The 288,358-nt window shown below is 46.5% G+C and overlaps 3 protein-coding genes across 8 annotated transcripts; all 3 read right to left on the minus strand.

Annotated features, from left to right (window-relative positions):
* Positions 1–32,296: 32,296 nt before the first annotated feature.
* LOC149351792 (cytochrome P450 4C1-like) lies at positions 32,297–52,014 on the minus strand. 4 transcript variants are annotated; one of them, XM_089581120.1, is made up of 11 exons: positions 51,717–52,013; positions 47,108–47,220; positions 42,980–43,065; positions 41,055–41,245; positions 40,911–40,980; positions 40,404–40,530; positions 40,080–40,274; positions 39,367–39,543; positions 36,886–36,952; positions 36,561–36,740; positions 32,297–32,775 (listed from the first exon to the last, which is right to left on the minus strand). In XM_089581120.1, exons 1-11 carry the CDS (start codon positions 51,988–51,990, stop codon positions 32,612–32,614), a joined length of 1,644 nt encoding a protein of 547 aa, XP_089437246.1. In that variant the 5' UTR covers positions 51,991–52,013; the 3' UTR covers positions 32,297–32,611. The 4 variants fall into 4 exon arrangements, with proteins under 4 accessions (XP_089437246.1, XP_089437248.1, XP_089437247.1 ...); XM_089581122.1 differs by lacking the exon at positions 51,717–52,013 and adding an exon at positions 48,276–48,424; XM_089581121.1 differs by lacking the exon at positions 47,108–47,220 and having other exon boundaries at positions 42,980–43,061; positions 51,717–52,014.
* Positions 52,015–62,322: 10,308 nt separating this feature from the next.
* Positions 62,323–187,067, minus strand: LOC149351793 (cytochrome P450 4c3-like). Of its 3 annotated transcripts, XM_089581124.1 has the most exons (13): positions 186,645–187,067; positions 141,925–141,971; positions 120,849–121,412; positions 73,217–73,329; positions 73,047–73,132; positions 71,600–71,790; positions 70,968–71,037; positions 69,289–69,415; positions 67,871–68,056; positions 66,819–66,992; positions 65,968–66,034; positions 64,847–65,026; positions 62,323–64,270 (listed from the first exon to the last, which is right to left on the minus strand). In XM_089581124.1, the coding sequence occupies exons 3-13, from the start codon at positions 121,105–121,107 to the stop codon at positions 64,113–64,115; spliced, it is 1,611 nt and encodes a 536-aa protein (XP_089437250.1). In that variant the 5' UTR covers positions 121,108–121,412; positions 141,925–141,971; positions 186,645–187,067; the 3' UTR covers positions 62,323–64,112. The 3 variants fall into 3 exon arrangements, with proteins under 3 accessions (XP_089437250.1, XP_089437251.1, XP_089437252.1); XM_089581125.1 differs by lacking the exon at positions 141,925–141,971; XM_089581126.1 differs by lacking the exons at positions 120,849–121,412; positions 141,925–141,971.
* Positions 187,068–194,243: 7,176 nt separating this feature from the next.
* Positions 194,244–275,953, minus strand: LOC149351794 (cytochrome P450 4V2-like). The gene is made up of 11 exons (XM_089581127.1): positions 275,707–275,953; positions 248,464–248,576; positions 247,041–247,126; positions 237,760–237,950; positions 235,385–235,454; positions 235,176–235,302; positions 232,942–233,112; positions 231,094–231,267; positions 221,439–221,505; positions 197,157–197,336; positions 194,244–194,555 (listed from the first exon to the last, which is right to left on the minus strand). Exons 1-11 carry the CDS (start codon positions 275,951–275,953, stop codon positions 194,380–194,382), a joined length of 1,602 nt encoding a protein of 533 aa, XP_089437253.1. The 3' UTR covers positions 194,244–194,379.
* Between the last annotated feature and the right edge of the window lie 12,405 nt (positions 275,954–288,358).

Genomic DNA, 288,358 nt, shown 5'->3' on the forward strand with positions numbered 1-288,358 from the left:
AACGAACGCAAGCTGCACGATAAACAACAGCGTAAACAAATTAGAGATAAATTTCCGCTAGATACGAATACATCTGGACAGTTTAACAACCGCCCGCCAATTTCGATACAGACAAAATATACGCCTTTTCCGCCGCCGCACGACACTGACAGCAACATTGTCGATATTTCCAAATCCCTAAGTGATAGCGACAAACGGATTCTGAAGCATGGCCTTACATTTTGTCCACCTAACAATAATTATAACGAGCATGAACTTCACAGAGATCTCACAGAATTTGCTCGAAGATTGCGAATTAAGGAATTCTTCGCCGAAAAAACGAACACCCCGATTACTAACCTAGCTCTTTCCTATAACACGTGGTCAACACGTGCTCGCCCTACTGAAGTAACCAGCCTTAATTCCATCCCTCTCAAAGCCGAAAGCACGTGGACGCCGGAAGCGCAGCAGAGTCCCGAATTAGACTTGTACATTAAATCTGTCTCGAAAGAAATTATAGACCAAACAAAGCAAGCTCGAAAACGCAGACACGTTACCCCAACGGAACAGCCTACTCTGAACCATTTAGCTTCTAGAACCGATATAGTCATTAAACCTGCAGACAAAGGAGGTAGCATAGTTATCCTGCCGGCCGAAAAATACAAACAAGAAGCTTTTAGGCAACTCAACAACCCTTGTCATTATAGAAAATTAGAATCAGATCCCACTTCAGAGTTCTGCAAATTGATTCTGAACAAACTGGCAAACTTATTATCAAGGGAACTAATCACGCAGTCCGACTACCACTTCTTAAATCCGCTAAACAAACAGGCAGAACGCTTTTACCTACTTCCCAAAATCCATAAGGTTTCCGCAGAAGACTTGTTTACCACAGATATCCCCGGCAGACCTATCGTTTCAAACAATAACACGCCCACAGAGAACTTATCAATTTTCCTGAACAACTATCTTGCAGATATTCCCACCCACCTCCCTTCCTTTGTCGAGGATACATCGCACTTTCTCCGCATAATAGAGTCTCTGAATGAGGCTTCCATTATCCCAGCAGATAGCATACTTGTCACATTTGACGTCGCCGCTTTGTACACAAATATTCCCATAAATGAAGGTATCGACGCACTCTGCAAAATTCTAACTCAAAGTCCTCACCTGCACGAAACTGAAGTGTACCTCACGCTACTTGAATTAGTACTAACACTCAATTACTTTGAATTCGATTCTTCTTACTACCTTCAAGTATTTGGAACAAGCATGGGCACTCCCTTCGCTCCCACCTACGCGAACATTTTTATGGGGCTACTACAATCTAAACTTCTAAATGCATTTCTAAAAAAACCACTTATATACCTGCGTTACATAGACGACCTTTTCATGATATGGGAGCATGGGGCTGAGACCCTGAAGGCATTCGTCACACATTTCAATTCATGCCACTCCAGCATTAAATTCACCTTCAACTCCTCGAAAACGCAAGTCAATTTCCTTGACACCACTGTCCATTTTGAAAATAGCAAGCTCAAAACCAGACTTTACAAGAAGCCTAATGACCGAGAACAATACTTAGATTTCACTAGCCATCATCCAAGACACTGCAAACAAGGTATATTCGTAGGACAGGCAACGAGACTAAGAAGAATATGTAGCGACGACCACGACTACCTGAAACACCTCCACTCGCTAAAAAACACACTAATCACCAGAAACCATCCACAGACAACCCTTAATAATGCGTTCCAACGAGCAACCACTTTGAAACGAGATGTAGTTCTTAAAAAACGAACAAAAGCTAACAGTCAACGACCTCCTGCACTTATAACGAAATACTCAAACGCGCTTCCAAACATAAACAATATCCTGCGGAAATACCACCCCATTTTAACTGGTAACGACTGTCTGAAGAAAATATTTCCCGACGCACCAAGGGTAACATACAGACGCAACACAAACCTGAAGGACATCCTGGTGCATGCTAGGCTCGGTAAGAAACCACCACCGACAGTAACTTCATGCCCTCGACCTAGATGCAAGACATACAAACATTTACAAAGGGACACTACGGTTAAAAGTACGGCAAGCGATTTCAGTTTCGATATAAAGACCAGTTTTGACTGCACACCGTCCAATATTATCTACATGCTCCAGTGCTCCTTCTGCCAGAAACAATATATCGGAAAAACCGGGCAAACAATGAGTGCCAGATTAAACGGGCACCGGGCTGACACAACACGGAATGAACAGAAGGCAGTGGCGACCCATTTTAATCAACGCCATCACAAATTCGACGAACTCAAATTGTTCATTCTTCAGTCAGGCTTCAAATCGACTATAGGGACAGAAAATACAGAGAAGCATTCCTAATCCACAAATTTAAAACACTGCAACCAACAGGGATTAACATGTCCAGAGGAAACCTGGAATCTCTCAGGTACACTCCAGGGTAGCATAACTTTAAATTAACAAATGTCTTGCACGTGGTCAGACCATTTCCTAGAACCTCGCATAAGTTTATTACCGCTCTTTGCACCCTTCCCACGTCATATCTTCTACCACATTTCCGGCCTTCTCACCCTCTCCCTTTGTTCGCCTTTTTTTTTCTCCTAATCCCCTACTATAAGTTCTCGGAAACCATGACATTTCTGTTACCCCCTCCGCCTCCACCTTTTGGCTTTCTCTGAACTCGAGCCATCCCCCCCCCCCCCCCCCCCCCCCCCCCCCCCCCCCTGCCTTGTCCTTCCTTGGAAATGCCCCACCTTTCTTTCTCCTTCCAGTGCCAGCCTATTTTGTTTGCCTTGTTCTCATTTCCCTGTACCACGCTGGCTAATCCTCTTATCTGAGTTTTACGGGTCCACCCAGCGCCTCCCCCACGTCGCAGCCCCTTCAAAGCGTTTGTTCATTACACACCCCCCGGATATAAGTTTTTCCACTATTGCAGCTTAACGAATCAAGATTCACCTCCCTCCCCTTCCTGACACGCATCCCCTCTCACACCACTTTCCTTCCCCACCCCCGGGGCCTTCCTCCTTGGAGCGAAGGCCCTATTTAATCCCTGCCAATCATGAACGCTTTGCCCAGACGAGGACAAGTCCCCTTGTCGAAACGTTGGCTCAAGCAACCTGAGGTTTACCCCTACCTTGTTCATTTTGTGATCGCCAAGGACCATCTACCACACCCTCACTCTACCATGCTCTAACTGCTGTAATATTTAGCTGCTGCTGTTAATCGCCTGGTCGCAATTGGAGATTTGTAGCTGACGATTAGGAACAGCCACCAGTTTTTAGAATTTCGAAAATGCGATTACTGTCGGCGCTTTGAGTCAACAAATTTTGGCAATTTCGCGCGCGATTCGCAAATGGCACGTCACTCCTTGCTGCACTTGCCACCCACATGACCTTCTCTCTCTCGTCTGGGTTGAAGTCGAAAAAATGTCCAACCGATCGTTCAAAGCTTTTGCGGTTTGATAATAGGTAATGCACATAGAAATTACGGCGGATGCGCTTGGTTCGTAACATGCCTTAAATGCTGCATGCGACATTCCGCATACATTGGCATTACGGAAATTCTAGGAGTTATGTGCCTGTTTCATTGCTCCTGCTGCGGGAATCAGTTCCTTTCTGGCACCACAGAGCTTGAAAGGGAAAAAAGAGCGCAGCTTTTAGCCGACCTTCTTTCAAGACTCCGAACTTAAAGCAATAAAATAAGGCAAATGTCCGCACAGCACACCCTCTTCGTGGACGTCCCAGCACAAACTTACTCTACACACCCAGTCTGAGTTATGTGGGCACATTACAGGAGGGGGCGAAACTGCGCTCAATCTCAATACCCAGAGGTATGTATCTCGTATGCCACTGTATATTCAGAAACCGCGCTTCTACGCGTTGTCAGCGAAACCCATCAGATGACTTGCTTTTCAACAAAGCAAATGAAAAGATGGGAGCAAGTGTTGGAGTTCATATCCTGAAGTTCACTGCAAAGCATTTCATACCCCAAGCATAATGCTTCACGCTACATTACGGTGTACGTTATGCTTAACTGGAAGTAACATATTTTCTTTATGCGGGTGGTATGTGCTAATATGCCCAGAAATGAATACCTTTAAAAACTTGACGTAGCGTCAGAATGAAGGGGAACACCCAACGGGCGCTCCGCCTTCATTGTCAGCTGGAAGATGGAATACGCTGCGCTAGCACCGTATACCAACTTCTTCACATCGCGATGCGCACTTCTAACCGTCTGCGTAAATAATACGATAAAATCACCAGATGCACCCCAGACTACAGCACTCCGTTTTACTCCATACTCATGACCATGACAGTTATTCTGTTTGCTCTGTAGTGTAGTACGTAGTTTGTATACACCACGGTTTTAAGGCTGGGATGTCCGATTTGTAGTGACAATGTCTTGCACATTGTTTTTGTAGTTTCTTGATGGCATTGCACGGCATTCTTTTTGTTGGTTCTCTCACCTGCTGTTATGCTTCAGAGATGAAGCGTCAGCAGTAAACCAATAAATAAAATTTTCCAGCGACAACCATAGTCACTAAGCCAGAAACTACGTCAAAGAATGAAAGGTTCAGAAGGAGGTAAAAACCAGGCAGCAGAAATGACTCACTCATAAGTGACGTGAGTAACAGAACAAGTTCGAGCCCAGGAAAATAATTGTGTGCTGTTATCTACACGTAGTCACCTCAAGAAACAACGAAGCAAACATAGGCCTCTGGCTAGGTGAGGAGGAAAATGACTGTGCAAGGCTGGTTCGGGATTTTCTGCCTTACCCTCATCCCATGCATGTTGTCCTCCTTCATCCTAGCCTCCCCTCCTTTTCAGTTCTTAACCTTCACCTCACCGTCCGAGGCCTTCACGAGGATGAGGATGAAAGCACCCTAATGAGGGCTCACCATCGTGAGGGTGGTGCCCACGTCTGCCCTGCGGCACTTTGCAAATCAACGGCCTTTCTCGGGATTCCCGATGCTTGCATATTATACACGCAGAAGCTGCACACGTCGCGACTGGGTTGTTTGTGCATGAAGGTACATTAGAGGAGTTACCCGCGCCGCTTTCGCTGAAAGGATCCAACATGTAACAGGTAGGGAACAGACGCAAGCAGCGGCATGCATTGTGATCAGTATTATGCGCCACTGTGTCGGCTATTTGTAGAGAAGGCAATAAACGGAGAACAGCAAATCTGGGAAAGAACAACTTAACCCAGCGGATCCTCCTTTGTACAGCATTCGCAGTAAAAAGCTACGTAACTGCTAACTCATTATTGCTCCCTTTTTAAAACCAGCCCCATAGGCTGAAAAATATATCTGCGGTTTACATCTTGAGTGCACTTCCTTTCCTTGACCAATACCTCGACACTGTAAAATTTTTGTTTTGGGTACACGGTTGTGTTTATATCTGCAACCTCGAACTCGTAACAGAGTAGCAAGTATCGATGAACAACCCTGAAAACTCTGTGGTCCTTACGGCAAGCCGGCTTTAGTCAACTGCTGCTTATCTCTTCGGTTAAAAAAAATGTTATTTATATAAGCCCGTCCCGTTCGCACGGCAACTCGACAGTGACTGGGCAATATTGTGCGGCGCGGAAGTTTCGTAGCCATACGACAACTGTAAGATTGCAATGAAATTCTGTTCGGATCCACAATCGGGCGGCACGCTTCATTTGTTCAATATATGATGCACGGGTTAGCGTTAGTGCCATAAAATCATCCATTGATATCGACTCATTAGCTCATCAAAGAAAGACATTGCGGTTGGGCTAATTTCACAATCTGTATTATAACCGTCCTGACTTTCGAACTTCCCTTCAAGTACCATCCGTACCATCCGTACGATCATCGCGTCGTCTTTTCAGTTCTCTGAGTGTGCAGCCTATAACTGGTTCCACAAATTCGTTCAATAAGTCATTCTTTCCCTTGGCTATTGCTGAATAGAATTCGATTCCTGAGTCCATCGTCCATGAACGCGGCAACTTGAAATTTAGGCAGTTAATATCAGCTCATTTTTCTGAATTAAAGTGATCAGCAGCAACAGGTTTTCAATTTTTCTTTTCCTGCTTGACTCCAGTCTGAAACTGAAATATTGCTTTGTTACTGCTCTCTAACGTCATTTATATACCACATTTTGTTCTGTGCTTGCATACTATTTTGAGCATAGTGTACATGCAAAAACTGTTTTGAATATTTTGTAAACGTATGCGGTCATGAAACGCATGGGTGTATTTGTAGTCCGTTTTTTTTTCCTATTGCACTTTCATTACGCATTGTTCCATAGAAATGTAAAACGTTACCATGCCTTTTTGTTTGTTTTTCATTGCATAATAATACGACCGCGAGCATACTTTCCTGCTCCCCGCCCCCTTGTGCAATGCCCAACCCAGGGCTCTTAAGGGACAATGAATGATTATGATGATGAAGTGCGTATATCGCTCACTAGAAGTTCAATAATCAATGAAAAAGGCTGTATTGGCTGTTCTACCCCGCATAAACTGTGTGCCATCAGCACTGCGATACGTTTTCCACGGTGACAAATTTCTGTTCGGAAGGAAGGCATTTACCAGCGATCTTAATAACCGTTTATTCCTGGTAGTTAAAAAATTGTACAAAAACTTCGCGCTTCAATAGTTCAGTTGTCGCCTTGCTGCACGACCGCTAGCGAGGTTTGGTAGATGATAGATTTTCATTTTTATTTCGCAGACATCCGAGAATCTACAAAGGTATGCTGCCTTGCGCAAGGTTTCCTTTTAAACGTAGTACACGCTGAGGCGAATCCATTTTAGACAGGGAGAACTGGCCGGACACTCCTCCGCCAGAATTAAGTCGGGCAGGTGCGTGCGGCGCCGGACACTTCATCAGCTGGCTTGCAGAAGCTTCGGGACACTGGAGTGATAACGGCTCTTTGATGGAGCGAGGAAATTGCCCGAACACGAAATGGTGTTGAAGAATGTGGTCAATGCGTCTGGCCCAGTCAATTTCGGCTCCTTGAAGTACAGAAGTAACAAGAGCGCGACCAGTGGTTTTTATCCCAGCCCAAACCATGACGAAGACCGTGCGCCAGTAGCGAGCAATGACCACAAGTAACAAAAATGCCTTTTTGATTGTCATACCTTCAGTATGCTAATTTAGCCAGCGGCTTGTACTGATCTTGAAGCCAGCTTAACCAGGATAAGCCAAACAAGCATACGCCTTCTATTATGCGAAATTCCCAAAAAGCATCTGTCAAGATTCCACTGATGGTGGCATGCATGACGGCACAGACGAAGGCATCGAGGATATGGAGAACGAATTGTCTTATCTAAACGCGCTCATTTCGCAAAAGTATAATATATATATATATATATATATATATATATATATATATATATATATATATATATATATATATATATATATATATATATATATGAAGCAGCTACGTGTGAGATGACCATTGACCCTTATGATGGCCTGAAGGCTCTTAACTCTGCTTTCTGAAACACGAGTGAATGATGTTTGGAGCTGTCTTAAAATCGTCGAGTCGTTTGAGTAGCTGAATCCACAAGTCCTGGTAAATAGGAGCACGCAAAAACCAGATTTAATCCAGCTGAGCACGATGAGTTGAAGAAATGTTCCGATTCAGCGAGGAGCTGGCATGCTACATTCGCATATGCTCCAATAGGGTTGCAAAGTTTATTAGTAGGCACTAGGCAGTATAGAAGCTGCCCCAAAGAAACGGATATGATGCATGCAAAGGAAGTCTTTTCCGACCTGCTTCTATGCAGCCAAACTCTAAAAGCATAATATTTGCTAAGCGCTGTAGTACAAAACTTACGAAGTGCGACGCGCACCCACGCGCTTCTCGAGGGAAGGGCGCGAAATGTCCGCCTTCTCGCCTTCGCGCATTCGCTTTCTTTCTTCCTTCACGAAACTGCCCACTTGTACGAAGTTGCCTTTACTTTGCCGCTTTCACTCGCGCCGTGCTCGTATACGTTAGGCGCCCGCTACGGCAACAGCTCCAACAGCGCCAACGGCGCATGTCCCCAGGAGAGCGCGACTCTCTCTAGGAGGCGCTTCTGGTCATGTGGTTTCGCCAGCTAGCAACAGGTGGGGGGTTTCGCCTACTCCGTCGGTTTCGCCACGGGTGCGCGGTGTGCCTTCTCTCTCCTGGGAAAGGGGGCGGGAGAAGCGGGGCTCCAAAAATATCGACTTGTGTGAGGTGGCCGGTTTTCTTTCCTCCCTTTCTCTCTCATTCCACACCGGCGATTGCCTGAGTTCCGTCGCCGTGTGCTATTGCGCCGCGTTCGGGAAGTCTGCGCGCCTACTACATCCACGCCGCCGTCCATTTCGCCGATCATATCAGACCTTTTCGAGCTAGGAATTGCGTCTCACCTTTCGCCCACCTTCCGGACTTCGAAAGAAGGTACAAATTAAACTCTGGAAAATAAGGCTTGTGAAATGATGTTCGCAAAGAATATAAAATAGGTAGTGTGACAGAGAGGCTTCAAGCCACTTCAACGGTATCATCGGCTAAGTTTCGAAATGTGCGACGTTGCAGCGTGTTGTGTTTTTGACACCAAGAGGTATTAGGCATACTTTTGGCCCTCACTGCTGGCGCTCTCCTTTTAACACTGCTTCAAAACTTCCCCCGAAGCGGTTTTTTCACTTGCGCCAACACAAGCCAAAAATTGTCTGAACTTTTTGACAGACTCTCTCTATAAGAATGCAATGAAAGCTTCCACGCCAAGACAATTTCTTGGGCGAGTGGTAACGGTATTCAATGACTGCAGCGCAGTGGACGAGACATAGTAAGGGAGGACATGACACAGTGCTGTGGTGCGCCCACTCTTACTATGTCTCGTCTATTGCGCTGTAGTTATGAAATTCTGCGTCAGGCTGACTCCAGGTTGGTGGCTGTGCTACTTCATCTATACTGCCGAATACTTACGGCTACCTAATGCGAATGTTACCGCTGCCAGTTCACGAAATTTTGGAAATCGCTGGCCAGAAGTAATGTAGCACGTCGACTCATACGAATACTTTATTCATAAGGACGTGGAGGAGAACCTCTGCACCTGTCAGTACCGAAGGGGGGTGGCAACACGCAGAATTCTTTTTAATCACCTTTCATTATCATCACTGCAGTTACGTTCACTGCCGGACGAGGACTCTCATGTTGACCTTGAATAGACCCTGCCTTGGGTTGGCCATGGGCGTGATCACTATCCAAGCAGATCTCCTGCAAGTCTCAGGTCGACCTGAGACTTGCAGGGAAAGCAGAGATTAAGATGGGGATCCCCATCTTAATCTCTGCTTTCCCGGCTACCTTTGTTCTCTTCTATTGAGCTAGCTGGTCGCTGGTTATCTTTTATCCTCTCATTACAAATCCACCCACGTACATTTTCTTCTTTTGGTTTCCGCTGGAATATTATTAGCTGCTGTCTGTTTTCCAACAAACATTGCTCTCTTTCTCTTAAAGGGACACTGAGGAGAGCACTATTAATATATTTTTTATAGCAAAATCCGATAGTTCGTCATGTCATGGCTTTGTTGCCACTCGGCCGGCAGCGAAAAATGCATTTATTTCTAAGAAATTTGGATTCGAAGTTGAAAAGGTTTTTCCCGCCGCTGTGATTCAAACTTGGGATTCGGCTATGACGACAGAGGACTAAGTGACGTGAAACATGACGTGACATGACGTGATGCAGACTCCGTGATTTCTGGCGGCCAGCAGTGCGGCCTAGCAGCAGCCGAAAAGAAAGCTACCGCCGGCCGCACGTTGAAGGCATCTATCGGCTATTGCGGCCGTCGCTACAGTCGCTTCGCTTACGTTTGCACCGGCGTTTTGCGAGCGTTACGATGGATCTCGTTCTCGAAGTCGTCAACGAAGTTCTCGCAAATAGACACCTTTAGCATACCGTGTACCTTGATACCGCTAGCGGAATACCGGGAGCCCGCCTAACGCCGGCGAGCAGGCGCTGATTGGTCCCGATGCTTCAGGCGAGCGCGTAGCTGCCCGGCACGTGGCGCCATCTGGCGACGTCAAGGAGATTTGCGCATGCATTGGCTGCGCCTCAGTGATTTGTGCTTCTCGTGTCCTAGCGTTGCTAGAACCATTGGTTCTAGCAACACTGTTTTGTTATATGACGTCATGACGCTTGTACTTGCGAGTTTGGCCTGTGGCGGCGATACCTGTATTTTGGTTCTTGCTCTTTTCTACGTTACAAGAGCTTTGTTGTCAGTATGAGTGGCGTTTTTGTAATCAGGAGCTGGTATTCTGTCGATACAAGCCAACTTCAATTTCTCCTCAGTGTCCCTTTAACGTTACTCCTAATGTTTTCCTTTTCACAACTTTTTTTTTCTGTTACATAGAATATATACAAACAGTGCTCCGACCCTTGTCCACTGATAGTAATTGATAGCTCACACGCTGTGCTTATTCATATATTTAGCTATTTCGTTAGACCCAATGTTTCGGCTCCACAGGCCGAGTACTGGCTCGACTTGACTCTAGTATACTTTAGTTTTGAGCGATATTGGTAAGCCGCTATTTATGGCCTGGGAGTACTTGCGAAGTGCACTCCACCCTATTTTTTTTCTCCTGACAATGGTCACCATCTGAATTTCCGATTACTACTTGGCCTGGATGGATGTGTATCCTTACTATACAATACCTCGTGGTGAACTGAAAAATATTGTTGCCTTCCCTGAATGTTGAACAGTTTTTTCGCCCCTTTAGTTCTCCAACCCTGATTCCCATTTCCTGTTTCGGTCTTCATTCATTCATTCATTCATTCATTCATTCATTCATTCATTCATTCATTCATTCATTCATTCATTCACTCATTCATTCAGTTTTCTCCCGAAGTTACTTTTTCTGGAATATCTCGTTAGCAGATTTCAAGTTACGAAAGGTCTCTGAAATTACCTATCTGGAATATGTCGTCAGCAGGTTGGAGGTTACGAAAGTGCTCGCCGATAATTTCTGTACCTTGTTCTAGCTAGCCTAACCTTCTGTGTACCTTCAGTAAAAATGTTCTCAATATCATCGGGGAAGTATTCTCTCCATCCTCGTGCAGAACGCTAGGCTGCCTGCGCTGTTGCGGTATTGACATATTTTCAGTCGTATATAAATGCAGTTCCCCAATGTACAAGTTATCAAATGCCTCCATGATTGCTGACCTTTCAGCTTAATCAGTTTCTTTTTCATAATCTTTGACTATAACCCCAGAGACCAAGTTTGCCTTTACAACACTTAATAAAGGGGATGACCCCTGTACTTGGTACCGACACTAAACAAAAGAAAGCATTTCGAGCCATCACCTTACGGTGAAAAACTCTGGTCATCCTTTTCCTAATGTGGTTTTGCTTTTTTTTTCTTCGAGGGGGAAGAAGTCGCAGCAGTTTATTTCGAACATGTTCTGTTACGAAAGCTATTTCCTTAATCGTTCAGGAGTTCTCGCACATAACTTTAAGATATTTCACCTCCTCCGTTACATGCGTTCCAGGTTATTAGAGTACACTGAAACGATGCGGAACATTACGTCGAAGTTTGAATCTTTTTAACAATACCATCCTTAATTTTCGAGTGACGCGAATATTAACAAGAAAACTAACTTCGCTCTCGCAGTTGCAGCGGAGTTATTCAACTTGGTGCCCACTCGCGAGCAGGTAAAGTTTCCGAATTAGATACCGAATGAACTGGCTTATTCACTTCATTTACTGCTTTCAAGGGCCATAATTTACTTTCACGAACAGAAACACACGCTGGCTCGTTCCGAGTGAACAGCGCAAAAAATAGTTTGACAGACGATGAGCGCTGCCTATTAACTATGAACTTTTACCAACACGCTGCAATCAAGATTAGGCATACTCTAGCATATTCATTCCTAACCATTTCAGCGAAGCGCAGCTGTAAATAACACAGCAATCAGGCTAACTGTTTTTCTCGGGCTTCAAGCAGAAACTTGCAAACCGGGCCGGTGGTGCGTGTTTCCCCGCGCTGTTTTCCTCGCCGGCGGCGCGAAACCGTCCTCACGCGTTATCGTTTATGGCGTGGGCTGCACCAGGCCTTGGGCTTCCCTCAACTTTGGCCTGCCTCCGCCTGCAGCGCAGCATCATCACGCGTGCATTGCAGCCCAATGTGTAGTGTCATTGCACTGGCTGCTTGCCCACTGAGACTACAGCGTTGCTTTCGTATTTATCCTTGCAAAGCCGCCGGCCCAGCTTTTCTCTTTCATTTTTATCACGGGGAGGAAGATACTGCCTAATGGCCTAATGGCCTCACTGAGCTCGAGACTATCTGTGAGCAAGCTGACATGGCGCCTGCATATGCAAGAGTGCGAGCGTGTGCCTAGCACGATTGGCGAGCAGTGGCAGAAATGAAGTTTTTTAGACGACGCCGGCCTATAGGACAATGGTAGGAACAGTTTCATTCAATTACGTGGCACAGGCGGAGCAATTTTCTACGTACCACTGCAAGGCTAAGCCCCCCTGCTCATAAATACCATTAGCATGACTACCGAGTTTATGCCGAAGAGCATCAAGGCGTGATATTCAAGCGCGCAGGTCTTTTGTACGCATTAAGTTTACTTCTGGTTCTGTGTGAACAGAGGGAAGGCGGGAACTTTATGTCTTAAGCGAAGATTTTGTGTGATTTACTTGGGGCTTTTGACTGAGAGATGTGCAATAGCTCGTGAAATTGGAAGGAAGGTCTGCTGAAGCAGGCCGCCCATTCGTCTGGAGATTTCTGATAGATATCGTATTGTCCTGTGCGACTCGGTCATGTTCCTCTTTCGTTGCGCTTTATTCGTCACTGGTAGAAATATACACCAACTAGCCCAGTAACAAATTTTATATTGGATTCACTCGTTCCACGTCAGTTCGCATCAGGTTCTAAATGCCTCGTACTTTCAAACGCGGCTAGACGTCTTCAGCTTGGTGTTAATTAAGACAGGCACAGACGTAGACTTCCTTAACAGAAGGACACTTCTGCCTAGATTAAACTATCAACTACCATGAAGCTCACCATTGGTTGGACGCGACCGTCGCTGCCTATGCGTAGGCATAAGCGCAAAGTTAACTGGTTTGTGCACGTATGGTGCGTTATCTTCACCAACTAAACTGTGAATCCATACTTTGAATAAATCCTCTATGAGACACTGAAATAAATCGTGATGGTGTAGTCGAGGAGCTCATCAGCAGTTTACCGCTGAACACTCTTACAGGACAACTACGGGATTTTTTCCAACATTTTCAGCTAATGTTCGCCTCATATTCCCTACAGTTCCCTGTCAGCAGATCAAGACACCTCATTCAAAGCACTAAGTAGAACTATCTTAAAAAAGCAATAAGAACAAGCCGAAATCGAAAATGGACTCGTGGCCATGGACGACGCTCCGGTTGACACAGCAATGACGTAACAGACATTATTAGAACAACACTCGTACGCGCGTTGGTTTGGTTTGTTCATAGCAGGTTCAAGAAGAAGAAATGGGCTTGGGCAGGGCATGTAATGCGAAGGGAAGATAACCGCTGGTGCTTGAGGGCAACGGAGTGGATTCCAAGAGGAGGCAAGCGTAGCAGGGAGCGGCAGAAAGTTAGGTGGGCGGATGAGATTAAGTAGTTTGCGGGGATAGGGTGGCCGCAACGGGCAAAGGACAGGGTTAATTGCAGAGACATGGGAGAGGCCTTTGCCCTGCAGTAGACGTAGTCAGACTGATGATGATCGCACGTACGTTGAATGGGTGAAATAGCTACTGGAAAGGACAACTCCGTTCGTAAAATAACTAAGGCGACCTCACCAAAACCTCAAAATTTGTGCACGCGGGGAGCGGGCAATAACACACGTCTAATGTTCGTCTGGTCCCAAATGCAGTGTTGCCTGCAGACGTTACCTGAACTGACACCACGGAAACGGCAATTTTAAAATCGATTTGCTCAGCATTTAATTGCCGCATGGCTGCCAGATCTGCCCAGTTATAGTGACGTGGCCCAAAGCCCGCATTAAACGTTTCATATGAAACTGTGAATCTCAAGAAAAAAAAAAACCGAAATTTCTCTTCCGTGCTTCAAGCATGACGGGGCATCGACGTGTTCATTCTCGAATGCTCGGCGCTACCTACACGGCGGTTTCCGATGCGAATGAGTACGACGCGATTATCCCATCCCTTTGCCAGCAAGATTCTAGATTAGGTTCCTCTCTACTTTTTTCTGTAGGGCTTCACTAAAAGGAAGTGTACAGTCGTCAGTAATATGAAAGGAAACAAAGGTCGAGCAGTAATTTAATAATTACTGCATAATTATCTGTGACAAGCAGAGCTTTTTGTTTTCTAACTAGTTTTCCACTTCGCGTATAATACCCAAAGTGATTATCAAATTTAGTGAAGAAATAACCAGAAAATTCAAAATTTTGCGCTAAAAGTTTGTCCCCTCATATTTTTCACAACTGTACAATTGTGATATTTATGACTGAGAAAACAGGAACGTGTGTCTCGCTGCGTAGGCAGCGCAGCCTGGAGTACGCTGCAAATGACGTCTCGTGCGTCAATCCCACGACTGCGGCTGGCAGACGAGCGGGTGCACTCCCTCTGCCGGAGTACGCGTGCCGCCTGCTACGCGAGTAGTCGGCAGTGCACGGCGGTAACTGATTCTTAAAGGACACCGAAAAGCTGCCTAGTCACCTTGACATGCGTGCCGAGAGCGCTAACCTGATGGCGCCTTAGAGCACCTAGAGCCGGCAAGGAAGTACGTTTTTCTTCACGAAAAGAATGTCGTGATGTTGAGCTCACAGTTTGTTAAGCCGCGTTCAGACTACGTGCGCTACGTACGGATCGTCGGTACGGATCATAAGCATAAACGCTAAAAACGCACTGAGTTTGTTCAGACTATAGTTGCATTGAGCGGAAAGTACGTAACATTTGCTGCCAGCGTGGGCTTAATTGGCGGACCCGCGACTTTTACGGCAAGCACAGATTCGACTGTTACTGCGCAGCCAATGCGCAGAGCAGTTTCGGTTTTCCCTTTCCGGTTACGTAGCTTCCGGCGACCCGGAGACGCCATCCAACGCGATCGGATGTTGTAAGCTGCACTGTAGTTCCCTGTGGTAGCGTCTCTGTGCGGTTTGCCAGTGCTGAAGCCTCTTCGCTGTGCAGTGATGATCTACTCCTTGAAGAAGCGCGACAGAGGCCGATACTCTATGACTAGCTCTTGAAAACTTGCCGGAGAAAAGAACTCATTTTGAACTTGAAAGAGCCTCGACCTTCGCTAGCAGCCGTTCGATAACTGGCGTCATGTTGAAAAATGCGAAACGCAGTTTTCCAGAGCGGTTATTGGTAGGTCGTAAAAACGTATCTTTCCGAAGGGCTCAATATGTGAACATAGGCAGTTTTTAGCTATACGTAAACGGAAGTTTTAGCTGTTACGCGAAATGCAATAAATACCGCATTTATGATAGACGCGACTGTAGTCTCACACGGCTTTACTTACGGGACCGAGAAACGAAAAAAACAAAAAGCACATTGGTATCCTCGCCCGCTTCTGAATCTTTATCAGAAAACAAAAGCCTGAAGTTTGACATCTCTGCGCCACTATAAAATTCTTGCTAAGCATGCATGCAAGCAGCGATCGTGAGAGTGCGCCTTTGTTCTTAGCAGTTATCATCATGCACGAGCAGTAGGTTACAAAGGGAAACTAGGTGACACACGACGAGACGGCGCGGAGTGCTCGCGCTCGCCAGGCAGCTGTAGCCACGCGTGTTCCACATCTGGCGTACGTCACTCAAAGCAGAGCGGCACGTGATTCCAAGTTCAAAGTCATAAATGCCATGACTGTACGCTACTGAAACGGCTTGTCTGGACGACCTAAAACAAAGGATCAGCCCGGCATTTCCAGTAATTGAACTCGAAATGCTGAGGCGCACGCGCTCTTCTATGACTGAGAAATTCACATTGTGCGTAAATGCCGGTGAACAGCCTTTCAAACACTTTCTGTCACATAATTTTTGTGTTTACTTGTGTTGGAGTGGGCAAAGACCATTTTAAAACAAACAGGCAAAGCTATGAGTTCTCGTCAGGACAGCAGCCGGCATATTCCAGCTAACTATTGTCTATAGATACGGTTTCCAAGCGTTTCTCGAGACTGCGGCTCAATAGGGGTCTTCCTAGGCGCCTCTGATTTTCTAAATAGTTTTAAACGTCTTAAAATAAATGAAGGAAATGAGTGCTCCTCGATTTTCCTTTCGAAACGAAAGCTTGAAATGACAGTATACGTATTGGATGATTGAAAGTATTACCTATGGCCGTTTCCTGGTTTTAATTTCTCTAACAATAGAGAACCTGCGCTGCCCAGGTGACACTGCAGTTAGTCCACTAGGTGCCTAAAAACTGCTGTTGTCAGCCGCTTGGGCCGCTAAAAACGCGAAAGCACAATCTGAACGATTAGAAGCCCACTTTTGATTGATAGCACTATTTGCCTCGCTTCTGTAGACGTAATCCCGATAGCTGACAGGCATCACGTGTGGCTTCGACAGAGCGCAGAAGCTCATGCCAATAAGCTCAGGAAGGTGGCGTGGAATGGCACCAAGAGCGCCCCCAAAACTGCTTGCTCCTCTCGCTATGCTGTGCGTTACGGCGCTGCAATAGACGATATGCGAAATGCGCAGCGCCATCTCTCGGCGCTCCGAGAACTAAGTCCTCCATGTTGGTACGGTAGAGAAAACGAAACCGCTGCCCAGCGTTGGGTTAAAACGGCTGCGCTTCGTTTGAAAAGTAAAATGCCGATGCAGTGTTGCGCTACCCTCTCCACTGTGAAAATATACTACGATGCGTGCCAGAACTAGGTGCGTTTCAGCTTTTCGCTTTTCTATTTTTTTACTCCGTCCCAACGTTTTAGTAACACAAAACACCATGCGAGGTATCATATGTGTCAGCACGCGGATCAGTGCGCAGCTTTCGCTTTCTGCGCTGATTTTTGACAAATCTCTCGAGGTGATTTGTGTTTAAATTAAGATAAGGACCACAGCCTTTGTTGTCTCTGATCAAAATTAGAAGCCGATTTCGTGTATTTATCAACTCTCCGGTCGGGCGTAAATATATATAGACGCATACTTGAACAACGTAATAGAGAAGGTAATTTTTTTGAGCGGGCCAATCGCTCGTGTCGTGGCGAAATAAGTTCACTCGAAGAACCATGTGCCGATTACTGCTTAGTTTGCTCCGTGTTCAGTCAAGTTTTTCCCGTGTTCAATTAGTTTTAGAAAGGCGAGCAAACTCTCGTGGACCATACGCATATGTTATTCGCGTTAAGGAGTCTTTGTGAAGCAATACACCCTACGTATAAAAACTGAGGTGCGAATGCTTTATTTCTTGAGGATTCCTATACCTTCGATATCTGCGGCGACGAAAATCTAAAAAAAAAAAAGAAGCGAATAATATAGCTACTTTATTATGAAGGAGGGACGCATTTCTAAGCTACAAAGTACGTGCAACAGTGTTCTGAAAACGCTTCAGGCCATCAGAAAGCTCCAACAGCTTGCTTCGCAACAAAGCCGTTTGTCCAAGTTTGGGAGTAAGCTAATTAAGTTTCGGAAGCAACCGAACATGCTAATTTCGCCCCTGCACACACAGCTTGACCAGCGTATCGAGTCCGTGCATGCACCTACAGCTGTAGCATCTTTCTCTAATCAAGCCGCTGCGGTGGCTCAGTGCTTATCTGAAAAAAAAAAAAGCTGCGTCTTTGCTTACAATATTATGAATTATACGTGCATGCCTACTTTCCCCTTGTTAATGTCGACTGACTGCGTCTTAAGCAGGACGCGGTTTCAACGAATTGTGGCGAAAATCAACCAACGCCGGGCTCTGAAACGGTGACGTTGAAAACCGCGGATGCGCATTGCACATTACAGTAAAGGAATCGAATTACGCAGCTGGTCGAGGGTCTTGTGTGATTATACTGCAATGCACGAAGCTCCTGGCGTCGGCGCGAACACAGAAGTTTGTCAACACACGTGTGCACTCACCGCAAAATAACCGCTCGCTACCCTACCAGATGAATTCGCGTCCACCTGGGAATAAAATAGCCATGATAATGCGTGATGCTTGAACTGGTGCTTTAATGCGAGCATTAAAACGACAACAGCACACGGTCACGGTTCGACTTTCCAACCCACTTTCGAGTGCCGATTATTGCGATCATCAGCGCCAGACTTCAAGCGAAGCTGAGGACGCGGTAGGAGTAAGCTGGTGCTTATTGAAAGCACCTACATTTGGTCAAAGATCAGCTGTGAAAACAACGCAGCAGCTGAAGCTTGCCTGTTGAAATTCCTCTCGCAAGAAGAAAGTACGCATAGCAAACGACGCACCAGCACCAGCTCGACGAGCTCGACCGAGCCAAGATGGAAACCGGAAGTTGTGGGCGCGGTGTTGCCAGACCGCCAAGCAATTTCGCATATCGTCTATTGACGCGGCGAACTACAGCTTGGGTTCCCTATAACCAGAACCCAAAGTAAATCGTAATCCGATATAAAAAAAACGAAAATTTTCCGCTACAAAGAATGTGCGGTACGACGTCATGCAGACTCGCATGCCCCGCACGACGAAAGACGCAGGTTATCAGCAGCAGCTTTAGCGGGCATGCAGCCAGCGTAATGACAGTACACATTTGGCTCCGACACTCGCGGTGATTCAGCGCTGCCGGCAGCGGTTGACCGTGCACGCTAGTTTGTCAGCAACTGCACGGCGGAACGAAAGCAGCGGAGGCGGGAAAACGCGTGCCGACGGCGCGACATGCCTTGTCGGTTTGAAGCACCGAAAAAAAAAGAGGAATCTTCCGCGTACTGATATACACAGCCGCACTTGACAGGATGTTTTAGTCAGAATAGATTACATTACTGTACAGAGAGGTGAGCAGGTCACAGACAAGTGATGCGTTTATCCAGTGACTACAGGACAGGCCTGTCTAGAGCGCTCGAGCGCAGTGCTGTGGGACATTCAAATAAAGTGAAATATTATCGCAGCTGCTTTGTTCCGGTGCCATAGAGTTTCTAAATACTACCTACAGGGAAAGCTGGCGGCACCGTCTATGGGAGTTTCTGAAAGAGCACTTTGTCCACCGTTAGAATGCGGGGAGACGAGGTTTCGTGTTTTACCTTGGGTAGTGTTGGGCCGAATACGCTGCTTGTAGTACCTCGAAATTGGTAACTGCGCTGTGATGCTCGCCTCTGTGCACAGATTAAGTTATTGAATACCACGTTTTTCACTTCAAAATATTTCACAGAAGTGAAAGTTCGGTTTTAGGCTGAAATGGAAACTTTCACAGCATTTCTGCGTGGTTTGCTTCGAAAAGAATTGCAATTTTACAGCTGAATCCACGTTTTATGCTTAACAATAGTTAAGCCAAATACGAAACCTGGTCTTCCCGGCATTCCTGCCCCTCCCCGTGGTGGATGAAGTGTAGCGCAGCCATCTTTCCTTCTAGTTACAGGAAGAAACTCACTGCGCTCGTGTTCTCATGTTTCTTGTAGCTGTGTTGCAGCGCCAGAGAGCAATGATTATCTGTGAAAATCAAAACAGGATTTAAAATTTTGTATCTTTTTCTCCGTCGACCACAGCTCAAGCGCTCTAGCCAAGCATGCTCACGTCTGTAAGTCCACACTTTTTCTGAATTCTGTACGCCTCGTAACAGTAACCAATTAGTGTAGAGTGTTCTTACTTAAATAACTACTTCCCAAGTTTACCTGGTTCTTAGAGGGCGCCGTGCCAATACTTTTTTTAACACAAATTTTGGTCGGTAGTATCAAAGCGCCGGCTAAACGCTTTTGTTAACCTCAGGAGAAGCAACTTACGACGCTGCCTTCCCCCTAAGTGAAGTTAGTTTCCTCGCTTTCTTTGCTGTCGGAACGGAAAAGTTGGTTCTCTATGTTGCGCATGGTACCACTGCATACCGCTTGCAGGCGAAGCAACTTAAGCGAAATTGCAGTTCAGGTAACTGAGGTGCTTTTTCCAGCCAGTCTCATACAGCCGGAGTTACATTTGCGCGTTTGCTTTTTTTCAATACGCAGAAGGAACCTTAGCCGTCTACATTTTTTATGACATCTTCAAAAGGGTTTGCCAACTGAATGTGGGAGACATGCGCTTTTTTTCTTGTTTCGTTTCTTGGATATCTTCGGAAGAACGCTGAATTACATATTCTTACCATTGCTTTGTGGTTAACTAAATGCTCACGATGAATCTCAGTGTGCTGCGATCCCGATTGCCTTTAGTTGAATTTTTTAAGTCAATCTCACTCTGTTGCTGCTGCGCTTTTTACAGTTCCTTTTCACTCTGGATCACACATTAGCGAGGCTAACGTCAAGTATGTGTATAGAACGGCCGGTGTTCCGTCACTGCTTCGATTTTCCCAGCCTCTCGCTTACGGTAGCAAAACGTCAGAGCTGTCTTCTCTGGTCGCGGGATAGTAGGTAGCATTATACATAACATCGAGTGTCATTTTCAAATCTGCGAGGTGAACTTGTCGACTAGTTCCTTGAGTTGGCAAAAAAAATAATACTGCTGAGCGAAGTCAGAGACATTACGCGAGCCTTGGCATTCATTTTTTCTTTATTGCGATATGCTCTACCTAAGAGTTCGTGTAAGGTTTGCGTCTGATGCCGAGTAGTGAGCAGGTCGGGTTACCACTGCGTAGACCAGGGCGAAAATCTCGGCTCCGTCTCCAAGGTTCGACAAGGTTTACAGTTTCTATTTTTTCTCCTTTCTTCTGGTAATAAATTCTACTGGATAGAAAGGATGGCAAGCAATTAAAGACGGCCTATAAATGCTGTGCATTCAAAAAGCGGGTGCAACGACTCAGATCTCAAGGCTTCTTTTGCCTGATGCAGACTCTTTACGCTCATAATTGGGCGCTGTCACTGGCCACATATACTTGCCTTTTATTTCCGACGAAATGAGAACAGTGAGAATAACTATGCTAAACACTATACGCTCCATTCGAATGCGAATATAAATGCTCAGCGCCAGTCGCTAATTCAGCTTTAATTTGTAAGTTGTACGCTCTATATACTCAGGCAGGAAGACAGCTTTGAAAAGTGCGGCCCTAGCTACGAAATTAATTCGCCGCGATTGACAGGAATCAGACGTCATCAAGAGAAAAAAATGTTGCTGTGTACTAATTAATTTGCCTTCACAACCACCAGTACCGCAGGTAAAGAAGTGAAGCTGCTGTATCAATTCTCTTCTCCTGTAAGGCCAACAGACGCCCCATTTCGCCACACTGTATACGTATATGCCTTAAGATGTGTGCGTGAAATTTGTTATTTCTAATGACCTGCAAAATAACAACAGCGGGAACAATAAGAAACCTAACTTCGAGGCACTGAGCTCGCGTTGCAAAGGGTCATTTGTGTGCTGTCATATGTTCGGTACTGTGCAGGTCTGCAATATGCCTATGCATGTCCTACCTATTAGTAAGTAGCAAGAGTGTTATAGGTATCTATTCCCTCATGTCCAGCTGCGGTACGTGTCTGAAGAATAGTCTTGAGGGCGGGTCTGCATTGGTTTTGTTTATAAAGGTCAAAAGGGTCCAGTCTCTGCTCATGTACAGGTGCCTACCAGTGTTTTCGGAGCACGAAAATTCCAGCTAAACTTATTTCAGTTGCAGTTTCAGCATGCAACCACGAACTGACGGATGAACTCCGTACTTATTAACGCCTTAATGCACTTCTTAATGCACTTCTTAACCCCTGACTGTGGCTCTAAGTAGCGAGAAAATTCAGGCTTTTTGTGAGTTCGACGTTCCGATAAATCTTTTATGCGCCAGTATATGGGCAGTCTCATCAACTTCGTCGTGTGCCTCCCGTGTCCCACATGCTTACTACTCAAAACCTTGCATATTCAGGCCAACTTGTGTTCAAGAAAATTTTTCTGGCCTCTTAAATACAACTTTTCTGTGAAGGGCTAGTAAGCGACTGCAGCAACTTGTGAATCCGAGTTTGGAAAATAACACTTGTGATCTTTACGATATGCCACACCACCACCACCGCCTCGTTGATAGCCAGCAATACAAGTCTGAGGAAATAGGTCTCCGATACAGACAAAATTCTCGGAAAGCAGGAGAAACGCTTTAAAATACTGCTGCCCAAAGGAATACAAATCAAAATACAAAATTTAAGCAGACGTCTTTGAAAAGGAAACCACTTGAGGCAGTCTCATAACATGCAGAGCTATGTTCACCATCGATTTACGCCATTTTCGAACCCTGTCTATCATCGTCCTGTTTTAAAACATTAACACTTCAAAGTCAAAGAGCTCGTCCTGACCAGTGCACTCCATGAAATATAAAATAAATGCTTTCAATTTGTTCAACAAACTTTTGAAGTCAACAGAAACTCCAGTGGTTAGATTAAGATTAACGGAAACTCAAAGATCCTGAAGAAATCATGAATCTCCGTAGGGGAAGAAGAATTAAAGTCATGTGGTTCTCGATACTTACCGGACAGGCCACTTAACTGAAAATTTCTGCAATTTAATATTTCCCTTAAAGGTTCTTGATTTAATCGCCCACAGTCTTCTTTCTTTCCCCCCACAGGTAATTTGAATCATTGCTAGAGCGATGAAATTCTACACAGGTGTGGTATTTCTCCTGCACACCATTTCCGTACGAAGTGAAAGATATCTTGGGATGGCGTTGCGCACACGAACAAACGTACACAGGAAGAGGCAGAAGACAGAAAGAGCGCTCTTTCTGTCTTCTGCCTCTTCCTGTGTACGTTTGTTCGTGGGCGCAACGCCATCCCAAGAAAGCTATGCACCAACTCGCCCAGCAAGAAGTTCTTCTACATTAAGTGAAAGATATCTTGCTCATTATGAGCAGAGGTCGGACTTTCCATTTTTATATTATTAAAATTCGGCGGTCTTCTTTCGGTGTTCACTTCAGAACGTAGATTCCGATTCTTTCGGTGAATATTCTTGCTACTATTGAGTACCTTTTTTTTAGGTGTGTGCTATAATGTGGTATTCCTGTCCTGTGAAAAGTCACTTAGAGGTTATCTTAATCTTTCCGTCAGCATGATCAGTCGATGTACCAGTAATTAACACATAAATGGGCGCACTCAGAGCTGTGCTCGTAGAAGCAAATGCTTTCGCCACTAAAAAAAAAAAAAATAGCGAGGGGGGGGGAGGGGGGGACGGGACACGTCGAAATTTAGTTCTAAAAACGTGTTTGTCTGTTATCATTGGGTTGTTTCATTGGGTCGAACAAAAGGGCACGGCTTTACGTCGTCTGCGGATTGACGGTAGTGATCGAACTGCCGCTGGACTGTCGTAGTAGCAGAACATACCACTTTTACGTGACGCTTATGCATTGTTTCGGCCGCCGCGGTGGCTCAGCGGTTGTGGTGCTCGGCTGCTGACCCAAAAGACGCGGGTTCGATCCCGGCCGCGGCGGCTAGAATTTCTTTGGAGGAAAAATTCTAGAGGCCCGTGTACTGTGCGATGTCAGTGCACGTTAAAGAACCCAGGTGGTCGAAATTTCCGGAGCCCTCCACTACGGCGTCTCTCATAGCCTTAGTCGCTTTGGGACGTTAAACCCCATAAACCATAAACCATATGCATTGTTTCGAGATAGCGTCCTCGCATACACTGGGAAAACGTACTTAACCAAGAAATTGCATTCTCACGTCCGCGAGCTGCGCAAGCAGAAGCAGCATTTTTTTTGCGCTGTCTTTGGGCGGGAGGTTATTTAACTGGGTGCTGTTCCAAACGGGAGATAATCGCGAGACGAACAGTGAGCTGTCTGGGCAACTCTTCGAGTAGAGACGTACTTGAGGGTGAAGCAAGTTGTGCTTCGCGCAGGCTTGGGTCAGATCGGTCGATCGGTGACAGTAGGTATCTAAGCTCAGCGCTAGCACGTATGCATGGGGTTCACAAGCACAGGCTTAAGATCAGCCCTGGTCTTTCATTGAACGTGCTATCCAGTTTGTAGTGGTTGTTCTGGCTGATCTGTATATAATGTAATAAACCGCACATAGTATCAAAGAATATGTATGCCCCGTCATTAACGTACACTGCCCGACATCGAACCACTCACTAGCAGAAACAGACTAAAGCGGTACACAACCACAAATCAATTCTGCCTTCAGCGGATGAAGGCAGTGAACAGAGCTTAACGGTAGCCGACAACGTTCGGCGAGGATATGGCTACTACTTGTAAGGTTTTTCGCACACTTACCATAAGCGCATAATTTGGGTTCGCTGTATACTAAGTAAATCATGCCAGTAGTTTTCATGCAGGAACCGGACAAGGCGCCTGCTCTTGTCGGTCAGCCACTTGTTCTACCACGTCACTGGCTTCGATACTTATTCTTCGGCTCATTGTAGCCCCGAATAAATAGCCAGCCAGCTGTTGCATGCATGTCAAGAACACTGACAATTTCCGACTTGAAACAAATTTTGTAATTTCAAATTGCGTACTCTAAGCGTTTTCTTTTCCGTTTAAACCAAAAATTCTACCGCCAATAACACGAACAGCAAACCAAGCGTTAGTTTCATTCAAACAAACGAGTTTCTAGTGGGTTTCGCAGTGCGTACAGCGGAATGATCCTTTCATTACCGCTTATATTTCCTGCTTGGCTTTCCGCCGTAGTGTCGCTTTATTTTTTGTCAGGCATTCCATTATGACCCTCTGCTGTCTTCAGAAATCAATACTCAATTGGTCACAGAGACCAAATCATCCTCCAACTTGTTCGCTCATCAGTACTTCCATGTTATCCTAAGAGTAATTTCGGAGAGCTCCTTCAGTCAGTGATAACTCCTGTTACCATAACGCTGGTTAAAACGTGCTCGTTCGACAAGGACAAAAAGCTGTCTCGCGTAAAATATTAGACAAAACCCCAGTCTTTTGTGAACCCGCTAAGTGCGGAGAAACTTTTCCGAAAGCCGAACAAACTGAAGATGTAGCCTAAATGCATACCCATCACAAAGACTTCGGACACTTCAGCTTTCACTTGTTTCGTTGCCATCGTCACTCAAATTCGGGCTGACAGGCTTTCGAGCTCTCCCCCTCCGGTTCGCGTTAGTGGACTGCCCATTACGTTCTTTCTCTTGTGCCCTCCGCACAACTGCAGTGAAGGGGGGTGAGTCGTACTTAACCCAGCGGGATAAGGGGGGCGCCGGATAGCGGAGGATTACGGTAAAGGTCAAACTCCCTTCAGGGACGGATTCATTAGGTCGCATCATGTGTGCACGTGCGTGCGGCGAGGCGGACCCGCGTCAAAGTGCGTGGCTTTTGTCCCATGTCTGCAGCGGCGTGCGTTGACAGCTTGAAGTGCGGTCAACAGGATATTGCCACGCTAGCTGCAGGCATGGGGAGCGACGATGCTGAACAGATGGGTTGAAGTGACTTTCCTTGAAGTTGGGTGAACCGGACGTAGGGAAAGTGAGTGTGTTCGCGAAGCTCGCAGCAGGAAAGCATTATTCTCCAAAATCGTGATGGTAGAAAGTGTACATATGTGTGCAGTGTATGCCGCGATGAGTTACCTTCTTTCCCCAATCATTGATTGGGGAAAGAAGGTTGTGTCATCCTTTCCAAATTGCTGATTGGTGATGTTTTCCTTTCCCGAATAATTTATTGGGTGGATGTTTGTGCAGTTACCTGATTGGTTATTCTCCCCACCGACGGCGGGGACATAGGGTTTAAAACCAGCCATTTCGGCAGGATTGAGGGCTGGTTTCGTCACGTCGAGTCAGTCAAGTGTTAATATGTTTCTCCTTGCTTGTATCTTCCTTTGTGCTTTTAATTGTTATAAAAGGTTAACCTCTCCAGAAGTGTCCTCTTGCAATGTGATTGCGCAATTCGAATCTGCAAGACGTCAAGCATCCTACAACAATTATCATCAACCCAATTTCCCTCTACAAGATCAAGAGAGGGAATCTCAACTCCACGGGTGTGAGCTAACAACGCAAGAAGCAGGCTTGCCCTGTCGCTTCCGTGAGAGGTTCGCAAATGCATGTTTTCGGCACCTGGAAAACTGTAAAGCCGGAAGGCTGCGTACATAACAGCGGGCTATAGCAAAACGTTTAGTAAATCGGTTCACTTGGAAGTCTGCTGTGTATAAAACGTTCCCTTTACGCTTATGTTTCCTGCCGCCTGTTCTTCCCTCCGTGTAGTCAGTTGCCGGTCAGAGGATTGTGGGAGGTAGTTGGGTGACCCCAAGGTCGGCGAGGGGGCCAACGCTCTAACTGTGCGGCCAGATAGCATGCTGACGCGCTGTGGCTGTATTTCGATGGAGGCGAAATACAAAAACTCCCGTGCGCAGTGCGATGTATGTACGCGTTAACTAACTCCAAGTGGCATAAATTACCCCACTGCGCTCCACTTCGGCACCCCTCATAGGTAACGTGTCACTTCGGGACGTTAAACTCAGGAATTTATTTTTATTTAAGCCTCATTAGGCAATATCGATGACCAGCAGGGAAAAAAATCTCGTAAAGCAACGTCTCATTTATAGCTGTCACACGCACACAAACACAGACACACGACGCACAGAGACACGCACACGCACGCACACAGACACACGAGGTGCACAAAGACACGCGCGCACACAGATACGCACGCAGACACGCACTGACAGAGACACGCATACACAGACACACGCACGCACACAGACACACGCGCGCACAGCACACAGGGACAGACGCGCGCACAGACGCACACGCACGCAGATATAGCTCAAATAGAGGCACAGACACGCGCGCGCACACGCTAACAGACACACGGACGCACGCACACAGACAGACAAACACACACACAGACGCGATACTGAACGTGCTACTTCGTAAAACACGCCGTCCAACCACCTCGAAAGCACTGCGCCCCGTCGGCTCCTAGGGCGAGCGGACCATCTATGGCGGCACCTATCACGTGATCGCAACTGTCCAATAGGCGGCGCGGCGGCAAAGAGAAAACAGCTGCGGTACCTTCAGAGTTTCAGTGAGTTTAAGCAAACCCAGAGCCCTCCACTACGGCGCTTGGCTCTGTCTTCGTTCTTCCACTCCCTCCTCCATCGCTGCCCTCATGGCACGGTTCAGGTGTCTGTTCCGATTGCGACAGGTACTGGAACTTTCCTTTCCGTATAACAAGTTTTTGCGGAGACAGACGTGTTCCCTACCAGTTATACGGGGGCGACGGCGGACGAGGCGGACAAGCCGAGCGCTGGGTTTCATGCAACTCATCTCTATTCTATGCAGCGCGTGGCTCTAGAAACCGGCGCCGGCGTGTGCACGAGCAAGGTGGCGCAGCGCCGATGATGGCGCCGGGATCATTGGGCTTACACGCTTCGTGTTATCGGCAAACTGTAACCTTATTCGCACCTGGGGGTCGTATTAGCGGTAGGTGAAAGAACAAGAGCCTATATGCTCGCTTCTTCTGTCGAGTCGGAGTCCGTGGTCTCTGTCTGCAATCACGGAAGCCCTGTATGCACAATCGCGCTTTCCTTGCTCCGGCCCTGGGTGCCACTATGGCTGCTACTGGCTTGACTGCATCACCTCTCATGGTTCAGCACCTTCGTGCAAATAAGCCTGATTGTTTAGCGAGCCACGCCTCTTGTCGTACGCGGCCGAGCAAATTACAACCAGCGGCCGCCCGGGTCATCCTACAAGAAGACACGGGCGGCTGCAGTGCCAAAAGGTGATCGCGCCTTCCGCCCGAGCACCTTAAAAAAAATGTCCTTTAGACGACAGTTCTAACCTACCGGGTCTCAGCTAGGATACCGCATACGTACGAATTGTTTTTTGAAGAGGTTTTTTGAAGGAATTCTGTCCAGAAATTACGTACTGCAGACGAAATCTGAAGTGTGGAAAAAAATATTTTTCACTTCTTTACTTAATGTGTGCCGCTGAGAGACGATTAAGTAGAAAAGATAACTCCACAAACGTTTCATTGTCACCTATCTAGTTTGGGCGAGTTGACATTTTTAACAAAATGTGGAATTGCGCCACTGACAGGATGTCGTGAGGAACATTACGAGCGCCGGCTGCCAGCTCAAGTCAATCTCCGTAACGAAGAGAAGAAAAAAAGTAGGAAAATGTGCATACAAACACGTAAAACAAAAAAACGCGATATCACAAATAACACTGACTGCTACGCCGTGTTAATATTCAAAACGTGAGTAATCAGTAAATTTGTTCAATCGTTTTCATTTCTCCGTAAGGATAAATTCCGTGAGCCCATTTTTAGGAACTTTTGTCCGCCAAAAAATAAAAACGAATTAAGAAGTCCGCGGCCACACAATACAACTACTTGCAAGGGGCAGAGTGAGTGAATGAATTTTTATTGCCATGACTGGAATTAATGAGGCGTAGTGGGGCGGCGTGGCCCCCAGGTGTTGGCGGCTGCTTGGGCCTACGACGTGAGAGCGACTTGTTGCGATTTGTCTGTAGTTGTCAGTGTGAAGTACTGCTCGAAAGAACTTACTCCGTCGGCTAGTGTCAAAGACATTGTGCCTATCTACAGAATTATTGACGCGGACATATCTTCGAAGGCATTGCTGTGGTATACAGGGTCTGTTCTGATAGTAGGACTGGTTTTTTCCTGGGTGAACGGGCGGACGAGAGGTGGTCTGCGCGTGCAGAATCTTTGAAGTTGGATGTTGGGAATGCTGGGGAAAATCGGTAGTCGGCTCTTGGCCGTTGAAGAGAGCAGGTCGCTTGTACTGTGAACCCCTATCGAAACGTCTCGTCATGCAGAATCATGGAGCGTTTACTGGATCAGCTATACGCGATCAAATTTTGTGTAAATCTTGGTAAAACGGGCAAAAAGACTCACGACATGATTAAGAAGGTCTACAATGACGCTGCCATGGGTAGGTCAGGTGTTTTTGAGTGGCGCAAGCTGTTCCGAGAAGGTAAGGAAAGAGTGGAAGACGATGACCGCTCCGGACGCCCTTCGACCAGCAAGACCATCGAAAATGTTTAGGGAGTGAAAACTGTACTGAACAGTGATCGTATGATGAGTATCAGAATGATTGCTGATGACATGAGCATTCCTCAAACCCAAGTTTTTGAGATTGTGTCAGAAAACTTAACCATGAGGAAAGTGTGCGCGAAGTTGTTGCCGCGAGTGTTGACAAAGAAGCAAAAAGCCAATCGGAAAGTTATCTGCCAGGTTCTTAATCATGTGAATAAGGACCCCGATGTTTTGCCCAGCACAAGGCGGCAACGCTCTCTCAGCCCCCCTACAGCCCCGGCTTGGCCCCGCCAGGCTTTTTTCTATTCCCGAGAATAAAATCGACGCCCAAGGGGAAGCATCACGCATCGGTACAGGGGCCGTGACGAGGGAGCTAAACAAAACTGTGGTCCAGGCGTTCCTGGAGGCGTACGAAAACTGGAAAACTCATTGGCAGCAGCGTGTAGGTGCGGAAGGGTGCTACCTTGAAAAATTCTAATCGTTTGTACTATTCTCATGAATAAATTTTATTTAAAAAAATGAGTCCTACTATCAGAACAGACCCTGTACGGTGGGCGCTACAGATGACAGACGACCACAAACAGCCAGAGGAGAGAAGACGAGAGGCCACGTGTGGTGCCAGACGCTCAGCACAATTCCCTGCGGTTTGTTGTGCGGTTGTTGTGCCTATGGAGTCTAGAGTCTCCCTTTGGCTGGTTTGCAGTAGCGGTTTCATGTGCACTGAATTCTATCATCATCATCAGCCTGAGTACGCCCACTGAAGGGCAAAAGCCTCTCCCATGTCTCTCCAATTAACCCTGTCCTTTGCGAGTTGTGGCCACCGTATCCCCGCAAACTTCTTAACCTCAACCGCCCACCTAACTTTCTGCCACCACCTGCTCCGCTTGCCTTCTCTTGAAATCTACTCCGTTACCCTTAAGGACCAGCGGTTATCTTGCCTTCGCATTACATGCCCTGCCCAAGCCCATTTCTTCCTATTGATTTCGACTATGATGTCATTAACCCGCGTTTGTTCCCTCACCCATTCCGCCCGCTTCCGATCCCTTACGTCACCTCTCTGCTTTTGAGCGACCAACCTTCCAATCGCTTTTTCCTAACTTCCGCCGCAGATTTATTTGCATGACCATTGTTATCTCTAAACCCTAGGGCCTCAGGAAGAGTGACTGTGCCTGCATCGACATTCGGATGGATACCACCACATTTGAGTATAAGGTGTTCTCCAAGCCTCCTAAAGCGCCCCCCTCCCACCCCCCTCTCCCCACCACGCCTTAAACTGCCAGCCAGTGCACCTGTCTACGTAGTATACGTAATACTCCGCAGATGCTGAAGTTCTTCAGTCCTCAGCGACATGTATTTCTGGCGGTCCACAGTGTTCGTGCGGCGCCGCACTGTTCGCAAAGGATAACTACCCCTGTCCATGGCGCTTCTAAGCGCGATACGAAGACGCCACTGACGGGGGCTCCACTTGACAGCCATAATATCGAAACAAAGGTGTCCGGGTTGCGCTAACGTCAGACAGCCTGCTGTGACGGAAAATTCCCCGCTCGGAGAACAAAGCGGAAAATTCGTGCGAATGAAAGCAGGGCGCAGAACAAGGGGCGAGGGCAATTGCAGATGTCGCAGCGGCGTGAGAGGCACAAAGAGACGTGTCGATGAAGCGTAATTTTCCATCGAAGTATCACCGCGCACAATATACGATATAGAGGGTGTTTCACCTAATACTTTTGTGGGGACGCCTTCGTCCCCTGCGTTCGCTTTCCCTCAACGCGCTAGTTCCCTGTGGTTAGCTCCTCCGCAAAGCACTCCTCTCGGTTCGGTGACTTTCCACTAACAGGGGAGGGCGCTCGCGTCGCAGCGACACCAGCGCCACGGATGGCGTTTTGCTGCGCGCTCGCGGGGAGCTACGGGGTCTCTTCTCCCTCGGCACCGGGAAGCAAGCGGACGTTTCGCTCGCGGCTTCGCTCTTCGTCGACGGGCGCCTCTTGGTTGGAACTTACTCCCGCCGAGCCCGTCCCGCTCGACCTCGAAGTTTTCCCTTTGCCCTACCGTGGGCGGACGTTCGCTCGTAGCCGTGCTGGTGAGTCGGACATCCTAGATTCCTCAGTGTATTTTGGTTGCTAGCTGGCGTTATTGTTGTTATAGCAATAAATGCCTTGTTTGTGTCAGCCAGTGTGTCGTTCCTTTGTTCCCGTAGAGCACGGCCCGCCGTGGTCGGCGTGCGCTCAGTAGCGTACGCGACCACGGGGTGAGGTCCGCGCGGTTTTGAACTGAGTCAGCCGCGCTTAAACGGGGAATACGCATTTATCCCCCCCGATTTCAACCCCACACTTTACACAATTTATAAAAATGGCCCTTTTGATTTAGAAAAGAGCCTTTTACGGCATAGCATTGTCAGCGATGTAGTACATCCGAATACAGCTGCGGCGTGCTAACTAGCACGCTTGTTAGCGAATATTGAATAGTTAACGCTTTTTTTATTACTGTTAGGCTCCTAACAGCTCCGTAAGAAATTTTCAGATCATAGTTTAGAATTTCCAAAATGCAGTTCTTGCGGTGCTCTGGCCCAACAAACTTTGCTTTTTTCGACGAGTAACGTCCACTGGAAGGGTTGCTTTGCCTGCAATCTTCTCAAAAGCGCAAGTATTTTGGCGCGATGGGACCGAAATCTGATGGGCCACAGCGCCCAGGGTAACAGAGTTTTCGAAATTCCAAAAAATGTCACTTACATGGGCTACACACGTCTCAATATTTAAGGAGCCTAACAGAAATACTGAAAAAGTTAACTACTCAATATTAGTTAAGAATCCTGCTAGTTATCACGTCTTAGCTGTATTCTGATGTACTACACCGCTGACAATGCAACGCCGAAAAGTTGCTCTTCTACCTCAAGAAGACTATTCTTAAAAATTGTGTAAAGTCTTAGTTGAAACACCCTCTATTGCTTAAAATATTCCTGCGTACCCTTCTTGTTCCTCGCATCACGTGTGGGACTACACGACTGCATTACGTTCCTTACCTGTCCGTTGGTGTCAACGCGCATTCACTCGCACGGCAGCTTCTCAGACCGAATGCCACATTCTTTAATGGCTTCCTCCCAAAAAACGTAACTAGGTTTGCTATCCCTTTGCCTGGCTAATCACTCGTCGCCTCTAGAGTCACGACAGAGACATGACTCGGTAACGTATTCCAACAGCACTTCTCAATAGCACACCCCTCGTCCACATCGTAGACACACTTGAATGTCGCTGTCATACATGTTGCACATTGGCATAAAAGGTCCGCAGTTCTCTTTTGATATGTACTGCTTTATATTGTACTGAACCGTCTTCATGAATTGTTTTTGAAAAGGAATAATGAAACATTGGAGTCTGTATGCAGACACTTTTGTTTTCCTTTCCGTCTTTCTTGGTCATAATTTGGTGGCCTGAATATTACTTTTGAAGCCAGGCAATTATGCTATCACACACATTTCTTAGATCGTTTTGTTTTTATTTTCGTAATCGCGAAGAATTCCGTCTCTTTGCGTGTTCGATTTAATGCTCACTACGGTCGTGTTATGGGGCGAATAGTCTCTCAGGCTATTCGTGTTGAAATTCTTTTCTCAGCTCTTTCTTTCGTAAGAAAACAAAATAAACACCTCAGTAAAATTAGGCGTTGTGGCAATAAGAAAGCCGCATAAGTGCTTTAGTGAGATCTTGGTGAGAAAGAAAGTCTGATACCATCCGCTGCTCTCAACACCAGATCACTAGACAGGCGTATCTTGTCCCGGTGATCAAGCGCGATCACATTGAAGTTCCGCAGGATTGTGGCGATGATAATCTTCAGCTCCATTGCCGCAAACCTCTGACCTGCATAGAAAGCCAGAGAGGTGTCCATAAGAACGCAAGTAAGAGTGCACGAAAAACAGATTTCTCGAACGCGAATCATTAGCCTCGATTGCCGAATCGAATAGTAAAGTGGAAATACCGCTATTAAGAAAAGCACTTCGATTTTTGCATGTTTAAAAATTTACCCTCTTCAAGACTTAACCAGTAAGCCTCAACACAAAAGACATGGTTTGGATCAGTAAGATAACAGGTTCAAGCATACCTTTTCTTCACGAAAACTCTATGAACACCTTGCTTTCCCCAGAAGAAGACAAGTTCTCTTGTCGAAACGTTGTCTAAGCATCCTGAAGCTGCCCACTTCCTAGTTCACTGAGTTTTCTAAATCGCAAGCATCCTGGCTACAGTCTTGTAGAACAGCGCCAAAACTACGTGAAAACACAGGAGACAACGATTCGCAGTCGCTGTGTCCTGACGCAGCGAATAATTATGTTCGGACAATTCAGAAATCCTACCTTTCCATGAAAAAAATGCATAAAACATACTATCATGTAAACATTATTTTACATAAAGACTACTCTTCAACTGCCATGCCTATACACCTCGGTGCAAGCAGCCATCACGTTGCTGTGTCGCTGTCGGCGATGCTACCCATAGTCTTGCCCGTGAAGAATTTAACGAATGCGTGTGAAGCGCGAGCATTCGTTGTCTCGACTATACGTGTTCGTTCGAGTACTCAAAATCCACATGAGACAGCTTTTGAATCGAATACGCATGCTCAATGTGGAGCATTCGATGCTTACTCCAAAAAGTTTCAATTTTCGCACACGCTTAAACATAAGACGCATGTAAGTACGTTGTTAAACACCAGCATTTGCCATTCAGGTTAATCTATGCTGAACCCTGTGGCTTCAGTGTTAGCGTGCAATGACGATATACGTATTTAAAAGAAAAATTGGAGATTTTATCCATGTTCGAGTTGCTTCTATTTGAATTTTGTACCTGCACTTTGAAGAAGGAAATTAAATTTTTAAGCTCAGTCACAAGTATGCACTTAAATTACTGTTGCAAGACGCTCACTTTGATGTCTTCTAAATAAGTCATCACAGAAATGTCCAAGCAAATAAAGATTTTTTCAGCCTGCAGAACTTCAGGAATGTAAGAACGAGAATGTGCGTCCGCAGCTAAGACAAGCTGCAACTAGCACGCGTCCCGTCTGTTTCTCTGCCTCTGTCCGCTGTTTTATCCGCGCTAGTTAACATGTCGCAGCCAGTGCCCCAGCACCAACTAGCCCAACGTTCTTGCTTAATCAATCTTAGGCATAACAATCAGCAGGAAGCACGCAAGAAGGCAAATCATTTTCGGCACTATTCATTTTAAATGGCGACGCACATTCCGGGATTTTCGGTTTGGGTTGCAATTTTTGTCGACGTGGCATAGGCACGTATAGAAGCGTCCTCCCACGGCTTGCACTCGCGACTACAGTAAACCACATCCTGAAAAGAAGAGAATGAAGTGGCTTGGAGCGTGTTCAAACATAACGGGAATACTAGGGCAAAAGTTTACAGAAAACAGCACAGTAATCCTGTATTTACCTCACTTCGACGGTACACGCAGTCGTCAGCAATAACTACTGCATTTTATCTAACGGATTTTACCATGATAATGGTTTCAATCTCGTGAATTCCGGAGACTACAGCAAATGCTCGGACTGCAGGAGCCCTGAAAGCAATCTTCTGACTCCGTTTGCTGATGTCACCGAAATGTATTCAGCTTTACTGCGCAGAGCCTTCCTGGTTTCCAACTACAAGCGCACAGAGGAAACAACACGCAAGCGCTTCGGGCTCCCCTTCATTTCAGAAATGTCGGGAACTAACAATTCTGAAGAAACGCTTAATTGTTTTCGTAATAAAATGAGCAAATTAAACAACTTATATACGGCTAAGACAGATAAACCTGCGCGCGCTTAGTCATGGATGTGAAAACAACGAACGTCGTCCTTCTTTCATCTACTCCATTGTGTTCATTGCGCCGGCTAGCCAAATTATGTAGGAACAATTAGCCCAAGAGCACGAGTTGTACCGATGTAGCTGCATTGTCGCTGAAGTTTTGAGCGTTTTTGTAGCGTGGTTAATTTTTGCACTGAGTGACCTTCCTTCTCGCCTTCTGAATTTCTGACAGCTGACACTTCACTCTGCTTTCTCAGTATGTTGGCAAATGCCCTTCGTGCGTTGTTGCGAGAATGCGACAATCTTTCACGAACACAGAAAAACATTCCCATTTCTACGCATGTATCTTAAGTCATAGACCGAGCATGACAGGGCTGAGGTGACTGGCTAGTCCTAAGGCTGAACTGTGCGCTAAGTTTCCTGACCCCGAACGCCTGCTCTGCACAAACATTCGAGTTATCAGCTGACTTTAAGGCCCTTATCCGCACAAGCACGTCCAGCAAAGAATGAAAAAGCACTTCTATCGCTCAAGTATCCTGAACACCTAGGCCGGTTACAGGGCTGCTAAGTAAAGTGCCTCGGATGGCGACCTGACTTATCGGTACGTGCTTTTATCAAGAGTTATTTTCGTCTAGCGTGCATAAAAGAACAATCAGCTAGCCGTGGCGCCGAAACGAGACCTCTTAGCATGGCAAAAAATAAGTACCGTCTTTGCTAAACGTAACCAGGCAGCATGGTTTGCTTCTTAGTGTAGTGGACCACTTAAGTTACCCATCAAGCTCTAAATCACTGCAAGGCAAGAACCCCTGTCCTCACCTTTCAGGACATTTTATTCTTCAGGGGTGCCATTAGCGCTAAACTGTGAGGCTGATAAAATATAGACTGGTTACTTTTGTAAAAAGACTGTACCAAGTACAGTCATTCTCCCCCGAAGCATACCTGAACCTACCATATTTGCTCGCGCAGTGAACGCGCTCACGTAATGAACGCACCCCCTACTTAGACTGTCGAAAAGTGCAATTTTTTTTCTCAATCGGGTAATGAACGCATACTCTTCGCTTCGTGTGCAGTTCGTAATGATGATTGTGGACACCTGCAGGCTCCCATCTTTTGACGCTGAAACAGTGCAGTGCTACAAAGCACCATCTGTCAGATGTCAAGACAACTACACCACACCCGACGGGACGAACAGACAATGTTCTGCCAGTAATCTGAGAACCAATAGAAGCCACGCCTGGTCACAGAGCCTTTCTCTATTTGATCCGCCATATCAATGATTGCAGCGACTTATTGCAGTTCGGCTTCATGCTCAATTCTGAGTTGTGCTAGATTAAACTCTAGTTCTGCTCCTTCGGACAGCTTTATAGAACACTACACCAGTTATACGTGCGCGTTTAAAATAAAGGTTCTTGATTGTGCTCTCGGGTGCAGAAGCCGTGCTGAAGAGTGCGTATTGCTTTATGTAGAATGCGAATCGTACCGCATAAAGTATTTAACCAGCACGGTATTTGACGCATTTTCTCCGCTTGAAATTTTTTTCTGAATATTTTATCCACGTACAGAACGCACCCCTGGAACGCACAGAATGCACCACGTCTTGTGGCCCACTGCGGAGTGTAATGATCGCAGTTTGGGTTTTACTCGGCTGAAAGCCATGCTATATTTGTCAGACACGCGTAAAAAATCTTGGCAAACCCTGTTGTCTAAACGCATGGCGGGAATTACTCAAAAATACAACCAGCAGCGGTGTTTGCAGTTACTGTCGCTGCTTGCCTGTGATTAAGAGTAAGTAAAGGAAGTAAATTGCTGTTAGTGTCGCGCAGCGATCAGACATGCATATTTTTTGCTTTTGGTGATTACCGATGCAATTTCTTGAGCCCGCAGAGAACGGAATGAAGGCGTAAGGATGACGACTGCTGCAGTTTTCTGGCAAGAAACGGCTGGGGTCGAATCTCTCTGGGTTCGGATATACGTCTGGATCCCGGTGGAGCGCGTAAATGAAGACGTCTATTGTTGAGCCCTTAGGGATAGTGTAGTCACCTAGAACAGAAAGCACATATTAGTTAGTTATATTCTCTTCATGGGTAGTTTCTCAATAGTATACCAGGGAATGTTTTACATTAGGTGCACTGGAGCACTATTAGAGTAGGCAGCACAGTATAAGTAGTCCTTCAAAGATAATTACCTAGTTTGAAGTCTTCCACACTCTCACGGCCAGTAATAGGAACAGACGGGTACAACCGTTGGCATTCCTTTGCAAAGAGAAGATATCAGTGGTTGCAATATTACGAGCCCTTTAGTACCAGCAGAAACACTGGTAAAACAGGATTATACACCCTAGAATTAAGCATGAAAACACAAACCAGCATATATTGTAACACGGCACCCGATATTTATTCATTTGCATATACTGCAGACCATGCATATACATCGTCTAGGGAGGAGGGGAATCTGTGAGAAAATGTGAACCCCCACATTACAAGGATACGATAATATAAAAAGAACTTGCATACACATACGCAACAATTCTGGACAAAAGCATCTTTGAGCGGGAAACCATTTATAAACGCAATTGTTTCATATAATGTAAGATTTCACTATAACAATCAATATATCCGCCGATCACCCGACAACAGTCTTTTATTTCTATTTCTATTAACTTTTTTTCTACCAAAAGCGATCCCCATTGGTTTGCTATGGCAGTCTTAACTGTTCGATGCGATCCATGGAAACACTTTAGAAGAAAGATTTTGCTACATACGAGAAGAATTGACCGTCATCTTCAATATCTCCATACAAGAAATTTTCAAAAAATTTGTCCCAGAATGTGGGATATGAATGGAGATGAAGGGATAAAAGCAAAAGACGAATTTTATAACGAGCAATCCACAATGAACAACACAAGAACTGACGTTTCACAATATCGCTTGGTGTGGGAAAGTATGCGATTGCAGGGAATTCCATTCACTGAAAAAAACTAAAATTGCTTGCTCTCGCGATGAACAATATTCGATGCGCATTGTGCCTCGTTATTACGACCTCGTTAATATGGGCGACTTGGAAAAAGTGCAATTTTTCTGGGAACTAAAATTATCGAATGTATTTACGTCTCTTAAATATGGAAGCCTGCTGTCCGGCCAATGGACAGGGGTAAAGAGCCCGTCGGGCCCCATGTATTTTTTGTCACGTAATGTGGACAGCGATGAGAACTAAATTTCTACTGCCTCAACCAGATGTTCGATTTTCTGCAGTTTGAGAGCAGGACTAGCATGAATGCTGTGAAAAATATTGGTTTGGTTTATAGCGTTTAACGTCCCAAAGCGACTAAGGCTATGAGAGACGCCGTAGTGGAGGGCTCCGGAAATTTAGACCACCTGGGGTTCTTTAACGTGCACTGACATCGCACAGTACACGGGCCTCTAGAATTTCTCCTCCAAAGAAATTCAACCCCCGCAGCTGGGATCGAACCTGCGTCTTTCGGGTCAGCAGCCAAGCACCACTACCACTGAGCCACCGCGGCGGCGCTGTGAAAAAGAGCAAATGACTGACTGACGGCCCTTTTCTTTCGTGCTTTCCAGCTTTACAGAGCAAAGCTGCCGTGTCGGCGCCTGTCACCATTTGACAAATTACATGAATGGCTGTGACGAAATCTCGCTCAGCAGTTTGGGCTATATAGTAAGCCTATTGAACAGCTGTCAGACGACTCAGTCGTGGGATATGAACAGTCGTTGTAGAAGTCATAATTTTCTCATGAGACGCCGTCAAGCCTATCATACATACATCATTAGGCACGTGAAGATGAACAACTATATTTCAAGCACTATAAAGACTAGAATATTAGGCTTGGGCTCTCACAGCTGCGTCTAATTTGAACCTCACTTACTTATGCAAAAAAGCAGACCATAATTATAGCTTGTTTTTTATGAATGTTTTTTATTCTCAATCCGTTCATACGGATGACTCGCTTTATGAAGTTTTGCTCAGGAACCAAAATATCTATATTGATGGGACACGACTGTATATTCTAAAAATTTAATAGAACATTCTATTGCCAAACATTCGCATTGCCACACTTAGTAAGAAAATGCTGGCAAATGTATGCACAGAAACAGTATACTGTCACGTTGGAGTGACGGCAGTCCAGCGGTCAGGAAGACACCAACAAGACTTGCAAACGAAGCTCTTTATTTTGGCTGACTTGCGCCCTCAAAAGAACTGAATCACTCGGCGGCGGCGTAAGCAACAAACGTGCTCGTCAGTCGTCGAACTACGAATGCCCGCCGCTCGCGGCATCGCTCAATTTGAAGCCACCAAGTAAACTTCGAGATAACAGGTCAAGATCATCTACAGTAATCTAGAAAAACGTAGATGCAGCTCTTCATGGCTGTGATCAATCGAGATTACTCCGGTCGCTTCTCGCGTCACAAACAAAAATGATAACACCCCTTTCCTGCGGCCTTGAGCGCGAACGAACGGACACTAAAATGATACGTGGCAATACTGTTCCGGATGTTCACCCACAGAATTAGAAGGTAAAATTTTAGCAGTTGTTTAATGAGTGAGATAATTTTTGCGCACAATTTATGTGGCCGAAATATAAATTATACAGCTGAGGAAGTGTCAGTCTGACGATCTGAAAAAAAAAACTCAGCTTTCTTCTGCTTACCTTTATAACACAGTCAAGGTATTTCAGCTCCTTCAGGTTTTCAGATGTTATGTCATCATTTCCTGAGCAGTTTTCTAAAATCAAGTCTAGTTCTTCCTGAATTTTTCTTTGGTGATCCTGATGCAATCCGATCATATACAGAGACCAAGATATCGCTACCGATGTTGTATCGTGGCCCTGGCAGAAAATAAACCATCAGTAAAGCACTCTTCAATTGTGGGGAATACTTCTCTTACATTATCAATCTCAACCGCGGCTGCAAAGGAAATTCTGTGGCAATCTCTAACGGACTAACCACAGCACCACGCTGCGATTGCAGGAGACATTTAGAGCTTGGCATTCAGGCCTAAATTTGGTTTTAAAGGAGAATACGTACAACCCGTGCAGTGGAATTCTTTTTTCTGAACAATACAATCACAATCATTTGATAAATGAAACAATTTTCAGTAATAACTTCACATAATCCTGTGCAATTTTCACGTGACTCAAGAGCTTAGTTCTTGAACTTGCGCGAAATGAATACGGGCTTTCCCTTTTGCAGCGAAATCGTTTGCTTTTTTTTAGAGAGTCGATGCACTGCAAGGGCCGCGCACTTTGAAGCGCCCGTCATTTTGTTTCTTTCTTTGTGAATGCCAGACCATTCATGCAAAACAAGTCACGCCTACCAATACCCGACATGCTTGCACGTTTTCTATCCAAACGGAGACAAGTACCTCAAACATAAACGTGTCCACTTCTTCTCTGATGTCGTCATCGGTGAAAGAAGTGTCGTTTTCAATGCTGTAGCGAAGGAGAGTGTCAAGGAACGTCGACTGCCTCTTTCTATTGTAAACACTTTCTTCTTTCTCCTGCACAAGGTTGCCTTGATCTGAACTTTTCTTAAGTTCCTCCCTGCGCTTTTTAATCACCTGCAACATTTATACACAGTAACGAAGGCACATCAGTACCAAAAGGAGCAAAAAAGATACTCCGCATAACACAAGCATCTTAGAAACATCCACATAATAGATGGCTGCTAACTAGATTTCGTTTCTTACCTTCGCCGTGAAGTTGTGAACGATGTCTACGCATTTCTTGTACTCCTTCCCACATGCAGTGCGGAAATAAATGGCGTCGAGTAACAACCAGGGCGCCTGAATTCTAGCACAGATCTGACTGGACAAGCTGGAAAGGAAAGCACGCAGCCAGTTCTTCAATGATACAGTGGTTTTACTGTGCGGTCACGTGGCGAAGGTTTGTAGGCTGCCAGCGCAAGATCTTGGGGATGGTTCGTTTAGGCACCTTAAGAATCGTGAACACATACGGTGCAGTAATAAAAAAAAGGGATAGGATACCAGAAACTGCCTGAAGCGAACACGGATTCACCACGACGCTGACTTATTCTCAGTGCTGCTAAAATTTGAGTCTATTTCGTGTCTTGTTGAGGTTCGACACCAGTTCTCTCAAAATATCAGAACATTACGCGATGTGTCTAGCAGCGCTCATAAACGCTGAAGAATTGCGTGCCGGCGCAGCATGCTGAAGTCACTAACCTCGACACTTACTAATGAACAGCTCGAACGTAAGACCGACAGTACTCCTCCTCTTCCTCCAGGAAAACCCCCATGATGGTCTCTAGACAATAGGAAAAGCACAGGTAAGGGTCACGCTTTCTGCATTGGGTGCGCATGCTCAGACAGAGAACGTACCGAGTAGAATGCTCAGCGTGCACTCAGCCACTAGTGGCACAACGTTGATCCAAGGGTCCGTTAAGCGCTGCAGTATCTTCTCCACTAAACCACGAGCCCTTGCGTTCATTGGCTGAACGAAACACTCGAGAATGCGGAAGTGAAACGCAGGAGTCAGCAGGCGCCTCCTTGTCTTCCATTTTTCACCAGAACTGGAAGAGGGATGGAGTGCAAGTGCGAGGGCAATTTATAAGTAGCAGTTTTTAATTCTGTTACAATTACATTTTAATGCTTCGTTGATTCCCAACATTTTGCGCATTCATTCGCGTATACGCCCATGTACGCATGTGGTACTGTAAGTTAAAAAGAGGATGGTCTGCCGCAACAGTGCAAGAAAATAAGCTTTAGTGTGCGAGACCATTCCCTGTACGTATGGTCTAATAAAAATTATGCGCGCTGCCAAATGTTTCTAGTTAGACGCAAAAGTAGAGGACAATAATAAAGAGCTCAAACAAAGTTAATAATTGCTGTTGACGTCGAGGCTGGTAAAAGCAAGGGCAACAAAAAACGTAATTAGATGAACAGCAATCCTGCTTCATGCTCTTTGGGAAAGTTTCTGCGAGCACCAATTGTAATAGCGCCTACAAGATTTTCATGCTTAAAAGTTTAGGCCTCTAAAATAGTTATTTTTGAAAGGTTGTTCTCAAGGAACATTGAGTATAAAGAGAAGTTGGCCTGTATAGACAGGGTACCGTGTTCTAATCACGACGAGCCCGCTCTCACTTAAAGCAGAGCTTTTATAAACTAGATAGGACCAAAAACAGAATATAGGCGTCGCCATCACCAGCCGATTTATTAAACAAAATGCGTTCGTCGACACCGGTTTCCTTTTTTTTTTTTTGCATGGATTCCCTAGGTGACCCGGCACCGCCATTCACTCCAAAACGGTGGCAACGCTTGTCCCTCAGTAAGGACGTCGGGAGCTTCGATCGACTGGCTGTAAGTTTTAAATGCAATTTTCTCACAGACAAATCCGTCTTTTGCTGCCTGACAAACGGGAACACAGCCAGAAGGCGCCGGAGTATCAATTTTTACTGAGGGCAATAATTCCTCATTACTGTCCCTTCAACCCAAAAATTGAGACAGCACCTGCGGTAGTTCTGCTGAGGCATTTTTTTTCTATGCGTCTTTGCTATGGAAGCCGTTTTTGATCCTTTACATGTCAGTCTTTTTATTGCAGTTTTGATATCAGCGTCACAGACCTATCCCGCTGGCTTTCAGTGCACGACGTCTGATTAAAACAGCCACTGCAAGGCCAGACAAGAGCTTTTAAAACCACACATAATAGCTTGCTTCTGCGAACTACCTGAAATCAGCACATGCAGTTAACGCGTCGACGGAATTTGAGACAGAAAACAACACGGCTTGCATTTAAAAGTCGCCACCTTCAGGAAACGGTAGTGTAATCACTGTAATGCTAATAACACTACTTCCAAACCCAGGAAATCTGAACAAACGCTTCTAGTTTGCACGGCTGCCATCATAAACCACACGTGGCGCTGAACACTCAGTCACCCTGGTAATTTATAATTTTCGTTACGTCCCATTGATTTTCTCTGGCCGTCGCGAATAGTTGGTGCGACCACAGGAAGCATTTTATAGTTCAGATTTAGCAACGGAGAGGAAGTTGGCAATGATGATCGCTATGCTCACGCAGAATCATTGAGGACACTAGTTTTCTCAAATTTATAAGTTTAAAATATCCCCCTTGAGTTAGGGACTATTTGCTACATGCGGCCGACAGATCGCGCTAGTTTCTGAATGTTCAAGAAAGCTGGGGATGTCTCTTGCTTCTCCAGTAGGATGAACATTTCTCCAATCTGAATGTGTACGTCATAGCAAAAAAAAAACGCAAAAGATTCTCTATTTCATATGCAGTGCATTACCTTGTGAGAAGACCAGTGCCTAACCATGAATGCAAGACTTCATAGTCAATAGATTTTTCCATCGTGCTTTTACTGTTGAGCACTATCTGAAGAGACAAACAGAAAATAAAAGAACAAAAATGCGACAGTCAAATCATTGCGTACACAAACTATATTCAGAGTTTTCCTCAGATTCATCGCAGCCCGGCTGCTGACGTCAACTATATGTATTTTTATCGCGTTAACGACGTCCACTAAACTCCCCCTCATTTGCTTTCGCCTAATGGTAAGCCGGAACGTCAATGCCGCTCCGGCTGTTGCTCATTAAAACAGTCCTTCGACGTATTATAGGCCGCAAAAGTTAACGGGATGCGAATTCCCAGAAAAAAAAATACAACTTCAGGGGGAACTTCAGGAGATTAAGGTTCCCCAGGGTATGACGCGATAGCGTTAATGAGTTCATGCCCGTAAATGCGGAATTGGCCTTTCTTTTTTTTTGCATTCATAGATCTCGGGAAGTCGTCATATGCCACTCCCGGCGCAGTGGTGCAGCGGTTAAGCGATCAGACACTGCCTAGCAGGTTGCTGTTTCAATCACAGCCACCGGTAGGGCTTGTGAGACCCAGGTTGCTCTTTCCAAGCAACCTGTCCCGACCATTAATTTGTTTAACTGCCACCTGCCACAATGCACAAGTCTTAATGACGTCATAAGGTCATGTGACCTCTTTGGCAGGCGCCACATTCCATCTGCGTGCTTCGACCTTTCCGAAAGGCTGCGAGGCTTCAAACGGTCGCCAACGCCACGCCGGATAATGTTTTTCCGACGCGGGGGTACTAACGCTTACGCGTTAAATATCGTTGCCCAGCCTCGCGACCCAGCCGCCTCGTAATGTTACTAGTTGATCGAGCATGCCCGCTCCGTCACACCTTCAGACTTTTCAGGCGATTTACTAAAGTGACTGCTTCGTAATAATTTTTTTTTTTCCGGACACCCTCATCCTGTATTATGGCCGATAGTAGGCTTGTTGACTGCCACTTATGCTAGTCAACGGCACGTCCTAAACTCTGTTCATCGTTTCAACTCTTTCTGAAAACTGCCGGAAATTTCGCAGATGCTTTAAAGAGCATGAAAAGAGAAAATCTAAAACTCTCCCTGTCTCTCAGCGCCCAAAAAAGCATCTGCTGTCTATGAGGCCGCAGTCCTCCGGCATCATGGCAGTACTCTTTGCGCGAAATTAAAGACGCCGGTAAAGGCAAACCAAAAAGGAAAAGTTCCCAGTTGTTTGAAAAACGTGAGAGAAACTAGGAGCTAATGATTTTTTTAACATATGACGTCTCAGGAATGTGGCGGTTAGACGCACACGGTTATTCTTGAACTTACATCCGTCACCACGGCACACCCATTCGTGAGCTGAACGCCAATCCACAGCCCCGGACTTGTCCACTCTGCCCAACCAACATACAATGACTTGGTCACCACGAACTCTACGTTAGCACATCTCGGGCGAATCACTTTTATATCTCATGGGCGGGCACTAGACCGACGTCATTAAATATAAAGTCGTCCCTTGTCTTCTCTCGTGGTTTCGTTTAGCCAAAAACTTCTACGACCAAGTGCTATACCAAAAACAACGCTGCCAAAGTAAACTCGAGCCTGAAGGGACGCATGGCCTTCACAGTGAGTGGTATCGACAATGCGCCACCTGCGGTTGTGAGGTCTAGGTGAGCCTGGAAGTTAGTGCAGTCTTGAATGCAAGGGTGTGGGTTAGACACAGCTGGGTTGTGTTGTGTTGTGCTTTAAGCCGCATAGGCAACTAAGGCCATCATGCGCCAAGCTCAAGGTATTGCAAAAGTTTTCTGCAGAATTTTATAGAAAATGTTAAAATCATACGTGGTGTAGAGAGCCTGGAGCATCAGCTGTGCCACTACGACCACTACCGCTACTTGTTCCTTAACTAAGCCACTATCATCACTAGAAATCACTATACCCTGCCACTGAAGTGTCCCTACCAGTTGCTATCAGCTGTGTGTCATTAGAGCCGATGTTTTATTAAAGCCGATGTTTCTTTATAGCTAGCGTTTCGTTCTAGCTAACGTTTCGTTATAGCTAGCGTTTCTTTATAACTAGCTTTTCGTTATAGCTAGCTTTTCGTTATAGCTAGCTTTTCGTTATAGCTAGCGTTTCGTTATAGCTAGCGTTTCGTTACAGTTATCGTTTCGCTGTGGCCAGCGCTTCGCTCCTCCAAGCGCTTCGCTGCTGCAAGCGTTTCGCTACAGCAAGCGTTTCGCTCTAACCGGTCTCCCGCTCTAACCGGTCTCCCGCTCTAACCGGTCTCTCGCTCTAACCGGTCTCCCGCTCTAACCGGTCTCCCGCTCTAACCGGTCTCCCGCTCTAACCGGTCTCCCGCTCTAACCGGTCTTAAGCTGCAGCCGGTGTATCGGTCTAATAAGGTTTTGCAGCAGGTAGCAGGCGGAGATGGATGTTCGGGAAACAGTCACTATTGCACGCATACCTGCAGCTGTCTGAGAAGTTCGTCTTTTCCTCTACCGGTTCCTTATTACTCTCCCCATTTAGTTAACTCCAGCTGTGGTAACTATGCAAAACGTGTCACACTAATAGGTCGCGGCGAGTCCTCATACCACTAGCAGCGCTGGGGGGCAGCTGTTAAGCGATTCGCCACTGAACCCACAGGTGGCTATTTGAAACACAGCCACCGACGTGGCCCGCGAGCCTCGATTTTGCAGTTCTTCAGGAGGCTGCTTTGCATGTGAGCCTGCTGCTGTCAGTCATTTTCTTAGTAATTTTCACTTCTGCTGAGTAATTCTTAGTCCGGCCTCTCGATCCCACCTCATCCCTACCAGTGGATATGGGAACGGTTGGTCGGTGATCGGTAGAGAGAGGGAAATCTCCCTTGCTACGGTTAGCAGGTGGAGGCTTCACACCTACACCGACGCAGGACGCCGTCTTCCGGCGTCCGTCATGGTCCTCCTAATGCTCTCGTATTAAAACATGGCCTCGGCTAACTGCAGGAGAAGACATGGGGTTCGCAGGAAACATTCGACAACCAAAAGCCTAGGAAAAGAAAACGGAAAACGCCTATACAGTCTTGATGCCCCGGAAGAACTCCAACTTCGGCTTGTAGCCAGGAGCATGAGACGGCGCCAAGGTCAGTCGAACTCAGTGCCTGTAGGGTGCGCGGTATTCCTTTGGTTGCGGCTTGAAAAAGCTGCACACATTCGCGGTTGCTTGTATCAAGATATAGAAGAATGTGGTTGGTAGTTACTGGGAGTTAAAAGGTCGCATATGGGCACCGCGCTTACTGCATGCTTGTGGACTACTTTGTCAGATTGTGTTGGACACGGGCGCTGAAAACCAGGTAATCAGTTGAATGCTCCTCTTTCATATAAGTTTCGCTTCGTTTTTTGGGGGGTGATTTAAAGCCCTAAAGCGATTCAGGCCACGAGGGACGCCGTAGTGGAGAGCTTCGAAAAATTTCGACCACCTGGGGCTCTTTAACGTGCACTGACATCGCACAGCACACGGGCCTCTAGCATTTCATTTCCCTTGAATTGCGACCGCCGCTGCCAAGATCGAACCCGCGACTTTCGGGTCAGCAGCCAGCACCATAACCATTCAGCCACCGCGGCGGCAGGTTTCATGTTAGAACGAAAGGACGAATAGAAAGACCAGTAACGCTACAGGAGCGTTCCTGCGGTGCGAAAATGCTACTTTTTCATTTCACGTTTCAACGGCGGTTAAAGAACAGTCTACTGAAATGTGCCAGCCAAACTTCGGCGTATGTACAGCAAGCCATCTACATTTATCTTACGCAATACTAAAGGTGTCTGATCGTTTTTATTTTCCCATAGATATTCTAACGTTGCTGGAATGCAGTTGTTCGACCTACTGTCACTGAAAAAAATCTTTACAGACCATTTTTTAGAAAAATTTCCCAGCCGACCTAGTTCGCTTGCGGCTCCCGTGCCTGCTTTAGTGTTGTCCGAGTCTGCGTTTCCACATGTTAAAATTTTCAGAACATTTTATAACGTACTCCCTGCAAAATGCACAGCTCCCAGCTGAATCTGAATACTCATAATTTCAACAAAACGGCCGCTATGGAACCATGGTGAAAAAAAATTGCCACATACCTCAAGGTAGTCTGCTCTGAATACTGCCACTGTTGGGTGCGGTCCAATATAAAAGCGAAACAGACCATGCTTGCGGAATAGCTGGTAGTATGCCATCCGCACCTCCAGCATGGCTGCAAGTTGCAAGAGAATAAAGGAATGTATGCTATATTTTACCACAAGTTTCAGTCGCCTAACACCCCAAGAGCAAAGCTAATGTTGTAGCAGTGTTGCTTACGAACACTTTAACAACGAAATAAGCGCGAATGTCCGAAATAGCGGTTCAAAATGGTGCTGCCATTGTGAAGCTTTGACAAGCCTTATCGAAAGCATGGGAGAAATAATTTGTTGCATTTAAGCTCATACAGATGGTACACGCCCTGAACGGAAATATAATCCAGGGCTCGAAGCCAATTTAATTAATGAAGGCACTCATGGCAACTTCGCAAAATGCCCAGAATACAGCCAAGCATTCAGCAGTCTGGCTTCGCGAAGGAGCCTAGCTAATAAACGATGCCCCTTTATTGAAGACTACTAAAATGGGTTCTTCGACTCAAACCATTTTAAAATCGCCCAAGAAGTAACGCACCTACCATTTCGGAGTTCTGAGACCAACACAGGTTAAAGATACCATTGTACCTTTAATTTAAAACATGAGCGCTCCTTTTTTGTACACGAACTTAAGCGTGCGACTAAGTCGAAGCAACAGTGAGAGAAAAGATGAACTTACAAACCATATATAGGACAAGTCTCCAGCTTCCTGTGCGAAACTGCTTAAAGTTTGAAAGTGTTTCCTCATGCGGAATTCTACAGGCGGCTTTTTCTTTGTTTTTTTTTTCATTTCTCACAGCTACACAACATGCAGGAAAGCTTATGTAATTATATGCATGAAATTCCATGCGGTCTGTGGACCTTATAGCCCGAAAATGTTTCTTAACTAATAGCAGCTTCAGCTCATGGAGAAAAAAAAAAGCAATTGATTTTTCCTATGTTACCTTATGAGACAATCAAGCGGACTGAAACCTCAAACTTTACAATCTTTTGCTGCAAAGGGTACGAATAAACAAATTCTCTTTCCCGCCAAGTGGGATAAATCACCTTAATTAAAGCTATAGCAGGCTAGGACAGTTATCCAATTCCATAAGTTCAATGCCTTCTGAATAGAATAAAAGGAGAAACAAACATTTACCAGCGTCTTTCATAAAGTTTGCTGTGGTAATACATTAGGGCTCTCCAAAGAGTTGTGGAACGTGCGATGCAAGTGGCCTTCTTTTGTACACATACCAACGCCTGCATACCAACAGCCCCACCTCAAAAAAATTAGGCAGTAGGTTTGGTTTATGGTTTGGTTTATGGGGTTTGACGTCCCAAAGCGACTGAGGCTATGAGAGACGCCGTAGTGAAGGGCTCCGGAAATTTCGACCACCTGGGGTTCTTTAACGTGCACTGACATCGCACAGTACACGGGCCTCTAGAATTTCTCCTCCAAAGAAATTCCAGCCGCCGCGGCCAGGATCGAACCCGCGTCTTTCGGGTCAGCAGCCGAGCACCATAGCCACTGAGCCACCGCGGCGGCAAATTAGGCAGTAGCTTAGCTCTGGTTAAGCCTGGATATACAAGCGAAAAGCTGCAGTTGTGCTTGGTTTGACGTCATGGCTGTCGCAGTTGGCGCACAATGCACTGGGAGCACCACGATAACGGTGGAGGCGGTCGGCCGTCCACACACTGCCTGTGCGAAGGCGGAGGAGGAGTCGCGCGTGTAGTGAATACGGTGCTGTCTTAGAAGGTTGCTTTAGAGAGACGTAGTGTGGTGTCCATTCCTTTTGGGTGTACACCAAGATATGAGAGACAGCCATTTCCTTTCCTTAAAACCAATTTTCATTTCATTTCACTTTCCTTTAAGGCCATTACGGCGCGGTTCGGGTATCCACCGAGATATGAGGGAGATAGGCGTCATTTCCTTTCCTTGAAACCAATTTTCTTTTCATTTTCCTTCCCTTCGGTTCGGGAGTCCACCGAGATATGAGAGTTTCCTGGGGCACTGTTTTTATTTTATTTATTTTTTATTCCTGCCGCGTGTGACGTCACTCGGTTTCGCGCATGCGCAGATGTGGCAAATCTTGGCTCCGACAGCTCACGCGAAGCGCGGCTGTGGTGCGGGTAGTGAAGCTTTTCGCTTCAAAACCGTCCGAGCCGTCAATGACGGAAATCAGACAGTAAAACTCCCAGGGAACTTTTCGGCCCATCGACGGTTTTCCGCTTCATCACCTACTGCTTGTAGGAAAGTTTTCACATCGTTATAAATATCAGACCTGGGCAAGGCAACCGCATCTTGCGATGTACAAGAAGGAGGAATACCAGCAGATGTACTGGCTTCAGCAAACGTGGAGAGACCATGGAAGCGGAGGCAGCACTGGAGTCACTGTCAGCGCTATTTTATGGCGCGTGCCTGTAGTCGAGATATGCGCAGTGCAACCTCCTTAACATTCTGGCCTTCTCGCACAGGCATTTTGGTCGTACACGCCTTTTTCGACAGAGAAACTGCAAGGGACCGCGCTTCCTTTCCAGCGCGCACAAGCCGTTTAATGAGCCACTCTCTATCGCAAATGAATATCGCAGCCCCACTTTGCGCGTAGGTTCTGTATTCAATCTAAACCAACGCAGAGCTTCCACTCGACGGTGGATATTTCCACGTGACCATGCTGTAAGGCGAAAGCTATAGTTGTCGGTTTGTCGTGCCGAGCTGTGTATCCCGCAGAAATGGCGCCGCAGTTGCCAGTCAGCACACGACGACCGCGGATCGTTCAGCTCAGCCTGCGAGATGCTGCGCAGCGCCAGAATTTTTCGCCACACTGGCCGCTCACGAAATGCGCTTAGCCGGATTATTCGAGCAGTACCGGAGCCTACGCATAAAGTTATGACGCCGTAATGACTTGCGAGAGATATTCAGTTAGAAAACGGCTCGCGCACGCTGACTCGCGTGCCCAGACAGCCAGCTACTGCGAAAGGGTAGAGCAGTACCTTCCGGCTTTTCTTTCTAAAAAGCCATGTCCGTCTAAAAATGCATGGGCGAACAGGCGAGCATATTAGCAAGGGTGCAGTGAGCATATCTGGTATGGAGTGACTGCACAAGTTTTCAGAGTATCGCGATCCTCCTCCCCCCCCCTCCCCCCGCCACCGGATTTTGAAGCTTCATGGCTGTCCCTGCCTGAAATTTCCAGCACTGAAATCGCATCAGTGGTTCCCTGTGTATGTGCCTTCGCAACGTCGTTGAAGCGATGAAATAAACTCCACGTAGTTGGCAGCCAACTTCGAAGGTATCGTAAAAGAAAAAAAAACAAAAACCTGAGACGAAGAACTCGTTGAAGCAGTCCCTTGCCTATTCGTGCTGGTCTCAGAGAAAAACCCATGGGCTTCGGAAGTCCGCCACTCAATGGAAAGTCTGCTAATGCTCGTTTGGCAACAATGATCTGCAAAGGCCACATTTCTTCTCAGCTCGACAGCGGAGGGAAAAGGAACGAAGTATTCTAACCTGTCCAGCGGCTCTGATGTCGACAACAGGCACGTGCCGTCAGATAAAGCAGTTCTGCCTCCGTTCCGTAGTCTTCACTTTTGAACACCATATAGCCGGCCTATGTGAATCGGAGGCCATCGAATGTTACTAAAGCGAAATCAATAGATGGCTCATCGACACGAAAACCTGGCGTTGCCCAAAAAGTGGCGGGAATACAAAACTCGCCTCTGGTCGAAATGGTGTGACGTCATCAAAAGGCAGAAAATAGGAAATGTTAACTACCAATAATCAGTGCTAGTACTTGCAACTGTACAAACTACGAAGGAAAGAATGCAATATAGCAGAATTTGATTAAAAGAGAACTGAAATAGAATTCGAACAAAACTGACAGATTTGCAACGTTTTCGCGTTTCTCGCACATAGGTTTTTTAAGTGCCCGGTAATTTTAACTTTCCTTCCTTCTCTCCCCCCCTCCCCCGAAAAGATTTTGTAAAAACACTGCCTAGCTGCTCAGATGCCCGGAACATCTGCCACCGGGCAAAAGTTCCAAGCAACAAGTAAACGACTAAGCCTTGGTATCTGGCGTGCAGCCTTTCGTGCCTAACGAAGTAATGGAATGCGACACCCGACAGTGTGTGAAGGTTTCATTTTGTCGCTAAAAAACGCTACGCAAAGCCCCACCCTATAGCATGCAGTTAAGAAACGGCGATCATTCAGTCTTCACATGCTTTATGCTGGAGGGAGCATCATACGGAGACAAGAAAGAAGGCATACTGAGCAAGTGCAACGTCATAGCGGTCCACAGCCGTTGAGTCGTGCTCAGCTTTGCAGTTTTTTGCAACCTACACAAAACATGGTTCTACGCTGGGCTTTCAGCAATGTGCAAGTTTTTTTTTTTGCCCCATTGTGTCAATTATCGGAGGCGCTAAACAACATACTGCGCTTTGATCAACACGAAGCGCAGCATTCCTGAATGCGTGTGATAAGCCGCAGTAGCTTTAATTGAATGCGCCGAGTTTCAGCGCACACTTACTCCTGGTCTCGCCTACCGTCGCTTTTACCGGCGACATATAAAGCCCGCGAAAAGTGGAGCGAAGCAGTCTCGGAAGCACTCACACACATTGTACGGCGTTCGGTGCTTCACGGAACTGGCGTGCCTGTGCTGCTGCACGACCCACCGGAGCGGTATATCCTCGTTCGGGCCGGGAAAGCAGCGTAGCCACTTCCACGTAGCGCGCCTCGCAGCGTGAACTGCGCCGAGAACCGCGACAGACAGACAGGCAAGCGCCAAGGAGGAGCTGAGCGCAAGCCACACGACCACCTGCACTAGCAAGGCGAACATTGTACGCTCTCGAAGGGGACTGCAGCAGCAGCTCGCCGCCGCTCGCATGCCGACGGGAGCGAAACCACTCGCGCATGCGCGACGCGGGGCACCGTCCTTTGATTACCGCTTGACAGGCGGGAGTGCAAGTGGCACTATCTACGCTTGAGAGCGCGTGCCAGCGAGTTCCTTCGCATGCCGTGGGAAAAGTGCCAACACCTGGTAGATGTTTCTCCCGCAGACTGCTTCTCAGGCCGTAATATCAGCGGAGCTTTTAATGACCGGACATGTGATAATAAAAACGCGTTGTTTAACCTTGCGCTTTGTTCTGTTCAGCGCTGTGCGCAAGCTTTACCCTTATAATGATGGTTGCTGCCTATGAAGATCAGGATGTGTAGTTTCGCGATAAGCCGCTGCCACCATTTGCGAGTTTTCTGCTGTGCAGTTTTCAAAAGTTAAGTGAAAAGTTGTCGGCATATTTAATGGGGGAAACCTTGGTTCACCATTAGCTGGGAGATGTCCAGCCAGCAACGCGAAATGGGTGGTTTTTCTACGTATAATTTAATTCGCGTTGGAGAAGAAAACAAAAAATAATAGCGAGGAATTTGCGCCAGCTGTCTGCCATTTTGCAATGTTTGTGTTTATGTGAACGTACGTTTTATTTTTAAACTCAACCTAAAGTTATTCTTCCGTTCTATATTGTAACAGCATACTTTTCTAAATGTTTGTTCCTCGAACAATCATAACAATTTTTTTATTTATTTATTTTAACAAATCTGTGTTTGCACCTTTCCGCCTTCCTACCTCAAGTTGCAATAGGAGCAAAGTAAAATTACAAATTTGTAAAGTGTGATTAATAGTAGAACACGCTGTTCAAAGTATGTTTACCATATAGACGTGTGTTTTAAGCCGAAAGCCTTTTATTTTTCATCAGTGGCGTGGACAGGATGTGTCACGCTTTCATCAATCCATAGCCAATCGACAATCCAATTCAGAGCCATCCAACGTGCAACAAGCGAATCAATATTCCAATCCATAATTAAATATGCCAAACCATGTCCACAATCCAAACCATAATCCAAAGAGGCGCGAAATGTTATTGAAGGAAAATCAGAAAATAAAATCTTGGTCTAGGTGGGAATCGAACCCAGGCCTGCGGCGTCCTACACGGGTACGATTCCGCTGCGTTTTTTTTGTTTCATGAAAAAAAAAGGTTTCTTTTTTCCTTTCGTGGTATTTACTGCCGCAGGTTAAGTATGTACAGAAAGGGGATATTGTATACAGATTAGTTACAAAGCGCGAAGCTAGTGACGGCACTTGCACTAGCTAGACAGAAAACAACACAGCCAAAAGGGCGGCAAATATAGACACCTCATCAACAGCGGAAGCCAGTTCGGTCGAAAGTGCCTTTCATCATAAATGTCCCTGAGATGGAGCATCATTCGACTGTAATGGCTTCTGGTTGAAACAAGAGGTTCAGCGTTGCGGTCCAGCATGCGCGTTTTCCACAGGCTCTGAACTGGAATGAGGAAAAACATGTCATATGGTTCGTAATCAGGTTGAGTAGCCGCAAGGTAACGGGCATTGTAGGAATTTAAAACAGTCTTTCTTTAGCGCCCTCCGCAACACGTCCCAAAACAAAATCGCATCCTTGCAGTTAATAAAAAAAAGTGTTCAGTGATTTCAGCTGCACTACGCAGACAGCAGTTAACAGAAGGTACAAAAATATTCTTCCTATAAAGCCACGTGTTTAGAGGTAGAGCTTCGGTGTTTAATTTGAATAAAAACGTTTTGGTGCAAGGAGGAATCGGCATCTTGCACACTCACGTTAACACATCGTCACCCTTGAGGCCAAAGTACACAGACCGGTACGACGGCGGCGAATAGAGCATCGTTATCAAATCGCTGTACAGGCTCTTACCAGAAACAGAAGATAAGTACTCGTTAGAGAACCGAACTGTCAAGAACTCCACCGAAGCACAAACTACCTGCATAAAGCCCAGTGAAGAGGGGCGCCGAGTAAAATTTGAAGAAACCAATTAGTTTCGAAACAGGAATATGAAATCTGAAAAAATGCTCTAATAACCGGATGGGAAGAATCATGAAAAAAGAAAACACGGGCAGCTGTCTCACTTACAGGTGAACTAAGCCCAATCCTCCTGCAAAAACAGGCCTGAAAAGATTATCAAGTCGCATCGGCTAGAAATTGGATGCCCAAATTGGATGCACCACGACGGTTCGACGTTAGCAGCTGAATAAAGGCGCGTATAGTGAATGCAGAGTTGTCTTAGAAGCGTAAATGAGTAATTAAGAGCATATAAATTACAGATGCCGCAAATTACCGAGTACAGAAGAACGTTTCCGGTAGATTTATTTCTTGCTTTGCATGTCGTGGCGTCATCATGCAGGCACCCACTGTAAACTCTCGTCGCAATGTACGACGCTGGCCCAGCAGATGGTGCCATAATGCAAGCAGAAATGCTTTCGCATTGCCGCACGTAAGTTGTCTTAAGTGCCTCCTTAAATTTTAATTCGGAAACAAACGGACACTGGCGAAGCGATAATTGCAGGAGTGAAATTTTATGACTGTCACACATAGCACTGCCTCACAGAATTCGTCTTACTGGCAGAATTTTCTTGCGTTACTTAAAAAAGCTTTCAAAAGCAGCAGTCTGAGAGCGGGCTTAGTTCATCGTGATTTCTACGAATAGTTCACGCTTCCCCTTGTTGTTATATAGCGTATCTCATATCTCTCTGCTGTTTCCCAAGATAGTGCACCATGGACATTATCAGCTAGCCGAGCAAAAGCAAATGATAAGATGAGCTGGGTTCCCAGAAAACCGCTCGAGTGCGCTCAGAATGGCTTCCAACTGACAGGAGAAGGAAGAACAGTGAAAAGCCAGAAAACTGTGTCTAAAGTCCCAATTGCATATGTTTATTCTTTGTTCTAATAGTCAAGGAACGTAGTGGTGTATGAGAACTTAAGTGCAAAATAATAATTAGAGGCCATACTACAGACGGTATGCAACAGCTATTCTTGTCTTCTTTAGAGATATGTAATATATACAAGTGTCGGAAATTCTCACTATAATCACCAACATTTCACTAAACAAGCATCTTCGAACGCATGCAGGTATTATGAAAACAAAACCCGGAATGCGGCTATGGAAACCTTGTTATAAACTGTGTTTTGCCATTTTTTTTATTCTGTGCCTTTCATTGTGTTGATGACACAGAAGAATAATGAGCAGACGGGACAAGCGCTGCCTTCTGAACAATTTTTATTTTTCGTTAACGAGCTCTTGGGTGCTTCCGAAAGCAAGTAGCATAATGCTTTTTTGCCAAGGTGAGCTTCTGACGAATATATCAAATCGCAGCGCGGTATCAAAACTGCGAAAAGATGGGCGACGTTTCCTCACTAACGTTCCCAATTTAGTAATTACAAAAGGACCCTAAGTAAAAGTGTAATATTTATTTAAGCTATTTTAATCATGCAAATCGCCAAATTAATACCCCGAATTGGCGCTCGATCCTGCACCCTATTTGTCATTTTTAGCTACACGCCGCCACCATCCCGGTCCATTTACCCCGTACTTCACTCGAACTGACACATTTAAATTTTATTCTCTCTCGCGTACCATAGGAGAGTAGAATTCATCGGCCCAATGACTGAGAGCGCATGATGATTCTGCATGCTTTCTTTTTTAGTTGTTCATTTTGTCCCTTGGATCTCAAATATATACTTCTCTATTTGTTCTGCTTTTAGATCTGTAATATGATCTGCAGTATGAAAAAAAAATAAAAGTTTTACCTAATACAAGTGACCGCGATGTAGACACAGATGGCACAACTAAAAGGATCCCATTTTAAATTTCATTTTTCCTGAGCTTAATGTAGCGGAAAAAAAGAAAGCGCACACCATGTAGGCGCAAAGGAATGGATTGAATTTCTGCAGAACTTTTTGGTGTCCCTAGACATGGCGAAACGAACTAGAATGGCTTTCTATTTTGCTCAGTGCGGGTTGTTTTTTGTTAGTATTCCAAATTTCTCTCCTTTTAGAAGCTATTTTCACTTTTACATTTTGTTGTTGCGTGGTTCTATTTTTGTGTGAATATCCTTCTTCCTGCCCAAGGCTTAAAAGATGCTTTGGAAATTGTCACCCCAAAGTTGATAAAAAAAGAATGCAAAACCTAAATTTATGTGGCATAGATATTTTCTTCTAGTTGAGAAAAATTATTACTTTAATCACAAGGAAACATGGAGGACGCAAAAGAAAGCAAGAGAAATAACCAAGCCTAGGTGAGACCGAAAGCATAGCAAGAAACGCCGGGAGGTTGACCAGACATTGCCCGGTTGCCCGGATATTTCCCGGTTGGCAATATCCTTATTTGCATGCACGCACGAAAAAGTAGCTCTTGGACACTTGTTACAGAAATAGGAGACGGCAGGAAGAGTGCAACACTTCCAACTAAACACCCGATACGAAAATAGCATAGCATTGTGAGAATGCTCGAAATTTTCCAATAGCGCGTAGAATGTTGCCCTGTTGAACTGGGCTAGCGTGCTGAGTGAACTTAAAAAAAAAAAACTGAGCAACAATCTGAACTAAAAATACTTTATTAATCTCGAACTTTTTTTAATCTTAAAACAAACAGTCAGTTTCCAAATGCTGGATGATGACGCGGCGTGAAAGTGTCTTTTAAAAAGCTCGGAAAAACGGCTTCCGCTCCGTGTAGCATGCTGCCGCAAGTGGCGTACATCGTAGAGTTTAACGCACCGTGATGAGTTCCAGTCGTGCGCAAAACCAGACCTGTGGGCTTATCTTACTTGCTTTTACTTTGTGCTATCCTTTTACTCTTCGGCGCTATCAGTCAGTAAAAGCTTATTTTTCAACGCCCATGAGATCGGATTGTTGCTTTATCTCCCTTTGTCCTGATACAATTGGCGCTGCGCACCTGCTTTTACTGTTCATGCACGCCCCGTGGCAGCAAGAATGAATGCATTCCTTGTTTAGCCTTCGTACCGTTCTTTCGGATCGATAAACGTTTGCTCGACAACGCCACGACACGTGACGAGCCAATGGCGGGATAGAAAGTGTCAGAAAAATTTGCAACTGCTCTCGCCGCCGAGGGTAGGCTCCAGCACAAAATTCCTTTCAGGGCAGGCGTAACATATTCTCGGAAAGCGTCATAGATGCTGTCACCGCACTTTGTGAATCAGTCTCAGCCAGGTACAGCCTTTGTCAGAAGTTTAGAGCCCAGGGGGTTTGCTTCTGGGCCACACTGCTTTGCTCGTAATGCGCGTTCAGCGTCCCAAATCTTTTGAAGGTAAGAAGATTTTTCGCCCTGCTCCCTCCGATGCGTAGGACTTCCATGAGTGCTACAGAAGGGCCACAATAGTGCTTTGAAGCAAACACCCTGGGCTCTAAACTTTTGACAAAGGCTGTACATGGGGAGGCGTTAGACTGACTTTCTTCTGCAGCCTCTTCTTTCTCGCGTTTACGTGTGGTGTGCTTCTGCCGACCTGATAATGCTGCACTTGTTGGTCTTTGGGCTCCTCTCAGGTCTGGATTCACAATCGCGTAGCATTTTATATTTGAAGACGCTAGCTGTCTGTCCAATTATCAAGCGTCATCACCTGCCTATAGCCGTATTGCCTCTGATTGCTGACGTACAGTCGAGTACAAAAGTTCCGCACCGTGTTTACCATCAACAAAGCCGACAGCTCTGTTATTAGTCGCCGACTGACGACCACACTTGTGGAGGTGAAAGAACAGGATTTTGACTTTCACCTCCACAAGTGGCCTTTATCATCCGTCTATTATTAGAGCTATCGGATTCGTTTAAAGAACACGTGGGCCACATACTTTTCTTCGCGACTGTACGTACAGAACGGTCATGGAGAGCATTGAATAGGGAGCAAGACGAAGGGTGACCTGTGACAATGACAATGACTCATCCTCTTCCGCTGTGTGTCATTGCGGTAGACCCCGCAACCTATTCCTTTTCACAGTCACTGCAGCACCATGAAAACAGTGCCACCGGTCATCATTACAACCACTCATTATTTGCGTAATGTGGTTCATGTCTATAAATTACAGTTAAAAGTATCATACATGCCATTCAGCGTAATGGCCGAGTGCCTTTCAGTGTCCATAATTCAGGCTACTTGCGACGCACAAGCGGGGTTCTAATCCAGCTCGGAACATAGAGAGATTTTTATGTTACATATAAGTCAGCATTTTGGGCGGAAACTCGCTTTTTATTCGCTGTCAGTTTCGGTGTGAACTTTGCCTCGGTTTCCGGGCTATGTAAGACTTAGACTGCCGAGAATGGGAGCTGAAATAGTTTCATGCTACGAAACCTAGCCACCTCCGTTTCGTGCACGGTTTATCCAATTAACGTCAACGCCTGAACAGCATTTTACAGCGCATATTCATTAATAGGCGGGCATTGCGAGTGCGCCGTGTCACAGACCAGTTTGTTTTCTTACCTATGGCAACTTATCAATCTCATTTTGCCGCAGTGTGGTTCAACCAACCTGCTAATCTACTTCCAAATTTGCTCATCAATTAACTTTGAAAACAATCTCAGTTCTCCTCAGAGTTTTATTAGGCCTCTTGTCGGTTGGTTCCAACTTGGTAATCTTACTGGCACATTCTATTTTTATATAGTTGATCTCACTTAATTCACGCCAGACGCAGCAGTATGCTCTCACAAATTGTTCCATCATCGTATTGTTATTAAATGCTCTCTTAGAATATTCTTCCATCATTTAAAAGCAGTGTATGCAACCCACTTGCAAAATATTAAATTTGTAATAAATTCGGTTACTTCGCTATTCTAATCGTTTTTGTTTTGGCGGAAAAAGTGGCCTGCTGATATTGTATTCGGCTGTGAAAAATTACTATACGCACACTCATAGCAACATGGGCATAAGCTGCAGCCGCTCAAATGGACCTGACAGCTCTATAGAGGGCAACATGCTATATTGGGTGACATGGTAAGCTCCTTCGTATGAATCCCAACCATACACGCAGACGCAGTACAGTCTGGATCAAAACCCCAAGCAACATCTCGCAGGTTGCTGGCTACATCTGCAGGACCGTAATCTCCCGTGCTAATCTGTTCTTCCGTCGGAGCTGATGCGTTGTCCTTCGGCTACGTCTCCTCAATTAGTCAATAAAAACTTCGCTAGGTTTTTGATCCGGACCACCCTGTTTTCCCCTCCCCGAGCCCTGCCTTCCTCTTTCCTATTAAATAAAAACTTAAACTTCTAGTAAAATTTTGTTTTGATCATATAAGCTTAGCTTTTAATCTGTATACCCAGTTTAGGCCCGTGAAAAACTGAGGCCAGCCGTAGGTACACATGATTCAGTGATTCACAATGGCGCAGAACGCATAATTTAAGGGGTTATTCCTCTTCACTTTGTCACACTCTCTTCGACGGACATTGTTTACGTGTATACGCAATAAACTACTACTTTTGCTTAGTTATAAAGAAAGAAAATTGTTGACTTTTGGTTCCGGTGCCAGCTCGTTAAGCGGTTATCCAGCCGTTAAACGGGCTCTTACGATACAAACATGACTACACCAATAATTTATACAGCCCCACAAGCAGTCAATCGGTCAAGCTGGACACACTGTACCAAGAACGCTTCGAGTGGCAGGCACCCGCGAAAGCTGTAGAACGAATCAAGAACATTGCAATTCTTGGTTCGATCTCGATCTTCACAACAGTAAAACGGCTTTAGAAGAAAGAACGTTGCACAAGGTGACTGCTTTTATGGATAGCTCCAAATCAGCATCTCTTGCTAAGGAAACAACGAAGGCGCTGAGAAAAAGTTACGCGTCTTTTTCCTTGCCATCTGCATCAATCTTTTTGTCACCTATTATCACTGTTATAACCTGAGGAAGAGAGAATCAGATACTTCCCAGTGCATGGGTCCAAGCCAACTGTCTTACCTTTACGAAGACCCTTTTTTTCGGTTGTTTACCGTGCTTCATCGCTTCTGACACCTACAAGCTTGCAAACATTCACCATTACAACTAGGTGTTCCTCAATGCAGATTAAAAAGAAGCTTTGTTGGTAGTTACATAAATATTCACGCCACAATTTATTAAACGGAACTTATATTACACATCAGGGCACGCCCGTTCACGAGCGACAATTTTCGAACACAGCAGCGCGGCTCAGGTCGGATTAGGCTGTGTTAAGGCGCCCCTCGGGAAAGCACACACACATATATATATGTATATTATATACACGAGTGACCTAAAGGCTTCCACTTGTTGAAATGTGTGAAACTATCTCTCACCCACTGCGTGGCTGTGCCTGTTTTTTTTCTAAGCATACCGGTTTTGTGTTCATAGAGACAGGAACGAAGCGCCTAGGAGCCTTGTCTATGTACAGCAGACTAGTAGTCATTATGAGCACCGCCGATCCCATTCGACAGCCGTTATATGCTGTAGATGGGACAGCGCTCCTTAGGATTATGTGTGTTTACTGAACAATGTCTTGTGATGAATAACAAAAACATGTGCTCGTAAGATAAACACTGCCACGTTACTCAAGTTAGATTACCAGCCCTGTTACCGTAATATTAAGTGATAGTCACTTATTCTTTAGAAGCGTGCCCAAGGTGTATTGCCGAGCGCTGTCATCACTGTGCAAATCTGCACAAACCATGTGGTTGTTGCTAGCCTCAGAATTGAGACAGCTCATGCGCACCGTGGGGGATTAGTCAGGAATCGGGCGTCGACGACATAATATGCAATAGCAAGAGCCTCCGAGCCGCTTCATCTGGTACTCATGGATTCTTTTTTTCTTTGGGAAGATTGCAGAATAGAACATCCTTTGTTATGGGCAGCTGGAAAGGCCATGAGAGGGGCGCGTCAAAGGAATGCATGTTATCCTGAGTACATAATTTCATTTAAAGAATCATAGTTTGAAATGGCAGCAATTGATCTATCATCTGTGCTAATCAATGAAGTAGCTTTAGTATGTCAGCCGTTTTCGCCAACGCGCTTCATAAGTTTTTATTTTACTGAACTCCCTTTTTTCTTGTGCACTCAGACCGCTGGCACTCTGCCCTTAGCGCTGATGATCGCAACTTTTACGACGTACTTACTCGCTACTAAGGCTAAAACACACAAAAGGACAGATGGGTGCACAACACAAGCGTTATAGTGGCTTGTGGTGTGCATCCTTCTGTTCTTTTGTGTATTGTATCCTAAGTAGTGCGTACGTTTCAAACATGGTGAGCCAGTTGGCCACTGTGTTAGCCTTATTAGCGGTGATTGCAACCCCTGGACATTTTTTATTAGCATTGCGCGGCGTAAGGCTTTCTTGTAACCGATTTCGGGCGTAAGGCATAACACCCTTCTTTTCGTTAGTGGGAGAGATTGCAAGTTTTGCGAGGTCATGATTTTAACTCTCCTCCTGCTTATTTTTTGATACAGGAGGAAAATGTCGTGAGACTACTTTTTATGCGCGATATTCGAGGAGCAAAGTGGAACAGCGTTGCATAGGGTGTCCTTCGTTTTATTTAGGCGAGTGTGACTGTACAGAAGATGAACCCTCGAGCTTCCGGGTTTGCTATATGTCTTACCTATGGGAATGAACTGTTTTTGACTCAGCGTAAATGCCCTGCCTTTGCCACACGCAGAAAAAAAAAGAGGAAAAAAATACTGCCTGCACACGGGTTGGTTAGTACAGCAACTGTGTGTGCGCGAACGAAACAAACGCGGCTCTACGACCGACCCTAGCGTTTTATGAGCTATATCAGGAGAGCGCTAAATGCGTCGTCGCTGTGCGTAACCATTAAGATCGCATCAGTCTACGGCTTTTACGCGGGTTGACCATATATGCGCCCGCATCTCCATGGGAGACGAGTTATCTTGGAAGCTGGCTTTTTATACTAGCCTTTCCTCCTGAAATAAGTACATGTGGGAGCGTTTCTGCGGATACCACAACCGATTTACGCGTTCACGACACCTGGTCATAAATTTGCAGTCTCCTCACTTCGTATCCGTAAAAAATATATACAGTAGACATACTGCCAATGCTGAAGCAAGCATTCCTTGCCGCTGATGTACAGCTGTTTTTTTTTATTAATATTGCGTAGTAATGCAGTTCGTCGGTGGAGGACGTAAGTCACAAAAGAAACGTTTAGCCCCTAATCCCTGTCTAGAGAAGGACGGTTTTAGGCACTCCCGGAGCATCAACTATGCCGGTCACCCTGCCCTCGTGCCTCCAGGCGATGTTTCATCCAATGCACCATGCTTGCCACCGCCTTCCGTTTCACCTCATCTTTCTTCGTTCGCGGGGACTTCTGTTTCTCTCGTAAGCTTCGCCCCATCGGTCTGGTGTCTGCGTATTGGATAGTGCGCGCTAACGGTATAATGATTGTTCTCTTTTTTTATTATTTTCGTTCACAACAGCAGCGGAGCACTTTCTTGTCTTCATTCAGCCAAGGAGAGGGGCGTTTTACGCACCACCATGTAACAAAATAAATAGACAGACAAGCACACCTTTGACTGGAACATTGTCTAGGAAGAAGATAACAAGAAAACAAGTGGTCTGTTAAATAGGCGCCAAGATTATTGGTTTCAAATGCGTAGCAGATTAGTCCGTTCTCAGGGGGTAAATATGCAGCACATGCATCGGCTGACGTGCACTTCTAGAAGCGAATAAAAAACAAAAAGAAAAGAGACGTCTGGGTCAGTGAGCGTGGAAGCGTCATGGTCATGTTGTGTCACCGCGGAAGCTGCAAGGTTACGACCCCCGAAACATGAAGAGAATCCACGGCGAAAGAGTTGCATTTCGTTCTTACTGCTGAGAGCTTCCAGGCCTGCTCCGGTTATCTTTGGTAGTCAAAGTATTGTCTGTGCGAAACAAAATGTCCCTTGTCGAAGAGTCTGCGCGCGGTGTCTCTGGAGCAAGACGTCCCTTGTCCACTTATGGTGCCGGGCAGGCGCGCTGCGGTGCAGGGCCGCTATCCGCGCCGCCGCCGATGCGACGTTGGGGAGCGCGGCCCGCGCCATGCGCGTCGCTGTCTCGTTGCTTTCTACGCTTCGTTCGTTGATTTTAATTGTCGCCGAAATTTTAAGAACCACACCGCGCAGAAAAAAATCAACAAAAAGAAAATATTTCATTAACAAAAGTGGACTAGTATATAGACAAAGGTGCAACGCGTAAGTCGTTTCTCTTCAAACGTTGAAGTGTGGTTATTGGTGTTAAGCAGGTAAGGTGTGCACATTTCTTTTTTTTTCGTGAAGTTGCTTTGAGGGTGAGGTGCTGATCCTCAAAAGAGCCGAGTCGATGCGTTGGCACACTGTGGAGAGAGAACCCATTTGACGAGAAATCTTGGCTGATCAAATGCTGCCTTTGTGTCCCAGTTGGAAGACGTGCGATGTCACTTAGCACTATACGCACCGGAAATAGAGGTCTTTTCGTTTTCGTTTAGATACATAAGGAATCCAGGAGACGCTGCCAGAATCGCCAGCCACCCACAAAGAAATTGAAGGCACTCCCCACCAGAGACGTTGGTTCTTGAGGTCTCGCGGTACAAGTATCCACACACATTCGCGCGCCCATGCACTCCCTACTTCGCATACACACGGGGACTGATCCTAGTTTCAGGGGTTAGTTAACGTACACTCGCACAGACTGTGTAAAATAGCTTTCCCGCTTCAAGGAGTGAGAAAGCGGCTTCATGCCGATGGCGGGTTGGCGAGGCAATCAGTCCAAAAAGGGGCGGGTGAACATATTTACAAGGGGAACGGGGGAGAGTTCCAGGCAAGAGACGGAGGCACATCTTGGTTGAGGTTTTCTACGTCACACCCCACACAGTCGCGATCACTTGATGGCCAACAAAACGCATGTCAGCCACCTCGAAAAAAAAAAATAACGAGAACAGACACAACGGCCGTGCTTGTTTCCTCCGGAGCTCCGATGCGACTGGGGAAGAGCTGTCCAGGACTTTGGGCCGGTGCTGTCTTTACCGTGGCTATCACACGTTCCCCGGTGGTCCGAAAGCTCTGCATTGCTGGCTGCCTTACTTCGGGGCGCGTCAAAGAAAGCACGGACACTGCCTTCGCCATTTCGTGACTCGATGCGATGGAGGTCTGCTTTTCCCGTGTTCCGCCCAGGAGGTCGTTGTGTTGCACAGCGAGGAAGAACATGCACTTTTAGCGCGGCCTTAACCGGATTCTGAGGCCGTGTTTTGACCGCGTCACCAGTTCCGCCACGAGATGAATTTTATCCCTGAAGTCAACGGACTGGATGCAAAAGTTCCGCAGTACCGAGCACAAGACCACCTTCTCCTCCATTAGGGCGAACTTCTGACCTGCAAGCACAGAGACAGGTCAGTGCGCGTAGTTTTCGCGTTTGCAAAGAAAGGGCATGTAGCCAACACCAGGAGGCAAAGAAGGTCAGCAAAGTCATGATTTAGTTGAATTACTTACCTGCAGCATCACCACATAAACAAGGAAACCAACTGCAGGATCAGGAAGTTTAACAGGTATTCACCGTAAAAACTATCGCGAATAATTGATCGGCTCTACACCTATTTCTCTCGAAAATTGAGGCCCATAAATGCAAATGAAAATACTAATAACCACATCACTTAACTCGGATTTAAGAAATAAGTGGTATAGTAGTAATGTTTGTGCAACGAACTATGCAACACATCAGGCCTTGTGCAGTCACACGTTTCGGAATCGTTCAAAGAGGAAAATTCTGTCGTGATATCACTTCTGCAGTGACTAAAGTTCCCCCGGCTCCCTTTTTCAAAAACGAAATGAAGCGTCACTCTTGTTCGAAGTCACTGCGTACTACACGTGCTCTAAAGCTTGTAGAACGTAGCGCCAGTGCGTTTACAGGTGGCCTTAGGCTCAATTTTTCCTTTTGCACTATCACTTACCTATGCAGTTGCGCGGTCCGGCCGAGAAAGGTACATAGGCGAACGGATGCCTTCCAACACAGTTCTCAGGCCGGAACCTGTCTGGGTCGAACACTTCTGGGTTGGGGAATATCTCCTTGTCTCGATGGAGCATGAATGTGAAAAGGAAACACGTCGTGCCCCGGGGGACCGTGTAGCCATCTGGTGGAGAATGATAAAGACGCATGCTAATTGAATAACTGACGCCCGAAAATAGTGAAGGTTAGTTGAATAGTTTTACTCATGCCACTGTGTTCTAAACTAATTCCTAAACTAATTGAACAGTGGCATACAAAATCAAGCACTTCGTCTTTGAAGTTTTTCACGTTCGTGATGTAGAGTAGATTCAAGAATGCGTTTAACTTCCCAAACAGTTCCTTTCCTTTACAAGTGCCAGCAACATATTTCGCTTCAGCCTGCAACTTTTCAAAGCCGATCATACATTTATAGCCAGTTTTTTTTTATCGTGCCTAGTGCAATAACCCAAATGCTCGGCAGTAACGCTGAATACATAGGTCCTCCTAGCTACTGATTAAAAATGGTAAATTAGATCGTGAAACCGTTATTGCGTTTTGGTCTCCACAAGAGCTATTCAAACTCGTCGGCCAATCATTCCCGCATTCAAAAGGCGCCCTCTGGCACAATATACTGCAAAAACAGTTGAGTAGCCGCAACGCTCGCTAGTGCTCTTTCCGTCATTCTTTTGCCAAAAAAATTTTCTGTTCACAATGAGAAGGCACGAAACAAACCGAGGAAGGTGCGTTGAATACGAGCCCTTCCTGAGCAGTAGTTTGGACGAGGACACATTCAACCTCGTCCCCGGAGAGGTATCAGCAGCAAAGCGAAACAGCAAGGTTCAGGCTCAGCATTTACACAAGATGCCCATGTTTTTCAAACGTGCGTCTTTTTTCCATACTACTGACTCATATGGGCTTTTTTGCAAGACCGCTGGTGTAGTTAGTACTTAAAGGCATCGTCTAGGACAAGCCATTTTATCCTGCCGTTCCGCTTATTGCAAACTTTATTTTTTAAAGCAGTGAATTAAGACCTTAACGAACAAAAATTCCGCGTTACAACTGCGGGAGTAGAAAATTGGTACTTACTCACTACCACGTCTTCCATTAGCTCCCTTCCAATGAATGGCACTGACGGAAATAGTCGCTGTGACTCCTATCGTACAGAAAAAAAAAACATGTGAAAAAGTGGTTAATAATCCCGTGAAATCAGCAAATGACTGAAAGCTGAAAAGCAAAGCAATTAAAAGATTCCTTATGCACACTTAGCCCATTTTAAATAAATTTCCTGCCTCTCGCTTTCTGCTATAAAATGTTTAAGCCACACGTCGATTCACATCTAAATCCGAAAATTCAATAGGCAGCAAGCTGCAATATGGAAATGAAGAAAGCGCTAAAACTTAATAATAAAAGAAACTGGCAATACTTCGTCAATATCATAGCATATTGTTTGTATTTGAACCCATCGACAAAAATGAACCTTACCTCAGAAATTCATTAGTATCTAAGTTGACTAAAATGCTACAAAAACTTTTGTGACCGAAGCCATACTCAGGTGCAATCTGCCTCAGCCACGCACCCTCTGACATGGATATATGCTTGTTTCCCAGTTTTATAGTGATAATGGTAGCCTTATGTCTCTAGCTTCCAACCTGGTGAGAGTGATGTAAAATAGGTATTAAGATGAACCCAGAATGGCTCCGGCCATACAGGGTGCATAGATGAGGAACATTGCTCTTCAGCATCCTGATATTGCACTTAAAGGGATTATTACACTGACAGCTACAAAATATCTTTCGCAGTTATTCCTAACGCGAAAGGCAAAAACGCCACCATACGTCATGCGACAATGCGCTCAGAATTTCTCCAGGAAGGGCTTCTCAAAAATCCCCAAAAGTATAAGCAAGGCTGAATGCAAGAAAAAAGAAGCGGACAGGCACCTTCAGAGCGCACTCGAGGTATTTCATTTCTTTCAGGTCGTCAGGTGTGATGGCACGCTCTCTATCCTCTCCGAAGATTCCATCCAGCTCCTCGTGAATCTTCTGCTGAACGTCCGTGTAGAGTCCGATAAGGTACATAGCCCATGAGATACCCATGGCCGTGGTGTCATGACCCTGACAAAACGAGACCACAAAACAGAAGGAACTGTCTACTGCTGCATTTGTTCGGAATAGCAGACACAGTTGGAATGGAAGCGACTATATCAGGGGTAATATTTCTCTGCTCTATACTTAATCTGCACAACTGCAGAGGTCTCCGTGCAGTGATAACTTCAATCTGGTAATATCATCAGCCATTAGGCGTGGTTCGAATAATTGAGCATGCTTGATGATATTTCTCAAAACGCCAACGTTAGTCCTGAATAAAGAGAAAAATGAGTGCATTTCGCCATCTTTTTGAAATCAGAACGACATATTTCAGCAGAAATCAAGATCTGTCTCTGAGAACTGCTTGTTTGGTTCGCTTGAACTTGCATCATTCACACAAAAGAGGTCAGACAAATTCTCAATATAAACAAAACATGCAGTTCGTCGGAACAAGCACGGCCGTGGGTATAGGTCAGGTAAAAAGTATTTCAAAGTCCCTATCAAATGCCCCTTCACTGATATCATCAGCAATGATTGTAATCGTTTTTGCATAATCGGCTGAGCGAGTACACAAGAAGGTTTCTCAAATGCATTGTTTCGCCCAGGTCAGACATCTGGGCGATATGCGTATGAGCAGCGACTTCCTGTGTCAGTCCTGGAAACTACAAAAAAAGAAATTGCTAAAAGACCGATCAGTAACTGTACAATATATGCCGTTACAGGATATCCTCCCAAGTATTTCCCACGAAGAAGGCTTGTGGCTGCTTCAGATTCTTGTCTGAGAGCAAATCGCTCTAGAAGAAGTCTTAGCTCTAAGATGGCACCATGGATGCCTGGTGATGCAAACTTGGTCGAATAGGATGACTAAGGTTTTCACAGATCTCGTGTAGTGCTACTGTTTTTACCTCAAACATGAAGGTGTCCACTTCCTCCCTGATGTCTTCCTCGGTGAGGCTGCTATCCTGAATGTGATGGCTGAGCAGGAGGTCCAAAAAGGCCTGCCGCCTCTTCTGTCCGATCACCTGTTCTCCGATGGTGAGTCCGTCGATCACCTTCTGCTCCAGCAGCTCAGCCTTTCTTTCGCGTATTACCTGCAACGTGTGTGGTGTTCCAGGCGGTCGTAATTCAATACACGGGAATGCACACACGCAAATTTGATCTTATTTTTGCTCATTGTTACGAGACGGCAGCTTCCTGTGTTTATGAGTGCTGCACAAGTCGCGCTCACTAATAAACCGCGGTCAAAGGCGACAGTCCTGCGTGTGGTAAAACTAACCACTCTTACGCAAAATTCTGACCACATTTGCAAGCAACAGTTTTTTACACAGCGAGAAACGCGTGCTTCTTGAGTACCAAAGAGCTGAGCTGCAAAAAACTTGCCTTAAGCAACATCCCTAGCTTTGCATACAGTTTCAGTTGACTTCTGGTCACGAAAAATCTCTCGTTAAATTATGCGCACAGGTGGTTGTAGACACCTGTCAGTCTGGACTCACGGAAATTCTAACCAAGGCTTTCTCCCAATGAAGCTTTCGACTAGACGGAAACCGGAAGCATACACTAGAGGCGTCATCTTATTCAACTTGAAATAATCATAGTAGTCCAAGCGCAGTGGACTCGTGCATACCCAGCTTTTCGAGTGAGGGTTTTCCGCACGCAGCAGGCCAGGCTTGCGCTCATTGATTGCCGCACCATTAAGGCTAAGAGGAGACCTTTTAAATACCGAAAAGCGAAGCAAAGCACGAAAATATTCGGTGAGGGCATGTTTATTATTTTCGAAGTGCCAGAAAACGTAGCTGCGCAAGTCAAGCAGCTCGGCTCGCTCGGCGCCGCGCTGCAAACCGTGTTCTATGAAGAAAATTCAACATTGACTCTCTCTCTCCTAGTAATGGATGAGATGCTTGTTTGCACGGGGGGGGGGGGGGGGGTTATTGTTACTATACTTTGTAGTGCGTGCAGTGTGTACATTAAAAAAAAAATAAATGAGAGCAAAATCTGCGGCACGAAAAATGCACTAAATGCTATGCCTGAAGCGCGGAGGATTTATCGAAAGTCATATCGTCTTTCTTCAGCCGTGAATGTCATGCCGTAAATTTAAGATTTGTAGCAGCAATCACATATTTAAGTTTAGTGAAACACGGAAATGTGTGTTCCACAGGCTGCCCCGGTCAAGTACTTACATGCGTCTCCTGTAAGGTACGCGTGCCGAGTACTAAACCGAGTATATGTACCCATAGTCAGGAACATGCAAGCTGATTCATCATCGCGACGGTCAGTACCATGCACCTTCTGTGGATGACGGGTTTCTGTCGCACTGCGTGCCCACCTTTCTGGTGAAGTTGTGCAGTTGGGCAAGGTTGTCCTTGAACTTCCTCCCAAATGAGGACATGTAGAAAACGTAGTTCGGCCACAGCCATGGCCGCATCACTCTCGCCATGAAGGTCTCGCCCACTCTTAATAGAAAGAAGCGAGACGGAAACAGAAAAATCTGTGGTCACACCTCAACCGCAAAAGCTGTACATTTCACTCGCTCAGGTCGGTGAATTTCCACGGCTATTCATATCGTGATAACAGCTGGCAGATGAAACATGTTTGGGAGCCATTTAAATCCGTACGACGAGCATACAAGAGCAGCAATATTCATGAAGGCAGTGCAACCTTCATGAAATGGCGTGCGCCCCTGCAACTCCTTTTACGCTTTCGGTGTTGCGTGATCGTACGCTTTTAAACACTTATGACTGCATGAATGCCACAGGCTATCTTGTCCTTCCTACGAGCTGTTCACCGCACTTGAGATGCACGACATGAAATGTATTCCTGCTTCATTGTCTGTGATCGCACTTTTCATGGACGAGCCTGCACCCACAGTGTTAGCAACGCTCCCTCACAACGAATTGTTAAAAGTGTTCTTGCGCATTTCGCATTTCATCCACATGAATTTTCGGTTAAATATTGACGAGTATAGTTAGATACCCGTTGCAGACATAAAAAATTCCACACTTCCCGCGAACGCGACGCTAAAGTGACGTGAAAGCTATTGACAAAAGCTTGCGAAAGTCTGCGTGTTGCTTTACAAACGCCAGACAGCCTGAATGGAGTTCGTATTTTTAGCGTGCGTCCAGTTTTAGAACAACTTTGTACGCAGCGAACACGCGGCACATGCTTACTCGCATTTACGCATTTACGCGAACAATGGCTGAATAAAACGTGTTGCAAACACCACTGCGTTTCCTACTCCACGAGGTATGCAGCTTACAAGCGAGGAAACGAGGTCAATTTTCCTTGCTTACAAGCAGGAAGCTGGTCGCTCTAAGTAGGGACCAAACGTTTTTTTCTGTGGGTGCACGTACTAATATTTTACGTCTGTAGAAGCGCTTGCATTGGGGTTCACTTCAGGATGACGGTTGGTAGACATTTATCCAACCGTTAGCTTAAACTTAAAGTTAAAGCTGGACAAAAGTTGTAACAAATTATGAGCGCTATATGAATGGGACAGTGTAGTTCCAAGCTCGACTACCTAAAGAGACCTACCGTTATGCGTTTCAATCCTCCGGAATCCTGTTCACGAACTCAGGGCTCCGGCTGACTAGCCTAATTGCAATTTTTTGAAACAAATGCCATTAAGCAAAAGTGTTATGACAACTCAGTAACATTACCGCTCCCGCGTACATTACAGCTCTATATCAGCAGTGTAGTTTTGTAAAGATGCATTGTCATTTCTGTACAGGTACGAAAAATTACTGCTATGTATTCAATCCCAATAAAAATGCACGTCTGGTTTTACAAACAGCAAATGCAAGCGTTCTGAAAGTGTGCGACATAATGCAGCCGCAGCAGATTATTTGACAAAGCAAATTAGGCTGTCGCACCACTTTTAATACCGAAGCGCCATTCTTCTCGAGGCTGTACCATTAAAACACTTTTATTTTCAGCTCTATATTATTCTGTAGAACTGATAAACAAAAAACCTGCTGTAGTACTTCGTTCACGTAAAGAAATACTTACTCGTACAAGGAGCGAACGTAGTGGGAATTACTGTTTAATTGAGCATCAACCTTCACCCCCATTGCTGTCTCTGGAAAAGAAGAAAATATTACGCGTACATGATTATTCTTCGACCAACAGCTATCAAGTTTCAAGGCCAGTAAGTAAAAATGGCTGTCAGTCTTCATTTTGCTCTCCAAATTTAATCCTCTCGTCCTAAAAACAAGCACTTCCAAAAATTCGAGCTGTCAACTACGAATCCCGAAAGTTATTCATAGTCGCCCTTGCTCTACGTATTTATTTTCTCATTTTGGTAGATAATTCGCATTTTGAGCCCCTACTGTACTAGCACTCAAACCCATTGTAGCACTCCTGCACTTTCAAGCCTAATGTAATTCCTACCTCCAGCGGTACATATCATATTTTATGCCAGGTAGCTTGAAAATCTAATATGTCATAGAAATCATTAATGCAGCGCGTCCACTTTTTTTTCACTATAAGTGGAAAGCTTGGCGCATCGTGTGCACTACTCACGAGTGGCTACGTCTAGAGAGAAAGCGGGCGGAAGGAGGTAGTGGGAGTGATGCCAATTTTTACTTTTTGTGGCTTCTGGTAAGCTTTAATATGTAGCATTGGTGTGGGCTGTCACTTACCGCAGATGATGTCGAGCGTGCAGAGTGTGACCAGAGGAACAATATCGATGTACTTTTTGTTCTGCTGCTCCTTGAGGTTTTTCACAAATATCACGGCCTGCTCATTGAATACCGGAATGAAATCCTCCAGTATCCGAAAGTGGAAGGCCGGTGTCAGCATCTTTCTTCTCCGCCGCCATTTGTTGCCTGAACTGGGAGATCAACGGAACACAACGGCCGACATCCTCTCATTAGAATCACCAATGGAACTGTCGGTCTTCTCTCTCGGCTGCAGCAGCGATGTTTCCTTTAGCAATGGGCCCGGGAATCCATCTCAAAGTTGGCAACTGTTGCATTGTGTGAGAAACTGAACTTCCAACCGTATCTTTACCGGACAAATAATATGTTTACTTGTCAACAGCGAACATAAGGCGTTTGATCTGTGACACTGTTGCATTGTGTGAGAAACAGAACTTCCAACCGTATCTTTACTGGACAAATAATATGTTTACTTGTCAACAGCGAACATAAGGCGTTTGATCTGTGACACTGTTGCATTGTGTTAGAAACTGAACTTCCAACCGTATCTTTACCGGACAAATAATACGTTTACTTGTCGACAGCGAACATAAGGCGTTTTATCTGTGACACTGAATCAATTTCACATAAACAAATCAACCTTAATATGCATGCATATTACACTTTATTTCTTTTTGACGGCCCTTTTTGGAGTGTTACATAAGGGGTGGGGTTGTTCCAGACAGTTGCTTGTCGAAAACAAAATGAGTAGGTAAAGACTGACGCCAAAAGGCGCTTATGTTTCTGACACCTAATCTACTTTGTTAAAAATACGAGCAGTCGTAAGCCAGACTAGCTGCGTTTCGCGACAAAAGGTATCAATGCTAAATGTGTATATGCTGTTGTGGTCGCTTAGTATAAGAATTTCGCGCACAATTATAACCTGCGTTAACAGCGATCGGAAAACACTGTTACTGAACGGGCATAAAGTTTGGCTTATTGGGGTTTAACGTCCCAAAGCTGCTATGAGGGACACGAACGGGCATAAATTGTAAAGCTGCATTCAGGTGGGTGGCGGCAGACATTATACTAAACAGGCACACTCTCACTGCTGTCTACAAGAAAGTATCATGCTATTCAGGTTAGACCAGCTGGGGTTTGTTTGGTGTTTTGATTTCAAAACACACAGTCAACAAAATGACTGCCATATTTCGCTTTTCGACCACCTTCAACAGAAATTCAAGATAGCCAAAATTTCAGAGTAGGAATATCGGCTAATAGTATCTGCCTGAGCAAACACGTACACACCTAGCATTACTAATGATAAATATCAACGAACAGACATAATTCATAAGCAAGCAGGCTATTTATCATTTAGCACCTAATTCCACCGTACTTAAGAACCTTTATATTTCGCTTAAAAATGTGAAGGAAAAAAGGGATATCTCACCTTGTTAATAAACCTGTGCCCAACCAGGGGTGTAATAATGTGTAGTCAAAAGATTTATCTAAAACGGTATTACTACTTAAAATGACCTGCAACGTGGAAGGAAAAAGGAACGTCAGTAAACAAGCGGAACACAGCGGTGCCTGCAATGCGCATCGCCGCAAGCAACTTACCTCTACTGTTTCTGCTTTGAAGAAAGATACCACAGGCCTGAACCCCAGCCAGAACCTGAAGATTCTGTCTTTGTCGTGTATTTGCGCTAACCCGCACATAGTCTGCAGCAGCACTGGAACAAGAGAAAAGAAAACGCGAAAGCCTGATGAGTGGATCGTGTGTAATATGGAGAAAAACCACGCGAAAATTGTGCATTCAGTACTGACTTCAGCGCTGTCACACGGTAAAAAAATATGCACTTCTTTTCAGTATACCACGAGCTAAAGAGAAAGTTGTCGTGGTGCTCACGTCGTAAAACGGTGTCAGCGAGCGACGACCGCACTCGCGGAATAAACTTCTCGGTAATCCTCTGGAGTGATGTTGGTTTCTAGCAAAAGGAATACTTGCAATAATATCCGCGTAAGGGGAATGATACCGTATTTATTATTCCTCCACTTCTTTACATTTCAGTACAATGCGTAATCTGCAGCAGTCACTTCACAAATAATTCAGCAATGACTTTAGCACTAATTTCAACAATTACTTCATACAACTGCTGTGCGCAATTATCCCCCTGCCAGGAACTTAACCCAACTCAGAGGACCTCCTTCATTCCTTCAAACATCCTAGTATAAATAACAAAGTAGGTGTTTTTTGGTCCGTTTTGAACCACCTTCAAATTCTCCTGATTCGTTATGCCCAGTCGTGAGCATGCGCAATAAAATCCTGGGCACAACAAATGTTCCTTGCATATGATGTGCGCGAAGTCTTGTGCTGCACCGGCTTGGAGAACAACAGATAGACGATTATTGCTTTTTGTTGGTTGACACGATGTTCTTTTGGAAGGAAACTTTCATGTAACCCAATTCAAGAAATTTTAATTTCTTTGTCACGACCGCATAATGCTAGTTTGGTTCTTTGTTTCGACCTTTTTCATCATTCAGAATGAACGAAAGTCCTCACGTACTCGTAACTGTCTGCACTTATACTGAAGTCTTCTTTGTGATTGCAACGAGAATTTGCTTAGTGCTAGCTAAGGCGTTTTGTCACAGCATGCAAGCACGGTTATGACGTTTATCTGGAACATTAAACTGGAAGTTACTGACTGGTTTCTAACTAGAAATTTACTTTAACAAAATAATTGGCCTGCACGAAAAGACCATTTCTACCCTCTGACAGCCCATTTTCTACGGCAGCAGGTTTACGTTTATCTTGTTAGGTTAATCTGCATACTTCACAGCCTATACTCTGATAATGCCAAAAATGCAGCGTTCAGAATCCGGGATTTCAAAAAAAATGCAGCACATACGGATTTCCTATCGTCTCTACTACCTTCTACCCATTTCTGTCCCGACACATTTTCTTTTGATGGAGAGATGCCACGAAGACACGCCTTAATCAGGCCGTTCCTAAAGCCACCAAAGAGACGCTACTGACTCCATAGGTTAATTGTGTACCTGACCTAAGTGGAGGGCTCTACCAGCATCATTGGTAGCCAATTTACATATAGGAATTTAGCAGCTTCGTGCAGGCCTAAGGTTGCTTCAGGAAACGTGTTGCGGAGTCTGCGGAGTAAACTGGAGTCTTTCGTCGACTTCGTTAAAGCAGAGGACGGGAAGGCACGTTCACGAGCACACTGCTCAGAGACGGGAGAAAGAAAATTTATCACGCTGAAGCACGAGCGGCTGAGCACAGGTATCACTGCACACGCCGCAGAGGCACTGCCCAGATCGCTTTGAGGCCGCTAGCAATGGCGAATAGAACGAAGTCCGGTAGGCATGTAAGCAACACCGCCACGAAGGATATTCGAAGCGTTTTATCGAAGGTGCAGTCATAGAGCTAAATCACAGGTTGTCTCCGCAGCGTTTGCGCTTCGAAACTGCGGGCTTGACAGACGGTTTCTCTTTGTCTTTGTGTGTGTGTGTGGGGGGGGGGGGGGGGGGGGGGGGGCTTCTTTAGAACGTCCCCTTCGAACTTGCCCCGAAAAAAGCAGGATGAATCAGACCGTGATAAAATTGATGGCTGCCTAGCACGCTCTTCTCTTTTCCACCATGGGCTGGTGCATTCGCCTTAAGCCCACTAAAGAGAAAGGCTTCTCATGGCTGACTGCCAGCTCCAGACAGCGCCTAGCTTGGACACAATTCATGTACTTGAATTCTTTTTTTTTTGTCGATTCAGAACCTAATTTCGGAATCCGTGTAGTTGATATAAGTGAGAGCTTTCTTGTGTTAGTTTTTCTTTGCTTCAATTAGACCTTTTCTGTTCCCAGCACGTATACTGCATCTCATCTGCTTAGTTCAGCGTCAGCTTTGAAATTATGGAGAAATAAGGTGTTATGCCGTTACGGACTGCTAGAAGCTACGTTCTCGTTACCAGGAGGCATCACAAGATATTTCGCAACATTCATCACGGATATAAAATTATTGCGGGTCCCACAAACACTGCTCCCAGTTCTTCGTACACGTAAACCCTCGTAATACGACCTGGCATTGGGCACCAATCCTAGATGGTCGTGCTTGCAGCGGTGTCCCCACCATTCTCTATCTCGTGTAAGCGCTGTTTTTCGTTGCAAGATGACGCACCAATCAGCCCCACTTTCATCGTGATGTTGTACCACTTTATGATCGAAGTATACACGGCATACTTTCACCTTTTTTTAATTATCAGCCTATAAGATCAGGCGATAATTAAGTGTCGGTCACCCGTCGGAAACAAATGTACTACCGTAATTTGAAAAAAAAATCCATTTCTTGGCTCATAGTCGCAGTCGGCAGTGCTATTCAAGGCACTGTTGTGTTCCCAGACTGCGTGCAGATATCCACGATGTGGTGACAATGCTGGAGCACGTGACCAGTTATAGATGCACCACTTTCAACAACCACTAGAACTGCCGACGAGGTTACAAGCATGCGCAGTGCGAACAGTAGAGCGGATGTGGGCCGCGAAAACGTTCATTTAAGAGGTAATACTTGAAAATAGAAGTATAGAAAATATGCATCATCAGAAAATATGCAACATTCAAGCGCAACCCGACACAGTTACAGGGGAAGCGGTTCTCCCGTTTATACACCGAGCAGGCAAGAAATATGCATGGGAAGTGATAGTCATTTCCTGCGATGCATTTTTCATGGAAGTCGGTGGACGAGTACCATTCCTGCGTCTGGTCTCTGAAAAGATGCAGGCACTGGTGGCTACATAGAGTCTCGTTCGATAACTCTAGAGGAAAATCTTTCTCCGCTGTCCACTGAAGCAACCACTAAAGCAATAAACAATCATATCCTCTCTTTCTGGTTCGGGGTTAACGTTATGGTCCGCTTCCCCCCTAATACACTAATACGCGGTGTGTGTGTGTGTGTGTGTGTGTGTGTGTGTGTGTGTGTGTGTGTGTGTGTGTGTGTGTGTGTGTGTGTGTGTGTGTGTGTGTGTGTGTGTGTGTGTGTGTGTGTGTGTGTGTGTGTGTGTGTGTGTGTGTGTGTGTGTGTGTGTGTGTGCGTGCGTGCGTGCGTGCGTGCGTGCGTGCGTGCGCGCGCGCGCGCGTGCCTAAAGTGTGCGTGAAGAAGCCTCCAACTTGCGGAAGATCCCTCCGGGCATCTGTTTTCGGTAAAAATCCATCTCCCACCTAGCAGCCCACATCCACACACCTCAGACCTCCAGAAGCACCACCCACTCACCCACATCCTCCCTCCAGACAGCCTTCAGGCGCCACCCATATACTGCCACACTCAGAAGCAGCCTCCGCTGGGTGCACTAGCGACCCCCCCCCCCCCCCCCCCCCCCCCCCCGTCTAGCCTCTTGAAGCTCTTCCCATCACCACGCACCTATCTCTACTGAGCAGAGGCCTCCACCTCTACAGAAGCGATGGCAAATTCCAATTCGAATGAGAACGCATTAACTGTGAAAGCGAAATGTGAAAGCGAAAAAAAAGAAAAGCCAGAATTACCTTTCCAATTACTGCAATAATTGTTTGAGATATACTTCACCACTTTTCAAATATTTTAGGGACTATTTGTTGTGTTCCCACGGCTCTGATTGGACGACAGAGCTGTGGCTTGCGCAGATCTGCAGATAACCTGTGAGCTGGAGTACAGATTGAGAGATTAGTTCCCGAGAAAGCACGAATATAATTCTGGCCGAAAACACAGCCTGGATGTGCTAGAAAATTAGGCAAAAGCGAAAGACATGTCGCGGACCTATCTATGAACTGCGCCAGGCGACGATTGGTTCTCTAATTTCTCATGTAACGATAGCAAGATTTAGCATAGCGCGATCCGCGGCTACTTCCACGATGCGCTTCCGCGCGCCTCCAGTGCGTACGCGCTGACTGGTCCCAACGCGGCAGGCGTTCGCGTAGCTGGCCGGCAGCTGGCGTCATCTGGCGGCCTTAGGGCAATCTGCGCACGCGCAATGGCTCCCTATGTCGGAGGCTAAGCACTATCGATATAAGACGAAAGGAGTGTAAAAAGTGTTGTAGAAATACGAGAATGCGGATCTTCACTCATCCTTTAAGCCGTTGCGCACACCAACTTCAGAAGAGCAAGCCAAGCACAAGCTTTGAGAGCCATTCGCGCAGTTTCCGAATGGTGAGGCCGCCATGCCTTGAGAGAGCGGATTGACAGGACTAAGGAAGTCCACCTCAGTTTCAGTGCAGGCCACATTAGCCAGTTCCGGCAGATCAAGACCTCTTCTGCTTTCCATTCTCACGTTCTCCTATTCGCTAGCTTCTGTGCTGTGCCAGCTTCGCGTGTGTAGTGAGAGAGACGGCACCTCCATCGTTAGCGATATATCATCAGAAATGGGCGAACAAACATTTGTTCCCTTTTCTTCTCGAGGCGGCGCTTATACAGGATCATTCGCCATCCATGCCAGAAGTTACAACTATGATGTAAGCCACCCCTCGCCACTGGTGCCGCCATATCGCCACAAGTGAACTAGCAGAGGTGTCCAAAGGCAACGTTACTCGAAGCTAGCAATACGGCTGAGAGTGAAATAAAGGTGCTGGATGTGTAATACAGTAAGGGTTCGTCAGAGGATCACGTGGTTTTGGTTCTGCCCGTTTTCTCTGATTTATAGTTCTAGGCCGTGATACTGTCGTAAAGCCTCCGCGTTGCGGGAAGGAGTAATTTGGCGCGGAAATCGAGATCTTCATTCCGGAGTTTGCGAGCAATCCTGTCCACATTTTGCGCTGTGAAAGGGCTGGTAATGTTCCCGAACGGCAATCTTTCAGTCGAGCACAGTCTCATATTTCTTTTAATACTTCCATTTAGCGCCCCTTAAAAGCATGTCAAGGAAGAAAACCAGCCAAAAAAGACGGAAACACAAGAAGAGAACGACACAGGACAACGGCTGTTGTCACCAGCCGTTGTCCTGTGTCGTTCTCTTCGTGTGCTTCCGTCTTTTTTGGCTGGTTTTCTCCCTTGACATGCCTTACCAACAGGCCCACCATTATGCCCTGCTCCCTTAAACGCGTCCCTTCGAGTCAACACTTGGGTGGCGGAGCTGCGAAGGAATGCGTGCATGGGTTGCAGTTATCGATGTTTTTCGTTTTGTGCAACGAAGCAAAGTGCCCAAAGCCTACATCAGTAGTCTAGCTATTGACGCCATTACACGTTTCGCAGTACGTGTGGAGCACGAGTAAAGGCAATACATTGATAATAAGGCAGGGGGTTTACCAGGTGGTAACCATACTATTAGCGCAGGCTTATATAGAAGGTTATATACAAAGCTACTGACACACCATGCCATGGGACTGATGCTTTAAACTTTACCGAAGCAATGTAAATTTCATTTGTAACGCATGTCTCTGCGAGGAGGTATGATTGCGGTAGGAGAAAGGCAGAAATTTATTTCGAATGTCATCGCGTAGAGCGAAAACCAAGAATGTTCGGGAAGCATGGAATTGGCGTGTACTATCGCCTGTGCATCTTATAACAAAAGTAAAGCAACATTGCAATTTTTCGAAACCTTTCGCTTCATAAAAACAGCTTATAACCAAGAAATACAAAAAAGAAAAATGACTAACTTTATGATGTACAAGAACGGTTCGTGTACGGTGTTTCGTTCGGGATACTTGCCAACTGTGGATTTGCTGTCCATAATCTAAACTGCGTCATTACACCGTTTGAACTGATTTCACAGAGCTTCACCAACTGTATCAATTTGCTATTTTGCTAAACAAGAAACGAAGCGCCGAGAATATTGCGTTTTGCTTCCTATTAGATGCGGCAACCACGTAAGCCTACAGTTACAATCGTTTCCAGGCACAGTGTTTCCATACACATATTGAATTGCATGCCATTCACCTAGCGTTTTTGTGCAACAATGTGGCTCTCGTCACAGGTTGGTTTTAGTGACAGTCCCTGTGACACGAGCGTATGAAGAGCAAATGAACCATGACCCTTTTTCTTTCCAGCACATCATCATAACAGTTTTTTCATTAGTACATATAAATGGCAGTCTTCATGCGAGTGAGTATTAACGGCGTTACTCAGGAAAATCCAACCTCGCATGTGAGCATCTCTACACCTCTCTCGTTGCAGTGGTTTTACAGCGTAAATTACTGGCTCATAACGAAAAGCGACACCACCGTCCGTCAATGCATGAACGCGTCGTGAAGGCTGGGTCAGAGTGCACCTTCTAAAGAATATATTCTTTATCTGACTTTTCTATGATACTCCCCGCTCTTATTTGCAGGCTGGCGTAACGCTTGTAAGCCTATGAAAGTGTCTACCATCAAATTTTTAAAATTGGTGTCTCTAGAGAGCGACAACCTGCATGTGCAGTTATGGGTATGACTAATCCTCTCTTTGTAGCGAAAGCTACACTGAGCTAGCAGAAGCGCAATTCGTGGAGCCGGACAAAGGCCACTACTTCTCTGGAGCACAGGCCAGTTGCGTTGGAGCCACAGGTGTGCGCCGCGCGCCTTCGCTCCGCCACAGCCGCTGGCGATAAAGGCTAAGCGGGCGGCCGATGCGCCCGAAGAACGAGAGGAACGTCTCCCGAAGAGACGCCGCCAAGCTCCTCAACGACAACGACGGCAAGTCGCTACCGAAATGTCAGTAGACAAAACTGCTTTCGCTACGTACATCCTAGCCTAGCTGAGCTAGGCCACTGCCATTTTTTTTTTCGAACAATAAATGAAGTTTGTAACTTAACACTGTATCCAATCTGCTCGTTTCTTCTGTATTCGTCCGTTGTTCCGCTGCTGGGCGTCGAGGAAATCGTACCACAACGCATGTTCAGGTTCCAGGCCTGTTTTTACATGACATCGCGCTAAAAAATCGTTCAAGAACGAGTCCTTGAGGCGACGTAGTGCGGAAATTGGAGTGAAACCTCAATAGTCTTACGTTTTGTCCAGTGTGCAGAGAACATAATAGAACTTCCGTTCTTTCCTCTACAATTTCCGTCTCTGCCCTGCATGTCTCCATGTGCCAAATGCCCCAGACCCGACGCTCATCTGTAGCATTCCTTCTTCTTGTGCCCCTTGAGCATTTAGTCCCTGCTTTTATCACTGTATTTTCGGATGAAGAGCGAGGCTGAACTATTTATCCTCAACGAAAGCTCACCATGATCGTTCCCACATATGCAAGTAACTAGGCAGAAACGCTGAAGATCCCTTACAGCTTTACACGCACTTGCCACGCCTCAGGCAAAAAAGTTTGCAATCACAGGCACGGCAGGAGCCCAACACCTTGAGTTTGTCAGAACTCGCCATCAGTAATTTCAACCTGCCACCGGCTCAACACTGACCACACGTGCACCACGACTACCGGGTAGCCGTGAAATCAGAGGCTCTCGCGCTGGCACCAAATCGGACATTGCCCTGTGACCGTTAATGAATCTGCATCGTCACCATTCCTGAATCTGTCCTAACATTGATGCACCGAAGTGATAAACGGTCGCTGGCCGTGGCGGTTTTCGGCACCATTTGACACCATTGTGCTGTCACTGTGAATTTCAAGCTATTTTCAGTGAGGCATTCCTCGGTATATGAAATTCGAGAAAGAACAAGGGTATTGTTTAGCAACATGAAACAGTGACGCCTCGAATTCAGAAATGTAGAGAAAAACGTGCTGAGGTTACTTGAGCGGTTCTCGCTGGACCTCACTTCAAACTATTTTTAGAGCAACAAGAAGCAATTTCTTTTTCTTAAAGCTGTCATACTGAGGCCGATGCATGAGCACGTTATGTATGGGCATTGCGGAAACATAAGCAGCCAACGACGACGCCGACGCGGAACGCAGGAACGGGCGCCTAAGATCTGCGCTCTAAGAAAAAAAAAAAGAGCAGAACTGTGCAAGGGTTTACGTTGAGACCTTCCAAAGTAGCGCTCGGGCACAAAGTGCTCTGCTAATTTGACGAGGTGCGCCGCGCACAAGTGTGGCGCTTGCTTCTGCTCACTTATCGAGAACAAAGCCCTGACAAGCACTAACATGCTGCTGCGTCTCAGCGCTGCCTGTTCATGATCAGGGGAGCAGCTGAGGCTAACAAGCCTCCCTCCCTCATGTACCCAGTCTTTGTGTTAAGTCTTCAAAATGAGGTGGCCTAAACTGTCCCAGATAGTCAATAGGCAACATTAATAGCCAACTCAAGAAAATATCAGCTAGATTTGGTTTCGAATTGTAGCTAATTTGGTTTATTAGGGTTTAACGGGTCAAATCGACTAAGGCTATGAGGGGCACCGTAGTGAAGGGCTCCGGAAATTTCAACCCCCTTGGGTCCTTTAACGTGCACTGACATAGCACAGTACACGGGCTTCTAGAATTTTGCCTACATCGAAATTCAGCCGCCGCGGCCGTGATCGAACCCGCGTCTTTCGGGCCAGCAGCCGAGCGCTATAACCACTGAGCCACCGCGGCGGGGTTTGGAATTGTAGCGACAGAGGCACCTCGGCTGTAATGTCTTTGACTAATGCGCAACTCTGGCGTATACTAAATTACGTCTTGGGCGGCGATATAGCCTGTTGCCTTTTGTATATCAAACGACTTTTGTACGCGCCGCTACGAAAAATTTCATATTTAAAAATGACGCATGAAAGAATTCTGGAATGGCTAACGGGTAATCCAAGGTCAAAATCGCTCAATGTCGTTGAAAGGCCAGTTCTCTCGTGAGAGAAGGAGCTGGTCGGTAGCAAAGATGCAATAAAATGAATCTGGAAGCGAATCTTTGTAAAGTATTCCTCCCGCAGCGAAGGGGATGAATGCAATAGCGCAAAAAACAGTCGTCGTTTCTACGTTAAGAGCAAACATGGCCACTCCTCCACGTGATACTCTGGATGCGCTACGATAGCTACGGGAACTCCTTTGAAGATCGTCTCTTCCTGTGTGGTTCATCACATATTCCAAGACGAGTCATGTGCGGCCACATAATGCTATTGTTGCCTAGCAGTCGAATGTTTATCGTCCCTGAAACACGCCAGATTTCACATTCTGAAGACGTTTTCTCGCTATCCAATCAGTCACCACCAGCCAGTCGCAGCATAACTGCCCCAGGCACCAGACCTCTTGGATCATACCGGTTCCCAAACTCCCCGCAAAGCCCATGTATTGGTATCCGGCCATCTGATTGGGCCAAGGCTCGCAGTTAGCACTAAGGCTGTCGGGATGAGCGTGGATAGTAAAACAAAAATTACGAACTACGAGATGGTTCATAAACGCGCTAGTGCCTGTCAAGAAAATCAGTGAAACAGATGAAGTAACAAATTGCGTAGGTATAACAGCACCTCAGAAAAATTAACTGTGCCGAAACAAGCAAAAACTTTCATAGTTTTCTGAAATTAATCACGACGAACGGTGTGCAATTTTGTTTGCTGTTCTTAGATTACGCTTTTATCTGCTAACCTACATACTCCTAGAATTTCGCAGTATCAATCTCGATGTCTATGCCGGCTACAACAGCATCCCTGAGGCACTATAGGGCTCATGGACAACGAAGGTAACATGAGTGCGTTCACGGTAGAGGTAAGCAAAAAAAAAAAAGGGTTGGAAGATTGGTGGCATACAAGGGAACTAGGGGCAAGTAGTAAACTTGGTACAACCTGAAAGAGACTGGAAGTTCTATTTTAAAGAAGGGTTAATTCCATGACAGTGACTGAAGCCAAGAAAATGGCTTAAAAAGTAAGTAAATCTCAGCATGGTGCCGCCTGCCACGGCCCCGTTTCAAAGAAGACGCTCATACCATATAACCATCCATCCATCCATCCATCCCCCGCGAAGTGGCCACATGGATTGGGGAAATTTCTAAGCAAATCGCTCGCAAATAGTATGGCCACATAGCTCTAACCGAGCATATGGACCCCAATGCGCAAGGAAATATGACTCCTGCGGCTAATAATAAAAAAAGCGGTGATATACAAATCTCAGTAGTCAGCCAAGTAGCCTACTGCCTCCGAGTCGTCATAGTTGGTGATGGCTACACCTCTACTAACGCCAAGCTACGAGAAAGAAAAAAGAGCATGGTGCGGCAAAATAGCGCTGACCATTCGAATTGGGCGCTGCAAGTAGCGAAACACGTCACCGGCAAGCGTTGCGTTTTCACTAACTTTGGTTCGGAAAAAAAATCACTAGATTCCCTCGCGCTGCAGGGCTTTGACAACGGCTTTTTTTCGCTTTTAAAAATTGAGGAGACGCTGTCTTTTCCGCGGCCTCGAGCTTGCAATTGACTACAACCACCCGATTGTTATAATTAGAAGTACATTAACAAAAAAATTAATTATAATATAATTAGCAACTTTTGAGAATTACTAACGTGTGCAGTGGCTGACAGCTCGTTCGTAAAACAATTTTCTGTGTCTTTCGAGCGCCCTATTTTCAGCAATTTTTTTTAAGTATTCGCTGCAACATCCGGTATATAGAGGCCCCTTAAAATTATGGTCCTTGTCTATTACGACAATGCAAGCAGTAGAAAGTTGGAACTGCCTCCTACAGGTGAGGAGGCCGTGAGACACGCTATCTAAAAAATTTCCAACAGACCCCAAAACTCAGCTTGTAAATGCCTCAGTCATTAACTACTGCATTGTACGCCAGTTATTCTGTTTTCTGCACATAAAGAGGGCATAATTTTTTTCCTTTGGTTCAGTGTGTAATTCACTTTGTCTCTACTAAATCACCAGACGACCCTTCTAATCAGCATGTTTCATTCGTACAAGTACTTGCGCCATTGCCAAAAGGGGAGGGAGAAATATTTTGTACAAAGTCGTGGTAAAAAATTGGAGGAGACGCTTAAGCTCCGGCTTAAGAGTATGGTGGGTTAGCGCCCATATATGCAGAATTGGTCATTCTCAACTTAATATTCATAGATCCCTGGGAGTCCTCGTACCACTCCTGGCGCAGTGGTGCAACGGATGGCGCTGCGATGACAGGTGCTGCCATCGGTGGAGCTTGTGCGAGCCAGATTGCTCCTTCTAGGCAACTTCTCGCGACCAATCATTAATTTAACTGCCACCTGTCACGGTGGTCTGTTTAGTCGCAATCCGGTGCGAAGGTTGTGATGACGCCACTTGACCTAGGCTGCCTAACTAGCTTATTTCTCCGGGGATTTTTCGCTCACAACGCCGACACCGGATTTTCTGCACAGTGGGAGCCTTAACGCTGTCGCGTTAAAAGCTTCCTTGCAGTACCTGACCCTAGTTGGCTAGTTGCCTCATTTTGTGCCGTAGTCTCGCCCCTAGAAGAGCAAGCGCCGAAAAAAATTCTGGAGAAGAAATTCGCGCATTATCTGGTCAAGCTATCGAAGAAATCCTTTTAATATGTGTAAAAAGAATGGCTTCGGTTATAATGTGGAGTGCAGTGGATGATAGGGTAAACATAAAACAAGTCAAGTTAAAGCAGTAATGAAAGACGACGCCGATTGGTAAGGGGGTGTGATGGAAATGACAAGGTGGTTGAAATTCAGCTTTCATAAGAGAGAATTGTACGTTTTAGACAGAAACGCACCAGCCTGTAGATTTACAGTTTTCTTTTTCTTGATGAGAAATTCCAGTGCACTTAAGATTAAATGTTAAGAAGAAATGTGGCACAAAAAATAAATCTGGTAGTATGATACAGGCTTTATCTTTAATGCATGACTCGTGGACAGAATATCCAAGGCCCGAATAAATGGGCACCAGACAAGTTGAATATATACCGTGACTATCAAGCACTACAATTTGTTCCTAATAAAAGTGGACTTCTGCGTAACAGACGTCATTAAGCATATCAACGTTCCCTGCACTATAGTTGGATACAGCTCAAGAACGAAGCGGAAGATCCCTCCAACCAATGGCGTCGACCGGTATTCATGACGTCACGATGAATCCGATTAAGCCTTGATTATTCCCCTTTCATCTGTCACTGGTAGTGATGTCATGCTAGTAGGTAAAAGCGGATTAAACACTGTGTCATGAGAGTCGGTCAACGCCATTGGCTGGAGGGTGTCCTTTGAGGGCCGTATGCCGCTTCGTACTTGAGTAGTATCCGACTAGCACTAGCACTAGCCACCTAGCACTATACCTGCATCCTTCTATGGAGTCGAAGACCTGTTTTTTTTATGAGATTTTTTTCTTCCTAGTTTATATTTTTCTTATTGTTATTTGAATTGCCATGACCTACGACAACGCCCATAAGTAGAAAAATTTGTGCACAGTCATGCACATTACTGACGCCGATAAGTTTTGTGACTGTTGCAACTCCGTGTAAGCCAGAGAAATTGAAAAATAACAAAAGACCATTTGATTAACCAAACGAGCACCAGCTTTCACGGCAGTCAAGAATGATCCACTAAAGGGGGACCTTTAGTTAACCTTTAGACGGCATATCTACCGTCACCTTACGAGCCTAGTGCATGTATCTTTAAGAATGGAATGCTTTTGGGCTCCCATCCATGGCAAATTCAGGTGAACATCGTCCGGGAACATCGTCCGGGAACAGCGGTGAAATTGAGGTCCAACATGAAAATAAACTCGACAGAAAACCTCCGTACATTTCCGTCCAAATGGCCTCCAGTAGAAAAGCGTCAACCCCAAGCTGAATCCGAACCACCGACAGCGGAAGCAGATCAGCCTCGTTTGCCAGTGCCTTAGACGAGGCACCCTACCTTAGACCATTCGGCCACCGCCGCAAGCTCTAGTGCAGCGTGGTTTACTAGAAACCTCTCCAGCTGCGCGTTGGATGTCGTCGTTTTCATCCTTTTTCATCCGTTGGTACTGCGCCGCAAATATTGATTCTGAGAAAATGATAGGCGCAGAATGCAACTATCACTTCTCGATGGACACCTCAACTGAGCTGTGAGGGAAGGGAGGGACACGTGCCGAAGTAGAGGCAGCGGCGCCAGTACGTGCTTCTCGGTCGAGGCGGAGGTCCCAGGGTTCTGCGGACACCTAAAGGAGCACAAGAAGCCGAGCGCACTCTTCAGCTAGGAAGAGCGGCCGATGGCCCCTCAAGAGTTAAGTGCTGCAACCACCAACTATCACTGCGACACCATGCAGTGCGCTACGCCTTTCCTGCAGTGCATTCTATGCCAACATCTACTCTCAACAAACGTGATCGACTCTCCAGTTTTTCAATAAAGCTTTGTTCTCGCACAATGATTCATGAAAAACTGTTAAAGCGAAGGGAAAAACAACTGCCAAATTACCACTAGGCGAAATGAAAGCGGCAGCCATGGCTAATTTCCGTCCGCGAAAATCGGTGCCCAAATGAACATTCTTTTTTCTATCCTTCCTTGAAAACTAAAAAAAAAACGTTCGTCATAGTTTCGCGAAAGACGCAAAATAAAGTCAATTTCTCACGTCGGATTTCAGCGCGAAAAGCATGTTTTATCAAAGAGAAAGGTGATAATTTCTTAAAAACTTTGAGAGACGCAGTGATGGCTTTCGCAAAGAATACCTTCCATAAAACACTACGCTTATATCGTGCGGCTCTATGCGGCCGTCAGAGGCCGTCCACAGGCACAAACATAAATTAATGTAATCGTGGAGATCGCGCTGACCAAAGTCGCATTAATTAAATGATGATGTGGTGTCCAGTATAGGATGGAGGGAACGAACAGGCACAAACAGCAGCTCAGGGTCTGTTTCAAATTTTCATTGTGCCCCTCACGTGCTTTTGTCCAGATGATTATTTCGTCAATTTAACAGAGTATACATTTGCAGCCTTTCAATAACAGCTGCTTCATTCCTTATAAAGCCACAAGAGCAGAGGCCAGACACGTTGACCTTCCACAGCAAGGGAGTTGAGAAGCATTGCTTTGCGACGTTTCGGCTGCAGCTCGTCGTCTCCAACCGCTTCGAGAAAGTTCAGGAGGACCAGCTTCCATTGCTGCCAAGGTACTACAGGTTCCCCCGGCGTAGACACGAGCGGTGGGGCGGCGACAACGCACTGACAGACATGATTAAGAAAGCACGGTTCTCTAAACGCGAACTACGCTGGAGTCCTCGTCGCCAATTTGTGGCGTCCGGTATCCGGACGAAGGAAACGAACAGTAGCAGACAGCAGCTGAGGGTAGACTTTATTTCCAGCCGAATATGCGGGTCCAGAAAAGAGAGAGAAGTGCTGACGATATAGTACAGGCCATAGGAAAAGCGAAACTGAAACTCAGGCGAGATACAACAGATCATTTCTCCACTGTTGATAAAATTATGACGCCTATTATTTCGTGCGTCTGTCATCAGCAATAGACTTAACATACTGGTTTTATTTTATGTGTTGTCACTGATTGCTGCAGTTCCAATGCAGAAACTTTGTACCTATTGCAAAAAAAAAAAACTTCGACCAATGAAAGAATTCTAGTAAGACTTGTAAAATTGGTTATTGCCGGAATAACTTCACGCAAGGTCTATACTGAAACCACCGCTGGATGTTTTTCGATTCAAATGCAGCAAAATTATTCGGAAGTAATTATTCATCAGGGTGCACCTGAGCGTAGCCGTACGGTTACAACGCAAAGTTATACAATTTCAAAGAAACTTCGCAGGTGAAGAAAAATTTGTCCAGGACCGGGGATCGAACCCGGGACCACTGTCAGTCCAGAGCAGTTTTTCTACCGCCTGAGACAGTCAGGAGAACTGGCCCATGATAGGGTGACGCCGAAATGGCCAAGTACTCGAGCCAAGGACAGTATTAGTTGATGTATTCAGAGGAAATCCTCAATGTGGTCCATATTTTAAGTACGGTGCAATTATTAATTGCCGTCCACCTGAGCCCACCCATAAAAAATTGCTCGCTGTCGGACAATGTTGCGCCCTCGTGCACCAAGGCTCCCGCGCCATGACTGGCAACCCGCCCAGAGCTCAATTGGCTGTAGCTGCCAAAAGCAGAGAATCGCTTTACTTTACGGAGCCCACACGCCATATTTCGAGACATAAGCCAAAAAACAAATGGTGAAGACGCTAAGGTGTCGGTTTTATGTGGGGTTTAACGACCCGAAGCTGTACGGGCTATGCGATGCGCCGTAGTGGATGACCCCGAGGATGAAATCAGACCTCGTGGAATTCCTTAACGTACGCTGACATCGCACAGCAGACGGACGGTTTTGCTTGTCACCTTGATAACAACCCCGCCGCGGCGACCGGGATCTGTTTCCGTGACCTCGGGTCCCAGAGCCGAATGTGATATCCAGGGAGGTCACCGCGGCCGGTATTTGCTTGAGTTGACTGCTTTAGATGTGCATGCACTGTCACTGGGCACCTTCAGAAACTCCAGCTTGCAGTTAAATCGTCGCCGCTCTGTGGAGCCAATTTGGAGTCTGGATGTAAACAGCTAAATATCACAAGCCCACGATTTAAATCATGTAGGATAAACTCAAGGCCTAGCTCTCAAGGCAAGAGCTGGCACTTTCTTTTTCGAGCCTTTCCCGTTAAGTACTGCATATATAAAGTTTGGAAAGCCAGAATGGTTTCTTCAACCAGTTTCTCTATTTTTTTTTCTATTCTTTCCTTGCCTCTTTGCTTTTCCTTTCTTTCCTTTCCTTCCCTTCTTGCAGCAGTTCCGCTTACGCCGGCCAGTTGAACCACCTGGTTTATTCGGGAGTTGAACGGACCTGAGAACTTCTTTTTACTCGTTTAACACTTTGTACCTTATCTACACTGAAGAAGAAAGTCATAGTGGTCACTAAATGTCCTATGTTTTCCATTCCGGGAAGATACAAATTTGTCGATATGCCCTAGTGAAATTTCCGAGCTGCAGCTCATCAAAAGACAAGCAACGGTGAACGAAGAGATGTGTTCCCTTCTTGTTCACCGTACGTTTTCTTTTTATGTGCTACACCTTGGAAATATGAGCTAACAAGCTCAAGTTTCGATGTTAGACTAATGAAAGGTTCAGTAAGACGACGTCTACCATATATGCATATGTTTACCATATGGCTCAAATGGTCTACACAAGCTACACTAGCAGCGCATATGTAAGAGCAGAAAATCATATGGACTCCGCATGACGTAATGGACATCATAAGGAAGTCATAAGAAAACTTTACGTGAAGAAGATGGAATCATGCGAAAAACATAAAATGCATATGGATTCCCCTATATATGTATTTTCACATCATAAGAACGCTGAATTCTCAAAATTCTGTGAAAAGTTTCAGCGGGGTCGGCATCAACATAGCTTAGCAGGAGCAACCGATGACTGGTCAAAAATTCTTCGCCATGAACCTCTTGACAAATGCTTGTTTCTGAGAACATTAATTGCTGCACACGTAAGTCTCAAAGAAGGCTGAGCTTCTTACGTCAAATGTTTCTTTGCGTTGTCGCTGAAGCTCTTCCTCTTATGTCTACATCGCCAATGTGTACGAAAGCACAGAGGCCGACCTAGTGCATCCCATTGCACTTTTTCTCCTCTTCGCCATTCTAACAGTGCGACTCTCTTTTTTTTTCCGACTTACTCTCCTCTTCAATCGAAAAGGAAGACCACTTTAGTGGTGTTTTATTCGCAGAAGCTAAGCAGAAGCCAGTTTCACGCAATAAAACCAAGGATACTTACCGACGTACGGAAATCAACACGAAGAGGCTGGCAAGAATGGCTAAAGCCAATCAATCAACCATATTTATTAATGGATTTAAGCACTAGCTATCAACAAATAATCCTTCACTAAGTACGGGCTTACGAACTTACGGCATGTTAATCACCAAAGCCGAAATCGGAGCGAGCGCATAACAATAACTTGCAGTTGTGACATCTGTAGCGATTTTTAGCCGCATGGGTGCGTGGCAGCCCACTTCAGAGTACACGGCTGACCACAAAGCATCAGACATGGTGTCATAATGACGATACCTTTTTCTAAATGTAGTCAGCTACAGTTTTTCCAGGTGAAGCGCTTTCCCTAGGTTCAGCACTTTCATATCCAACGTGAAGAGCAAAGGTAGGGGCTGGGCACTAACGGGAGGGATAAGTAGTGGATATCATACCGAGTTGCTTCTGCCCCTGATAACGGAAATTGTAGATATGCATCGGCTCCGTTTCCATGGGATCATCTTTACTAAGGGGTGTTACGTGCATTAAAAAACTTGTCACTGGTCGTTACAGTTTAGGTTCATGTCCACTAGCAGGCGACTGACTAAAGTTGATTCTAGGTTTTTTCGGTTTGCGTTTAACTACAGCCTGATAATATTGAGTTTAAGAAACGGCGTTCGATTTTTTGTTTTAGTGCAAATGACAAAGCTGATCTGTTAAAAGCGGCGCATTCTAGCGATAAAACCTAAGACAAAAAAACCATTCGATTAAAAGTAAGTTTAATTCCTGGCATTCAGTGGGAAACAAAGGCAAAAAAAGCAAGTTTACACACGCCATTGCTCTCACACTGCCTCAAGAGACTCGTAATACTGCTGAGGTGTGCGGGTGAAATTTCAAAAGGTCTCGCGGTATGGTTCTGCCAACGTGGCGCTGTTTTGCGAGCCCTGAGAAGGCTCGAGGCACTTGTTGCATCTTCAGGACTAACGCTACTAAAAACGAGCAGAGGTTGTGGAAATCGTACAATGCTTTCATTTCTTGAGGTATATTGATGTGCAACGGTCGTGAAATGCTCTGACGCGGGTGGCCCTCTCGCACGCAGCTAATTCAAGAAGAGAAACCGAGAGATGACCCGACGGGTGCGCAGACTCGCCCTCTGTGCAAACCTGCTCGTGGCGCGAATCCGTCCGCGAAAGCGCCGCTTCGCACCCTCGCCCCGTGCACGCGGGGTGCGCGCCGCGTGGGCGCAGGTTAAGCAGCTTGTCTCCGCCTCGGGCCACTCGAGCAGGGCGTTGTCTTGGGGGCGCGTGCCACGCTGCAGAGCCGCAGCAGCAGCGGCGCATATGTGTGCCGCCCTTCGGCGAGCGCGTTCCGGCCGGCGCGACGGCCAGAACGCTCGCGCCGGCCGCAGAGACCGTGCGCTTCCTAGTGCGCGCAGGGGGCCCCATTTCCAGCGGACTCGCTTCCCGGCTTCTATTTCGGGAGCGCCAGGCAGGAAGGACAGTTACGTGGCCCCGTGGCAGCGGGGAGCCTCCAGCGCAGGAGGAAAAAACGCGCGCACGTAACACTGACCTCGGGGAAAGAAAGGGAAAGCGGGTCCAAGGAAAACGGGCCATCGCGCGCCAGACAAGCGCCAGATTCCATCGCCTGGTCCCCCGCCGAGGGAGCCGCAGTAGGGCCGGCTTCCGGGCGCCCCGCTGTCCACCGGTGTTGAGCGCGCCCGGTAGCGCGACGCGCCCGCTTCCTCTGACCTTTTGCGCGACCGCAACCTGCACACGTGCCGGACGCGCTCCGTCGAGCACACCACCACCTTCGCCTCCTTCGCGACCTCCTCGGCGGCCCCGAGCGCGCGCTCACGTGCGCCCGAGAAGCGCGGCCGGGGATTCGCGCCCGAACCCTGCTTGTCTTTCACGCCAGCACTTGAACAGAAGCTCTGGGCGAGCGGTCGCATCTTGCTAATCACGGCGACAGACGAACGAAGCGGTGTATACCTACAACCAGCCCAAAAAGCAAGCAAGCCACCGCAGTAACCTTTTGAGCGATGGGCCGGAGCTGTTGAGCATTCACCCACTCCGCCCATCTTATCTAAATCCAACTGTTTTTCCTATTTACGGCTGCCGCGCTTGGTGCGGAGAGCTTCCTTCACAGGTACCGTTCCATGTTCAAGTGCTGGTTCTATTCTTTCATTGTGCTTATAAACCTACCTAAAAACATTAGGCGCGGAAAAACTGCCTGGAGCCAATGATACTTACACCGGAAATGGGTGCGTTATTTCGAGCGAAGGTATTCGACAAGACGGCAGTAAATTCTGTTTGTCTACTCCGTGCACAGTAGAGCGGATTTGCAGAGACATGTGAAGAATATAGACATACGCGTGAAGAAATACAAAGTGAAGAAATCTCTTCAGATGTGTTTATGTTTCGGCGCAATAAATACATCTAATTGCTAGCCAACGCTCGTGTGTGTCTGTTTTCTTCTGTTCCCCTTCTTTGTGTTGTGTTCCTCATACTGTTTAAGAAATTATTTTCATTTTATTTATTTATTACAAATACCTCAAGGGCCTCGGGTGAGGGCTTTACATAAGGGCTTTCATTATTAGCCAAGTTCAGAACTGGTGCAGATAAGATGAAAGTTTCGCGTGCAGCCTTTTACAGCACCAAAGACAACATAAAATAATGCCTTTTTGGAAGAAAAAAAAAACGCTTTTTAAAGCCTTGTTTCAGCAATTCGAAATACACAAGGGAAACCCATTGGCCGCGCTCCCGCTCTTGTCATTACTGCTAACCGACCGGCGTAACCAAAGTTTTTGAGTAGCATTGAAATTTTGGTGCAACAAAATACGAGTTCGCGTAACGTTATGTAGAGGTTCTATCTGTTCCTGAGAATACACTTTACAGGGCTGGCGTCAGTGGCGTGACATTAAAGGCTTGAGCGACGACTACTCTATGCAGCAAAAAGTATATAAATATTCCCGTTAGATTTTACTTCTATAGATTTTTCTAGTGACAAAAGGCCGGAACGAAACTCTTACTTATAAGCTATAAGGACCATGGAGATTATACACGAATCAAGAATGACAATTACATCGATTATAACAACATTCGGCTTGCTATATCGAGAATTGCACCGATTCCACACTTAGAAAACTTAAAGTAATGGCTTGGGCAGTACAACCTCCTACTTAAAGACCATGTTTCGACCTTTTTTTTAACGATGTACAGAAAAGGAAAAAAAATGTGGTTTATCAGTCATACAACGCGTACTGTATATTTATGAATATATTCTTTGAGTGCCAAGTAATTAGCATTTCTTCCAAGAACAAATCGCTGTTCAAAGAAGTAGCTCAAGCTGTTCAGGGCAAATATGCACTCCGAGCCCAGATATGCACCTCCAGACATAGCCCCCTCCCAGCAGTCCTGCTCGAAACATTCGCGTTTTCAATGGGACAAGCTCCTTGAACAAATAACGAATGAAGGAAACAAAGAATACGAGCTCAAGAAGGGTTCGAGCCGCCAATCTGTTAGTTCAGTGGGAAAAGCAGACGAAAGGAAGAATTAGTGCCCCCTAAAGGTGTGCCAGGCTCGAAGATCTCCTTTCGACTACTGTGTTTCTCAAAACAAGATTTCAGAAAGTAATTTTCCCCGCTTTATCTTGCGCGTGCATCGCTCTGAAGTGAAATGTCCGTACTTGCAACACTTTCGTAACGCATATATCCTGTGGGACATTTTGTTGCTGTTCACGTGGAAGAAATAGCTAGCGTCAACAAGTCAGATGCCGGTTGGTCAAACGATCTCGCTCGTTGCGACGATTTGTGATTCGCTGGTGCACCTGACTTTTTGTACTGGTGATAACCCAGCATTAGGCCAGCCAAGACCATTCCTCCGCGTCGAACGGTTTTCAAAATTGGCCCATGACTTTCTGTCCTTAGCCGTACCTTCCGAGTGGGGGCCAGAAAATAGAAATACAGATTACGCGTTTCTTGACTACCTCGCATAAACAGTTTTCCTCCATATTGTCATGAACAGAGCTACAGAACGAAGCTTCAGCTGCCCGCATAAATACAGCTGCTGGAGAAATATGGATGCGTGGGTTCCAGAATACGTTTTTTTTTTATTTTTGCGACAACTGTGCAGTTTTGTGCGGACACTACCACTTTTGAGTAAGATTAGCACGCCCGAACAGAAGCAACCCGTGAACTGCGTACTGGGGCCGTTAGGAGTGTTAAGTGGTATATGATCCTAGAACAAGTCGCATATTCTGCATTTATAGCAGCAATAATAAATAAAGAATGGCTAGGGTGTCCCACTATTTTTGCTTTTTTTTCAATACACATGTAGCTGCACAGAGTTATTTCATACACGATGAAAATGCAAGTTCTTGCTACAAAACCATTGGCGACGGCCGACCGAGTAATATTTCCGCCAAGTCTGCAAGCTCCTGGTGGTTGACTGTTGGTGTTCCACGAACTACCGACGCATCAAAGCAGCAGCTCACTCCCATCAAAAATCAATTATGCTCATGGAGAAGTGACTAATGACTAACGGCGATACCTGTTAACGGGACAAGTGCTGAGGATCGTGCAGTCATTACGCCAAAAATACCCACATAACATGGTTGTCAATGCCGTGTCATTAGATGTTACACCACGTGATTAGGCTTCGCCGTTGTCGCTAGCGCCGACACGCGAAATGCTTTCGTCTGCGCCGCCAGGCGACTTATTGCACGAACGACTACCGCGACTCTAAGGCACTCGGCAGGCTGGGGCGCTTAAAAGGGCATTAAAGAGAAACACAAGGAAAGTGCGGAGTTACTTGAGACTGCTGTGTTTCTGGTATAGAACTAAAAAGGCGCATTTTTTTCTGCGGGAAATGATGACTTGTTGCTTGCGAAATCACCAATAAAGTGTCCGCTTTTCTACGCTGCTGCTTACATCCCAGCCGAAATTGGAGGTTGCGCCGCCTTTTGTGTAGTGTGAGATATCCTCGGTCCTCGGCGAATCATAGAAAACGAGCGAAAAAGAAACCGCTTGGCACTCCGATTGAACGAGCCATTTGTTTCAGCATGTATCAACAGATGGCGCCACCACATTGTGCGCCATCCTTCTTGCAGTGAGCCCTCTCGAAAAAATGCGGCTTCGCCGTTCGGAAAGGGTGCCGGTTACTGCGAGAGCTTTCACTTCTACGCTGCTGCGCACAGCGGATTTATGCAGACTGAGTGGACGCCACTGGAAATGAGCGATGCTTCGACTTCTCGCATCTCGACAGCTCGCACTGCAGTACTTTAGCCCTGTTTCGGCGTTACTTGTCTGTCAAGGGATTGTTAGATAAAAAACGATGAACCAATTATGGACACCAGTAATGATTATGAGCGGACGCAGTTCACAGGTCTCCTAGAGTACCTCTCCACGTCTTTCACTTTTGCGTAATTTTCGAGCGTATCCAAGCTCACTTTTGTTCAAAAATGACAAATCAGTTATCTCAGGACGCCCCCTAATCGCCCAGACTAGCTAGTTTTAGCATTCCTCCTCCCAGACTGCACCGAAACATTACAACAGTGTTACTTCTTGGTTTTCGCCAAAGGTCATTACATTGTTCACAGTGTGCTTTCAATCTAACATTTCTGAAACGTTCCAAATAAACGTTCAAGTAACCTTGCCCTAGGCAGAAATAAACATTTAAACAAAATAAATGCAACATTTCCTAAAATGGTAAAGTAACCCAGCAAGAGCATGCAGGCCCGCCATTTGTGAAGGTACACAAGTTCAACGTTTTGCAAGGACCAACATCTAGGGCGACTCAAGCTCTAAAATGCAGCAAAATAAAACGCATGAAACTCACTCACCTGGAAACGGATGCTATGGAATCTAGCTTATACATGTATACCCCTTACTGAAGGCGTCCCATGAGTAATAGCAACTAATTGGTAATCAGCAAAAAAAAAAAGAAAGAGAGAGAGAGACAAAAAGGAAGAGGGAAAGCAGTGATGTTCACCAGGTGATTAGCAAAGTTTTTTAACAAGATAATGGGGTTTTGCATGATATCTGCAGCAGGCACAACCTAAGAGATTTAGCTGCAAAGTGGTGCTACTTGAATACCATCACAGCGCAAACGTTGCAATTATGTAATGTTGCTTTATTTTTCTGAACTAATTAACATAACAACAATTAGAACACAGCATTACAACAACGTTTAGTTTAGACGTTTAATTAACGTTTACGATGCAACATATAACATCATTCGTTAATTTTTAACATTTTAATAGCATTTAGAACACAGCATCACCACAATGTTTACTCTGAAATTTAAACTAAAGCGCAAGATACAACATATAGCGTCATTAGCTAATTTTTAACATTAACACAACGCTTCAACGTAACGTGTAACGCTACTATAACTTCCGTAACAATTTTAAAGCATTTTTCCAATGTTCGAGGCTACCAGGGCCATTAGAGTTTCTTTAAAAGGAACGCCACCGGCGCAGCAATGGCAGCTTCGGGCCGTGGCAGCCCGGTAATATGTTTACATAAGCTTCAAGCCTCCATTCTTTTTTCACCGCATAAACGTCAGAACGCACCACTGAGCTGCAGCGGGGCTGTAGGGCTCGTCTACTCGTCACGCCAGTCGAACTGCAGCAGTCGAGACGTTCAGAAGCATGCTATTATGCGCCAGTCTGCAGAATTTGCACTTTGTCAGTCAGTACCGCAAGGCCACAGAGAACGCATCCGTCACCTTCATACCCATCGGGCATTAGCAGTGACTGAGCGTGGTTTATTTGTCCCTTTATTAATATTTTGGGGCGATTGCGCATTAGCATATTCGAAGTAATTCGAGGTGGCGAATTACTATCCGCCTTGAGAGAGTGGTAGAACGCCTGATTTTACAAACCATTAACTTGCCAAAATCCGTTGCGCAAAGCTATTACAAAAGAACAAAAGTTACGCTGAAACGTTTTAGTACCTCAGAAGGCAACGGCTCAGCTTCTTGCGGTATAGTTTATGCAGACTGTTGCGTATGGTTGCCCCGGAACAGACGACGACAGACAAGTTGTTATATTCATGCATCCGCCAGAAGAATTTATCACCTCTGTAACCAAGTCAGATCTCAGACAGCGTGCGTTTCTTAAAATCATGTAGGCATTCTCTGACTGACATAACTGATCTTTCCTTGCACCGGCAGACACAGCAACGTGAAGCGCGTATAGCAACAGTGATTTGCATCAGTGGGTAGGATTGACGTATGAATAAAAACAAAAATAAAATAAAATAACTCATTGTCTTGAACTCGTGGTAGTGAAGTTGGCTCGCACCAAGTAAAGGCGCGATAGCAAAGCACGGGGCAGCTCGGCATAATCTGAGTAACAGCTGTGATTTATTAAATCAGCCAGAATACCGCGTTCTCCAAGAAAAGCCACACTTTGCTACCTTTTCAGATACTTCCGTCCTCGTTCATGCTGTGTTCGTCTGTACCACAGTGAATGCAGCCGCCGCGGTGGCTCAGTGGCTATGGTGCTCGGCTGCTGACCCGAAAGACGCGGGTTCGATCCCGGCCGCGGCGGCTAGAATTTCTTTGGAGGAGAAATTCTAGAGGCCCGTGTACTGTGCGATGTCAGTGCACGTTAAAGAACCCCAGGTGGTCGAAATTTCCGGAGCCCTTCACTACGGCGTCTCTCATAGCCTCAGTCGCTTTGGGACGTTAAACCCCATAAACCAACCAACAGTGAATGCAACCGGGTCACATACTTGCACTTTGACAGGGAAATCATTGCGCTGCGCAACTGCTAAGCGTTGTTAGCTTACACTCCTGCGTGACAATGAAAGTAAATATCGAAGAAAGCAGCATCAGTGGCCCTTAGCTTCGCAGTAATCAAGGCATTCCTTAAAATGCAGGGAACCGTGGCAGCTGTAGCAAGATAACATGGACAGACGCATCCACTGTCATGGTTCCGCTAGCAAAAGGTTAACAGCAGGTTTTGAGATCGCACATATTTTCTGCTAACAGATAGCAGAAAAGCTAAAAGCGAGATGTAAAACTTTTAGAAGACGCGTGGCAGGATGCAAGTTGACAAATGAACCCCCGATGATTAAGCCACAGGAATCTTTGTTGTCACGCATTAGTTTCTGCACGCGCCGGTTGCGATTTGAGGCTTGCAAAAGTTCCGTTTATAAACTTCTTGAGCCGATTTCATTATTGCCTCCTAAAGTGGAACTGTAATAATTTGGGCCAAGTACCAAATTGTTAGTGAATAGCACTTTTGCTTGTTTAAAGTAGGCTAGGAACCGAAATTTATGATGTGCTTTGTTACGCTCGTATTTAATGTAACCCCTGCACTCGTTTGGACTCCAGCGTTTTATTTCTCCGAATTAAAAAAGATGTCAGAAGGCACTTAATGCTCATATGCGACCGCATACAGACATAAGGTACAACTAAATTCAATGATAATGTATCGACTTAAGCATGCATTCACCGCACTGGTCCATATTATGTTCTGAAAAAGTCGCGATAAAAACCTATCACAGTTCGGTGGTGTGTTTCATCCGCCGTACAAAATCGTTCTTGCATTTCAAAAGAGTTCGACACCGCCACTGAACCGTACGTTCAATGCACAGAGTTACTGGCAGATTGCCTTCATGTTCAAAGCAAGCGTGAAAGCAGGCACACTCGCCTTACGTAGTCGGCGTCAGCCTCACGCGTGATATCGTCTAAATTTGACATAGACAACAGACGACATATCAAGACAACGACAGTTGAAATGCTGCAAAATTGACTTCTGGTGCTCCTCTGAGTATCCTACGTGAACAGAAGCGCAACCACACTGGAACATCTCGGACTGGAACAATACGAGCTTAGCGTTCAAATTGGTCGAAATTTGGCAACGTAAAAATGTTAACAGACCAGTGACACACATTAGGACAGGAGGAGCGCTAAACTATGCAGTTCAGTGCAGCGTTTCAGACTTTCAAAGCTAGCAAACGTCGTAATTCCAGACACACGACTGGTCCCTTTGCTACCAATTGCTTCAACAAACGCAGCATTTGTGTAATTTATATGACACTCCAGTCATATAAGTTTGGCACCGAGCATCAGGTTGACTCCAGGGGACTTGAACACGGAGTACCATCTGCAAAAAGCCTAAGTAGTTCTTTCTAACAGCCGTTTATCACATACGCGAATTTATCAAAAAACTGGTCAAAGTACACTAAAAGATTGTTAGCAATTGCGCATCAGAGACCACGATGTTTAACTGCGGTTAATAATACACATTGTTCAGAGTTTGCTTATGGGTTTCAAAAAAAAAGCAAGACTTCAAATGGGCTAAAATACCGGAGGTTGCTCAAATATACCTAATTATATCGAAGGATGTAGATAACTCTGAAAAAATAAATTTTCTTTGTATGAAAGAAGTGGCTCAGCGCCCAGTAAAAAGAAATGGGATGTGATGTCGGAAAAACTCCCCCCCCCCCCCCCTTGCTTTGCAACTACTCTTACTAACGGCTTATGGGCCGCGCCCCAGGCTCGTTTCGCATTGTCAGCCCTCCAGATGTCTTCAAGGTGGCGGCAACCCCACCCTTTCAAAGCTTAGAGGTTCTAGGAGCGCCGTAAGAACCTCACCCAGGGATGCTGCAGCAAACCCTACATTTTTGACAAATGCTGGATCTAATGACCTTAGCAAGAGCTGTGTCTGCTTGCTTGCACTTTTCCTACGGTTCTCCATAAAAGCAGAAAGAACAGAAGTTATGACCAAGTGCACGTTCGCAGCCGATCAGAAAGTTAATCAATCTCAAACTATTGAGCTGTCCTGTGCGAACAAAAACCTAACGCTCCTAAATATTAAATGCCGCTTAGTGAACACAGTGTTCCAAATTAAAATGAGATACCTTTCCAGTTGATATAGGTAGCCCTTAATCTGCCAGTGCAGCCTATTGCTCTTAACCTCTCGCATTACCTCACCAAAACGAGTCTCTCCATTCTTCAATGTTTTGCCCATAAGAGTAGAAAGATGGAGACCTCAGCGACCGCCAACCTTTCTATAAGTGCCCGCAGTCATGACAGGCCACAGGTGATAGTCATCGCGTGCTTCTAGGCTAATCCAGCATCAGTACTGGAGAAAGTGGTACAGCGGGTCCCGAAGAGAAGAAGCGCCGGCCGGTGGTGCGTACGTGACGGGCGGCGCGACCAATGGCCTCCCCGCCCCCGCCAGCGCCGCGGGCGCCTCAGGAGTGGTGCAGCGATCGTCGCTCGGAGCGGCTCATCAGCCGGCACGTCGAGCACGCTGTCAGGGGCGACAGGCCGCATCTCATTCGCGGAAGGGCCTGCGCGCCAGCACTCCTCGTGGCCGTTCCCAATCCTTCAGGCCCATCAGGCCCGGACAGGCCGCGGTCTCAAGAGGCGCGACCATGGCAAACAGCCGGCCTATCTGGGTCGAGACCGAGGCGCTATTTTTAACGCAAATGCCACGCAAGGCCCCGGAAAGCGGCTCTCATTGATTGCTTTATCTGCCTCGGTAAGCCGTGCAAAACTGCGCCCGAGTCAATTCCAGTTCCGCTTGGGAGCAGCCCACATCGTTCAACCAACTGCGCTGTCCTTCCGAACGCGACACATGGAGTGGTCCCCTCAGCACATTCTTCGCTTCGGCCGGCTTTCTCTCGCGGCAATCGCGTATGCAGACAGTTTTCACGCTGTGCATTTCGCAGTCGCATGCTGATGTTAACCGCGCTACGTCGTAGTAACGGACAGGCCACAGCACTGTGCTGAGCTCACTGTAAACGAGTGCCTAATGCACCAAGATAACACACAGTTATCACATACAAAGATGTACTTGAGTGAAAGAGGCGGCACAAGTTAAGGAATCATTCACACTTGCTTCTTGTTTTATGCTGTGCCTAATGCGCCCTTCGCTTTTGTTTTCTTTTATTTTAAGGTCAGCCGTGCCGAGCCAGCGCATCTATTTTCACTGGGCGGTAAATACTAAGGATTGGGTTGGGCTAACCCTCTCAAGGCCACCGTGGTACTGACAAAAATTGGCGGCAAGAAACGTATACCAAAACTGATGACCCACTGTTTCAAAAGGCGTTGATAGCTGTATAAAACAAGGAGCACTTTTGCCCTTCTAAGCACCCGGTCTTTAAAGTGTTGCAGGAATGCCATCTGTAACATTTAATTTTATTGTAGCAGTTGCCGGCAAGAAGGGCACCGGTGAGAATCACGCGATCTAAAAAATATCGATGTTGCCTTATCAGTATGACCTGCATTTGTTTGCATAGTAAGGGCTAGATTTCGATAGAATTCGCCATAATTGCAGTCAATACGGTTAGCAGGAACGGGAAACTGTTTGCAAGGGGGTGTAGCAGCCGCTGTCGCCCTGAAGGATTAGCTCTCCGTGTTGCAAAAGTTCAATGCGCTAAAGACCAGAAAACGAAACGTCTTCCTCAGTAAAAGCAACGTCATCAACGTGTTCTTAAGAAACGCCTTTTCGAAGCCTTTGAAAGCAAGGCCCAGAAATTTGCTTTTTCTTATGCCTAGACGGCCTATTATAAGCCTCAGTGCAGCCGTGTGTCGTGGCAGCAAATGCTGCTTTTCAAATGTACGGTTGTGGCTGCCCTGCCAGGTACCCTTAACGCACGAAATAAATAAAGGCCCAAGTTGTGCTTTTGTGCGTTTGTTTTCCATGCCGTGCTTGTTTTTGCTTTGATCCCAAGGTTTGACCTAAACACATATTCCTTCCAGAGCAGTGCGCAAAACCGCAAAAAAAGTATTGGTCAACACTCTAAGAAAAAAACCGGCCCAGAGGGGAGTAAAGGCAATTTTAGTCCTCAAAACGGCCCGTTAGTCCCTAAATTTGCACACGACACTCTTCTTGCCACAAATGCGCGCCATGCGCAAACTCAACGGACTAACTGCCGAGGAAGAGACTAACTGGGGGCGAACCGCAGCATAGCAGCACGCGAAAATCGCGCGAGAAGACTCCGACTGCAACAGTACTCGATTTTTGAAGCGCAGGGCGTGGTCTAAGGCCAGTACCGCCGCTGCCTGTGACGAAGCGGATACCCTTCCGCGTGAGAAAAAGGCTTCCTGCAACCGAAACGACTGGCAGCTGTGCAAGTGCATAAACAAATACTACGAGCTTCAATACGTGTCGAATGTGAGTTGTAAAGGTTAGAGTTGAGCAAGTACACGTAGTTTCATATCGTTGCCGTTTGTTTACTAGCTTATGTGATACTGCGCAAGTATCGGCGACACTTAGCGAACCGGAGAGTGGCAAGCAGTCAATTCCCTGTCACCGCTGTCCGCCAGTAACAAAAAACGAAGTGAACCATCGCCTTCTATATTTATTTTCAACAGGCTGTAATGTGCAGCTGCCAATTGCAAGAAGTAAGACCACCTTATAAGCAAAAAAAGAAAAAGAAAACAACTGTTGTGGTTGTGAAGTACCGGCCGTAATGTATACACAGTTCAGCACCTCTTTTTTGACCAAAACGATATTTAGACCGTTGTGCGTGCGCACTAAAGCTGACCGCAGGTTGTTCCAAAAGAATATGACACAAAAATCCCCATACTGTGCTCTAAACAGCAATACGTTTGATAATAGTTCGAGCGGTAAAGACAGACAATATGTGTGTTTCGCATATAAGGCTTTTATTTTCTGCCTCGGACCGTCTGTTGTGGTGGTGTAGTCGTACCCGCGCTCGGCTCATATCCAAAGGTTATCGTTTCGAATCCTGGTGGTTTCATGTATGTTTATTTCTGTTTTCTTTATCGTTGTTATGTGTGTCAAGCACTGTCTCCCCTTCTTAATTACGCTGGAAATCACGCGTCGTTTGCTTTTTTTCATTAAACGTCGGCTGCCGGGGACGAACTGTTGCACCCTTTCCAGGGGACCCACAGTTACACCCTTTGCACTTAGTCCCGAAAAGGACGATTGCCAGTGGCAGGTCAGTTAGTCCCCAAAAAGACTAACCTCTCGCCCCCTGTTAGTCCTTTTTTTCTAAGAGTGAAGCTTCCATTTTGCACAGCTGCCACCACGTGCCGAGTGAAGCTGAACACTTAAAATCACCGCGGGAAGTTTTAATCTTCGGTACACTCTATTGATTTTCTATAGCCGTCGGAAGTGGTTGGTGTAAGCTCAGGAAGCATTTTATAGGCCAAATTTACCAGCTAGGAGGAAGAGTCGGCCATGATAATCATCACGTTTGCGCGGAATCTCTCGGGACTGTCTGGATTTCTAATTATTATAAGTTCAAAGTATCTTCACTGAGTTATGCGGTGTTCGCTCCTTCCAGCCAACAGATGGCGCTAGTAGCTGATGTCCAGTACGGCTGATGTAGCTGATGTCCAGTAACAGCTTCTATTGGAAGGGTGGCGATAGCCATTGTCCAATCGGGAGACGCCATTTTGAATCAGATGCATCGCGGCGACCCTACAATGGTTCGAAAATTTATTTTGAATTAAGACTTCTGTAAGGCTGTAAGCAGCATTGGAAGCAATCGATGCGTTGAAGACACGAAAATACTGATTTCAGCCAAAATACTTTGCTGCGGCTAAATGAGACTGCGCTTAGAAATGGCGGAGATGCCGTCACCCTACCAAAGGAAGCTGCGCCGAGGCGCCCTAATGTAGTACATGGAAGCTGGGCATGTCTGCAACTGAAGACTTCTTTTTATCAACTCCCCTCGATCCCTCAGCAACACCGCGCGGTTAGGCTGGATGCCTCTGAAACCACGAAACGGCAAACTTCCAGCCACGCGATAGCAGATGCCCATGCGAACTTCACTCCAGCTGCAGCATTAAAACAAAAGCGGCCAGAGAGGCTCTTCCAACTCCAGGACGATGCATCTGCAGGCCTCACTGGCGTCTCACCTTCGCCGTGTGCGCTGACCTCAAGTGGTGTCTTTGTAGACAGAGGTGTGCATACGAACTTATTCATCCCCCGAGAAGGGCAGGTTTTCTTCTTCCTTTCCACTGCATGCATGCGAGACGGGAATTGGGGCCATAGTCATGGCTCGATATCCGAGACCCACGTAGCGTGGCGCAGGGCATTCAGCGATCGTGGAAGACTCCGTGGTGGGAGGGCAGCTCTTTCCTTCTTCTTGTCCCCTTTGGCCCCTCAGCGGCGGCCGCATCCTCGGGCGTCCTTGCCCGCGCGCGGCGAAAGATCGCGCCGGGCCCCTTTCAGCAGCCAGGCGTTCCACTGTAACCTCCGACATCGGGTGACCTCTGACCTCTCGGATACGGCGCCGTATAGCGCAGGGGAGGCAGTTTCGCTCTTTTTGCTGCGCTTCGCTTCGCGCATGTCGTGGCTCTGACAAAGGGCGGGAAGAGAGCAAGGGCAACGCTCCATTTTACGGCAGTACTTGGGCCTCTGTCCGAAATCCATGCCAGCTTAGGAGGTTTTTCGTAAAGCGTACGTTTTAGTAAACGTTCACGCGATACTTTCAACCAGCGCATTGGTTATACCAGTCCTTTTGGTTATTCGTTGGTGACTTCAACCACTCATTTCCCTGGGCGAATGAGCGGCAAACTGTCATCTCATATTTGATGGCCCATATTTAGGAAACTATATCGCGTGTAGACTCTGCTTATCGAGACAAGAGAAACCTCAGTCAAATGATTTTTTAGTCAATCGTTACCGTAATATTCCAACCAGAGGTATATCGCTAGGCGCCCCAGTCTAATCTGCGTGCCCGCCAAATCGAAATATTCCGGTATGATGCCTCGACCGATTGTCGACTCGCTTTCCTTCATTTTACTGCTCAATGAAAGTAGCATTATGCCAACATTTTTTTCTCGTGATCTCCCAACATGGACTGTCCATTGCGCGTTGATTCATAGCAAAACTTGAAATATAGAATGCAACCAAAGCCTCACAATTTCTTTTTTTTTTCGTTCCCTTCCAAAAAGCGCTAATAAAAGCTCTTGTTTGCGATGGCTCAAAGCTCGACATTATGTCAGTCTTACAGAGAGCAACGAGGTGATTATACATATAACGCAATAGACGGTATCATTTCAGTTTTGCGTACTGTTTCTGCAGGTTCATTCAACTCATCGAGGCGAAAAATTTCAAGCAGTTCTGTTTCCTTTATGATTTTTCACTTGAGAGGAGTGAGAGGAGAGTGAGAGGAGCCGCGATTTGGACCTTAATAGGTGGCTTCATTGCGAAGTACATGACTTCATCGAAGATGATATTGTTATTATTATTATTATTATTATTATTATTATTATTATTATTATTATTATTCTTATTATTATTATTATTATGCATACAGACACAAGAGAATGGAACAAGGCAGAAAAGGCAGCGAAAACTGATAGAGAAATAAGACGCTGTCATGCCTACTACACTAAGATTTTTTACTAGAAACCATATTCTTCCTTCGTGTCCTTGGTTTACTTTTCCTTGCTGATGCCACTCTCGGACACAGCTAAAGTCTTTGTATCACAGGAACTTCGTGCGATTGGCGTACTCGTATTCACACATAGAAAAAACAAGCTCTGTTAAGATACTTTGGCCCATCTATCGCAATTATTGCCTTGCCTGGGGGAACTCAGAGCGACAGAGAAGCTCCAGATACCTCAGCAGATGGTAAAGAAAGCAAACAGTTTTTGAATGAGCTATGCGCTCACCTTCCGGATAGAGAAAGTGCTCAATGAATTCAGCTCGTGCTCTCTACATATAATTTTGTAAAAAAAATTTGCAGCTTCATCTCGCCCGATTTGTGCTCCAAACACTGTCGCAGCTGGAGGGAGTAACAGCTGTTTATAATATCACAGGGGTAATTGCAAAGAAATCGCGGTGGAATACTGTACATGTCTGCTAAATTGTTTATGTCAAGCATCAGATGTTTCAGGAACAAATCAGAAACGTATAGGCACATGGAGGATACTGTAAAGCTAATGAAAAGAAAACGCACCAGCTTCCAACTATCAAGGCACTGCAGACCCGAGCGTGGAATTAAAAAGCGAGTAAGTTGATCACCGGACGTAAATGGTGGCAAAAAGCACACAAACGTTAAAAATTTTGTCCCTTGGACGCAAGGTGTATCGTGCAGTGTATACCACCACCGATCATTAGAGGACAAAGTTAGTGAACCGAGTATCACTGCGTGATAGAAATTGGATAGCATCGTAGTGCCGTTCCAAATCCATAGCTAAACGTAATCAATCGGGAAACGTACTGAATTTGCACGAAATATTATTCAAGTGAAGTCATCAGTCTCAGTTATTATGTTATGCTTATAATAAACTCATTGTAAAGCAGCACTTGCAAATAGGAAATCTAGCTTTTGCCCTACAGCCTGCGTCCAGCCTACTATTCAGCATGAAAATGCTGTCAACAACCCCGGCCTAAAGGTCTGCCTGAATACCAGTTGATGCGGTGTTTCTCTTCGACAGAAAAAGGCAGCTTACTCCCTCTGGACTCATTTCTATTTCGACTGTACTGAAGATTGCGCGCGTGCCCATCTGCGGTCGTAATTATTAAACGAAAACCGAATAAGGTGATCTGGGACCCCTAATGATATCACCAACGTGTTGCACGCCGGTGGCTGAACACCGGGCACCTACATGCCTGAAACTACGTTGTCACATGTGCCGTCTGCGCCAAAAGTAATCGATCAACGGCTTTTTCTTGTTGCAGGGAACTTATGACACCCACTAAGCTCTAAAACTGTGTAAGGTAAGTAGAATCCTTTTCCTCACCTTTCGGGACGTTTTGGTTCGTGGGAGAGGCGTAAGAGCTCCACAATGCGTCTGAGAAGCAAACCCTTTTGCTTGGTCACTTTTGGGGAGAGGGCACTTTTATGCTGAACTGAGTTTGCTATGCCCCGAAATTGAAAGGTGGAGCATTGCATGACTCTTGTGGTATTAACTATAAGGCACGTTAAGCAGACAAGTGAAGGGAAAAGAGGTGCTCGTTATGACATACATGACGGAAGCCAGCAGTCACCGGAGCCAAGGAGCATAGGGGAAGTTTTTTTTTTTTTTTTTAACGTGCGTTTCATAAGTGAGGCCACCAAGAATTCAGTCGCAGCAATACAATATTGGTCAGAGTCTGAAAGCTACCCCTGTCTGAGCTCGGATGTTGACTGGCCGGCGCCTGTGGGATGGACAGTCACGATGGCTGGAGAGACCGTTTCCAAGGCGCTGAGCACCACAAAACAATCTTCCATACGACAAGTTTCGTGATCCCAAGTCCCGATGTTTAGAACCCTGTCAATTAATCGAAATACTATAAGGTGTCTTGTCAATTGCGTATCCCGCCTCGGTTTATGTAGCTGAGCTCGCGCGTTTCTTGTCAGGAGCGCCAATGAATCATGTCACGATGGTAACAAATCTTTTGAAGCGGACGCAGTATTTCGAGGATGCCTGTGGTCTATGTACAACGTGTCCACTCCTCTGATGTCACGTAATAAGCCTTCATGGTTTCACACTTCCAAAAGGAAGATACTCAATGGTTACATCTTTAATTAATTATCAAAACAAAAACGTACAACGCACGGTGCAGGCTGTTTTCGCGTTAGATATTCTATATAACTGCCGCCAGTAAAAAAAAAAAAGTTATCTGACCAAAAAAACTTTCGGACATCTTCCCAGAATACGACCGCTCAGTGTCCTTTCTGCATTCCATCCGTCTAGCAGCTCCTGAACTCCTTGAGCGTGTAGTTGAATCGTCAGCACTCCGTGCACGCATGCGCAGGCACGGCAGCGGAGACTCGCATCAGTCTGTATCACTCATTAGCGCGGGCACCGTGGCTGGAAGAACACCCGGCGAGCAGCAGCGCGCAGTCCAGGGCCACTTCTCGGTGGGAAAACCGAGAAGAGGCGGACGAGATCCCCAGCCCGGCTTCTCAGCCCGCCAGTCAGCGCACGGCACCGGGAAGCGGCGGCTGAGGCGGATCGAGGAGCGCCAGCGGTAATGCAGGAAGCGAACGGCCGCAATCGCCGCACACGCACACACACACGAGCGCGCGCGCACACACACACACGCACACACACACACAATATTCTCCGGGACGGCGCGGAACAGGCGCAGCGGCAAGCAGCCTTTCCTGCTTCCAAGCGGAGCAGGAAAGCCACCGGCAACCGCGTCTGATTAGGAGCCAAACGAAAGGTGCACCGCCGAGGAAAAGCGGGTAGCTGGGTCGTTTATCTTGCTTCGAAATTTTTCAGCACTGATCCGAAAACCACAAAAAGAACTGCGCAGGTCAAAGGTCACGCAACCTAACTGGCCGCAAACAGATGGTCTGTAGCGTTGCCTCTCAGGCTAAACACACACACACGCACACGCGCACACGCGCACACGCGCACACGCGCGCGCGCACACACACACACACACACACACACACACACACACACACACACACACACACACACACACACACACACACACACACACACACACACGCGCACGCACGCACGCACGCACACACACACACGGGACTCGTTTTGCTTTTGACGAATGACCCATCTTACAAAGTTTTACGCCGCGCAGTAAGAAAACGGACCTGACGACTGACCGGCTCTCCTATCGAAAGAATAGCAGCAGCATGCAGGATGTGCGGCCTTCTTTCGCATTACGCCCGTAGTGCACTAAAAGCGTTTGATCAGATTTGCGGACGAAAACTGAACTATAAAGCCACGCCCATTAGAATTCAAAGGGCTGAATGAAATACCGCAACTGTTGTATGTGTACGGAAGAAAGCCATACCTACTTCAGCCCCATTCCGGCCGCTACACGAACATCGCAGTTTCCTCATTTTCACAACTATACCTAGCCGATTAGTTATATGTCCCAGGCGTTTAACTATTACAAGCCGCAGTACTGTAGCGAACCTTCCATCATTTCTAAAGAGATCATTACCTATCTTAGCACGAATCCATTAGAGCTTACGACGCTTGTAGCACAAGACACACTGGCGGTTTTCTAATGTACTGAGATGCTTTTTTTTTTAAATAAAGTACTTTTTCAGTGAACGACCGTTATCAAACTGCTCAAGTGCGGAGCAAAACGAGAAGCTTTCGCACCCTAATTGTATGGAGCGTCGCAGCCTTTCACAGCGTCACTTCTGTAATGGCAGGTCAGGCGCATCTGGAACGTTTTCTTTTGCTTTAAAGCGCTCTGCACGCACTACACAAAAACTAAAGTGTCTAACGAATGACCCGACCGCGTCAGGTGGCGTCAACCCAAACAACTGAAAGAACAGATCCACACAGCCTTTGTGCCTCTCTCATTCCTGCATCCACTTCAGCTGCCCTAAGATTGGTCGTTTCTGTGTCTCACAGGCTTTGTTCGAAACGTGGCAAATAAAAAAAAAAAACACTGGAATAAACCTACTTAGGAAATCCTTCTGTCTCGGGTTTCGACGGTGCACAACTTAGTGATTGACTCTCCTGCCGTGCGACCGTCGTCACGAAAATATAATTAATCTATCCTTGATGATCGATCTTTTAAGAAACAAACATAATACTTTTGTGTGTCATTATAGTGGTGTGTGTGTGTGTGTGTGTGTGTGTGTGTGTGTGTGTGTGTGTGTGTGTGTGTGTGTGTGTGTGTGTGTGTGTGTGTGTGTGTGTGTGTGTGTGTGTGTGTGTGTGTGTGTGTGTGTGTGTGTGTGTGTGTGTGTGTGTGTGTGTGTGTGTGTGTGTGTGTGTGTGTGTGTGTGTGTGTGTGTGTGTGTGTGTGTGTGTGTGTCAGGCTAACCATAATATAGCGCGTGTTAGTACTTATAGAATCGTAGTCGGATGACACCTGGTGAAAATGAAGATACCGCACAATGCAGTACTGCACAGCAGCTACGTCCAAGTGCAGTGAAAACTGGAACTCACGGTATAGTTAAAACAAAACAACGAACAATCACGCACAACGGCCGAAATGCGGTTGAACATCCCCGTCGGCCGGGTCCGCCTCAGGTCCAACCTCGCTATGGCAGCTGGCCACCAGCGAACGAGGCAAGGTCGTTCGGGAAGACACACGGGGAGCTCCCGCCCGGTCACGGGCTCGTGCTTCCGACCGAGCGCGCTCACTTCCCGCTGCCGACGTGTCAACCGGCCCGGCGCGGCGAGTTTTGGTTTAATTCTTGGCAAGGACGATGCTCCGCGAATGAAGGTGAAAAACCGGTCGCCGTTATTAATACCGCCTCCTTCTATCCGGATCCCGATTTAGCCAACGACCCCCTCGCCGTTCCCTCTCACACTCGCCGCCCCGGCGAGGCAGAATGCGCAGAGTGCAGTCTAGACGCCGCGCGCGTCTTCATCCATTGTCCTTACCACCGCGTGTGAGTGTGTGTGCGTGCGTATGTGTTCGTACGCGTACGGCGTTCCATGAAACGCTCGCATTCCACATGCCCAGCACACGTTCCACAGCGAGTGCGCCACGGCGCCACGTCGCAGGGCTGCACCGTACCACCGGCACAGCGCACAGGCCTCGCTCTTCCGTAACTGCTGCTCTCGGGAAAAGAGCAGCACTACGGGGCTTCGCTTTCTCGAGTCTTTTGATGATAGGATCCTTAGGAAAACAATCGGTCGCCTACTGCACTTTCAGCACGTATGACATCTACACATATTGCCTTTTTTATTATTCCAAATCTCTTCCTGTTTACGGTTTTAAGGTTACTACTTCTGCGGTGAAAGATACGAAGGCTAATCGCTGTCACTCCTACAAAAGAGAGGTAGCGGCGTGGTTGGAATCAATCGCCATCGTTCAACGCTCCAGACCGATGCTGTGCTTATGCCATAACAAGTGGTTCTTCTTAACATTTTCTAATGCAGTGACGCAGCAAGAAGAGCCTGGTATGTAAGAAATAGCGGGTAGAAAGCTGTCATTCCCAAGCTGACGTGACAGCGAGGTTTTGTTTGCTGTAGCATGCTTGACGTACGACAAGGGCATAAGCGCGTATGCAAAGCCCCTCATATCAGCCGAAGGCTTTCTAAGAGTAGTAGTTGGCATTTAGTTCCATGAGGAGAACACTGCGTGCTTATTTTCTCTGTCGCTCCGAACTACGACGCACGAGTGTGGCATAACTACATCACATTGCCCTGCACAGCGAAATTTCAGATTAGGTTCCGTGGTGTGATTAGGTTCCATGGTGTGCTGAGATGAGACGAGGGTAACGAATATCGCGAGCGAATATTGGTCCCTCCTGGGAGATAAACGGGATCAGGGTGTACGGTTTGTCCAGTGGTAATCTAGCTAACGAGAACATGCCATCTGCGGCAATGCTATCAAGGAGAGCTTGGGCAGGTTTGAAAAAGGGGGAAAATATGCACGAGCGCATAATGGAAGAACAAGGAAGAACAACACTGCCGAAAGCACGCAGTATTAAGAATGACCTAACATCGCGGCTGTTGGACGTGCGTGACCCGTCCGCGCGACAGGAAAGCGTGCCGCCGTGCCAGCGTGCTCGCAAAGCCTGAGAGGACGCCACGAGCTTTCCACTCCTCGGTGATGATTGCACGTGGCCGAGTTACAGGACCATGTCTAGAGTGAGTCGAGGGGCCTCTATAGAGGTACTTAGCTTCAGTACTAGTTAGAGGACGCGTGTAACACCATTTTAACCAAGTCAACGCCAAGCAAGTGAGTAGACTGAATTGCCCAGGAAATACAACTATGCAATTGTGCCGACCAGCACGCTGCGTTAGAATTATAACCAAATTGCGGTGAATTTGACACCAGAGATTTTAAAAACGCACCATTTCATTACACACACCTCGGAATTCGAAGTTTAGGAAGAATGTTTCTTTTTTTCACAATGAGCATAAAAGCGTGAAATATACTCGATATATATTCGAAGTTTTATTTTTTGTTGTTTATATTTATTTTTTCACCGAAGAAATCCTTTGCCAGCCGGGAAGCGAAGCGCCACGTTCGAGAGCGTACCTTCATTTCTTCCACCGTTTGCAAGCATTACCCACAGTGGTGTGCAATGAGACGACCGATTACATTTTTCTTTTGTTTTGTCTTTACGAGCAAACTTAGAGCGCACTGCTAGCAATATCCGCGCCATCAAAATTAAGTTGAGAAGCAGCAAATGCTAACATTATCATAGCCGAGGGAGCGAAATGCACGGCCGTAAACAAGAGAGAGAGAGAGAGAGAGAGGGAAAGGCAGGGATGTTAACCAGAAAGGATTCCGGTTGGCTACCCTGCACAGGGGAAGGGAATGAGGGGAATTAAAGAGGAAAGAGAGAAGTAAAGGGAAATAATCACAGTCTGTCAATTAAGGCAGTCGCTCTCAAAAAGCGAAAGAGTGCCTTGTAAGCCTTGATGGCAGTTGACTTTTGTGGCCACGGACCGAGGATCTTGGCCTCTGTGAAAGGGCGAGGGTCCAGGCGGTCCAAAGCACATCGCAGCTTATGTCTTTCGGCTACAAAGGCAGGGCACTCACACAAGATATGGGTGATTGTCTCATCACAGGCGCAGTTCACACAAGAAGGGCTGTCGGCCATCGCGATCCGGAAAGCATACTTATTCGTGAAGGCAACACCGAGCCATAGACGACACAGTAGTGTTGCTTCACGACGCGCTACATTACACGGAAGACGGAGGCGCAGTCCAGGGTACAAAGTCCCGAGGCGACGGTTGCACAACACACCAGAGTTCCACGCTGAAAGTGTGAGCTCCAGCCTCAAAGAACGAATCCCACACGCTGCGTCAGCTCTCGTTACGGGGATATTAACGGGGATTCCATCATTGTGGGCAGAACGGGCAGCTTCGTCGCCGTAAACAACAGTTCCAACAAAACCAAGGGTCTAACCCAGCAATATGAAGGCAGCAGACATGTCAAGCTTGGCCTGGCATTGAGATGTCGGCTAACTTCACGAGCAAAGTTGCACTCTTGTTCTGTATCTCCCTCTTCTCAAACGGTCAAGGTTTCCCAGACTTTCCATGAAAAAATTCAGGGGGCACTTTGACTGTCTAAAGTGCGTAGAGGCGAAAGCGTTTTCCGCACCACTTTGTCTGCTTCTGTGGCACTGGTGGCGTCACATGTAATTGAGTACTAATTACTAAGTGATGACAAATCACTAATTAATGGTTAATTACTGATTAGTGCCTGAATACTAATTAACTGCTAATTAATGACGGTTAAGCTTCGCCTTTAGGAGTGGAACGCGACAGCGTGTTGTAGCGCTGCCAGGGAGTCCACGGAACGCCACCACCTGTTCGGCGCGATGCCTTGCCGTTTGAACGCAACGCTTTTTGAGGAAAGGAAATGGCGCAGTAATTCTCTGTCATCTCGGTGGACACCTGAACCGCACCGTAGAGGAAGGGAGGAAGTGGGAGTCAAAGAAGAAAGACAAAGATGGCCCGTAATGAAGAAAATGAAAATTGTATTTGAGGAAAGAAAATTACGCAGTAACTGTCTCACATATCTCGGTGGAAACCCCTCGAAATTCAGGGGGGGTGCACTTTTTTTACCTAAAGTGCGGTCACTGATGTGTGGTTAAGATGTTAAGCTTCGCCTCTAAGAGTGGAACGCGACAGCGTCTTGCAACGCTGCCAGGGAGTCCGTAGAATGTCATCGCCCATTCGGTTCTACGCCTCGCTCGTCGGTAAATTGGTTTTTGAGGAAAGGAAATGTATCTGTCTTTCATTTCTCGGTGGACACGTAGACCTCGCCGGAAGGGAAGGGAGCAGGATGGCAGTGAGCGAAGACACCGTATTCACTAGACGCGCCTTTGTTCATTCCAAACCATCGAGCTGGCATGGCGGAGTGGGTAGCATGCTCGTCTCGCACTCCGAAGACCGGGGTTCGATTCCCGAGCTCGACCAATTTCTTACTCGGTTTTATTTATTTATGTGGCCTGACTAGAAAAGTTAATTAGGCTAATTGGGCAATTAAGCAATTAACTAAGCTCAGTCCCACTTACTTGGAGCATCACTACATGATCCCTTCAATTGGTTGCATGGTACAATTGGCCCCGTTTGAAATTGGCGCACTGTGACGTCACGACCGTTTCGACCAATTGAAAAGCGTGACATTTCTGTCGACAACTGCTGCTTACAACGATGAGACATTAAAGGATTTCGCCTTAAAACAACATTGCCAACTTGGGAGTTTCTTTCTGGTCCACACCATGAAGTCAGCAGGGGGTAATAACTGTCATTCACTCAAAGTTCTTCAGCTTTCCACTGCGCTGCAACTACTTCATTTCTGGAATTACTAGGCCCGAGAAAGAGGCTGTCCAGGAGGAGACAAAAAAAGGGTGTTCAGAACGAACGCTGCCTTAAAGACTACATTTTTGTTAGGAAATGTCAGAAGCTACAATGGGGTTTTCAGGCATTGATAGCTGGCTTTTGCTAAGCGCTGCGCCAGGGCTACTGCATATGGCAAGCCTGAAAACTGGGAATGCTGCAGAACTTTTACGAGCGAAGCCAGACGACTAACAGCTCCTTCGTGGTGCAGCAGAAAGGCAACCGCATGAGTACGCGGAACGACCTGTAGCCGCCCAGTACGTCCGACTGCCCGGGCAACGTTGCAGCCATCGGTACATTTCCGGTGCTCGAATATCCACTGCCGAATATCACATAGACGAGGACCACTTCCTGAAAACGCTTATGTAACTTCTGGACAAGAGAAAAAACGGCAAAGAGCGATGTAGGCAAAACGAAGGCAAAACACTTCTTCTTGCAGACTTGCCCAGTTAAGATTTAAAATGTCGTTTCTTAACGTAGTAACGTCTGATGTAAGAAATGTAAGAAAAAAATGTTAGAATGACGTCACCGTGTGCGTTGAACGGATCAGAGTTCAGGAATTGTCCGTGTGTTTTCTAGTTTTGTATCCTAGCTAGTCCTTATTGGCACGAAAGTGCCTGTTTTAATTCCCAAACTGTCCGTTCTCCCTAGCAGTGGTGAAATGACAGTAGTACCACTGCCATCTCTCTCACCCCAGATGGCTCAAAATGCTTAGCCGCGCTCTGATTAGCCAGTTGGCGAAAAAACAAACAATGCCCCATCCCTATTGGTATGAAAACTTGCCGCGTGATCCAAAAGATTGCCGTCATTAATTATTCAGTAATGCCATACATACAAAAACTACTACGACTACTGCTACAAGGCCGCAAACTTCGGCGAACTTTCCCATTATATCGCTGTGAAACGAGATTCAGCTTCCGTCAAATTCGGCGCAGTCGGCGTGAAAACAGAAAGCGTATACTGAACCAGCACCTCTACCGTCGATCATGAGCCTTCATATACGGCACCAGGCACAGATAACCAAAGCGCGCTCCATCTTCGCGCTACTTCCGCGCACCTTCCACATTTGCGGTGCCGCATAAGGCTCCTCCCGCGTTCGCCGTCGCAACGTTGTTTCAGGTGATTTCGTTTCTCCTTCCTCTCTGTTTCTTTCACCTCACTTCCAGTTCCTTTCCAACGATGCCTGAAGCTGGGCAAGCAGCAGGGCGCTTGAAGAAAAGCGCCAACAGCCGCAGCCAGGGCACGCCTGGTTGTTTTTCCTCCATCCGCGTGCGTTGAGGGAAAAACGGCAGGCTCCGTAGATTGCTGACGTCGCAAGTTCGTGAGTTGTGTGTCGGAAGCGGTGTTTGGTCCCCCCCCCCCTTCCCTCTGCTGGCCTACTTGGCTTGGATGTGTCAGGAGGCTGATGCCGATTCTGCAGAGCAAACGGCCATACACCGGCGCCGACTGTCGGCCTCGGAAGGGAAATTAAGCAACATCAGCACGTCAACCAATTGCTTCCTTTCTTTCAAACTCATTAATGAGTGCGCCGATGAGGGCCAAGTTGGCACCATCTCGAAGCGGCATCACAATGAAATCGAGCTCAAACGCTTCTATTTCAACTGCTCCTGGTCAAATTATTATCTTGCTGCGCGGAGGCAAATACGATAAACAGCTTCAGTATCCGTTTACGGTTTTCGTTCAGGCACGCTACAGGATACACTTTGTGCAGAAATGTCAGTGGGTAATTTCTGTCTCGTGACGGGTCTTAAACCAGGCTTCCAACTGCGCCCGGCGTTTCTTAAGCATCAAACTCTTTTTCAGAGCCCGCCGTTCTTGATTTCACGAAAAGACAACGCCACCTTCATCCGGCTTTCTAGAGTGAGAGGAAGGGAAAAGAAAGCGCGCTCACTAAACAATGCGAAAAAAAGCCACGTCGTTCGATTAGCCGCTGAGGTGCGACAAAAGTAAAAGGGAGCACGCGAGTCGGAACAAAACTTGCATCGCGGCGCGCTCTGAAATGCGCGTGTGTTCAGTACAAGTACACGTGGATATCCAGCTGCCGAAACATGTACTTGAGTTGGAAGCTTTATTACAGCCCCGGGAGAAGTGGCGTAATTTTTCGGCAGACTCGTGTTATTTTTTTGGCACCTACATCGAAAGCACTTCAAGGCGTGGGCCTATAGTTGCCAGCATGCTATTAACGCCAATAGCTAAGTTTCAGACAAAAACAGTCAACAGCTTTAACGAGAGGCGAGTCAGGACTCCTTTAAGAGAGTCCAGACGGCTATATCGAAACTATAAAGAGCCTGAGAGACAAGGACGTTTAGGACGGAAACGCCTCGAGCTACACTTGGGACCGTTCGCATGACCCACTCGCGATCTCTCGCGGGAAACTAAGCAACGTTCTTGACAAGTGTCGCGACCTGTGATTTTCGCTGCACTGATTTGTTTTTTCAGTAGATTTCTTTTCTTGCGTTTCGATAAGACAAGCGCACAAAACATTTTCCACTTTCAAGCACTTTCACAACAGAGATCTCGTGAATGTCTTCTGTGTCCTTAATTCTGTTCCTTGTCCGTTTGTAGCGCTAACTTCTTCACAAAATGTCCTCTGCTGAAATTCTGTGGGCGCGTTTTTTTTCTCTCTCTCTCTCTGCACTGGTATTCAGTACGCGTACCGTTGTAAACCCGCTTTTTTAAAAAGTGCCCCGAAATTAGCGCCAAGCACTGGCTGTAGGAGAGAAGACCACGGTTTCGAGAAGCAAACTACGTTTCAATGTCAGGGCAAAATTTCAAACTTTTTGGCGAAAAAATCCGTACCTTTCAACAAGTAAAGTGCAATTTACGGAAATACTGGAGGCTTTTCTCGATAGCCTTACACAGAGTTGTAACGGCGAAAGGGCGAATTCCGAATGGACGAAAAGTTTCATATGCCATGCACATTCCATGCGCTTCGGTGTTCTCGACCACAATTTTTTTTGCTTCAGAAAATAGTTCCAAATATTTTCTTCGGAGAAATTAAGCAACTTTTTATGCCTTGCAAATGGTCTGAGCTAATTAATTTGCAAAATAAACAGTGCAGTGACCTGCTAACCACTCAGAATTGCTATTTGTTGATGCAGCGCGCTGCTTGAGAGCAAAGCGCGAGAACCGGTCAAGTTTCGCGTTTCACTTCAACAGCGTGGTCACACAGCTTACACAAGAAATGCGAGCTCGCGTGTGTCGTAGCTCGATGTAGAAGAAACTGATGCTGCTAGCTCTGGGCGCCTCACAGCAACAAGTGACAAACTCGATTAAAGCGCTCGGATGCGACATGCTTCAAGTCATCAGCTAATCAACTTGCACAACAGCGCAGAACTACTCAGATAACTTGCAATAACCGGTGTCTCGAAAGGCTACGCCCTTAAGATGTTCATGATACCCTTCAGAAATTACTCCAAGAAAGTCGTCAAGTCAGTCATAATCTGTTTGAAAACATTTGAAGGTAGGAATGAAGTGTGTGTCGAGTGGTCGTGCAAGAAAATGGTTCATCTTCCAGTGTCGCTTGACCGCACTGCGGATTTCAGCTACGTGAAGTCATTTGCGTGCGTAATGCACGTTTCCAACTTTTTTTGTAATCATAATAAAAAAAATAAACAAGGCTGCCTAGCGACGGCAGCGGAAGAGGGAGGGGGGAGAGGGAGGTGCGAAAAAGAAAATTAGGACCTCCTCTCTCTCGGATCCACACAGCAAATCTCGCAACGGACTCGTAATTGCGTCCTGGATCGTTATGTCATATCGTTCCCGACCGTTCAATAAGCACGCCTCGTCGAACAAATGCGCCCGAAAAACTGCTATGCGTAATGCTCATCTTATCAGCGGCATCTCGCTCCTCCGCCCGTCCGTGTCGTCCGGCAGACGCGGTCTCCGCTTGGCGCCACTCGCGATGAGCGCGACCGGCTCGCTTTCGCGCCGGCTCCGCCTCGTTGCCAGGTGAGCCGCGTGCCTCGCTTTCCGCGACGGGAAGCTTCGGCAAGGGAGCTAGCGGGTATAAGGCCGATGGAACGGCCTTAGGCGGCCACCGTTACATGGTCGCCGTTGCTATACGCAGCCGCTGGCCCTTTCGTTCGTTTTTCGCTCTCCCTGCGTGGCCTACATTCTGCGAAAAGGAAACCTCCGGGGCGAACGCTTAGCGACAGAAACTCTTAGCAGGAAGCGCGTTGAAACAACAATAACGATGGAAAAAAGAAGCAGAGGGAGAGAAACAATCAACGGCGCCGCGTTCTTTCCAGTGGAAGGGACAACATCGGTGAAATAGTTTCGGCGCAGCGCTGGCGAAAGCCAATGCAGCACCGCGGAAAAGAGCGACGGCGGATGATGGAACGATGCGCGTCGGATACAACGGTGATAAGGGATCGAGGAACTGTTGTTGGTGGCTCGAGAAACGTCGCTGACTTTTCCGGCGAGAGGGCATGCTTCAGACGCGCGTCTTCTAACTTGTCAAGTAATGAAGTAATGCACCTATGCCCATTTCCTTCGTATGCTCCGTTACAAACGATGGGGAAAATTAGATCCTTGAGTAAAGTGTCCTAAGAGCACCACAAATTGGAAGCACTGATAATATAGTACAAGAAGTTGAACGTAAGCTTCAACGGCCCTTCAATACCTTATTGGCTGTTGTTCTAAAAAACAAATTCGCATCTGTCTGCTTGTATTTTTTATTTTTTTGAGAAGATGTAAACAACCTTCAATACTTGTCGGAAGGCCGAGGATTTGGAAAACAATTCAATTGCTTTATTACGTGCGCTGCAGGAGCAACAAAGCTACACTGCTAGTGTTTAAATAAAAAGTATGACGGGTGGCTGCCTAAAAAAAAACTAAAGAAAAACGCCTGCAGGGAAATATCTGACTATACTGTTTAGGTGGGACACGTGTACAAATAGTAGGGACAGGCCTAAAACTTTCAAGTATTTAGGTGTTATGCAAATGGTCTGAGAGAGAGACAGAGAGAGAGAAACTGTTCTGGATGATAGCATTTAACGTTTGGTGACCTTATGTCATGGCACGTGACACGCTTCAGTTTCATATATCAGGGACTGAAAAGTTCACATTTGCAAAAAAGTAAACATCAAAACGACGTCATAGAGATACAAACAGCTCATATCAGTAGAACAGCATCAATTGACAGCAGGAGCATACTCTTCAGAACCAGACCTCGGAAATAAGAAAGAAAAATATGGCAAACAAACACGGAGCTAAGTTTTTGTGTTCTTGCTGGGAATATTGTGATTAAAGTTTGTGCAGAGAGACGAAGCATAATACACGAAAGTAAGAACACAATGAATATAGAAAGAAAGTCATATAGGCGGAAAAGCATGTTCTCTGTTGCGTAACTATGCCGCTAAGGCCACTCACATTGCGGATCGGGTCTGTCGTCATCACCCGGATACATGAGTCTGCCCCGCGTCATCGCGCTAAGAAAACGGCACTGTTGCAGTGTGGCAGCGTGCACACAGTGTGCAAGCTGCCAATGTCAGTTGTCGCACGTCGTAGTGCACCTACCACATACTTCAATGAAACTGCGCGGAAAAAAGGCTCGGACCGGCCGTTTTCTTCACCGTTCGCATTGCGAATGAGCTAGATAGCGCACATTGCCCCGCGCCTCACTCGCGAAGCTTTCTTTGAGCGCCACTACTTTCGCGCGCTCGTGTTCTTGGCAAATTTCATGATGTGGGCAGGCGCAAGACGCCCGCGTGCCGCTACTGCAGTTGCGATGACCTCGCGCGGCCTGCAGTGCTCGGCGGCGCGCTTGACGGCGCCCGCAGACGCGCGGCTCGCACGCAGCCCATTGCCCTCGCGAGGGGAGGCGAAAAGAGCGCGGCGGCGGAGGGGAACGCTTCAAGACGTCAAGAGGCGGCCATTCCTCAAGCGCTCGACGAGCTTTTCTCTGCTGGCCTGGCCAGCCTAGCGAAACAGCGCCAAGGAAGAAAGAAACGCAGCAGTGCAGCTGGCGAACACGGCGCTCCATAGAACTCGTTTCGGCCCGAGTCGTGAAGGCTCTGCAGTGCGCTGTCTGGCTCCGTCCTTGCAGCAGCCGCGCAGCAGGAACGGCAGATAAAGCCTGTCTTTTGGTTGTTTTCGCTTTCGCTCTTTCTCTCTGCGGCGTGTTTCCTGCTTGCTTTTTTTCTTCTCCGCGAGAGCGGATCCTGCGCGGCCGGCCGCCGCCGACCGTCATGCGTATGACCCGAAGGCAACTGGGTGGCTGCCGCCGAAATCGGGACACCGCGGGTATCCGCGAGGAAGTGAGCGCCGCTGCCCGCTTTTTTTGGAACCGACGGATCCCGGCGCGCGCGCTCGGCTCCTGCTTGTTTTGCGCTTTTTTGGCGCCGCTCGGCGCGCCTGGTGCACGTGTCTCTGCTACGGCGGCGAAAGTCTTCGAAGGCCGGAAGCGCGGGTGCTCTGCATGCGCTGCATGAACGGCGCACGGCAGCTGCCGTTCACACAGGCGTGCACGCACCGGGGGACGGCGGGACACACTGACGGCGCGCACACAGCAAGGTCATCATGCACGGCGGGTTCACGGCAAGACTTACGTATATGCGGCGCAAGGAGGTGCCTGTACTTTTTGAGCTCGTACAGCACGTCCAAGTTGCCGAGGATCGGGTGCGCCGCCGTGGGCCCCGGGATCTTGGAGATGAGCTCGGCGATGCGTCGTCGCCGCGCGATGTGCACAGCCACGGGCACGATACACGAGAGCAGTAAGGTTAGGGACCACAGGACTCTGTGCGACGAGAAGGGCAGGAAGCCTGTCAAGGTCATGGGGAACAGGGTGGCTTCGCCGCCCGCCGACATGGTTGGCGAGACTGTCCGCTCAGGCAGCCGGCTCGCAGCTCGCGGCTCCGCTAGCCCGGGAGCAGCCCGCACATGGTCGGCCTCCGGGAGTGCCGCTCCTCGCGTCCAGCTCCGCTCCGGTGGTGTCACATGGGCGCCGTCCGCGAGTCGTCGTCGTGGCGGGGTCCTAGCAGGCGGCAGGCCAGCCGACGGCAGCGGCGCGGCGGGGGCGCCGGCCTCCGGGGCCTCGCGGTCGCTCTCGGCGTAGGCATCGGTTCCTCAGCCGGGACCGCCGATAAGGCGCATGCCAGGAAGTGGCGCGGTTCCTGTGCCCAGGCCCCCCAGACAGCACGACTACACCACCAGCACCCCGAGGAAACGCACCGGGGACCGTACTAAAAGCATTGATGTAATCCCCCAAACGGGAGCACTGTCTGTTCGAGACGGCCGCTCGCCACGTGACCGCGGCTGGGCCAATGGGGCCAACCGGGCGTGACGTCACCGCGAGACCTCTCCGCTGAGGGCTTCCTCGTTGACTCTCGCCGTCGTCCCGCTACGGCTCGGAGAGAGGGCAAAAATTCAAGATGGCGGCGCGCAGGAGGAGAAAGCCTGCGGGGGAAAAAGTTTTCTCTGTTTTGGCCCTTTTGGTCTTGGCTTCTTTTTGTGCCGCTGGGAAGTGCCCAAAAATAGAAAGTTGGCAACTGCGAGTTTCTTTCCTCAGGCTATAGGCCAGCGCGATTATCCTTCTCTTCTTTCCTCCTGGCTCGCTCTTTCTTCTTCCTTTCGTTTGTTCCCTTTTCTTTGCTGCTCGGCTTCTGCGCTTACTCGGCCCTTTACCTTCTTCGTTATTGGTTGTGAAAACCAGCGAACGGCTTTGCCCCCCGTCCCCATATGCCGGGCCCCGCCGAGCGATATTACTCGCTTCCTTGCCCGGCTGCCTATCTGCCCAGGCGAGTCGGAGCCTAATCGTTAACCTCTCCGCCGCCGCGGACACTGTGGTCGGGCACGTGGTCCCGGGGCAAATTTCTTTCCGCGCAGAGTTGTTGACTTGCCGCCCCGTCAATATGGGCTTCGCCAGTCTCACCCTCACGCCGTCACTTTTTTCTGCCGGCTCTGCTTTCTTGCGGAGGCCCGTCTGCGCTGGTCTTCGCCGTTCCTCTCGCCGGACGTCTCAGTTCGCCCTCCTTTCTTATCTCCTTCGTAACTTTGTTATCGGGAGCGCTTTTGCGCAACTTAGGAGCACTTATCTCATTTGTACTGCCCGAAGATGGGGGAGTTTTCGTGTATTTTGAGAACCTCTAACTGCCTGTCGGCAACAAAACGAGTATAAGCAAACCTGCAAAAGCGCATTGAAGAAACGCCGTCGCGGGATGACACTGTCCGCAGTTTACACACATGATTCATGAGAGGCGTAATGTGTACTCTCGTGCGCGCTCTCCACGCACAAAGATTTGGTAAATGCCGTGGAAATCTACGGACAAAAAATATAACTTTATAGGTCCGTGTACTGTGCGATGTCAGCGCACGTTAAAGAACCCCAGGAGGCCGAAATTTCCGGAGCCCTTCACTACGGCGTCCCTCATAGCCTCGGTCGCTTTGGGACGTTAAACCCCCATTAACCAAACTAAACCAAAAAATGTGGCCCCAGAGTGATTAATGAAGTCCTAGGCAGCCCAGAGGCAGTTCAAGAAGATTTGGCATACGAGTTCAAGGTTCGCTCCGATTCCTAGATTTCCCTCGCCGAAACCTGCTTTGTTGATGGGTTAGAAAAATCGGTGAAGCGACGACAAAGAATACTCTTAGACTTCTAGCTTTGTCTCTGTGACAGAAAAAGCTTCACCATTGCCCCTGAAAAGCACATGCTGCGCTAATTCCCAGATCCACTGCTTACCGTGTGTGACTAAAGACGGCCTACTATCGACAGCACTCATTCTCCTGCTTCCAAGTGCCATACGACTAACATTCTCGCTCACCAGCAGGCCAGTGCGAAAGTTTTTGGTCGCGCCATACTACTACTGCGCTTATTTTGTTTACAACGAAGAAAGCATCAGACAAGGCTGCCGGAGCAAAAAAGTGAAAAGAGATATACTATGGCATTTCCTTTGCAACAGTAGCATGTGCTCGCGACCAGATATCCTTCCGAAAGCTCCTGTTGGTACACCAGCTAACCGCCAAACAAAACTTATTATTAAATATACATAACGAAAATGATTGTGACGATGGCTTGTCAATGTTGGCGATAAATTCTCACAAAGCGCTGCTGTTCTCGATGAATACCTGGAACAGTAAAAGCACATTGATGTAAAGCAGCGCATTAAACGCGTAATTTACCTCAATCACGGCCAAATGGCAATTGCGCACGCTAAATTATTTTACTGGACTCAAGGGTGTAGTTGCTGTGGTATGTAGGAAGGACTACGTGCTTACTGATCGAGTCGAAATTCTCCCACTCGCACCTGTCCTTTTCTCGCCTCATCCTCTTTCACAGTGTCTAGAGCGCTTCCACACGCTGAAAAATGCAGGATGTGCTCACTACGTTCTACGCACAGTGAATTGGAGTGGATTGGAATGGATTTTAAAATGTGATGAACTGGCGTTTTAATTACGTACTTCGCTCAGCATCTAATGACATTTATGCGTTTTTATTCTTTGGCGTGCGCATAGGTCTTTGCGTGCCGCATGCATACCGTTGCGCAAGAAGCGGCTAGAATCAATGCACTGTCCCGTATGGTACGTGTCATGTGCGCCACAGTTTCTACTCAAGCCTTCGTCGAAAGAGTCCTAGTGCGATCCAGGGAGTCGCAGCTAACTAATGTGATTCTAAAGCAAGAAAATGCCGATCCAGGTATCGGGAACGAAGTTGAGATGATTTTCGGTGGCCACCTAGAGCATGCATTATTATATTTAATTCATCTCTGTTTTATTATTTAGCTAAGATTACTTATGAGCACCTTTTTAATCTCGAGTTACAGCCGAGGACTTTCAGTTGGAAATACGTTGAAATTCAAAATGAACGATAGTTTTTCTTTCGGTATATACTTGAGAAACTACTTCTCGCGTTGTGAGCCAAGTGCCCGAGGTACGAAATTGATAATTTCATTTCGTCAACAAATCTACGTAGAAATCATGATTACCGTGGGTTGTCTAAACCATCGGTCATTCTAAATGTAAAGGAACAAAGTACATAAGTAGCACTAAACCAGGATCTTCGCAGTCTGTGTACTTTAAACTAGATTACGAACAAAACGTAGATATGCCAGAGAGAGCCTTTTGAATGCTAATTTATCAAAATCTATTAAATGTGGTCTATAAGAGTTTTGGCTCCTCAGTGTACTTAAAGAGCAGATTAAACGACTGAAAGTGAAAAGTGTGTACAAAGTGGATTCCTTCCAAGCTGCTGAGAAATTTTATTGTGTATATTTATAGCGTTGTATGAACTTGCCACAATCTGTTACTAAACCTTGAATATGCATTTAGGAAGCGCTCATCTACAGCAAACAACTGCCAACAAGAGTACATGAGTTTTCGCTCATTTTAGATGTATCCGCTCAGGAACGCTGCTGCATTTTGAGAAGGTGTTCCGCTGAAAGCTATTGTATTGATTGAAGCTAAGAAGATTTTTTTTCTGCTGTTATCCCATGTATTCAAGCATTCATCAAGAGTCAGTTTGCTTGATCAATAATTGCTTTTTTAACAATCTTCATGTAGCGTTTACAGTCCTACGGGCAATTGAGCTGGGACAGTTATTGTTTCTTAGTTAAATAAATGATATCTCAGTGATCGAAGAGAAACTCCCTATTAGCTTGGTGGCAGCCTCTGTGTTCTTTTTAAAGGGACTCTTCTCATAATGGTTATTACGTGTTGCGTAACACCTTTCGGCAGTAGATTATGGGTGGCTGGGTTGTAGCATGGAGCTAAATGTCAATAAAATGTTATTGCGCCTTACCCGAGAAAATCCGAGAATTTTTACCTGTTTTTTCATACTTCAATTATTTTGACATACTTGTTACTTAAATAGAGAAATGTACTAATTGCGTAGGTGTTACTTAATCTAAAGGCCTGACGTGGTCGTCTCTTATTTCAATGCGCGAGCTCCTGCACTGCTGAAGTTATGGTTTTTAAAACGACAGCTTCAAGGGGCCCAGAAACACCTTCTGAGGAGACTGCATAAACTCTTGGAATCATTACATTATTTGTCATGAACATGTGACCTAAATAATAGACTTCTACACACTGCAGAGAACCCAAAATCGCGCGCGTAAGTTGGCAAGGCCTTTCCGGCGACTTTTTGAAACCTTCGCTCTCCTTTGTATCGCCCGTCTGCGTATATCGGTTAAGAGACGGCTATTGACTGGATTTTTTTTAGACGTCAAGGACTATCATGGCCGCAGCCAGTCTGCATCGTCACAAGGAGCTCCGCCCCCGGGGAATTCCCGCGCGCTTCGGCAGCCGACGGTGGGGTCGAGTGGGAGGAGTGGGGAAGGCGCGAATACGCTGAAATTCAAATTTTGACTGCAGGCTAAGCTTCTATTAGACGCATTAAAAAAAAATTTGCTGCAGGAGATTTGTGGAGTAGCGTCCTTGAATATCCCTGGCATACAGGAACTTCATTGAGAGCCCCTTTTAGATACAGCTCGCATAAGACTGCTCCCACCTCTACGGAGATGTTACCTCACAACGCCAGCATCCGGGCAAAACTAGAATATGAAGCTGAAACATAGGTCCCGTGCACTAGAAGAGATGCTTCAACGTGAAGTTTTACAGAGCAAATGAATTAGGTTTGTTTTTCGGAAGTATCAGAAAGTAGATTCACCTGCAATATCAATGGGCAGAAAAATGTTCATACCCAAGATATGAACCGAGATATAAGTCGTCTCGTGTTTTTTTTTTTCTTGTCCAAAAGTCTTCAAGGTAATTTTCGAACAAATTTAACTGTGAACATAAAAAGCACATCAGATACATCAACACTCGTTGACATCTAAATGCAATAAAACAAGAGTTTTGTAGTTTTTTTTTTGCCAAAAAAAGTAAAGGGCGAGAAGTTGTTCCGTGCAATGTTGTTAGTTTAAAGCTTTTAGGAGCGAACTATAAGCGTTCTATTGCTGGCATCTTCCGTTGTTTCTTGATTCTATTCCACTCTAACTCGATCTTGGCTCTGTACTGCATTCTAACGCCTTTGCTGCTTGGGCTGAGTTTGACCTGCAGGTTATGAAAATAAATATAAATTACAGAATAAATATTTGGCTGGTAGTAGTCAAAGTACCAGTAATAAAAAAGGAGAAAAACAAAAAAAAAGAAGTTTTAACATGAAAAGGGGTTCAAGCATTAAATTAATTGCAATGTACATAAAAGCCCATCCCAGTGAAACTAGTTACCTCAAAATTGACCATGTGCTGCCTTTTGTAGCGTCCACGATACCGAGGTTAGCATTGACTTTTCTTGTCTACCTTGTGGAAAGGAGCCAGATCCTCACTGGACTATGAAAATCTCATTTCTCAGCCTGTTTCTAAACGCAATGGCAGTAGCAACCGCTCAAGGCTCAGAAAGTCCGCTGAAAGGTGACTATAGTTGCAAAAGGGTAACTCTCACGTCCAAACAGCTTGCAGTCGCAACGAATGATTGAAAAATTAATGCGTTGCTGAAAGATTTTGATGCTTCATTTGGATCTCTCTTGTGTGTTGAATATTTGTGCGCCGATTTATGGTTTTACAGCAGTGAAAAGGTAACTAAAGTTTTGATTTCTGAAAAACAAAAACAGGATATTGTTATTTTTGCATTAAAACTTGATAGGAAACTTTCATTTCTGTTGAAAGAACCAATAAGCCTTGAAATTAAAAACTTGAATTGTACGTGCTTATGGTCCGGGCTTTAGAATTTGAGTATATCAGATATCGGGCAACCGGAGTTAGTGCGAAACGCCACGAGTAGATCATGAGCACAATTCTCCTGCTAAAGGCGCTAAAAGCGGCATTGTTTTTTTTAAATTAAATCTGTGTACAAGTTGCGCCATCAACGCAGTATATATGTGTGAACTGAGTGCCCGACTCCAGATGCACCCCACCTACTCCGATCAGGAGTCACCAGAAAGAAAAAAAAAGTGGCGCCAATAGAGCGCAGCAGACATTGGAAAGCCTTGGAAGGAGACGTCGCCAAGTTGATGCAAACACAAATGCATTTTCGGTCACTGGTAAGGGCTACGCCTATCATCGACTAATGTGCGGCAAAATACACGAAGTCGTTCGCGCTTGCAATGTTATTGCCCATCGTGGCTGCCTAGCGCGTAGCCGTGACGTTTCACGGCGCTAAAGAGAGCGTCACCAGCTATGGAGTACAGTGAAAAGCTGGATGATCGCGTTCTCCCGACACCTACATCGCATTCGTTTAGTAATTGGTTTTATGGCTCGATGTCTACTGCTATTACAAGGTGCATCAAACTCACTGATAATAACTTGGGTATCCTGCTTGCTGATTGAAACGAAAGTGCTTGAAGAAATTTAATACGCCGTGCAGCGCCGGATATCGCTAATTATCAGAGAAACCCGCCTCTTCACTCAATCTATATAATCACAGCCGAGCTAATGAATGTTGTTGTTCCTAAATGAGTATTGTGTTCGGTAAAAGCTGGAATTACCTGTTGCGTTAAGTGCGTAGCCTTGGCAGTCTGGGGCTCATGACATTAGGATGGCGGGTTGTATTTCCAACCGCGTCGACCTTATAGTGGGTAATCAACTTTGGACTTTACAGATTCCTTAAAATTAGGCGCTTTGAGGCACGTGACATCCAACTCTTTACGTAAGTTTTGCGGCCAGAGTGACACAAATTTAGATGATAGTTGACACAATCAGCCGCAAAATTAACTAAAATATACAAATTACCTTTTCAAATTAGCTCGGGTCAGTGGACACCTCAATCGCGCTTTGAGGTACATGGAAGTGTGTACGCCGGCGGCCTATTGCTCCAGGAGTGATGATGTCATTTCTGTTGCCACGTTTCAGCCACGGGTTTGCTATGACGACGGGATTTTCGCACAATGACTCTAGTAATGATCTCTCATAAAAAAGTTCATTAATATATTTAATTTAATCATGTGGTTGACTGACAATTATCATCTCACTTCTTGTCCCACTGGTATAGCTTATGCGCCGAGGTGGACTTCACATACTACTCAGTGCCTAATTTTAATAAATCTGTAAAGCATAATTTCGGTTGATCTGCATACATGGGGACAATGCAAACAATCGCTTGCTGTGCGATGACAGTGCATGTTAAAGAAGCACTGGTGGTCTAATTTCGGAGCTATCCACTGAAATGTACTCATACCAGCGGCACCGCTGCGGCACAAAAACTCATTCTAGAGTAAGTTAAACGATTACCGCAGATGCAGGCCCAGAACACAGGCTCTAACCCCGTATTCATGAACGCACCTTTCCTTAACTCGATAAAGTGGCCCTTCATACGGTCGACTACAGGTAAAACGCAGGTCTCGGGCCGAACGTAAATCCGTTTCTTTTTCTCCAAAACAGTACCGACCTCTTCTTTTTACATGCATATAGAAGGTGCATAAATTGAAGACAAATAAGCGAATTGGTAAAACACAATGCATATTTTTTAAGCACAATAAACATGCTGTTCTCATGAGCATAAAATAGAAGAGCCCTGCTACGCTGTGTTAGCTCCGCATAGATCGAAGATGTACGCAATCCACGTCGCCTGTTTCATTTACAAGTATTGTACCACTATAGGTGATATATAGAAAATATCAGTCGGCTTGTTCACATATATCATCTCATTGAATCAGGATTCTCCATTAATAACTTAAGAGAGAATTATGCCCGAGCAAAGTTCTAACGATAATGGTGCACTATACGTGTAATTCAGATATTTTTCAGTAAGGGTCCATACGACATCGCTCAACTGAAGAACGTTCCATTGGCTTCCATATTTCATAACAAATCAGTGTAGTGTTTAACATGCGCAGGATTATATCTTTAAAGAAAAGAGCTTACTAACATCGGTGCTACTGAAACCGGCCCTTCATGTTTTCAGTTATGTTTGGCGTCTTTCATGTTCAACCATGCAACGACATCGTTTCATCGTTTCCCCGAAAAAATGAGGCACATAAAAGGTATGTTGGTGTATTACTTGAGTACAAATGCGCACCGCTCACCGCTCTCAAAACATTCCTCTGGGTAAACGCGGTTGACGACCCATTCATGGCTATAGTTTCTATGAGCCTTGCTTATGTTGCCTAACACTTTCGCTCCTCATGAAACAGAGGCCTTTTCGTCCTATTACAATTCCTTTCAATAGCTAAGAAGCTCTCATAATAGCCTAAAATTCTGAATCAAATGAGAACCCTCCACACGAAACAAAACTTGAGAACAACGGAGTGCCGCAAGCCATGACGGCTCTCGCCGTTCCGTCTGTCACCATGAAGATATAGAGCACCTTTTGCCGCGTGGTGGATAGTCAGTCTGAAACTAGCGAATACATTGACCTGTTGAAACGTCCAAACGGATTCGAAAACTTGAAGTGTGGTTGGATGACGCACTCTCTGGCTTCCTCAACTCTTCACGCTCCTGTTATTTGTCATGACGGCGTTATTTCTTATTTGTGACGGCGACGCCGATGACAATGCACTCGTCCAGCATAATACAACATTTATACGCCCTACCTATTCATCGCGCTCCTTTTGGGTTATCGCCACTGGTTAAAGGGCTTTCGCGACTTATCTGTACTCAAAATCAGCGCACGGCGTTATAACCACGGAATAGAACAAGGCGAAAAAGCCTGTTTTAATATTCCGTCCCTGAAAGAGGCGCCAAAGACCATGATGGAATCGGAAGCTGCACTTTGACCCGAAGTCATTTGTTCGGTCGCGAAGGCAGTGTCAGCTATGCCCAGTCTTAAAGTGCCTTGACGCATAAGTGGACGCTATAGCTGGTGGCTGAAAACCAGGGTTTGAATCCCCAAAGCCGCTCGCGTGCTAGAAAGGCCCGTGAATATGGCCGTGACTTTCGATATATACGACGGAGCTGTCGCTATTTCTGAAATGACGAATGCGAGGCAGCCACGACCCGTTCTTTCGCGCCACACGCTTCCACTATTCGACCCTCATTTCCTGGCTCCAGTTGTAGTTTTTACTTCTGTGCCATAAAATGGCGAGTTAGAGTATAAGGCTGTAATTTGTGGCGGCTCTTTCCACGATTTGATCTTTCGCCTGTTTGACATTCGTCAGCACCGTCTCATATAGAACCAGCGACACGGACCGCACTAGTATGACGATGGTATTATGATTCTATTTAATGCTTATTTTTATTTCTGTCTTTGTCATTACAACAAGCGAAGCCGCGTCCCCACAAACACCGAGATCTTCCGAGGCAAATGATAAGGATGTAATATAATTCAAGATAAAACCTCTATATTATACCCGTCATTTATTGCTGTTGCCAGCTACATCAGTACTGTCAGCGCAGGCGGTAGCTACGGTGAGGCTAGACAGTGACTTTTTGAACAGGAATCGTTATAAATTAGGAGCCTAACTTTTACAGTCCATGTCGGTTTGATAACGTTGTTTGCGCGGTTTCTAGATTAGGGCGCAGGTATGACCTGCATATTTCAAGTGCATGACGAGTTGACTAACTGCCAGTGCTGAATACCTCATTTTTTCTCAAATTCCGGTGGTTCAAACTAATTCTGCGTCACTCGACTACGTGCGAGTAATGTAAGGGACCATGTAAGAGAGAAATTACAAGGTCTATCGACCCAATTGCGAACAGAACTTATCGCAATTATCACGTGTTACGTTGCTAAGGAAACCATTGTTCAGGTCAAAAGGAATTTCATGCCTACCACGTTTGCTGGTGAAAAAAGCCCCGGCTTTTTCTACAATTTTTCTCAGCTTTACTTGCACAACCGTGCGACTTATATGCAATTTTAAAGTAAGGAGGAGGTAGCTCGAGATGACCTGGCATTTTATGCTGCACTTTTCTCGTTCACCTTTGAACTGACCTTTTCCCGTTCAGTACACAACCATGACAAAAATGTACCGAAAATTACTATTGGTAATTACAAAGAGGCTACGAAATGTTATTTGGATGATATCGTTGACCGATGCTAGAAATACCGAATAGAACTAAGCCTTAACGAATACAAACTAATGAATGCTTACCTACGAACTCCTCATCTTTTGGTGTCAGGCATGGAGACATTATCTCGCCAATGCTATTTACCGCCTGTTTGCAGGAGGTATTCCGAAACTTTTTCGTGCATTCGCGTAATGATGAACTTTAATCTATTTCGTCATATTTATCGTCGGGCGTGCTTAAACCTCCATACAAACTTGGCAACCATGACATAATTTGTTATTAATTATGTTATATGAGGCGCGATTGGGCGCGATTTCATTAGAACTGCTATCGTGATTTTTAGTGCACTGTCCCCGGATTGTACGTTTCAAAATGTTGAAATTTCACTATCGACAGGTACGCACTAGGTTATATGGTAGTTTTGTTTAAATGTAGTTGATTATGAGGTGTCATTCCGAACGCAATTCTCACTGTCACGATGCTTTTGGAGGTCATCATCGCTCAGTTTACTGCTTCTACGTGCAATTGCGAGGACCAGCAGTTAGCTCCGTCTCGAAGAATTTTGAGCGCCTTCACCTTCAGCCCATATTAAAATAGAAAAGGCTCGTGGCTGATCGTCGGCGCTTGATTTCATGAGGCATGCGCATAGCCTTGCTGGTATCGCAATCGTCCAGCGCAGTATTTTGGTCCGTATTTCGTTTTGTAGCCAGGAAAGAAGACAAAGAAGACAGCGAAGTGCAACCTTTTGTTGCTATAAAATTATAAATCTTGTTTGCTCCAACTACCAAGACAATGTGTATCATGGCGAGTCTTGGGGTTCAATAATTTTTTTACAGTGACTGGAAAAAAGTACATCCATCAAAGAAAGCCAAAAAAAATAACTGATGCTTCGGCACTCTTACTGGTTCGCGGTCTCTACCTACAGCCGGCCTCTGCGGTCCATGCACTGGAACACGCACAAACTAGTAAAAATATTGGATTTCCAACGAGAATCGAGCACTGCGGGCTTACACACCCGGTACAGATATACTTCGGAAAATATGGTACTTCACTAAAGCTACTACTTTTAAAAACCCCAATTTGTACTCAGAATATGCTGCCACCATTTGAGACCCGAACCAATCGTTCCACATTGCCCCACTAGAACTGGCTCGGAACAATTCTTTTCACTTCCTCCTTTAAAATTGCAAACACGCTGCAAGCATCGTGTCATAGAAATAGTTAAACTTTCAGGCTATCTTACTGGGAAAGTTTTTTCGCACATGTTTGTATCGTGAAATTTATCGATATCACTTCTTATCGTCATTTCGTTCTACCTTCCAACAATCGCTCTTTGCGTATTACCATGCGCTCGAGGTTGGATCCGCTCATTATTGCACGAATACCTTGGGCAGAGCGTAAAGCTTCATAAGATGGTTCATAATACAAAAAAAAAAAATCAGCGCGAAAGCAGGACATTTTTACAATAACTTTACGTGTATTAGAATGCCTTTTTCTTCCTTTTGTTCCATGTGCTCTAATTGAATTCCTTATGGAAATGCTCCACCCGACTCCTAGACATGTATTTTTCTTTTTCCTTGCTAATGTTTACCTTTTCTTTTATTTTGCTTGTTCCTTTCTGTTGACCTGTGTTTGATTTGTATCCACTTTTTTTTCAATTGCAGAGTGCACTGCTCAAATTTTTATCATGTTTGCCATTTTTGTTTGCCCACCTGCTATGGTCCCTGATGGGACTGGCAGTATTGTAAATAAATAAATAAATAAACCTACTCATTGCAGTCTCCTTCCAGCCGACATCGAATGTACATTTGACTATTCTTCTCCACTGAGTCATTTTGCTGGTGATAGTGTCAGTGATTATCATTTCAGTGATTATGATTCTGTATAATGTTCCTTTTTCTTTTCCATGGAATTCAGCATTTTCACTCCTTTCATCTGACATCTTTGTTATTTTGGTGTTTCTTTTTTATGCTTCGAACTTCACGCACTGTCTTTGCACTTTTCTTTATGGCCTTTATTTGCTTGTTTTCCACTCCCCTCCATGATGTCACGGCACATGCGAGGAGTAGTAGTAATTAAATGACTATTTTCAATATCTGGTGGAAGAACTCAAGCAAAACGTTATACAAAATGGTGTGAGTTCTTTGTAAATAATTATAGACGACCAATGTGGCTGATGTAGCAGAGTATGCGTTAGCATTGTTGTTCCCCCCGGGACGAAGCAGCTGCCGCCGCTCTACTCTAAAGAAACGGAGGCATATTTAAATGTCTTACAAAACTCAGCCGCATGGTTAAACCAGGCAGAAAAGGGCGCCCAAAGCTCCTGTCGTTGCAGCATAGGAAGTCTACAAAGACGAAACAAACTTAAAAAAAGAAACTTGTAGGAACCAGTGAGCGGAAAGCCAAAATTCGAGGAAACGCGAACCCGGAAAAAAAGTGTTTCTCGCTCATCGAAAACATTCCATGACGGAAGTTTGCTACATACTCTGACACACCCTGGTGTCATAAAAGGTTCTGAGTGAAACTGTGCTCACTTTTTTTTTATATATTTCTGCATGGCTGCTTTGAGCGCACGCTTGTGATGCGCTGTAAAAGGGGGCGAGAATAAATATGCAGTTCTTCGGTTCAGGGCGTTCGTGAAGTTTACTTTTCTTCCCTTTGGCTGAGTGATTTACGCTCCGCCTCAAGGAACGGCCCCGAAAATGCCTGTTTTGGAAAGCTGCGGAGTCAGCGTTGCCATGCGTATTTCACTTTTGTCTTTGTTTTTCCTGTGCCATAACAAACACGTGCGCCCGCATGTCAAATCCTGCCTCTTTGCATAAGGAAACTGCTTTGCCGGGCGCAGTGACGCTCTTACGCGTTCTTCTCAGAGCCGTTGAAAATGCTCGAAACAAAATTGTTTGTCAGAGCTAATGGCTTTTACGGCTGCGGTAATGTGTATTTTTGTAACAGGACATTCACGCACACAGCGCTCGACAAGCTGTGGACAGAGTTATCGACTGTAGAATAATGTACATCCTATTTCCCTCCACTTGAACCTTGCTAACGGTTTTCTCTGCTGCAATCGGTGAGCGGTGATTATACTACAGAAATACACACACAGCTTTCAGCTAAGGTCCACCCACGGGAGAGTGCCACTGCGCTAGCTGCTTTTAAATGTATCGTGCGTATGAACGTGCTACTGTAAACGCTTTCTTTGTCCGACAAATGAGCGCTGTACATCAATGAATGATGCTCATGAAGTACACATTGCTGAGAGTTTGCCGGAAGTGACCTTATGCAGCAACAAAGCGGAAGGTCGTACCAAACAGGAAATTAGCCATGGGCAGTAACCAAATGTACGTAGCAAGAGGCAAAGACTGTATTGTCATCTACGATTTGGACAGGAAAGTTAACGCAGTAGGAGGATTCTATACGGCATTTGTACAGCAGAAAATTAATGACGACGTTAACTGCTGGAATAAATGAGCCTAAGAAGTGGAAATCCTGTACTCATCTAAGGGGAATGTAAACAAATTACACCAAACAATGTAGCAGGAAAAAATTGCAGGAGGGAGTCTGTAACTGCAAGACTGCTGACGGCAGGACGGAGTGTTCTAGAAATGTTCGTAACCCAGTATATTATTAATGCGCCATAAATTCAAGTGTACCAGAAGCAGAAATAAATGCCCCCATCGCCCTAATTCACGGTAAAAATTCAGCTGCAAGTTAGCGCTGTGTCCCGCGTCTGATGCCCCCGTCGGCTTGTGCGCTTACGTTTTCGACATTATCAGCAACCAACTTGCCCAAAAAACAACCTTACTGAACTACATTAGTCTGCCAACGAAGTGAACAGTCTGGTTTTTGGGAACAGTTTCGACCATAAACCCTTATCCCGCCAACCATCAAGTTACGAGAATTGTCCAGAGTACTAAGAGGCTTTATGTATAGCCCTCAGCAAACAATTTGATTCACTTTAAACACCAGTCGTCATGCAGGCATTGCGTAAACAGCCCGGAAAGAAAACACATGAAAATATGCCGAAAATGTACTGCACAGCGGCCAGAGTTCTCGGCAGCAGGAAGGCGAAAGTACCAACTAAAAAGAGTGTCATGGATCGGGACCCACTATCCCCGCTGTTTACAACACCGCCACGGTGGCTCAGTGGTTATGGCGCTAGGCTCCTGACTTGAAAGAAGCGGGTTCGATCTCGGCCGCAGCGGTCTAATTTCGGTAGGCAAAATTCTGGAGGCCCGCATACTGTGCGATGTAAATGCGCGTTAAAGTACCCCAGGTGGTCGAAATTTCCGGAGCCCTTCACTACGCTGTCCCTCATAGTCTGAGTCGCTTTGGGATGTCCAATCCCCGTAAACCATAAAACCAATAAACCATGTTCTTCCATGCATGCTTTTAAGAATTATACTCAATGTTGGCCATCGACTTCTATAAACTAGCATAAACTTATTGGAGAAAGCCTTAGTAGCGCATTAGTGTACCAGCATACCTGCTTATTGACTTACGAAATTACCATTATAATTGAGGTTGTCGAGAAGGAAATACAGTAAAATCTCAGCAATTAGTAGTAAGGAAACTAATACTTCCACAATCTCTGCAGGTAACAACAGTTTTCGGTTGGTAGATACTTGTGGGAAATGGGTCTATCTAGGCCAAATAATGACCGCAGATTCTGATCATGAAAAACAAATTACCAGGAGAATAAGGTATGTTTTGAATTTATCGGACACAGAAGTTGAGAACAGGAGCTTACCTACAACTTCAAAGGGAAAAGCACTAATTGCAGTTTTGCAACTCAAAACAGTAGTGCGACTGATTTTATTTTCATTTATGTGCTAAATCCGCCTGGACCACCAATACGCGCTAGGCAGCACCGAATGAATACATAAAATACACAAAGAAATTCAAACGTTGTATCCGTCCATCGCGGGTGAGACTTGGAGACTGAAGAAAAAGCTTGAAATCAGATAAAGAACTGCGTAGCGAGTTAGGAAGACAAAATTATAAAGGTGTCATTAAGACACCGATAGAGAGGAGATTTGATTAGAGAGCAATCTCGAATTAATGATATCCTAGCAGAAACCAAGAGGAGAAAATCGACTTCATCGGTACATGTAAAGCGGAGAATAGATAAGCAGCGATCGGTCAGGCCAACACAGCGGATTCCAAGAGCACGAAAGCTTAGCTGGAGACTGCGGAGGGCCTGTCAAGCAGATAAGATAAGTATATTGGCTGGGATAAGGTTGCCGTGGTTGGTGCATGAATCTTCGCCTGAAGCCTCCACACTCAAAAATAAAAGAACACACGGTGAAAAGCAAAAGACAGAAGCCCAGTGAATCACATGTGAAATATTCATTAATAAATTGGGGCCTTAACCTTAGATATTGTTTATTCCACTACCAAGACAGACAGGGTACACTAAGCAGTTTGGCCAGTTTAAGTGGGCAAATAATTCTATGTAAAACAGCTGTTCCACGAGGTAAGCCGAAAACTGCGACATCGAAACCGAAATTGAGCTCAGTGAGCTACATAAGCTGCGTTTCAACTGACCAAACATCGCGAGAAGTAGAGAAAGTAAATAGAAATGAGTAAACAAAAATGTTAAGAAAACATCTCCGTTGACCTCTGGTTCAGATATTAAAAATTTGGAGGTGCCTTCAGGTGGCACAGTCAGGAAGTGTCAGTAGGCTTCAGTGAGGATTTTTCGCAGCCTATTTCTGTTAACATAAGCAAATGAAGGACTCTTAACGTTCCTACCTTGACGCGTGGTGAAGGAGTGTGGCAGCAATAATAAAGTGGGGCTGGTAGGGAGTTGTAGGGACTAAATCACAGTTTATTTCCGAGTCAGCGCACAGTTGACTGTGCGGAGGAAACTATATCAAGCTAAAATATATATCCATGACTATGGCCACGAGACAGGGTTTCTTCAACTCTATGCACAAATGTGTGTTGAATAAATTGAACTGGATTGAAATATGTCATGTTACAGAAATAAAAAAAATGACCTGTGTTGAAGTCGTTAGTGCTGGTACAACCTAATTTCGCTTAGAGAGGGCTAGAATAAGTGATGAAACTAAGAGGAACATGCTGGCGTGGGGGTGGAGGGGATTTTAGCAGCATGCAGGTTAACTGTTCACAAGGAACGCTTTTAGAACTCTGAGCTGTACTTCTCGCGTTTCGGGCCTCAGCGTTATGCGTTTTAACGCAAATTCTAACCCACTGGTTGGTATGGTAACCGAGGTGGTTACATAATGGAATAAAGTAATGACGAGCGGCAGCGCGATGCCTGAGCACCACAACTTGTAAATGAACGATGTCGATCCGGTATATATGTATATCTCTGTGAGGCAGGTATCAAAGTTGGGCCACTTATTCCCGACATTTGTGTAAAATTTGTGGGCCAACCGTTTGCCGCACAATGGTTTGAATGGTGTCATACAATTCAGCGTTTCGCGCAGCTTAAACCTAATAGCTAAGAGTTATCGCCTAGCTCACGGCAGGGACTCGAACCAGCGATCTATCGACCCCCGATTCCACATCTTTACGAATCTTCATGTGAACATTGCAGCCCAACCGTTGGTCTAAGAGTGTTTGGGTGTTGGTCTAAGAGTGGGTAAGAGTCTAAGTTGGGGTAAGAGTGCTGGTCTAAGAGTGTTTGGGGTGGTGGAATACGATTTCGTGTTTCGTGCAGTATAAACTTACCAGTTAAGTTCGGGTCTAGCTCGCGGCAGGGATTCGAACCGGCGACCTACGTTAGGTGTGTTAACGCTCGATATTCAATCGCTGCCAGGCAGTCGGCACATTTTTTTTTTTTTTTAAAGCCCGGGTACCACCGCTTGCACACATCGTGCCTGTGCCAACATGTGTACTTTCTAAGCCTGAGAAGGTTTCATCAGTTTCTAGTAAAAGCCTACTCTAATCCACCTATTTTTTTAACGGCGTCCTGTTGCTGTCCTTGTAAAATCGCTGCAAGCCTGAGCTTCAGAAAGTTTTGGTTACTTTTATTGGAAGAGGGAGGAGGTACTGGGCTTTTTGAAAGACATCAGCGCACATCTTTTGAAATGATTAATGCCACCTGCAGGAAGTAATCATGCCCTCTCTGCCTTGCACTTTCGGCACCATAGTTTTTTGGTCAACTGGCAAGCTTCACTCTACAAAACACCTCTGGCAACGAAGGAGAGTTTGCATTCCGTATTACAGCAGACTAGGACTCTCCCAACCGCTACCGGTGTTACCACCAAAATAAAAATATGCGCACGTCTCCAAGAAGACGCCTAACCACATTCCAGTGGTGAATGCGTGTAGCCGTTCCAACGAACTGTGCAGCTCTGAGGAAGGAGGTTGTATTTTACCATCGAGTTCTCACAATACCATTTTTTACATCGCAGATTCGTCCTTCGTGTTTCCACATCTTACGCCCGCTAACCTTACGCGGTACGTGAGAGGGCGGGCAATTAAAGGCACCCTCGCTTTCGGCCCTTTTGAAAGGGGCCTTGTACGCGAGCTGCTTTCCGCCGCCGCGGAGCTTGCGTGTTCCCGGACGGGTACGTGTGCGCTGGTGGCCCGGCAAAAGAGGCGTCCGTGAAAATGAACTTGACGCTGCATCTGCCTGACCTGGTTCGTCCGTAGGCGCGGCGGCGCTGCGTCGCCCGTGCGCCAAGCGGCGGACGCCTTTCTCCAGCGGGGGAAAGAGCGCCCGCGCTCGGCCGCCGCCGCGTCGTCAGCCAGCTGCGCGGCCCGCTGGAATCTGGAGCGTGACGCCAGGCCGGACAGGAAGTGGTCGGCTTAAGGTGCTGCTACTGCTGCTGCCTGGCAGCCCTGACTCACGAGAAACGCCCTTGCGCGTGGTGGCCGCGTCGCCGAGGGAAGCGCCGCTTCCGATACTCTGGCTTTGCTAAACATGACGTCACTTTGGGCGGAGGAGAAGAAATATGCGCTTCTGGTGGTCTCGCTAAGTCTACCCGGTATGAATCAGGCGCGCAGCCGGAAGTTTGTGCGCGAACGTCACGCCGCTCACTTCTGTTCCAGCTTCCACTCTCTTGTGCAACGTGCTCTGTGTGATCAAAAGCTGAAACATATGCGGTTCAAATTTTTGGGATCCTTCGGACCACTAAATAGGGAACACGCACAGAAAACACACATTTGGTGCACGCGCACAATTCCGGGTGTGCGAAACGCAGTCCAATGAGTATAATAATTTGCGCCTGGTGGGGAAAAGTTATAGTTCATTTTGCATCACTACTGTTTGTGAAATGGAGGGAACAATTTCATTGTTTAGGCATTGACTCTCCGTAACGCTTACATTACACATCATTTATCCTACTCCTTCCAAAGCTGTGATGCGCATGGATACACTAGACAGTCGTGTTCACATGTGCTACAGGGAGCGTTAGATTGGCACAGACTACAACGAAGCTTGTTGCTATCGCTAGAAAATGCTTGGCGTGTGCTATCGTTGTTTCATTCGTCATTCAACCAGGAGGGCAGTAATATGACATTTATTTTCGTTATATTTAACCTTGTTTTTATGGATGATATCCTTAATTGCTTATGCGCCATAAAAAGAAACGCAACACAACCTTTTATTTGCAATCTCTTTTCGTCGTATCGTCCTTCACGCCGGCTCGATGATCCAGCGTTAGAGGAGAGGCAGCGTCACTTTTACTAATGACGAAGGGCGAAAAAATTAAATTGATATATATTTGTACTACAATTATTATACTATTCCGGACCGATGCGGTTGAGCTATATATGTTAGCTATCGACGGGTGATAATTTGACGCCCACCTGTGCACAGTCATACGGCTACTGAGAAAGTTATACAGCACCCTGAAATCTTCGTAGCTATCTGAAAATTCCCTCTAGGACCTAGGACCACTCTCATACCAAAGCAATGCTCTACCACCTAAATTTACCAGGGCTGTTTGGAGATGGTAGAACGGATCCACAACACGAAGTAGGAGCGACGTTAGGCTTATGAGTACAGGAGAAGCCGCAGTGGTCACCGGATTTAATGAGCCTTGTTAATGAGCGATTCTAGAGCTCTAAAATGACGCAATGTTATTCATGAAGCCATTGCAGGACACCGCTATGTTCCAGTGTAGGTGAACTGATATCTTAACAAAAAAAGATGAATCCAGTGCGCTCGCGTTTGAACTAACCTGCCGTTCGAACCCGGCCGCGGCGCCCGTGTGCTGTGCGATATCGGTGCGCGTTCATGATCCCCAGGTGGCAGAAATTATTCCGGAGCCTTCGGATCCTTTCTTCTTTTTTTTCTTTCAATCTTATCTTCCTCCTTTCCATCACGGTACGGTTGTAATATCCACTGAAAAATTCGGTAGGTACAGTGCCTTTCATTTTCGCAAAACCAATTTTAATTTTTTTTTCCTAACTTGCGGCAAATCCCACACACTGAGGCAAATCGGACTGCCTGCATCATCCCTGAACGTCCCAGAAATTCTCTACTGCAGTTAAATTGCCCAATAACTTTCAAGGTATCAATGTTATTAATTGCCTTTGATATAAAATTTCAATAATCATTCGAGCTATTTTTTCTTTTATGGGGGTTATAACGTCCCAAAGCAACTCAGGCTATGAGGGAGACCGTAGTGAAGGGCTCCGGAAAATTTCGACCACCTGGGGTTCTTTAACGTGCACTAACATCGCACAGTACAGGGCCTCTAGAATTTCGCCTCCATCGAAATTCCACAGCCGTGGCCGGTATCGAACCCGCGCCTTTCGGATCAACAGCCGAGCGCCATAACCACTGAGCCATCCGGCTGCTCGAGCTATTTTTTCAGCATGCAGATGCAATTTCTGCATTCAGTGCACAGTTCCTCGAGAAATCACTGTAATCGGTACCGCATCTTCGGCCCGCAGGAGGCCTGACGGTCAACAGGAATTCTGTTTAGTGTCCAGTTGCTTTGGCAAATTTGCAAAGCACTGAAAGTTTGTGAACGGAACTGCTTTTCTGTAAAAGCTATTCAATATGCGATGAAGTTTGTTAAAAACGCGCTTGTGCAAAAGGGCGAAGCATGAAAAACCGTAGCGTCATCAACATAGTCACAACGACCGAGAGTTGTAAATGCTGATATCAAAACTTTGCTTCATCAATATGTTTGGTTCTGATGGGAACACTGTTGCCGTCTGGTCTTCTTTTTATTGCATTCAACACCGTAACACATCTGCGGAAAGACCCACTAAACGCAGAGACCTTATTTTTAAAACAATTCTTAGTAGTGCGGGGCTTTGATCGAAAAAGCCTCGCTCTGTCAACAGCAGGCGACCAATCCTGACCACTGGCTGCCATTGGCTGCGACATGCAGCCAACGGTAAGGACTGGTCGCCAACCACCCAGTGGCCGGGTCGCTTGTTACAGACGCCTGAAAGCCGCGGGTATATCTGAGTGACCAATGACAAAGGACAGAGGCCAGAGGCCAGAGTCGCTGTCCTCTTCTATCGGAAGGGGAGGAATACAGGTATCCACTTTTCAGTGCTGCACGCCTGGTAAACTGAGCTCCGTGCATTTTTGAATGCTGGTTTTTTAGGGTAGCGTTATGTCCCACACAAGATGCGCAGAAGTTCAAGGTTCTGTCATTATAAACAGGCGCCAACACAGGAAGGTTACTTACCGTAAGTTAAATGCTTATAAATCCACTGAAGCAAGCTACACATCCCCATTGCATCCGTTAGAGAGCTATGGAGGCTACGTACACTGCAGATCAGGTTGAAAGGCTCCACAGAAAAAATGCCCTACCTGCAAGCTTGGTGCGCCTTCTTTCTTTCAGGATCTCGGTTCTTCGTCTGCAAGAACAGGGGGTGACGGGATCGCTCTACCGCTAAATAGTAATTCACTCCTACATCACTAGTGAATGATAGCCAAGGGTGAAGGCGTCCGCTGAGGACAGCATGAGCGATTTGGCCTGGACTGTCAACTTCATCCACCCTGTTTTTTTTATATCTACACATTATGAGAATGTCATGACGAAATTTATCTGACATTTATTACACATACCAACACGATGGGCAAGAAGACTATTGAAGAAAACGGGAAACAGCAAGACTTCCAGCGTGAGGGTACTGTGTTCTTGGACATAGCTTCTCCTTGACTAACCGTGTGTTGCCTTCATGTTGAGTTACGTCGCTTAGAATTCACGAAGCGATGAAATTTTTTTATATAAAAGTATCTCCGCAGAGAACAAGGCAGAAATAAATTTTTCGCGGAAACTTTCCGACATGGTCAGCGTCTGTGCGGAATCCTAGTACGCGCGTGGACCGGCCAGCATGACGACGGAGCCCGGTTGCGAGTGGCTATATGCAGCGAGCCAGGCAGCCCTGGAAGCGGCGGCCATGCCGGTCGCCGTGTCAACGCGATCAGTTCGACGCCAACCGGCGGGCTGTCCGGCTCCTCTCCCGGCTCACCCCTGGTTAGCAGCGCCGGGTACGTACGCGCGGTGTGGTGCCTCAGCTGACATCATATGGAGGTCATGCACTTCCGCGTTCTGCCGTCGGTTCCGATTCTCGGCTATGTGGGTCAGCGGCGCTTTCGCACGTTCCCGCGGTATTTTTCCAGTCGCGTCTCCCTCTCTGGCCGCGGCGCGGGCTTCTTTTCAGCTCCTTCTCCCCTCCCCCCCCCCCCCCCCCCCCCCCTTCCCGCAGCTTCGCTGCTCGCGGAGGAGTCCTATCGGAAGAAGGGTGGAGAACTCGCGTTTGACGCGCCCGCAAAGTGCGAAAAGCATCCTTGTAAACACGGCTTTTGGCGGCACGCGCAGACACACACAGTGTTTTCCTAGAGTGGACTTGGCAGGTGCCGCCGTGTCAGCGCCCACTATCTCTTTCCTCATTGAAATACAATGCACGAGCGCTCTCCTCCTCGCTGAGAGCACGCCGTTGTTCTCGGCCGGCTGTCTGCGCGCTCCTCTCGTGCCGCGCGTGTTGACCGGTCAGCCTCTGCCTGACCGCACCGCTCTCCCGCCGCCACGTGCTCTTCGCGGGACCGGTCTTGAACTGAATCCTTTCCAGTTCAATGCTAAGCGTGCAACTCCGCCCGGCTTGCACCTCCCTCGGATATTGTTCACTGCCTGCCTATCACCGCAGCGCTGCTGCTGAGCACGCGAGTCGGCTGCGGCTGCTCCCTGTCAGATTTTTGTGGAGGCAGGTGCTACCTGGGCTATCTTGATCAAAAGGCGATCTCTTTGTTCTTCATTCGACGCAAGGCATATCTGGAAGGTGGGACTGAGATCACGTGTGTCTCCAAGACAAAAAGAAATTGCAGTTTGTTTGCGCCCGCATAATAGCGAAAATAGGAACTAAGATGATAAATGATTAAAGAACACGGATAAACATCTCAAATGGGGAACATGCACAATAACAGAACTGCGAACGTGATGTGTCAAAGGAATGGTTTGAAAATCAAGTACGCAGTGCATGACAGCTTGACATAATCAACAGGAGGAGCGTATTTGCTTATTAATTTGGACCTGTTAGCGTAGCGTCCTTCCTGAGCACCCGAGCGAAATATGAGCTATCACTGATCTCAATCGCGCTTTGTGAAACTGGTTGTAAATTGGGCTCCTGATTTACAAGCACCTCCCCACCATCCTTTCACCCCTGTAACGACTTCTTTTCTTCTTGCTTTTCTGTCTATTCTGAACAGAACGTTTAAGATCGTCGTTAGAATCAAGGAACCAAATCAACGAGATCACGCTACTGTAGCGTTTCACACTGTGAATACTCGGGCACTGTGAATGTGGCTGAATGATCAGCCCTAGCTAAACAGCGAAAAGAGAAGCTAATTTAGGCATATTTACCTTATATTTCGACCAATAAAACGATGACCATCTAATCAACGACTATGCGCCCTTCAGCAGATCTGCTCGTTAGGCTACTCTATTTTGCTTCTGTGCTAGGAAGAGACGGGGCATGAGCGCAAAGAGCAGAGTGCAGCTATATTGAAGCTTCCAAAAGTCAACATTTACCGCGTTTACTCGCGTAATGGACGCGCTCGCATATTGAACGCACCGCCTACTTTGGGTGTCAAGAAGTACCAATTATTTTCGTTCACGTAAAAACCGCACCCCTTTTTTCTCGCGTGGTATCAGCTGATGATGAAAGTCAATGCTAGCAGACGGCCTTTTTTGAAATTTGTAACAAGAACGCAGCACTGACAGGCACCGTCTGTCGAATGACAGGGCCACTATACCAACCCCTGCGAGGCCAACAAAAACTAGAGAAGCAATAGTAACCACGCCTGGCCCTACAGGGTTTCCTTGTTCGATCTGCAATATGGAGGGTGCTGAATGATCTTAGTTCTGCAAGGCTGAAATCTAACTGTGTTCTCTTCAGAAATGGGCCGCTACGCGAATTCTAGGAAGTTTTATGATATACTTCGTTGACTATACTCTCGAGCACAGAAATCGCGCTCATGAGTTTGTTAGCGTTTTATTTAGAAGGTGAGTTGTATTAAATGGAGTGTTCATGCCATTAGCCTACTTTGTCCCCGTTTTTACCAGCTCAGTTTTTTTTATGAACATTTTAGCCTGTGTATAAAGAACTCACGTACCAAATTTTCAGATAACTTCTGGTGAAAAAATCTCCACAAAAGGACTCCACAACCTTTGCTGTCAGGACTTTGCTGCATAATGCAATTCTCACACCGAGAAACGATGCAAGAATAGCGCATCCGAAGTGATACTAGGAGGCACGTTTGTTTCGCAGCTTCTGCCATTACATACTGACGAAAAGAAAATAGATAGCTATCCGACGCACGGCTCCTCTCGCATGAAAATTCGGCTTGTCCCGCAGGGACTTGAGGCGTTGAGCAGCAGAATAGTCACACTGACGTCGGTCGGGAAAACTGCAGTGGCTGAGCTGGAAAAACGAGTGGGCATGGTAAATGCCATTACCGGGTTGTTGTGGCAACATTCGCACTCGTAAGGCAAAAAAAAAAAAGGCAGTGCGCACTCACCCGTGTCATTAATCAACGCGCGTGTACTGAACGCAGTATTCACTGGACTTCGGTTTACGTGCTTCGCGGCACGTAACCCGCACGCCCTCTTTTCTTTGCGGTCTGTATGAGCGCGCGGCCGAAGCTGGGGCGTTGTGCAAAGGCCCGCTCGGAACACACCGAAACTTTGAAGGTTATTCTCCCTCTCTCGTCTCGTTAGCTCGACTTGAGGGTTTGTTTATCGTTTTCGCGCGTTATATGAGCCAGCTGGTTTCCTCCTCCCTCCTCCTAGTTCGCTTCCTCGGCGCACCGCGAGACTCGCAGTTATCCGGTGCGAAGCGCGGCTCATGCATACTTTACTTTTTCCGGCGCGCACAGCAATTTCGCAGGCGGCACGGCGAAAAATAAGGGCGAGCGCCCCGAGGAAGAGGTTGTGGGGGAAGGCCCCAGCCCGGCGTGCGTGCGTGCGTGCGCGTGTGTTTAATCGGAACTTGAAGGCGAGCTTCCTGCACCACGACTTTCGTCACACTTGCAGCATGAGGAAGTGGTCTTGTGACATCGGCGCGCCGCCCACTTTGGGGCGCGCGCGCTCACTGAGGCCCGGCGGGCGGCGCTTTTCCTCGTGTCGCCGGCGTGCAGCGCCGAATGCAGGAAGCGGCCTTACCCGGCCGATCCGATGTGCGGCACTTTCGGCGGCGGCCGCCGTTTATTTTTCCTCTCGCCCTCCCCGCCAGCACCTCCTCCCTCTCGGCATTTCGTCTTCCTGCGCACGCGGAGCTGCGCGTGCCTCCGCCGCCGCACCACCGCCGCCACTAGCGGGCGTAATCGTGGAAAGAACATTTTTAGGCGAAAGATAAATGCACCGCTTCGCCTCCGGCGCGCGATTAATTCACCTCTCGGGCTGTAACCGCCCCGCGTAGCTCCTCTGAGAACTCCAATGTAATACTCGGGATCTGTCCGGCTGCAGGCGGCAGTTCTGCTGCGCGCTTCACCGGCGGGCCTTTTCGACAGTTGTGAGGGATCGGTGTGTCTATACATTCTGGAGAACACGGCTACCTTTCTGCTCGAGGCACTGAGCACCGCAGCGTGTGTGCAGGAAGAAGACAACTAGCAGGTTGTGTTGTGTAAGATGAGCAGACTCAGCAGCGGCTGAAGGCATTTTTGCCCTGGCCTCGAACCATCAATGTCTCAATTGTCAGCTGCGTCTGGTCTTCGCTCATTGTCGGCGCGTCGGTGTTAGTGCGATCGTGGCCAAGTTCGTCTCGTAGGGACGACAAAGTTTTTTGCGTTCGCTGTTGTACAGAAATATGGCTTCTTTCTGACAACTTCTTGTTCAACAGAATATAGCCGGCAGGCAATATTGTGCGCTACTGAAGAACGTCGCTGTCGACTGGCAACTATTGTAAACGCGTCTAAGTTTGGTGGCTCAGATTTTGGGGTAACCTGGCAAAATAAGCCTGAGTCAGGGTGGATTTCCCCAAACCCCCTGACCGAAAATTATCCTTTTTCAAGAAGCGCATTCACGCCCTGCTTACTCTATCCGTGGAAAAAGTGAAAAAAAAAAAATCGCATGTGGCAGATGAGACTGCCACCCAGCTCCCTTTCCAACCTCGCCCGCCAAGCATAGCCCATGAAATTGCCCGTGTCCAGGGTAGGTTGAAACCGTCTTTGAACGGGCAGTATGATTATTCATCCAACGGAATAGTCACTGAACAAATCGGCGTTCGTCCGTTCTTATGAAAACTCCCTGAGGTTTCTCCCTTCTCCAGGCAGAAGATGTAACATCGGCTGTGCACCTCTACTTCGTTCAATGAGGCCCACCATTAGCGTGTGACCACACAGAAGACGTTTTCGAGGGCGCCCACCTTGTTGCCTGCCTCGATAGCATTTCGATGCTGAGAAGCTCAACGTAGTTCTCACACCGTACCACACAGACGCGAGTCTACCGCGATCAAATTCTCCCATTTTATCGGGCGGCCGAGTCCTGGACGAGCTCTACCGACAACCAACGAAAGTGGATAGAGTGGCATTTTCCGAATGGATAGAGTGGCATTTGAAGGGCTCACTTTGACTGTTACGCTCCGCTATAAAGTGGAAAGAGAAATCAATTATGAATATAACCATAACTTGGCGATGAAAATGCGCTCTGATGTAGTTCTTGTATAGGCGCTTGCACCAATACGCAGCTACAGCTGTTTAGGTTCAAGACACGCCTCTTATAAACAATCACTCTTTGCCCACCTCAGTACAAACAGTTTCCATGCTTGTCGCGTTACCATCAATTAAACGCTCCCACTATGAAAGTCTCATCTCTCCGGTACTTCACTGCTTAGACAGGTTGAGGACGTACCTGAGGTGATGAGATACTTAAACTCACCCCGAACGTGAATATTAACAATTCATTCTCAGTTCTACTAAATCCTACCTGCATTTCCTGCAAGTTTTTTTTTTTTTTCGGAACAGGCGAGACAGTTAACCTTGCATGTCCAAATGCGTAGGCACTGCTTTTGCGATACAAAACGAGGAGATGGAAATACTGCGCTGCGAGTGACGAATGCAAACCAGCCACTACAGGACGGCGCTAATCTGACGGCTTCGGCCTGCGCTTTGTTAATATTTTGCAGTAGCGTATTTTTATGCTTTAAAGCTATGGGTACCACTCCTTAACGTTCTTAATAAAAATGTGAGCCATGGCTGCTTCTTGGTTTGTCTACTTACATCGTACGAATAAACCTATCGAGAGAAATAAATGTTTTCACTGGTGTAAATTGAAACTCGGGGTAAGAAGAAACACTCAAGATTGGCCCTTCATGTTCACAAGCAAGCCCTGGGGACTGACATTGTTGAAAGCTCGGTTGTAGCCTTTAAACGTTGTTGGTCGTGGGTGTCACGATCAAAACCTCAGGTTTACCCTCCCACTTTCGCTGAAAGAACGCTGGCATTGTTTGAATCGTCAACAGATAACATAGTACACGACCTTCCACGCCCATGAAATGATTCTCATGAATCAGGCGCGGAGGGCAAGCCTATTTTTACTTAAGAGCTTCACTTAATATATAAAATATTCTCAAGCTGTTTCTGGATTGGTTTGATCCGGAATGGAGTAGAACTCGCCAGCTTCGAGAACCCTTGTTGATTAGGATAAAAAAGAAAAGAAGATATCTTTCATAGTGAACCATTGTTGGGTCGCGACATACATACTCTGCGGAAGTTTCATCATGAGTGCCGCTACGCATGTTCCTATTAGCTGGCATGAATGATACCGTCAATTTGACATCTCAGTGAAGTTCCTTTTCTCGAGAAGTCATTCGCCAAATAAATCATGTATTTCATTCACGTTACCTTCCAAATATCGTAATTACAGGCCGAGGTCAATAGCCGTAGATGTCTGCAAATAACTAAAAGTGCCGTAAAGGCTGCGCTCAAAAGATACTTAGCAAATCTGTACTTTCCTTTCATTAACACGGTTTTATCATGGTCGTTCTTACTTGACACAGTCGTTCAGATAAATAGAAGTCATGTAATTATAGGAGTGGGAGCTGTTTCTCTCATTTTGGCCCAAGAGGAGGGCAGGACGTCCGTTTTTTTCTGATCTCTCTCTCTCTCTCTCTCTCTCATGCTCTTAAATGCGTAACGCCTTTACCTAACAGCTTAGTCAGCGAGTACAAGGCATAAAACTATCATTTCGGCCAACAAACCTCCAGCCCTGCCCCTGAACGGAGAAGCAGCTCTGACCTAACACATTCATTACAATGCGTGCGCGGTAAAATGAGGAGTTGGGATTTTGAGAGGGCGCCAGTGGCTAGTGTAACAGTGGCTATGCCGTATCGGGTGAGCCGATCTTAGTCACCAATAGGCTCGCTGCTAAATTCACGTACCGCATTCAGGCACTATTAGTTCACTATCGTGGACGCGCCGGTGACAATGGCTGAAACACTGAAGCACGTCACTACGTAAACTGCAAGCGCTGTAAAAGGTGCCAGCGGCCAAAGGCTCTCCGACCAGGCATTTAATTGCGCAGCGATTAAGCCACTGAAATTTTGTTTCACATCCCTTTCACTACGCACAAATCAGTACAGCTCCCGAAGAGCCACCAGCGACATCGAAGCGCCGACGAGAACAAGCAGTGCGAATTGCGCTGGCCAGCGGTACAAACGGTAGCGCGTGACGGCGGTTCCCGTCCCCGCTGCCAGCGACAGGCGGGCCGGCGGAAATTGAGGCTGCGTGCGCAATCGGGAACCAAGGTCGTCATCTGCTGGGCGCAACTCTTCTCGCTAGTTCGTGCGGCAGCCAGCGCGTGCAGACACATGAACCGTTGTTTCGACTACGCTATAGACGACACAAATGGGCAACGCCTCCTACACAGAGCGTAGTGAGGAAAATAACTGCAGACACATGAACCGTTGTTTCGACTACACTAGACGACACAAATAGGCAACACCTCCTATACAGAGCGTAGTGAGGAAAACAACAGCGTTTGGAAGTCGGTACAGGTATTCGAACGTTTTGTGGTCTGAGGGTTTGGTTCGCCTGCGTACTGGCGAATGGTAGTCGGTATCGTTTGAGCGGTGCCTAAATTCATCGCGTCTTCGGGATTCACAAGGCTGTCAATGTCGGCACTTGTTTGAACCATGCCCGTGGAATGGTTAGGCTCCATCTCTGAAGAGACTACATAGCCGAGACGCCGACCATTATGAACCACGGTCATGCTCATAAAGGTGTGTAAATTCGGGTCAAAACTATAGCCAGCTCCTCGGGGAGCAATATTTTCTAGCATGTATGATAGCGCTATCCAACCGCTAAGCGCCTTTCATTTATTCCGGTTTTAGGCCGGGTTACCTTAGGGAAGCATTCACTTGCCAATTGCTTTCCTATACGCTACTCAAATACATCATCCCCTTTATTCGTTTCATGGAGAGTGCACATTTCTTTTTAAATTTTGACATCGTTGTTTAAGTCAAGATGGATGTTTTTCAGTACAAAAGCAAAGACATACCGAGGTAACCAGCTGTGAAAGTGAAAGCCCAACGCAGTTACGTGAAATAATCTGAGAATAAGTCCACAGAACCGTTCACGATATCTCGGCAAACCAATAATTATAACGAAGGCCAGTCTCCAATCGATATTATGTGCGCAGACGTTTCTCAATTTATCCCCTGTACTCGGTACTTTTCTACGGCTAAAAAAATGCAAAGTTCTGTAGCGCTGTGAGAAGTCCCATATTTACCACATTGTGATACTCCTTGTTGAGCACTGTAACGTTGAATCATTTTTCATAAGGGAAAGCTTCTTTAATTATATTGCTAACGGTTGTGAGGGATGGGATATGGTTTCCTTGGTGTCTTCGCAAAGAAAAAGGTTTCATAATTTCTTACTACTGTCGCACGATGGCGTCCAGAAGCACGTTGGCAGGAAGCGAAGTAGGCAATGACGAACTTGTGACCCCGGGGTGGAACTTGGGGTGATAATGTCATTTAACGGACGTAAAAGTCACTATAACCGCGGCTTTCAGACCCTGTCCGTTTGAGCAAACGAAAAACATTTCTGCATAAATCTCAAGCGGCTTCGCCAAAAGTCTTCATCATCGTAGAATTAGCCGCGTGCGAATGCACCGTTTGCGAACAAACTCGTCACTTCGCATGATCATGAACAGCTTGAATCTCTTACAACGTTCATTTGGAATGTCAACAATCATTTGTGCGTCAGAAGAATATTGTGGTTACCTCGTGGATCTGTTAGTGCGTCCGTTAGACCACTTGTTTTTTTTTTTTTTTTTTCACACCACTGCCACGTTTACCGAATTCCTACTGTGTAACATCCCCCCCCCCCCCCCCCCCCAAAAAAAAAAAATAGGAGACACTTTGGCGACTAAAGTGGTGAGAGGCGAAAGCCTGAGTACAGCATTCTGCCACGAATGTGGTTGTGAATGATGATTCAAGTGCTGCCAGCGAATGACGCGTCCATTGGCTGTCTGCTTGTGTCACTGATGTGCGGTTAAGATGTTAAGCTTCGCCTCTTAAGAGTGGAAAGCGACAGCGTCTTGCAACGCTTCCAGGGAGTCCACAGAACGCCATCGCCTATTAGGCTCTATGCCTTGCTCGACGGTAAAATGGTTTTTGAGGAAAGGAAATGTACTTCTCTCGCATATCTCGGTGGACACCTGAACCTCGCCGTAAGGGAAGGGAGGAAGATGGGAGTGAACGAAGACACCCTATTCACTAAACGCGCATTTGTTCATTCCGAACCATTCAGCTGGCATGGCGGAGTGGCTAGCGTGCTCGTGTCGCACTCCGGAGACCCTGGTTCGATTCCCCAACTCGACCAATTTCGTACTCGGTTTTATTTATTTATGTGATCGGACTAGAAAGGTTAATTAGGCTATTTGATATTTACATTACTGTAATTCTTTCCATCGTGTTCTGTCATTCACCTGTGAAATGTTGGAACTGTCTAGGATGTTCGGTACAATGTATATGAAACGAGAAACGTCGAAACGGGCACAGGCGAACTGGGTGAGGAAGTGGGCGGTGGTGGAGCAAACGCGACTTCGGCCGCGGACGCGGTTGTTGCTGGGACGCGCGTCTTTTTTTTTGTTTTCATCTTTCTTCTGACCTCTTGATTCTCGTCTATCTTAATTAGGCTAATTGATTAATTAAGGAATTGCTTTAACTTAGTCCCACTTAGTTGGAGCATCACTATACGATCCCTTTAATTGGTTGCATGGTTACTAGGCAAAGTACGATTGGCCCCATTTGAAATTCGCGCACTGTGACGTCACGAGCATTTTGACCAATTGAAAAGCGTGACATTTCTGTCGACAGCTCCTGCTTACAACGATGAGGCATTAAAGGCTTCCGCCTTAAAATAGGAGACTGGCGTCTAAGTAAACACTAATTCATACGACCGGCAGCAATTTCCCCCAAACCATTCGTCAGCGAAGGGGCAATAGAAGTACCCTGTACAAAAGGCCGCTAAAAAATGCTTCACTCAATGCGTCATAAAAAACATTTTCTTTTTTTTCCCGACAACTAGCGAAATTGTCTAATACGGCTCAATGCTAATAAATCAAACTTCAAATCTAAACCAAAATAGTTTAACATTTTCTTTTTTTTCCCGACAACTAGCGAAATTGTCTAATACGGCTCGATGCTAATAAATCAAACTTGAAATCTAATCCAAAATAGTTTAACACAACATTTATGGGCTGCTAGAATAAAACAGTGTGCTGGTGTTTACTCGTCACTCGTAAAAGTTACGAAACTGAATATGCTTTTTTTTTTGATGCGCTTCAACACCTAAGTAATAACGCTGATGAGCCCGCAAAGAGTTGAAGAGTATGCGACTGGTTGGTTGGTTTATGGGGTTTAACGTCCCAAAGCGACTAAGGCTATGAGAGACGCCGTAGTGGAGGGCTCCGGAAATTTCGACCACCTGGGGTTCTTTAACGTGCACTGATATCGCACAGTACACGGGCCTCGAATTTCTCCTCCAAAGAAATTCAACCGCCGCGGCCGGGATCGAACCCGCGTCTTTCGGGACAGCAGCCGAGCACCATAGCCACTGAGCCACCGCGGCGGCTAGTATGCGACTGTAGCGTGCATTTTCCTCCCTACCAATTTTTTTTTTCGAGCGCAGAAAATGTTTTCCTCGCTGGAGAACATGTTCTATGTTCTTGCTGAAATTTTACGTATGATCTTTAAAACTATGCCGACGCTGAGGATTTTTTAACGGTGATTAAAGACAAACCTAACGAAGTGCAACTCTGATATCACACACGCGAATCAATGAGAAAGCAAAATATTGTGGTGCCGAAAACTTCTGGCGCGGAAGTGCCATTTGTTCCGAGAACAGTACACGAGCGCAAACTGTTCGTTCGGGAAGTGGCACCAGCTAAACAACAAATAAATTACCAAAAGAGCAGAAAGTATGGGGGCTGCTCTACTGTCTATATGAAGAATAAAAAAAAACGTAAATTGCATAGACAGCGGAGCGAAGGCTTCAAAGAGCAGATCCGAGATTTTAAATGACTTCAGGGCGAAAGGCAAGAGAGCCCCAAGATCAGCCTGCGGGGTATATTCTTGCGGCGAGCTTTCCCCTTATCACGCACGAAAGAAAAGGCACACTCGCGCGTTCAGCAGAGCCTTTGGCAGCCAGAGAAGAAAGAATGAAGAAAGAGAAATAATGACGGCCCACTGGAAAGGCCCCGAGCGGCAGTGAAGTACCCTGGCAGAGCGAAAAGTGCGCACATATGCGCAGATGCTGCAAACGGCCTGGTGGGCTTGCGCGGGACCCCTTGGATGGATGGACGAGTATGCACAAACGGTGGAAGAGGAAGGGGGCGGAAGACTGGCAGCGGGCGAGGAGGCGGAGGAAAACGTCAGGGATTTTTTTCTCGCCGATGAGAGACCTTCGCCAAGACATTGGACCGCGAACCGGCGCGCGCTGCGAGGAGGGCCCGCGGCTGCTGGAAGGGGGAGGCCGGCGACCTCAATTCCTTCGGCCTAGTTTCCTAGATTTCGTCTCGCGCCCACATCTGCCTGCCGGAGAAAGTGGCTGTCCCAGGGCGAGGGCCAAGAATGCGGCTGTGCACGCCGCCGACTAGCAGCGTTTGACGAGGGCGTCCGAAGGTCCCTTCCGAGACGGCGTCTGCGCCGTTCCCAGCACACGGGCGTCTCCCGCCGGGCGCCTCACCGACTTGTCGTGGATAGCTCGATAGCATCGCGCCGCACGGCTGATTTGTTTCAGGGCGCGTAACCACAGGTTCCGTCACAGTGACCTGCTCGCACCATCGCTGTACGCACGGGCAGGGCAAGGACGTTCGGGTCCTTTCGGATGCATTTCCGTGACCGGGCGTTCCCGACGCCCTCTCGCTTGGCACTGAGCGCCCCTTTTTGAGTGCTATTCCTAGTTTCTGTTTGTACACACATGTTGCAGTTCCTCCAATTTCAGCTGGTTTGCAGACCCAGGTCGTAATTCCACCGTCTACCATCTAGCCTGTCAAAGTGAAGGTGTGTGGCGTCAAGGATAAAACAAAAGCTGCAGGGTCTGCATTTCAAGCAGCTAGCCTCTGATTTGTGCTGTAAAATGGAATGCATAAAATTTTATTTCTCGGCTGTTTTCCAGCATTCGCATCTGTACAGCAGTGGTCGCTACTTGCGTTTCTCAGATAGCAATCAGTGTTAAGTTTTGTGACAACTTAGATCGAAAGCAGAGAAATCTCCCTGGCGCATTTTCAATGCCAAGGCTACATTAGGCCTTGGGCATCCACGTTACGTAAAGGCTGCCGATGTTTGTATGTCTACTGAGCCACCTCGGCGGCGTGTCATGAAGCAGTCTCGGGTTCAGATTGATGTTCTTCATATGCCATTAAAAAGCCCTTTTTCGTTCAAGATGTTCTTCAGATAATGGTCGAGGTTAGACACGATTTCAACGAACTATATACTGCAGCGTTTACAGCTAGCTGAAAGCAAACTATTAGTTCAATATTTGGTAGGTTATATAGAATATATCGCACTAGAAATTTTTGCTGCAGTCTATGTTTCCTGCGCCCTACTTTGAGCTAAATGTACAGTGGGCGTTAAAAAAGATTACCGCAAGTGATACGCCACTGAAGAGATAAAATCGAGGCACGCGGAGGTGCGGTGTTACGAAGCACACCTGTTGCGAGGGTTCCTTCTTTTCGTAAAGGGGGGGAAGGGGGAGAGCCGCGTATTTGGGTACTCAGTTATCACTGAGACGAAAGAAGAAATACCGCGCTGGACCAGTAACCAGCTAAGAAGGCGACAAATGACGCCTTAGTTTCAACTGCGTGCGCCAGTGTCAAGTGCAATAACATTATGCTCCTCCTTACTCGAGCCGCTGGCCACTGTCACGTTTGCCGACTTTTCTTAACGCGCGTTAACGGCACCTTCAAACAGTCTTGGGTTTATGGAGTTTATCGTCCCAAAGCGACTAAGGCTATGAGAGACGCCGTAGTGAATGGCTGCGGAAATTTCGACCACCTGGGGTTTTTCAACGTGCACTGACATCGCACAGCACACGGGCCTCTAGAATTTCGCCTCCACCGAAATTCGACCGCCGCGGCCGGGGTCGAACCCGCGTCTTTCGGGTCAGCAGCCGAGCGCCATAACCACTGAGCCACCGCGGCGGCGCAAGCAACAGTGTACGTAATTAATGAGGAGATGCTAGTCCGTCCTTACTAGTAGGTAGAGCGGGCATTTTTGATTCGGTGAAATCACTGGTTATGCAAACTAACAAGATAGCTACGCGCCCGGACAGCTTGTTAATCAGGTTCTTGATGCATGATAGCGGCCGGCTTTTTCATCCACAAAAAGATGCACCCGGCGACACTCTTGCTCCCAGCATGTTATCCTGGCCGCAGTGCATCTTCCCCCTCTTCAACCACTAAATGTTCACTTTGGCTATTTTTCTTTCTGCACGCCTACTGAGCAAAGTTACTGTAAGCACTAACAACTACTATCTTGATGCGTCAAGCAGTCGCCGTGGCTAAGTGGCGACTGGCGTCCGGCTGGTGAGCCCAAGGAGGCGGAATCGAATCGTGGCTGCGAGGGCCAAATTTCGAGGGAGGCGAAATGCAAAAACGGCCGTGCGGTGTGCGTTGCCAGAGCGTATTAAAAAAAAAACCTAAGGTGGTCTAAATTATTTGGAGCCCTTTATTACGGCGTCTCTAATGGCCCATGTTCTGATCCGGGCCGTTAAGCTCTACATAGCAACACCACTTTGACGCATCAGCCTCGTTCAACCTCGAAGTTTAATAATACCCCAAATAAAATTAAAAAGAAAACGAAACTATTCTTTGACAGGCTGAGTGGCAGTGTGTGAGAGTTTCAGTCTTGTGGTCATGCATCACGCGCCTAACGGCTCGCACTGACATGGAGATTCCCATACTACGAAGTCTGGAAGTGTTTCCTTCACTGTTGCTCTAGTTCAAGATTTTAAATGTCAGCCAACTCACATGCCACATCATCAATTCTCGTAACTTGAATATAGCGCAACTTGAATATAACTTGAATATAGCGCAGCCCATGGAACCGCCTACTACTCGCACCAGTTGGAATCAACGGTTGGAGGCCGCACCTAGAAAAAGAAAGTTGCGTGCGGTTTGGCGCCAGGGGACTCCGCTGCTCTGTCATGTCAGCCCATGGTGGTGCTCGGCTTGCCGCGTTAAAACAAAGTAGTGGGGCATCCGCGCCCTTCTTTGTAATTTATTAGGAACCGGAGATGGCTGGATGCATAAATATGTCGTAAGATTGTTGATTACCGTACAAGGGGTAATTACGTGGTGAGGGAGAGCAGCATGTACAAAGGAAAGTGCTTGTGAAGCATTCCGGTTTACTGAGCGCACCGGCTATAATCCAGGTGACCCGGGAATGCGAACTGCTTGGCCTTGGGCATTGCGTAATTAATGGAATAACAGCGTGTTTCCCACGCGGGCCAGAAGATTAACCAGAGGCTCGGGGGACAGCCGACTTTGGGGCCGCTTTACTCACGTGACTGAAGATTCTTTTGCACGATAGAGGGTGTGGCTTTGCTCTCTTTACTCTGGTATTAAGCGTGAAGTAACAGCGCACAGACGCTGAGGAGCGAGAATGTAGGTCACGTTCCTTCGCATTGCTGCTACTTTCATGCGGCGTGGATCTCTTGCATTAGTATGCGCGGCTTTCACACAGCTTCTCGGCCGCCCGAAAACCTTGCAACTTGTTTCTCTTGAGCGTCTCTTATTTTACGACTTTTCGCAGAGGTAGGGCAATAATTTCAGCTTTTTACCGCTGATCCAGACAAGAAGGATCCTGCAAAGGTATTCCTACGGCAACAGTGAATCTTGGTGAAGGCGAGGAGTTACAGCACTAGCCCATGTTTTTACATTTTCAGCACAATAAAATCAGAAACTTCTTCCACCTCCCCCCTCCCCCGCCCCTCCACCACTCCTTCTACAGTGGTTTATATTGTTACTTTATCGGAGGAGCATAGCACCTGACAAGGCTGAGAACATTGCATCAGATGTGTGTGCTGGCTAGTTTACAGAAAATATCAGAATGAAGACTGATCTTTCTTGCAAATAAGCAGCGAAACGCATATATTGAGCAAATTATGCTATGAGCGCTAGTGACCCGCATCCAAGTAGACACATAACATGACCTGCCAGGTGGAACTAGACTGCGTGCTCTGTGCCCACACTTTTGCAATCCCGCAAGAAAGCGATGCTCTACGCCATGCACAAGGTAACGGAGGACATGAACTGTAGGGCAAGTAAGCGGCGACGAAGCCCCATGAAGTTTTTATTAAAATGTGTACGCTGCACGTGTTTCGTGAGAAGTCCGAATTTTAGAGCTAGAACCACTACAGCCAGCTGGGCGCACACCTAGCGGTGTAGCTATATAGAGAGAGGGAACGAGGAGAAGGAAAGGCGGCAAGGCTAAACATCAGAAGTTACCGTTTGCCACAATTCCCTGGGGGAAAAAGATGCAGTGATGCAGAGAGATAGGAGAAAAGGGGGCCGATTAAAATATGAAAAGTGCGAAGAAAGTAAGGACTGCGTATGACAATGACATCTGGTCATGTAGCTTCATAAGTATTGAAGGACATAACCTGGAAGGTATAACACTCCCAGCAGAGAATGTAAATCCGTATAGTCCAACTAATCCTAAGCGTAAAAAGCTTGTTAGAAAACAAGCAAGTGATAGGACGGAAAAGCTCAAAGAAAAATCAGGAATTCAAACTTGCTTTATCCATGTGAAAAACGCCTCTCTAATCCAATTTTCCCGCACAGCTTCTTGTATATATATCGAAAACTACGGAACTGCACATGCCTTACACATCCACGCCTAACTACTGCCGTTTCGCCGTACTCCCTCACTCCACTGCCAGCATGCGCATTAAAATCCTAGTTCAGAGAGAGAGAGAAAATAAACATTATTGAGAAACTGGTCTTGAGAGTTGCTTGACGGTCCGGTGGGTGGGGTCCTAATTCCAGAACTTTAGTAGCCCGATCTGCTCCATGAACCTAATATATGAACTTATGATGTTTTTCCAAGGATACGCTAGTCAGTTGAGCCTCCCACTGCTCGTAAGACGTATGTGTCGTCTTTAAAGATTCAACCTTGCCCGCACATTGCCACGACACGTGGAAAAGTGTGGGACGTGCGTCACGCCAGGAGCAGGTGCCAGGGCATTGAATAGGATACATTTTGCTGTATTTATGATGGTTTCAAAACGAGTTTCTCTTTATTTGGCGCCAAGCTACAGTATCTGCTGAGCTTAGATTTTTGTGCGGTGAAGGGTATCTTCTCCCGTTAAGACGTAGTGTTTCTAGTCTTTCTCTATATATGAACGGAGGGGGTATGATTTGAGGGTGGTAAGGACCCGCTCGGTTAATTAGGGCTCGAAATAGGTTATGAGCCGCCTAGATGCCCTGTAACTCGGCATGACCCGGGGTCCTAGTGAATCGATGATGTTCTTTTAAAGGAGTAGCAGCAAATTGCTCTACAGCTCTTTTCGGAGGTGTACCGGTTGTATAATCGCGGTAGGCTTACTGTGAGTCCGCGATAACGTGGGCCATTTTACCGAGTCTGTCATGGTGCTTAATGCCCATGGCAACAACTATGGCTTCAGCTATGGCAGGGCTTTCTGCCGTAGTGGAGGCTATTATTTGCACTTCGTATTCGAGATCTATCGCAGCTATCACATATGCCGCAACAACCACGTATGTGGCATAAATTACATTCTGCAGTTTTTCGCAAACGCTGCGTCGAGCCTTGAGCCTTCTCAAGCGCAATTCTTGGTTCTTTGTCGGCGCAATTCTTCAGGTATTGGTGAAGTCATTAAGTGACCCCTAATATGGTGCGGTAGTGTTTGTTTGGTTTCCAAAGCTTTCCGATCCCCGGGGGTGCAAGTCACGAGAAGGATGGCTCTGCGCGCTGCCGTAGATTGGAGCCTTGTGTTCTGAGGGACAAGGATCGCATTTCTGAGTTTTTGATAGGTGTTGTGGACGCTGAGGGCTTCTATCCGCTCATTTGAAGTGGTGGTAGGGAGGCCGGGCGCCGTTTGTAGGCACCTCTGGTGACGGTGTTGATTTGGGCATCTTTCCTTCTGTTGAGGGTGTGGTACGGATCACTCAAGGTGATCCTGCTAATAATTAAGGCTTGGTCCTCTTACCTCATGCCTTGGTTGTGTCAAGCGATGCGCCTTATCATGCGAGCAATCTGGATGGTAGTTGACTTGAGGGATGCAACGCCCGCATATTGCTATGTATCCAGAGCCCTAGGGCATGAACTTTTTCTGATTTCATGATCTTCTGAGCCTCAGTATAGAGGGAAACGTAGGGAAACCCGGCGTATACGATGCAGACGCGTCCGGACCGCACCAAGGTGGCTGGTACACGGCGGCGGAGATCCACGAGTCCAAAACGGTGAACGGGCTTACCTTCAAAGCCCGAAACGTGACCGAAGCGGAGGAGGTCGCCATCGCGTTAGCGGCAACACGCTGCGATCCCAAGACAATCATAACAGACTCGCGACGAGGGGTGTGTAGGAACGTCGAGCAGGGCTGGGTCCCATACCTGGCCAACTGGATACTGTAAACCAGCTCGTACGTAGGAAGCCCATCTCATCGCTCCATAGTATGGGCTCCTGCCCACTCGAGGCTAGGAGCAAACGAGGCAGCAGAAGCCGCCCGCGCGCTCTCTAAGGGGGCAACCTCATCCCCCTCCACCTCCTCCTCTGAAGAAGCGAGGGACGTACCGGCCTACACTTTCAGCGAAATAACTTGACTATACCAAGATAGACACAACCTTTACCCACACCCGTGAAAAGGATTTCCGAGAGCCGAGGACCGCCTGTTCCTCCGCCGTGACGAAAACCATGATGTGGCCGGCCGCGCTAATGCACTTCGACCCTGCCTTCTCCGGGGAGTGCCTGCACTGTGGTGAAAGGTCCTCGCACCTCTACCACATGGTGTGAGTGTGCCCCTCCAACCCTGCCATTACCCTCAACCCAAACCCCACCTGGGAGGACTGGGAGGCGGCCCTACTCGCCTGCTCACACCTGAAAGCCCAAAAGACGATGGTCGAACGAGCAGTGGTGGCAGACGAAATAAACGTTTTGACCACCACCACCACCACCAGCCGATCACACCTAGTGTTAAACTGCAACACACTCTCGCGCTGTGCATTGCACATCGTTATCTTTATCAAATTCCATCTGCGGCACCAACAGATCAGATCAGCTTAACCTCGATCAGAGCTTAACCTGAGTCTGATATCATCACCAGACGTGCTGAAGACCTAGAAAACAAAATCATGAGCCAACAAGGCTAAACACATGCTTTCGCACGTCTACTAGGTTTAACTGCGTTACAACCCTATCATTTTTTTCCCGATAGGCTTCCCAGTTGTTGATTTTGTAGTCACGTATGCTTATGCGAAGTTTTGGCGTAAAGACCGACGTGCTGATAATAAAGTGATCGATACCGAGGACTTCACCTAGATTCGGCCACGTCACGTCATTAATATTTTTGATTAAAGAGAGGTCAGCTGGAAACTACGACCCTGCTCGTGCATTACATAGCCATGTCTCATAAGGTGACGGTGTGAACATATCTTTGCTTGTCTGTACTTTATATGCACTAAAATTAAGCGAAACTAGAGGCTACATTTCGCATTCATGCACAGCACTCACCAGCGATAAACACTTGCCAAATTCCTAAATTTTAATTGACGATGACCCCATTCCGCAACGAATAGGCCTAGCAAATTGAAATATACCTGCGCTTAAAAGACACGGACTGAAGGATAGAGAAACACACACACAGCGCTGCAATAGCGCTGTGTGTGTGTGTCTCTATCCTTCAGTCCGTGTCTTTTAAGCGCAGGTATATTTCAATATGGTAAACCAACTCGCCCAACATACCACTAGGCCTAGCAAGTACGCAGGTGTCCTGTGTAAAAATTTCGGCGGTTGTTGAGTGCGAATTCACTAGTTTTAAGGAATGCAAACTGTCAATGAGTGTTATTTCGATGATAGTGACCTGGAATGGACTATTGCTTACATCGCGGGACGCATATACAATGAAGCGGAAGCGCCGGTGCGACCCCAGACTTTGGATTATTGCTTTAGGCGGACAGCAGCAGCTGTCGCCATCGCTAGCTTGTGGATAAAAGAATTCGGCTATTTCAGTTAACGCGAACGGTCACCGAACATATTTCTGGATAAAGTGATTTAAAATCAAGTAGTGACCACATCGGTGCGAAAAAGGACAATCAGAGAGAAGCACCGGTAATTCCGGGGTGAGCAAACCGGCTAGGAAGTGCTTACCACACGGCGATCGCGTCAGCGCTTCCTACGTAGGTGTCGCATTGCGTAAACAAGCACGGGCACAATCGATACAAAAGAGAAGAGATTATTCAAGATAACTAAAGTACAGATTATGCTTTATGTCATAAAAACGAGCACTAGCTGTTTAACGATGTAAACAAGAGTACTGGAGTGCAGCCGTCCTCATTGGGGCTGTCATGGAGAAATTTCGCGCTCAAGCAGAAAATGCTTACTGTTGTACTATTATCGTCAAGCACTAATTTAGTGAGTACACGAGCTGCTTTTCTATACCAGTAGCAGAATAAAGCGAGCAGCGGATACCGGAATCAACAGCCACAGAGGTTACGTAGCCGCGCGGCGAAGTTGCGTGGGGAGCGAAGCGTCGGCGAGGGCTAGGGCTATTGGTCGGCGCAGGTTGTGTTAGCGTTTGGAAGGCCTTCCGAAATCTGGATTGTCCCCGTGGTGCTACCTCGACACGAAAGTCATATGAACTGAATGCCGATGAAAAACTTCATGTGGCAGCGTAAGTTCGGCAGCCGAGTCAAATGACATTCTGTTGGAAAGCATTCAGAACGCCCGTGTCGCCGGGTAATTACATAACCGCGTCTCATTTCTGGCCCTTCGCCACACCTTCTCACTCCTCTGCCTGTGCGCACATTAAAATTCCGGTTGATATACGAATCTGCACATGCCTTACATACCCACATTTTATCACTGCCATTTCACCATACCCTCTCAGCCCATTTCCAGCACGCACATCAAAGGTACAGTTGAAAACTACGAAGCTGCTCATGGATTAAAGAACCACGTCTCATTACTGCCGTTTGGCCATATCCTCAGTCCAAATCTAGCACGCACATTAAAATTCAAGTTGAAAACTACCAACCTCCACATGGATTACACAACCATGCGTCATTACTGCCCTTTCGCCATCCCCTCTCATTCCCTCACCAGCAGCAGCATTAAAATTCCGGTTGAAAACTACGAGCCTGCACCTTCCTTGCGTATAGCCACGTCTCATTACTACGGTTTTGCTATGCCCTCTCACTCCGCTGCCAGCTCGCGCAATTAAATTCCTGAGACACACCCACGCATAAAAGAAGTGCCGCTAGGCAGGTGTCTTTGCGCCGCGTACACTGAATTAATGTAAAGCAAACTGCTCCAGGAACAAAGACTCCGTCGAACGAGATGGCTCTGCGTATCCGTTCATCCTGCGCCTCTTTCGTATACAGAATAGTTCCATCAGCACAAAAAGATTTCGGCATTCTGTGTTTTTTTTCTTCAGAAATGGCCATGTAGTTTAAAGGGGCTGCGAAACACTGCCTGGGGGAATACCGGCTATACTTCAGGTGGGTTCTTTATGTCACACAGATGCTGACTTAAAAAGAATTACAGGAATCGATGCACAGGAACGGGAGGTATTCAGTGCAGAAATTTCAAAATACAAGCAAACAAAACGCTGCCCTCAACTCGATTTTGGCGGGGCTTCCCACTCCTATTTCGCTCTCCCAATGACGGCACCTGGCGCAACCAATCAAAACAGCCAGCCAGAGCACGTCGCGGAAGTTTGTACTCCATGGTTGCCTGCTCTCTGTGAGACTGGCAGCGTTGTTTCCATGCCAGAGCGCCCCTGGTGGTGTATTTTTATTTTACTTGCTTTACAGGGCTTTTATCTAAGACAAACAAATTGTTTTTGTTGATCTAATATAAAACGCAGACAGGTGACAAAATGTGTCTCTATTTATTCACACAATTTGCAGTATATTTACTGTTTGTCCGATCATCAAGCTTGCGCCAGGCGATGTCATATCCGCTGCTAAAAACCCACCACTGTGTGGCGACACCATCAGAGCCATGAAGTTGTTTTTGGGAGGACATTAAAATATTAAAAAACGGAATATACGCGGTATTACCGACGCTAATAGCATCATTATAACTCACTGTATGCGATCAACAGGCAAAACAGTTAACTAAGATTGTGTTTCTGGGCCCCTTTAAGGTGTGGTCTTATTATCCTTCTAATAGCCCGCAAGCTGTACAATGACCGATGAGAACATGACATCACGACTCAAACCATTCCACCGTAGCACCTTCGGCGCATTCTAATGTCGAATAAACGTGGTTTCAATCATCGACTCAAACCAAAGGAATGGTTTGAGTCGTGACTCAGAGCGCGGCCCGAAAGTTGACAAAATTTTATGCAATTCTATGCCCGCTTTCTCGCATCACAGAGCAGTATTTACGGGACTTAAATATACTTGTAAATGAAGAAAATGTTGCGAACTTGTGCGCGAGCGAACACAGAAAGCTCCCTACCCATCCAAATGCTTGCGCTTCACAGACGAGATTCGTCTATCCTAGTAGCGCAGTCATAACGACCTCATGACAGTGATGGCAAGTTCCAAAGCAATTGAAATTCCACAAAGTAGAGTATTGCGGTACGAACACATTGTCATAAGCAACGACAGTGAGAAAAGCCTTCTATTTTATTGCTTTATTGCTTAAGGCACACACGCAAAAGTAACACTCGACTCCTCACATAAAATGGCAAGGTTGCAGCAAAGCCAAACTTCGCCATGTATGCAGTGCGATAGGGTGACATATGCATAGGGCCCTTCGGTATAGGGTAAAATTCGATTTTTGCCGATTCTCGCACTCCGAACGTATGCCTTGAAAATCCTATTAAACCGGATTTCTCCGCGAAAATGGGCCTTTAGACGATGTTGGTTTTCCAGTTCACGAAGCTGAAGACACCGCAAGTATTTGTGGATATCTAGTGCTTATTACAAAGAAGTGTGTTCCGTCAACTCGGAGTCTGAAGCGTCATCTACTAACCGTCGTTTTCACAAGGGGGATGAATTTGAAGGTGAGCTCGAGAAAGGGCGATTTGGAAGTGAGAGCCCAGAAGATCGCTACCGACGAGACATCTTATAGGAGTCACTCCATCAAGCGCTACCCACGCTATCGACACCCTGATAGAAGGACCTTACGCATTTAAAACGGTCACTGTGATACGGAACGTTTTGCACTGTAGAAATAAAGGCAGGTCGGTCTTGTTCAGACGCCGCAGTACTCTGTAGGCAATTGGTAACGAACGCGACGGAATATTTAGAATAGGTCAAGAAGAAAGAATCTTCATAGATGAACGTTTTTTGTGGAACCTCGCTTTCCCATGTTGTTAATGAAATAACGAGCAAAAAATACGGCATTTTATTACTAGCAGAATATAGAACTTCTTTTCCAAAGGCTGCGATGTAAGTGTTATTGAACAAACCACTGTTTTCATCGTTCGATATGCCATTACTAACCTGTCTGCCTTCTACTGTTTGATAGTAAGAGTGTGCGAATACTTGAAAACTTCGAATAGTGAATCCAATATCCTACTATTCGACTCGCTGAACGAATCAAATAATGCAGGTTCAAAATTATTTGAGATGAATGGAATATGCTTCGATGTTTTTGAATCATTTTCAAATAACTGGGACGAATTTCGAATTAGGCAGGCTGCAGTTTTCTTCGACGGGTGTTTGAACAAATTAAGGAGGGCACTTCAGATTACTTTTGGGCTTCGAATGTCAAAACACTGTTCTTTATGTTTTTATTTCCTTCCTGTTTTTTATTTTTATTTTTTTACCTTCATTTCCAATGACACGCCTACTTATCAGTATTAAGTCGTAAGGCAACGCACATACTAGGTTCGCCTTTGTTCGCCGCAACGTATTGCGGTTTCGAGCCCTAGGGGTTTCGTGCTCGCCTCGCAATGTGGAAATCCTGGGTTCGATTTCCCACACCTTCACAAGAAACTTTATTTTTCTTTGATACCATGGTGACGTCATCTGGGATATTTGGGACAACTTTTGCGGTCAACGGCGACAACGGCGAGTTTCGTTCCTCATAAGCAATATAATGCATTCGCATGAAAAACAGCATGCTGCCGCAATTGGTCTGCGTGGGATTTAGAGCTGAACTCCGCGACGCTGTCCATTGATGTGGCGGCGTTCAGAATGCTCCTGCGAGATTAGGCTACGTGGCTGTGCTAACGCTTGATGCCCCTCTCGTCTACTGAGATGTGCCGCTGTCTATTAGCTGACGTCCTCAGGCGAAAATTATACTGACTCAGAGGTGCTTACTCCATAGTGAGTGTTCTGACAGGTACAGCTATAATTCTAAGTTACGGCGGCACACCAAAGCGCCGCCACTAGCGCTTCGCGGTTTCCCACGATTAATCGCAAGCATTCAATTCACATTCGATCCGGATCTTTCACTATGCAATTCGTATTAGATGCGGTGTCTGCCTGCATTATCCGTATTTTATTTGGTAGCAAAGCTGCACTACTCCCATGCAGTTCGGTCTTGGAAATCTACTTTTCGCGCACCCTTACTCTTCAACACTTTCTTTTCTCGCTAGTGCAAATTGTACCAATAATTTCAAGTAGTTAGGGGTGTTGCGCAGCCTTTCTGTGGCCGCCATTCGTGCATATTAAGCAAAAAATACAAAACACGTTATTAAAACAGCCACGAGTTTTCATTGACTTAACTTGTAGGAGCGTATAGAGCATTTTAGAGGTATTACGTTGTAATGAACGTATTTGATGATGATAGCGCATCTGGTGTTTATGTTGCTCTTTACTAATTAAAGCTCTTCAGCTAGCAATGTAAGTGGGTGCAAACGGAGATGTGAGTCAATGGTGAAAGACAACAAAGTTTTGTAAAGGGATGTACGTGATAAGGCAATAATAACTGATAAGAGTCCATCCAAGCGCAGTCATACGGCTACAAAGGAAAGCTATGCAGCTTTCACAGAATACTCAAGGTTGAAGAAAAATTCGTCCTGGTCCGGGGTTCGAGCCCAGGACCGCCGCTTCGACGGGGTAACCGCTTTACCAACTGAGCTAATCAAGACGGCTTCATATGGTTGGTTGGGCGAGAGGGAATTGATCAACAGCTACTACACGTTCAGGGATTCCCCTAAACATCGGAAATGGGAAACACAGTCAGGCCGCAATGAAGCGCGAACACGCGCATGCCATACTTCTCCAATTTGCATTGAGATATACCTTGAGAAGCGGTCTGTGAATGCATAAATCGATATGCCTTTATCCCTCAAACATGAATCAGGCTACGTGTGCACAGCAGCTGAAAGTACACAAGTCAGGCATTTTAATTTCTTGACAGGCGCTGTTGGCGTTTCATTCCCACCGGACTCTACGTGAATGTCATACGATTATCATCGGATTCCACAGAATGTTTTTTGGATTTGTGCGGATTATGTCTAAAGTGTGAATTCGCCTTCTCAGAAACCGTTTGCAGCGAGGCCAAGCAGAATTGCATGCGTAACTGCCTGTTCATTGTCACCTTTCGTAACAAAAAAGAAACGACCGCTACGTACCATTAATTATATAGAACGTTAAATGATCCAGCCCTAACGATAGAGAAATATGTCCCTGTTACGCCAGCGATTCCTACCATGTGAGGGACTTATGCGTATGTCTATAATACCAGGATACAAAAAGGAAAGAAGTAGCACGCTCGTCCTTTTAAACCGACTCGATGTTTGTTTGTTTGTTTTTTTCACAAGGTATACGCATAACAACCCTTCCTCAATAAATACGAAACAGGTTGGAGAGTTCATTTGCACGCACTTCCCGGAGGGGAAAAGCCTCTTTCCAAAGCGCGCCTCGTCGCTTTAGAACGTTGACACGAAGATCACACAGCGGCAGTAGGAATGTTTTATGCAGCGTTACCTTGTTCCGCAGGTCGTAACCTGCGCGAAGATATGATGATACGCGCGAGCTAACAAGAGTAATATGCTTCATAGAACGAAGTTCCTGCAGCCCGCTTTTCCCTCACAGTATACAGTCGGGCTCGGCAGTGGTCTTTCCAGTGGCGCACCGGAGGAAAGGCGGAGGCATATTCTGTTGTCTTTATTTGCCTTTTTCCCAGGATGACCTGTGTGCGTGTTCTTCAGACATCACTCAGAAGTAAGCTGGCGAAAATGGCGGGAAAGTGGTTATTTTTGCGCACGCCAAGCAGCCAAGGCGATGAGAAGCGCGACATGACGCGTTCCCAGCGGGACGATTGCCGATGGGCCGTATGCGGCGCACGGCCGCGCCCTGCACCAGCACGCGTTTCCTCGCTGGCTCTACTCTGCAGAGGGATTATCTCTGCTACATCCGCTTGTTTCTCCACTATTCAACATTCTTCCCTCTTTGGATTTTTGCTTGGACAGCGCGCGCGCGTTATTCCAGAAATGAAGTGCAAATTTTGTCCGCCCGAGGAACAGTGGAAGCCAGTGACCTCTTTCCGTGCTCAGCAATCCGAACCAGAGGGCAGGGTCATTCCGGGTGTCGCCGTGGGTCGGTTCATCCTTCACAGTCGGCCAGTATAGGAGCTCCTCCGAAGCGCGTGAAGTCACGGCTAGCTTAAAGAGCTCGCGTGGTTTCCTGCGGCTTTGCATGACGCACGCGAAAGAATGGAAGGGCGGCATCGCCTAAGAACATGCACTGGGTCTTGGCTACCTCGTCGTTCCACTTCTTGCAGTGTCGGCTTGTGGCGCTCATGATACGCGAGCACGCTACAGGGAGCTCGAAGTTTACAGCCAAGGTGTATCGGCTTTCAGTGGTATTTCTTCACGGCTGGCGTGTTCCGTGCTTTCTCCCACATCTCAAGGCTACACGTCTCTTAGCTTTTCTATATATATATATATATATATATATATATATATATATATATATATATATATATATATATATATATATATATATATATATATATATATATATATATATATATATATATATATATATATATATATATATAAAGATACAAGGGAAGTGAACCCAGAGTTCAGTTTGATCCTCTACCTTCAAAAATTCTGCGGACGAATTTTCGCTTCTCAAATGAGCGCGAGTTCGACAAGACTGCAAAGCAGACTTTAGCGCTGATTACTTTGTGTAAAGAGGGGCGAAGCCGGGTCATTTAGTTTTCTCGCCTAAGTGGCACCATGCACTGCGTGTTCCTGTCGTTCCCGATGGACGGCTTCGAGTTTCAAAACCCCCAGCGTGACACGCCTCCCGAGCCTTCAGCCAGGAATGTAACGAGTACTCTGAGTGTTTTTCCTGGTGCCATTCCGACAGTCGATAACGACTGTTGCCAGAGGAAAAAAAATAGTAGGCAACGTGTTGCGTGTCACCGTGCACTCTATACACAACTGCAAAACTATCAAAGCGCTAAAGCTCAATGGAGTGAAAATGACGTGCTTTGCTCATAGAAACAAAGTGAACAAGGGAGGTGGGAGCCTCAGGGCACTTCGCCAACGTTTCGACAGAGGACTTGCTTTGGTCTGGGTTCCTCTTGTGGAAACGTTGGTTAAGCCCCCTGAGGCTTCCCCCTCCCTTGTTCACTTTGTGTTATCAACGAATCCACCTTACTGCCCTATCTCTAACGTGCTTTGCTTATGTCATACGTGAAGATAATGTCCTCACATTGGCCATCGAACATCGCTGTTGAAAGCCATAATAGTGCTTTTCTAGGATCACAATTTTCAGTGAAGATTTAGTTTCACATTAAGCTTCTTTTTCTTATCTGCCATGACAAATTGCGCAGTCTTGAGGCGCTCCCTTTTTGTGCGAGATCCGGCTTGAAAGTTGGGCGTATGTGATTGAGGTTCCTGCGAATCTACGCACATGCTTTCGCCGGCTCATAAACATTACTGTCGTAATATCGAGTGAGTTCATGGTAACTTAACCACCGCAAAAAAATAAAACGAACCAATAAATAATATTCGCCTTGTTTAATAACTTCAATCAAAAGAGATAGCTCTAACAAAGTCGACGCGGTCAATTACTCGTAATGTTAAAAAAAAAAACACTGAGTTTCCGTCTAACGTCTTGGCGTGAACAGAAAAATCTAATATGGGAAGCAAAACCATTATCCTTATGGCACTACTGAGAATGTCCGCCAACAATACATAAATAAAGAATTTTTCCGGTAAAGAAACAGGTTTTCTAAACATGCAAGATAATTCAAGGTCGTATGAACGACCTCTGTTGAGGGCGCATTAGCACTTGTCTTGCTTCTTTTCAAAGTAACGTACGTGCTCTTAATTTCTTTTGTAGGGACGCTAAAACTAAAAAAAATACTCCCTCACGCAGCCACAATACAGCCCTGGGTGTAAGTCAGACCAGTATCGCAGCGAATGCACAAAGATGTTGCGTATCAAACAAGACTTATTTTTACGCCACATGTAAGCTGTATTCGCTTACCCCTCATTATTTAATCTGATGCAGTTAACAGTTTTTTGTGATATAAATCAAACCTGAGTGCATCGATTCTTTTCGGTCTAAATGGTGCCCTTAAGTTCTCGTACTATGCAGGAATTGACCAAAGGGATAATTTGCTGCGCTACTATGTCTCTCCAGACGCATTGAGTTTAAATGCATAAATTTCTAGAAAAGCTTCGATGCTCTATCTCGGACTACTTCTTTCGTACGTTTTTTTTTTGTCTTTGCTAGCATTCTTTGCATTGGGAGTCTTAGATGAAGGGCATTCCAGCGAGGAGTTATTGCAGCCCGTTCTAAATGCCTCCCAAAATTCCTAGAAACGACTCCGCACTTGACCCTGTTACTATGCCCCCGCTGCAAGACGAAAAAATCTAACTTAGGTCAACACAGAACGTTCCGACTGCAGCGTTGATTAATCTCCAACTCTGTCGAGCACGTAATCTGAGCTTCTGTCATTCGCCGTTTCATCGTGTGTAAATATCGGCAAATGGCGCCAGTCGATCTGTTTCAAATTTAAAATTCACTCTAGTTGTGGCTCGAAAATCATAAATATGGAATCGGCACGCGCAACCGAAAAGTGTTCTGAGGAAGCAAACGATTATAACGTATAAGAACGGAAAAGAGAAAACAGAAGCACAGGACTGTGGCTAATAGACCTCTTGCATTGCCCAGGGGGCGCTGCGAAAATGGTGCTAAAGAGCGCCCTCTGCCCTCGGCTGGGTAGTACCGGGCTCTGGCGTCTGCTTCGGAAAGCACGTTGGCAGTATGGACCCGCGACTTTCGCTTGTGCTGTTCCATGGCCTACAGCGAATATCGGGCGCCGAAGATTTTTTCAGGGCTGGCACGCTGTGTAAAGGGAAGAAATTATGCAACGCCAAGCACGTGCACTCTGTTCAAGAAATAAGCGGCGAAGTTTCAACGCGGTGTCATTCGCAAGTGAAGAGAGTCGCGTACGAAGTTGAACTTCAGATAAGGTCTGCACGCTTCGAGATTCAAGCGGACCAACGCGATGAAATACTTGCAATATATGAATTCGCAGCAGTTCTAAACAGACATGTATACGGGACTGCTCGAGCGCACGACGGTACACGCCGCGCCAGCAGCGGTCTTTCAGCATGCCACGAAACGGTGGGCCTCCTGCAGTCTTTCTTGACTGCATCTCGCTAAACAAGTAGTCATGCCTGCCTTGTAGTAGCCGCCATCTGTTCCTTCAGCAAATGCTAACATGATGCAATGCATATATGAGCTCGCAGCCGAATAACGCTGCAACGCGAGCTCGTGCGCTGCGCGCTTGATGTCGTTTTCTTGATGTAGCTTTTCATCCTTAAAACGACATCGCTCGAACACGTTCGCTGTTATCAGTGATGCCGCGCTGCCACATACGTGCTGGTTTGAGGTCGGCAATGTGCACATTTCACTCTCGACGCTGGGCTGCTCGTAGTGCGTAGCGAATTCGGACCTAATCAACCCGCCCATTTGTGGTCATTTGCACGCACCTGGCCACCTCACCATGTTGCACCAGTAGAATTGTCTCAATTGTCGCAGTGGCCGGGTCTTTAGTCGTGAATCACCAGCCATGCCTGCTGATTTGTCGATTTGCCTTAATAGTGATTATCTGAAGTGAGATGTTGACATGGCATATGAATTATACCATGTATTTTTTTTTGCGCTCTTTGCTGTGTTGTGCATTCCCTTGATATGATCTCTGAATTATGCTGTTCGTTTCTGACTTTTTGCTGCTTGCTCTGTTGTGCATTTCCTACTGTTCGGTGATTGTCATCGTACACTTTTTGCTGCTTTGCTGCTTGCTTGGTCCAGCTGCCTATGGAGCCGACGCGGTGGCTCAGTGGCTATGGTGCTCGGCTGCTGGCCCGAAAGACGCGGGTTCGATCCCGGCCGCGGCGGCTGAATTTCTTTGGAGGAGAAATTCGAGGCCCGTGTACTGTGCGATATCAGTGCACGTTAAAGAACCCCAGGTGGTCGAAATTTCCGGAGCCCTCCACTACGGCGTCTCTCATAGCCTTAGTCGCTTTGGGACGTTAAACCCCATAAACCAAACCAAACCAACTGCCTATGAAGGGATCTACTAGACAAGTTGTGTTGTAGAATGCATAAATTCTCATTCTACGCCTGCATATGCGGCTGCTCGCTACATATACATTTTTTGAGAGAGGTAAGCGCCAAAAGAACACGAACACAAGGAGGATGAGGCCGGCTGTAGACTGCGGGGAAGATTGTAGGTACATATGCGGGATGACTGGCCGAATTGTTTTTCTCGTTACCCACAAAGTGGCGACTGCATATCCTGATGGTCGGCACTGCATCCCACGGTTTGCCGTCCGGACTGCATGTGCAAAAAGAACGAATTTCAGCAACGCGGATAACCAAACAAACATCAAGGCAGGCGAAGCAGCCAGCACAACGCGAAGGTTCGCTTACACAGTGCGTCGAACTGCAGCTATCCAGCGCGTCCGGCGCTCCGCTTCGTGAGACCTTGAAGAATAACGGTGGAATTTGATACTGGGATTCAGACCTTCTTGCTCGTGGCAGCCCACGACGCAGCAGTAACGACGGTGACGCTTTTTCGAGACTGAACGAGGTCTCTCGGGCGGATCGGCGTCGCCGATTCCTTCTGCTGCCTGTGTTTCGTGCTGAGGCACACGGAGCGTCGGTTTTCTAAATACTAAGCCACGGCCAGGCCGCGGGGTGGTTGGTCACAAGTGACGATCCTTATCGCACTCACAACAGTGCAGAAAAACGTGCGAATCGACGCAAAACGCAGGCTAGAAAGGTGCGCCGCCGCAGCCAGGGCTCACTGCTGACCCAACCTGGTACTACCCAGCCAACTTCTCCTTGCCGCCACCAGGCGCCGCCACATTACCTGAAACTCCAGCGCAAGAGGCCTATTGTGCTGTCTGTATGCTCTCTGTCCTTACATCTGCCCTGTAGATATTTGGTTTCGCAACATAGACCAATTAGAGCAACTCAAAGCATTAGTGCTCCGAGGAATACCAGCCACACTTTGATATAGTTTTGATCACCGCTGGTTAGAGCAAACCCCTGGATTGCTCATGTCGTGCTTCGGGGCTGTGAATGACGGATACAGCTTATGTTCAGAGTAGGTTTAAGTACAAAATGCTTGTCATCCAGTTGTGAGTGGCAGCAGAAGGAAAATACATGACTAAAAACAGCCGCTGCAGTGCAGTACTGTTGAAATCTTCTGGATATAACGTAAGTCATTGCAATGCAAGTATGTCCAAATATCGCATCATGCGCTTTTAATCACGTGATACCCGTTCCATGGCTGTTGTCAGTCGAGGTTATAAACAGCCTGTGACCTGACCTGGTCGCTTATACATTCATATCCATCCATCCATATTACGGCGGTCGTCTGGCGCGAGACGCAGCGGCGGCGAGAAAGGAGAGGAGTGGATGGAAGGAGAGGAAGAAGTAATGAAGTCACGAGTGCCGCCGTTGTGTTCGGACGAGTAGGTAATCAATTGGCCTTCTAACCAATCATCATGGCCCATCATAATGATCTCATGCACGACATTACTTCATTCTCACTAATCAGCGCGGCGCTTGTCATGACGTCTCGTTTTAAAAAGATAATGACGCCGCATAGACGGGAACCATTTTCTTAACAGACGTCGCTGGTGGGATGTAAGTGACAAATCCTGTATAAGGGTCAATGTTAACACCCTTTCGTCTTCGAAAAAGAAGCCACTGCTATGGGCGCTGAGTAAGCTCCATCTGGACTACTCCTACCCCTCTCCCTGGGCTGGACACTTTCTAAGCCCACCTTCGGGGGAACAGCGATCCTTCCTGTCCCAACTGCCCCTGTCCTTAGCCGACCTCGAGGGCTTTTTCAGTGTACGGTGGCCTCAGTCTCCTCGTTTCCTTCATCCTTCATGAACCACTTGGGCGGCTTGCCTCAGGTTGGACCACCGGGACAACCAGCGGTCCCTCGTCCCACAGGTTACCAATGTTCCTGGACCTTAATCTCCTGGCCGAAACAAAGTATATTCCCTCTTTCTCTTTCCCGAAGAAGGTTAGCTCGACGGCGCTACAGCAACTAAAGATCTCGAAGTGTGAGAGAAGGTATGCGCATTTCTAGTTATGAACAAAATGACAACAGTGGCACCCGTCGCCGCATTGTTCGCTTGCAAATACAGAGCCCTTTCCTGAAATAAGTAAACCATTTCAGCCTCAAGGAAGATTGTTTCGACTCGCACACGAGATTTTTTTGCTTAGTTAAGGCTGTTTTCCGCATTGCGGAAGAAAGTAAATTGAAGTATATGGCATGCACCAAATCTTTATCCCATATTTGCGCCACAGAAAAAAATTCAGTGAACAATGACGTCAATTGAAAGGTCTGTTTTCCCGAAGGTCACGATATTTCCATCATCAGGACGAGAGTGCTTCATTATAGGCCATCCGTTTTCTTTGACAAACCCAAATTCGCTTTCGTGCTTAAAATTGCGGCAATCTCGGTTTAAGGTCGTCTGACAAGTGACAGCAGATACAAGTTTTTATACGTGCCACACAATTGTGTCACTTTGAGTAGTTTGTAAGAAATTTTTGCCAGGGAGGTTCGTTTAAGTGTTGTGCATTTCTACGTTAATTAAAGGAATGTACAAAAACTAAATTTGAAGCCATCGCTGTGATCGGCATGCCGCTTAACAACACCTGTGAATAAAGGTAGTATCATCGAGTGCCACTACAGCTACGTCGGCAGTGCGGGGTGTGAAAGAAGGAATTTTTTCACTGAAAGCCCTTTCAGAAAATGCTATTGGTAACTGGACAACGGCAATCAAGTTGTGTTTTCTGAGGAATTAAAGAATGAGATACATGCTGTAGCAGTATAAGATACTTTCGAAGTTTTTAGAGCCTACCGCCCTCTGAGGCAGCGAGAGGATATCCGCCTTTCATTATGCGACACAGGCGTGAAAATTGCATATATAATTATTGCTAAACTGATTCCATAAGCAGCCTAACATAGCCACAAACACAAAATGAAAGCAATGGACTTTTTTTTTTTATTCGAGCTGTTTGCCATCAGGCATAATGAAAAAGGTAAGAAAGTTATAAAAAGGAGTGCAAACAAGCCTCGCTTAAAAAGCGGCACAAGTTCGTGATATAGCGATTATCTAGAGCTTCTCAGCACGTCCGACGACGTTAGTGAAATCCCGTACCCATGCACGCTACGAATTTACAACTGTGTGTGCCACATTATGTATGCTAACAAAGCAATACAAGCTAAAAATAGTTGTAACTTTCGCCGTAAGAGTGTTTAAGCGGAGCAAATATTCGCCGTTATTACCTTTATAACGCACCATCTGAGATAGAAGCACGGCTCTTGGGCTTCTGATGCAGTTTTTTTGCGAATGGTGTCTTCATATCCGTTTCAGCAAACACATTTCTGAGTCGTTTATAACTCAAGGAGGCCCTCTAACGCAGGCCCTCCAACGAGTTCCGTCGACTACTGTCAAAACGCCATGCCAACTTTTAACTTCGCGCTGCAGGTGGCTGGCAGTTGCAAGTTCGTTGACCGTGACGTCATCACAACAGGCCGACGTCATTGTTTGAAGGTCTTCTTCAAAGCATGGGAAGTCGCCGCTACCGTCTGGAGTTGCATGTGACTGCAGGTTTGTGAAGTTGTAAACTGAAAGGAAGACGGAAGCGGCCTTCCGCCTGCATGGTAACAGTTGCTGATTATCTTGTTTAAGTCCTTTTTTTATTCTGTGCTTTGAAACAGGGTACCCTGAGAAAGCAAAGGCTGAGTGCCGCTGTGGTGCGGTTAGAGTGATTCCTACTGTAAGGCCAAGAATTATGACCGACTCGCTCTCCCCTTGGAAGTCGCGTGCCTCCTCTAAAAGGCCAGGGAACGAGCGAGCATACTCGGTGCCCCGGCATCTCATCACCGGAAGGAAACTACTGTGGCCAAGCACAAAGACGTCCCGCTCACCGAGAGCACAGCGCGCTCGGTGGCGTCAGGTGGCGTGCGCGGCGGGCCCCAGGGACCAGCGCGGCGTGTGTCCCGGGGAGACCTTGCCTGCGCGCGCGTTTGGCGGCGGCCCGCACTTCCCGTCGGGTTCTTTAATTTGGCCCCAGCGCGCGCGCAGCCCCCTGCCTGCCGCCGGAGGCCACGGCAGCGGCGGCGGCGGCTCGCTATGTGTGTGCCTTTCTCGCCATAGCGCCGGCTTCCTGATAGCGGCGCTTATCGGCGCAGGAGAGGATCTCCGATGGCCGGCGAGGGGGCTTGGCCCCCTTCCTCGTTGTCCCCGAGGCACGTAGGCCCCGCCTGACCCACTTCGGCGTCTCTACCCGGAGCTAAGTTTAGGCGCTCGCCACCGAGTCTCGCGCGCCTTCTTCGCTCTCGCTTGGCGGACGGTCTTTTCGGCGCGCTTATCCGGTTTGGTTTGTTTCCTAGCTTGTTCTGAATGAATGAATACGAACTGCGCCGGGCCGCGGAGAGCAAAACAGAAAAAGAACGTCGCGGCGGGGAGGGAAACGAGAGGGAGCAGTGGGCCGCCCGGCCCCAAGCCCGCGCCGCTCACTGCGCGTCGCAAGGTGGGGGGGGGGGGGCACCCCGCATCGGCGCTCCGTTCAGCGGCGCACCTCTGAAACAAAGTTGTAAACTTGGCCAGCTGACTCCGGGGTCAGCCAGCCGTCGAAAAAAAAAAGAGTAATAATAAGGAGGCCTCCGCAGTGTGCCGCTGCGTTGCACGCAGCGCGCCGCTTCTGCGCGTTCCGGCAGTGAGGATGGGGAACGAGCGCGCACCTCGAAAGCGTGGTGTCACAGCTCTCTGCCCCGTCCTCCAGAACAAGGAACTAATCAAAGCGAACAAAGCCACGCGCCAGAACAGGCGTGTTTTACAAAGCGGTGGATCCATTCTAGCAGTCATTATTGATATGGGCGGCACTCCTGCTGCGCTTGTTTCGGCGTAGCATTGTACACAATGTAGTAATGCCGACAGAGGCACAAAATAAGTTTTAAAGCAAGTGTTCCACGTCTTCATTGCTGCCAGGCAATGATATGCCTGCCGGAGCCCAACAGTGCGCGAATTGCACGTTTCGTAAATACGAGGGCTGAACGTTGCTGGATTATGAAGTGCGATGAGGTAATGAATACTCACTACAAAACAATGAACTCTTAAAAGAAATAGATTATGCCCTGGGTGATGATTTATTCTGCTGCTTGCTTATGCAGATCGCATTTCCTACAATGCTACCTGGATGGGAACCACAAACTCAGGCTGTTTCCCTCCAAATGATTAACGAAGAAAAATTTGCTTTTTAGCCCTTGAGCCGCATAACTAAAGCAGCTCAGGAACCTTTGGAAAATTAACTAACCTCTACAGTCTTGCAATATTCTTCTGCTGCTTTAGGGACTTATCCCTTCGTGTTAATTTTCTTGCAGTGTCGCCAAACAAAGTCCGCTTATACCTTTTTTCAGTAACAAAGGTTTACTAAAATATACAACAGTTATACTCAACCATTTCTTATACGTTATATATAATGAGACTGGCTTAAAGAATGCAAACCTTCCAAACATGGGTTGGTGACCAAAGTAAAGCAGTGCATGACGCTAGCATCTTCAGGAACATCTTTTGTTGGCTGCACACCACTACACTCAGAGAGGTTACGTGTCAACGACGCTTGAGTTCGAAAGGACATAACCCATAAGAACTATTGTTCAATGCGAATATATTGTTCATATTCTTTGGCATTAAAAGCGATAATATGCTTTGTGCGGTTCGCAGTTAGTCATTTTGTGTTTGTGCCTCTTCGCACATTAGACTTCAACCGACACGAATCAGCAACTACACGATACACTGCAAGCCTTACAACTGCCTCTGGTCCTTCTGTGCAAGACCATCGTTTGCATCATTAAATACTCCTGCCGTTATCTCGGGCAGGTTTTTAGAGTACTGTGAATAGTGTCTACTAAAAACTTTGAATGGCCGAAATCTTCCACTAAATCAAAAAATAATGGCATCGTATTAACTAAGGGGGCATACATAGGCACGTCTAATTTCACTACGTGTTCTGAGTGTGATCTCGCTGAGAGGAAATCGAAGAAAATTCTTTTTGGCTAAGTCTGTTTCCTAACAGCTGTATCAGCGGCGCCAGCTGTTGTCGGTGGGACAATGAGAAAAGCATACGACCGCGAGACGTGAAACGAATAGCGCTCCCCAACCTTTCGGGGGCGAGAGATGGCACTGCTGGTATAGCTGCTCTTGGGCCACTGAAAACACTAAGCCGCGGCGATATCGTCATTTTTGGTCTGGCATCGCCCCTTACGATGTGGATTTTCAATTAATTTTGTATGATTCAGGCGAATACCGGACCAAAACATAGCAAAAAAACGAAACTTATATGGAAGTGCCACCTCTGCGCGAAATCTGAGCACGATGAAGTGCGCAGTTAAGCAGAGAAAATTTTTTTTCGATTTTTTTTTCTGGGCGACGCAACACCCATTATTGCACTAAGTGGTTAAATTTTCACTTAAATATTATCTGTTTTTTGGAAGCTTTCCAATTTTTTCATTCACATCAACGGGAGCGACTTGCAGACTCACGGCCCCATTTTTACCCAAATAGACTTCCAGAGGCAACGATGGATGGATGGATGGATGGATGGATGGATGGATGGATGGATGGATGGATGGATGGATGGATGGATGGATGGATGGATGGATGGATGGATGGATGGATGGATGGACGGATGGACGGACGGATGGACGGATGGACGGATGGACGGATGGATGGATGGATGGACGGATGGATGGATGGATGGATGGATGGATGGATGGATGGATGGATGGATGGATGGATGGATGGATGGATGGATGGATGGATGGATGGATGGATGGATAGGAGCGTCCCCTTTGAAACGGGGTGGTGGCAAATGCCACCATGCTCAGCTTTTCTTCTTTATTTTTTTTTTGTTTACTGTGTTGGCAATTCTCATTAAGAATCGCCACCATCTTTACCTACGGTTTCCTACAATTCTAATCTTATGCCAACCTACTGAAAAAAGTTTTATGAGGCAATAAACTCATACAGTTTATCATACAAATGTCATAGAGTTCTCATACAAATCACATAAAATTATCATTCAAATGTCATTCATTTCTGTGAAATCATACAGTAATCATTGAGATATCATAGAATATCATACGAATTGCATAGATTGTATGATATTCTATGATATCTCTATGATGACTGTATGATTTCACAGAAATGAATGACATTTGAATGATAATTTTATGTGATTTGTATGATAACTCTATGACATTTGTATGATAAACTGTATGAGTTTATTGCCTCATAAAACTTTTTCTGCTTTTCAGCCACCAATCCTCCAATCGCTTTTTGCTGACTTCCACTGCAGATTTATTTACATGACCATTGTTATCATTAAACCCTAGGGCCTCAGGAAGAGTGACTGCGCCTGCATCGACATCCGGATGGATACCGTGCAAACGGGCAAAGGAAGAGCGCGCCATCTGCTGACTAAAACGCGCAGTAATTATTTGATTGCCTGGTCTGCGCTGCAGAAGATGGCGCCACATATTCTTTCACTAATTGTCGGTGATTGTTGCCAGCTGTCTCATTTAACACTCGTCATTTGCAACAGTGGCTGGCGAGTGCAAGGGCTAAACAAATAACTTCAATCGTTGGCACTTTAGACGAGGTTGTTAGCCTGCGAGTATTGTGGAGCGTGCGCTCTCTATGACACTAAAAAGAAGGTTGACAGCGATAGAGGATCATTCGGAAGCGATTTTGATTTAGTATAGAAGTAGTACGGACGTTTGTTCTGTATTGTTTAGCTTCAGCGGTTAGCTTGTAGTGCTTGTAATGTTAATTGTAGTGTTTGTAGAAGAGGAAATCAAATTTTATATCCGATATCACTGTAACATTTAGCCAGACACCTTTCAAAGGGTGTAATATTCAGACCAATACACGCTCCATCAACTATGTTCAGACGAATACACGCTGTGTCAACTGAACACTCGTACTCAACATATAGCGTTTCCGTTACCAGTAGTAGTCCTGGACGCATCGAACAAAGGACGCATTACATGAATTTTTCGTTGAGATGTTAGCATTCTGTCCAGTTTGTTATCTGCGCTATGTAACTAGTTCCTTTGCCGCAGGTCAAGAATCAAAGGATGTTCTAAGTGGAATTATTACTGAAGACAAATTGAAGTTGGCCTAAAAAATTTAACTCCTGCGAACTGAAAAAAAAAATTATTCTCACCGAAAACGACTCTTAGGAGCTACAAAACAACAAGACTTGAAATGCATACCACTACCTCAGTACGTCTCCATAATTGAACTTTGATAATGTCAGGGGAATTTTTTTTTTGTGCTATACAACATGAATGATTAAGGAAACTTTTGTTTGGTACCAAAAAAAGAATACCTAAGGATGGGAAATGAAACAAGTCGAACCCAAAGTTACTGACAATATTACCGACGTCACGAGTTTGAATCAGAGTACTGAGAAAAACATTTCGCATCAACGAAAGCGTCTTTGCAGCCGAACAAACGCAGAGTCGCGAAGGGCCCAGCTATCGTATTTTACTATCAACATGCAACGATGGAGTTTTGTTCAGCGTTCCTTCAAAGACACGCCTTTTAGTTGTACGGGAAGGAATGACGCGACAAAAACAGGACGTTGGAAGCAAAAACGCAACGCGTGAGCTCGGCTGGTTGGTACATAGTTTAATGTTAACGAATGGCCCGACAAAAACAGTCGTAGCAGGAAACGCAACAGCGCGCGCGTGTTATGTTTCTTCTTCCAACATGCTGTTTTTGTCAAGGACATTCGTTCCCGTGAAACTATGTGGAAGCCAGCACAAGTAGCCATTCTTGAGTTTAGTTGAGTTGTTTCCAGCGCTCGACTTGGTTGTGCATGCGTTGGGAATCGCAAAGGTCTCTTATTTTCGTTAACATTTAATCGACCATAATAGAGAAACCAGTGCCAGCTCTTTCTTTTTGGAATCATGCGGCACAATGTTCTGCAGAGAAAGAGTGCAAACTGCGATAGCGTCTCGCTGCGCTGTTAATGCAGGAATTTATTATTTATTTTGTCCTCCATCATCGGTGAGGCAACAAACAGCTGCCAACGATTGTCAAGTGCCTGCACTGTTGCGCTCCACCATACGTCTGTGACGCGCGCTACCTCTTGTGGACGGGCCCAATGACAGCATCTGTGCGCGTATACACTTCCTTTGGAAGGAGGGCTGGTGGTGGAACCCCGTCATTTAACTGCATTGCGTGTACGTTATACAACAGTTATGCATATTATTTTCGGATGTCTTCTTCGACGAGACTACAGTCCTTATGAATTTATGTCCTGCATTCCTATCTTCTCTACCTCTAACTAATGGCACGCTCCGCGCAAAGATGTACCATGAGTTCACATTTTCTCTGCTCTTATGGCGCACTTTCTTTCTATGGCTCACTTTCGTCGGCGGCCGCACACCTCAAGTGGACAAAAATGAAGAGCACCCAATTCTTTAGTAACATTCAATGTGCATGCAAGCATTCTAGAGCGTGGACTTGACTACTGCGAATTTTCACTCCGTTGGTGATGGCATAGGGTCTTCGGGTTTAACATCTCGACGCTACTAATCGGCTATGAGAAACGCCGTAGCGGAGCTCCGGAATTATTCCTGCCACTTGGGGTTCTTGAACATGCGCTGAAATAAGACAGAACACCAATTTCTTGCTGTTTGCTTTCATCTCAGTGCAGTTACCGCTGCAATGATTCGATGTCGAAGCTCTTTCTCAACAGCTGAAAAAGCGCTCTTCTAACTCAAAAAGCCTGCACTCTAAGCACGGACAAGTCTGTATGGGAGTAAAAAGGGAGTAAGTTATCCTCTAGCGCACACTCTTTTATAAAAGAGTGCAAGCTAGAGGACAACTCACTCTCTTTTATTCCTCTTTTTTTAGAGTGTGTTTTTAAAGATTGTTAAAAGTTTTAGGGGAAACGCCCTGTATATTCCTGCTTAGCAAGTTACCAGCACCCGCCGACTCTATTTGAATTTTATAGTGGATTTCCCGTGCAGAGGGCGCTCATACAGCGGTACCGCTCCGGCTGCGTCTAGCAAGCGAACCCTTTTTGGGTTTCATAAGACGAAACACTCTTTCTGGCAATGTAAGTTATCAGAAAAAACTGATAGGACCGTTACCACTTTATTACGCGAGATTCAACGGCAGTCCGTAAGGTATTTATATACTTTGCGATATGTTGAGGCAGAGAATATGAGAACCAGTTCATATCTGTTCTCGAGCGCTCTTTTAGTTTTCCACATATACTCGTTTTTGGACAAGCTATCCGCTACAGTTCGCAGCTCTCAGCTGCGGACTGTGGGCACTGTGGGCAGTGCACTGCACAGCCTGCACTGTGCGCACTGCACAGCCAGATCCGCGAGGATGCATACGGAAATAATGTACTGCGGAATTTCTACGGCGACGACACAGCAACCGCAGTCCCTCAGAGGACTGAGAGCGTTTTAGTCAGAAAGTGTCAGGTACGGAGGTGTGATCGCCCTGTTGTTACTGCATGTCTTTAAAACGTCTTACGTTGCATGGGTTGGTTAAACTGATGTATACAGGGCTGGCATAATATAGCAGCTCCTTTCACTCGATTCTATTTCATTTTTGCTATGCGCACCCCGATTGTACGACCTCGGTGATGAGGAGCCGTGGCGACGCTCGAGCCAATGTTGACAAGTAATATAAATGGCATGTAACCTTTATAATTCCCTCATTCCGTATGATGTAACGGTTCGCTTTGGCTTCCTTTAATTCGGTTCTCTGCATTTGGTCGCTGCTCCTGGTGACGGAGGCCATGGGAGAAGACGTCCTGCTTGTCGTGGTAGAAGCACGCCCATGATGTCACTTGCATAAACGTGTCCCGCGCCCATGTCGTACTGGCGAACTGGCATCGGTACTGACGAATGACGGCGCATGAAAAAGCTTATGACATCCCGCATTATCAAGATCGGCACTAATCTATTTTCGAGAGAGAAAGCATGGTCGGTGTAACTCAGCCGGACGGGATGCGGCGGCGCCGCGTCCAGACCGGTTGCGCCTCTGATTGGCCGTTTGCTTTCGTGACAATTGACGTCACGATGAATTGAGCGAAAATTAAATGAAACATTACATAATACGGCTCCTGGCCCAGTATGGATAGTACCCCAGGAAGATGCTTCTTACTAATGGCATTCTCCTGCCGAGTAACTCACGGGGTGTAGTACAGATTGTCTGGGGACTAACGCAGCGCAAATAAAGAAGTAGGCTTGAAAATACGAGCTAAACCAATATTCAACACAACTGCGGAAAAACAATAGTGAATGGCAGTTTATTTATTTATTTATTTATTTATTTTTTTATTTATTTATTTATTTATTTATTTATTTATTTATTTATTTCCTCAAAGGTCTCGGTTGAGACATTACATGAGGGAGTGGACGGTATCTGGCAAACAATGGTAAAAAAATGTTAAGATGAAAGGCTGGCGACGCTCCGCTTGAATTCTAGTGGGTTGATGATAATGGCAACTTCGGTGGGCAGGTCATTCCAGTCTCGTGCAGTACGCTGAAAAAATGACTGCTGAAATTTCACAGTATGGGCTTGTAGGGGATACACTGCGTTACTATGGCTGAACCAGGCGATGCGGTGGGCTCTTTTTATGTAGGGGTTATCAAGAGGCAAAGAATGGAAAAATTTATGAAAAAGGTTAAGACGTGCTATCTTACGGCGCGAGGCTAGGGAGGGCAAGTTGATTCGAGCTTTTAGTGCTGAGATGCGTGAGTGGTAGGAATAATTAGATAGAATGAATCGTGTTGCGCGGTTCTGAACCAATTCGAGGGCGTTAGTAAGATTATTGTGGTGCGGATCAAAAATAGCGTTAGCATACTCAAGCTTGGGACGCACAAAGGTTTGAAAAGCAAGCTGTTTAATAGGGGGAGGAGCGAGTGAAAGGTTACGGCGTAAATAACCTAGAGCACAATTAGCAGAATTTATTATGTGATTAATATGACAGGTCCAAGTTAGGTCACGCGAGATATACACACCAAGATATTTGAATGATTCGGATGTTCCAATCTGCAGGTTATTAATATTATAATTAGGCGCTACGTAATTACGACGACGGTGAATGGACATTAACACGGTTTTAGAAATGTTCAATGACATGAGCCATGTTTTACACCAGTCCTGTATGCGAATAAGGTCAGTTTGTAATGCGAGATGGTCGGTGGAGTTAGTAATGCTTCGGTAAACGACACAGTCATCGGCAAAGAGTCGGATATGAGAAGAAATGTTACACGGTAGGTCATTAATATATATCAAGAAAAGGAGGGGCCCGAGTACCGTTCCTTGAGGTACCCCGGAGAGCACAGGTGTTAAGGATGAAGAGTGTGAATTGGCATATACGAACTGCTGACGGTTAGATAAAAACCCTCGAATCCAGTTCAGAACACATGAATGAATATTAAGGCGCGATAACTTTAGTAAGAGACGACCATGGGGGACCTTATCGAACGCTTTTTCGAAGTCTAAAAACACTGCATCAGTCGGGATATTACGATCAAGGTTTAAATGTAAGTCGTGCAGGAAGAGTGCCAGTTGGGTGTCACAGGAATGATTCTTGCGAAAACCATGCTGGCTTGAGTGAAAAAAATGAACGGACGATAGGAAATTAGCAATATGCGAGTATAAAACATGCTCCATTATTTTGCAAGAAACGCTTGTTGTGGAAATCGGGCGGTAGTTACTCGGCGATGATCGGCTTCCTTTCTTGAAGACTGGGATGACCTTGCCCACCTGCCAGTCACGTGGAATCGAACCGGTGTTCAGGGATTCCTGGAATATGAGCGATAAGAACAGGCTACACGTATGTTTAGTATTTTTCAGCACTTTGGCGTTGATACCGTCCACTCCAGTAGATGACGAGTTCTTCAGTGACTCAATTACCTTGACTATGCCGACGGGATGAAATGTGATATTTTGCATGAGCGGGTGCGTAAAATATGGTGGATCTGGAAGATTGTCAAGGGGTTCATTAGTAAAGACCGAACTGAATGCTGTGTTAAGAACATCTGCAACCTCAGTGTCGGGAATAGGAGATCCAGAACTACTGTTAAGTGAAATTTCATTACATTGATTAGGACTAATGGTTTTCCAAAATTGTTTTGGGTTAGTCTGCAGCATAGATGGTAAAGTAGTAGAAAAAAACTTCCGTTTAGTCTGAGCGGTTAACTTGTCGTATTCTTTTGCGACAGCATGATACTTCTGCCATGTGGAAGAAGAGTTAGACAGCTTGGCCGACCGGAACAGGCGTTTTTTCTTATTATTGAGTCGTTTGAGTGATACATTAAACCATGGTGATGTTATTCTTTCTGATATAGTAATGGTTGGAATGTAAAGACTTATAAGCCGTTGCATCTCTGTAAGCGTGATACAGATGCTCGGTTAGCGTGATACAGATGCTCGCGATGTAACACATGCATTGACAGGATGCAGTAGCGGCGGGAATATTCAGATCACAAGAAAGAACCGGTGAAATAAGTATCAGTTGCAGTGCATTTCGTGCGCGCTCCCAGTTATCAACAGCAACTCGATGAAATCCGTTCGAAGTTAAATATATAGCGTGTTGTGTCCAAGTGTATTCGCCTACGGGGCCGTAAAATATGGAGGCTAAAGAATAGCCTGGAAATGAGGCTGACAACGCCGCAAGTTACAGAAACAAGAAATGGCTGGCGGTTTAGCATTGCTAAGCACGAAATACTATGCGAAAGCACGGTGGATCACGTAAATTTTTTTGGTGGGCCAAACCTATTCCGGGAGTGTCCCAGGGTGGTTCCGAACGTGGGTGAACTCAATTTTCAAACTTTCAGAGGTGGGACTTACAAATTTTTGGGCTAGGCCAGCCCTATTGTTGGAGGTTGGCCAATTACATTTTGAGACTAGGTAAAGCCTGTCTTTCTGTCTTCCACCCGAGCACACCGAGATTCACCGGCAGTCAGATTCGACCAAGATCATTCCAAGGGCAAATTTTTGATGTCCTAACCAAATTTGGGACATCTCTCATGTCCTGCAGGGCGATCACCAATATTGAGCTTTGCTTGGTCCATTGCCCTGCACACCCATTCTCTTACTCAGTCTGGCTGAGGCTTCATTTTCTTCGCGTGAGACATCGTCGAAATCGCAGGGGCTAGGCTAGAACTACACTTTCGCACTACAAACGACTGGGGTTACCTTGAGAGACTGAAGCAAAGTGGATCAGAAAAGAAGCAGGAATCGTCAATGTCTCGGTTGAAGAAAATTTACTAAAGCGGTTGCGCACGTCATGAACCGAAGAAAATGGTGGTTTCTTGAAGAAGCCGGTCTGTTACTCTGAATGGGGCATAGTCACGGGTGGTGGAGGGCTAGATGAAGCCATGATGTTGATATATCTGCTGGGGCAGGATGGCTGCGACTGGCGCAGTGTAAGTGCGATTGGTGATCACCGGAAGGTGATGTCTTACGGAATAGGCTGGACCTGACTGAATGATGGTGCCTTTGTTGTTAACTATTTGGTAAGTAGTTGCGAAGGCATGACAAACTGTGCTAAAGCATCTCCAAAACAAAGAAACCACCTCCTCCAAGCAGTTGCATGGGAAAGCCTATGACGGGGTCACATCAGACGTCCGATATGAGCTGCGGGTAGCTTGAGCGCTCAGAGCGAGAAAGCCTCGCGGTCTTCGTACTATTCAGCGTCTTCGCGGATTCGCAGCCGTTACAATGTCTGTGTTGCATTTTTGAAAATTATCGCAAGACGCGACCCCAAAAAGGAAACAGAGCGCGAAATGATCTTTTTGAATTGTACGGCCCGCGAAAGTTTCCTTACTTACCAATGCTCGGATGTTGTCCTGAGTTCAGAAGAACACTTGCCATTCCCATGGCACTCCAACGAGGCATGTGGTCACCGGGCAGGGGATAGGACCTGATGAAATCGCATTTGAAACAGACTTTTTTTACATAAAACACCGCCAACGCGATCACCAGCCCTGCGACTGCGAGGAGCATTGCGTATCCAAGCATGATTGTTGGCGTAAAGTCTGATAGTTGGTCGATGTTCGGTTACTCTCCGAACACAACTGCAACCTCTGCAACGAACTAAGCTGTGCTGGCAACTGAGAACGCCCACAAGGCTGACCATGGGAACCCTAGACGCCTAGGAGATAAAAGTGAGCGCTGTTTGCAATCGCTGCGCACGTGTCGCAGGAGCTACAAAATTTCGACACGCAGCGGCGTCCAGTTTCCCTTACCGTCTGAAGAGCCAAAGACCGGGAGTCCTTGAGGGGGATGCAAGGGCGCAACCACTAGATGTCCTTCACGCTTGACTCGCATACTGCGAAGTTGTCAACATACCCCCAGGCACGCGCCGCGAAACTTTCCGCTTTGGCCGACGTTTGAAGCGAAGAGAACTCAGAAGGGAAAAGTGCGTTTCTGTTAAGGAAGAAAACTGCTGCGATGCCGAAAGCAAAGCGCACCTCTCTTGAGACGCGAAATTCTCTATAGGGCGAGAACTAGCGATGACCGTTTCGGAATGATTTTCGTTATTAGCAGTTATGCTTTCGTCGCACGCACTACGGCTTAGCGTTGCGCTAGCGCACACATTTGGTATCATTCTGTGAGCGCTAAGTGGAGTGAAAAAGTCGCGGCCGGAATGGCTCGCCTCACACCATGAACTACTGCAGACAGCGATTTTACATGCCCTCGCGGCATGGGATCCTTGTCGAGGAGACCAAGAAACACGTTTCTCATGGCGCTCCTTGGTGCAGCTGGCCTCGATCCATTTAAATCAAATCACCCTCAACCGGTTATGTACAGGTGTATGTTCAGCGGCGCAGACGAGTTGATCAACATACCACTTTGTTCTGTTGTCTGCGCACAGTACCTTTCCTTGTTACTTATGTACCATAATATGTCGTCTAAGAAATGCCAAATATGAAATGCAAAACGACAGCGAATGATTCCAATATTATCAAAATTAGGAGTATCTCCCATATTTATTAGCTGTTTCATGACTGCCACTTTACGTGAAACTACGCGCTAAAGGAAAGTCAAACCGGACCTACTCCATCAATGGACAAAAAAGCGTCCTTGGCCGTTCTTCAGTGCTTCGTCGAATATAGACGCCAAAGCAGCAATGGAGAGATCTCTGGCTGAATTCCAAAACGTCTTAGCTGGCGCCCTAAATAATATCAGGCAGCCATTCACCCTGCATTCAGGTGATCGCAGCTTTCGACTCATTAATGTAAGCGGCATTAAACCACTGGACGAACCTGAAAGCGTTCATCGAAAAAGTAGCAAACGCTCGCAACAGCAACATTTTCTCAGTTCCCCCGAAAGGTGAACTGTTTTTTCTTTCACTTCAGGCTTTTCTACAGAAGACACCGCGTATGGGGAGCTATACGGCAGAATTTTCAAGGGATTTTCCTTTGTACTAACTCTCAAGAGCGTGTCTGCGCACAGTAATAATCGTACGTGCCTAGAAAGCGAATTAAAGTGCTCTGTGCCTTTCATTTTTTGCGGATCGTAATCATCGTTACAAGTTTATTAGTATGAGTGAAGGCAGTCACGCGCATTCACACACAAGAACGACCAGCAACGACGTGAACAGCAGGTGAACAGCGTTGGAATGCTTTGTCAAAGCATGTAACCGAATCCGTGCTGACAAAGTACGAACTTGAAATTTAGTACCGAAAGTAGAGCAGACGGGAGCTTTCAGCTGGTAACCATAAGAGTACAGTCTTGTTCAGGCCAACACGACTGGCAAACAAAATGAAATCATAATTCACAGACACTTCTTTTCAAAAGAAAGGAAAAGAAAGGTTACTGACGGTTAGAAAAATATGCCTGTTCGTATTTTGATACTCTGCGCAGGCAGAACGCCTGCCTGAGCTTTCGCGTTTGTCTAGCCTATTAAGATGGCAGCTTGGGCTTGTTGGTAACCCTTGTCAACAAACATAGCGCAGGAACAGAACAAGGACAAGAAAGGACACACACGAGCGCTAACTTCCAACAGTTTATTGTGAACCGCAGGGCGGTAAATATATACGACGTGGCGATACATTGCACAGGCGCAGGACAAAATTTTTCAATAGTTTCTCAGATAATGTAGTTCTTTACGAGATAATCCAACAGACGGTTTCGCGATGCACAAGTCACCTAGGCTATCTATGGCTTCTGCTTCAATAATTTCACGGGTAAGTTTGCTAGGGTTCTTGGTGATGACATTGCATGATTCATAGAAAGGTACGTAATCTTCACAGTTTCTGCAGTGGACCTCAAGAAAACCCTCTCTTTTTTCTTTTACATCGTAGCGATGTTCGCGAAGACGTTCGTTCAGGCACCTTCCACTCTGATCTATATATTTCTTTCCGCATGTCAATGGTATGCTGTACACTATTGATTCCATACATTCAACGAACTTTGTTCCATGCTTCGTGGTGCAAACACTCTTTTTCGCAGGGCCAGGTCTTGTCAACTTGCAGAGTTTCTGCAGCTTTTCAGGAGCTGAAAAAATGACTTTGACATTGACCCGTTGTCCAATCTTTTTCAAGCGATGAGACAAACCATGAATGTATGGAATAATAGCAACTTTTTGCTTATTTGCTGAAACAGGAGGTGGAACATCTGGGGGGGGGGGGGGGGGGGGGGAAACAGATCTGCTTCAGAAGGATTTAAGCAATACTTGAAAGGACATACATAGGAAACCCAGCGTTAGTTAGCCTCTGTACTTGTTCAGCGAAACTTGCTGCCGTTAGCTGAGGACAGGACTTTTTTATGGCGTTAGAGAGGCATAACTTTGCAATTCCCCTTTTGACAAGCTTGGAGTGCGCAGAATCATACGGGAGCAGTGGCTTGTTGGCACGTGGCTGATATTTCCAGTAAATCTGATCGTCCTGGAATAAAATGTTGATATCAAGGAACCGGATACTGTCCCTTGATGGCAAGTCGTGAGTAATGACTAAAGGCGAGAAGCCTGTGCGTACGAAATCTAGTGTGTTAGTGGCAAGTGATTCGAAGGAACCAGAATCACAGTCAAGGGAGATTAAATAGCCATCATCGTATCTAAAAACTTTTGTTACTTTTAAGTCAGCGAGTTGGCCGCAAAGCGCTCTGTCAAGTTCGGCCAAGTATAGATCGCTAAGCACGGGTGCAATGGAAGACCCTATACATATCCCCTTTTTCTGCAGATAAGGCGACCCGTCCCAATGAATAAAAGTTGACTTGAGATACAGACTTAAAAGTTACAAAAAAAAACACTGCTAGACGTACCCGATGCATTCTGGAAGAGAATGGCTCCAGACTTGTCAATGCATGTTTGAACACAAGAAAGCAATTCAGCTTGAGGCAATGAATAAAACAAATCTTTGATATCTACAGAGAAAGCTCTTAAACTCTGGAGCGGTGGGGACTTTACATAGGTTATGACAGCATTAGAGTCCAGAGTCCTTGACTAAGAAGGGATCGTCGATTTGCAACAGGCTGAGGTTTTCTTGAAGGAAAAGAGCAAAACACTTTTGCCACGTGTCACTCTCGGAGACAATCGCTCTGAAAGGAACGTCCACCTTGTGCGTTTTATCACTGAAGAAGATTTCAAGGTGATCCCGTTTGGACGATTCTATGCCCTTTAAAACTCTTAGTAGCTGCAGCCTGTTACAAGGCTCTTTGGCTTTTGTTTTCAGCTTAGAAATAGACCGCTTTCGGTGAGATTCGAAAGCGTTATTGACTCCTTCAAGGGCTTTTGCATTGAACATGCAATGTCATCACCGGGAAACCCTAGCAAACTTACCCGTGAAATTATTGAAGCAGAAGCCATAGATAGCCTAGGTGACTTGTGCATCGCGAAATCGTCTGTTGGATTATCTCGTAAAGAACTACATTATCTGAGAAACTATTGAAAAATTTTGTCCTGCGCCTGTGGAATGTACCGCCACGTCGTATATACCGGGTGTTTCAGCGAACACTTTCAAAAATTCTCATAAGTAGAAGTTTCTTGGTAAAGATATGGCTTTTGCAGCATAGTATTACCAATGTTGGCGGACACCAGAAAAACGGTAAATCATATTAGGTAGTAAACTGGTTCACTGATTTTTAATAATTAACTTTTTAACTATTACAGTTAGGCGCCTAGTTGCAATTAGATATTTGTAGCCGGTCGTTAGTAATAGCCAGACCAGTTTTTAGAATTTCGAAAACGCAATTACCTTCACCGTAGTGGCTCGACAAAGTCTGGCTGTTTCGTGCGAAAAATACATGCGCTATCGAAAGCATGCAGGCAAAGCATCCTCTCCAGTGCACGTAACTAGTCGAAAAAGCCAAATTTGTCGAGCCACAGCGCCGAGGATAATCGCATTTTCGAAATTCTGAAAACTGATATGGCTATTACAAACGACCGGCTGCAAATATCAAATTGCAACTAGGCGCCTAACTGTAATAGTTAAAAAGTTAATTATTAAAAATTAGTGACCCAGTTTATTACCTAATATGATTTACCGGTTTTCTGGTGTCCGCCAACATTGGTAATACTATGCTGCAAAAGCCATATCTTTACCAAGAAAATTCTACTTATGAGAATTTTTGAAAGTGTTCGCTGAACCACCCGGTATTTACCGCCCTGCGGTTCACAATGAACTGTTGGAAGTTAGCGCTCGTGTGTGTCCTTTCTTGTCCTTGTTCTGTTCCTGCGCTATTTTTGTTGACACGTGTTACCAACAAGCCCAAGCTGCCAGATTAATAGATTTAATTTCTAGTACATCGGGCTCTTTTTTTCATCTTTCACGTGACCCTACGGCGACAGTGGCCTTCATTGCCAGTGCAATCTGGAAAGCAAGGTTCCTTGCCTTCTGCATGCGCCACAAGATTCTATCAGACGACGTTCGAGCCTTGTTTGGAGGTTTCCTCCCTTCTATTGGCCATGGTACCCGCATTTGCAAAATTCAGAAATCTGAATGGCTCCGTCTTGCACGGCTGCATAGGAGACTCCTGTAATTACAGGTCAGCACTGCCGTGGCCCCTCAGGCTGCCAACAAGCAGCTTCGTGAGCTGTCAGCCCTGACTGATCGCACTACTACAGAGTTCGTTTCTCAGCTTCAGCTCAAGCAACTTCGAGATCGTCTTCCCCAGAAGTATGCGGCTACCAGGAGCCCCGTCCACCTCCTGGAACGTGTGAGCCTACCGCAGAATGTGCATCAGGTGCTGTCACGGGGCCCAAAGTTTGCCGTGCACAAGAGCAGGACTGCGCCGGAACTCCTGTCGCTTGTACGAGAAGTGTCTCGCGGTGCCTCTACAGAGGGTTCCCCACGCTGTGTTTCCGAAGGTGTGGATACCTTGATCCATTGAAAAGCGCCAGCGCCGAAGGTATCTGTAAAACGCGTTGCTTCGGTTTTGAGGGATCACGAAATTTTTGTGCTGTCTGCAGACAAAGAGGGTGGTTTTGCTGTCATGTCGCATGGGATGTTCATTGCAAAAGCCCTTGAAGCAGTCACTAATGCTTTCGAACCTCACCGAAAGCGGTCTATTTCTAAGCTGGAAACAAAAGCCAGAGAGCTTTGTAAAAGGCTGCAGCGACTAAGAGTTTTAAAGGGCATAGAATCGTCCAAACGGGATCGCATTGACATCTTCTTAAGTGCTAAAACGAGCAAGGTGGACGTTCCTTTCAGGGCGATTGTCTCCGAGAGTGACAAGTGGCGAAAGTGTATTGCTCTTTTCCTTCAAGAAAACCTCAGCCTGTTGTAAATTGACGATTCCTTCTTAGTCAAGGACTCTAATGCTGTCATAACCTACGTAAAGACCCCACCGCTCCAGAGTTTAAGAGCTTTCTCTATAGATATCAAAGATTTGTTTTATTCATTGCCTCAAGCTGAATTGCTTTCTTGTGTTCAAACCTGCATTGACAAGTCTGGAGTCATTCTCTTCCAGAATGCATCTGGTACGTCTAGCAGTGGTTTTTTGTAACTTTTAAGTCTGTATCTCAAGTCAAGTTTTATTTATTGGGACGGGTCGCCTTATCAGCATTAAAAGGGGAAATGTATAGGGTCTTCTATTGCACCCGTGCTTAGCGATCTATACTTGGCCGAACTTGACAGAGCGTTTTGCAGCCACCTCAGTGACCTAAAAGTAACAAAAGTTTTTAGATACGTTGACGACTATTTAATCTTCCTTGACTGTGATTCTGGTTCCTTCGAATCACTTGCCATTAACACACTAGATTTCGTAGGCACAGGCTTCTCGCCTTTAATTACTCACGAGTTGCCGCCAGGGGACAGTATCCGGTTCCTTGATATCAACATTTTATTCGAGGACGATTAGATTTACTGGAAATATCAGCCACGTGCCAACAAGCCACTGCTCCCGTATGATTCTGCGCACTCCAAGCTTGTCAAAAGGGGAATTGCAAAGTTATGCCTCTCTAACGCCATAAAAAAGTCCTGTCCTCAGCTAACGGCAGCAAGTTTCGCTGAACAAGTACAGAGGCTAACTAACGCTGGGTTTCCTATGTATGTGCTTTCCAGTATTGCTTAAATCCTTCTGAAGCAGGTCTGTCCCCCCCCCCCAGATGTTCCACCTCCTGTTTCAGCAAATAAGCAAAAAGTAGCTATTATTCCATACATTCATGGTTTGTATCATCGCTTGAAAAAGATTGGACAACGGTCGAATGTCAAAGTCATTTTTTCAGCACTTGAAAAGCTGCAGAAACTCTGCAAGTTGACAAGACCTGGCCCTGCGAAAAAGAGTGTGTGCACCACGAAGCATGAAACAAAGTTCGTTGAATGTATGGAATCAATTGTGTACAGCATACCATTCACATGCGGCAAGAAATATATAGGTCAGAGTGGAAGGTGCCTGAACGAACGTCTTCGCGAACATCGCTTAAATGTAAAAGAAAAAAGAGAGGGTTTTCTTGAGGTCCACTGCAGAAACTATGAAGATTACGTACCTTTCTATGAATCATGCAATGTCATCACCAAGAACCCTAGCAAACTTACCCGTGAAATTATTGAAACAGAAGCCATAGATAACCTAGATGACTTGTGCATCGCGAAACCGTCTGTTGGATTATCTCGTAAAGAACTACATTATCTGAGAAACTATTGAAAAATTTTGTCCTTCGCCTGTGCAATGTATCGCCACGTCGTATATATTTACCGCCCTTGCGGTTCACAATAAACTGTTGGAAGTTAGCGCTCGTGTGTGTCCTTTCTTTTCCTTGTTCTGTTCCTGCGCTATTTTTGTTGACTTGTCTAGCCTGTCATAACAATGTTGTAAGATACCTGATGACAATGTATACAGTAAAAGCTATGTTTCCGCCTAGTTATTTTAGTTAGCGTTAGCATCGAACGAACCCAGTATAGAGGAATGTGTTGTGTGTTAATGACATGTCTCTTAACCCTTTTCAGCATCAAACGAAACCAGAACGCGGACTGTGACGTGACTCAATAAATGTCGCATCGCTACCTGATCATTTTTAATGTTCTGCCCCGTCGTACATCAATGCTCACTCTACTCTCACTTCAAGCGGGCTGCTTGAAGGGAGCTTTATCCCTTATATCCACCCTTTTGGACGCTATGCTGTTAACGTCTTTTTCTCGGTGTGAACTTGACTCTGACCCCACCAAACACCGACCGCGGGTGCAGAATGGGTTGCGGTGCAAGTATGAGTCGGTCTCGGTGGTCAAGGGACGTGATGTGAAAGTGTCTGAGCACCGTGGCGACAACAACCTTCTCTTCTGTCATGGCGAACTTCTGACCTGCAAAATAGAGAAGAACATTTGGCACCCAGAAAAATGGAATGAAATCGGCATTTGTGTGTGCATGAGTGCGTGCGTGCGTGCGGGTGTCGAACCCAACAAATCTGGACAAAAGCATTTTTGAGAGGCATACCGTTTATGAAAGAAATTTTTTCATATAATGTTAGATTTGAGTATAACAATCAATATATGCGCAGACCACTCGATGCCAGTCTTGCATCGTTTTTTTGCTAATAACGTTGTTGCCATCGTCAAAAACGTTCCCTATTGGTGGTCTATCGCAGTCATAACTGCTCGAAACGATCGATGGAAACCCGTTAAAAGAAAAATTTTGTTACTCATCAGATGAATGGACTATTACATTCAATATTTTCATAAGATTACCTTACAATTTTTCAATATTCAAAATTTTTGTCTGAGTACATTGGACATGGTGGTGTTTGTGCGTGTGCGTGCGGAACCATGAACTTTGAAAGAAATTCTTCAGAAATAATGCACTCAAAGACGAAGACCAAGGAGAAAGGCACCGCAAGCGCTAGCTTTCAACACAGAATGCCCAGGTATCAAAGCGCAGGTTGAATATAAGCGTACGTGAAGGCAACGCAAACCGTCGGAAAAGGAACAAACCTAATCAGTACTCTTTCGTGACTTGCACCAAGTCCTTTTCTTATTTCCATGAGAGCTACGGACACATCTATCTTGCTATCGCCTCCAATATTTTATGCACTAGCTTATCAAAAAATGCTTCTCCTATATCTTTCCTCGACTCAATTCAGCTGTACACAGATGTTTTCGGCGGTGTTTCCACTAGGTCCCACGGGTGGCCGGTAGCCGCAACCGTCTTTTGCACGTTGGTGTCGTGCCCTCTGGATCGGTCATTAGCACACTGAATAGTCAAAGGAGCGGCTGCCGCTGCTTAATGGTGGGGAATAATTAGCCCTTGCGCACACTCGACAAAACATTCTTCGGCCTTCTTTCTGCGACTTTTCTTCCGAATCCAGACTGACCCTCTTGCGCAGCTTTCGCAGATTGTCTTGGGTTGAAAATATCACGTGTTCGTTTCCTCGGCGAGTAATTGTCTTCAGGCGGCGCGAACAGTCGTGCAAATACGGCACCACCACCACCTTCACCAAGCCCTTTTTCCTGCCTTCTCCTTCTCTCGCGATAGTCCCCGTTTCCTTTCGTGCCTGTATGCTCTGTAGCGAGCTTATTTCATTTTCTTCAGCGAATGATCAGCTACCAAAGCAGCAGATGCTTCGGTTAACTCAAAGAAATTAGGAGGCGGTATTGTTGGTTGAAGTTTTCAATAAGGCAGAAATGCACGACTTGTTTAGAACCTTCTTCAAACTCAGGGTAGCTAAGCCTCTTTTAACCAACTTGAGCGGGCAGACCGAACGGTTAGTAATGGTTCGTTCCCTCTCGGGTCATAAACCCAGCAGCCATAGGTTTTTTTGGAAAAACCAGACTCGAGTTCAGAAACACAAATAAGATTTCTCAGCAACCCTGCGTTTGTAGTGAAATTTGCGCTTGTGGCGTCGTCGTTTCTTTTTTTTGTCTGTCTTTATGTGCACTGTTTTTGCAGAAGGAATTGCCAACAAGCCCGAATTGTCATATTAGCTTTGTTGACAACCATTTGACTTTAGCAGAATCAGCAAAATATTATTGCCAAATCCAAAAGAACGGAGTGCAGGGTACACGAGGTGTCCCTTTGTTGTTAGTGTCCTTGTTGCGCCTCCCTTCAGTTCATCATGCGCCAACTCGCCCCTCAGGCCGTTATTCTGACGTAGCAAAGGCTGCGCATATTTTCGTCTTACTGCTGGGAATACATCGGGATCTGCAATGTCTAACGGTGCGCACGCAAAATGAAAGGCAGGCGCAACTTTAACTGAGTGTGACTGAGTGTATGGTTCCACTGCCTTCTGTATTTGAACACCACTGTTTCTTTGTACCCCGCTTTGTACCAAGATACCCCGCCACGGTGGCTCAGTGGTTACGGCGCTCGGCTGATGACCCGAAAGACTCGGGTTCGATCCCGGCCGCGGCGGCTGAATTTCGATGAAGGCGAAATTCTAGAGGCCCGTGTGCTGTGCGATGTCAGTGCAAGTTAAAGAACCCCAGGTGGTCGAAATTTCCGGAGCCCTCCACTACGGCGTCTCTCATAGCCTCAGTTGCTTTGGGACGTTCAACCCCATAAACAAGCCAACCAATCTTTGTAGGGCCGCTGCCGACTGCATGCAGGGAGTAGTGACGCACAGTGCCAAGCCGTCTCGTCTTTTCTCTAAGATTCACCGTTCTGTGATCTCTAGGCTGTATTTGAATCCAGTATATATTGCATGCGTCTATCTACTTAGCTTCTCAACAAAACAGGCAATTGTCTGTCCTGTAAGGAAGCGTCTGAACTTTTGTAAAGGCAGTGCATGCCGTAGCATTAACGTTTGAGAAACGAGCGAACTCCTTGTTTCGTTGCTTCCTAAAGAGCGTATGAATTCTACAGTTAGAGTGAAAAACAAAGTGAATGATATTGTGTTCTTGTCCGTATTCTTGCGTCGCACACGCAACACCCTTGCATCCATAAACTATTTCGCTGATGAAGTCTTTTACCGACGCAGTTTCTTGGTCCGGCGGAGAAGGGCAAGAAGGCGTATGGGTGCCTGCCTTTCGAGTTCTCAGGCAAGAACCTGTCTGGGTCGAATACTTCGGGATCCGGGAAATATGCCGGATCTTTGTGAAGCGTCTGACCAAGTATAATGCAAGTACTTCCCCTTGGTACGAGATACTTTCCTGTAAAAAAAAAGCAGAAAGACATTCGCTTACTGAATAAACTAGACCACCGGAAAGGTAGAACTTAAGCCAGATATTTCTCAATGTAAGCGCGTTTCTCCTATTGCGTATTTTACCAAGATACTCCGTAGAAAACACTCTTGTCGGTGGTAGCTTAAACACAGCCTGCTCCACCGGCTTCCTCAAGTGCACATGTTATTTGCTTCTCGCCCAGTAGCCGACCTTGATGCACGCTCTGGAAGAAACGTGGCAAATATTTCTTCATGGCATCTTTACAACTGCTCGACTGTCCTGATGCGCTGAAAAAGTACGGGTTGTAGAAATTTCTTAGCTTTACAGTTTTAGAACATCAAGAAATATGATGCTGTTAATGTTGGATATATAGCCGAGCGAAATAAATAAAGAAATGAATAAAAAAATAAATAACGAAAGCAGCCAAAACGTTGATATTGCGCAGAACTTCAAAAAGTAAGAAAAATTCTTGGAACAATGGTCACGATGGCTACTGCTGTGCGGTACAAGGAATGCACTGTATGTCAAACTTTTGATGCTTTCCCGATTTAGAAGCCGAGTATTAACCGTAGTAACGTTTGCAACACGTTTGGTTTCTCATGCGATAGCGCTTTCTAATGAGCTGCAAGTTTCAGGCTAATTAAATTTGAAAGAGTGAAGCGTTACTAGTTAACGCACAAAAGAACTGTAATAATCGCCTCCTATAGCCAGTGCTGTACAACAGAAAGTTTATGGTTGCCGCCACTTGCGTATACGGTATTTAAACGCGTATAAGTAAATACATATGCTGTTCAAGAAAAGCGAGTTAATGTGCAACATTTTCTGGACTACTGAACATCATTTATTATTTCGAAAGGCAATAATGGAGACCATGCCATGTTACCCTAATAACGTGCTAGTGAGGGAAAAAACACAATAATAACGTGCAAGCCTCTGGAGAGCTTCTGAGGTATTAATAATGAAATGAATAAGTGCCAGCTATATTTTTTGTACCGCTGATTGAGTATCTAAAAGTATTGAGTATTTACTTTTTCTACGGTTGATTTAGTATTTAAAACTCGCTTCTGTTGGCAGAACAAAGGTGTGGGATAAGATCTGCAGCCTTTGTTAAAAGTAAAAAAACCTGAAGTGTTTGCCTCTAAGCGTGTTTTTTGAGATTCTTGTAGCATCCGTTGAAGTCCTAGTTCCTCTCACCTTTAAACATGTTTGTAGAGCAGGCGATGCCTGTTGAGCTACCCGGCATGACCTAGATGCAAAACCCTTGGGCTCTATAACTTTTGGCAAAGGCTGTACGTTGAGTCTCGTATTTCAGACCAGTACTGGAGGTTACCATGAAAGGAATAAAAATGAATACAGTGAATCAACCGCAGAAAAATACGCCCTGGTACTTATTTATTTCTTTATTAGTACCTCAAAAGCCCTCCAGGGGCATATCATGAGGGGTGGGTTACTATATACAATTTAATTAGCTTTTCAATAAAGGACCTTGGTAGCGGCTAAAACCAAGTGTGCACGAGTTGTGAAATTTTTGTTTCCAGTGCAAGACACAGTCAAGATGTTCGCGTGAATTTGAAATTGTCAATTCGTTTCAGACTGCAGTGTTCAATGAAGCGCAGTGCAAGTTTTTGTTATTGAAAAAATGGTACCATGCTATGTTTCCTGAACGTTCAATATCAATCGACTGCCCTAAACGCAGTCCGTTACCACCCGTTTTCGTCCAGTATTACCGGTGGCAACTCTGAAAGATAATCACCTGAATATACTCAGGCAATAGCTTTGGCGTACATTCACTTTTGATGGCAGGAGGGCCTGCGGAACACCATTCATAAAAAGCAAAAACACGATAGGATCTATAACTGACCCTTGTGCCCTTGTGAAGTGACATTTGCGAACGGAAAGTTATACTTTTCAGTTTTCAATTCTTTAGCCTTCGTTGATAAAACGTTCGTACAGGTAGGTGAACAGGACCAAATTATAAATAATGCCATTAGTTCTCAGTTTTTGCGGCCTTACGGAATAACATAAAACATCAAAAGCTGTTCTATATCAAAGAAAACAAAAATTAAAATCTTCTGCTCGTTAAGCACGCATTTTACCAATTGCAAGAATATCAGTATCCTCGGGATCTAGAACCATTCCTTTACAAACAAATTATTCTGGAAATGGGGCCACGCATAGGGCGATAAGATTTGATTACTACGGAATCAGTGTTAATAATGAAAACGGTGCTGCTAATACTACTTGGTTGCTTCAATTGCTCGCTTACAACGCAGTGATAACTTTAACCACCATTCTGACAGGATAAGAATTACAAATGGCTGGATCTTGGAAAACGTGGCAAAGCGGAACGCTTCAATTATTAATATAGTCGCTCAATACCATAACTTCAATACCATCATGGCCACCGAAATTATTAATAGAGTCGTTCAATACCATAGCATGACTACCATCATGGCCAGTTGCTCGGTTTACCGATAATTCACCGAAAACAGATGAGAAGTGCATCCTCTGAGGCGTCACAATAACATTAAATCTTTTCAGAGTTTCTCTGACCCTTCATTTATAAAGTGAGAAAGCCAGATGGATGTTCGTAATTTACATATTTACGAACCTTGGAAAAGAAAGCACTCAAATCATTGGCATCCCGCGTAAAAAGTCAGAACGCGACAGTTTCATTTCGCATTTTTATGCGTCCCACTATTCGTTATTTCGGTGGGAAATATCTTGTTCAGAATACGCGTTATTAGTTTTCGTATCATACGTCGCACATTACGCTAAACAATTTTCACAGTGATTTATAACAGACAGCTCACTTTTATAACTGTCGAGCAGTTAGAGGTCAAAAAATTGTTTTCCATTAACTGAATGCAGACAGGTGTAAAAATATGACCCAATACTGGCATTTTTTTTTCTGGTTACGCATCCCACAGCAACATAATGATGAAAAAATTGTTCATTGTGAGACTTAACAACGTGCTTTTCCAATTATTGGTGGCATGGGTTATGCCACTGGGTTTAGCCTGAGCTTTCCAGGCGTAAAGGAATAATAGAACGCGTTGCATTTCCACTAAAGACCGTCCCTCAGTAAGGGATTTCATCTAGCCATACTTGCTTGCTGTCACGAGAGCTGAGACTACATTGCAGGCTGCCCAGGACATGGGACGACAAACTGTCGCCTAAAAAACTCGGCAGAATAAGATCTCAGAAATGAATAAATAGAATAAATAACTTAAGATATACATAGCGAACCTTTAGGGTACCGGAGCCTTGTAAAGCCGTGCCTACAGCTTTTTATCTCCTTACCTTCCTTAAAATATTAATCAACTTGAATCTTGGCCTAAATTTATTAGAATAAAAAATGCACAAAGACACTAAGGAGAAAAGCAACTTCGTACGTGAGAAATGGCTTAGAACCAAGAAGGAACTAGGCGTGAAAAAATCAGTTTGCATTCTCAATACGAAATGCTTGCACCAATGACAGCTTAAATTTTTTTTCGCAGCTTATTCCAAGCCCGCAGGGAAAGCAGAAGGCTTTAGAATCATTACATATCTGAAGCGGACATTATTAAATCTACGGGCAGCGTACAATCAAAAGAGAAAAGGCTGGGGCTAGTTGCTACTTCATCTTAGAAGTGAAGTAGAGCTAAATTGCACAAAGCGACGAAGAAACTAGGAAACAAACAAGACCGTCACTGGACACAGCGCTACTAACTGCTCAATACTGACATTTAACAGTTCCTTACGTAAAAACTGAGCTATATATCATGAACAGAGGAAGGAAATCAAATGCAGGCAGCAGCTAATGAGATAACCCGCCGCTACTCGTCGAGAGATGCTGAAAAAGCAAAACTCGTTTACATCACTGCAGCGCTTACTGATCAGTTGCAAGAACCAGCTAATATTCATTCAACACTGATGTGCAAGCAGCCAAAATATTCAATACTTTACAAATTTTAAGGCTGAACTTGGTGGCATACTGCAGCACATGTTCACAACGTCTATTGAAAGGTGTGCAACAGATGGAGGCAGGCTCAAGAAATTTAAGATATCCTCGGGAAACGGGGCCGTATTCTATAAGCTTACCATTCTCCGTTGTCCATTTCGTGCCCACTGGGTCCTCTGTCAGTGGTCACTCAGATATACCCGCGGCTTTCAAGGATCTCTGCCAAGCGACCCGGCCATTGGGTGGTTGCCGACCGGACCTTACCATTGGCTGAAATTGATGCAATATGCATCTAGTGGTGAGGTGTTTCACAGTGCTCTGTCAATAGCAGGTGACCGAATCTGGTCACTGGCTGCCATTGGCTGCGATATGCAGCCAATGGCGAGGTACGATCGCCAACCACCCAATGGCCGGGTCGCTTGCCACAGACGCTTCAGAGCCGCGGTTATATCGGAGTGACCACTGACACTGGACAGAATGGACGCGAAATGGACTACGGGAAATGGACAGCTTACAGAATACGGCCTCCAGCAGGAATGGGTCGTGAATCAGAAGGACTGAGAGTTGGCCTTGCAAAACGCGACCAAGACATTTTTGCCCAATCCCCTTTTGCTTCAAGGTCTCGAAAAGGTACGCCGTCCTTGTGCGTCTTGATCCTGAAGATTGACTACAGGGAAGGCTCTTTGTATTCAATGATTTCTAATTCGAATTTCATTGCCCGCGGTGGCCCGCCGCGGTGGCTCAGTGGTTATCGTGCTCGGTTGCTGATCCCAAAGACGCGTGTTCGATCCCGGCCGTGGTGGCCGAATTTCGATGGAGGCGAAATTCTAGAGGCCCGTGTACTGTGCGATGTTCGTGCACGTTAAAGAACCCCACGTGGTCGAAATTTCCGGAGACCTTCACTACGGCGTCCCTCATAGCCTGAGTTGCTTTGGGACGTTAAATCCCAATAAACCAAACCAATCTATTTCGAGCTTATCGTTTCCAATGTTTCCACATTTCTTGGCTACTTATGCCCGTTTTTTCTCCAACTGTATTTTCCTCATATTCATCGGTTCGAAATTATTTTCCTATCCTTCTACAGCCTTAATACTAACGCGAGAACGCTCAGGCTGTCGTTTAGCGGAAAACCCGGCGGCGTGGGCGCCGTCCGTGCGAGAAAATGCGGATAGGTCGAAAAGGTAGTGACGTCATACGAGCAGCGGCGGATTTTAAAAGTGATTAAAATATCCCGTAAATTGTGAATATAAGGTCGTAACATGACTAAAACGTCATTATGACATGTAATAAAGTGAATTATTACACTGAAAAACAAAAAATTGGTGACACGGGAATCAAACCCGTGGCCTTTGGATCCCGAGTGAGACACGCTACCCCTAGGCCACTGAGGCACGTTTGTTCGACTTGGCACCTTGTTTGGCTTATCCGACAGTGTCAGTGTCTGCGAAGAGATATGCGAAGAGGACCATAGGCTGCTGTAGGGGGCCAATAACGCTATCGCGTCGTACCCTTAAAGGTGCAGTGAAGAGGAATCTGAACTCGTCTTTTTGCCGCGGGAACTCAATCTGCACGTTCCGAGCATTCTTAGAAACGTCGACTCGACTTATTGCCCTGTGTGGCCGATTTCCCCAATTAAATCGAATTAACGTCCGGCTCCCGCCTTTATTTTTTGAATTCTCCCCCGTACGGTGGGCGGAGTTGACCAACGCGTGTAGTGCCTTTCACCCACCCCCGTGGCGGCTTGCCGCTCTGCCATCGAGGGAGTAATACGTAGTAGTCCGTACAAGCAAATAGTCCGCGCGTATTTTTATTTCTGCGGGCTTATTTTGCGGCTGTTCTATCTGCGAATGAAACTATTTATTCACGGAAACCTAAAAATTACGAGGAACTTTAGCGGCTAAAGTGGTGAAAGGCGAAAGCCTGAGTGCTGCATTCTGCTACGCGATTGTTCACTTCACATTCTGTTGGTGCATTAATCAACTGCCAATTAATGACGCTTAAGCTTCGCCTTTAGAAGTGGAACGCGACAGCCTGTTGTAGCGCTGCCAGGCAGTCCACGGAACGCCACCACCCGTTCGGCGCGGTGCGTTGCTCTTTGAATGGAACGCTTTTTGAGGAAAGGTTCTACGCCTTGCTCGTCGGTAAATTGGTTTTTGAGGAAAGGAAATGTATCTGTGTGTCATATCTCGGTGGTCACCTAAACCTCGCCGTAACGGGAAGGGAGGAAGATGGGAGTGAACGAAGACACCGTATTCACTAGACGCGCCTTTGTTCGTTGCAAGCCATCGAGCTGGCATGGAGGAGTGGTAGCGTGCTCGTCTCGCACTCCGGAGACCGGGGTTCGATTCCCGCGCTCGGCCACTTTCCTACTCAATTTTATTTATTTATCTGGTCTGACTAGAAATGTTAATTAGGCTAATTGGTTAAGTAAGTCCCACTAACTTGGAGCATCACTATACGGTCTCTTTAATTGGTTGCATGGTCACTAGCCAGAGTACAATTGGCCCCGTTTGAAATTCGCGCACTGTGACGTCACGACCGTTTCGACCAATTGAAAAGCGTGACGTTTCTGTCGACAACTTCTGCTTACAACGATGAGGCATTAAAGGCTTCCGCCTTAAAAAACAAAATTAAGCGAAAGCATAGCCTCCACGGAGCTGGCTGAAAGGCACTCCACGCGTTGGTCGACTCCACCCACCGTACGGGGGAAAATTCGAAAAAAAAAAGGCGGGAGCCTGACGTTAATTCGATTTAATTAGGGAAATCGGCCTCGCAGGGCCATAAATCGAAGGTTTTAAGAATGCTCAGAATGTTTACATCGAGTTCCCGCGGCAAAAAGACGAGTTCAGATTCCTCTTCAGTGCACCTTTAAGGTGTAGCTGAAGTGTCCCAACCGCGGTGGCTCAGTGGCTATGGTGCTCGGCTGCTGGCCCGAAAGACGCGGGTTCGATCCCGGCCGCGGCGGCTGAATTTCTTTGGAGGAGAAATTCGAGGCCCGTGTACTGTGCGATGTCAGTGCACGTTAAAGAACCCCAGGTGGTCGAAATTTCCGGAGCCCTCCACTACGGCGTCTCTCATAGCCTTAGTCGCTTTGGGACGTTAAACCCCATAAACCAAACCAAACCGAAGTGTCCCAAGAATTTTTTTGTACAGGTCCGTGCCGATAAGCACGAACCTTCCCGTCTAATTCGCAGACAAAAGGCGAAGGCTGTAAGTTTACTATCTTTGGATGCGTGGTTTCGGAGCTTTTGATGCGGCAACTATTTCACAGTGGCCAAAACTTCTGATATGTAAAGGCGACTCTTCCCCTTTCAGGCAATCTCTCAGTTACTCCGAGGATCATTCCCGCCGTCTCAGCCGGCACTAGTTCGGGCACAAGTGCCAGTCTTGCTCTTTACCCAAGGTGTTGCTTACTTGTGCCGGCAGTTGGACATATAATGCGGGAACCTGAGAAAAGATAAGATCAAAAAACAAATCCCTTAATGAAAGTCTAGGTTGAACCCGTTCTTCAGCATAAAGAGGTCTTTCTCGACGACCTCGAGGACAAGGGAACCTGGCAAAGGTGCCCTGCTTTGTTTTTGCAATTTGACCCCTGCCCTTCCAGCTCAAGACACGTTTCTGGTTGCACATTAGGAGGGTATCGTTTAATTCTCAAACACAGCCCCACCTTTTTTTGTCCGTTCAGTGGATGCTGCGGACGTGTACTACAGTATACCCCAAGGTTTAGTTTTGAAAGCTGTAGAATAAAATACAGAATATCTCGATAACGTTTTATGATCAATGTAGAATTAATGTTAGCAGGTTCCTGGAACTGATGAGCTGGTACCTGATTTTTTTGTGCGTTGAATACGAAGGTTAAATTATTTTGCTCAAAGAGGGTGTGCGAACAGGGTCACTCCGGTATTGTAGAATCTGTTTTTGGCACAAAGCAATTGTAATTTACCGCAGCTGTGGCCTAGTGTTCTAAGTATTCGCCTCGAATGCGGGTGGTGCGGGTTTCGATGCCCGTTCCTATAGGTACCCACCGGTTGTTCAGTAGGTACAAGCTTTCCTCTGGCCTGATTATCGGCTTCTTTGAGATGAAATCATTGGAAAATGTGCCTTCGACCCCATCTTGTGTAGACATACATCGTTGTGCCATGGCGCTCTATGGACAAAGCTGACCTTGTGCCATTGAAATTCATCACCATCAACCATAATCTCGTGAGTACCCTCGAAGGCATGGAATTTCTGAATGCTGTAAGTATACCGATGAGTACCTGATACGCTTACGTAAGAGCTTGGCAGATGCCTTCAGGATGGAAGAGATTATTGCAAGAGGGGAGAAATGCCTCCTCGGGTTTTGAGTTTACGTGCCAGACCAAGCGGGAAAGTCAGTTGCGTTTCCTTGACCAACATGTTACAGCTAATAGGCATCACAACTGTTGGATTTATAAACTTAGCAAAGAAAAACCTTTGTTACAGTTTGATTCCGGTCGTTCTGGGGCAGTGAAAAGAGGTGTGCCATTATGCAGCTTACAACAAGCAATTGAGAAATCCTGCCTTCACACGATCAAGGACAGCCTTGATCAGCAAGTTCTTTGTGAGCAGTTTCTAGCTAGCGTTGCTTACAGATTTCACAAGTGTGCAAGGTGCAGTCGGATCACAGGAAACTAAATGTGGAGAACGGCCTGTGCTTATGCCTGATGCCCATAACTTACCAGAAAGCTACCAGAATGTATACGGCATTCAGATTGTTCTTTCGGACCCAGTAAAGCGGATAAGGGTGTGTAGAAGAGTAAGCGACCGGGTGAATCAAAAGAAAAAGGCGGCTGCGGCCTCAAGCATGTCCAGGAGTTTGTAGATGGCAAATAGAATGTTGTCTTTAAAGTTACGCTGAGTTGTGACCGTGCCTACGTAGGGCAGACTGGGTGGTGGCTTTTTTTCCTCCATTTCTTGTCCTTTTGTGCAATTCAATACTTTTTCCGTTCAAGTGTAGGAGCGTTAAGAAAACATACTAGACGCAAAGTTACGATTGTTAGGACCCCTGCATCCTGTGGCGGTCGTGTACGTGTTTATTTTTGACATGGAACAGGGAATTATATACAAACTCAAATTCATATCATGAAGAGGAGAGTAGGCAAATCAAATGCAGGCAAGAGCTAAAGGATAACCCGCGGCTGCACGTGCAAAGAGAAAGACAAAATAAAACTCACATTCTTTCCTCCATTCCTTGGACTTTTGTGCAATTCAGCACTTTTACGGTTCCAGTGTAGCAGCATAAGGAAAAAACACTAGACGCAAAAATACGGCGTGCACCTACCGAATCCGAAATCGTTTTCATGTAAGTTTCAAACGTCGAAATCTATTCGTTTTTCTCCACGGGGATAAATACAATAGACATCCGAAGTTGTAAAACACCAATGAGACACGTGTGAAAGCTGAGAACCTCATTGCCAGGCGACACAAGTATTATCTGTAATGCTAATTAATGGGCTGGCAAAATAAAGTCATTACGCTATTTTCACTCCAACGAGATCGAGGAAATCTCCTCCATAAATTACCCTCTTATTTCCCAATTGACTAGAGCCCCTACGTCCGCAGCAAGAGTGCTTGAGTAGAGGTCATACACCCTCCATTAATCAATGCAGAGTGAACTTCGCGAAGCGCTCTTGCTGTATTCTTATTTCTTTACCTGACAGAAATAAGTAGCAATTGGAATGAAATTCCATCATTGAGCTGTGTGTCGCTGCAGAAACGGAAATAAGCTGCCAAAGAAAATGGTTGAATGCAGCCAAGCAGGCATTTTAACAAGCAGAGTGCATTGTCGCCAAAAAAAAAAAAAAAAGTAATATCGCTACGGAAAACTGTACGCGACATTTTAAGTTGCTATATCCATATCAAGCAATTTATACCTGCCTATTTTGTATTACATGACCAGGATATTCATTAACAACGCCTCCAAACATGCTCACGCTGCAGCTAGTGCATGCGGACGATCATTATTTTGGAGCAGACACGATTGGCCCTGCGCCCCTCCCTCCGCTATTCTTTTCCCCCACAAGCTCCAGATTTCTCTTCTAATTCCTCCTTTCTTTAGTCGCGCACTGCTGAGAAATTACTAAAATGACAGAAGAATAACTGAAAGCAACAAAATACTTGGAAAACGGCATGCACCACACAGCTTTCGAACAGTGAAAGGGGGTGCACGAACTGCCCAAAAATTGCCCTGCTTTGCTCGGGAAGCTGATCCGGCGAAAATCAAAAGTATAGCACTCGTCAGCATATATGCTACGTGCGCCCTGACATTAAGCCTGCGCATCCGCTCCTCTTTCAGGCCGCAAAGCAATGTTTCTACCGCTCACGTTCTCCGTTGTGCTTTCAATGTACCTGCACAACATCCTGGGCCTATGCCGAAAGCCCTACATAACGACTATGATGCTAACGTGCAGCTACGATTGTTGCTGAAAGTAGCCCGTTGGGCCCTGGAACCTGATAGCACAATTCGGCGCAAAGCAACTACCTTGAGTTTTCGTGCCGCAATGTAGCTCACGCCGTACTGGACTCGTTATGCGCTGTTCATAGAAATAAAAACGCTGCAGGAGCGACAGCGCCACCCTTTGTGGCTTGTGTAAACTTGCCGCGTTCCTGACCCGACGTGTGTTTGATGATTGCCGCAAGAAGGCGCTGACGGTCAATGGTAGACGGCAAGCAACAGCAAGGCGAGAAACGAAGCTTTGATAAAATGTCTGTCGGAATATATCAAGCTAATGCGAGGTAAAGGAGGGGTTCTTATACTTGAGGATATACATAGAAGCCCTAGATAGATACCTAGACTGTATCGGAAAAATTATGTTGACCTGTTCGAGCAGAATGACCTCATAGTAAATAGCGAAGTGAAATGTGACGGCGTAATCACTTCGGAATTGGACGCTAATCACGGGGGATATTATGAGAAGCTCAATGTAACGAAAATAGACGAGGACGGCATAAATAATATTGCGAGCGACCATAAAAGGTTAATCGTAATGATTGGGTATAGAGGAAAGGGTGAAGGTGGTCCGCGAAAACAACATGCAGCACAGAATTCCGTATATGAATGACCGTCATTTGATGACCATATCATAAGTGGGAGAAAAGTACATTCGAAAGGACTAAAATTATTCATGGACATATGATGAAGTCATAAAGGCAATTCAGAGAGAGCGATAGATTCCTTACTTACGAAAAACCGGGGGAGGGGCAAACGCTGGCAGGAAGTGGGCATAAAATATGAAACATCAAGCCGCCAAGCAGCTTCCAGTGCTTTTTTTCGTTCAAATTTAAGCAGCGCTAACTTTTAGGACGAATACACAGAGGACATGACAGGACGGGCGCCCGTCCTGTCATGTCCTCAGTGTATTCGTCCTAAAAGTTAGCGCTGCTTAAATTTGAACGAAAGACAATGCATAACCAACTAGCCCCGCAATGTGTTTTACTAAGCTTCCAGTGCACACCGGAAAGAAAAAACAAGAAAATAGACCCTTGCCTTAAATTCAACAGCGATACGAGCACAGAAAGCAAAACAACCATGCCCAAAGTATGGTCCAGGAAAAGATTAAGGCTGCAACCGATAAGTGGATGGTAGATACTCGAAGAAGAGGTAAGCACGCACCTAGAAAGTTCTGGAACCCCCTGAAGACACTAGGTATCAATTTCAGGGAAACTCGTCGCCAAATACAGGATGACACAGTAACTTATTGGAAAATGAAACGGCCATGCAGATTGTTTGCGAACTGTTATAAAAGGCTTTCAAAGCGTGTGAAGCCGCCAGCGGCATGAAGGTTGAGGCAGTCTGCTGCCAAGGGGAGGTTTTTGACGTAGAGATGCACAGCAGTTACACTGAGAAAAAGCGGTGAAAAAAAAAGCCCTTTTGCATACAGAAACGGGTTTCGAGAAAACACCATTGAGACTCATTAATTTCATTGCTTGCTAAAGAAACAAGAAAGACTTCGTATGCTGTTTTAAGTGACGTATTGAGAACTAAAGAAATCCCAGCAAATTGGCTAGAAAGTGGAATGAGCCTGATATGTAACGGCAAGGGTGAAACATATCGCATTATGTCCTAAAGTCCTCTAACGGTGACATCGGTATTGTATCGAAAAGGAATGCAAGCCATCAAGGATCAACTACAGTATTGGGCTCAACAAATGGAGTTTTTGGGAGACCTGCAGAATAGATTCAGACAACGGCCTAGATAAGACAACCTGTTGGCTGTCACCCAATGCATCAAAATTGCTGCAAGTGATGAACGACCGCTGTGGATGGCGATTTCAGACGTTAAAGGCCTTACAACCACGTAGACCCTCCCTATTATGAGAAGTTTGGAAAAAGATGGTGTGGGCTGTGAATTGGAGAAACGGAGGAACGGAAACGGAGCTGTGAATTGGAGGAACGGAGGAACGGAAACGGAGCTGTGAATTGGAGAAAATGTGAGGTGCAGAAGGAGTAGCGGTGGAGAAGGGACTTAGGCAGGGATGTCCTTATCACTACTAGTACTTATGCTCAACATCAGGGAGATTATACGGAAGATACAAAAGAGCGGATTAGGGTCTATAGTGTCGTGGCGGCGAAGGAGCCAACAGGAGGCAAGACGCACACCGGGACTGATATATGCCGATGACATCGTTCTCGTAGCAGACAGCGCGAAAGGCCTTCAAGACTTTCAGAAATATGCGGAAAAGAAGCGAAGGCTCTAAGGCTGCGATTTAGATCTGAAAAAAAAAAATGCCATCTATCCTCCAGGTGATGTATTGCCACATGATTAGGCTACTTTTCCATACCTTACGGCGAGTGGGCGACAACCGCCTAGAGGTCAAATATTTTTGAACAATTTGGGCCGAAAAAATTTTTCGACTCTTTGGAGGGCCATTTTTCCTTACCTCAAGGCGGTAGGTGCCCGGTCGCCATGAGGTATGAAATTGTGAGCTGCCGAGTGCAGATCACATGACCGCCATGTTAAGCCTAACAATAAGTAAATATTAGCCTAATTAGACACTATTGGTGTCTAAGATGTCCTACTCATCAAGCCCGTTACGAATATCCATTAGTTATATCATGGTCGTTATCGGTTATAAGCAATTAAATATAAGCATAACCCTAAATATATATTAACTTCATTAGTTAATTTTGGTTTCTAACCTGTTCTACTCATATAGAGGATTCCAATTATCTAATTTGTTTTATGATGCCTCATTAATTACTGTTAAAAGCGATTAAACATAGTCATGTGACTAGTTAGTTATGACGTCATAAAATCAGTGACGTCACCAATCACCAATTCGATATACTAATGACGTCACCAATCAATCACCAGTTGGGTTGCTATATCGATTTAATGCGGGGGCCGCCATCTTGAATTCCTCGGACTTGGAAAATTTCACGCCGAAGGGAGGTGGTAGCAGACCCCAAGAAATCGAGAAACGTGATGAATAAGAGCTAACGCTCTTAAAATCGAGAGTTATGGTTTATAGTTACGGGCCTGGTACGATCGCACTACAAAACAGCGGTGTGCGAATAGTACTTTTTCCAAACCGAATCGAAAACGAATAGTGCAGCTTCGCTTCTCAATCGAATACAAATAGTGTAGCTGAAAACCGAATCGAATACGAATCCAATATTAGTATTGATATTCGTTCCTTTTGCGAATATTCGTACAAAACGAGAAATAGTGCGAAACACTTCAGCGACAGTTGTGGAACTGCTGTACGGTGCTATAAGTTTGAAAGTTAGGAAGTTACAGCTATATTTGCTAAAAGACGCAACACTAATCTCCACGAATGGGTCGCAAAAGGAAGACACTATATTAACTCTAAGACAAACACGTTATAGGTATAGGAAAATTACCATTCGTTTGCTTGGTCAGACACTTTTCCGTAGCATTTCACCCCAGAATATCCGCGCACCGGGCCGGAGGAAGCCTTGTACTGAGTAGAAAACTGGTGGGTACTTGACGGCACTAGAACCACACCGCAGGAAATGAGACTAGTGGCACCTACGTATGAGTCATGAACTCCGAGATCGAGCATCAAAGGCAGTGTTTTCCTGAATTGACCTGAGTCCTGCCGCATCGTCCAGTCTTGTACAAGCACTATGTATGCCAGCACGCAAATGGACCTGACGTGGAGCTGAACCCTTCATCTCCGGCACAATTTTTGCGGAAGGAGGGTGCGCGGTGTCGGTCTGGGGTGTTTTTTTTTTGAACATTCGTCGAAGAAAGATACGGCAGGCCTTATTCGTCTCCTGCCATTATTCAAGGACTATTGGAAAAGTTGAGAATATGTTCGATTCGTTTCGAATAATTTTGGAAATACACTACTTATTCGTTCGAATAATCGAATAGAAGGATACTCTATTCGCTACTCGAAATTTTCGAATATTCGCACAGCCCTACTACAAAACTTAAAAAACTTAAAACTTAAAAAACTTAAAAAATTAAAGCGTACAAGAATCTTGGTATATGGGTAAATGATGGCAGAGACTAGACGCGAGACCAAAGGGAGGAAATTATAAACAAAGTAAAAAGAAATGCAGCTATCACGAAGAATCGCGCGCTCTGGGGATATAATAAAAGTAGTTATTCAGGAAATCTGGGAACTGGGCTAGTCGTTTGCAAACGCTGTGGTGTGCATGAGATCTGCCACAAATTTGGCTCTAGAAATACAGCTGAGGGCTGTCGGTAGGTTTGCCTTGGGAACATATGGAAACACTACTAATGAAGCCGTTCACGGTGTATAGGACGCTCACCATTCGAAGCACGTGAGGTAAAAAGTAAGGGGCAGTGAAGAACAGTTGAGGCACATGAATGAGAAACGATGGGTGGCGAAGATTTCCAGATACTTACATCGATGCAGTGTCGATACTACATGCAGAGGAAGATCTAGATGGTTTGCTAATAAATGCAAATGTCGAAGGAAAGAAACCGATAGCAAGACAACCTTGAAACAGATTGCACTATCCTCAGAAAATACTCACTGGGAAAAGAAAACCCTGGATAAGCCGACGTTGGAACTCTATAGGACGGCTAAAACTAAGATTGAATGGCAAAATTTTTTGAGAATTAAGAAGGCAGTGGTTTACTTTTCGAGGCTAGGGCTGGGTGCGAGGGCGAAGTGTTACCGAAAAAAAAATTGACTTCACCGATGACGTTTGCTGTCGCTACAAGCAAGACAGGGAAGCGATAGAACATATTCTTATTCAGTGTAAGACACTCCTGCCCTCAGTGCACGATGTCACCGCAGGAATCCACGAAGCACTAGGGTTTCGGAATGACCAGGATATGCGAAATTTTCAAAAACCAGAAACACGTCAGAGACGGCTACAGAATTGGTGCACAATGTGAACAGAGTAGCCTAGAAACGGGGAGAAAATTCGCAGTTACTCTGAAGACACTGAGCACGCTAGAAGTTAATGGCTAGGTGACATTTGTCACCACCCGGATACAAAGAGGAGGCTAAAAATTACCTATCCGTTTGTCCGTCCAACCCTTCCCATGCGTCAGTCCGCCAGTACGCCTGCCTGCCTGTCTGCCCTTACAAAATTTTTTTCAGACACTCTGTAGACTGTCTATAGACTTTTGTCTGTAAAGTCTATATACGCTCTATAGAAAAATCCTAGAGAACAGTCTATAGGCTATACAAATGCTATAGACAGTCTAAGAGGATCTATAGATTTATGGCCATGCACTTTTAGTAGACTGTCTGTAGACCATTTTTATAAGGCTACCTGCCTGCCTTCCTGTCTGTCTGTCTGTCTGTCTGTCTGTCTGTCTGTCTGTCTGTCCGTCTGTCCGTCTGTCCGTCCGCCCGTCCATCTGTCTGTCTCTCTGTCTGTCTGTCTGTCGGTCGGTCGGTCGGTCGGTCGGTCGGTCGGTCGGTCGGTCGGTCGGTCGGTCGGTCGGTCGGTCGGTCGGTCGGACGGTCGGTCGGTCGGTCGGTCGGTCGGTCGGTCGGTCTCAAGGATAACGCGGGAAATTTTAGTCCTTTTTTTCTATGTCCCTACCCCTGGCCTTTATCCCTCTCGCCCCATACTTTAATTTAATCTCCTTGTCTTCTCCCTGCCCTTTATTTCCGCTGGCCGCAGCTCAGGTGCTTCAGTATACGATAGCTGATGCCGCGGCGGGCAAATATATTTTCCTTCCTTTTTGTTTTGCTTAATAAAATATTCACATACTACTTTTCGCACTTTAGGTGAAAGACGTAGCTTTCACCTATCATTCCCAGATTTTGGGATTTTTTGCTGACCCAGTTAGAAGTATTCAATTTCGGCTGCTAAGTATGACAAAATGGTACCTGAGAATTGCCCCTTTTATTTAGCGCTGGTAGAATTCCTGCCCAATTTTTTACCCTCCCATATTTGATTAGAAACGATGAATGTATGAGACTTTTCCCGGGCAAACGGTGGCGTAGTATGTCATAACCTAAAACTACCAGGGCAGTTTTCCACAGAGTAGCCTGAGCTACAAAGTTTATGCAGACCGTGGAGTGAGTATGCTCGATAACCTGACACTCCTGCGCACGTTGACCACATGTGCCTCTCAGTAGATGCATTCATGGGGGAGGCGGGTGGTGACAGGGATCGTTGCCACTTTTTGTTCCAGAGAGCTACAAGTCTGTTAGCTTTTCTCCTTAGTCAGCTGGTGGAGTACCGGAACTAACGAACCTTAACTTTGCGTCTTGCAAGGTAACACGTCTCTAAAGATAGTACAAACTTCTTCAAGCGTTAAAACGCGTATCTGAGGAAGCTTGGGTGTGAAGGGAGCGCTATTGTCGCAATAAAGAGTTGAGATATTTGAAAACACTACTGGACCGCTTTTATAAGCAAAAGTTTAATAAGTGTATCGAAAAACAAACAAACAAAAAGGGCCTGAGGAGGTCGGAATCCTTCAAAGGCAGAAGAGCCTTTGGAGTTTCCCTGTAGCGGCGCCTGCATGTGACTTGTTGTTGGGCGCTTACTACTCCAGCAGTTAAATTTCGTATGCCCTGAATTTTTCCTGCCCGCAAGGTCCATGGCTGCAGAATATTATCTGTATACTAAGATTTTGTTTGGTGACAGCTTCGCGCAAGCGAGGAAGCAAGCAGGCAACAAGCAATCGAGTGTGTCGTACATGGTTGGTGGAGCAAGCGTGCCACTCCATCTCTTTGAGCAGTCTGTCACTGTCAGTGCTCTTTCCCCCTCACGCAGCGCTCCATTATACTACATAAGCAGGCAAGGAGAGAAATTCTGGATTTATATTTATCCCATTTGTTGTCAACATTTATGGCAAACAGGCAATGAAGAACCAGCGCACACACGTGTCTAATAATGTTTCTTTGTTGCACTCGAGCCCACTCAAGCCTTTGTTGCACTCGAGCCCTCATGCTGCAACTTAAGCAACCGATTCAAAATTTCCAGAGCAGTTGCCTAGCCCTGCTCTCTTTCTATATGCGCCCGGAGCAGAACATACTTGAAGATTTCATTCCTCCTAGATTGTTAATTAATTCCTCGATTTTTCATGATTGTACACCTTGCTATCATTTACATCTCTGCCATCCCGCGGACCCCATAGAACAAAATGGCTGGGCAGCACTCAATCAATCCTCCACACTGTTACTTTGAGGAGGTCCTCCCCAGGAGTAATAAATCCGGGTAACGGTACCGAAAAAAACTTTTGGGTAAAATCTTTCTTCTCAGTTATGGGCACTGGCGGTTTCTGTGGTGGCCCATAGGTTTGTGATAGCATTGATGTGGTGGCTCAAGTAGCCATATTAAGAAAATGAGGCATACTTTATTTATCTTTCACAGGGTGATTCACGTGACAATTTGCTCAAGATGTTTGCCATGATAATAACAGATGCGTGGTTTGAAAAACACAAACCAATATTTGCGCCAATTTATATCTAAACTAACCTTATTTTAGCAGAAACTACAACTTAAGAATCCCATGAAAGTCAGCCTGCCCGTGAAAACATTTGCACTGAGATTACGCCTTGGCACCTTTACCAGGGTTATTTTTTCACATGGAGAATAGGAACAGCAGCAAGCAAGAGGTATTCCGTCTCAAACTCAGAGGAAAGCACTGAGCTCCTGTTCTCCTCCTGCCGCAAAAAAACATGAAAAAATTGCCGACGATTACGTTACTTCCTAATGAGAAATTTGAGCGCAGCTGATCAGCTGTTTCAGCTTTTCGATAGATTGAGGCAAATAATTCGAGCAAGACATGTATACGAGGTCTGTTAGAAAAGTATCCGACTTTATTTTTTTTTGCGAACACCTGATGGATATGAGACAAGCGCGCTTGCATCAGGCGACCTTGAACCTTCATGCGCATGCATGAATTTTTTTCCGCCTGCCGATAGCGTCAGTCGCTGGGAAGCAGCGTTTGAGTGAGGCAGTGTGCAGTGCTCTCGTCGGTTTTTTATTGCAAGGAAAATGGCGGAGTGAAAGGAGCAGCGCTACTGCAACAAATTTTGCCATAAACTTGGCGACAGCCGAGTGGAAACCATTCGAAATATTCAGACGGCTTTCGGTGAAGATGCTATGAGCAGCACACAGTTTAAGCAGTGCTACAATTGTTTTAAAGATGGCCGCACATCGGTGGAGAACGAGCCACGCTCCAATCGGCCATCAACATGCCAAAATGACCAGGTCATTGCCGAACTGAACGCTATGGTGATGCGGGACTTTCGCGTGACTATCCGAGAAATTGAGGAAGAGGTGGACATGAGCAATTTCTCCGCACATTCCATTATCACCGAAGATTTGGTCATGGAGAGAGTTGCGGCGAAATTCGTGCCGAAGCTGCTCACGGTGGAGCAAAAGCACCTTCGTGTTGAAGTCTCACAGGACATGCTGGATTCCGCAAACAGTGACCCCGACTTCATCAACATCATAATCACTAGTGACGAGTCTTGGGTGTACAGGTACGACCCGGAAACCAGATCCCAGTCGTCAGAGTGGAAGCATTCCACGTCACCAAGGCTTAAGAAGGCCCGCCAATTGCGCAGCAATGTGAAAGTGATGCTGACTGCTTTCTTTGACACCCTTTGTGTGGCAGACCACGAGTACGCACTCTACAGGGTCAAACAATGACCAAAGAGTACTACAGGGATGTCCTCCGTTGCCTGCGTGATGCTGTGCGGCGCAAGAACCTGGAGCTGAGGTCAACAGGAAATTGGCGCACCCATCGCGCCAATGCTCCTGCACATTCCTCGCACTCGAATCAGATTTTTTGGTGAAAAACCACACTCCTGTAGTTCAACAGACTCCTTACTGTCCTAATATGGCCCCTGCAATTTCTGGCTGGTTCCCAAAATCAAAAGGCCATTGAAATGAGCTCGATTTCAGACAAGGAAGAACATTATGGCTGCAACGACAGCTGAGCTAAACTCCATTCCGAAAAGGGCCTTTTCGGAATACTTCCTACAATGGCAGCACCGCTGGGAGAAGTGTGTGGAGTCCCAAGTAGACTACTTTAAAGATGACTAGGTTTGCAACGCTCCAGTTATGCAAGTTTTTTTTCAACGGCCAAAGGTCGGATACTTTTCTAACAGACCTCGTATACGTACAATTACAGACAACTTGTTATTTTTCACACATATTCTTTCTTCAAGAAACACTCCAATAACAGTTCTTGATTGTCATGGAGGAAGCTTTGTGGTCGGAGAAATAGATGGATATATGCTCAACTTCCTGCACCAATGCCTGGTTCACGAACACGAAGTCTATGCAAGTATTTCGCGAGGATGTCACAGACGTGGGAGGCGATGTTCTCCCGCATCAGTGGTAAGAAATTCCTGTTTGTCTTTATATCTACATTAAAGCCCCCACTCACTCTGCCACCCTGGTACGTGGCAGTTAATGGTTGATCGCGTGAGTTCGCTCACCGTTGTCAGCGCGAACGCATGCAGCCCACATCTCTCTCTCATCAGCCCACGTATGTACCTATAAGCGCGATTCGGGCGTCCACTGACCCAGGGAGCCAGTTATGCGCCCTTCCTCTCCTTAAAATGATCGGAGTGTAAAACGTTGTCAACGCCAATGCCAATGAATACAATGAACATCGACGACCTATGGCTTCAGCGCCGCGTTTCTGGCACAACGCTGGCAATGCCAACGCATGCAGCGCACATCTATCACTACCGCCACGTAGCTTAAAGCACCATTGAGGTGTCTACTGTTCCAAGAGGGCAGTTATTCGCCTTCCCCCTGCTTTCCAAGCTCCTGCTCTATTGGTTTCGCAGCTTAAAGCGCGACTAAGGTGTCCACTGCTGGTTACAACGGACAACGGCGAAGGCGACGCCTCGAAACTCAGGAACGGGCGCCATAGAGCTGCGCTCCAAAAATATCACGCTGCGCTGAAAGCTGAGGGACGCCGTGCACACTTTGAGCAAAAGGCCACTATCTGAAGCTAAACTTGTAGGCTCATAGCTAACAAGTTCTGTGATGAGCCGTGCATCAAACGCTTTGAAGGAGGGCAGAAAGTTGGGCAAGTTGGTAAACATTCATGATGGGTTTCAAAGCGCGACAAGACGGAGACGAAAGGAAAAGAACACAAACGACAAGCGCTTACTAGCAACAAAAAACGTTTATGGCAACGCTGGGAATAAATAGGGGTCAGAGAAAACATAAAGAGCTATAAAATAACAAGACAGAAAAAGAGATTAGCCGTTACTATCTAAAAACGCTCGTTCCTTCTCAGACAGCAAAATTGAAGGCTCACTGACACAGCCCTTTGTCTTAGCAATATGATAGGCTTCGATGATTTCCCTAGTCTTCTGGTCGTGATGCGAAAAGATGACTGTCGTTAGATCCAATTGGGCTTGACAGGACTTATCTTTCTGCCCGTGCTTACGCACATGACTTGCCAGGTGCGTACCTGTGCCACTTCCTAAAGCCCGGCGGTGTTATGCGAGGCGCGGGTTAATGCATCGACCAGTTTTTCTGTCTTGTTATTTTATAGCTCTTTATGTTTTTTGTGACCCCTATTTATTCCCAGCGTTGCAATAAACGTTATTTGTTGCTAGTAAGCGCTTGTCGTGTGTGTTCTTTTCCTTTCGTCTCCGTCTTGTCGCGCTTTGAAACCCATCATTAAACGCTTTATTTGACTTTATTTTGAGAGTGCTAAAAAATTTTGAACAGTCTTAGGCTCTTTTAATGCTGTGTACTACTGTTGACACATGCCTACAGGGCGTGCAAGTGCACACCGAGATGCACTATCTTCTAAGACTGACCTTGTTTCACTGCTTCATACGAGAGAAAATGTGTCCTGCTTCCAGATGCACAACGATTTGTCATTATCTGGGAGCAGACAACGTAGGTGTCTGCTTAATTGGTACTAACACATTCTAAAGGCTTTTATCCTCAATGGCACATAAATACGGATATTTCTGTACGTTTCTGCTCATGTATGTTCGTGTTGATTAGAATCCATGAGCTGAATGTTTTCTTGTTTCGTTACGCGTCTTTCCTTGCGTGTTAGTAGGCATTTCCCGTGCGTGTTCGGGATGCGTCATGCATACTTTCATGTAATTTGAACTCCTACTGAATTAATTGTGCGTGGAAAGTTTACTTTCCTTTTCTGAGTGTTTCAGCATATATTTTACTGGAACTCAGCATAAATTTGCTTGGGAGTTCTCTTTAGTTTCGTGTTTCCGTGCAATGTTTAGTCAATGTCAGTTTTCTGTTAATCCTCTTTTCCTGTGCAACGCTTTCTTTTCTTAACTAGGGAAAAAATTCAGGGGGCACTTTGACTGTCTAAAGTGCGTAGAGGCGAAAGCGTTTTCCGCACCACTTTGACTGCCTCTGTGGCACTGGTGGCGTCACATATAATTGAGTACTAATTACTAAGTGATGACAACTCACTAATTAATGGTTAATTACTGATTAATGCCTGAATACTAATTAACTGCTAATTAATGATGCTTAAGCTTCGCCTTTAGGAGTGGAACGGGACAGCGTGTTGTAGAGCTGCCAGGGAGTCCACAGAACGCCACCACCCATTCGGCGCGATGCCTTGCTCTTTGAACGCAACGCTTTTTGAGGAAAGGAAATGGAGCACTAATTCTGTCATCTAGGTGGACACCTGAACCGCACCGTAGAGGAAGGGAGGAAGTGGGAGTGAAAGAAGTAAGAGAAAGAGGGCCCGTAATGAAGAAAATTAAGATTGTATTTGAGGAAAGGAAATTACGCAGTAACTTTCTCACATATCTCGGTGGACACCCGTCAAAATTCAGGGGGGCACTTTTTTGACCTAAAGCGCGGTCACTGATGTGTGGTTAACATGTAAGCTTCGCCTCTGAGTGTGGAACGCGACTGCGTCTTGCAACGCTGCCAGGGAGTCCATAGAACATCGCCCATTCGGTTCTACGCGCCTCGCTCGTCGGTAAATTGGTTTTTGAGGAAAGGAAATGTATCTGTCTCTCATATCTTGGTGGACACCTAAACCTCGTCGGAAGAGAAGGGAGGAGGATGGGAGTGAGCGAAGACACCGTATTCACTAGACGCGCCTTTGCTCATTCCAAACCATCGAGCTGGCATGGTGGAGTGGATAGCATGCTCGTCTCGCACTCCGGAGACCGGGGTTCGATTCCCGAGCTCGACCAATTTCCTACTCGGTTTTATTTATTTATATGGCCTGACTATAAAAGTTAATTAGGCTAATTGGCTAATTAAGGAATTAACTAAACTCAGTCCCTCTTACTTGGAGCATCACTATACGATCCCTTCAATTGGTTGCATGGTTACTAGCCGAAGTACAATTGGCCCGTTTGAAATTCGCGCACTGTGACGCCACGACCGTTTCGACCAATTGAAAAGCGTGACATTTCTGTCGACAACTCCTGCTTACAACGATGAGACATTAAAGGCTTCCGCCTTAAAAATGGCCGGCTCCATCTAAGCATACAAGCTGTGCAAGCTTACGAAACTGTAGAAAAGAAACAAAAGATTTTTCGCTGTTTTTGTTTCATAATTTACAGAAACATTGAAGTCCTTGCCAGTTGGACATAGTCAGTTGTGCTTCGCCAACGGCTAAAAAACTACGAACTAGGATTGGTGCGCGCCGTGGTGGAAGGTAAAATTATTCTAATCACCAAAAAAATCTTCAAGAAAGTGTGACAAGCTGGGTGACGCCAGTTTCTGTCTTTAAAACGATGGTCAAGTAAAACTCTAGTTTGGGCGAGTTGGTTCATGTTGAAAGAAAAAACTGGTAATGGCGCAAGAAACGGGGACACAGAAGGCACACAGTCCTGGCGTCAGTCCTGTCTTTTGTGTGCCTTCTGTGTCCCCGTTTCTTGCGCCATTACCAGTTTTTCTTAAAACGATGGTGTAGCAAAGCTGCCTCTGCGGACGCTGGAACAGAACTACTGAATGGACATTGTGGCTGGCTAAACAGCTGGTATTCATGACGTTTGAAGCAGCTCCTGGTGGTGCTAATGCTTTTGGGTTGTGGAATATTGGTCACGAAGCCGTTTGATGAATGGGGCGAATCGCTCTAAGAGACCAAAACCTTGGCTGAAACAGCTTAGTGAGAGCACGCCGACGTCTCTAGTGGCGCATCAGTCCACATAGCTCAGAGCTACTGCAGGCAGAACGTTTGTTTTTGCTTTCCATGACTGCCGCAAGGCGCTGACAATGGACCAGCGCACCCAGTACGGCTCAGTGACAAGACGTAAGGACTATGAACGTTCATGTTGCTCCTTTTCCTCCTTTTTTCTCCCGCCAAAGTAAATTTCGGAGCTGACAATTTGCAGCCGTTCCGATCAAAGAAATCACCGCAACACTGCGCTTTTTGTTTATGCTGGCAATGAAGAAAAGATTATTACATTACTTATGTTTTTTGAGTTATTCCAGCTTATCTGGGGCCATCACACCAATCACGAAAAGAGAAATCGTCGCGGCAACTAGGCACGAAAGCACCGCCCTTTGCTACGATTATAATTAGGACAGCGACTGTTTTGTGCCATGCTCTATCCAGTATATATATATATATATATATATATATATATATATATATATATATATATATATATATATATATATATATATATATATATATATATATATATATATATATATATATTTCTGGGAGAACTTTGTTGACTCAGAGGTGCATTAACCTGCTTCATATGCTTCAAGAGCAACACGCTCACCGATTTGGAAGTCCTCTTCTATTTCTCTCCCGTAGATAGGCAGTATCGTGAATATTCTCTGCGATTCCTGCAAAAAGGCATAAAGAAAAGCAAGGATAACTCAAAGGATCAAGCAGCGAATATTGCCGTCAGGTCTCTTAATACGGCGTCAGCGCTCCGACACATGTTAATGGTCCCTGTATCGTATCCTAGTCACAGCATTGTACAGCCGTTGTCAAAAGCATAGAGTCTAGGAGGCTTAGATCTAAGACGTGTAGTGGAGTTCTTGTAGCATCGCTGGAAGTCATAACTTCTTAAAGGAAAACAGTGAGAGTTTTTCTCCTCTTCAAGAGACCTGGAATGCTCACGATGCATAATGAGCCACACAGCATGGCCTAAAAGCTCGAAACTTTTGACAAAGGGCACTCGTGTCCTAGATTTATTTACAAGCTCATGTTACTCATTGACCCCGCTTCGTCGGCTTGTGAGGAAATCTTTCTAGTGAAGGGTACAATCTGCCAGAAAATCAGTTGCACATCAAGCCAGCACAATACCCTCACACACACCGACGTAGCTTCCCCTGGTCTCCATACACTTGTTTACAAGAGTTCGCAATCGTGGGCTGTCTAGTCCGGCCAGAAACAACCACTAATAGACGCCATACATTAGCAAATGGTAATTGTACTGCATCACAAAGTAGTAGGGTATATGAAACTTGGACATATTTAAGCTTAGGTTCGCAATTGCTTAATAAAAGATGCCACGAACTTTTTTCACTTTTTTTGTAGTTCGTAATAAACGATATTTTTCCTATTATACATGTCATACTTTGTGGGACACTACTGACGCTTGCTGCTGCGTTCGTACCGTTGCGCGCGTCCTCTGAGACGCCTATGCGTTGGTCGCGCAAGGTTGCATGACGTTACGATTCCTTAGTAAGTGTATAACCAAGCCGAAATAAAACGAACATAAGCGACGTATGTCAACATTACTTAGGGGATAATTGTCTTCTGGTACTCGGACCAGGTAATAGGGAACACGAATTAGTTTTGCTCTCTTCAAAGGTTATTATAAGACTATGCGCTATGAGCGGATTGACGGCTGTGTCATGGTGCACATTTTCGCGAGCTACCGTCAGGGCAGCCTCTCCTTGCTTGCTGATTGCACTTGGGTTCTTGCTGCTGTTTCTTGGATATTTGCTCGCGCATGTTCTGCGGAAGCTCATTATAATCGCACTTGTCGAATTATATTGCCACGCGCCCAACGCGCCGCGCGGCCTCCGCGCTGAGTCGAAGACGACGACGAAGCGGCGGTGGGCTCTCGTGGCGCGCTGTTCTGTTCTGTGTCGTGGAAGCTGGCTCCATAATTAAAAGAAGGCTCCCGGTCTTGGGTTCTTCCCGACGTCTACCTTCACGGCTCCTCTGGTCGTGACACTGGTGGAGGTGCGGCCGATGCTCCCTACTCCTGAGGACGACTCGACGCGTCCGCCGCGCGGCCCCATCTCCTGGGCCTTCGCCTTACACCGCACCATTGGTCGCGGTGCACTCTGCCCAGCCGACTCCTTACTGGGCGGATAGGCGCCAGGCACCGCGGAAGACTGACCTCTGGCGCACTGCGGATCAACGCCCGCTCTGCTACCACTGTGGTGAGGCCGGCCATCTCTACCGGCGGTGCCCCTATCGCGAAATGGGACTACGCGGTTTTCCTGTCGACAGCCCCCGTCCACGCCCTGGAGAGCGCCCTCAAGACATCGCCGAGTATGTCACCCGCCAGCGTAGTTCACCATCTCCTCCGCGCCGCGAGTCGCGATCGCCCTCTCCACGCCGGTCTTCGCCCTCTGGGTCCCGTTTCGCCTCGGGACAACGTGGTTCCTCGAGCCCTCGTCGGGAAAACTAGCTCCGGCGGCCTTTGGAGGCGAGGCCGCCGAACGCCGTTCCGACGCAAAGCTTCCACCGCCGCAGCAACTGAATCGCCCCGACGTCGCACGCCGCACCGCTGCACAGTTTTCCCCGACGCGCCTTTCGTATCGCCGCGATGCCGCAACCCCAATCGCCGACCCGCTTCCGCCGCCGCACCGACCCAATCGCCCCGACGCCGAACGCCGCATCGCCGAAGAGTTTCCCCCAACGAGCCGCTTGAATCGCTCCGACAGCGCAACCCCAGTCGCCGACCAGGTTCCGCCGCCGCACCGACTGAATCCTCCACAACAGCCATCGACGGGCCGTGCTGAAGGCAGGGTCTCTTTGGATATCCCTGTTCTCGTCGACACAAAGGAGGTCAGCGCGTTGGTTGATACGGGCGCAGATTACTCTATCCTTAGCGGACGGCTTGCGACGGCCCTGAAAAAAGTGACGACACCCTGGGACGGTCCCGACATACGCACGGCAGGCGGACATCTTGTCGCACCACTCGGCATGTGTGCGGCCCGGGTTACGGTTCGAGGCTGCACATTCGTTGCCACTTTTCTCGTTCTCCGCGAATGTTCTCGCGATGTCATCCTTGGCATCGACTTTCTTCGCGAGCACGGTGCGATCATAGACCTCCCGAACCGCTTGGTGACGTTTTCTACCGCAATGGCCACAGAAGAGCCTGCGCGCCAGGGTTCTCGGTCCGCCCTGCGAGTCGCCGACGATAACGTTACGGTGCCACCACGTGCCAGCATTCTCACGAGAGTTACCTGCGACAAGCCACATAGGGGACTCCGGGTTGTCGAGCCTAATGTCTCCCTCGTACTCACTAAGGGGGTTGCGGTGGCACGGGGCCTTGGATCCTTTCATGACGGTTGTACAGAGGTCCTTGTCACCAACTTCTGCAACGAACATCGACATCTGTTCCGTGGCACAGCCATCGCTTACGTCGACCATGTTCAGGAAGTGGCCGAATGCTTTGCTTGTGCGGAGGACACACCTGGAGCTGACGCCGAAGCGGTCACCAGCGTAGACATAAATCCTGGCCTTCCACCCACTGAAAAGAGGCAACTCCAGGACCTCTTGCGGGAGTTTGGTGCGTGTTTCACGTCGTCGTCCAAAGTGCGCCAAACGTCGATAGTTAAACACCGCATTATCACGCATGAAGGAGCCCGACCAATCCATCAGCAGCCCTATCGTGTGTCCCCTCGTGAGCGAGATGCTATTCAAACACAGGTCGAAGAGATGCTCACAGACGGCGTCATCCAACCGTCAAGCAGTCCGTGGTCGTCTCCTGTCGTCCTCGTGAAAAAGAAAGACGGGACACTACGGTTCTGCGTCGACTACAGGAAGCTGAACAGTGTGACCAAGAAAGACGTGTACCCGCTCCCGCGTATCGACGACTCCCTCGACCGACTTCGTCAAGCCAAGTACTTCTCTTCGGTCGACCTCAGAAGTGGTTATTGGCAGATAGAAGTTGATGAGAGGGACCGTGAGAAAACCGCCTTCATTACACCAGACGGGCTGTATGAATTTCGCGTCCTCCCATTCGGGCTCTGCTGTGCTCCTGCCACGTTCCAAAGAATGATGGACACCGTTCTCACCGGTTTGAAGTGGCAGACCTGTCTTGTTTATCTTGACGATGTCATCATTTTTTCCGCAACGTTCACGGAACATCTGCACCGCCTCAGGACTGTCCTCAAAGCCGTTCGATCCGCCAACCTCTCCCTCAAACCAGAAAAATGCCACTTTGGGTTCACCGAATTGAAGTTCCTCGGGCACGTCATTAGTGCTGACGGAATCCGCGCTGACCCAGAGAAGCTTGCTGCCGTTGCTGCCTTTCCGGTCCCCTGCCACAAAAAAACAGTCCGACGTTTTCTGGGCCTGTGCTCCTATTATCGCCGCTTCATTAGAAACTTCGCCCAGCTCGCCAGCCCTCTGACGCTCCTAACCCGTGATGACACGTCATTTTCCTGGGGCAACGAACAACAGAGTGCCTTCGACGAGTTACGACGCCTACTCCAATCACCGCCCATCCTGGCACATTTCGACGAAGATGCCGATACGGAGGTGCACACGGATGCGAGCAACGTCGGTCTTGGCGCCGTTCTAGTTCAGCGGCAAAACGGTGCCGACAAAGTAATTGCCTACGCCAGCCGCGCACTGTCGCGTGCTGAGTTGAACTACTCTACCACGGAAAAAGAATGTTTAGCGGTAGTCTGGGCCGCCGCCAAGTTCCGCCCATACCTCTATGGCAGACCGTTTCGTATCGTCACCGACCACCACTCGCTGTGCTGGCTGAAAAATTTAAAGGACCCTTGCGGCCGCCTAGCACGTTGGGCATTACGCCTGCAGGAATTCGATTTCACCGTCACCTACAAGTCAGGCCGGAAACACACCGACGCTGATACCTTGTCACGCGCTCCCGTCGAACCTCCTCGGCAAGACACCACCGACGATGATAGCTTCCTTGGAGCGGTCAGCACATCTGAGCTCGTTTCCAGACAGCGTGCCGACGCCGAGCTCCGTCTGCTCATCGAACATCTCGAAGGTGGGTGCCCTGAAATACCACGAAACCTAGCTCGTGGACTATCGTCGTTCTGCCTGCGGAGAGGGGTGCTTTATAAAAAGAACTCTACTTCAAGTCCGACAACTTACCTGCTCGTCATACCGTCTGATCTGCGGGATGAAGTCCTCCTTGCCTACCATGATGAACCGACTTCCGGCCACCTTGGAGTTACCCGCACCTTATCCCGAATACGGCAGAACTATTACTGGCCCAACCTAACTTCAAGTGTCAGGCATTATGTCCGGACATGCCGGCAATGCCAGCGGCGGAAAAAACCCGCGCTCAAGCCTCCTGGACTGCTTCAGTGCATCGAGCCGCCACAAATACCATTCGACAAAGTCGGCATGGACCTTCTGGGGCCATTTCCTCTCTCGTCGTCCGGCCACAAGTGGATCGTAGTCGCCACAGACTACTTGACCGGCTACGCTGAAACGAAGGCCCTTGCGCGAGGTACTGCCGCCGAAGTTGCCCACTTCTTTATGCACGACATCGTGCTTAGACACGGCGCCCCATCGGCCATCATTACTGACCGAGGCAAGGCGTTTACAGCCCGACTTCTACGTGACATCTTAGAGCTTAGCCATACTGCTCATCGACCAACAACAGCGTATCATCCCCAAACCAATGGTCTAACGGAACGGCTCAACAAAACATTGGCGGACATGATCTCGATGTACGTCGACGTTGAACACAAAACCTGGGATGAGGTCTTGCCGTACGTCACCTTCGCATATAATACCGCGACGCAGGAAACCACCCAGTTCACCCCGTTCCGTCTCGTGTATGGCAGAGAGGTCCGCATGATGCTAGACGCCATGCTGCCGTACGGCGACGCAGAGCTTCCCCCTGAAGCTGGCCACTTCGTGGAGCAAGCAGAGCAGGCCCGTCAGCTGGCCCGCTTGCACATCACGGTCCAGCAATCCGCCGATGCCCGACACTATAACCTTCGGCACAGGGACGTGCACTACGAGCCGGGCGACCACGTGTGGGTGTGGACACCAGTGCGCCGCAAGGGATTGTGCGAAAAGCTTTTAAATAGATATTTTGGCCCGTACAGAGTCCTGCGCCGCCTGAACAGCGTCAACTACGAAGTTGTCCCCCATGGAACTGTGGTCGCCGGCCCTCAGCGTCAACGGCCTGAAATCGTGCATGTAGTGCGCTTAAAGCCGTACTTTTCGCGTGACTGAGCGCTGTGTTCACGCTGTTTCGTACCTTTTCCCCTTACCCCATGTGTGAACTTGACTCTCCCTGCATGTTCATCTAGCGCGCGCTGTATAGTTCACCTCACCCCCAGTCTTTTTTTTTTGTTCCTCCTCCCCTCACTGTACATACCCCATTCCACATCGAGACGATGTTTGCTTTCGCGGGGGGGAATAATGCCACGCGCCCAACGCGCCGCGCGGCCTCCGCGCTGAGTCGAAGACGACGACGAAGCGGCGGTGGGCTCTCGTGGCGCGCTGTTCTGTTCTGTGTCGTGGAAGCTGGCTCCATAATTAAAAGAAGGCTCCCGGTCTTGGGTTCTTCCCGACGTCTACCTTCACGGCTCCTCTGGTCGTGACAATGTGCAGTCTTGAGAGCATGAGGGGATAATTGGATTTGCTTGTTGTTGTCACTGGTGGTCACCGCATTGGGAAACTTGACACCACTTGCTGCGTGCGTCAGACAAGCTTCGTGACTTTTATAACGTGAAGCAAGCACGATCTAGATTGAACTTCACAAAAAAAAAATTGTGGGGCTTTGATTAGTTTCGACATGTATTCTGCCTACTGTTTTTTTGTTACGCGTGAGCAGCGTTACACCACTGAACACTGTGGAAAGCTCCTAAGAATGCATTTCTTAAATATAGAAAGCTTCGTTGAGTTGTTTGGTTACTGGGATATGACTGTTTACTTTGTGCCGCCTTTTTGCTTTTGAATGTTATGTACTGTGTCATGACGTATTGTGGTTTGGGGTTGTTTTTGAGCAGTCTATTCAACTATCATTTTCTCTGTAGACGTCCTTTTGATTTCATGGCTCTACACTCGCACAGCGCCTGAGCACAATAGTGTCAATGCTCCCTGACGCTGCCAATTATAAATCAAATACATTGAAGCCTGATGCACTGAATGTACCGAAACGCAATGTTTTGTAAGCGCGCACATTTGCTTCCCATAAATTTGGTAGCAAAAAAGTACTCTCAGAATTGCTCGCAACTTGCTTTGTATCTTGCTTTTCTTTGTCTGGTGAGGAATCTTTGGTCTTTTTGAACTCTGGGAAAAGTTGCCAGTCCCTGAGTACCCACGAAGAACTTCAAATATGTTCAGCCAAACACGAAAAGAAAGCAAGGCAAAAATGGTGCAGCCCGCACCACAGACCTATCACGGTCTTGAACCACTCGTAATCAAAATGAAGAGAGCCATGGGAATGCAACGGTGAATTTCGTGCACGCGTAGGTGGAAATTAATTAAAAAGGGAAAAATGCTACCATGCAAACCATGCCTGGGGAACGACTGCAGGGAGCCTACCCGATCTACCCGGTGAAAGTATGGGATGGGATGGAATGGGATGTAGGGTAAAGGGGAATGGTTGTGAGATATGTAATGGGAATTTGGATGAGAATGCGGACAGCGCGATCTTTGACGCAATGGTTGGAATAGACTAAGGCTTGCGAGAAAGGAGAGCACCCAGTGTTTGCCCATCTGTGTGGCTCCTGGCCTCCAAACGTGTTTTCGCACCACCAAATGCTTGTCGGGAATTGGACCGCTTAGACTGATATACCATCTCAGGGGTAAGGGGCATAGGTATTCACCCCTCCTCTATATCCCAGTCCCTAAACTTCATCCGCCGGCGGGATCTCTCAACTGCCGGCTCAGCCGGTTCCAGCAGTGGTGGTTCGGCTCTTGCTCGACGGCACTCGAAACAAATGAGAACCTTATCATGACATTCAGACCAGGATTATAGAACGTAGAACAGCCTCCTTCTTCGGATTACTGCTACAGAGAGTTGTCCTCTACTAACTTATTCGTCACTTATACAGGTGAGAGTGCTCTCCGAAGAGCCGAGTAAAGGTTTAAATTTGATCCTGTTTTACTAACGGTACTCATTACTGACCGTCGCCTTTTTCACTCTTTTAGCGCTTGCTGGCCACCCCTTTCCTCCGCGTCACACGACGGAACCCGAAGCCGAATGACAAGCCTCCATCTAGTATTTTGTTTGAAGAAAACGGAAACGCCCAAAAACCTCCAGAGCCAAGAGTGATACCTATCAAGTTTCCACCTTCGTACAGGTGTTCCCGAATCACTCCTGACAAGAGTTAGACGCAAAACAAGAGTGTTGTGTTTTGGCAGCATTGTTTTCACCCACGTAAAGTCGAGCGACAAAAGCTATCTGTGAATGTCAAGCGAATAATATTTGCTGTAGTGCAGTAGTTGAGACTTATGATCAAATTTCAGATTCTTAAACCATAGATTGTAAAAGTTACGTTATGTGCTGGTATTTTCTTGCGTGTGATAATTTGTCGCATTCATTGAGTGGCACTGAAATGAAAAGAAACGCTTCGGGCTTCCCGAAACGCTGTACAGTGATGTAGTGAGCACCTCACAGGAATCTTTGGCGTCGTGACCCAGTACTTTAAAAATGAATGCTTTGGTACTTTCTGTGCAGGATTACTAAAGACTTCTCAAAAGGCGATCATCCCACGCTACTTTGCTCCGCAGCCGCCGCGGTGGCTCGGTGGATATAGCGCTCGGCTGCTGGCCTGGAAGACGCCCGGCCTCGGCGGTGGAATTTCAGTGGAGGCGAAATTCTAGAGGCCCGTGTACTGTGCAATGTCAGTGCACGTTAAAGAACCCCAGGTGGTAAAAATTTCCGGAGCCCTTCACTACGGTGTTCCTGATAGCCTGAGTCGCTTTGGGGCGTTAAATTCCCATAAATTAAACCTTTGTTCCGCCGCTTCTGCAGCGCCTTTAGCAGGGAGTCAAGGCGCTGCTACGCTATATCATTTCGTAGAACAGCCGAATGTTTTCAAAGCACTTATGACGGCCTGCGGATCCAAAAAGAGCGGTTTTCATACTGGTGGTCACCGTATAAGCGTGAAAAGTTCGGTCAGTATCACCAGTGCGATATTCTGGGATGTGTATACTCTGGCCCCGGAGTCACGGGTTCAGGCGATAGATGCAGTGTAAAAGTATTGTTGAGGAATTCGAAGCGCAAGGAATTGAAGCCAGCGGTACTTCGTGGCCGTGCATCGCTGCGTCTCTCCGTCACGCACTTTTAGCCTGGGTTGACCCCTACAGCTATGACATCGAAGATGCGTCAAATTCGGTAGAGCGCTAGTGCATTCTAAATATTGCACCTGTAAAACCATCCTTCGCCGACACCCACTGCGAAAATTGCTGCTGCGATCGTCAGCCCTCATCCCCTTGGCAGCGGCAAAGCGAAGTGAATGCCAGCGAAGCTAACGTAAGGAGAGGGGGTTCAGCTGGATCCCTACACTGTTTTCCAAAGTTGAGGCAAGGAAAACTTTTAGTAACGCTCTACAGGCAACACTTGTGGCGCATAATATAACGCTTACATGGTTTAATGCAGCTACAATCGTGCTGGACCCCTAATAAGTGACCAAAACAAATTCGTTCTCTCTCTTTCAGGTGAAGGTAATAGTAAAGAAAAAGTTATCATTGATCGAAGGAGTAATTTATTCCCGCACATAGACGCTGTCAGTATCCACCTCTTAAGGTTGCTTCAAGCTTGCTTGCGACGTCTTGATCTTTAGTTTTGCACACATAAAAGTTCATCACTGCCATCAGTAAAATACATTTTTTTTTTCGAGTTTTCTGAGGCATAAGATAGCCCGAGCTTTCTTCGATAGGTCTTGGATTCCTTTCTCCAGAAAAAGAATTAAACGCAAGCGCAACATTCCTGCATACGGCGTTAAGAATACTTTAAGGCTACATTATTCGGCCACTTTTTTGCGTTTATCTTAATAAGCGCTTTACGGCGTTTTTCATATTCTCATAAGGGAATAAGGCACTTGAGTTATGGTCGCTTTTTTGGAACGACCGACCTTCTCGGCAGGCAGCAGGAGGGGGCAGCTCATTATAAGTATAATTACGGGCGCCAACGCTACCATTAGTTTCTGTCACAGTTAAGGCTAGAAACCACTACAGCGTTCTCGACCACGATGATGAGGCGGCGAAAATAGCGACCACAAAACGGCCCGTACCTTCATAACGCAGTCGAGGTACTTCATAGCCGAAACGTCTTCTTTTGTCACATCACGGTCGAAGTCTCCATGAAATATATGATCGATTTCTTCGGTCACTTTTCTTTGCACATCTTGGTGAAGTCCTAGCATGTAGAGTAGATAGGTCAGTCCCACTGCTGTTGTCTCATGGCCCTGAAATTGAAACTCCCTCTAAAATAGCATACCTTCCACGGTCTAAAATCTTATGACCTGAAGAAACAATAAAGGAAAACTCAAGTGGAGCAATTTGGCGCTTTTGTGGCTCAAGGCAAACAGTCTCATTCCTTACAGCGTTCGTGTACTTTTACAAAATGTTTGTTTCGCTAAGAAGACCCAGGATGCAAGACCAAGGAGTACTCTATTTTCTTTGCCTGAATCTCTGCCATTCGGTGCGCCATAGAAAGCGTACATCAATGATGTGGTTCCCTAGCGGCTAAGAATCGACGCAACGCTAACAAGACACAATGGTGAAACTTCATTTGCATAAAGGTTATGCCTAATTCTGAGGTTACCGACCTAGAAAACTGAGTTGAGGAAATCTGCTTTGCGAAAGTCTAATAATGCCACCATTGCGAACGCAAACTTGTTTTAGCGAGCGAAAGGTGGGTTATGGGACACTACACTAGACTATGGGCTATGGCAACACCACTTTGGTGACACCTTGAATACATCGCAAGGAGATGACTGAGAATTCATTTTCATGGCTGGTCCTTTAAAGGGCACTGACATCTGTGTGCATGAGCGTTATAACATTTTGCATCCGCCGAAATGCTGGCGCTGCAGCTGAGCCCCGAATGCAAGAACTGGTGTTGAGCCCGTCATAGCCGTGAAGCTACCGCGAAAAATTTTACTGCGTACGGCTGCCTTTGTGAACGAGGTGCTCTCCAAGACACCCCTGCTTTCATCTTTTAAACGCACGCCGTTGACAAGTATACGTTGAAGCCAGCAAACTGCTGTCTCCAGCCAACGAAAAGTGGCACGTGAAGGTCTAGGTAAGCTATTCGGATGCCACTTTCCGTTCACCACAACTGATATGAAACATCTAATAAAGAACACCTAGTGATAAGGTGCGCTATAGAGATCAGTATGAAATGGGCTACTTCCTGTTTTGGTCACGTTTACAAACTCTCGAAGCTAGCCAGAACGCCACAGGAGACTAGGACTTCGGGAAACGTACGAATTCATCATCGATTGACACCTCTACAGTGCGCAGATTTTTAAGATGCGATATTCAGGGAAAGCTCTGTCTGCCCTTTTCAAAAGGCCTGAGACCATTGGGATTCAATCTGTGTCCTACGTCCAGTCTGCGTCGAACCTCCGGCACTATGAGTTTTCGGAGGATGGGGAGACCTTTTGCCCTCGCGCCTTCAGAGCTCTTCAGTGCCAGGGATGCTCCTGAACCCTCGCTGTGCAGCCTGGCAGCAAGCACCGTGGACTGCTAGCTCTAGAAAAGGGTGCTACATTGCCATGGCGAGTTGCGATGACGTGAGTAATGCTCGCGGTGATGAAATATTTATCTTCTTCTCAATTCCGCTTTCAGCAGAACATTTTTGCGGCAGCTAGCTGAGACACAGTCCTTCTACATCTTATCGAACTGGTTCCTGCGGAAGTTATTGCAAAAGACAACCACCTTCAGGCCCTTAACTTGCCCACGCCATATACACCTGCAGCCTCTAGTGCGACAAATTGAAAAAGGCATTGAGGCCCGCTTTTTACACACACTAGTGCTTGTAAATAAATGTGGCCTGGTTGTTAGTTTGAAAGAATTACCGGTTTGATTAAATTTTTTTGTATTTTTTAAATAACTTTGTAAAATTCGTAACTCACAGCGAACAAAAACGTGTTTACTTCTTCAATAATATCCTCTTCCGAAAGAGTAGAGTCTTCCAGATGATGCTTCAGAAGGACGTCGAGGAAGGCTTTTGAGTATTTTGAACTCTGGTCTTTCTTGCTGCTGCTTCCATCTTGGCTGAGAATCAGTTTTCGTCTTCTGATAACCTTTATCACAAAAACAAGAGAGGTTTAGGTTGTTAGCAGAAGAATAGAGGAAACAAATATTTGAAGCAAGGAAGAAGGTGTAGCGGTTCACAAGTAGCATCGCCGACAGATCCTATTCAAAGGTGGGAATCAGGAACATACAATCGCCACCATGGATGATCCATCTCGCTTGTACAATGAAAACTGAGGTTCTGATTGCTCAATAACAGCTAAGTTGTGCTACTGCGGATTTTTTCTTCACATGTACCTGTTATTTGGTCAGCGGTGAAGGACAATAAAAATAATACAGAAACATAAGTGTAATTTTAGTGACATAGATTTACGTAGTGACGCTACTATCTTATGCATTACTAACCCAAACTTCATTCTCTTGAACGTGTTCAAAATGTGGATTTAGGGACCAGTTGGTCAGACATAATACTGGAACGAAGAATGAAGCTTTGAAACAACACGTTGAAGAGACGAGGACCGGGCCGTGTTACCATACCCCAAAGTTAAACCAACTTACGAATCCTGGAAAGTTCACGGATGATAAAGCTTTATTTTCAGAGCGACGTTGGAGGGATTTAAAAATAGGTCCACTTGCAATTACCGTCACTCCGCAAGCTCCTGAACACAAAAACCCCGATCTCGTGCAGTCACCAAGCTCTTTCAACGTGGTGAATAGCAATCTCTTTGTCTTAAGCATTATAACACGCTAAGAATTAAACTGGCGTTATTTACGCAACTATGAAGAACTACAGGTAATATAGATTTCTCCGCGTAAAGCAACAACATGCATGCTGCTGCTGGACAAGGCTTCTAGTGATTATTGAATAAAAATTGCACGAGTACTAATGCAGTGCGATATGTAAGTCACAAAGCAAAAACTGTGCTGCAAAGCCGCAGACAATGGAAAGAAGCGATGCGCATGAAATCTTCCCAAACGGGGTCCTTTCACGTTGTAACTGAGATTAATTCCACGCATGAAACATTGCTTAAATTTCACCCTTGAGGACTTCGTCCTTGACGCCACGCTACTAGAATATGAAAGTTAAAGGCGTTTTACCTCGGCGAAACCTAGTTTCCTTTAATTTTTGTGAACTTTCTCTAAGAAAAAAAATTAATAATGATGAATATGACTTTTATTGGCGTAAGGTAAGCTTGTCCACAGAGTGTCATGGCAGAAAGGTGTTGTTTTCTACACAAATGCGGGTCGAAGACTCAATTTTACAACCATTTCACTCCAAAGAAGCCGAGAATCAGGCCAGAGGAAAGCTTGTGCCCATTAATAAACTGAGAGTACCTGGCGGCACTAGAGATCCAACCCCGCACCTTCCGCATACGTGGAAGATGCTTAAACTACTAGGCCGCCGCTGCGGACAAAAAAGAAGGATCACGCCTGTGTGCTGTGCGATGTCAGTGCACGTTAAAGAACCCCAGGTGGTCGAAATTATTCCGGAGACCTCTATTACGGCACCTTTTTCTCTCTGTCTTCTTTCACTCCCACCTTCTTCCCTTCCCTTACAGCGCAGTTCGGATGTCCACCAAGGTATGTGAGGCAGTTACTGCGCCATTTCCTTTCCTCCGAAACCAATTTTCCAAGTACATAACAGAAAGGTAGCTAGCTGTAATGGCTTCCCTGTCTTGTTTGAAGAAAAATAATCAGCGTGCTCGTGCACACGGCACACGCATAGTAAAACTGATTCACAGTTTCTCCGTCCAGATTCACAAACCCTGCACATGAAGTTCGGCTCCTGATTGCCCGTTTTCTGCTCTGTTACCTAGCTTTTACTGTAACCCAATAGCCAAAGCATGGCTATTAGAGAGTGGCTATTGTTTTGGTTGAGGAGAACGCAACTCTTAGTGTACTCATTGTAGTACTCACTGAATGGCTCATGACATATTAGAGCCTCAAGCGTCGACGCAGGCGTTAACCATATACCAGTGCAACAACAAAAGGACACTTTTTTGACGATCCTTAGTCGTACGTGAGCAGATAAAAACGCGTACCACACTTCTTAGTTTTGTTTTTCTGGATTCAGGGAGATTCCGGTAGCTGAGTAAGGCCGGGTCAGGCTAACCTCTTTTACAAATTTGTTGAGGTCCGCAGCACTTCTAGAGAATCTTCTTCTTTGGCTTGATAGGTTGTATGTCATGTTCCACCACAGCCACGGCTTGCAAAGTCTCTCCATCCCAGAATTGAGCAGCCTGGAAGAGTGGCCAGCGAGGTGATTAGCTGCAGAAGTGTTCGTCTCAGGTGCGAGTCAAATTTTTTACTTGCTCTACTTACATGTGCAAGTTTTTGACGTAATTATGTTCAGTAGTTCCCTGCGCCCCCAGCTGTATCCCCATGGCTGACTCTGCATGGAACAAACAATTGTACCGGGAAGCAAAAGCGCAAGTACTCCAAATTTAAACACCAGTGAAACTTTCATAAAGCGTCCAGAAATACTACTTGTCTTGACAGTGTTTCGTCTGCTTCATTCGAACCCCAAAGCACTGATGTTCTGCACTGTTTATGAGCTCCGGTGCTGCCATAAAACCCTGAATCGTTCTATGATCAGTGATTGACACATTAAATAGCCTGAGAAGCAAATGAAATCATTTACTCTTTCGGAAGCTACTGCATCGTGAAGGTTTCCTTCGTATGCAGTGTTTTGGCATATGCGATTCTTAAAAAAAAAGAAGTGAAATCTTGATCTTTTTGCTCCAAACGAAGTTTCAAGCACGACTGTTCCGAACTCCATTGAAGCGGAATCAAAATATTGGTTTGCATTGAAAACGATTTTTTGTATTTCCTCACAAGTGCCTGCAGTTGAGACGGTGTGCCGGGATTATGTGGCAGTATATTCGTTTCCTTAAACACTATGAACTTGCAGCACTCCAAAACGTTTCATGCTCGTCTGCCTGCCGGTCAAAACTCAAGGCAAGTAGCGTCCTTAAGGGCAAAGAACAGTCCTTATGGGTCGCTTTAGCACATTTCTGCGGGTCACCTTTGATGTGCTTATCTTCTTCCGATTTATGTCGCAATTTTTTTTTTACCTGCTGCACTGCACTGCTGTGACTCATTTTCTTTACCGTGTGATGCTGTGTATCATAAAATGTGTGCCGCACACTTGTAAATCCGGGCATGGCTACATATTGTGCGAAAACAGCGTCACTTGGGGATATTTTAACGTTAAGTCTTTACTTTGCCATTTTAGTTCTGAGCTTGACGGTGAACTGGGCGCATGTGGTGGGCACCTGAGTCCAAAAAAAATTCATCGGACACATGTTTTAGAACAACAATCTTACTCGAATGGTGCACCTTCTTCAATGCCTCTGCTAAAACTAGTATTTAGACAGCTGCCACTAGATAGATTTTTGTGGCATCTAAAATTTCTCTGCACCCGAGTTTGCCCATTACTGTCGTGACGAAGTCAACATGGATGTCAGTTCTTTCGCTACAGCCTCCCTTGCTTTGAAGATGTTAATAAATAACTTTTGGTCCCTCCACAACAAAATATCAACAAATAACAATACGAAACGTAAACGTAGGGAGTGCGCTGGAACAGTGAAGTGACGCAGGTACGTGCGTCAACGTGGGCCAAAAGAAGATTACTACTTTTCCGACTTGTTTCGTTTGAAGGAACTGCAACCATTTCTAGGCAAGTTTTATCCAGCTCAAGATGTCGACATGTATACTTCACCCAAGACTTCTAGCTGCATATAAACCTCCTAGACCAGGCTCATTAAAGACCTGGACTTCTGTTAAAAGTGTACTCATACGTTTACCAGCGCACGTGGCAAGTGTAGTTGGAAACTTCCGTAAGAAACAGTTGAAATGATCTGTACGCAGGGAGGGCACCAGAGAAAAAAAAAACAAATCACACACATGGTGCGCCCACTTCGTAAGTTCATTCCGCAAGACTATCTGCACTCTGTACACACAAACGTAGAAACCACAGAAAGAAAATCTGAAAACCTCAAAAAGCGTTCAACTTTTGTTTTTCTTATACCGCGGGGTGAATTAGTGTAGGAAAAAATCGCAAAAACAGAAAAACAGCTCTTTTGTTGAAATCGCCGCAGACAGAGTCCCAACCGCCCATTCTGCTTACATTTATGATCTCTAGTGGAAGGCGAACTCCATGCATGTATATAATGCCAGTCGTATTGTAGAATAAGTGGGTTGAAATCAGCGCACCGTGTAAATGGTCCACCTTGGATTGGTGTCCTCTTTCTACTGTAGTTCCTTCCAGTCATCTGATACCGTTTACTTTTACTTGCGTTGTTGACACACACATCCCGCACACATTGCAATGGAACTCTTTGGACATGTCGCCCTTGCGCCATAAAATTGATCATAGCCGCCGCCATCAGGACACGTAGCAAGCGAACGTAGACTACATTATGATAAAAGTGTGTGAAAGTTTAGCAAGGGATCTATTGCCGTCTAGAAATAAAGCTGAATGCTAGTAGCCCCGCAAAATCAATATTAAAATTTACAAAGGCTTTCTGGTGCAGGACATGCAATTATTTTTTTTTCCTGGACAGAAGTGGACTGCATTATAATCTTATTGGTAGTGTGTATATAGAAAACTATTAGAGCCATTACGGTGTTGCCTAAGCGAGGCACCAAACAAATATATCTCATCAGTGATCGTAGCTTGAAACGTGGCACTTTACCGCACAGCACGTCGAGGGTGCAGTGGGTCATCATGGGAAAGAGGTCGACGAAGTCCATGTGTTCCGACTCTCTTATCTTCTGCACTAGAACTCTGGCCTGCTCGTTGAATATGGCTACGCAGCGGTCGAGGACGCGGAAATGGAACGCCGGCGTCAGGAGCTTTCGTCGAGAGCGCCATTTGGTCCCTGTGCTGAAAAAGGGGCGCGTGCCAGCACCTCGTGAATGAGAGACTCAATGAAAGGAACGGTCATTTGGTTTACTCCTGAACAGACTCAGCAACATGCTGAACAGGAGGTGAAGAGGAATAGGATGCAAACCGTTACGTTTATTACATACGATGCTGTAGAAGAGACCACATATAAAGGAACATATGATTTATTGGGCTTTAACGTCCCAAAGCGACTAAGGCTATGAGGGACGCCGTAGTGAACGGCTCCGGAAATTTCAACCACCTGAGGTTCTTTAGCGTGCACTGACATCGCACAGTACACGGGCCTCTAGACTTTCGCCACCATTGAAATTCAGCCGCCGCGGCCCGGATCGAGCCCGCGTCTTTCGGGCCAGCAGCCGAGCGCCGTAACCACTGAGCCACCGCAGCGGGGTGGAACCATACTAAGGTTTTTTTTTTTACTTTGTGTTGATTTAATTATCCTCGCACAAAAATTAGAAAAAAACACGTTTTTGGCTTGAGGGATTAGATTACGTGCGATATATGCACTACTATAAGCTCCCGGTAAGGAGACGTTATTCACACAAGTAATTTATTGGACCTGCTGTGGCAATGACCACCTGTCTTGAAAGCTATATATGCAAACCTTATTAGAACTGCTTATGCATGTTTTCACTTACCGATGGCAGAGTAGTAGGATCCCAAACAATGAAAACAAAATTGACCTTAAGTTACGGCCAGATTCTAAGTGTAACGAATTACTTGTCTGCCAGTCCATTCTTGCCAGCGGCAAATCATCTATTTTACATTAACGTAATATTCTGCTGATAAGATTTGTAACCATTTCGTACTGGTGGAGCTCAAGAGCTTTGAATATTATTTTCGAATATGACCCCATTTATGCGTTCGTTCGATGAGTCTCATCGAACCTTGAGCTCGCAAACAACCTTCAGTTCATAGTTAACAGCGAAAATTTATGCGAAGTGGTGGTTTATAAATCGCACCGCGATTTGGTTCGCCGTTTTGTCAGTTAAGCTCAACAGGTGTGATGTCACGAATGAGCCTTAATAACACATGGCAGGCACCATGTAGCGCTGCGCCTCCTGCTGACCATGTGTCGCTTGAAAGGAACTCATGGAGTGCAGATTGCCACTACGTCCAGGTAAGGGCCCTAAAGCTAGCTGATGATGGGGGCTTCCGATGTACGTCTTCGCAAGACGGTTCGCCTTCCTCTGAAGTTCATTAAGAGCTTCCCATAAGCATACAAAATCGTGGTTCGCTCGCAAGCCTCGCGTTAGACTACCGTAGTGTATGAAATGAACACATGACTAGCGTTCAATGCTATACACATCGGTAGTGCACTTCTAACATTTTGCAGTCGTCATCGCTTAAGAGGGTCCTGAGAACGCCTTTTTACCGACCAAGAGACACAGCTTGGAATCAGCAGGGCGCAGTACAAATGACGCTGTCAAGATGGACTTTAATTGGAGTGGAGCAGATATTAGGGGTTCATTTCAACAGCCAGCTAATCTGGGACAATCATGTTAACGCTGTCATCAGTAAGCTTTCTCGTGTCACAGGTATCATTAACCGGCATCGTCACTTACTTCCATGCAAAGTTAAACTTCTCCTATATAATTCGCTCTTTATGTCCCAAGTGAACTATGCGCACTTAGTTTGGGGAACAACTACAGGGACCAATAAAAATAAGATTTATGTTTTACAGAAGAAGGCTCTGCGTGCAGTACTTAATGTCGGTTCTCATATAAACACATGCGATTTATTCCACCAGTTTAATGCCATAAAAGTATCTGCAATGTACTATGTTAGGCTAGCTGAAAGATACAAGAAGGACATAAAACAAAATATGGATTACTTGCGTGACACGGCACACCTTTCACTAAATGTACAAGTTTATCCTAGCAGACACAGCGAACTGTGGCATATTCCAACCTGCCGCACAATATATGGTACACATAGTCTAGCAAACACGTTGCCCCGTTTTTTAAATAAGTTTCAAACTGCAAAAGTTGATCTTTCACTTGCATACCGCCAAGTTATACACGATGTATGTGCTACTTTATAGACTCATTGCTTCTCTATCTCTTCACTGCTTCTTTATCTCTTTCGTTTCTGTATAGTGTTGACCTGATTTGAGTAACTGAATTCCTGTTGTTTCGATGACGTGTATTTTTCTGTTTCCTTTTTTTGTTGCCATTTTTTGTTGCACACTTCATTCCTTGTCATTTTTCTAATAATACGCAAAACCATTTTTGATAACTATTGTTTGCATTTTGAGATGCTATTTGTGTAAAACATTTATATGTTACCTGCTGCCCTGCAATGTAGGGGCCGAGGGGCACGTCAAGCCACAATTTCTGGCTTTTTCCCTCGGCCTTCACCATGTGTACATGGAAAAATAAATTGAAATTGAAATTGAGTGGAGAAGAAGTTTCTGCACAATCAGAGAGATTGTGCATCGAACCAAGCTGGAATCTTTCCATCCTCCGACTAGCTCATCCAGGGGCAGCGTGGAGGTGGAGCTTGACGGCAAACTCGAGGAAGCTAGAGCGTTTTCCGCGCACCCACGAGAGCTTCCTGCCAAAACCTCTTTGTTTCTGAATGCATTAGAAAGGTAACTGCAGCTCAATACCACACATTTCGTTATTGTGGGACAAACTGCACTCCGCATCTTGCATTCTATTATGTACCCTCTTGATGTTGGGCTTATGGCTTTTGCACGACTGCACACTGGGAGGCGTAGACAGGCAGATGAGCACTCACAATATGTTTCGTGTCATAGATGCGGCCATAGTTTCAAGTCTACCGCGTCTCGAAAATAAAAAAAAACCCAAGGAATAATACCGCTGTAAGGAATTAAGAAAAGTTTACGTTTCGTTTATGAGCGCTACACGTATACATCGCGTACAGCGGTGTGAGATGGCCGAGGTGTTCACGGAGAAGGGCTTCACCCGCCGAATGTGTTTGCTATCCACGCTCAATATTTAGCTCAGGGCCCCTTAGAGGGCCATGACCACCCCCTTGAGAGATAGCTGCATGCTCTGCCGGTGTAGCTGTGCCTGGCTTCGAAAGTCGAAGTTGGTTTACCTAGGGACTTCTCTGGAGATAAGATTGCTTGTTGCACACGGGGGATGGCAAGTCGGAAAAGCGCTCGAAGTTTTTGATTGCCTTCGTCAACAATAAAAAAGAAAGACAGAGGGAAGTTATGCAACTGGCCAACCTGTTCTTTGGGAGAAACTGCAAACGTTCTCTATGTGCAGTATGTGGAGCCCTCAATTTTTTTTTATAATTTCCGACGAGCGTCGACCGCCCGGCGCTGCAGTGCTGGAGCGAGCCAGACCGGAAAGAGGAAAAGGGCTAGGGCATGCGCGGATACAGTGCTGCAAGGCGTGTGCTAGGCTGCTATGCTTGGTGCGAATAACCCCTGCCATTCATCGTTACTGCGCAGCGGAACGCCAAGCTCTTACACCCTCTCGATTGCACCCGGCCGCCCCATACATTGCGGAGTCTTACCTTGAAACAAGCGCACAGTTGCGATAAATATGAAACAAAATGCGAGGAAAGAGTTTCAGTTGTTACGAATCAAAAACTAATTACTACACTTGCGCCCGTGTTCTGTGCGATGTCAACGCATGTAAAGAACCCCAACGCTCCATTTCATACACAGTAGGCAGTGTTCCGGAGGCTGCGGAAGTAGTGCGTCCGCGAAACGAAATTACTCCTCTACGTATCATTCGTTCGTCTCGAAGACTCGGTCATTGTTTGGACGAATACAAATAGCAGCATAAAACGATGTGCTAGCATTGAAAATCTCGGTCAACGCTGTGATGCCCTCAGTGTTCGGTACCTTATAATTTTCACTGAGTGCAAACACTTTCTAGGTGCGGATCAAGAGTCGTGGCCCAGTGGTTTGAGCGCCCGTCTCGGCTGCGGGTGGTGGTTGGTTCGAAACCCACCGCCGGACACCCACCGGTAAAAATGGGTACAAGCGTCCCCCGGCCTGGCGCTCTGCTTTCTTTAGGGGTGTACGTTTGGGAGAAGTCATAAAAAAGGCCCACAAGTTGGGCTTCTACCGCACGAGGCGGATTTAGGGTTGCTTGACGGCGGAACTTATCTCTGATCCGCCAAGGCAACTTTTGGTCTAAGACCGTTTTCCCAAGCATCTTATTTATTTTATTATTTCAGAATACTGAAGGCCACTGCTTGGCCCAAGCAGGAGTGAACATACATTGTTACATAACCAAAAGAATAAAATTATTCAATATTAGCAGCACACGGATACCAAAAGAAAAAAACCAAAAGAATAAACTTATACAATGTTAGCAGCGCACGGATACCAAAAGACTAAACTTATACAATATTAGCAGCACACGGATACAAAACATACATATAAGCAATATTAGCAGGTAAGTAGACGATTTAACGCATCAGAAAAATTTTTACGAGGAAAAAACAGATTCCGGTAACGAATTCTAATCTTGCACTGTTCTAGGGAAAAAACTGTATTTAAAACTGTTAGTTTTGGCAAAAAGGGGAGTAAGTGAATGTTCATGAACGTTCCGAGTCCTTCTTACTAAAGGACGCTTAATGCACTCCGGAAGGTTCAGTTTATTTTTACCGGTTAAACTATAAAAGAAGAATACCAATCTATTAATCTTTCGGCGGATTTCTAGTGTAGGAATGTTATTTGACATCATTAACTGCGAGGGAGAGTCTTCCCTTTTGTATTTTCCGTATATAAACCTAACCGCTTTCCTATTGACTTTTTCAAGGATCATTATGTCCTTTTTCGTGTACGGGTCCCACACGACTAAAGCATATTCATGTAAAGACCGCACACAAGTTTCGTAAGCCATTTTTTTTCATGTGTGCTGGGGCAGTTTTTAGCTTTCTTCGTAAAACCCATAGCTTTCGCAATGCGGCTGTAGAAATATTAGTAATATGTGACGACTATTTTAACTTACTGTCGAGTGTTACACCTAAATATTTATATTTATCAGCTTCCAAAATCCTATTACCGCGAATAAGGTAAAGCAGCAAACTGGGAGACTTTTTTCTAGTTATACGTAAGGCAACAGTTTTTTCACTATTAAGTTCCATAGCCCATTTAAGACACCATTCTTCAATGGCAAAAACTTTTTTTTGTACAGAGCTGTGCTCATGTTCGGAAGAAATTTGTTTAAACACAACACAGTCGTCTGCGAATAACTTAACAGAAACATCTTCAGGTACAACCGCAACTAAATCATTGACATATATTAAAAACAACAATGGCCCAAGCACACTTCCCTGGGGGACTCCTGATTGAACACTATCAACACTAGAAGAGGTCTTATTAATTTCCACATATTGCCGTCTGTCTGTAAGGTAGGCTTGAATCCACTGAATGATAAAAAAAGGCGCACCCATACATTCCATCTTGTAGAGAAGTTTGCCATGTGGCACCTTATCAAAGGCCTTGCTGAAATTAAAAAAAAAACCACGTCCGTTTACCCGGACATATTAAGCACCCGCGCAAGGTCGTGCACAGCCAGAACAGTCTGAGTAACTGTCGATAGCCCCTGCCTAAACCCATGCTGACAATCAGACAATTGTGATCGCTCAGGAACTTTCGCAGGTAGCCGGCTACAATATGCTCCAACATCTTACAGCAACTGCATGTTAACCCGAGAATAGCGGAGCATCTCACCCCAGAAGAACCGAACACCAGGCCAGGGGAAATCTTGTACCCATTAAAGAAACTGGTGGGTACCCGGCGGCACTGGGTACCGAACCCAGCACCTCCCGAATGCGAGGCGGATGCTCTACCACAACGCAACGCTTCGGTGGTTAATGACTGCTGCTGTCGCTGCTGCCAGCGCATCAGTGCAGGCGTCCGTGTGTAGGCGCTGAGGAGTTTTTCCCTGCGGAAGGGCTGTTTTGTCCTCACGTTCGAGGAAAGGGCGTTGCGCTTGCCTGGCTTTAGCAGACTGCGAGTGCGTTCGAAACTGGGCTTGGCCCGCAAGGGCCACAGCGGGGTTTACGGAGCTTCTCCCAAGCGTACACCCCTAAGGAAAGCCGAGCGCCAGGCCGGGGGACGCTTGTACCTATTTTACCGGTGGGTGTCCGGCGGTTGGTTTCGAACCAACCACCTCCCGCAGCCGAGACGGGCGCTCAAACCACTCAAACTTGTGCTTGGGCAGGGCATGTAATGCGAAGGCAAGATAACCGCTGGTCCTGAAGGGTAACGGAGTGGATTCCAAGAGAAGGCAAGCGTAGCAGGGGGCGGCAGAAAATTAGGTCGGCGGATGACATTAAGAAATTTGAGGGAATATGGTGGCCGCGGCTGGCGAAGGACAGGGTTAATTGGAGAGACATGGGAGAAGCTTTTGCCCTACAGCGGGCGTAGTCAGGCTGATGATGATGATGATGATGATGATGATGATGATGGAGTAGGAGCAATTCGCCCTGCCAGCCGCGTAGCATCCCGCCGCATGTAATTCTTAGTTCTTGAAGTCTCGATGAGTCGCAGGAAGAAAACAAGAGGTAAAACGAATGTCAGGAGGTTGTCAGTCACGGTATCTAAGATTTGTCGCGACGAGAAAGGCCTTTGTGCATTTTGGTTGTATAGGGAACTACTTTTTTGGCGCGGTCTGAATCTGTGTGAACAGGCGTGCTACCTTTGGCAGCGTTGGCTGCTATGTTTCAAACGGAGTTTAGTAGTCCAGATTAATCCGTACTCCTTAACTGCCACGTAGCGCCTGTGTGCTTCGGGACGATAACTCTTACGAAGTTTAAACTTTACAATTTACTGCGCTCGCGCTATGCTGCGTAACATGCAAAACCCAGCGAGAGCATGCATAAACTCTGTTTCCAAAACACTCCCGTTTCACGAACTTCTTGATTCTTTCATTTACGATGTACGATCCAGGTGTACACCCACGGTAAGGCTGCTTCCGCGTCTTTTACCTTTAACTACCCATAACTCATATACAGAAGCGCACAGAGCGCCCAAGTGGCGTTTCGAAGCATTTGGCAGCGTCCTATACGACCGCTCGTACCATCCGATGGCGATGAAGTTGGCCACGGGAGCGAGACACGAGTTTCGCGCATAGAGTAGTTACCTGGTGGAGGTATATAACTCCCTGTTGTTGGTGGTAGATATGCGTGATTGGGGTCTGAATGAGTCTCACAAGCAGCTCATGCTTTAAGACGAGTCCTGGGGCCGTATTCACGAGTGTCCAGTTTTCGTTGTCTGTTTCGCGTCCATTTGGTCGTATGTCATTGATCACTCAGATATACCTATTTCTGTGGACTACCTAGTAGATACGAGAGCAAGGTTTCCTATGCTTAACGTTTCACCGATCCATTTTTCAGTACAATCGAACCATTAATTTTCTCTGCGTGTATGGATTCCTCCAAATTTTTTTCTAGTGTTCCTTCAAAATATTTCTCGTAATTTTATGTGTTCTAAATCGCCAACACTCTATCTGGTGATATCTCCGAAACTCTTATAACAAATATGTGAACTCGATATTGGACTTCCACAACACTTTAACGAGGTACAGGGCGCACTCATTGCTAGAAATGTTTACTGCAAAATTGTCAATAAAAAAACCTACATCTTACTTTTTTCAGCTGCCCACTGGACGCGTTATATTGTTTGCAGAGGCATTCTTAAGCATTGCCATTCAGTATCGCCAAAATTTCAAGAACTCATCCTCTCATATACTGGTATCTAACATACTTCCCATTGTTATTTTGTGTACTTTTTTTCGTATCGCTGTATACAGTTTGCCTAGATGCATAAGTGTTCTTTATTATCGCACTGCATTCATGTGTTGACTAGATTTTCATGCTTGTTTTATGGTTATTTCATATTAGCCTATGCCTAAATTTGTTTTTTTTTCTTCTGTATGAGTATTCTCATCACATCTTTCCCGTTTCTTTACCTGCGCTTCTTTTTATAATCCTTTGTTGGCGCTACCCTATTATGTTCATTTCTGTTTTGAGAGTACTTTTTATATATTATGTATATATGTATTGCCCCCCCCCCCCCCCTCACCCTATCTAATAGCAGCATCAAGGGCCTTTAGGCGTATTCTGAATAAATAAATAAATGAATTTAAACATGAGCAGTTTATATAAACCTTTTTGCACTTTAGCGAACGCTAAAAGAATCTCGTCGGCAACCGTCGGCAACTTGATAAACCATGCAGCACCCATTAAAAAACTGATTATTCAGTAATTATCTCAAGTTTTAGTAATGATGAACGAGAGGTGTCTTCATTCAGTCCTACTTCACTGTGTTTCATTTTACCAGAACTACGTTAATTATTGCTATGCGTTAACTCTATGCCAGCATAACTTCCACGTTAAAAATAGGCCGTCATGACATTCCTAACTTTGGTAAAGGGCGAAAGCCAATTCCAGCTAACGTGAGTGGCATGCAGCGAGAAGGCATGAGCACGCAAGGGAGTTGCTGTTTATTTCACCTAAGGAGAGAGTGGAAAACACACCTATTATTGTTGTTCGTCGTTTGCTATTCCCTTTCCTCAACCGCGTCACGCAACACCACCGTTACCACTGCACTGGACTACTCAATGTTCGTTGAAAAGAAGTGGTTTGTTATCTGGTCCTAAACAATCAGGCCAAGTAATACTTGCGTCACGACACTCTTATGTTGTAAGCGATTCCAGATCAGAATTAATGGCAGCATATGTGCCGCTGCGCAGTGGTGCGTAACTGCAGCGCAGCCCACACTGCCAGTTGCGCTCCATAGGACACAAATTACGTGGCTGTTTTTCTCGAAGGCCCAGTATCGTGATAGCAGCTTCGACAACTGTTTCAATTGCCTACAGTGGGTCCAGCGTTATATTGCCTAGTGATGTTTCCTTACCTACAAATACGGACCAAGCTCGGGTAGAAGAAATCGAACTGCACCTCCGCACTGGTTGTCAGGGCATGTACAATGAATTTATCTAATTTATTTCCTCTGTAATGCGTGAATTTATAGAAAGCTATGCTTCAGCTTAGTAAAGCGCTTGCTCTGCGCAATCCCAGAACTGCATACAACCGTAGCACGAAAAGATAAGACTTCAAACACAGCACCTTGTCAACAGTCCTTCCCCGAGGGCAGGGCCGAGGAAATGATATTGGCCAGTCTTGGAGAGGTTTACACTGCTCGAAAGCAGGGGCTGCAAAAAGAATAGACAAAATAAAAATACTAATGTGACATGATTGTAAAACAAACGAGTTTTGAAAACAAAAAACACACACCCACGGGACTAGAAAGAAGTGATGTCCTGTGATTACGCCACGTTTTCTATTCCTAAAAGATGTGCGAACATTCCCCAGTTTTCGCCTCGGCGTAAAAAAAAGGTATTCGCGCAATTTAGGGATTTTAAAGGAAAACAATGGAAGTTAGCTAGCACGTCACGTTTAAAGCGACGGTATTCCTTGGCTCTATCTCTTAAAAGATTATAAGCTGCACCACTAATTTAGGTTTCTCTGGGCACAGCTCTTACGACTCATTAAATTTGTGAGAAAGATTTTTCTCTGCAGAGGTAATCCCTCAAACCAGTGTCATGATGTGCCTGGTGTCCCGTAAAGGTTCGCATTTAAAATGCAACACACGCTTGCTGTGCTTACTTTCAAGCCCTTACGAGTGTTCGATGCTTCTTAAAAATATTCGCGACTTTAGCTTGTGCGCTCAAGTTTTCTAATGGCCGATAATTTGGCCAATGTATGTTTAAAACCGTGATTATTATGAGGAGTAACATACAAACTGCTCCATTACTTTTATGTGAAAAAATATATAGCGAAAAAGGCAATTCTTTGGTTATACAAATATATGGATGAATGAAATAACGTGGTTCGCTGAATGAAGAGGTTCAGTCGTAATGATGCTAGGAAATTCCAATAACAACGACAATAAAGTGAAGCAATGACACCATGCTGCCTTCGCATTCTACAATCTGCAAGCACGACACCTACAACATGGAACCGGCGGATAAACGCATTTTACGCCGGTAACATATTAAGACTAACCTGAATGGCTCTTCACTGTGTCAAAAGTGGGTGATGAAACCGTATTTTAGGCGTAAATGCAAGAATGTTTATTATTCTAAAGGCAGACCAATTTCGGCTTCCATTTGCCCGTAGCATGCTGCCAGGACTTGATTTCTCATATTTCCCACGACCTTGACACAATCACGTGCGGTGCTGTGCCGCTCTGCAATGAAAAGTTTTTAGCTTCGATCCTCAGCAATGATGTTTTCTTTACCTGTTTTTCTCGCTAACCAAATAAACAAATGTTTGTGGCGTGTAGTTAAACCTAAGAATCTCATATGCACAGCATGATTCTTCGTTTTCAACAACCGGATGCTTTTTTATATGTAGACAAATCCGCCTAAATCCGTGTCTCAAATGCAAGGTAAGGAAGAGACACCCAAAACAATGATGCTGTGTATACCGCTACATGTGAACGCGTCACGCGGTGTGACAGTCGGAATTTCCCACGGGGCCAGTATACCTCCACTGTGTGGGCGGCGTGTAGCACCACGAAAGGCTGCATGCCTATCCAGAAGTGGAAGATGCCCTCTTTGCTTGTGAGCTCCGCGTACCCGTTGAAGCCCTCGTACATGACTGGAAGGCAAGACATCGCAGGTTACCCGTATGCTGCATGAATGAACGGCACGGGCAAAACTAACTTTTCTCTATTAAGAGAGTTTTAGCTGAGCCCTCGATTTTAGTGCACAATGCTGCTACTTGTCCAGCTGTGCATATTCGCCTTTCTTACACTTCTTAGTTGGCCGACGCAGTTGAGGATAATATTAAGATGGGATGCGTCGTCGCGGAAGAAACTGTATACGGTCGCTGTGCTGTTTCTCGATTCTTGGCCACACTTATGTCGTTTACACCGCTGCACATTCGACTAAATTTTTAAAGCCAATGCTACTCATGCCTTCTGCCACCGCTAATATCGTCCCCATTCCTACCAATCCTGTTAATTTGTTCTTTTACTAATTTTTCGGTCCAGTGGGTCTTAGAAATTGCAGCTGCCGTTACCTACGAGAATTTACTTCTTTATCGCGTCCTAATCCAAGCGTTGCACAACTACTGGATACGGGTTTACAAGGCTCTTATTCCTAGACCAGTCGCTAGTTTGCGTTAAAAGTTCAGACTGAGGTCACACTTGTTGGCGGGTATTGTCTGAAAGTTGGTTCGTCCAGAATAAATAAAATATTCCCTGCCCACAAGGAGAGCAAGATGTTCGCTACAGCCAGGGAGCACTAAAGAGAGGAGAAAATGTTTGGCCACAGATCGCAACAATATAAATGTAGTGGCGAGAATCTTAGTGTTCGGTAAAGCGGCGGACGATAGAAAACTTTATTTATATTTAACCAACCTCGGAGCTGCCACTGTCAAACGCGGTGTTCCACAGCGCAAGTTCGTGACTAATGCAGCCTCGATGCAAAATTGCATACGAAACAAGCTAGTGGCCCAGGACTGAGGAGCTTTTAAGCCTTTCTGCACCGACGTTGATGCACTCAGTACATCCGTGCACTCGCAACAACTGCTCACGGAGCCATCCGCCCTTTACTAGAAAACCGTTAATTCGTAAAGACGCAACCATTGGGGCAGAGTGCATCAGAAAAAAAAAAGAAAAACAAACACAGCCTTTCGCCAGGTTAATGCTAATCACCCCGCCTGGCTTCCGTTAAAGTATTTCGTTGATTTAGGCCATTCTAACTTTTGCTCATTTTTTCTGTTTCGAAACTTTGAAGCAAGTACATTTTGAAGTAAAAAAACCAATGAGGGGAAATACGGTGGCAGTATATATCACAAAATTCCAGGGAAGCGCTGGAAACCTTTCAGAGTGAACGGCCGCTAACTTACTCAATTTTTTATCCTGTTAGTAACAGAAGTTTATTATTTTTTCTTCCCTCATTTTTTGGCCATGAAACGCTGAGTGCATTCGCTAAACAAGGTGCACAGAGGGAAAGACCAGAGCGCTCATGTAAGTGGTTAATGTGAAGGTAAAGCCCAACATGCAGGGCAGTACTGTATAACCAAAGCCCTGTTAATCGATTTAGTCAGCAGCCTTTTAGAATTATCGAAAAAGATTTAAATCTAAAAAAATGTGAAACCCAAGCGAAAATCTTTATCACCAGATATTTTCCTTTAACGGCCCTTTCACAGGTCACGGGCAAATTTCATTATCGTCGCTTAATGGCGGCGCATACCCTCTAAGACAGCGATTGAAGTAAACATGAGCTGTTCCAGGTCTAGTCGCCGCTACCTCGTTTCTGTATTTTCTTGTTCTTTGGAGGCCAGAACAGGTGCACTGGTCTTTTTGGCTGACAGGAAAACTGAAGTTCTAAAGCGATTCAAGCTTAAAACTGCCGATGGACCTTTCTCATTTCGCTATTTCGTAGGGAACGACACATCGTTAATCCCAACGCGAAATAGTTTCAACGTTATTTTTACGATGTGGTTGAGTTTCGAAAAGAAATATCGAATGAAGTACACATAACGCAAAATGTTTGTGAGGCGCATAAACTTAGCTATTCTTTACAGCATGGCGCACAAAAAGTGTTCATTGCGGCTGTAAGAGCAGTAAGAAAATGCTGCGCGGAAATATTCGTTAAAACCGTGCAATAAAACAGAGGTGAACCACACCTGCCGCGTGACACTGCATTGAGCACCTTGTTCGGTAAAGGCGCAGAAAAATGCAAACCCTAAAAAAAACTTCAGTGGCCTTTTGAGATTTAACACGGTGTTCTATTCTTAGGTACTGTGTTCGTATCGTTTCAGCGAAAAAATTACAGCTGATTTCGCTTACTTGACCAAGTATTCTTATACTTTGCGCGTGAAACGAAAGGATGGGACAAAGAGGACAACACATGCGCTGAAGTGCATGCACTGCAGCGCATATGCAGTCTACTTTGTTTCGTTCTCGTGTTTAAAACGGTACAGTTCTCGTCTTCATGAGCCAACTCGCTCAAACAGCTAACTTGGCGCCTTTAATTTTTGCTTCCGAGAGAACACAATTAGTGGATTATCTTTCACTAACAAGAAAATTGAACACTGCACAGTACACTATAAGTGATTTTCCGTCCTTTCAGGAGCAACAACGACCGTTAGCCCCCGCAGACGAAGCTTGGTCAGCGAAAATACTAACTGCGCAACGAGGCACCCATGTGCAGATTTCAAGCACTAAATCTTAAGCCTTCCGTAGCAAAGAGACGGAGGGACGGCGACCTCATTTCTAGCCCCCGCTATCTTGCTCAGCTCTGCTTTACGCCACCAGCTTTGATAGCATTTTCAATGCTTATGAAATTGTGTCATTTTGTAATTGAATTCGGCGAGAGTATGAAGCAAATGAACAATATAATGACATAATGTTGCTCATTAACAAGAGTACCGTCGCAATCCATGCACAGACCAAAACTACTGCTTCAAGAAAAGCTTAGTAGAATAGAAGCGATCGGCAGCTGAGAATGCGGCGTTATTGGAAGCATATATGGAGGTGAGTTACGCTGTGCGCGCAAAGGATATACTCAGGTTCATTTCGTTGCTCAAAGTATATGTTTTTGCACTGTCTCGCAGAGAAATGGACTCAGATGTAGCAAGCGGCCGGTCGTCGCCGCGGCATCGTGCACTCGACGGCACCAGGCGCAGTATAGTCGCGCTCGGCGGAAGGACGAGACCATGCTCCCGCGGCGGCTCCTAGAAAGTAGAGTGCACCGATACGCTCCCTGGAGGCATCAAGTGAGCGTTGACACGATCACGGCAGCGCCGGCTGCGAAGCACTGTGCGTCAACACACACGGCTCAATCACATTTTTGGGGTGCCGAAAAGCATTATAAGCGCGTCATCTATGTTTTCACTACCATCAGCATCACTGCCGCCACCACCACCACCACCGCCAACTCCACTAACACCAACACCATCAACATCATCACCATCAGCCGGACTACGCCCGCTGCAGGGCAAAGGCCGCTCCGATATCTCTCTAATTAATAACTCTGTCCTCATCTACCGCAGCCTGCTGCAGAAGTGTTCGACAAATAAAGCAGCCACACATTGCACAAATAATAGCCATAGGTTCAACAAACCGCTACTGGGCTACACTTACTTCTCCCATGCTATATATACCTATAATATAACCCACGCATTAGGAAGGCTGAATTCGTTGTAGCGGTGGTCTAAAAAAACGAAAGTGCGTCTTTGAAACCAATTCAGTTTTTTTTTTAGATCATCGCTACAACTGATTCATTCTTCCTAATTTTGTTTTTGGACATTCCGCAAAGAACACATGAGAAATAATTAGTTTTGAATTTCCGCAGCGTGCGCGATACCTTATGACCACTGAGCATGACCACGAACTATTTGACATTACTTTTCTGCTTAGACTTCACAGACTGTGGAACACGCGCTTGTTACCCCGGAATGCTGAGCCTGTAGTTTCCCCGAGAAAACATTTTAGCCAGATGATGCTCCAGGTGAAGAACATTTCGATGAAAGTGACTTCCCGCCGGATTGCTTTGCGATGTTGATGTGTTCTCCTTCCTTGCTGCCCTCTTAGCTGTGTTAGCTGTGTTTTCTTAGCGCAGCAACCAGATGGCGACTTTTTAAATAATTTCAGTAGACATATAGCTCGTTCTGTACATAAGCGCATGTAAGAAATAAAAGATTTTGAGATATAAAATGCAGCCTTGGTCTAGTGTATAGCGAGCAAGGCTCACAACTCCTGAGATAACGGTTTGTTTCACACCACGTGCGCGAAATTTTTCGTTCTTTCTGCAATTACTTTGGGAGCACTGTAGGTGCTCGGGCCGGACCGGAAAATGGGCCAGGCCAGGGCTCGAAGTTGCCGGCCCGGGCCATACTCGGGCCCGTACATGGAGGGCCTGTGTCGGGCTTTTGATTCATTATTGCTGGGTGAACTACACTTGGGGCGCTCTAGCAGCGACACGGGTGTAACAGGGCTTAGGTGTGGGCTGAGAAAAAAAATTGCTCCACGCAAATTTATTTATTTTTGGTGTCTGCTGTTGCATTTTTCTCAACCGCGAAAAATAAAAACCCTACTGGTTATATATATATATATGCATAGGTTGCGAAAGCATGGAGTACTTGACTGCTTACAAGAGTATATAGCGAAGTATACGCTTCGTTAAAGGAAACATATTTATTCGACTCGACGTTTCGATCAGAAGAAGATCGGTCTTCCGATCTTCTTCCGATATATATATATATATATATATATATATATGCCTGCTGCACTGAACGCCTCGGAAATGAAAGAATCTCGGTATCTCGGGTATAAAATATTTCGAGGGTGTTCTTCGTTGACGGGGAATGAGACAAAGCTTCACTACGTCACTTGTAGACCGAGTGTAATCGACGTCACTCACAATATACAGTGTCGAAGTAACTTCGAACTCGCACGCCGGGCTGCGTTGAACAATGTAAGAGAAGAAATTTAATGGAATTTTTCAGTGATTGAACAGCGCGAACGAAAACAGGCTTTGCAGGTTCTAAAGTGCAAAACCCAGCAGCAGGCTGCACAACAGCGGTGTTCTTAGTAGAGCGTTGTAACGCCTGTCACACGGCTGATTTGTACAAATGCGTTCACCTACTACAGTGAAGAGCATCGCTGGCGGGGTTCTTTCTGCTGTTAGTGAGCACACGCTGTCTGTCGGATCTACCAAAAGGAGCTCCTTATCTGATTGGTTTCTAGTTACTGCTCGCGAATTAACATTTGAAGTCTTACAAGAACCGCTCTAGAAGGACCCTCGTTCGAATTCTTGACAGGGAGCCCCGTCTGTTCCAAGATCGCCATTCACTGTGTGCCTTCACCTTAAAACACATCTATATGCTACGATAAACGCCACTAAGGAAGAGTATATTGGTAAGGGTAGACACAGGTGTTGAAATGGTAAAAAATGCGAAAATTTTGATTTTTCAAAAATTTTCATATTCGATTCAATATACTCTAGAGTGGCTACCTAAAAAGTTTCAAGGCTTAATTCATCCCCTAACTACAAAACAATTGATATATTTGACGCCTCGGAAGCGCAGATATGGTGAGTTCGGAGCAAAATGCAGCAGCATTTCACACCCTTCCCTTTCGCAGCCGCGTCCTCGATGGCTGCCATCTTGATCTTATTCGAAAGCTAGGTCCCTTCCCTACAGACTGGCTTTGCTCACTATTGAGCAATCCTCTTCCAAGGTGCGCATTTTGCCGTTTTGTGAGTCCTCTACAGCGACCTCCGAATGGCTTCCGCACGCATTTCTAATGACATTTTCTCAGCTTAGCGTTTTTTCCAATATGACTAGCCTTACGGAAGTTTTCGTTATGCTTTTATAGTGCAATTTCAGTTAATCTTATGCAGTTAAATTCAGAAAGAACTGGACTATGCAGCTATGCTGTTTTTTAATGGCGGAGTTGAACATATCAAAATTTCTGAAAAATTACAAACAAATGAATATTGGTTTTGAGAAAAGGAAATGACGCAGTAACTATCTCACATATCTCGGTGGACACCCGAACCGCGCCCATAAGTGAAAGAAGAAAGACGTAGTAAAGGTCTCCAATATAATTTCGGCCACATCGGAATCTTTAACGTGCACTGACATCGCACTGCACACCGGCGCCTTTTGCGTTTCGCTTCCATCGAAACCCGGCCGCCGCGGTCGGGTTCGAACCTGGGTACCCCGGCTCAGCAGACGAGCGCCTTAACCACTGAACCACCGCTTCGGGTACAAAAAATTATGTCCCCTAAAATATAGTTAGCAATTATGGAGCTTCGACATTTTTCAACATTTTATACAATATTATATCTAAATAAGAATACAAACAGCATAGCTCTGCGTGGCAGGTCTTTGGTTAGAGCTCCATTTCCATCGGAACGAAAAAATATTGACGCAGAGTGTCTTAGGAACACGTAAGAAATGACCCATATAGGCTTCAATTATTTTTCCATAATATGTCAGCTAATTGACATAAGCGAAAAGTAATTATATTTTTGAAAACAGGAGCAAGGAATACATGCACATTCATTACAACGGCTTTTCATTACAACGGCTCTAAAAAATGTTTTTTAATTGCAAGACCCGCGTCTCTCTTTAATCGAAATGGGCTCTTTTAACGCAATACACCAATGCTTTTGCTTTTCGCCTCCAATGAAACGCGGCCAGCGTGGCCTTCAATTCAACCCGTGAAATCGTGATTATTAAAAAATAAGAAATTTCATTCCTACGTCTTGAATGATGTATTAATATGCATAGATCGCGGGCCTTAGAAAAATGACAGGTTTGTAGTATTGAGGTAACGCAAAATACTTTATTACTTTATTACGCGTATGTGCAACTCTTTTTATCTGGGTTTGGGAACTTGCGGGCTATTCGAAGACGTTATATCTGTTCAAAAAACTGAGCGGGCAAACCGACCTTATATCCTCTTCTTTTTGTGTTTACCAAGCAAATTTTCTCAGATTATTCTGCTATTCGAGTGCCTTTGCTGGCTATTTCTTTACTTTTGTATAAGGGTTTACTTGCACAAACTGAGCAGTATACCTCGGGCCTGAGTTGCTGCGGGAAAAGGCCTCAGACCTCGCTTGGCGGTCGGGGCCCGGGTTCAGTAGATTGATAATGTAGTGGGCCCGTGACGGGCCCGGGCTTGAAGCCATCGGCTTTGGCCCGGCTCGGGTTCTGAGTCTCGGGCTCGAGCAGACATCGGGCAGGGCTCGAGCTTCAGAATGAGACCCGAGCCCTGATTAGTTGCTCTGGTGCCCTAGTTGCACTTTTTGGATGAACAGTTGTTCACCCCCGTTGCTCACCTCGGACGAACAGTTGAGCCATAAGCGACAATTCGTAACAGACTAACGGTTAATCTCGACGGCCAGTCTCTACAGTTAGTGCCGAGAAGGACTGACTGTTGTGGTAATGCAGTTAGTCTTCCGAAGGACCCATTTTTGTGTCGGAAAGGACGACAAACCAATTAGACTGTACTGAGACGTATGTGTAGGGTCTTTTAAAGACGGGTCTTCATTGCAAGAGGTGTCTCATTTTCTTTTCGGTACAATTTTGTTTACAGCTGCTTAAAAGCTTGTACGCATGCATGCGGGCTTTCACAATAACTTTGTGGACATGGATGCCGAAGAACGACTGAATCGTGCCGAATGCATCCAGCGCGTCCAGCAGGCTTGTCTCTTTTATCGCCAAAATTTGTCGCTGCCTTCGGCATCACTGCTCTCTCTGAGGTCACTATTCACGCTGGCGTCGTTAGTCAATTCCTGATGAAATAATTAATCTTGCTATGGGAGCAGAAAACCATTAAAATATTGCAGCAACCCTCCAGGCACAACGAATGGTCAGCACTAGATGGTTCGCGAAATAATTATGACAAAGATTACGCCACGCATGACTTTCACTGCAACTGAATTGCTGCTGAACAAACAGAAATAGCCGCAGTAGCCTCTGAATGCTGGCGCGGATTCATGGCTGAGCGTATGCATCGAGGGCTGTGTCAGCGCCTCCGGTTCAAATTAGGCTGCGCAATTTGGAATTCAGCGCTGGCTGGAGTCCAGGGTAGAGTGGTCATGTGGTGGCCGTAGTGTGGTCGTGTCTAAGTTGCCTACCCTTTTTCTGCGGAGTGAGGTAGGCAGCCAGGACGGCAACACCGAGAATGATAACCGGGGGAACTAGGCTAGGACAGGCGGCAGTGTCCTAGCCTAGTCTGTTAGCGCATGAGTATAAGCGTCAGCGGAAGGGGATGAGGCGGAAGCTGTAGCGGCTGCTCCGGCCCGAAGCCGCGCTAGAGTGCGAGAAAACCAACGTCTGCGCCGCGAAGATCCCGCCATGCGCGCTGCCGAACGCAACGCTTATCGGCGCCGGACCAACACATAGCGGCGCCGCCACTGGTTGCAGGAGGCTTCTTTGAAGGCTTTGGTAGTACCTGGACCGTCGATGGTCGTCGTAATAGATTACCGGCCGCCGCCAACATCCGGCAGAAAGACGAGGCTTTCGCATGCCGAGGGGCGCTGCCTTCGCTGAGTCCATGCTAAGTAGGAGAGTGAAAACACATGGGCATCTTTTGCGGACAGGTATGCCCAAAATTTTGATTTTGAGTGATCGCGTGGTAACGACGTTCGCTTTTGAGAGAGATGAGGTGTGTTGTACCATGTTACCGTTAGCCTGTGCCACAAAATTACAGTTGAACCTCGTTATTAGGAATTCCGAGGGATCCAGCGATTTATTCGCTAAAGCCGTTGCTTCGGTACGCGACTTTGTTCCAACTGCCGCATATGCCAGCGAGCTTACCTGCCATTGTGTATAAAGAGGACAAGAAAGCCGGTGTTTAGTGTACCGCCGCTGCGCGTCGCGGGAGCCTTCAACACGCACACCGACCGAAAAAAAATATTACGAATCACGCAAGCCAATTAATTGCCTGAAATGGGTTAAAGTGTGCGAAAAGGACCGTGCTCAATCACTAACTGGTTACATTAATATGCGGCTAGGTAAGAGGCAACGCAACAGTATTTTTTTTCTCCGAGAATACGCATCCTGTAAACTTTTGAGGCCAGTAGTACGTTCATCGACGAAATATATCAGCCTGGACAATGCTAACCCGTGAATTTTTCAGTCCCCATGGGTTTCAGATTCTAGAAAACGGTTCTTGGAGGAATAATATCGCAGAGAAGAGGCGCATAGTTATTCAGGGATTCAGCTCCGCTTCCTAGGTTCTGAAGTCGGCACGAGCCGCTATTTAATAGAGGGCACTGAGTGTCCATTTTGTCGCGAGTTCCTGGTTTCGTTGGCTTCGCCGCACTAAGCTCAGCGCTACGAGCTGAGCTTAGTGCTAAGCTCAGGCCTCAGCGCTAAGCTGAGGTCTGAATGCGGTCTGTAACAAATTGCTGGCGACATCAGCCTTGAGCGAATGCGTTTGCGAACAAGCGTTTGCGCGGCATACCTTTTCACATTACTAACTACAAAACTAACGGGATCTTCATTCATCCCCATGAGCCGTCATATTTTGCGCGTGTGGCCTTCCATTTAAGTGTCGCTACCATTTTATGTATACTTTGGCAGTATACAAATGTGAAACAAAAATATCTTGGATATCACTAGCCTGAAGTACTTGCAGAAACCGCATATATGTTTTACAAGTTTCAATTTCTCTCTTTACCTTTAGCCACAAAAAGCGAGTATGGCGGCACGAAAAAAAGGGTTGACCATAATGGAAACAAAAACAAAAATTAAAGCAGCCCTGCCCGCCGGCTACCGCTACCTGACTGAAAGCGAGCCGAGCGGCTTGGTACTGAGGATTACGCCCTGTCCGTCTGCTGGTTTGTCGCGCAATGAGAACGACGTGGGTGCGCTGTTTAAATACTTCCGCCTGCATGCTTGCAATGTATATGGTCTATTTTCACTGCTTAGCCTTCATTTTTTTTTGTTTTAGAGTCTAATGTGAAGAACCAATCACAGGACACTGCTAGAACATCACTCAAATACAGGTCAGGGTGTGACTTTGAGGCAAAACTACCAAAACAATAGGGAGAAGAATGCCAGTTAAAAGACGACGTGCTCCACTGTCTCTGTGCTACAAGATGTGACTTCATTTGCACGAACGTAAAAACACGCTTCCTTTTCGTGCACTCAACTTACCGACCCTCTTTTGAACCACAAATTTTGTTTATTTGTTTGCATGTTTGCTTGTATGCTAATATTGTGCAGCCTCTTCAAGGGCCATTACAGGAGTTGCAAGAAAAGAGGAAAAAAAGAAATTACAACAAATCTGATAACACCAAACGCACAGTAGATGTAAAAGTTGATTACAACGGACAACAAAAGATCTATGCTTTAAACAAACGTCTGGTTTCATGTGCACAACAGCGTAATATGTGTGCTCAAAACGCAAACAAAATTAGGTTTATCCCCTTGCGGCATGACCTCCACGATTGTCGACACTGATTTTGAACTTCGTTTTCATGAGTCTAGAATTGCTTTTACGACTTCAGTGATGCCAGCTACATTTGAAATTCCTGCTTTACACAATGACCGCGCACTTTGGGCCTAGAAGAAAGGATTGCTTTAGAAAAAAAGAAACAAGGATGGACATCGCGAAGTTGTACGGTGTGCATAGGAAGTGCTGTCTGGTTCCGTAACTTTTCAAAACGAAAGCCTTTCTAGCCCAGTTATGACAGACGCCGGCGTCGTGTGTTTGTTAGTGTATGTACTCGCAGATGGTACTGAAAATCACAGCAGTGGCAAGAACAATATGGTGATAGCAAAGCCTAGCTAATAATAAATAAATACCGGGTGGCGTCATAACATTTCACGTTGCGTATAACTTAGATGTGCTAGTCAAGTTGCAGGCTAGCTGGCGACTAGAATTCGAGCCGACGGCATAAGCACCTTCAATTGTACGCCTTCCCAGACCCTTTACCTCTGCCCTTAAGGCACGATTGAGGTCTCCACCGAGATGTGAGGCAGTTACTGCGCGATTTCCTTTCCTCAAAAACCAGTTTTCATATTGAAATTGTGTTGAAACCGTTTGGCGTACTCCGTTGAGGGTGGTGTCATACCATTTCTTGTTACATATGACAGATGTCTCTTAGGCTGGAGTCTCGCTCCAGACAGGTATTCGAAGCGAGTGCCCGAGTGTTGCAAACGGACCTTTACGGATCCAGAGTTTGTGGAATGAGCGTTTGGAGGCGTGTTTTCTTTTAAACTTCAGAGTGCAACCTGCGTCGAGGTCGAACGCTCACAGTGACGCACTAATAACATGATGGCACACTATGATGACACACGCACACACTGGGCGTGCGCGCGCGCGCGCGCGTGTGTGTTTGTGTGTGTCATACATGCATATAAAATGAGTTAAATCAGTTGCAAAAAAAAAACCTTGCTTTCGCTCTGAATCGAATGTTGTCAACATTTTCTGTAATTTTTCGTATTTCCCCTCGAGTCTGTCTTGTGAACCTACCGTGACCTGTGGAATAAACAGGGCCACTCGTCCTACGCTTCACAATCACAAATATTGTTGAAGGTCACTTTTCAGAACTGCTGCTACTCGATGGAACTCCTTCTTCGACACCCTAGAATGTGTCCTTAGCATAGATGCTGCAGAAAAAGTCTTGAATGACCTTTGCAGGGCTCTACAAGTACAACCTTTCCGGAGCCAACAGGATCTGTAGTTCGTGAAGGAGTACTGCGAGGTGAAGGAATTTTAATGGCAGCTGCCAGGACCCTTTAAGGATAATGAGAGCCTAGAAGTATTTATTTCGTTAAACAGGCCTATATATATACCGGGTGTTTCAGCGAAGGTGATCAGTAATTTTTAAAAATAGGGTTTTTGAGGTAAAGAGTAGCTATTTGTGGCATAGTAATTGCAGTGCTGGCAGACGTCAAAAAACAGGCGAATCATGTTAACTAGTAAAGTTTTTAATTAAATTCTGATAGTTAACTTTTCAGCTATTGTTGATAGGCGGTCGCTTGAAATTAGTGGTTTCTAGCCGACTGTTAGTAATAACCATAACGGTTTTTAGAATTTCGAAAATGCGAATCTGCTTGTCGCTACGCGGCAAGGTATTCTGGGTCTTCGCGGCGCGTGAAATCGAAACTGCGTGGCTGATGCGGGCATAGAGCCACACCCTATAGCTCGCGTCACTCAAGGGGGCAGTCACGTGGCTTACTGTGTCCCGCCCGTCTCCTGCTGCCTTGCTTTCTGAGCGAAGTTGAATCACTGGCTGCCGCACTTGGCGAACGAGTTTCTTTGCCTGAATGCACGGCTTGCGGCTTGGACTAGTTAGAGTGGTGAACTGTTTGCATCTTGCGATTTTTGTTTATCTGTGTGTCATCAGTTTTATCCTGCCCATTCCAACATACCAAGAGCATGAACTGGCATCACCGACCTTTTTGCTAGGAAAGCACCGGCAGGTCAAGTTCTTGTCGTTCCGGCAGATGCAAAAATGAAGTTACGCGCACTGTTATTATTTTTTTTGTCCTGTAGGTAATTTTGAGGCAAGAAACGCACGCTAAACGGTTGCTTTCCTTGTGCTGTCACTTTAAACGCAGTCAATTATCTGCATATGTTGGCATTTCACGCGACGTTCCGTTTTTTCCGGGTCTAAAACTGATGGTTTAATAATAACTTTTGCTCGAAAGGTTTTTCTTGCGCCACCTGCCCTTCGTTGCTTTTGCTTTTCTTTCCCGTTTATTCTTTGTATTATTTTAATAGTTTTTCGCAGGCTTTGAAATTTGTTGCAGCCTCCACCAAGTTTACTCAAGAACTATAGCGTTCACAACAATAGCATGAGTATGTAAGGACATGAGCAGGGTCAATTGATTTTACATTATAATTAACAAGGCAGTGACTCATTGGTATTCACCAAAACGTGAATCAGCAAGCGACACGTATAAAGCCTTCTGGGCTAATGTCATTTTCCAAGCGATCATTTATAAAATAAGAGAGAGAAAGAAATGGACGGAAAGGCAAGGAGGTTAACCAGGCGATGCCCAGTAGGCTACCTTACACTTGGGCAGGAGAAGAAAGGGAAAAAAAGAAAAAGAGTGGCAATGAAATGAGTTTTTCAAGTGTCCATCGACCTTCTGTCTCCTTGACATAGCTGTAAAATAAGAAGAAAAGAAAACACAGGACCTAACAGTATGCCGACATAAGTTTATGGAACGCTGGTCACTTTTACAAGGCTGAAGTGCAATAACATGCGTTAGTGAGATTTAGGCTGGCGGTAAAGACGCTCAAGCGGACGAAATTATCCTTGAGCCTTTAAAAACGGTGTCTGACATATTTGATAGCGCAACCATGAGGAATGAAAATCTGTCTATAAAAATCTATTTATAACACGCAAGAAAATTTGCGCGTGTGGAAAAAAAATGTATATGTCTCAGTCAGCAATCGGTTTGGTTTGGCTTGGTTTATGGGGGTTAACGTCCCAAAGCAACTCAGGCTATGAGAGACGACATTGTGAAAGGCTCCGGAAATTTCGACCACCTGAGGTTCTTTAACGTGCACTGACATCGCACAGTACACGGGCCTCCAGAATTTCGCCTTAATCGAAATTCAACCGCCGCGGCCGGGATCGAATCCGCGTCTTTCGGGTGAGCAGCCGAGCGCGATAACCACTGAGCCACCGCGGCGGGGTAGTCAGCAATTACGGTCTGTGTACTATCGCGATGGAAAGGAACGCGAACAACGCGACACCTATGCTCGCGCGGTTCGAATTTCTTTTCATGGCGCTTTTATTTGGGTTGTAAGAAAAGACCTTAGAGGTGTCCTAGAATGCATCACGGAAGAACGTAGCATATTTCTGCTACCACCGAAGTAAAAGCGCGATGAAAAGAAATACGAATCACGAAGCGCCTAGGCTGTGCTTTGTTCGCATTTCTTTTCATCGCCCCTGCACAATATAAGAGCATTACAAGACGTGCCCGAAAAGCTGTCCTTCCATGGCACTGCACAGAAAAAAACGATATTTCATCGCGCGGACAGTGCGCTCAGTCATGTCCTGCGGAATGCTTGTCAAGGCCACCGTAATTCTATGCTTCAGGTCATCAAGGCTGGAGGGCTACGTCGTATAAACCTTATTCTTCACGTATGCCCAGAGAAAAAAGTCCAGAGCAGATATGTCTGGGGTCCTCGGAGGCCAAGCAGTCGGACCACCTCGCCCAATCCACTGCCTAGGAAAGTTCCTAACCAAACCGTCCGCAGCGCGAGAGAATGAGTGTGGTGGAGCCCCGTCATGCTTAAACCACATCACGTTAAGCGGAAATTCTTAGGCGAAGTTCATGACCACATCATTTAGGATGCGCTCGGTGTAGTTCCTGCCGGTGAGGCTCTCGTGCAATACAGTAGAAGCCTACAATGCGACCTTGAAATATTCCGCACCATACATTCGCGGACCACCGAACCTGATGTCTTTGTCCTCATACCCAATGTGGCTTGGCGACCGACCAATAATGGGCGTTGTGCAGATTTACCGTGGAATCTCTGAAGAAGTGCGCTTCCGCGGTCCACATCACGTTGTAGAAAAATTCAGGGCTCTTTTAGCATTTTATTAGGCACCAGTTACAGAAATCAAGCCGGTGCTGAAAATCAGACCCTCCCAGTGTTTGGTGCAGGCGTACCTTGTATGGATACATATGTTGTGGTTTTTGAGAACTCTCCAAACAGAAGATAAACTGCATGCCAATGCATCGCCTGTTTCTCTCACGCTGGCCTGTGGGTTGACGTTAACAAAAGCCAAGACACCAGTTTTAAACTCTTCGCTCGAAATTGAGCCACCTCTTTGACGTTGAGGGTGAACCGACCCTGCTCTAGCAAACCGACTGAAGACTCTTGTGAAAGTGCAGCGAGAGGGCACACGGCAACCAGGCGCATCTTCGTACAGCCATGCCGCTAAAGTGGCATTCTTCTGCGCGCGCATGCACGTGGTAACAATGTCAACCATTTCAGTGGTCGAAAAGTGGGCTCCAACAGTTGCGGCCATGTGAGCCCTCAACTCACGCGAAGACAGTCTTCTTACAAGGTGACCACTCCAAGACATTTCCTAAGCTGTCTCCGCTGCTTTCATTCATGTTTTATTTCTGCATAATTTGCGCCACTTTATGCTGCGTTACATATGCTGTCGGCGTTCCTAGGTTATCACTCTCGCCATGCATCAGCAAAGCATATGCTCACCGTGGGTGCCGTCGGAGCATCTTATCACTTTTCATCGGCGCACCGCCAGCAGACGCGCACATTGTCACGGTGTTCAAGCATGAGCGGCACAGTGTAGATCACGTGACAAAGTGACGCGATTTGATTGAGGTTGCTCTTAGCCCTGCCGCCGGCGCGCGATTTTCGAATGGTGCCAGAAATGGCCTCAAAATAGTCCAGTAGCACAAGGTGGCGGGCCCATGCGGGTCCGACATGGGCAATGAGGGCTGGTGGCTGCCCGCAATAAACCCACATGGGTCCCCCGTGGGTGCAGTGCTGGCACAAAACGCTGGGGCTGCCCACTTTGTGTCATGATGGGACCCTCGTCGGCTAGGCATGGGCTTAAACAGACTGGGCAGCCCACCTAGGTCCCACCGCAGATACACGCGGGCTAGGATGCGGGCTCTATTATGGTGAAGCGCGGGCAACCCAAAAAGGGGCTGCCCGTACACCACCGTGAGGGAGCCGCAGTGTTTTTTTGTGGGAAAAGAGCTGGTATTCCCGCCTTCAGCCTACATGGGTCCCACGTAGGAAATACAGGGGCTAAACTATGGGCTTCACAGTAGCCAAGCGTTTCAGGCATGCAGTTTGCGCTGTCTTAGCAACACCGGCGAAGGTCCCGCGTGGGCTGGGCATGGGCACATTTGCCATTCCGACGTCATCACCGCCTGTATTCTAAATCGGGTATGAAAGGGGTAAGCATGGGCTGCGTGCAGTTCGAGTGCATAAAAGATGGGGCTACATGACGGTGAAGTGTGGGCACACCCAACAGGGGCTTCCCGTGCAGCGCCCTAACGGAGCCAATTGGGCTGTGTGTGGGCTAACACCAGTATTCCCGCCTATAGCCTAAATTGGTCCTGCATAGAAAATATATGGGCTAGGCATGCTCACAATTGCGATTCCAACATCTTCTCCGCCTGTATCGTACATATCTGGTAGAAAAGGCCTAAGCGTGAGCTGCGCAGTAGCAAAACATACAGTGTGTGCGGGCAAACGGCTAGTATATATCCGCCAGCAGCCTTCTTAAATCCTGCGCAGATTACTCTGGGCTTCACAGTGCAGAAACATCATGCGCCATTAGCGAGTTGCCGGACAAAACCTATCGACAGTCCCACGTACACTAGTTGTACACGGGAAGAGTTGACATTCTCGCAGTTAGTCTGCCTTTATATCCTACATCAGAGGTAAAAGGGTTAAGCGTGCCCAAATAGCAAGACCTTGCACGTTTCACTCTGACGAAGAGCTGCTCTTTGAACGTCGTAATAACAAAAGAACCCGCTTCTGAGATTTGTTGGTGCTTCTTTTGCGTTTATCGGATTGTATTTTTTTCTGGTGTGCTACGGTCGCCGCGGAGAAAGCTGCCAGGATAAGGTTTCTTGCTTGTTTCAATGCACTTCAATTACGCCAGCACTGCAAGCGCTTTCGTCGTCTCCATGCAACATGAGGCGCATGGAATTCATGACTGGTTGATGAACATAGCGAGCCTCCGGCGACTGCGCCAGAGGCTGCAAAAGGTTTGTTACTGTCGTGTTCATTGCAGCAGCTTTCTTAATGTCCGCTAGCAGGCGTCTGTAGTGACGCATCGATCAAGACACAAAATTCTTGGTTTTTGTGCAGGCATTCTTAGCGTCTTGTTCGTCAAGTGATCGCACCTTGATAACGCAACTTGGCCAAGTGCCACCGCGAGCGGCCCCACCCTTCACCCTATCAGGAAGAGACACTAATCACAAATCGCCGAGAACATTTCTATCGACGAACAAGAAAAAGTTAACTCAACGGAGCCGGCAGCTTGGGGTGTTCCTTAAAGGGCGACAATTCGGGCTAGCGAAAAGGTACAGTGCTAGAGAGAACAAAATAAAAACAAACTCCTGTAAAAACGTCACACGAGTAACCTGTCTTTGCACAAACTTTTTTTTCAAGTTTTTTTCTTTCCTCTCACCACCGCCTTCCCTGCTTTTCCTGGGTCCGCTCTCAAAAAAAAAAAAAACCTGCTCAACCCTGGTTTTTCTGTCTGCCTTTGTTCTTTCCCGATGACTCCTCTGTGTCTGTCCTGTCCCTCCCAGCCTCTTTCCCCGAAATGGCACGGAGGCACTCACTGTACAGCCCACTACCGAACATTTTAAGCCGCCCTCCCGACTACACTCCCCGCGACGCTGCCATGAAGTGGAGAGGGGGCTCTGATGCTACTTGTTCACTGTCCGGTCGCTGCGCGGTGACGTTATGCAGAAGTGCTCCCCCGCCTTTCCTGCGTTTGTTTGGAACAGGTTTTTCTTTCCTGCGGTTGGGTTGAGTGTCAAGGGATGAAGGTAGCTGCGAAAACACGCTGGCACTCGCTAGTCCTCGTTGAATTTGTGTTATACAGTTTTTTGTGCCTTTCCTCGTGTTGCTTGATCAATCCACGATCGAAGATGACATCGCCTTCCATGCGTACGTCCAGTGCAAGTATGGTGGAACCCTGTCGTCCTTGTCTCAGTGTTGAATACCTTCGGTCCAAAAGACGTGAGTGGTGAACAGTAACATTTACTGACATTTGAGTGGTGGAGGCCACGGCGCTGAAGGCGGATTTCATGACGGCGACGTCGTGCTGCTAGGACGTAAGTACGCATTTGGAATCACTCTGTTTTCTGAGTACTGCCACCGTCTAAGTTATATGCTCGGCGTCAACAGAAACTTTCTAGTTGTTCAGTGTCTTTTTTGAACCAGCCAGTTGTAGATTGCACAGCGCAGAGAGACAAAATACCGAAACATTTTCTCTCAGTTACATACCGAAATTTCTTGTCCTTCATGGTAACAAGACTAAAATTAGTTTTGTGGAGTGTATTCTTTCTTTACACAGGCATATGGTGCATACTTGCGAGCGCAATCAGCGACGAGCGTCCTGAGGGGCGCGGCTCAAGGCCCTGAACAAACATCACGCATCGCATCGATGCTGCGGAATGTGCCGTAAATAAAGGAGGATGACCAAGCAAGCATTGGAATCGTCCGAACAACCTGTTTACACTCCAACAATATTACGACGCACATTTGCAACACAATATTGATTCAAATACGAAAGGCGTTAGGTGCATTCACGATACTGAGCATTGCCAATGCTCAGGGCCAGGCGTTATTAGACGCCTGGCTTGTCCGTGTCTTCTCTTTCGTCCTGTCTTCTTTTGCACGCATTATCTCTTTTTAAGTAATGTGATGTACAACTTCCGCTGCATGAGATTCTCGGTAGCTTCTTTTCCTCTTTTCTTTCCTTTTCTTATTTCTTCGAGATTACCAATACACAATCACTTTACCGATAACGATCGTCGATTACAATCCCAATTATCCATTACCTATCATCAATCCTTATCTAGCTTACAGAGCACGGCATACTACGCCACTTCTACACATACACAACATTTGTTTCAGTACACTGAAGCACCATAACACCCCTTTTCATTCCGTCCAATTTCTGACGCGTAATTTGTATATTAATATTTGTCTGGCTCCGCGGTGGCTCAATGGTTACGGCTCTCGGCTGCTGACCCGAAAGACGCGGGTTCGATCCCGGCCGCGGCGGCCGAATTTCTATGAAGGCGAAATTCTAGAGGCCCGTGTACTGTGCGATGTCTTTGCACGTTAAAGAACCCCAGGTGGTCGAAATTTCCGAAGCCCTTCACTACATCGTCCCTCATAGCCTGAGTCGCTTTCGGACGTTAAGCCCCAAACACCACACCAATATTTGTTTTTTTTTTTTCACCACTGTCAGACCAGAACACATCCCAAACACAGGTTACTAAGCCATACACCCGAACACGTGTTCAATGGGTGTCACTCAAACACGCTAGAAGCAATTACCCTTCGTGGCCTACTGGAATAAAGAACAAACAAAAAACCTTCGTGGCATACGCGTTACTTGCCCACCTGGCGCAGTGGGGCTATTTTCTTTTTCTATTTACAGGAATTGGGGGTTTTTTTCCGACGGGCGGAGCCGGGATTTCACCTGAACGAGCTCCTTACGCTGTCGCCTAATACCTGCGACTGTCCAATAGACCTTTCCCGGAATGCATCACAGCTCGTGTTTCTTGTTCAATGGGAAAAAGATAGCGCGCACCGAGGTGTCTCTAACAAGGAGAAGAAATTGGGCGAGGGAGCCATCACCCAAGGAAAACCGGTTGAGAAGCAAAAGAGGACTGTTTTGCGTGTGGATGAAGTCCAGATTGAGCTAATTAGTGTATATTCATAATGGTGGTTCAACAGCGCGAACACACCAAGACCAAGAAAGAGAGAGGACACACACACCAGCGCTGAATTCAGCGCTGGTGTGTGTCCTGTCTCTTTCTTGGTCTGTGTGTGTTTGCCTCTGGGCCGAACTTGGGCTAGCCCACGTGGGCCGGACTTGGGCTAGCCCACGTCGGCCGGACTTGGGCTTGCCCATGTGGGCCGAGCATGGGTTAGCCCATGTGGGCCGGACTTGGGCTAGCCCATGTGGGTTCCCACTGCACTGCCGCCTAAGCCCACTGGAGGTCCCCTCTGAGAAGCCCATTACTGCCCCTATGGGTCCCACAAAGGACCGAGGAAAGCCCCCTTTATCGTTTTTATGCATGCAGACCATAGGGGTCCCCTGCTGGTCCTATGTAGCAAGCCCACTGGGCTGCCCCTGTGGGTCCCACGCGATGCCGAGTTGCAAATCCCGCACATATCCCACATCGGGCCCCCATGGGCCATATATATATATATATATATATATATATATATATATATATATATATATATATATATATATATATATATATATATATATATATATATATATATATATATATATATATATATATATATATAATCTGACATTTTTATTAGAAACCTGCACAAGCCAGGCTTGAAATTGGTTTAAGGGTAGCAGAGTGAGCAAACCACGCCCTGTAACGTATTGCCCTGCGGCTGAGTGCTAACCTTAATTCGTGGTGAACTGACTACTTTAGGACTAAGTAACCGGCTTATACAGAGTCCCCTTTCACATTTCATGCACTTAATAACTATGACAACTTCAGTCAAGTGTAGGAAGCGAACACATATTTCTTTCAACTCATATGCAGGTAATAAAGCCCTTATAGTGTCCTGGACTGACATGGTATAGAGGGATGAGAACATGTTTATAGGTTACTTGTTCCCCTCAAACAGTGTACTGCTACTCCGCATCGAACATCAGCGCATGGAAGATCTCCGGTTGTGCTCACCCCTTGCTGACGCGATTCTGAGCAGCATCCAGAAATAGTAAGACGCTCGTAGAACACAATGAGAGCGCAATGTGTTCTGTTTTCAGGAATAGTAAAGATCTTTTCCTTCAGCGATGTATATTTCTGCCAGAAAAATACCTCATCAAATATTGTGCACTTGATGCCACGTACGCAGTATTTTCATCAAGTGAAGAACCAAAAAAAAAATTTTTTTTCTTTATGCCTACGCTACAGGTTTGGCCACCTATTTCAGGAACACGAACTTCTGCTGGCATCTGTTGCAGTTCTTCGATTTAAGGCCAGATGGGTGACAGATGAGGGGCGACGTTAGGAGCTCCACCAGCTTTTGGCCGAAAAACTGTACCGGCCTTGCTATGGTTCGACACCAGAAGCCGCGTCTGATGTACCCAAGAAAACACCCACAGGTGATTTTTTCACCTTTTCAGCGGCCTTACCTGCAGCGCCTTTTCACAGCGCCAACAACGAAGCGCGGAGCTTCATAAATGAAGTAGCAACTGGCATCGAAGTATTGCGCAACTACGAGCGCGTGCGCAAGGTGTTCGTACGGTGTAAAATACCGCCGTACCTTCCAGCGCTTACTTTGAGAGCTTGTTCATTGTAGCGGCTTATGTCTTCATGATGAAACGTCTGAAAATCAGCTACAACTTTGAAAAACAACTCTCGTTTAAAATTAACAACATGTAAAAAAAAATCAAGCAAGCCGCACAAGCCTATTGTAGTTTGAGTGAGTTTGTGTTATGGCAATAAAGTCCGAATAAAAGTAACGCAATATTAATGAATTACTGCTTTCTAATTATTCAGTTACTTTTCTGGGGCTGTAGGAAGAAAAAACTGGTAATGGCGCAGGAAACGTGGACACGGAAGGCACACAAAAGACAGGACTGACGCCTGACGGACTGTAATTGACCACAGTAAAAAGTTACATTTCAGATGGAGAAATTGTAATTGTAAGCGGTTACTTATTTTCTGTAACGTGTACAAGGCTGGTCCGACTCAGTTTCTATCAGCATGAGCTGCATGACGCGCCGGTGATATAACAGATCTAAAGCACGTGATTACGCACATGCCCGATGCCAGGAGTTTGCTCTTGACATTTGATGGCGAGAGGAACGTCGTCAGCGCAGACTGGGAAGGGATCGCGTGGAGCGTTGCAAAGCCGTCAGGCATGAGTTGAAGCTCGTATTTCTTTCGCTACGTCATGGTCGGACTCGACAAGACAGTCTGCGAGAAAACCGTGTGCGATGCCCATCGCGCCATTGGAACTTGTGCCGAGTTGCAGGCTCGTTGCGAAAAAAAAAAAAAGTCACGTGTTGCTCAGGACTGAGTTTGGCCTGTAGCGTACGAAAACGCAGCTCCAAAAGCATCCAAGTGTACGAAGCTTGCCGACGACAAAGGGCCGCCGCCGTTCGCTGCCTTTCATCCTCGTGCACAGCATAATGTTAACGCAAAAGAGTTCTGTGTCTTTCATCGGTGCCGGTGTTGCCTTTCAAGGCACGTGTTTTCAATGGCAGGATTTGGTAGAACTGCCCTTTTGTCAGCAAGTTCTCGCATTTTTGGGTCCCCGTGCTCTTTTCGAGGGTGTGCGTCACGGGCACCCCCAATTTCCGGGCTCACCGAAAGCACTTTTTCTGATTGGAGGCCAATTTTACAGCCCCTCATTGATCTTTCTTACCCAGCCACGCCGCCATGGCCGTTATATCTGATACGCAGTTCCATTACCCTGGTGCGTGATTTGACAGTGGCACCATCTTCGTTCGTAATAAGTGAGCGTTCGTTATAACTGCGGCCGTTTTAAGTGGGCTCGAATGTAATTCCAAACAGGCAGGCGCTAAGCATACTGAAGGCATTTATAAACTTTTGTCACTTTCTGTGTTTAAGATGGCTACATTGCGTAGAAAACAAGAAGCAGTGAAGTGAAATACTCGCCGAAATAATTTCTCATTGCGTTAGCAAATTATAAATGTTTAACTCTAATATTTAAAGGACAAATAACTCTATCTCAAAGAACAAAGACAAAGGACTCTATTAAAAAGAACTCTACCTTGATTTTTTTTATGCTTCAGGGTGCATAAAATAGGCGGTTGGGAAGGCTTCCAAGAACGACCAGGGCCGACAGCGACGGAGGAGAACTTCGTTGTCCTTTCTCTTGCAGTCCTCACGTTGTCGCCTTCTGTTGCGCTAGCGTCATTAGCCCCCCCGTGCGGAAAGCATCGGCCCGATGCTAAAAGGAAACTAGCGTCAGAGGGAGTGTCACGGTGTCCTTGCGTGATACGGTTTCAGGCGAACGACGTGGACCACCTCGGGGCGCGCGTCGCGTCGTGAGCGTGGGGTTTCATCAGGCGTGACTTCATAGTTGAGATCGCCGATGCGCCGCAGGACTTGGTAGGGGCTGAAGTAACGACGTAAGAGCTTGTCGCTGGGTCCGCGGCGTCGGATTGGGGACCAAACCCAGACAAGGTTGCCTGGGAAATATTCGACCTCCCGTCTCCACAGGTTGTACCGTCGGGCATGTTGGTCCTGCTGAGCGCGAATTCGCACCCGTGCTAGTTGACAAGCATCCTCGGCGCGCTGTAGAAAGTGGTCAACGTCGGAATTTGGTTGGTCGTCGACGTGGGGCAGCATGGCGTTAAGTGTAGTGGTCACCTGTCGTCCATAGACGAGGCTAAACGGTGTCATGTTGGTTATTTCCTGGACGGCGGTATTATAGGCGAACGTGACATAAGGCAGGACTTCATCCCACTTTTTGTGTTCCACGTCCACGTACTACATCAAAAGCATGTCCGCGAGAGTCTTGTTCAGACGTTCGGTCAGTTCTGCTACAGTTCGGTCAGGACGTTCGTCTAGGGATGGTATGAGGTCGTCCTGCGGTGGCTCGTGTGTCTGAAGGCAAGAATATGCTGCATGAGCTCAGCAGTAAAGGCAGCTCCTCTGTCACTAATGAGAACCCGTAGTGCGCCGTGGCGCAGGACGATTTGAAGCACAAAAATTTGGCCACATCGATAGCGGTTCCATTCGAAAGAGCGGCCGTCTCCGCGTAACGCGTGAGATAGTCATCATCAGCCTGACTACACCCACTGCAGGGCAAAGGCCTCTCCCATGTCTCTCCAATTAACCCTGTCCTTTGTCAGTTGCCGCCACTGTATCCCCGCAAACTTCTTAATCTCATCCGCCCACCTAACTTTCTGCCGTGAGATAGTGTGTGGAGACTATTATCCACCACTTTCCAGAGTTTGATATGTGGAACGGTCCGTAATAATGCGATGTGCAGCAAGGTGTGCCCTCCCGGCGCGCGGAGACTATGCAAATGTGTGTCTGTAGCGATTGAGCAGGTCGCGCAGCATGACTTGTTGTTGCGGCAATGTCTGATTAATGTCGTACTTGACGTCGACGATATCCTCTGGTTCCATTCGCGAAGAAGAGTCAGGCTTTGTGCGCACTTAGTATCAGTGACGGCATCTATGTAAGCGACAGTCATCTCCTTGTTCAGGTGCTGGTGCTCATTGCTGAAATTAGTCAGGAGTACATCAACTTTGCCGTCTTCCAGAAACACTACCGCCCGAGGCACTGCAATACCGCGGTCGAGAAGCAAAAGCTGTTTACTCTCGACTATACCTGCAGTGTCTCCGATGGTATGTGAACCGGTAGTCACCAGTATACTGGAGCGGGGAGGCACGGTCACTTGCTCGTCAAGAATATGGAGCGCCGACGAAAGGGCATCTGTGGTTTCAATGGCATTCTCTGTCGAAAACTGGACGGACTGGGACTGCAGGTCGATGATGGCGCCGTTGTCCGTTAGGAAGTTCATACCCAGCAGAACATTACGAGAGAAATCAGCTAGGACAACAAACTTTGCTGGGAGGGTTTGTCCTTGTACTGTGACCCTCGCCGTGCACGTTCCTATTGGCGTAATCAAATGTCCTCCAGCGGTACGTAACTGCAGGCCGTCCCAAACTGTCATAACCTTTCTGAGCACAGCGGCGAATTGTCTACTGAGTACAGAATAATCCGCGCCAGTGTCAACTAAAGCAGTTACGGCGCTGCCGTCTACTGAAACGTCTAAATCGGCCGGTAGTGGCGTTTTGCGGCACAGTCGAGGAGTCGAATCGCGGCTTTGGTGCGTCGAAAGGATGCGGCGTCGAAGTGAATCATCGTGGTTACGAAGAAGTGCGGCAGGTTGTCGGCTTGTCTTAACCTGCTGTCATTCGTGGGTCGTCGGGATCGGTGTGTTGCACGGCATTGGCGATGTGTCTGGCGGCATTGGAGGGTCTTGTACTTGTAACTAGGCTGCCGCGTCTAGTTTCCCCTACGGGGACTTCTAGACTGGCTCTGGTCGCTGGGTCCCGGAGGACTGTAGGGGCGCGGAGATGGTGATCGGAAGATGTGGCGCTGGCCGGAGTCCGCGTGGGAGATGTAATCTGCGATCTCCCGTGGTCGCTCTCCAGGCAGCGGACTGGGAGCACTGGAGGGGAACCCTCGAAGACCCATCTCCTTGTATGGACAGCGGCGCCAAATGTTCCCAGGTTCCCCGCAATGGTAGCACAACGGTCGGTGGTCCGGGGTTCTCCAGACGTCAGTTTTGCGAGGCCTAGGTCGCTGGACAATGTTCGACTGTGAAAGTGGAAGGTGAGGAGCGGCTGGCGTAGGTGCTTCGTATCGTGGGGTCGAGGCCGGAATGAAACGGCTTGTAGCGGCAGCATAACTCAATGTTTGTGGCGGCGGTGGAGTGGCTGCCGGAAGCTGCGACGTACCCAATGCTTGTTGGACCTCCTCGCGAATGTCATCCGTAAATGACTCAATCTGCGGGTGAACCGGGGTCTGCTGCAAAGCCTTTGCCAGTTCTTCCCTTATAATGGCTCGAATGACCTCACGCAGTGATTCTGCTGAGGTTATGGAGGTTCCCTCAATACGGGCGCAGAGCATCGATACGTTGGTGTGCTCGTACTGCCGTGCCCGCATGTCGAATGATTTCTCAATGGATGTTGCTTCGTTGACAAAGTCATTTACTGTTGCGGGTGGACTTCGAACCAGGCCTGCGAAAAACAGCTCCTTTACACCCTTCATCCGCAACCGCACCTTCTTTTCCTCCGACATGCTTGGGTCTGCTCGACGGAAGAGGCGTGTAATCTCTAGTACACCATAACACTCTCGTTCAGAAGTTGGATGCGATTCTGCAGAAGGAGGTCGGCCTTCGCCTTGCGAAACCTACTTGTAAACGCCTGGAGAAATTCTGTTTTTAATGTCTCCCATGTTCGGAAGCCAGATTCATGGTTTACGTTCCATGTCCTTGCAGAGCCTTCGAGAGCAAAACAGACATGGCACATCTTTGAGTCCCCGTCCCAAGAATTGAATGTGGCCACCCCGTCGAACTGGTCCAGCCAGTCCTCGGCTTCCTCATGAGGTAGGCCGTGGAAACGCGGCGGATCCCGTTGGTGGTGGAGAAGGACTGGCGCCGTTGATGCTGGAGGATTCATTGTAGCAGCGCCGGCACTCCTTGTTGACTTGAGGTCGGGTAGTAGCCCGAACTCAGGAGATAGGCCTTGTAGTCGGCTGCGGCCCTGGTACTCAGGAGATAGGCCTTGTAGTCGGCGGCTTCACTGGTGAACAGGCGTGTCTACCTGGGGTTGTCGACCTCTGCTTGAATCGCGCATTGATTGGGGCGTCCGGTACATGAAAGATGTACCCAGCACCTCCACCAGATGCCACGTCGGTGTAAAGACGCTAGCGCACTAGGCGGTTGGGAAGGCTTCCAAGAACGTCCGGGGCCGACACCGACGGAGGAGAACTTCGTTGTCCTCCCTCTTACAGTCCTCACGTCGTCGTCTTCTGTAGTGCTAGCGTCAATACGTCTTCCTTTTCTTCAAGCCAATGTGTTCTTCTGCACAAGACACTGGATCGCCATGGATATGCCGCCATGAATTTATTCACCTGCTTATGGCCAGGAAGCATTGGGCTCTGATTGAACGTTCATTTCAAAGCATCTGAAACTTTTACTAAACATAAATATTGCGTCCCCGTCGCCCATAAATATCGTTTAAAACACTGTGCAAATTACTTATTATAACCTTTTAATTTCCAATACTAAAATGTCTTTCTCAACCAGCTCTTACTGACACAAGCTTTCACCGCGCTCAATAGGCATCGGGAGAGCGTGAATGGTCAAGGTGTTAAATAAGTCCTTCTTCAGTATTGTAATAATCAGCACATATATATTTGTTTCCTGCTTGTTTCGCATTTAAGAAATATTACGTGATGTTGAAGGGAGCTATGGATACAAAAATCAACCTCCGCTTAAGCATCTTAAATTTAAATCTGTCATGACAAAAGAGGCAGCCTTTTGGGACTATAGTAGGGAATCTTTTTGATTATGGAGCAAAATGTTGACAGCAGGGTGCTACAGGTATGTCTACAGGAAGTTCTGGGCTTCCTTAGAAAACGCACGTCAGGCCAAAAGCTTTTTTTTTCTCCACAATCTGACATGACATGCTGCTGATTATTTGCTGATATCATTCTTTTTAAAAGAATACATTTTAGCTCCTTCTGCTCGCACGAATAGAAACTACTTAAATGAGAGCCAGTCAGATCTACGGATACACACTACCTTCAGTAAATACGGATGGCAGCTATGCTGGAGGTCGCATTCTCCTCAAGTGGTAAATCGTAGCTTGTATTCTCAAAACACAGTTTAGGCATCCCGGTGCAAGTCACACTTTGTTTGCGCTGTTTTTAACATGGTCAAATACACGGCATAAATAAACCCCACGTGACACTAAAGGCAAACGCGGAATTAGCTTTTAGAGAGTTTCCTGGGGTTAGTTACCAACAGACGGATCCATGGGATTGCGGAGGACGGCGAGCACCTTGGCGATGCCAGATGCGATGTAGCGCCCAGAGTCCTTTGGCATGTCTTGGAGGATGTTCATCTGACGTCGAAAAACGCGATAGCGCGCCCAAGCGAGGCTTGAGAGCAGCACAAGTGCGAAAACTGTGACTAGGTAAAGCAGCCACACCCTGATCTCTCCAAACCGCAGCGACCACGTGAGGCTGCGCCATGCTTCTTTCACCATCGTGGCCTCCCGCTCGATTGCAAGGGGACTACGGCGAGCCATCATTTAAGCTAGCGTTGCAACAGCGCTCACTGTTGTATGCAAAAGAAAAGAAAGGGATCTATGCATACATATGCAAAAATAAGCAAAAGATGACACTCACGCGTCCGTGGGTGTGCCGTGGTTTGTTTGCTGCGGTGTGGGTGCAGTTCTCGTGTGCCAACTGAGCACGAGTGCTTTCTCTAGGCCGCGCATAGCTGCCGCGGTGTATCTGTGGGGCGGAAGAAGGAGCATAACATAGCGCGCTTGTGTGCACTGCGCCTGCAGGAAGAGCGACGAATGTTTGCGCTTCGGCCGCCTGGCTTTGTGAGCGATCGTTTTCTGCCCTCTAGGCGATGTTAAACTTTCACGCGCATGTAAGTGCCACGTTTTTATTATTCACGCGTGGCTCGGAAAGAGCAGCCTACCGGACGCAGAGGAAAAGGAGTGCTGTGAGCCAGGCGGCTGTTCTCCTGCAGACAGGTAATGCCCGCGACGCAGCATACAGGTTGCTCTTCAGAAACCTTCCTTCAAAAACATGCGGTGCGAGGTCGCTGACAGAAGTGCGAAAGCGACGGACTTTCTGCACACCAGAGGGGAAAATTCGCTTTCTAGAAAACAATGCGTTATAGTGGCTTAAAAGAACACGAAAATTTGCTTCGCGTACTTTCATTATTCTATGCGCTCACGAAGATAGTGTTCTTCACATAATTTGCAACATTTTCACCGGCGTTTTATCGCGGAATGAGATTTTGTGGCGATAGCTATAGAGCCGACACATCCGAGATTTCGCGTTAGGCGCGTCGTCTTGTGCCTGGACGCTACTGCACGCAAATTCGGCGAGCCCCTAGTAGTCACTCCGTGAACCACAGAAATGAGGTAAAAGGCTCTTCACGACAGTTAACGCGTCTTTCCTCTCCCCATAACCTGCTCCTGCTCGAAAAAGCTAAGTGGGACCGAGGCCGAGTGCCCAAGTGCGCAGTAGAGACTTGATGGCAGAAATGGCGAGACACCAAGACAGTTCTCCTCTGGCTATAATTGACTGGGCGGATGGCAGCAAGTGGTGTGTCAAATGCAGACAGCCCTTAGACCGGAAGGCGACGCGGCTATGCAGGCATCCCCATTACGAGGTGAGACTCAAGGGTGTCTCTACCGAGGTCGCTAAAGCGGGGCCAAATGAGTTCAGACAGCTGCCCCAGCAGTGCGTCCTGCGCATGATGTGGAGGGGTTGTCCCAATAAACTTATCATAGAAATGCCACTGATTACGAGAATTGTGATGAGTTTGGATCTGTCACGAGGAACTTTTGCTTTGTGTAACTGGAAGATAAAAAAGGAACATGAGTTGTCGGTGTCCAATGTTTACAGCGCTTGCTCGAGAAGAGTGTGCAATAAAATATAGGACGCTTGTTTTAATACAAAGAAGACATTGTTCTCCATTTGACAGTGAGCGACAGATTACTTTTGAGCATCCACCCAAGCGCAACCATACGTCTATAGAAGAAAGTTACACAGCTTTCACAGAATCTTGATAGATGAAGAAAAATTCGTTCTGGTCCGGGATTCGAAGCCGAGATGGGCAGTCGCTCTACCAACTGAGTATCTAGGACGGCAAGAAAATCGTAGGGTGAGGGCAAATTGATCAGCAACTCGATATGGGCAAGGTGTTAGTAAAATGTTTAGGGGAAGTTTTGAAATAATGGAGTAATTAGTCATTGGCATCCACTCAAGCGCAACCATACATCTATTGCTTTGTTACAAATCTGCTGTACCATGCTAGATTCCCCAAAACATTGGAGCTTTCTAAGAACTTTGGCTATCGACATTTGACGGAAGCTGTAACGCTTGCTTTACAGATGAGCTTCTATGAAAACGAGCCTTCCTTAATCATCATGATCGATGCCGTGTTCTTTCTGTTCGCCTGCTTCATGCTATACCTATATGCTTTACCGGGCGAGCAAGCTAACTTAAGCCAAGGACTAAAAAGTGAAACATGGGTTGTAGGTGAGCGAAACCGGTTGCAGTAGTTAATTATAATTGAAGACATAATTTTTAAATATTGTCATTAGGGAACAAATGTGATTTGCAAAACTGGGGAGTGCCTTCAGAAACCTCTTGATTCGCATTTTGTGGCAAGACACACCCCCTATGTATCTTTTTTCACCATTGTAAAGAAAGCCGCGAGGTGCAAAAAGACACCCGTCTAGTGATGCATTCCAATCGGCAACCCGCAGCAAGTTTGCGTGCTCTGCGAAACCAAACACCGCGTTTCAATGGGCGATTTGGATTCTGACTCTGAGTGCTGATTAAACCATGACGATATGATCCCTAAACTCCCTAGACATATTTTTCCTTCGCCTATTCGGAGAGCTGCTTCGTATAGTGCCGCGATCGTGCCAGCTGCTTTCGATAGAGGTCTCAATAAGAAAAATCAGCTAGTGGCGTTGCAGCATGGCCTCATTGAAGCGGTGCGCTGATATGATGGCGGCCGTTTCTGCTCCCGCTCCGGGCAGTTTGCGCGCGCGGCGGTGCAAGTTGCATTGAGTCCGTCGCGCTCCATGAGAGCACCATGACGGCGCGCCTTAATGCTCTTCTGGTTCGTACCTAAATCATATTAAATTGTAAATAAGTACTGAAATAAGTACTGAATAAGTACTGAACCAAAATAACACTGCTAGTTGTCAGGATTGCCGGAGTGGAGGGTTCCAAAGATTTCGGCCACCTGGGTTTTTCTAATGCACTACCAGGCCTAACTGACACGTCAACATGCCTGTGCGTTACTCCTCGAGCGTGCTGCGCGAACTGCGCGTAACCGTGTGAAGAGTATTATCTTCGCCGCAGGCTATCGATGAGTGTATGAATCGGGCCGGTTCCTGCTCATAGGCTAATACAACAGGATAAAATATGCGTCGTATTCACAGGCGATGTTAACGTTTTGCTTGAGTGTGATGCTGCACCCAAATCTAAGTACACGTGGGGGTTTCTGCTATTCGTCTCCGCCAATATGCGACTGCTGCTGCTGGGATCGAAACGGCCAATTAGAGCCCAGTACCATTTTAAGATAGTTGCATCCTTTTCTGAGTACAGCCGGCCAAAACTTTAGCTGGCGTGCGCGACGGTCGCGTTTTCCGTGCCCCTGCAGCTTATGACGGAGCAAACTTGCTAAGATATCAAATTTAAGCAGGGGCTCACTAAACATCTGCTTAATATTGCGCTTCTCCCAAGTTTGCTTCGTCACAAAGCACGCGAGCGCAGAAAAAGCGGCCGTCGCGCACGCCAGCTAAAGATTTGGCCGGCTGTACCACGCGTCTCCCATAGAATCAGGATAGCCTTGAGTTTGCCGCTTATTATGACGTTTTAAAACGCTGATAATTGATTAAATTCTTCGCCTTACGCAAGAGCACTCAGTACGCCCGAAAATGCACTAATTTAACAAAACTTCTGTTTGGGCTAGATGGTGCATAGCTTATATTGAAATGAATTTAAGCGCACAAGAACACGCACACAAGAGGAGGAAGCACGCAGGACAGGCGCTAACTTCATCTGATTTATTCGCAGGTAAGAGAGCGAAAATATATACAAAAAACGAGACATGCGCAGTAAAGAAACACATCGTCATTTCACAATGCGTGCTGAAGATACTTGTATTCTGCCTGCGTATTATGTGTGTTTCCTCCTCTTGTGTGAGTGTTCTTGTGCGCTTAAATTCATTTCAATATAAGATGCACTAAGTATTACTAAGTTGTCAGTTTTTTCAGCGTATCTCAATGAGAACATTATCTAAGGAGCGCTTTCAAAGCGCGAAATGGCGGTCACGAAAACGGCGTGAGAGGACAAGCTTCACGACAGCTGTGCTGGTTCTTCGCCAATATATGTTGCGCAGGTGAATAAAAAAAAACAGGAACAAAGAAGTTTCGTTCGGCGCTTTTCTTCCGGTTCGCCTATTTATGGCACCGGAATCTAAATTTACGCCCGACAACCTGTCCTATATGACAGCAGGAACGCGTGTTTTGGCAGACGCACTGGAGTGCACACATGCTGCGGGAGCGTTAGTGCAACCCTCGTCCCGTTGTCAACCGCTCGCCGGGAGTCCTGAGGCGGACAGTTCAAGCCGGCGTGTGCGGAGCCGTGGTCTGTGCGGGCGCAGGTACACACAGGCGGACGGCCCCCATTCACATCGCAAATGACGCCTTTCTTCACCGGGTCTGCTTTGGTAAGGGCGAGCTTTTGCCGCTGCTCCCTAAACCAACGCGTCGTGCAGCAAAGACAGCCCGAGGCTTCCCGCAGCGTCGCACGGGGGAATCATTTGAATGGGCGCTCATTCGGTCCGCTTGGACAACACGCGGTGCCCCAATTCGGGCGGCGGAGCATCTCGACCATCCTGGCTTTTACACACGCGCCGCCAAAATGGGAGCGCGCTGGTGATGCAACGTTCCGTGTATACGATAGCGGCGTCCGCCTTTCTTGTGTAGAACTGATGCGTGGTCGCCCACGAAGACGCCGTCGATCCACGTAACGGGACACACGTAATAACGCGCCTCTCCTCGGGCCGGCGTCATGTGTGCGCGCCGTCCCATTGCCGAACTCTGCGGCCGGGAAAGAGCAAACGCCGCTGCGCACACGACGTCTTGTGGTGCGGCCGGTCGTGGTGTGCTCTGTGGGGAGGCAGTGAGAAGTGCGGCGCCTGCAGCGAGCAGTCTGCGCAAACACCGTGTTCGCTTTTCCCTCGGCCGGGCACGCGTATTGGACAGGACAGCCGATTCAGGCGTATATACTAGCATCCCACGCCAGCCAGGCGGAGCGCGAGCTTCTAGCAATCGCGCGTCCAACGCTGGCCGGTGCCGTCACAATGTCGCCTCAGCCGCGAGGCTCTGCAACAGCCGTGTAGAGATTGCGCCGTTTCCTTCAGAGAATAGGCGCTGGCTTCGCTCGCCCTGTTAGCGCACTACACGCATATCCACGCCGCCTCAATGTCTTCCACTCCATTCACGGACGCACATTAAAAGCACGTCCGTTAAAAACTTCATTTTAAGGCGGAAGCCTTTAATGTCTCATCGTTGTAAGCAGCAGTTGTCGACAGAAAATGTCACGCTTTTCAATTGGTGGAAACGGTCGTGACGTCACAGTGCGCGAATTTCAAACGGGGCCAATTGTACTTTGGCTAGTAACCATGCAACCAATTGAAGGGATCGTATAGTGATGCTCCAAGTAAGTCGGACAGAGCTTAGTTAATTGCTTAATTACCCAATTAGCCTAATTAGCTTTACTAGTCAGGCCATATAAATAAATAAAACCGATTAAGAAATTGGTCGAGCTCAGGTCGAGCTCGAACCCCGGTCTTCGGCGTGAGAGACGAGCATGCTATCCACTCCGCCATGCCAGCTCGATGATTTGGAGTGAACAAAGGCGCGTATAGTGAATACGGTGTCTTCACTCACTCTCATCCTCCTCCATTCCCTTCCGGCGAGGTTTGGGTGTCCACCGACAAATGAGGGACAGATACATTTCCTTTCCTCAAAAACCAATTTACCGACGAGCGAGGCATAGAACCGAATGGGCGATGGCGTTCTATGGACTCCTTGGCAGCGTTGCAAGACGCGGTCGCGTTCCACTCTTAGGGGCGAAGCTTAACATCTTAACCACACATCAGTGACCACACTTTAGGTAAAAAAAGTGCCCCCCTGAATTTGTGAGACAGTTAGTGCGTAATTTCCTTTCCTCAAAAAGCTTTGCGTTCAAAGGGCAAGGCATCGCGCCGAACGGGTGGTGGCGTTCCGTGGACTCCCTGGCAGCGCTACAACGCGCTGTCGCGTTCCACTCCTAAAGGCGAAGCTTAAGCGTCATTAATTAGCAGTTAATTAGTATTCAGGCATTAATCAGTAATTAATCATTAATTAGTGATTTGTCATCACTTAGTAATTAGTACTCAATTATATGTGACGCCACCAGTGCCACAGAAACAATGAAGGTGGTGCGGAAAACGCTTCCGCCTCTACCCACTTTAGACAGTCAAAGTGCCCTCTGAATTTTTAATTTTATATTTGGTAACGCGAGAAAGTCACCTCTCTTGTTTATTAACGTTTTCACTTCAGTAGAGAAGGGAAGAGGAATGAGGGGCTCGCTATGACATACATGCGAAGGAACCCAGCAGTCCCCGAAGCCAAGAGGCATATGGGAATATTCCTTTTCTTTACTTCTAGTGTTCGTCAATGTGACATTAACACAGCAATTACCTTATTGCCGAATGCAAATTGAATGGACAGTAGAAGAAAAAACAACTACATGGCATGCTGCTGTTGAGATTCGAACCCACGACCTCCGAATTTGGCAACCGGTGCTCTACCAACTGAGCTACGATGGCGGCTATACAGTCCTCTTCTTAGGGGGTATTTACGTCGCGCGTAACCTAGCCTTGAGAGGGTGCACCAACGCCACCCTAGCCTATAGCGACAGACGTAGTACGTCGTGCATTACCGCGAATGTCCCGTGGAATGTGATCGAGCACTGATTGCAGAAGCTATGCGAGAACCCTCTTATGCTACCTATGACATCAAGGCTGACAGAACCACGGCACTCGTTAAGCTATTGAGAAGACAATGAAAGCGGAATTCCTCTTCGAGGCACGTGGCGTAGGTACGAAAAAGCATTGCGCAAGCCACTGGCAGAAGTCTCGGTAACACCCGGCGCAACACTGATGTGCATGAGTAAATTTTCCCGCTCGGCCTTCCCTTATTTGAGGTACAACCGAACTTCGTTCGGGCCTGCATTGCGTTGCACTAAGTCGCGTGTCGCCGCAACGTAGCAAAAATATGCGTTTACTATAAACTGCTTGCAGTGCTTGTTAAGAACCGGGAATATTTTTTTTTTTATAAAAAAAGTACTGTGAGCTCATTATTCGGCTGCGGCAAAGTGCTACTTTGCCTGTTAAAAATGATGCATTTAAAAGGACCTAAAGGAATCATTACAAGTGTCTTTCAAAAGATGAGGAAAAGTATTCGGATACCACATTTTTAGCAAAGCTGCACATGTGAGCAACAGCTGTAACAAAGACAGAAAATAAGTGTGGGAAAAATTCGTTAGAATTGGAATGCTTAGGCTGTCTCACTAAAAAAATTGCAGCCTTGCACGTCGTCAAAAGCAGATGTAAGCGTTAAAGTCGTTGCAGTGCGGACGTAGCACTGTCTAAGATGGTTTATAGACGGTACTAGCCGCATTCTTGAAATGTGTCTCGTCCAGGTCTTGCCACGCTACATCACACCATAAAGCACTTCGGCCACCGACCATGTTGAAGCCCAGAAAAAGCCAGAGACGCAGACGCTCACGAGTCAACGACGCAAGCACGTAAGCCTACCGTTTCCCAAGTGAACGAGTCTCGTTTCAACGTCTAGCACCTAACAAACACAACCGCCACATCAGCGGCGCCGCTCGGGCACGAGAGCGCGCGTTCCGGACCACCCTCTTTCCGCAGCCTTCAAATCTTTTTTTTTTATAGATTCTCCACGTGTGCTCCTTGGTTAGCCCAAAGTTGTCGCCCACAAACGAAACCCTTTCATCTGAGTCACTTCCACGCCGAAAAGCACCGCAGCTTGCGAGCGATGAGAAAATATCACTGCACCACACGTTGCTGCCGACATTCCGATCTTCGCCATGATAATAGAGGCTAAAAAGGCCCGCAAGGCGCGCCGGCTTCCTCACAGTGCGAACGGAAAGTTGCTAAATGTTCGCTTCAGCTTCGATGTCATGTTCTCTCTCCGGTTCGGCATACCGTTCTCTCTTAAAAGTTAGTACTAAATTGCTCTTGAGCTCTAAATCAGCTGCACATATTATAATGCGGGTTGTGATATCGGTGACAGCATAATTAATAAATATCATAAATAAGAGCGAGCCTTGGCCTGGCAAACGACGAAATTGATGGTCGCACAACGTGAACGTGTAAAGCAAAAGCAGAAAACAAGTGGCACGAGCATGAAACCCATGCCAGTAGTTAGTAAATTTTATTATATGCTCTGATTTTGGGCCTATTGATTACATAAAGTTTCATTAAATTAAATACGACATGATAACTTCTGAAAAAAATTGTAAAATTCTTCATTTAACTGCAGTCCCGAACTCATATATATATATATATATATATATATATATATATATATATATATATATATATATATATATATATATATATATATATATATATATATATATATATATATATATATGCGCTACATTACGGAAAGCCACCGGGCCCATTGGTACATGATTTAAATGAAAATAGCGCGCGAAAGACAGGACCGAGGATAGGAGACACGCACATACACAACACGAACAAGTGTAGGTTTATTCCATTGCTCGCTATAAATGCTAGAAGCATGAAATAAAATAATACAAATACAAACAACGTGAAGGCGAGGACGGGTCTATTTGTCACTTCTTGTCATGGATTTCCAAGATAACCAATTTCTTTTCTTGTCAGTGCCATCGATGAGGTGCTTACGTTGCAAGAAGCTCGCTCTTCTGTTGGTGATCATATCGCCTCAGAATCTGGCATCGTCCAAGGTATGGAATGCATTGACAATCAGACACGTGTTTGGCCAGCGTGTTGCCGTATCCCGTCTTGATAGTAGTGGCATGTTCTCTTAGGCGGTCGTTGAAGCAGCGTCCTGTTAGACCTACATAAGACCGCGGCTAGGAAGTTGAATATGCTATGCAATACGGTGAATGAAGAAGGCCAAAACTAGAGGGTGTAATAAGCGGCATCATAAAAAGTGCACCACATGTGATACTGCGTGGTGTATGAGACCCCACTGTCTTGCGGAGCGCCTTATGCAGGTATACCAACAGCAATGTGTGACGTAAGCGATGCGGTGGCACTGCGGTCGCAGGTTAGGGGTAACTTCTGGGGATACGGCCTATAGGAATGCATGTAAACAAAATTTTTCCAAATGGCATCCTGATTTTATAGTGAACCTTCCAGGCTGTCCCTTCGTTGACAAAAGCTTTAATATGGAAAGGAATCACAGGTTCGCACACGAATACTTTTTTGTTATTTTTCTACTAAAGCTTGAAATGACTTATCGATAGTACACGCCGAGAAGGAAACTAGTTTTAAAGCAGCAAAAACCGTGCTTCTCACGCATAATAAGGAAGCAGTCAGTAATTAAATACTCAAAATTAGCTCCTTTGATATTGGAGGGACCTGTGCATACTAGAAAAAAATGAAAAAACTATCGAACACTTCAGCGCAGATGTACTTTTGAAACAACGCAATATGTGCGCGCCGGAGATATTGCTTGGGGGAGGACGGGGGGGGGGGGGGGGGGGGGTAGGGGGTGAAAGGAGCATAGAAACATATGGAAACAAAATTTTTCAAAATAATTTCTTCATTTGGCAGCGCACTTACGAAGGCAGCCGTTCGTTAAATTAATTATAGTTGTGTTTTGTGCTTGTTGGGCTGCTTGCAGATAGCGAAGGGGGGCAGTGCGAAAAAACAAGGACGGATTAGAAAGGCACACAGGACTGTCAGGACAGTGTACCTTCGGTGTTCTTCTTCGTCTTTTCTCGCTGGCCCCCTTCACGCTCTTGCTAGACGTTCGTTAACAGCCGGCGAGTACTTTTGAGAAGAGCATGGAAGAAAATTGTTCCCAGTTTACCTGGCTAAGGTAAATGCTACTTAGGTGTGCACCACGTTTGCCCTTGTTAGGCGTTGTTTACCCTTCTTTAACTTTTTGTTTGCTTGGAAATTCGAGTGGCACTCAAATGTTCTTGCAGTCGTTTATCGGATTTCCTCTTTAGATAAGCCCCCTGAGCTCTGGAGTAGCATGCTAGGCTCATAACCATGCAGACCTATCCTTTATTCATTAAAGTCTTTCTCTCTCCTGAGCTGCTCGTCGCGATGCGAATCGCCGTTTCCTATGTTCAGCGGTCTCAGAAGCAACTTCTACAGCCTCTCAACTGCACGTTCCTCCGGCAACTTCATCACTCGCCTCTTTCTCGCTCTTATTCGCGTTTCTTGCTCTTAACCTGTTTCCGCATCCCGTTTAATAAGGTTGTACTGTCTTCGCCGCTGTGCATGAGAGGTCCACTCTTAGACCTCAATCTGCTCTGTGTGTTCACCGCTCTGCTCCAGCTCGGCTCCTCACTAGATACACTGGATTGGTTCACTCGCGTCTGCGTTCTCTTCATTTTCGTTGCGGTTCAACTCCCCTTGCACGTGGTCCCGCTTCAGAATCTGTGGATGGACCGGGTTCATCCATGATTTACCGTTTGCTGCAGTGCATGTTCCTCCGGTCAGACCCGCGTTCGCTACCTCCGCTGACAGTACAGCAGGTGGTATATGTGGACCCAAATTTGCACTTCGTATTTCGGGCGCCACCTTCCACCAAGGTCATGTCATCACCTAGGCACCCAGTGAAGTTCGCGGTGCCATATGTTGTTTGCTGCATCCGGTCGCTTTATGGGAATGCCCATTACGTTCTTTTTCTCGGGCCCTCCGCACAACCACACAGGAAGGGGTCAGTCAACCCGGCGGGAAAAGAGGGGGCGCCGAATGGCGGGGGATTACAGGAGACTTCAAACTCCCCTTATGGACGGAGTCGTTAGGCGGCATCCTGTGTGCACGTGTGTACGGCGAGGCTGACCCGCGTCACAGTGCGTGGCTCTTTGTACCATGTCTGCAGCGGCATGCTTTGACCTATTGTCACGCTAGCTGCAGGCATGAGGAGCGACGACGAGAAACAGATGAGTTGAAATGGCGTTCCTCGAACTTGGCGGCAACCGGACCTTGGGAAAGCGAGTGTTCGCGAAGCTCGCAGTGGGAAAGCATAATTATCCGAAATCGTGATGGTGGAAAGTGTGCATATGTGTACAGTGTCGCGATGAGTTACCTTCTTTCCCCAATCATTCATTGGTTGTGTTATTCTTTCCCCAACTGCTGATTTGTGGTATTTTCCTTTCCCCAATAAGTTATTGGGTGGATGTTTGTATAGTACTTGATTGGTTATTCTCCCACCGAGGGCGGGGACATTGGTTTTAAAACCAGCTGCTTCGGCAGGACCGAGGGCTGGTTTCGTCACCTAGAACTGCGAGCCAGTCAATTGTAAATATGTTTTCTCCTTGCTTGTATCCTCCTTTGTGCTTTTAATTGTTATAAAAGTTTAACCTCTCCAGAAGTGTCCTCTTGCAATGTGATTGAGCAAAACGAATCTTCAAGACGTCAAGAATCCTTCAATCATCATCATTAACTAAATTTCCCTCTACGAGATCAAGAGCGGGAATCCAACTGGCGCAGTCGCGACAGGATTTGCTACGTCTTCCTGCTCGAGGTATCTGACGGAGGGGCGGAGGATCAAGTCGGTGGACAAGCTGCAGAGCGGTACGTCCTAAAGGAGGAACGTCAGCGTCATAGAGCGACGTTGAAAGCTTCATGGGACTGCTGGTCATTGTCAACGGGACGTAGGAGGCTCAAGTCGGCGAGGAGCTGAAGGAGCCAGGCGACCGACGTGTCGTGGAGGTGCCTAGTCCGTGAGCTGCGGAAGGAACCAGGCGTCCCCGTTGAGGTTCAAGAGAAGAACCAGGAGACCAGCAAGTCAAACGAGGCAGGACAAGTCAGCGAGCTGCTGTGAGAGCCGGGGCTCAACTCAACTCATCCGCATCAAGGAGCCCGCTGTCGTCACTCAGGGCGACGTGACTACCGTGGCAGAGGAAAGCAACCTCCGAGGTAGGAGACCTTTCTGCTTCCTCCGAATTCACCATGTCGGTGTAGTGTTTTCGTGCTATAGATGATAGCACGGAAAAGGGAGATGGCTGCAGTGCGGTACGATCGGGAGGGCATGATGCGATGTTTGGAGACTGAGCAGAAGGCAGAACAGCTGCTTGAAATTGGCAAGTTGAAACTCGAAATTGAACGAGAAAAGATAAAACTTGCACAGATGCAATCTAAATTCAACCAGGGAACGAAATCTGATAGAGGGATGTTATTGGCAGCAGTTCAATGTTTTGACTGCATGGAATTTGGGCATCTAATGATTGACTGTCCGAAATCGAAGCGAGAACAGCATATTCCCGTATTGAGAATGACCTGTGGGCCAATGGCTATAGGTGTGAAAGCTGCAGCGTTTAGGCAGCAGGGCCCAACCGTGTGTGCCGTGCCAGGAGAGATGGCTGAGGGCATAGGGGTGTTAGTCACGCCTTTGAAGCGCTGCTTGTCAGAGCAAGCTGAGAAAGAGGAGACCCAAGAGGCGCATGAGTGTCGTGAACAAGAGTTAAGCATTCTGCCAGAGCAGGTTGGCGCTAACTCCGAGGACGCAGTAACGCTCAACGAAGAGGTGGAGCAGGCGCCAATAGCGGGAACTCTCGTTGCAGGCGACGCTAACCTAGCTCTCAAAGATGAGGTG

Source organism: Amblyomma mixtum, chromosome 3 (assembly GCF_055824585.1).
Source record: "Amblyomma mixtum isolate Tamu chromosome 3, ASM5582458v1, whole genome shotgun sequence".
In the NCBI taxonomy this organism is placed as follows: Eukaryota; Metazoa; Arthropoda; class Arachnida; order Ixodida; family Ixodidae; genus Amblyomma; species Amblyomma mixtum.

Bases quoted from the DNA above. Each gene is read 5' to 3' on its own strand.
- LOC149351792 (XM_089581120.1), bottom strand. From the start codon at position 51,990: ATGCGAGCGGCGGCGAGCTGCTGCTGCAGTCCCCTTCGAGAGCGTACA. The intron at 36,953-39,366 runs GTAAGCAGAAGA...CTCTTTGCAAAG, and splicing joins ACCTTGACTGTGTTATAAAG to GAATGCCAACGGTTGTACCC. The intron at 36,741-36,885 runs GTAATTATCTTT...TTTCTGTTCTAG, and splicing joins TGTGGAAGACTTCAAACTAG to GTGACTACACTATCCCTAAG.
- LOC149351794 (XM_089581127.1), bottom strand. From the start codon at position 275,953: ATGGTGAAAGAAGCATGGCGCAGCCTCACGTGGTCGCTGCGGTTTGGA. The intron at 235,455-237,759 runs GTAAAGTGCCAC...TGTTCCATGCAG, and splicing joins CACCCTCGACGTGCTGTGCG to AGTCAGCCATGGGGATACAG. The intron at 235,303-235,384 runs GTAAGTAGAGCA...CCACTCTTCCAG, and splicing joins TACGTCAAAAACTTGCACAT to GCTGCTCAATTCTGGGATGG.
- LOC149351793 (XM_089581125.1), bottom strand. From the start codon at position 121,107: ATGTCGGCGGGCGGCGAAGCCACCCTGTTCCCCATGACCTTGACAGGC. The intron at 66,993-67,870 runs GTAAAAACAGTA...TCGTTTTGTCAG, and splicing joins TGGACACCTTCATGTTTGAG to GGTCATGACACCACGGCCAT. The intron at 65,027-65,967 runs GTAAGTACCAAT...ATTCTCCACCAG, and splicing joins AATGGAAGACGTGGTAGTGA to ATGGCTACACGGTCCCCCGG.